The sequence below is a fragment of the Ochlerotatus camptorhynchus genome, unplaced genomic scaffold (assembly GCF_037179485.1).
Source record: "Ochlerotatus camptorhynchus isolate MF236.1 unplaced genomic scaffold, CSIRO-AGI_Acam_v1.1 ptg000361l, whole genome shotgun sequence".
Taxonomy (NCBI): Eukaryota; Metazoa; Arthropoda; class Insecta; order Diptera; family Culicidae; genus Ochlerotatus; species Ochlerotatus camptorhynchus.
In genome coordinates this window covers 10,395,581-10,683,938 of record NW_027040849.1, presented here as the reverse complement: position 1 = coordinate 10,683,938, position 288,358 = coordinate 10,395,581, and the positions used below count along the sequence as shown (strand labels likewise).

At 40.3% G+C, this 288,358-nt stretch overlaps 2 protein-coding genes across 3 annotated transcripts; one reads left to right on the top strand and one right to left on the bottom strand.

Moving 5' to 3' along the window:
- The first annotated feature begins 56,580 nt into the window (after positions 1 to 56,580).
- LOC135709480 (putative sodium-coupled neutral amino acid transporter 11) lies at positions 56,581 to 198,535 on the top strand. Of its 2 annotated transcripts, XM_065231845.1 has the most exons (10): positions 56,581 to 56,604; positions 56,737 to 57,377; positions 142,778 to 142,834; positions 150,926 to 151,111; positions 176,055 to 176,169; positions 181,697 to 181,952; positions 197,426 to 197,496; positions 197,600 to 197,761; positions 197,829 to 198,130; positions 198,190 to 198,535. In XM_065231845.1, the coding sequence occupies exons 2-10, from the start codon at positions 57,315 to 57,317 to the stop codon at positions 198,466 to 198,468; spliced, it is 1,491 nt and encodes a 496-aa protein (XP_065087917.1). In that variant the 5' UTR covers positions 56,581 to 56,604; positions 56,737 to 57,314; the 3' UTR covers positions 198,469 to 198,535. The 2 variants fall into 2 exon arrangements, with proteins under 2 accessions (XP_065087917.1, XP_065087916.1); XM_065231844.1 differs by having other exon boundaries at positions 56,587 to 57,377.
- A 16,704-nt stretch (positions 198,536 to 215,239) lies between these two features.
- Reg-5 (Rhythmically expressed gene 5) lies at positions 215,240 to 228,267 on the bottom strand. Its single transcript, XM_065231728.1, has 3 exons — positions 227,981 to 228,267; positions 218,521 to 218,701; positions 215,240 to 217,399 (listed from the first exon to the last, which is right to left on the bottom strand). Exons 1-3 carry the CDS (start codon positions 228,098 to 228,100, stop codon positions 216,762 to 216,764), a joined length of 939 nt encoding a protein of 312 aa, XP_065087800.1. The 5' UTR covers positions 228,101 to 228,267; the 3' UTR covers positions 215,240 to 216,761.
- Between the last annotated feature and the right edge of the window lie 60,091 nt (positions 228,268 to 288,358).

Here is a 288,358-nt window from a genome sequence, read left to right as displayed (position 1 = left end):
ATCGGAACTTGTGGCATCCGGAGAGCCGAGTCTCATAGCTTCCGTAGCATTATGGGCCGCAGAAATGTACAACATTCCCATGGATTTCCTCCCATACGATGCCCTTCTACTTGAAGCTCATAAAGGTCGCCAAGTTAGACAAGTTCAAATCGAAAAATCGGTTCAGAACAAAATTTAAAACGGTTATTAAAATTGACTATCATAACATTCAATTCACCTGATATTTTTCTTACAGACGCTTACTTTGAACATTCCCATGTGGACATTATGGTCCTAAAGGTTTCGTTTAACGAAAATCTATTAGGGGAAATGACGGCTTCGGCATGACAGACTATTTTCGGCAACCCAAATTGAAACACTATTTTCACTGGATTTTCTTACGAAAACACTTCGCTGAATGCATGCAAACGATTCTTTATGCTTTCAACTTCAATTTGACTATATTTTTACCACTGAGAAAAAGCAATCTAGCAGGGTTTTCTTGAAATGAAACACACGCACTACAAATTGTAGCTGATTTCGAGTTGCCGATAATAGAACAGCAGATTTACATGCAGTTCAAATGGAACGGTTGCCGAAGAAAAACTGGTTGCCGACAATACTCGCTCTCACTAGAGAAGATTGGAGCTTTGTAAAATCGTTTCAAAACAGTTTTTGACAATTCTTTCGACTGAAATTGTTAGAGCAGCTGGCAGCAAAAGATTGTAAACAAACCAATACTGCATATGTGTGCGTTCCTTAGAGAAAAAGGCTATAGAAAGCAGGTCGCTGCTTAGGTTGCCGAGAATACGTAAATTCCCCTATTTCACCCTAAAAAAAACCAATAGTGTTGGAACCATTGAGTTGGAAAGCATGCATTAAGCACTCCTCGCAAAAATTAGAGAAAATGTACTCCCCCTTCCCATTCGTCACTTTGTTCCACTACCTAATGCATTGCTTGTCACATATTTGTATCAACACCCCCCCCCCCCCCCCCCCAGTGCCTGACGTACTTAATGCTTGAACTAGCTTCTAGTGGATAGTGGATAGATTATAAAAAAAAAATGTGGCGATATTGGGGGCATGCTCATTAAATGGGCTAATGAGCTGAACGATAACCTTACAAAAATGCTCCATTTTCCATGTTTCATTTTATCGTTTAAAAAACCTTATAGTTATTTTCAAATTATTGTTATTTATAGATTCGGTGGTTCGGTAAACTATGATTAGTCTGTTAAATGTTTAGTGATCTTGAGAATAAACAGTTTCATTGTGTTCAGCCTTTATTTCATAATATATGCAGTCAACAACAACATACATTCTTCCACAAATATGAAACACTTCCATATGATGAACACGCTAGACTGACTGTACAGTAATTAAATGTTCTTTAATTGTAGGGGATTATAATTGAATGTTTACAGCTCTTTGGTTCCACAATCGTCTTCTAGGATTCTGATGTTAGAGAAAACGGATCAAAAAGACTTGGTGTACTTCATTTTCATATTTTACATCACTGAAAAACATAAATTTTGTTATATCCTTTCGTAGGCTGATTTAAAATACCTACCCCGTACAATGAATTCACACTTCATTTCAAATAAACTAATTTTATACTCTAAAAAATTATCAGATCACGCGACTAAAATTGTCGAACTGATGGAGCAAAAAATAAAAAACACAGCACTAGCAACCGGTCATAAACAAACGTTACTACGCTGAAAATAAAACCTAGAAACAAAATACTTAAAAATATTTAGCGATACTTACGAGATATTTAAAAATATTTAATAAATATTGGAACTAAAGTTTAGAGTGGGATGCCCCTAGTCAAAAACTATCATTGTTACTCCATAACGAAGTAGCCTCAATTTTACTTTTTTCAAACTGTCATATTTACAAACACACTAACGTCAGCTATGAACAGATTTTTTAAATTGCAAGTAAGGTATTTTTCTTTATAAAGGGCGAACACGAAATTATTGCGACACATTCAACAGGGCATAACTTTTTTACCATTGGGTAAAAATCAACCAAATTTTGCACACTTTCTCATTGATGTGTATTGTGTACATGCTGTCAAACTCGAAGTCGTGTTTTTCGATTCAACGAAAATGGAGGTGAACCAACGCGAGTTGAGAGAACAAATTCTTTCCAAACACCTGGAATTTCCTGACCTGTCGCACCGGCAGTTGGGAAAAATGTTGAACATTCACCATTCAACCGTCTCCAGAGTGTTGAAGCGGTTCCAGGAGCGGTTGACGTTGGACCACGGCAAAGGAGCTGGAAGAAAACCGGGACCGGAGAACAAAAAGACGGAGGGAAAGGTGAAGCGGATGATTAAAGCAAATCCCAACGTCTCAAGCTGTGATTTGGCTAAAAAGATCGGCATGTCGCAGAGCTACGCTCAGAATGCAAAGAAGAGAGCTGGACTACATACATACAAGGTACAGATCTTCCCAAACCGCGATGAGCGGCAACAATCGACGGCTAAAACTCGGGCACGGAAGCTCTACGAGAAGATGCTGACAAAATATGGCTGCTGTGTGATGGACGACGAAACGTATATAAAAGCCGATTTTAAGCAAATTCCGGGGTTGGAGTTTTTCACCGGCAAGAGCAAGTTCGATGTGGGCGACAAATTTAAGAAGAAGAAAATGTCGAAGTTCGCCTCCAAATATCTCATTTAGCAGGCCATCTGCTCTTGCGGACTGAGGAGTGAGCCTTTCGTGACAAAGGGCACAGTAAATGGCGAGATCTACAAATCTGAGTGCCTCGAGAAGCGCCTTTTGCCGTTCTTGCAGCAGAACGACGAAGCTCCGCTATTTTGGCCAGATTTGGCATCATGCCACTATTCTAAAAGTGTCCTGGAGTGGTATGAGGCCAATTCTGTCCATTTTGTTCCAAAGGACATGAATCCGCCAAACTGTCCGGAGCTGCGCCCGGTGGAGCAGTACTGGGCAATAATGAAGCGGGAACTTCGGAAGAGCAAGAAGACAGTCAAAGACGAGAAGGTCATGTTAAGAAAATGGAAAAAAAAACTGAGAAACTGGTACCGGATGACACTGTAAAGACTTTGATGGAGGGCATCAAGCGAAAATGCGTTCAATTTTATACTCAAGGCTCCATCGATTAACTTTTCTTTTGATTTTTGAAGTAAATATATGTATAAAACTACCCTAAAATTTTGGTTTGATTCTAAACATTATAAGAAAATTGGCATGACATTTTCGGTGTCGCAATAATTTCGTGTTCGCCCTTTAATAGCCTGATGCAAGCTGAAAACGTTTGTCTATGTTCAAACATCGACATCCTTTTATTTGGACATTCGTTAGTAAGGTAAGAGAAGGATAGTGTTATAACGTATACTGTCGTTAAGTTTAACCCTGATCAAATCCCGTATTCTTATTCCAAGATTATCAAGAACTAATATGTTATTTTCATTTTCGTGACCAGCAACACAAATATGCAAATAAGGAGAGAAACCTGTTCAACTTTGTTGTTCCTATGTACATGTGGTTACGGTTCTGAAACAGATTGAATCACTTGCAAATAATCACCGATCAAAACAGTTCCAGTTCAACCTAAGAATTTGAAACGAATTTTGACAATAAGCTGACACATCACTTCGTCTTTCGAATGTGTGTCATACAATAACGTTAGCAGTTCTTCTGAATTTTTCAACTCGCTATCGCCCAATGCACAGTGGCCCAGAATGAAGATTTAGGTGGAATGATATGTTTTGAGCCTGAAATTGAATCTATTACAAAAAGTTTCTTCTGCAAAGTTGTTCCTTATAGTTAGGCCCTCATTTTTATGACTATGAATTCTAGAGTGGTTCCTATTATCATTAAAATAAAAATCTAACTTTTTTGTTTTAATAAATTATGGTATACATTTTTGGACTTTTTAGCACTAACTTTTTTATTTGAAATTTCTCATGAAAGTCATCTTCTAGAGACTTTTAAAACTCTTTAAGACGAATGTTTTATAGCGAGATATGTTGTCTGTATCTCTTCTAATAAAAAATATATACCCAAATACAGTAAAAAATATAAATAAATTCAAATTGATTTGATACGAGTTTAAAAAATAACATACCTCCATTTTTTTTATTTTATTGAGAATAACATACGCTCTTTCAAATGCCGTAAAAAACTTTTTTTTTTGTTTGCCCCAACCAGAGATATTAACATTTGAAAAGTGCATATTTTTAGTATAAAAACGTCAATAACTCTTGATCGGCGAAAGATATTGACAAGCTTTGTGCTGCAATTTGCAATTTGCGCCTTCTTAAGATCTAAAAGTTATTTCAAAACACCTTTGCTGAGAAATTCGAAATAAGAAAACTAGAGCAAAACCACTGTTTTTTTTTTTGAGCCACCCTAACTCAATTCAATAAAATAGCTCTAAATCGGTCAGTTTAAGAGATACAAAAAAGTTATTTTCTACAAAGTTGCTTGAAATCAGCAAAAATTTTTATTTTAATGATAATATGAACCACCCTGGAATTCATTGTCATAAAAATGAGGGCCTAACTATAAGAAACAACTTTGTAGAAGAAACTTTTAGTCTTAAGTTTCAATTTCAGACTCAAAACATATCATTCCACCTAAATCTGCATTCTGGACCACTGTGCAATGTAAGACTTTGTCAAATCATACCAATTGCTCCTCCACTCTTATTAATATCCTACAGCATTCTGCATTTGATTTCTTCATCCTTAAATAATATATGTCCCTCTCTAGTAAAGATATCGCTAGAAAATTACAATCACCCCATCCCTCTTTAATGCTTACACAATTCAAGACCAACAATTGAAAAAGTCTCAACTCCATTTTGTAAACAAACCTTGTAAGGCCATTTTATCGCGAAACGAAAGCTACACACCAAAATTTTGAATCAAGTTCTAGCAAAATGAATTGCTGAACTGATCCCAGCAAAACCACATTTCACCGACCATCCAGTAATTTGAGATATTTTGCTGGAATCTCATTAAATTGTATTCGATCTCTCAAATTAAACGTCAGTGCAAGAAAATTCAATTTCCCCCGTATGTTTGATTCCCGACTGTAATATTCACAGTAAATTTGCTAAATTCTAGCATAATTTTTTTTCTTAAAAATGATGTTTACTGTTATACACCTACAAGTAAGTGCAACATTTTTAACGTTTAGTCCAAAAAAAAATCATGCTGAAATTATGAAAAAAATATAATTTAACAGACACAACACTCGCAAGTTGTTCATCGAACAAGCATTTAACGGTCAATTTAAAAGTATCGTAGTTGTTAGTACTAGAGTCGGTGTATAATGAGTCACGCCAAGAGTGAAGCCAAGTCTACCTATTGAACTGTCAAACCGGCTACCTATCGTGCAAAGTAAACAAACATTACGATGCTATGAAAGGTCCACGAAAGGTATTGCAATAAAATATAAAATATGATCGAAGAAATGATCATATACACGCAGTGAGCATTAAATTGTCATATGATACGTTTGGTAACGATCAGTAATGAGAATTTCTACTATTTTTTGTTAAGATGATTGGACAAAACCACTGATATAATGATTTACAAAAGCCGCTATTTTTTTGCTGGCTAGAAGTCATTTGAAGTTGATTTAGTGGTCCTCTGTTGCCAAGTGAAAAGAAAGGGAATCTTTCGAAAACCGTGATGCGAGTTCAACTGTTTTACTCTTGGCGTGACTCATTATACACCGACTCTAGTTAGTACCACCACCTGTGGCGCGCATAGTCATTTGCCTTGAGTTTGACGTTTACACACTACCGCCATCTGTTCAGCGTACTACCCACCACAGTGTACTCAACAGATGGCGGTAATGTTTTAGCGGCAATGTTTTACAATGAGAAATATTCAATGTGTAATGTCTGTTTGTCTGTGATTTATCTCTATGCTTGCAGCTCGAAACAAAACCGCAACATGACATGATCAGAAGACGCGTTTATCTGTTTTATAGAAACCTTCCAAACACCATATGCATGATATCAAATAAACTAGCCTAGAATAAATAACGATATTTAGAATAAATTGTGGCACACATTGAATTCCACACGTTTTACATTTTTCATTTCTTCATACTGTAAAATAATTGCTCTTCCTATTTGCTGCAGCATCAGTAATATTTTGCTGGTTTGTCAGTAATCTGCGGTCACTTTATTGACAGAACAGTTTACTGGTAATCCAGCAAAATTATTTTGCTGAAAGGATTGCTGAACTTCCAGCTCGGCAAAATCCAGCAAATTTTAGCTGGTTTACGGCAATAAAAATTGGGTGTGTACATTCACAAACCTAAATCACAATCGGGAAGAAGAGAATTTTCCCTACCTGTTAATTTTGTTCGTTTGCGTTGGCGGACTTCGGTTCGCGACAGAATGGCTTTGCAAGGTTTGTTTACAAAATGGAGTTGAGGCCTTTGCAATTGTTGGTCTTGAATTATTGCACGGTTCATTATAAATATACATCTTCTTCACTTGAGGTTACAACAATCAAAGCAACCATTGGTATCAACAAAGCAATCTGCAAATCGTTACTTTGAATTCCGTAAGGAAACGCAGTGTTTTGAATTCGTTTATTATTCAGTTCCAACCTGAATCGGGTATCAAGATTGGATCTGCTTATTTTCTGACAAACGTCACACGCTATGTCTGAAGGCACTTTTTTGCAACATTCATGTACCTCAGTTTTATCTTCACATGAAGTTAGTATTGATCCTAACAATCAAATCTGCGAAGATTTTAAAATATTTCATCTTGGATTTTTTGAGAAAAAGTGTTTTGAAGTTTACTTAGCTGTTCACAAAGGCGTATACGGACTATTGATGATACAAAACTGTTACGGATCGAAACAAATTCAGCTGAAAATGATTCAAAAGGGGATTAAAGTTGTCAAAACACTAAGTTTCAATGATACAGTAAGATTCCCTCTTCGGTACCGTCAGATATCGTAACAATGTCATGATCTCAGAATGTTTAAATTAATGAAATAATTAAAACAATGGTTTAGTCTCTAAATTTACTATTATTGAGCCATTCCATTGCAAAACGATATAGTGGTTCGCAGAATTTGGTAGGAAATGGTAGTTTTGAACCTTATCGTAGAATTTTTTTTCATTTTGTCATTAGGGTGACTATTTCAACGTTAGGGTAGTCCAGAAAAATTTTATTTTTTATTTTTTTCAAAAAAGACTTTTTAAAAAAAATTATAGCTTTTGAACAACTGGGCCAATTTTAAAGATCAAAATATCAAATGAAAGGTAATTAAAAGTACTTGTAATGATGCAATGTAATGATATTAAAAAATTGGGATTTTATATTTGAAAACATTGATTGTATTCGTTTATTATGGTTTTCATGGTTTGTAGATTAAGGGTGCAATGTGTTTTTATATTTTTCCTTAAAAATTTAGGCTTTTTTACACAACATATCGAAAAATCAGCGATGTGTTGTTTTTCATTAGCTGATGATTAAAATTTCATCCTTTAAAAACTGCACGATTATCAGATAATGGCGTTTTTCAAGCACCTACAATGGCGACCAGTGAATCCAAATTGCGTATGCTGAGTCGCATTTGCGGCAGCCACCATATTGCGTTATTGCGATCATTCTTGGTCGCGTTGTCTTTCCTTATAGCTGATTTGAGGCCAATTTTAGCGTCTGTAATATAACAAAAGTATAGTTAGTTTAAAGTCATGTAAAATATAAAGTTATAAATATAACTGTTACATACTGACCACTCAGCTTAAGATCTTTCTTAAAACTGAGTAAATCTTCGTGAGAAATCTTAGATTTTTTCCTGACTGTTTCAAATTTAAACGCATTGGTCTTGCTGTGACGTTTGAAAAACTAACCTAGACTAGTTTTTTTGCCTGCTAACAAATATCTACACACCCGCACAACTTTGACTGTCGAGTTTGGTCTTCTGGATATTTATGAACCTCAATTTTCATAAACTGCTCCCTTTTTTATACCGTTAAACGACAATGTAACAAGCGCGAGCCGTACTCACGATTTTCTTTAGGTGGCAAACTCTCATTTTTACGCCTTTCCACTCTGCTCATGCCCTCGATCACATTTCATAAAGGAAGCGTAAAAGAGAAAGAGATATTGCAACAAATTCTCAATATTATACCTGTTTTCTAAGACATGGAGTGGGAGTTGTTCCACCAACGACCCAATGAGACAGCTTATAGAAGTAACATTCAAATTCAAATCCCTGTTCATATGTTTTTCCTTGATTTCGTTGAACTTCGATGAAATTCTTTTAATTTTCATGATGTTCTTTGATGTTCTTGTTTTTTTTCCTGAAATTCTCAGATATTTTTCAAAATTCATAGTACTTTCCTAATGTTATTAAATTTTCCTGTGGTTCACAGACCATCCTAAAGGTTGCAAAAAATCCTCGCGTTTAAAGAACTGTTTGCAGCACATCATTGAAATTCATATAGTGTTGCTATAGTTCACAGAACTCTCTTGAAGTTCGTAGAACTTACCAGGATATCATTGAACTCCCCTGAAGCTCACAAAATATCCCTGAAGTTGGCAGATCTGGAGAGCGAAGCACACCTTTAAAGTTTGAAGAATTTTCCTGAAGTCTTTCCTGAAGTTCAATGAACTTCTCTGAAATTTGTTGAATTTCTCTGCTTCTTTGGAGGAACTTATCTATAGTTTGCCGAACTTTCCAAAAATTCACTACAGTTCCCTATAGTTCGCATAATTTCCTAGAAAGTCGCTGAACCTTCCTGAATGTTTTCTTATTCAAAATATGGGAATTGCAATGAAGCTTTAGCAATGCTGTAGTAATTCAAGGTTAGGACTACCTAAACTCACTGGGCAAGAGTAGCTAACCTCATGTGAGTTTCATTCCTGTATTATCGGTTGGACGATTTTCAAACCAATTCGTCATGGTTGCCAGAATTTATTTTCGATCTCGCCATTGAGTCAAACATATCTATTTTTTTTTTAAATCCAAGCAAATTGTCCACCCCTCAGGATGTTTTGGTGGCAAATGCCAGCTTCACCACCTGCTGAGTACGGGGCACAAAACTTTCAGATACCTACAATCTCCTTTATTGAACTCCATGGAGTAAAAATCTGTCAACGATCGTCGCTTCTAAAGTGGCCTGATTTTTTTTTACAGAGTCGCTTTTTCGAAGCACAACAAGCAAACTCTTTATTTTCTTCATGAAGTTTTTTTTTTAATTTTTCCAGATTTTCTACACGATATCTCCAATAAAAACAAAAACACTCGAAACAGGACGAAAATCAATGCCTACTATGATTACGTGGCTGCCTCAGACTGTCCTGCTCGTTTCTTTCTCTTCTACTCTTATGAGGGAAGAGAAATTAATTAAGAAGTTGTTCTAGCAACAATTATTAATTGATTTTGGTCAAAGTCAACATAATCAATACGGATCTTACATGAGAGTCAAAGAGAACTCTTTAATGCCATTTAGATTAATTCAATCATCATTTGAACATTGTTTAACTGCATTTGTTCAATTCACAATAGTTTTGTATCGTCAATAGTCCATATACGCCTTCATAATCGGCTTTGTAAACTTCAAAACCCTTTTTCTCAAAAAACCCAAGATGAAATATTTTAAAACCATCACAGATTTGATTGTTAGGATCAATACTAACATCCTGGCAAAGAAAATCTGAGGTACATGAATGTTGCAAAAAAAGTGCCTTCAGACATAGCGTGCGTCAATTTGTTCGTTTGCTTTTAAAACCCAGCTCAGGTTGAGGTTCGCACTGACAGAAAGTTCGGTTTCGCACTGATTTTGTCGAAGGTCTAGCTGTTGGTTCCATGATGGTCCTTGCAATTTTTCGGAGCAATTAAAAAATCTAAGATTTTTCGCTTCACTTTTTGCACGAAACGTAACCATGTTGACAAGTTATTTGTTTTGACATTATTTAATTCTCGTGAGCTTGCCAATTGTGAGTTGTGTCAGCTTTGAGATTTATTAAGCATCGTACACAATAATGCGTACGTAAGACAGAATTGATATTGCCGATGGAACATAAAAAAGTGATAGTGGGAAGTTAAGAAATGGCATTTTTGAAGATAAATGGATATTTTTCTACATTGTAACGTAACAGCACTCACAGATTTATTTGTTACAAGGAAAATGAAAATCCAACGTTTTCTTCAAAATGTTTCGTATGTTCTGATCTTAACAACTTTTAACAAGAATAGGAAAATGAGGGAGCATTATTTTCACTTCCCACTTATAAATGTTCAACAGAGATGATCAGTGAGTGAATGATTTTGCTACTCTCTCCTTGTCATTTATTCTAACTGTCATGGATGGCTTTGATGAAGACGGTCTAGTGAGGTAAAGGTGTTTCCAAGTGATATGCTAGTTGACCGTCATTTTTGATATGTGACGGTTATATGAAGATGACCGTCAAGGTACAATAACCGTTATGATGATGCACAGCACTGAATTATCGCTTTGCAATTCATTGACTCAGCTTATCTATTATCAAAACTTAATTTTTATGTGCCTTCTCGTCAATTGCATAATCGACATTTGTTCGCGTAGATCGCAACCGCACTAACTATCTTGAAATATGGACCGATAAGTCAGATGGTGTATGTTTACAATCCACTCTGTGAAATGAAAGAATCTGAAGAGAAAAGAAGTTCAAAAATCTTGACAATTTTTGACGTAGAACTACGTCTTTGTCGAGTATACTGGGGTAATGTGATTTATAGATGAAATTAAAATCCAAATACGCCAATCGATAGGATATTACTTAAAAAAATCTTCTGAAATAAATAATTTTCCAATTTTTAATGAAAAAACTTTTGCAGGACCAAGTCAGCGGCTAAAGGTGGATCACGGCGGAACCACCACAATGAGGAATAAGACTTGAAAAATTATGCATGTAAACCCCCTTCCCCCTTAACAAAAACGTCTCCCCTCGCACCTTAACAATAACCCGAAGAAGACATGGACTTTGACGATCACTTTTTTCAGGGAATTAAATCTTAAGCAAACCACAATTATGTAAAAACTAAAGTTTTAATAGGAGACATACACTCGATGAATTACCAACAACTGACTGTAAAACATATTTCCAGATAGAGCTGGAATTAGGGTGAAACAGCTTTTGTAAACAATGACGTCTATCGATGATTTCTGGGAACTCAAGGCACGCCCACGCAGACCAACATAACCATCGGATAGTGGAAGTCTTTACCTACCCGATGATGGTCATTGTTTACAAAAGCTGTTAGGCCCTAATTCCAGCTCTATCTAAATTTGGTACCTTTATATATGCAATTATATTAACAGCCAAAGTCCATCCTTTTTTACATATTCTGCACAAAAGAAACTTCTGCCTCGCCCCATTCATAAAAGCAAGCAGGACCAAGTCAGCGGATAAAGGTGGATCAAGGCGTGATCACCTGTCACGCAATGAGGAATGAGATTTGGACATGTAAAATACCCCTCTTCCCTGTTTATAACGACAACTCAAAAAAAAAAAAAAAAATCATGGATTTGACGATCACTTTTTTTTCAGGAAATAAATTTTAAGCAAACTACAATTATAAGTAAAAACCGAGGGGGCGACTCTATCTACGATGCAGAAAAGATTGTGTTTTGCTGTGGCTAGCTGCACGCACGCTGAGTAGATAGAAGGAAGATTTATGTCGATTTTGAAGATTTCCTGCAAAAAGATGAAGCACAATGCAAGTAGATGCGAGAAATGAAAGATGATTTTTCGAAGATTGATTCGCTAGTGTGAGATTTTTTGAGCATCTAGCATTGAGATTTAGATGTGTCGCCCCCCTCGGTAAAAACAAGAGCCAAAATTTTCAAGACAATTGCTTAAGGGGAAGCTCACCGCTCCGAAAAAAATAATTACGTTTTGATTTTTCTAAAAATATTGGAAAAAGATAACAAAAATCTAAAATTCTAATTTTTTCTAATTTTAATAAAAAAATCACGTTCAAAAACATTTTTTATAAGTCAATATGGCATAAAGTTAGACTCAAAAAACCACAAAACATCGACTTTTCGGTTCTGCTGTCCATTTTTTTTTTCATGATGGGATAGAAAAAAATTTTTTATATGTAATTTTTGACAAAAATCTAGAAAAGAAACTGATTTTCTTGGACTTTCGATATTTTTTCCCAATATTTTTAGAAAAATAAAAAGGTACCGAAAATATTTTTTTTGTATTTTCGGGCCGAAGCTTCCCCTTAAGAGAAGACATACATTCGATGATCTTATGTTGGTAAATTACCAACAACTGACTGTAAAACATATCTGGTACCTCTATATATGCAATTACATTAACATCCAAAGTCCATCCTTTTTTTCCATATTGTGAACAAAAGAATCGTTCTGCCCCGCCTCATTCATAATATAATAGTCAAAAATGCATGACAAACATCAATTTTGCGTGGTTCTACGTCAAACTGCGGTCGTGTCTAGGACACAACCCAAGTAACAATTTTGGTTTTATGATGATGATGATGATGGTCCCACCTCTTACCCCTACAAAGGTTTGAGCTGGACGATTTATCTTTAAGATAATTAAATATGACATTTTAACCAGGTTGGCAAACAAAATCGAACTGGTTTCAGTTACAGATATAAATTCCCCCTAGAGTTTACAGTTGCTTCACAGCGATATAAATGTGGAAAAGCTCAGGCGTCCACCTCTTAGTTCGCCTTTTTGTCCACCTAAAATATTCATAAGTATTACAAGCAATCAAGAGTTAATGAACAATCAACAAAGCATCCTATTACACTAGCAACCCCGCAATCTGATGCTATCATAATTTTCAGAAATGTCAGGAATGCTCACGAACCCCTAACATTTGCCAGAAAACTTACTACTAACTCAAGGTATCTTCCAAATAAGCTTCAAAATTGCATTTTTTTTATCAATTGTTAAATTCAGTCCTCTATATCCGTAATACGCGCGCGTGGCTCAAACCTTTGTAGACTACTATTTTTTTTACTAAAGGGTGATACGGTCAAAATTTGGTCAAGGGAAAACGCGTGTAAATCAGTGAAATCGTTTATTTAAAAAATCAAATTAAATTTCTTTTTCAAGTTCAATTAGTATAAAATTCAGGAAAAATATTCAGTTAGGCTTCCACTTTTCCAAAACCGAATTGCCGGGCCTTACGCTTGACCCCTGCCATCAGATTTTGTACAGCCACCTTGTCCACCTTCTTCGCCGCAGAAAGCCAGTTTGCCTTGAACTGCTGCTCGCCCTTAGCAGTTTTTTTGGTCTTCTTTAGGTTCCGCTTGACAATAGCCCAGTATTTCTCAATTGGGCGGAGCTCTGGCGTGTTGGGAGGGTTCTTGTCCTTGGGAACCACCTGCACGTTGTTGGCGGCGTACCACTCCATGGCCTTTTTACCGTAATGGCAAGATGCCAAATCCGGCCAAAACAGTACGGAACAACCGTGTTTCTTCAGGAAAGGCAGCAGACGTTTATTCAAACACTCTTTCACGTAAATTTCTTGGTTGACAGTCCCGGAAGCTATGAAAATGCTGCTTTTCAAGCCACAGGTACAGATGGCTTGCCAAACCAGATATTTCTTTGCGAACTTTGACAGTTTCATGTGCTTGAAAACATCTGCTACCTTTCCCCTTCCTTTTGCCGTATAAAACTCCTGTCCCGGAAGCTGCTTGTAGTCGGCTTTGACGTAGGTTTCGTCGTCCATTACCACGCAGTCAAACTTCGTCAGCATCGTCGTGTACAGCCTCCGGGATCGCGCTTTGGCCGTCGTATTTTGTTTATCATCGCGATTTGGAGTCACTACCTTCTTGTAAGTCGATAGTCCGGCTCGTTTTTTGGCTCGATGCACGGTTGTAGACGATACACCCAGCTTATTTGCGGCATCTCGGAGAGAGAGGTTAGGGTTTCGCTTGAAACTACCGGCAACTCTCTTTGTCGTCTCAGCGGCTTCCGGTTTTCGATTTCCCCCCGATCCAGACTTCCTGGCTGTCGACAAACGTTCCCCAAACACTTTAATTACATTTGTAACGGTTGATTTGGCAACTTTTAGCGATTTTGCCAACTTTGCGTGCGAGTAGCTCGGATTTTCGCGATGCGCGAGCAAAATTTTGATACGCTGCTCTTCTTGCTTGGACGGCATTTTGACAACTGAAGAGTGAATTCCAAAATCAAAATAGGAGCAACATTCTACGCACACACACCTTCAAAATGAGGGGTGTTCAGGTTTTTTAAATGCAAAATTGAAAGAAATACGTCAAGTTGATATTGACCAAATTTTGACCGTATCACCCTTTACTACTATTAAATCATACATCAAAAATCCATCATCACCATCGTGGCGAACAAAATAGTTTTTGCAGTGCTACAATAATTATTGAAAAGTCGTTATAACAGCTATCCATACAAAGTAATCCGTTAAAAATAACTTCGTCAAGATACATAATTTGTCAATTCATAAAAAAAATCACTGGATAACCGTTCAAAAGACAGTTTTAACGTGTGAAATGCAATGTCTTTTAAATTCTGTAAGTGTTGCTGAACGTTTGATATGTCTAGGCATCGAATTGAAAACATTTATTCCTTTATAATATAATGAATTCTGTGAAGCACAAGTCAAGAAATGTGGTGTTCTTATTTCATCCGCGTTTCTAGTATTATATCTATGATAGTCACTTCCTCTTTCAATTCGATCACACAAATATCGAGGCAGCAAACCGTTAACTACTTTAAAAATGAACACCATAGTCAAATATACAATTCTTTGCTTCACCGACAACCATTGTAAGGCGTCTAGCATCAAAGTTGAGGAAGTGAATCTATTACATCTCAAAATTAAACGCATTATTTTATTCTGCAAGCGCTGTAATCTCGATATTTGTGTTGCATTGGACAGAAATAAAATGGATGGGCAAAAGTCTAGATGAGGAGAGATGATTGATTTGTATAGCTGTATTTTACTGGCAATAGTTAAATCGTTTTTCAATCGACATAGAATTCCATACTTCTTGGCAATTTTCTTGATGACATTGTCAATGTGAGAGTTGAACTTAAGTAAATGAAGTTTCTGTAGACCATGATTTAGACTTGTAGTGCATTCTTTTAAATCACTATAAAACTTGAAATGTTACTTGGGAACCCTTTAATTTTTTTTATTCAATTCTGGATCTTAAATTTCCGTGTTCGGAATATCTAAATTGAATTAATTTCATGAAAAATATATCAGGATATCTTTGCAATTTTCATAAGGATTTCATCACTTCAGAATGCCTTCAGTACTATTTTTACTTTAAGGACTCTCCGGATGATAATCTTATGAATCTGTCCGATGTTCCCTGGACATTTTCTACACGGTAACCGCAAAATACCCAATAATGACTATAAAAGACTCGATATTGCCTACAAAGTAAGAATTTTCAAGGGAGACTGGGGCTACCCATTAAATGAGTAAGAATATTACTCATTTATGAATATTTGTTACTTATTTCTGTAGTTGTAATTACTCATAAATGGGTAAAATTTTATTCATTTAATGGGTAGTCCCAGCTTCCCTCGAAAATGCTTACTTTGTAGTTATTATTGGGTATTTTGCGGTTACCGTGTACATGAAAATTGAAATTCAGTACAGAATTTTGAAATTTTGAATCGCGAAATATTTCTTGAATTTATGTCTATTACATTATTTATCGATCGCTTGGAATATTCTTAGAAATCTTTTGGTTTGGCATTTTAAATTTATAAAAGTGTTATTCCAAAATTTCATGGATTTCAGCTAACAATAACCGCTTTTGCTTACTGAACAGATGATCGTGATGTGATGTGATTAGAAGCCACCACCAGTGCAGGACTTGCCATAACGTACGGTTCCTCTTAATGGCATGCTTACTGAACAGATGATCGTGGGCTCAAACCCAAGCCCCTTCGGGATATTGAATCATTAGGACATCAATTCAGCTTATAGTTTTTCAAAACGAAGCTCAGCTATAATTTTCTAAAGTAGAGTGAACTGGTGAATTTAGAGATAGATATGAACCGAAATTATGGTTTCTCCATAGTAATTCCCATATAAACTTCAAATGGTTTATGCCATGTAAGTTTCTCACTAAAGGAGTTCAAATTTTAGGAGCCCAATTTGGAACCGTTTGAGAACTGTTGAGCGAAAATTTTAAATTTTGGATCAGGCTCATGCTCAGAAAATAAATCAAAAAATTAGGGGGGTGGGGGCAGGGGTTAATGTTTTCGGAAAATTTTGGTTGAAGTTTTCGGATTGTCCCGCACATAACGTATTTAGATCGTTTAGACTGCAACTCAACACAAATTTACAGTTTACAGGATATTTTTTATGGAGTACTGAGATAATTTCCATGTTATTTTACTACATAACGTTATTTCTACGGTGCTTGGTTTATGAGTAACAAATTTTTAAATTACGTGATGTCCGGGAAAATCCAGAAACATCAACTTGAATTTACCGAGAATATTGGGCACACTGATTTTTTGAAAATTGTTTTTGGTCATACAATCATAAGTTCTACCTGTGATAAAATCTTTATTAAATTCTGATACCCTTCAGCCCAAACCTGTCCGATAAAAAAAAATCCACTATAGTGATAATTTAATGTATGTTTCTATGCTCCACCGAGCATAAAACCAGTTCCCATATCCCATTTATATAATTGCACAATTATAAGAGTGTTGTGTCACAGGTAAACGTACTCAATATGATATAATGGGATGACACAAAGTTTGACATTGACCGTCTCCGACGCAGTCGGAAATTTCTCATCGGAAACCCCAAACATACTCCCAGACAAAGTAAACACATTCCGGATTGATGTAATCCGATCCAGCGCCATAGGTCCTACAGCAGTATTTCTTCGAATCCCCCCTTAGATTCCCTGTGCTGCTGACAGAAACTTGTTTGTCGCGCTATCACCGACTTGGTCTTGCACTTACACAATGTGATCGAGCGCCTTCTTGGCGAGGCAGTCACATTAGCTGTGGAAAAGTTCGCCAGTAGTCCAGCGTGGCGCTGAAACTTTTCGCATTTTCCACTTTTAAAAGTCGTATTGCTTCTGTCTACAGCACAGAACGCTCATAAAAATCCCTGAAATGTACGGTGTAATAGGTTGATCTCAAATTACAATCTACCACTGCCAGTTACCAACATACTCATTCGCTTAGAAGTACGACATGCGGAAAGAGAGGCGAAATAAAAAGTGGTATTGAAGCACTTTGGATCGAAGCAGAACCGATCAAGCGACTGACCGTCAGTCGTAAGTTGTTGGCTAGCTGGAGCGATCTTCGGACAGGTATTTGGATGATCGTTCTCAAGTGCGTCTACTACGCTGCCGGACACTCTCTAATGCCTTGGAATGACTGTGGCGGACGGATGAAGAGGTCCAACAACACGGATCAAACGGTACTCATCCGAAGGCAAACAAAGAGTCAGTCTAATTGTGCTGCGGTGACTAAAGCAGGTCGGTGCAGAAAATTAGCTTCCGAGTGACCTCAGGAGGTTAAGGATGCGACGACGACGATGAAGACGTTGATGAGAGCGAATCCAATCGACTCGAATGTAGCAAATTACGTGCCGAATACGTTCAATAGCATCCAACGCTCCAGCTGTGTGCGCTGGACGGTATGAACGTAGGTAATTATGTTTGTATTTGATTGTTTTTACGCTTCCATGCGGCGTGGTGCATGGTGAGAACGTGGTGGAGTGAACAGCACTCCCTTGTTAAAATTAAACTCAATCGATGCCTCAATTACTGCAGTTTTAGACCAGGATAATTCCCACTGTGCGTTGTTGCAGCTACAGGTACCACGATACGCATCTCGAATTACTCGGAATAAACGTATCACCGCTGTCGTACTCACTACATCGTGACGCGAGGTAGTAAATTAGTAACAAACTTCTCACAACAAAACCACACAGTTTTCGAATTAACATGCACGGGAGGTCGGCCCGGGATGGCATGTTTGCTATTACAATTCAATCAGATTTCTCTATCACATCATTACTCATCAGGGAGTATCTCGCGGAGCTCGGCCCGAGAACTCCTAAATGTGCAGTTCCAGGCCAAATAACGAACACATATTATCGAATTTTAGATTCTACCTCTCCTAATTCCATGACACTTCGCATTGAACCAAGTTTGTGTTTGTGTTCTCAAAATAGCGAGTTCAATATTTAACAATAAATCATAGCACGAAAACAACTCATCTAATCGAAATCACGTCTGGCACAAAGTTGTAGGAAACTGGATTTCCTTTTCCGAAAAAACACATATATATCAGGAAAATATATGTTGTTGTATTTGGCAATATTCTTGGGGAAAATGCCTAGCATTATAAGACAAAATACACGATACTATCAATTTACCAGATGCTCCGTGTCCTCCAGTGGATCACCCAGTAGTTGTGTCCAATTCAGTAAATTTAGCATTTTTAATAATTTATACTTGTTCTTTTTGGTTAGTAAAGTTTCTAACAGTTCTTTTTTTAATTTTTTTTTTCGAAAAATTCAGATTTTTTCAGAGTGTATTTTTTTTCTGAAAAAGCAAAGCAATTTCCTACAACATTGTCTCAAACGTCATTTCGATTAGATGAGCCGTTTTCGTGCTATAATTCATTGATATATATCGAAAACGCCATTTTGCAAAAAATTGGCGGGAGCCAAAATGACTGGATTCCGGAACAAACTCCGTTCATTACTCCTAGCGAACAATTATGCGAAGTTTCATGGAATTCTGAGTGGGAAGAATAAAATCGATTCATCAGTTGGCGTGGAACTGCTTAAATGAGTAATTTTACTTTTCAATCTAAGTCCATCCATACGCGACACGGCAACCGATCAGTGCAATTCCTGAGTGTTTGTCAGTCTGAATTCTGGTGAGCGGAAAATTTAAATGATTAAACAGTGGTTATACGCTGCCCCTACTACTGTGCAATTGCCATTAAACTGACACCGGTTACGCTTGCAATCAGTAACCGGAAAAGTTACACTCTAGTATAGGCGACGAACCCGGTTTCTATAGCAGTGACAATCACACACTAACCCAACCACCCCACAGTCCAGTCAGTGTAGATGCTAGCTTAGATCATTGTCTGCAATCAAGGGCCGGTTGAATGCAATATCTCAATATTTCACAGTCACATTTCAGTTCTTCGTCTGGAAAAGTTCGCTCAAGCTTATGTCTTAAATCTATTGACGTGGGTGAGATTTCCCCTGGATCGTCATTTCGCTGATCAGAGCAGAGTAGTTTCTAGTCAAACCGGAGTGAGTGTGCCAAGCGTCTGCTACTGAGCTGAGACACTTGAATGCTACACTCGTGAGGGAAATTACGCAAGCTAAATTACTTGACGCGCATATAGGCACAACTAAATATCGGTAGCGGTAGGTAAATACTAGTACCACCGACCAGAGTGCGATGGCTACGGTGCTGTTGCTGTAAGGTCAGTCATCTACGGGCAGATATATACTTGTTGGGTGAGATTTTTTCTGCATTCGACGTGGACAATATGGTTCCACGTGCAATGGTTCAATTGTAATTTGTTGATGTGCTGACGTTTTACACGTGTAACCAACATAATGACCGATTGCATGAAGTGCTCCACATGATTCAACTACTCTCAAACCAAGCGATCAATGCATATAATGAGTGTTATTATTACTTTGTTGAAAAATTTAAGAACCTAATAATGAACATTTTGAAAGACTAACGTATTTAGGAGCACGCTGTTTACTAAGCCACTGACTATTTTTTTTTTTAATTTTCTTGATTATAGTGAAGAACATTGGGCCGTATGGACTATTATTGGTGCGAAAATTGAAACGTCATTCTCTCTTCATTAATCGCCGCCTATAATGTCATAACTAGAGTTTAACAAAGAGCAGCAATAAAAAGAAGCAATCATTATGATTGTAACGACGGACTCCCCGTCGCAGCGGCGCCGTACCCACGGAACGCTGATCAAACCATCGCACTTCACTGCAAGATCTTGATGACGGCGCACGTCAACGATTGTCATCGATGGAAAGAACAAACACAATCGGTAGAAGAAAACGATCTACAACGTGAAGAAACATTAATTTTAAATTTCATTTTGGACTTAGATATAGTTGTACTTAAACTAGTGAATTTAAACACGATACCTACACACTATATATATTTATCCTACAACAATAGTAACTTTGTTTGCTTCAAATCTAGCTTAAAATTAGTGAACTAATAATATCTTAACCTAAATTCAGCCTGAAAACTAGAACGTACACACTAACTTATTTTTACCGAACTCAGTAAAGTTTTTGACGAGATTAGAACAGCTGAGCGCTCGGGGATCATTTCGGTAATTTCAACAGATGCGGAGCAATCGGTAGTCAAGACACCTTTGCGAGCTGTCAAATATAACCGAAAGGATTGTTTTTGCGTGACAACAACTCAGTAATTTTTTGAAAATCTTTTGGCAAAAATATAGATCACTCTTGAGAGCTCTCATCGAATAGGCTGTATTAGCGTGACGACAATTCAGTACATTTTTGAAAATTGTTGAGCAAAAATATATAAATTGTATGGGTCGATAGCTGAGTAGTCCAGTATTTTTTTTTGACGAAGTTCAGTAATTAACGAATATTTTTTATTCCTTGAAATATCTACTGAAAAGCAGTTTTTTTCGGAAATTTCTCCAATAGCGTAGTGGGTGGTGCAGTCCACCCACCGCTATTTTTCGGCTGTCCTCCACCGAATTTAACTGAATTTATAATTATGATGAATGCCAACTAAAAACTATTCATCTACACATTATTAGCTCAATTGGCAGGAAAACAACCAAGAAATCGCTCTAGGTGGACTTCATCACCCTCCACATTATTTGGGGGATTCCTATATATAGGCATATATGGGAAAGGATAGACGTGAGTTTCTTTTATAGAAAGGTTACATAGGCTGGTTCGTCTCTCTATGGTTTTAAGGAAAATTGTGCTGCAAAAAAGTAGAAGGGTCTGTGCCTAGGGGCACGAACGGAAGCTTGACGTAGGACCGCTAGTGGATGGAAAAAATGTGAACATTTAGTTCTTTTAATTGATCAATCATCAATTATCTTAACTCTTTCCGTTTTATATTTGTAACCGTATCAAATTTGTAGTATTTATTTCAAAGAGAAAGTTGATGAAGAGAATCTAAGGAACTGTCAACTTGAGTATTTTCCATTCATCTAGCCGACTTTAAAAGGTGTATTTTGAATTTTTTGTTATTTGTGAATTTTTAAGTTTTGTGCATTTTGGTATTAAAGTGTATTCAATTCACCCCTCACAGGATTTCCTTCCAAATTATATGAATGATGCGGGGCGGAAAGTATCGTTTGTGCAGAATATGTAAAAAGGAGGAACTTCGAGAGATTGAACTTTTGATTTTATTGGCTTTCTGGGGACTGAATATACACCCAAAGCGAATTATTCCCACTTCTCTCAAATTCTACATGGATTTTTAACACTTCCTACCAGCGTATTCTGGAAAATGGTCGGACGATGATTAATCTCACCAATACATTCGGGCCTACAATTCCACACCTTCTATAGAGACCAGGTTGAGCCTTGATAGCTAGCTGCTGGCGGGAACTGATGACCTTGACAAATGTCCAAATAATACTCTTAACAAATTTATGGTGGTCATGAAAAGGACCGTTTTGTAGTGATGGTTGAGAAATGCTGAGCTGAGCACGACGAGCTACTGATTCCGATCCTAGCCTAGCGGTGGGACTTCTTCCTCCTTCTCTATGGTTGCTCATATGAGCTCTGCAGCTCACTGTTTGCAGGCAGCCTTTCGTTGTTACTGGAGAACAATCGCCACACACACTGCTGCTGCTGATACCGATGACCGGTCACCACCACCGTTCAGTGGGACCGCATCGAATTCGATTTTTAAGTCTGTGTTAGGGAATGCGCTGTTTTCAGACATTCGGTAATAATTGTGATGATTGGACATTTGGTATTTTTCAATAGTGACATATTGAAAATTAACTAAGTGTTCATTTAAGCAGATTGGTAGATAAATTTCCAATCGTTTGGCTTGTTTAGAATTAAAATCTATCTGCTATTGGTCGAAACCTGATCTCTTTTCGTAAAGCTGTGCATTTTGGTTTTTTGAAATAGCGTGGATTCTATAGATCCTGTGGAGATCTATCTAGCCCTGATGTATGTGTTGATAGAGGGAAAAATGTAAACTTTGCGGGAGACGATGTCTTAACACTCGAAAACAATTTTGTGAAATATGAAGTAAAACAAATCCTAGCTAGTTCTGCATAATGATTTTGCTTGATTTTATTTATTTGTAAAGTCGCCAAGAAATACCAGCTGGCGATTTGTTTTTTATGATAACTCCTTACTTGAAAGCAGGCAAAAACTCACAAACAGGCTGCTCTTTCATGGAATACAGTGTGATAATTCAATAATCAATAAATTATCTCTACATTTAGTGGCAAACCATTCATACATTTTGGTAACATACAAAAAATTCTATAATCCACATTAAATTTCATATGTAAGCGCCGATTGAAACAATCTTTTCGACGTCACTACAATTTTAATTGCACCAATATATTCAGGCCTACAATTCCACACCTTCTATAGACAGATTGAGCCTTGATAGCTAGCTGCTTGCGGGAACTGATGACCTTGACCAACGTCCAAATTATACTCTTTCCAAATTTTTGGTGGCCCTGAAAAGGACCGTTGTGTAGTGATGGTTGAGTAATTCTGAGCTGGGTGTTCAACACGGATCAGGCTGTCGAGCTGTTTGTCGTTTGGAGCGAGGGTGACACGCTTGGCATAGATGACCGACCCGCAGCGACTCACGAAGAGCTACTGATTCCGATCCATAGCATAGCGGTGCAGCTTCTTCCTCCTTTGATGGTTGCTTATGTGGGCTACTGGAGAACAATTTTCAACGCCACACGCCGAAAGCACTGCTACTGCTGCTACTGCTGCTACTAATTTCGACGACCGAACATCACCACACAGTGGTGTGATCGTTGGGAGCGTGTGGTTCTGAGTATGGCGATGAGTGTGCAAAATATTACGCAATTCCATCTTCCCTATTCGCACGCGCCCGAGGATCGGAGGCGAATGTCACTTCGACTTGTTTCGTCTACTTACTACTCTCTGACGGCTGTGCTGGGGAAGCAGCATATGCATGTGGGTAATTGGTGGATTTGTTAGTTAATTCGACGCTTTTGGACAATGCTGGACATTTACCACTTTTTCAATAGTTTCTTGTTGAAAATCAACATTCGGAAGCTTTGTTATCGATGGGAGCCATATTTCTGATCGATTGGTGATAAAATTATTGAAATTGGACCAGGGGCAGCTGAGTTATTAACGTTCAAAATCTTCCTTAATTTGTTACATGCTCCATTTTCGGTTTTCACAAAGTGTACCCCATATAGAAATCAAAGACGTAGTCCTACGTCAAAATAATAGAAATGTTATTGATATTCCGCGAAGATAATCATTCAGCTGCAGATTTTTAAGCATACGTTTGATATTTTGTTTTTCCCTGCTCGAGAACTGAAGGCATTACCCAGTTCTACGTCGTCCTGTTATAAAGAGAGAAGAATCACATTAGGATGCTCTTTAAAATAACCATTACTATTGAACAGAGAACCTGTCCTGAAAGAGCTGTACTCTAGAACCTCTCTAGTGTTTAGTGCATCTGTTTCAGTCAGCAAAAGTCAGTTGTGCGGTGCTCGAAAAATAAGCTTTATGGTGTCAATAATGAAAATGTCTCATTAACATACATTTCGTTACGGTTCGTTTACCTACACATTTTGGTTCTGGCACTGGTATATTCACTGCCATCTTTTTAAGAAACGACTTTCGAAGAGGACACATTTTAACATCCGCAAACAGATTCATGTTCCTGAACGAATTTAAGAACTGTTTCGCCTCGTTGTTGTTTATATCAACGCCCTTTGATGCTAGGAAAATAACAGCCTTCTTTTCCAAGTATTCTGCTACTTGCCAAACACCATTTTCGCCAATGTTGATAGTTTCCAAAAACCTTGGTTTGCGGAAGCCCAACGACACCAGCTGACCGACCCAAGTAACAATTCAAGCTGAATTGTAAGAACAAAAGTTGATTATTGGTTGATTTAAGGTGTACGAAGCTGATTAACACCAGGCTGAATATACAGTTGATTAGTAGTGCATGAAGCGAATTGTATCCCCATAATTCAACCTCAGTAAGTTAGCTGATATAAAGACTGAACAAGACTTATTTAAGCTTAATACTACTCCACAAACCAGCAATGCGCGACAAATATTCCGATAGCCTGATAGAATAATATGAATTTATTGCACAATATTGTTAAATGTCGTCAGTTGCATTTCCGACATTTTAGTTATTCTAAATTCACTGCCTACCTTTCTAATCCCAAGCAGCACCAGCAGTGGAGACAATTGTCAAGGAAGAGGAGCTTTTTAAGAATAACTCCACCTAGAAGTGGACTGCGACGACGTCGGAAGTATTAACATTAGTATTCCTGTGTTTTGTCGATTCACCACTTTATATTGCACTTAATTTTCATACCGCATTTCAAAAATAGAATTCAATAATAGCACTAAAATAGCATCGAAATACATTGCGCACTTGTGTCCAGATAGTGTTTACTGCACTTGAAATGAGAGGAATATTTTACTGTCACAATGTATTGACAGTCCCCGTTTGTATGTGCCAAGATAAGTGGTGTCCTAAGCCTTCCAAGTATCCGGGAACCGATCGCTGGCAAAAAAAACAGATTATGCTGTCGTCTACCGTCGCAGTTTTCTACGGAGAAATCATAATTAAAGTAAACTTACTTACAAAGTATTTACTTCGCTCCTACATCGCTTCGATTCGCTTGAAAATTCCGTCCATATTCCCTTTTTTTTAGACAAAGATCAGTGAAAAATTAAGGAAAATTAAAACAGTTCAATGTTCACTGCGTACGACAAAATTAGCAATACAAAATGGCGCGCCTTTGAAGTTTTCGACAGATGTTCTACGTGAAATCAAAAATAACAGTTTGTTCAGTAAATTTAAACAAATGTTCGGTAATGAAGTGATGAACATTCAGTAAAAGTAGCACGATAACCGAGACGACAGTAAGAGTTATTGCTGAAATAATTGGCCACAGGAGAGAATTTTAGTTTACAGAACATATCAGTAATAAAAATAGCAAAACACAGTAAACGATTTTAGAAAATACTGGTCTTCAGCTACTCACGTTACTATTTTCGATATAAACATGGTAAAATAGCCGAATGTGTAGCAATTTAATAGTTTTGCCGAGTAAAGTCCGCTAATAAAAGTACCGAACATCGAGAATGCAATTAATTGTGTACACTGAGGCAACTGGACTAGCGAAATTCATTAAAATGCCTTATGTTTTTCAGCCACAAAAAAACAGTATGATTTCTATTAGTTTATTATGAAATTTGAAATTTTAAACTTTTAAAGTATACATATTTAGCTATATGAATTTCAAAATGACTAATTATAAAATTCAACATTTTTAATGTCGATCTCAATCTCTATACTAATTTGAATCCCCAAATAATTAGATATCTTATCGCCTGTATTTCTACACGACTTCTATTTTTTAATTCATTACATACACCCAAAAGCCTACAATGAATTTTTCTTCATTTATCGTCAACAGTCGCTCGTCAGCTGGCAAAATAAATGGAGTGAAGGAAGTTTGGGACGATGGCTATTCTCGATCATCCCTAAGGTGTCGAAGAGTCCTTGGTTCAAGGGGTTGGATGTGGGTCGAGACTTCATTCGTCTGATGTCGCTCACTTGTTTCGTGTTGGGCTGGGAGACAGCAATCTCTGTGAATGTGGACAAGGTTACCAAGACGCCGATCACATCCTTTGGTCTTGTGCTGAGCATCGAGGAGTCAGATCTGAGCTGTGCGATTCCCTTCGGGCTCGAGGTAGACAACCTAATGTTCCAGTTCGGGATATTTTGGCTAGACGTGATCTGGAGTTTATGAAACTCATATACGTTTACTTTAAGAATACTAACCTTAGATTGTAAGTTTGATTAACCTTGTGTTTAGTTTGTGTATTGTGCGTGTAGTTTTTTTTTAATGTTTGTTTTTAAGATGAATAGAAATAAGTTCATGTTTTAGGATTAATTAAATATTTGTATAATAAATCATATTTCAAACCTCCTTCTCCCTTTCCCCATCCAAAAAATTGTAAATCTCCACTAACCTCGAGACGACCGCGAGTAATCGGTTCAATTCCTTTAACTCTAGATTTAAGACATTAATCATGTATAATGCAAATGATAACTCGGCTCTGTAAAGTTTATTCGATTGAGCCTGTACAAATAAATTAATATTAAAAAAAAAACATACACCCAAATCTGGATTATATCCGTGTATTGCATAAACTGAGGTCGTTAATGAGGAGGCTATGGACACTATTTTATCATCTGAAACTATAAAATTATATTTATGAATAAACAATATTCGATTGAACTTTTTATCTGTTTGAAATACATTTATTTACATTTCACAGTTAACTTAAAAATATAAAAATCAGAAACCTTTATTATTTATGAAATAATATCTATTATTCACTTCATGAATGCTCCATCGTGGTGATCCATCGAATTTGTCTAAATTAATCACGCTAAACGATTCAATCCTTTCTTCTGCATCCAATGCTAATAGGTGCTCTTCAAAATTTCATATCTTCCCGTTTCTACAAATTGCATACATTTGGTTATGGTAGTTTGCAAATTAATCTATCTCTCACAGTCTAATGATTCAATTTTCAGTTTCTGTCAAAAAGTGCCCTGCTACAAATATAATCGAATGTGCAAAATTAATTTTTCGTCATCAGTCTGAAATAATTTTTGAATGATATGGCCTTGATTTCAAAGCTTGCTCATGAAAGTCTCCTTCCTGCTATGTTGGTGCGAGATGATATCACATGTGCATACTCCTTGAAGCTTTGATGCCTCGGCTCATTCCTAAAACACATCATAAGATGCCCTGCTGCCCACTTTCCCTTATAACTTTTGGATACTGGGTGAGAAAATGCTGCTTTGGCTTAAAAGTATCGTTGAAAAGGTCTTGATACAATTGATTAGGAATTGATTGAACATGCCACACCAGCTGCGATGGGTTGAGAGTCTCGGTTGTGTCAAAAGATTAGATCTTTGATATACCTAGACCACAGACAAACAGACATAACTCATTTAATATTGGTCACTGTAAAACATCGTCGCTAAAACATTACCGCCATCTGTTGAGTACACTGTGGTGGGCACTACGCTGAACAGATGTCGGTTGTGTGTAAACGTCAAACGCTAGGCAATTGACTACGCGCATGGCGGTACTACCAACTACGATACTTTTAAATTCCCCGTTAAATGCTTGTTCGATGAACAACTTGCGAGAGTTATGTCTGTTTGTCTGTGCCTAGACCGTCTTCCGTGGCTGTATCCTAAAAAAGAAATTAAGCGAAACCAAGAGCTATGTTTAATTAACATACCTATGGAATATAAATGAAATTAATAACCTGTTTGAAACCAACTTGCTTAGCTTAAAAGAAACTGCCAACGCTCTCAGGACGAGAAACATGAACGGTTCCACTACCTGTTTTTTTGTGACTAGTATCACGTTATCTAGACACTGTTTAGAATGCGAATATGTAGTTTTCTTCAATATCAAGATTTTCAAACAAATACTATCCAGGACCACCATTGCTTAGTATCAACCTCCGGTTGAACTGCTCCGATTGCGATGGACAGTTCGTTCTTGCTAAATGTTAATAATTTGATGGTCGTGATTTTCGCTCTTGAAAGAAAGGTACAATGATTATTTATTGAATAAATTGAAAACAATTATTTTAACTTACGTCGGAATACTTCCAAGTTGACTCCGGGTGGTCCGTTCAGAAAAAATCTGCGATGGGCTTTAGTTCGTCTACTACGATAGGCGCCATTTTTGCCTTTGCATATGTTTGTCTTATGACTTTTTCGCACAAATGACAGCATTGAATTTCATAAGGCGCATCAATGAAAATCCCATGTATGACGTAAGCAAATCTTACGTTGTTGTAAAGATATTCATAGATAATATATGGAAAGCATAGTTGCCTGATGAATTCTAGATTTCGAATGTTTGTGCAGCTTCATAAGGCGGAACTTAAGAATTTCTAGTTGCCTGATTGTACGAATCTGACAACTCACTACTCGAACTATTGTCGGTTTACCTAAATTTTAAGTGAAAATGGGCTAGGATTGGGCGATCATGCACAGATAAAAATTCTGAATGTTAATTGTGATGTAAAAATTCATTCACGTAAACTTGTATTTCATCATGTTGTTTACAAAGATGGACATTTGTATACAATATTTGCTACATTGTATGAAATGTGTCAGAACTTTACATGATAAATAGTGTAAACGTATATGATATGTGACGCTCCATTTATGTGCATCATATTGAACAGAAATTTACACTACTTTTTCGAACTGTGTGGATCAATCTTTGGAAGATCGATCTTTTTCATCCCGATTTCCGATTTTTCAGATCGATTCTTTGTCCACGAAAAGATCAAAAAAATCGATCTCTTCTCTCGATCTTTTCGATCTTCAAAAAAAAGGTGTTAAATTTTGTAATACTATTGACATCGAAAAAACGATTTACTCTCACCCCGCACTGCATGGTAGATTTAATGAACATAACGTCAACATCAGCATCGCTCCCTATAATGACGTCACTATTTGCGTTTCCGATATTTACGAATACAGCAACATTTGAATGTTTTCGCTTCCTCCTTCCTGTTCTAATTGCACCTTACCGTCACGACAATATTTAATTGAATTATAATATTCAGGAAAGAATTTCTTGGGGTACCAGCGTAAACAAGCGTAAAGTCCATTCTATACGCAAGAGTATTGATGGTCCGAAAGTGATAATATCAATAACAAACCAACATTTTTGGCTAGAGCGAAAGTGAGGATAGCAAACTAAGCACTTGAAAATGGGAATTCTCAAGTATGCAAATTATAAACGTCAAAAAGGTAAATTAAAATTAAAACCATATGATCGATATACCAAAGATCGATTCTTTGGTACCGATTTAATCAGTGGATCGATTCTAGAGCCAAATAAAAGATCGATCCGTCAAGATCGATCTTTATCTGAAGATTGCCCAATCATAAAATGGGCATAATGTGTATCTTAGAATAAAATATATACAGTGTTTACCCGATTTTGTCAGTTTTTTTTCCCGATTTTGTCAGCCTGAAGATTTTGCTGAATTTTTTTGATTTTTCGCTCCAAATGACACTTAGCTGGTTTTTCGCAACAATAACAGCGGTAACTCAAATAAACCACCATTATTGCGACACTGCACAGCTGTATCGAGTCCTTCCAGATAACGGTAACTAGGTGGCGGATAGAGCTGGAATGGCTGCAATACAAGTTATGGGCAGATACCCCATTCAAGAAGAAAGTGTCATGATCCCCAAAATTAACGGAATATTCACATGCAGTTGCTACGCACCCGATAGACGATGGAGCAGTTGGTTGGACTTACCGAAGAGCTGATCGGTAGTCATCGAGGAAGACTTCAATGCTTAGACAGTGGAGTGGGGAAACAGATTTACCAACGCAAGAGGGCACATTCTGCTGGAAGCTCTGGCGAAGTTGGAAATAAGGCTGTTCAATACAGGCACTTCAAGCACTTTTCGCAGAGATGGCCGGGTATCCATTATCGACGTCACTTTATGCGGACTGCAGTCCGTCGCTGGTCGAAAACATGAATTGGAGGGTGTGTGAAGGATACAACCATAGTGACCATCAGACAATCCGATATAACATCGGCCAACGGAATCCTGTGGCACTACAGCGGACGAGAACTTGCGACCTACAGTGGAAGACGACTTGACAGAATCGTTAGGGAGAGCATGTGACACGACCATGCCGAGGAAACTGGAGCTAAATTACCTCCAGCTTACTGCTGCAACGAGGCAATTATCACCCTCCGCGCTAGTTGTCTCAGAGCCAGAAGACGTGTTCAGCAAGAACAGAAGCAGAAAGATAGGAACGTAGAGGAATGTTCAGAGCACATAAACGAGAGATAAAGCAGATCAAATCAAACTGTCAACTGAGCTGGGTCAAGACGCTGCTACCAACGACGCACACCGTGTCGTGATGACGAAGATCAGATGTCAAGTCATGCCCGCTGAAATGTGCTTAGAGAACCTGAAAGTCATCGTGGAAGGACTTTTCTCGCCTCCACCTACATCGGACGGAGACGGAGAGGGATATAACGACGAAATCACCAACGAGCAACTCGTAGCAGTGCCTGCTGGATACACTCGGAAAACTCTTAAAGAGGATCATCTTAAACAAGCTGACGAAATACACCTAAGCTACCCAAACGAGTTGAGATCGTTTGATTTGCGGACAATTAGATTCTATTGCCACGGCCGTCATGTGAGAATGAGAAAACAGGTCCTCTCACTATCACGAGACGAAACTATCTATCATTAGCTTTCTTGTCATTTTCCAATGATCAAGCACTCATGAGAATAATTATATTGCGCTTTTAATATCTATATTTCTAACTGATTTAGATTAATTCAAGCATGACGAAAAATTCGATGAGATTTTGAAGAAAATCTCTATCATCGTTTTCTCATCCGATGATAGTGACAGAAGTATCTCTGTAAATATCGCGTGAGATCCTTCATTGAAAATGACATTTGCCAGCGCTGCCTATGGCTTACCCTCCCTACTAACAAAAATCCACCCTTCCCGTGACACTTACGAGGGGTCGTAAGTAAGTTTCGGACTAACATTCCTCCCCTTTCCCCACCAGATGCAAGGACGTGGCCAGGACAGCTCTGGTCTGTTAGAGGGAGACACATCCTTTATCTAAGAGGTAGTAATTAATCACAAATTACTATCTAACAGCAACGGATGAAGGTAGGTCTCCTTCTTAACAACAGTTTGGAGCTCGTACCACCTACGTACATTGTGCAACCTGGTTTATGCTATGTACCTATAATGTGTTGCCTGAAGACGTAATCCTAAGTCAAACCAAAAAACATACATGCATACATTTTTTTTGTACAATCACATTTGAGATCAGACATAATCAACAATAGTACGCCACAATACTCGGTTTGCGGCTGCCGCTCTCCATCCTCGGTCATGCCCAATGCTCGCTAGATCACGCTCTACCTGGTCCGCCCATCGTGATCTCTGCGCTCCACGCCTTCTTGTGCCAACCGGATCAGTAGCGAACACCAACTTTGCAGGGTTGTTGTCCGGCATTCTTGCAACATGTCCTGCCCACCGCATCCTTCCGGCTTTGGCCACCTTTTGGATGCTGGGTTCGGCGTAGAGTGCAGCGAGCTCGTGGTTCATTCTTCGCCGCCACTCAGCGTTCTCCTGCACACCGCCGAAGACCGTCCTTAGCACACGTCGCTCGAAAACTCCGAGTGCTTGCAGGTCCTCCTCGAGCATAGTCCATGTCTCGTGTCCATATATAGACGACCACCGGTCTTATTAGCGTTCTGTACATGGTACATTTGGTGCGGGGGTGAATCTTTTTTGACCGTAGTTTCTTCTGGAGCCCGTAGTAGGCACGACTTCCACTGATGATGCGCCTTCGTATTTCACGACTCACATTGTTGTCAGCCGTCATTAAGGATCCAAGGTAAACGAATTCCTCCACTACTTCGAAAGTATCCCCGTCTATCGTGACATTACTTCCTAGGCGAATCCTGTCATGTTCGGTTCCGCCTACTAGCATGTACTTTGTTTTTGACGCAATCACCACCAGTCCTACCTTTGCTGCTTCGTGTTTCAGGCGGGTGTATAGTTCTGCCACCGTTCCAAATGTTCTTGCGATAATGTCTATGTCGTCCGCAAAGCACTCAAATTGACCGGATTTCGTGAAAATCGTACCTCGGCTGTTGAGCCCGGCTCGTCGCATTACACCTTCTAGAGCAATGTTGAAGAGTAGGCATGAGAGTCCGTCACCTTGTCGCAGTCCCCGGCGAGATACGAATGAACTGGATAGTTCACCCGAAACCCTTACGCAGTTTTGCACACCGTCCATCGTTGCTTTGATCAGTCTAATCAGCTTCCCAGGAAAGCCGTTCTCGTCCATGATTTTCCATAGCTCTGTGCGGTCGATACTGTCGTATGCCGCCTTAAAGTCGATGAACAAATGATGCGTTGGGACCTGATATTCACGGCATTTAGGAGGATTTGCTGTACGGTGAAGATCTGGTCCGTTGTCGATCGGCCGTCAATGAAGCCGGCTTGATAACTTCCCACGAATTCGGTCATTTTAGGTGATAGACGACGGTAGATGATCTGGGATAGCACTTTGTAGGCGGCATTCAAAATGGTGATCGCTCTGAAGTTCTCACATTCCAAATGGTCGCCTTTCTAGTGAATGGGGCAGATTACCCCCTCCTTCTACTCCTCCGGTAGCTGTTCTGTTTCCCAGATCCTGACTATCATCCGGTGCAGGCAGGTGGCCAACTTTTCTGGGCCCATCTTGATGAGTTCGGCTGCGATACCATTCTTACCAGCTGCTTTGATGTTTTTGAGCTGCTGAATGGCATCCTTAACTTCCCTCAGCGTGGAAGTTGGGTCAGTTCCGTCCTCTGCTGCATTTACGTAGTCGTTTCCTCTATTGCGGTGGTCTCCCCTGCCTACGTCCTCCTCGCCATTCAGGTGCGCATCGAAGTGCTGCTTCCACCTTTCAATCACCTTACGTCCGTCCGTCAAGAGGCTCCCGTCCTTATCCGTTGCGAGATGCGTTGAGCTTTTGGTAGAACTTCCGTGTTTCTTGCGAATGGCACAGCAGTTCCATTTCCTCGCAATCCGCTTCTTCCAGGCGGCGTTTTTTCTCCCGAAATTGCGGGTCTGCTGTTTCCGCTTCTGTTTATACCGTTCCACGTTCTGTCGGGTTCCATGCTGCAGCATTACCGCCCGCGCTGCGTTCTTCTCCTCCAAAATCGCTCTTCACTCCTCGTCGAACCATTCATTCCGTCGACTTCTTTCCACGTACCCGATGGTGCTCTCGGCTGCGTCGGTGATGGCTGGTTTTACTGTACTCCAGCAGTCCTCTAGAGGGGGCACAGTTTGACCAACAATCAATACGAAACTAACGAATTTAAATTGGCTCACTACTTGACTAGCCTATTGGTCCCAAGCAAACGATTAACGTATCCCATTCTAGTCGAAATTCTAGTACTACACCATGTTTGTTTTGATTCGCTATGAAAGTTTGACAGATAAAATGAGGGGTTCGTGGATTTTCCTATGTTTCGAGGGGTGCACCGATTAGCTTGGGACCGAAGATAGTACCAGAGCTGAGCCAATAAGTTAAGCTCGTTTCTTCGGGACCTGCTGGTCTTAGAGTTACCTCTATGGTTTGACCATCACCAAGTAGTGGTCAGAGTCGATGTTAGCGCCACGATAGGTCATGACGTCGATAATGTCGGAGAAGTGCCGTCCATCAATCAGAACGTGGTCGATTTGCGATTCCGTCTGCTGTGGTGATCTCCAGGTGTAACGATAGGGGAGGCTGTGTTGGAAGAAGGTGCTACGTATGGCCATGTTCTTGGAGGCGGCGTAATCGATGAGTCGTAGGCCGTTCCCGTTCGTCAGCTGGTGGGCGCTGAACTTTCCAATCGTCGGTCTGAATTTCTCCTCCTGGCCTACCTGAGCGTTTAGGTCTCCTATGATGATCTGAACGTCGTGGCTTGGGCAGCGATCGTACTCGCGGTTGAGCTGCGCGTAAAATGCGTCCTTGTCATCATCAGTGCTTCCGGAGTGAGGGCTGTGCACGTTGATTATGCTAAAGTTGAAGAATCGGCCCTTGATCCTCAACCTGTACATTCTTTCGTCGATCGGTCACCAACCGATCACGTGCTTCTGCATTTCGCCCATCACGATGAAAGCTGTGTCCAGCTCGCGTGTGTTGCCGCAACTCTGGTAGATGGTATGATTACCTCTGAACGTTCGCACCATGGATCCTGTCCAACACACGACCTGCAGCGCTACGATGCCGAATCCGCGGTCCTTCAGTAGATTGGCGAGTATTCGGGTGCTCCCGATGAAATTGAGAGATCGACAGTTCCACGTGCCGAGTTTCGCAATCGCAAGTCCTATTTCGTCGCTGGGGTTGTTGCCGTTGGTCTCGGTTCGTATTCCTCTGTTGCTGGTTTTTCCGTTGCAATGCTTTTTTACGGCTGGCTCGCAGGGCCTGACACCAACAAACACATACAAAAAACACTACAACGGAACTCATTTAAAGTGTCCAGTATAATACTGCCACATGCGGAGACGAACCAGCCCACGGCTGAAAGTCTCCTTAATAAAGATATAAAAAAAAATGCTCCCGGAGAAGTAGCCAGTTTCTCACTGTAGTAAAAATCTATTATGTGATACATTAGAATTAAAAAAACTACAAGGGACAGCCCAATGGGGTTGTACGCAATGATGACGTAGGACTGATATGGTGGTATGATATAATAAATATTTTTGTTAACTGCAGTAGGAGCTTGTGTTTTGCGTAGGAATAGGAATTTTAGCGGGGTTATCTCTGTTTATTCGCTTTGGTATGACTATGATTGCCCTCAGATTAACCAAGGCGCGTACAACCCAGGCGGTTTATGTTGATTCTCTTGTATTTTGACTGGAATATCACTGGAAACGCACTACTTACCTGGAACTACCCCAACACAACAAATGAATGCAAATGATTGTCGGTACTGGATTAGTAGTGGTAGATCTCATACCAGTAACGACCAACTTAGGTTAAATCTAACAACCTTAAACTAAAAAAAAAATCATCATTCGATCACATCCCTACCACCTTTCAAATCCCGACAAGAAAGTTAATCAAAAACACCTTTTTAATTCATTTGGTGGCCCTGAAAAGAGCCGGTTTTTTTTTCTGAGTCGATGATGCTTGGTTACAAGATAACAACTCTGGAGAGCATTTTGTGTGGTCGTTGGGAGCGTGTGGTTCTGAATATGGCGATGAGTGTGCAAAATATTACGCAATTCCATCCTCCCTATTCGCACGCGCCCGAGGATCGGAGGCGAATGCCACTTCGACTTGTTTCGTCTACTTACTACTCTCTGACGACTGTGCTGGGGAAGCAGCATATGCATGTAGGTAATTGGTGGATTTGTTAATTATTTCGACGCTTTTGGACAATGCTTGACATTTACAACTTTTTCAATAGCTTCTTGATGAACATAAACAGTAAGCGTAGCCCTGATCGATTGGTGATAACATTATTGAAATTGGTTCAGGGGCAGCTGAGTTATTAACGTTCAAAATCTTTCATTATTTGGTTACATGTTCCATGTTCATTTCTCACAAAGTGTATCCCCTTATAGAAATCAAAGACGTAGTCCTACGTCATAAAAAAAACAGTTCATTGATGGTTATTTGAAGTGCCCCCTTACCACATCTGGCCATGTTCCGGATACAACCGGGGAAGTGGCCAGTTCTGACAAAGGTCAAAACTCATCATGCTTTGCCTTAAATCACATGAGAATTCATCTATCACCTCATATCATATCGTCCCCTTAATGCTACAACTAGGTAACTCGAAATTTGTCGATTTTGAGTTGAGTATACCAAATTATTCATCTTTTGATGCTCTATAATATATCAAAAGATCGTCTTATTACGATAACAAACAAAGAAGATATTTTTAATTTTCAAAACTAGGTATCTCAGCATAGAACAACGATATTCGGGGGCTACAACTAGGTAACTTAAAATATCAAGTTTATTTTATAAATTGTCATTGCTATAACTAGGTATCTCAAATCACCAGCATTTTCTATAATATGATTTTTATGCTACAAATAGGTAACTGAAGTTATCCAGTTGTTGCACTGAAATTTATTCACGGAGATTTTTTTGTTTTATATGCTACAACTTAATAGGTATCTTCAGCAAAAACAGCAATACCATAGACGCGAGATCCAAAAAGAAGAAAAAATCACACAAACATACGCTAAAGACAATGAACATCGTTGCTGAGTGACGTATAAAAGCAAAGGACGCATAACATCAGCCAGCACCCATTAGCGATTTAACCATTGCGTTGTTCGTACTTCTGGCATTGTTGTGACTCGTGAATTGCAAGTTGTTATTGTAGAGAAATGGACTCGAGTGGATCGGCATCTGAATATACAACCGACGTGTAAGTATTATTGACAGAAAAATGTTGGTAAACAGTGATGATACTAAAATATTCCTTGATGTTTAGTTCGACGTCAGAATCAGAAAATGGTGAAGATACCGAATCTATGTCATCAGATGAATCATTTGGCTCAAGTTTGGTGGATGCAGAATCAGGGAAAGGTAGCTTGCTGCTCATTTTAAGTGTTTTTATTTTTAAAATATCTAAAAGCAATCCTTCTTCTTTCTATAAAGATGATTCTGAAAGAGAAATCGGCTCCATTCCTACGGATTCTGATGATGACTTAGACGTAAGCCATTTGTTTTCCGAACCAGATCTGTCTGAGGAGGATTTTGAAGACTTTCTCGAATCAAGTGACGATGATTTTTCCACGGATCATTCAGAATATGTTCCTGAAAACATCGATTCAGATGAATCCAAAGTTGATTCATTTGATACGTCCGGCTTCAATCAGTCTGCATTACTGGAGAGTGACGTGAGCATTGAAGCTACGACAGAAGTCGTTACACACTCAGAAATGTCTGATATACCTGGCGAGGAGATCGAGACTACCGAGACCTCAGAAGCTGGTGAGCCTAGCATTATGCTAGAGGGAATGGAGACTTTCGCAGAAGAAACAAATCGACCACGAAAACGTACGAGGTGTCTAGGCAAGTGGGAACGGAATGTCCGTAAGATTAAGCGACTTTCTGGACAAGCCTATGTATCTACGCAAAAACGCGTCATTTCTGCTGCAGTGATGAAAGATTCCTGTAAAGGGCGAACACGAAATTATTGCGACACCGAAAATGTCATGCCAATTTTCTTATAATGTTTAGAATCAAACCAAAATTTTAGGGTAGTTTTATACATATATTTACTTCAAAAATCAAAAAAAAAAAAAGGTAATCGATGGAGCCTTGAGTGTAAAATTGAACGCATTTTCGCTTGATGCCCTCCATCAAAGTCTTTACAGTGTCATCCGGTACCAGTTTCTCAGTTTTTTTTTTCCATTTTCTTAACATGTCCTTCTCGTCTTTGACTGTCTTCTTGCTCTTCCGAAGTTCCCGCTTCATTATTGCCCAGTACTGCTCCACCGGGCGCAGCTCCGGACAGTTTGGCGGATTCATGTCCTTTGGAACAAAATGGACAGAATTGGCCTCATACCACTCCAGGACACTTTTAGAATAGTGGCATGATGCCAAATCTGGCCAAAATAGCGGAGCTTCGTCGTGCTGCTGCAAGAACGGCAAAAGGCGCTTCTCGAGGCACTCAGGTTTGTAGATCTCGCCATTTACTGTGCCCTTTGTCACGAAAGGCTCACTCCTCAGTCCGCAAGAGCAGATTGCCTGCCAAATGAGATATTTGGAGGCGAACTTCGACATTTTCTTCTTCTTAAATTTGTCGTCCACATCGAACTTGCTCTTGCCGGTGAAAAACTCCAACCCCGGAATTTGCTTAAAATCGGCTTTTATATACGTTTCGTCGTCCATCACACAGCAGCCATATTTTGTCAGCATCTTCTCATAGAGCTTCCGTGCCCGAGTTTTAGCCGTCGATTGTTGCCGCTCATCGCGGTTTGGGAAGTTCTGTACCTTGTATGTATGTAGTCCAGCTCTCTTCTTTGCATTCTGGACGTAGCTCTGCTACATGCCGATCTTTTTAGCCAAATCACGGCTTGAGACGTTGGGATTTGCTTTAATCATCCGCTTCACCTTTCCCTCCGTCTTTTTGTTCTCCGGTCCTGGTTTTCTTCCAGCTCCTTTGCCGTGGTCCAACGTCAACCGCTCCTGGAACCGCTTCAACACTCTGGAGACGGTTGAATGGTGAATGTTCAACATTTTTTCCAACTGCCGGTGCGACAGGTCAGGAAATTCCAGGTGTTTGGAAAAAATTTGTTCTCTCAACTCGCGTTGGTTCACCTCGATTTTCGTTGAAACGAAAAACACGACTTCGAGTTTGACAGCATGTACACAATACACATCAATGAGAAAGTGTGCAAAATTTGGTTGATTTTTACCCAATGGTAAAAAAGTTATGCCCTGTTGAATGTGTCGCAATAATTTCGTGTTCGCCCTTTAAGAACTGCCAGGAGAAGATGTTGGAAGCCGAACGTTTGGAGATATTCACAAATTACTACGAACTTGCTGACTACATCCGGCAACGCGAGCTCATCAACAGCCACACCATAAGGAAACCGAAGAAATGTGTGACTACTGCTGCTACTGCATCAAGAAGAACATTTTCTGTCGAATATTTTCTTCCACATATCGGCGACAAAATTAAGGTATGTAAGACCATGCTCCTCAACACACTGGGCATACAAAAAGGGGTTGTGGATATCGCCATAACTAAGCGGTCATTGCAGAATGTTATGGAAGATGACAAACGTGGAAAACACGTTAAATACTGTTTTCCTACATCAGTAGTACAAAATGTGAAACGTCACATACAAAGTTTTCCGGTTGTACCATAGAGGTAACTCTAAGACCACTGGGTCCCGAAGAAAATCATTATTATTTTTGGCTCCCTCAGTACCAGAACAACGGTCCCAAGCAGTCCCAAGCTATTTCACTCACCCCTGCATGTTCTGCATGAATCCACACACCCCTGATGTTATCTGTCAAACTTTCATAGCGAATCAAAACAAACATAGTGTAGTAATAGAATTTCAACTAGAATAGGGTACGTTAATCGTTTGCTTGGGACCAATAGGCTACTAAAGTGGTGAGCCAATTTAAAATCGTTAGTTTCGTATTGATTGTTGGTTGTACCGTTGCATTATTGTCGGGAGAAAACTAATCGGAAATATCTTGATCCTTCGCTGAATATCACCCTAATGTATCGTCTATATTGTGAGTATTGCGACTCTGGAGGAGATCAGAAGGTTAACACCTCCACGTACCGCAAAATTTTCAATGAAAATTTCAACCTGGGGTTCCACAACCCCAAAAAAGACCAATGCCGTGTCTGTAATTACTATGACAATGCCGATAATGAGTTGAAGGACTCATTGAAAGATAAACACAACCTGCATTTGGCGCAAAAGGAAAGAGTTAGAAATGAAAAGCGGAACGATAAACTACAAGCTGAATCATCAAACGGTAAGCTAGTATGTGCTTCATTTGATCTGCAGCAAGTTCTGCTTGTACCTTACGACCCGAAGAACAGTGCTCTCTTTTACAAGCGGAAGTTTTCAACGTATAAACTTACGATTTATGACATAAGGAACAAGCAAGGGAATTGTTTTATGTGGAATGAAACCGAAGGTGGCCGAGGCAGTTAGCCAGCTGTATTAACGTCTTCTTAATGTCACTTCCTTCAGAAACTAAGGAAGTAACATTCTACAGTGATAGATGCGGAGGGCAGAATTTGAATAAGTTCGTTGCTGCAATGTTCATGCAGGCAGTGCAGAAGTTGGAACATATTGAGAAAATAGATCACAAATTTCTCGTATCTGGCCACAGTGAAATGGAGTGCGATTCTATGCATTCGGCCATCAGTACCGAACTCAAGCGCGTTGGTCAAGCCTCATGGCCTGAGGACATGAAACAAATAGCTCGTAGCGCACGGAGGGCGAACGATGAACCCTACTTGGTTCATGATTTGAACCAAGAGCAGATCAAGGACTACAAAACCTTCTTCAAGCACAACATGACTTCGCGCATGAAGGACACCAGTGGAGACATCATTTCGTGGCCTAAAATGATTTGGATGCGTTTCTTGAAATCAGAGCCATACAAAATGGCCATCAAAACATCGTATGAAGAGGAGTTTCGCTACATTGATTTCAACAAGCGGAGCAAAAGAGAATTACATAAGCCACTACAGCAGCTTTACCGTTCACCGATACCAATCTCGACAGCAAAATACAATGACCTTAAGTCTCTCTTCAATTTGAAACCACCTGCCCTTAAAGATTGCTACAAATCGTTCTATATGAATCTGCCATACGATCATCAAGTCAACGACGAAGATAACAGCTCTGATGAGAATGAAGAAGATCTTTAAAGTGCGAATAAAACGTTTAAACGTGTTAATACATACATTACAAGTTGCCAAATAAATGAATATTTCGATTTTGCGCTTAACAACTTCTTTCTCATTCATCAGAAAAACCGCTATCTCAGAACAAATGCTCTAGAAAATGTTTAGCTGTGCATGCTACAACTAGGTAACTCGGTATTATTTTTAAATATCTATATTTTTTCCCATACATCTGCAAAGGCCTCAAAATCCAATATCAATCTGAGTAAGAAATTAACCAGTAATAGACCCCCATACGGTAGTAGAAAATACACAACTTAACAGCAGCAGTGACAATGTTGCACATTTCCAGGGGCAGTTGTTCTGATGAGTTTATTATCCGAGGTTTGCTAGGTGCGGACGAGCACAGTTCCAACCTCAGGATAACTGATTCATCAAAGAGCTTTTTCCATACAGTAGAAATACAAACAAAATACACAAAGGCACCGTAATGTTCACCTGGCTAGAATGCGGAATAGTATAATTCATGTATACTGCGTAGGAATAACCTTTTTACGCTTTTTTGACACGTGAGCCATCTTCTTTAAAATAGGAAATGCGTTTTTCTCAAAACTTCGAGTTTTGAGATACCTAGTTGTAGCATTAAGGGGACGATATGAGAGGTTTTGCCGGAATTTACACTGGTAAGAAGGATCAGATCGTACCATAGGTGGATTAATTCGGTTTTTATAAAATAGTATCACTTTTCCATACGCTCAAATAATTTATGTTAAGGTTTTTTGTCATATATCGGTGAAGATCAAATTATTTTCTTCTAATAATTATATTTTATGTAAGAAAATGTCATCCCACCCTCCTCCTATTGCAAGCAATAGTAAAGAATGTGAAGACCCGATCCTTTGCAACAAACACTGACTATCAATTTCAGCTTCCAACAAAATCAGAATCAGAATTAGTAGATCAGTTTTGTGTAATACCTTTCGCACCTGGTCGTCCTGGTCCCGTGTCCTTCCAGATTTGACCTGCCTTACAGTTTTTGTTTCAATATTGATTATTATTTTTTTCATTCTACGCAAGATGAGATGACAAAACAGTTTCCCGAATCCAATCTTTCCGATCTTAGCAAACCTTCAACTGTGTCAGCATGATCACCTTAAGTTTCAGTACATCACTGCCTGGCACCGGAATAACGTAGATTTACGTATTCCAATAATCTACCAAATAGATAATGAATAAATAGCCCCCATTATGGGTTTCTCTGTGTGAAATCGGAATCTCCAACACAGTAAAAAAAATCTCACACCGATGTTGAATATGGTAAGGATGCTGTACCGTTCTTTTTTTGTGTGCATCACAATCACTTTCAATCAAGTTGTTTACAAATCATCAATAAATTCTGAAGCTCACCGTTCATTACGGCGGCCAACTATTTGACGCCACGTGAACAGGAACCGGCATGGCAATCATCTGTGTTTTTGTGGCAACGTAATCCTAACTGACAAACGTCACTAGCACTCGCTCCCCTCGCAATTGAAAGTCATTAGCGAGAACCACTTGTTGTATTTGGCTGTGTGAATAGTGGAAATACGCAAAAATTCATCTGGACGAACGTAAACATCCCAAATCCTAATCGAACCTTAGCCCCATCACTCTGAAGATGACGATCGAAGTCTCGATGAAGGGTATTTTGTACTCATACGTCATTCAAATGACGACAATTGCCTATTCGTTGAACTCTGCTGACCACTTGTATTGGGTCTTCAAACATGGACATTCCGAATCAGCCACGAGTACCTCAGGGGTTTGTTCTACTTTTTTGTTCCAACCACAATGCAGGTGTGTATCAAGTTCAAGAATGAATTCTGCTCGTAGTTATGCTGTTGCCAAGTACCTACCTACCTAGTAGCCAGTAATAGAAGCTTTTGTTTTTTTACTGAAATTCATCGAGGATTGAAGCGTCGGGACTGACGATAAGTTGCGTATGAGGAGGTGTAATTACAACAAAAAAGGGAAGCTCTGTAAAAAAAAACACTGAAGATGGATGACTGACAAGCACACGGGAAAAACAAAAAAGTTAAGGCCTGTCCTCGAATGACCTTCAGGATTTCCTGAATGCTACCTTTCGCACCAAGAAGTAACTAATAAATTAAGATTCAGACCGAAGTAGGCCTGCCTAACAAAAGAGTTTAGGCGTAATTGGAGTAGCACCTGCACTAAACTGATTGTAATTGGAAGACCGTTATTCGATAGGTTGGAAGATCGTAGGAGGCGGTGCTGAACTGCGTGCACGGCCGTTGAATCTAACTCATATTTGAGCTCCGTTCACTCAAATTCGTAAAAACGCAGGTTAAAGACTGAGAACAATTTTCTTCCAGCAATGTTTCACTCAGTCTATTAATAGACTCCTAGTAAAAGTTACGTCGATTTTCCTCATATTTGATTTGGAAAAAATGAGGAAGATTTTACTCATTCGATGAGTGACCTATGTTTTTGCACACCATTTTGAGTCGATCTCATCGGCCGTGTGTAATGAGATTAAGGTCGAGAATTTGCAATTGATGCAGTATTAGCGGGGCAACACACATCCATCGCTAGTAGGCTACTTTACTTTGACTTTGATATTCCGTACAACAACTAACCGCGACAATAATGTCCAGTTGATGTGGCGATGTAATTAGCTTAATTTGTACGCAGCGCGAAGCGAGCGGTAGATTGCATGTTTCGACAGGAAGGTGATTAAACCGTCAGGAAGTAGTGGTAAGGATGGAAACCGTTAGATAGTCCTTGCATCCGAGATTGTCGATAGATGGTGATTTATGTTATGAAATGAACCATATTGAATTTAATATTCAAAATACCTTTGTTGTTGATTTTTAATTACAACGGACCTTGTGCCCACATTTTCGGTGGTGGAGCTTTGTTTACTTTTCCGGTTTACTTCAATCAATTGACCATATACATATTTACCCTCTGCTAAATGGGTAAACCAACATCAAAGGTTAGTCTCTTAAAGAACTATATTTTAACGTGAATATCCAGAATTCAAACATTAAAGTGCTTCTTCGATATTTCGGCCACATTGAGGAAGCAATATTCCTTGCAATTAATCCACTGAGCTCAACAATCCCATTCATAATTAGACAGACGCCAATGCTCTAGTAACCTTGAGACAACTATTGCCGAAACTCATCATGATTCGTTCTCCGTCAGATCAGTACAGAAGCTGTTGACATCGTTAAGCTTACGTATAGTGAACTGGTTCGCCTTATCCAACAGTGAGCGAAAGCTTGCGATGGATAAAAGCTTTTGCTGTATGGCCAACATAACCGGTGTAACGTGTGGATGGCGTGTGGAGCTTTGATATTAGCTACCTATGCGTTGCATCTCAAGCCTTTTGGTGATGTTTGTATGGACTTGAGTTATTTTATAATCTGTTTCGAAAATGAATGTTGCTGTCACACAGTTGCTGAAAATCCACATACTGGTCTTCATAAACTACGTAGCAGCGGATTGAGGGTTTGGATTAATCCAAAAACTTTCCCCATGTTCAGCAACCAGCATCAAGGACATCGAATGTTCGGTAAGCAGAGAATCGTCTTTGCGTAATATGTTCTGTTGATTGTAATGGCTGAAGCCCGTAGCAGAATCAACTCCAGCAGACATTTAGAGAGTACAATTAACAATGTTATTTGGATCATTTGATTCTCCGGACATTTTTACATAGCTATAGTGCCAATCTATAAAACAAGGTATTTAGGTATGGGATGGTCCGTTAATTATGTCACGCATATTTGGCCCATTTTCAACCCCCCCCCCCCTCACCCCTTTGTCACATTTTTTGTATGGACTTTAATTTTTTTTTGTATGGCTCGTCACAGTTTTCAAACCCCCCCCCCCCAATGTGTGACATAATTAATGGACGACCCCTATGAGGGGAGTACATGGTGAAATGGGGTTTTACAGTGATCGCCACATGACGAACTTCACACCATTCTACTTTCCGTGTGTTTAATCTTGCTTTTATAGAAACCGGGTAAAATGGACAATTTATTGTCCTCTGATTAAAATAAACCTAGCTCCATTCAATTTCCCAGCTTTTTTCACAAGGATAATGTTCACGTTGGATCAATCTAAGCGCACCAAGTTCAGTTTCTAGATCATCATTATATTTTTCATCTAACATTAGTGATCAATCGGGCAAAACGGACCACTTTCCGAGGTCAACCCTAAACGGGACCATCACCAATCGTTTCTTTTTTTAAATAGGATAGGCTAGTTTTCAGGACTCCTACCGTGCGCCGTTAAGTGGGATTTAGAGTTGATTTTTCTCCACTGTGAAACGTTTCTTCCTATAAACTAGCACATTACCAAAAACTAAAATTGGTCTATAGCCAACCGAGATTCCATTTTCCTGGAGTCGGTTCTGAAGGAGAGTTCTAAATGCGATAAGATCTTTTAATCGCTCAAAATATGCCGTGTGGCAGCTCTTTCTTGCCCTGAAGAAGGTCCGATTTGAAATTATTATACAATACTATATAGAACCTGAGGAACTCCAGCTCAAAAATTTATTTTTTCAATTTAGCAATCAAACCTTCATGCCAAACACTGTCGAATGCTTTTTCTATGTCTAGAAGAGCACCTGTAGTTGAGCAACCTTCTGATTTGATTGAACGAATTAAATTGCTAACTCTTAAGAGAAGATGAGCATTTGCATGCCTGTGGCGAAATTCAAACTTTTTTTTTTTTTTTTCTTTATTTTTTTGTGATTTTTAGCCGTAGGCTAGTTCATCACATTTGATAATCGAGGGTCAGGCTTAGGGCCTGCCTCGAAAGAAAGCGTTTCAGTCTATCATTACATAACGTACAACTGGCTCTGATTACCCACCAAAAGGGACAGACAACATTTTAAAAAACTTAATGTAAAGTGGGAGTTACATCGGGACTGTGGTGAGGAATGGATGCGCGAACAAGGTAGAGCTCCACCGTAAGAGACAGTGCCCCAGTCCGGCAGAGATACCCCGACGGCAGGAAAATAGGAAGGTGAAAGAACACGGACAGCGCAGCCCACGACGAGAGGGCTAGATTTGGTTGTATAGGTGAGCGTCCTTCAAGAATGCAATCAGCGCAGTCAACGTCGAGGGGTCGTTGCCAAGTAGCTCCCTGATGCTCTCTGGGAGTCGGTGTTGTTCGCGTAGCCTCTGAAACTCTGGGCAGACACACAGCACGTGTTCCACCGAGGCAGGGATGCTGCAGATTGGACAAACCTTGTGGAAGGGTGTCCCACCAATATTGTGGGAAATCCTCGCATGGCCGGTCCGGAGTCTTGAAATAATCCGCTGGTCTTTGTACTTGTGGCTGTCTTGCCAAGGTCGTACGGTTTCTTTGATCTTTCTCAGGAGGGTGGTGCGTGACTGAAACCATTCCTCCTGCCAGGCTTCCATGATGATATTCGCAGTCCAACGCCTGACGTCTAGGAGTGGTACGTTCCTGGTGAAGCGGGGTCCGGATGGACCAGATCCCGCCAGCCTGTCCGCTGCCTCGTTTCCAGGAACACCGCAGTGCCCGGGAATCCACGTAAAAACTGAGTAGGAGGCCGGATACGATGCGTACGTAGGTATTGTATACCGGAGCGAGGATGCGGTTCAGCTTCTCGGTGGCTAAGCAGGTAATTTCGAGGCCGTAGAAAAGTCGACTGTCGATAACAGCCCGGGCGACACGAAGGCGGATCTCGCGGTTACTGGAGCGGTGCGGACGGGAGATTGTCCTGACGATGTTGATGCGGCTACGGCAGTTTTCTTTCACCGTTCTGAAGTGTTTTGTCGAAACTTAGAGTCCGATCCAGAACTACCCCCAGAACGCGGACTGTTTTCTTAAGCGGAATTGGATGGTCCTGGATGGTGATCGGTGGTCCCCGAATCAGATGACCCGAGTGGCAGATATGGCACCGTACACTCTGTGGTGCGGAGAGCTGAAAACCAACAGAAAGCGCCCACCTGCTGACGGCGGAGACAGCTGCTTGGGCTATATTCCTGGTCCGTATAGTCGTTCGTCCCGTTACGACGATGAGTATGTCATCGGCATAGACGATTACGTGCACGTTCTTGGGCAGTCGGCTGAACACCCCGTTCATTGCCACCAGGAATAGCGTTACCGCTATGACGGATCCCTGGGGCACTCCAGTTTCCTCGGGGAACGGATCCGATAGAGTGTTCCCGACAGTCACCTGGAAGGTACGATCAAGGAGGAAATTCCGTACAAAATGTGTGATGTGGCCTTTCAGGCCCCAGCCGATGAGCTGCCTGATGACGCCGGGCGTCCAAGTCCTGTTGAACGCCTTTGAAATATCAAGGGATACTAACTCCGCATGGTGACCGTTGTCCTGGGCTTCCTTGAGTACATTTCCGAGGGCTGCAAAGTAAGTGGAGGAGCCGTGTCCTTGTCGGAATGCATGCTGCCGTTCGTCAAGGAGACTGTTTGACTCCAGGAACTGCCTAAGTCGACGATTTACCATTCTCTCCATCACTTTTGCCGCGCAGCAAGTGAGCGCAATCGGCCTAAAGGAGGAGGCTTCTCCACTCGCCGCGTTGATCTTTGGAATGGGCACTACCAGGCTTTGTTTCCAGAGGTCCGGGTACGAGTCAGTGAGCCATAGGTCGTTGAAGAGAGCGAGTAGCCTCGTTTTTCCGTCGAGGGAGAGGTTTTTTAACACCGGGTATCCAATCTCGTCCGGCCCGGCAGATTTACCAGTACTGCTGCCGAGGGCGAACTGAAGCTCCCGGAAGGTAAGAGCATCGTTGATCTGGAGGGAAGGGACATCGGATGGAATTCGCAGGTCGCGAATGCTGCTTGTGGAAGGTTTGACGCGCTGGACGAAATCGCTGTCGTATCCACTGATAGCGGACAGGCCGGCAAAATAGTTCCCTAAATTGTCAGCGATGTCCTTCGGTTCTGAGATCGTGTTGCCATGAGCTTGGATAGTAGGTGGAGTGGATCGCCGCTTGCCACTGAGAGCGTTGACGCGATTCCACAAGTCGCTCGACGATTGGGATTCATCGATTGAATCCAGGAAGATCCCTACCAGGATCGTCTAAGGCTAGGCGCTTAAGCCGGCGTAGGGCTTTGCGTCGTGCTTTTACCGCACATTTGGTATCCTCGTTCCACCAACGTAGGGCTTTTCGCCCGGGTACGCTACCAGTCCTTGGGATGGATAGTGTTGCAGCGTCGTATAGTACTTCCGTGAAGCTGGAGATATCGTTCGGTTCGCGTTGCTGAAAGAGAGCGTCGGATTTCTCCCTGAAAGCGTCCCAGTCGGCTTCCTCGAAGCGCCACCTGGGTCTGGGTCTTCAAACTGCTCATCTGCAAAAATTGAGTTTGTATTGATATGAAGTATCATTCTATTCAAAACTATCTTTTCAAAAAGTTTACTTATCGATGAAAGCAAACTTATTGGACGGTAGCTAGTGTCGTGACTCGTTGGAGCACACCAGCCGAACCAATCACACACTCACCCACTGCAACACAACCATTCGCTTCAATATCCATTACAAGAATGACTCATTCATACACAAGGCAAAGCACTCAGGCCAAGCCACGGTTGGGTGAACATCTGGGTGTGTCAGAGTGTGTTTATTTAAATCACACTGCACGCTGACTAGATTTCTTTTTTTTTGTTCATTAATTTATTTGATAAGGATCAACCAAATTAGCTTTACAGAGCCGAGGACTATTGGTCACTATACAATATACAACTATAGTCAAAAGGTACAACACAATAAACATATTATCTTCCGCTATCCAAAAATCCTCCTCCATCAGAACTGGAGCCGCTTCCAGTGGTTTCATTGTATGGCAGTTACGCCATCGTGGGGCAAAGTTCTTCCATTGCAGCAATGGACGCAAAACGTGGTCAACACTCACACACTCATCACGAAACGGTTGCTTTCCAAAGTCGACGACGCATGGACCGAAAGAACTGTTGATGAAGAACAATGAGGAGGACCACACAATGGTTGCTGCCGAGAAAACAGACGATCGCGTGGCACGCATCGAGAGTGGCCTGCTTTTGTCGACAGTCGAGTGAAGTGAAGTTTTCAGTTTATTTAATGCACTGAAACATTATTATCATTGCCATCATTACTTACCTGTGTGGCATATATAAGGCTATCCACGAGACAGTTGCGATCAGCTGACTTTTTTGTTTACCAAGAACTTTTGACAGATCACAGTAGAACTGACAGTTTACCCTCATATGAATTTCTGGAATTTCTGCTTTGTTTATGTTTACATTCAGCACCATTAACACCAGATCATTCACACACTCTTGATTTCTAGCTGTCAGTTCCACTGAAGAACGTCTCTTGGATCACCTTATTAGCACTAGTGTAAGCAGGTCTTAACGCGCAACAGTGCAATGCCGGTAAACGGAAGTCTCTATGGCAACGCTTCATAAACACACACGGGCAACTCTCCACTCACTTTTCGGACCGGCTCTTCAGCAGGTAAGTCGCACATTGGCGATCCTGCCAGATTTAACTAAGCCATACGGAATTTCCCGTAAGCTCATTTGGTTTTATATCTTAATGAAGCCACGCTAATATCAATCGGATTAGCATAATTGTAACCCTCACGCACCGCAAAAAAAAAAATTGAAACTGATAGATCTGGTTGATCGGGGTCTCCCTTAGCTCAGCCGGTAAAGGCGCAGCTACAAAGCAAGACCATGCTGGGTTCAATTCTCGGTCCGGTCTAGGAATTTTTCGGGTTGGAAAATTTCTCGACTTTCCTGGGCATAGAAGTATGATTGGACTTGCCACACAATTATACCAATGCAAAAATGGTACAGGCATCGAAAGCTCTCAATTAATAACTGTGGAAGACCTTAGACCTAGAGCACGCAAAAAGCTAATATTGCGATATGCAATAAGCTTGAAATGCGAAGAAGAAGAAGAAGAAGAAGAAGAAGAAGAAGAAGAAGAAGAAGAAGAAGAAGAAGAAGAATATCTGGTTGATTTGTTTGTAAACGACATCATTGCAAAAACGAAAAAAAAAGGAACGCCAAATCTGCCTTATTCACCACGCAGTCAGTTCATTTTAGTTTTAGATCCCTTATTGCTTTCACGAACAGGAATGGATTTTGAGGGAGATAAAAACGGAACACGTTTTTGGTTATTAAAAATCCCAGGAGATGGAAATTGCCTTTTTGGGTTTTCGGGATACCCCCGAGTCACAAACTCTATGCTTCGTACTGTCTACAAATGAGATAAGCAGCTGTCGAAGAAATTCGCAGAAATCTGGAATACTACTTCGTAACACTTTCTGAGTTCGCTATGGAAATCATAAAACCTGGTATTACCATGAAGGAAAAGGTGCATATCTAACATGAAGGCATTTTGGGGAGGTGCAGAATCAATTTCAGTCTTTTCTAATCACTTCAAGGCAATAATTGTTATTCATCAGAGTGACGGTGAGGTCGAATTCGTTCCCACAAATTTCGATACTACTGCTGCTCCACGGTACCATTTATTCTATCGTGGTGTCTTGAATTCAAGAACCCACTATGACAGCGTGGTGTGCTACAGGCCTCATGCGCTAGATTTAGTTCCTCCAACTGGCTATCAGTCTGAAAGAATCCGCACCCTGGAGTCTGATGCTTTGTTAGTTCGGTTTAACGGTCCAAACTCTTCTGTTTGCTCTGTAATGCATCAGTTGTGTGGTAGTTTGCCTTCTGAGGAGACTCTAACTATCGTTAGATATTTAGTAGCCGAGACACCCCGACTCTATAGTTCAATCGTGTGGGTTACCCTATGAATCACTGGAGGAGGTATCCCATTTTGTATTCCTACTACGTATAGGATGCCAGGACGGAGACATGGCCACGCTTGTTGTGCTTTCTGCGCTGTTTGAAATAATAATATATCAAGACCAACAATTGAAATGGCCTCAACTCCATTTTGTAAACAAACCTTGTAAGGCCATTTTCTCGCGAACCGAAGTCCTCAAAGGCAAACCAATATAATGAACACACACTTAGAAAAATTAATGTAAATTTAGGTGCTCTGAGACTGACATATACGAGCGTCAATTTTAACATAAAACTGCCTCATAATAGACGTGAAATTCAGCTCAATCAAACGTACTTTTCGTCGAGTATCGAACTTTTCAGTATCAGATCACTTAATTTTACATGACATGTTTGTTTACGTCTCTTTCTTTACGTCAATGATGGATTCCGTCACGTGTGTAGTTGGGAATTTCTAGGTGTGCAGGTAGGGGAAATTCTCCTCTAACCGATTGTGGTTTAGGTTTGCGAATGAAGGCTTCGGTTTGCGAGAAAATGGCCTTACAAGGTTTGTTTACAAAATGGAGTTAAGGCATTTCAATTGTTGTTCTTGATATGTCCATAGTCCTTCACAGAATACTTTCCGTTACGATCCATCAACCGCGACCTAGTTCTCACTATACATGTACTTGAAGATTTGGACAGTATTATTGGGTGCTTATGCATCTTAGCCTTACATCGATACTCTGAAACCTCTGGTACACGCTGTCAGCGTCTTCCTAATCCACTTTCAGAATCTGTCAATGTTACTTAGGACCTAATTCAATGTTCAGCTTGATTTGACTAATGTCAACCTGACTGCAGATGAAGCTCTCCTTATTGGAAGTTTTGCAGGTAACGAACAATTCAATGAAAGTGGTCAACAGATGAGGATGTTTTTGAGTTTGTACTCCATGGCTGTTCGATCAACACAGCACAACTCAAACAACAGCTTCAAGTAGACGTGGGGTAATGAATTTTCCAGAAGTCAGGTTGATCATTTACTTACTAATCTCAATTTAAAACTATATTTTAGAAAGATGAGCTGTGTTCGGCCAGGTACAGTTTCAACTGAGCATAAGCTATTAATTTGAGATATAATCGAGACTCGTACTAATACAACCACTCCTGATGATCGAGGGATCCTGCATGCCTAGGAAGAACCTAAATGTAGCACTTTTGAAGTATACAGGTGTTCAGAAGAAATTTCATGAAAGATTGGGCCTGCAAGAGGCAGCCATTTCATCACAGGACAGCTTGGAAGATAATTGGCATTTTTTAAAGGAGAAGATACAAGGATCAGTATCTGCTGTATTGGCAAAAACGTAACCTATTCCACCGGATAGAGTTTGCCGATTGGCTTTCGCCACGGTTAAGAAACTCTTGTTCTGGGCAAATCGATCCAAAATTGACTTATAAGCTCGCTGAGGCAAATGAAGAGTATGGAAATGCTTTAAGATACTTTAAAGAGAAAGAGATTGAGAAGTTCTTTCGAGACCTTAACCAGTACCCAGCAGGAGAAAGGATCAATCGCACTTTCAGGTATCTTAAGAGGTTCAATAAGAAGAACAAACCTCGGTCGAATAGGGTTCAAATTCGTTTGGACGAGTGGATACTTAATAGCTCTGGTCCCTCAATGATTCCTGGAAATCTGCCTGAAGATTCTACAAGTATCGTTCCTAACCCTCCTACCTTGAGTGAGGTGCAGCAGATCATCAACAGCATGAATAACGAGAAGTCTCCTGGAATAGATGGTCTCTATTCCGAATGTTTCAAATACTGCGATGAGCGAACGATTCAAGAGCTCCACCGCCTTCTAGTGAGAGTTTGGAACGAAAACAAGTTGCCCGAAGAGTGGAAGAAAGTTCTGGTAGTTCCAATACCAAAGGTTAGGAACGCTAAATCGGTGGATGAGCATAGGCGTATTAGCCTAAGCTGCACAGCATACAAGGTGTATGCGTCTTGGATTCTGCAGAAACTTGGAAATTGAGTCAATAAGACTTCACCAAGCTGCATTTCTTCCGAAAAGGTCAACAACTGATCACTTACATGTGTTGCAGAGGATTCTGCAGGAACGATGGAATGGTGGGAGTCCTCTTCTATTGATGTCCCTTGACATTGAAAAGGCGTTCGATAAAGTGTCTCTTGATGCACTACCTGTCATTTTAATAGGTATGTTTTATTGATGTGAATGACGTATGCTAAATCTAATTTAACCTCTGGTTTCCTCTCCAATTCTTCTCCCTTTCAAGGCAAGGGTGTTTTGGACCTCTTCATATATCGGATTATGGAACAGCAGCAAGTGTTGTGGGGAGGGCAGCTGTCGCGACCTTTCCACCGCAAAAGGGGCATCAAGCAAGGTTGTCCCTTAGCACCATTCATCTTTAACTTGCTGATGGAATCTGTGCTCGAGTCAGTTGAGGATGAAATAAAGAATCTGAAATTGAATCAATCGGAGCGTTTTACCAAATATATTACATTAACAATATGATCCACTCTTTCGCTTAGCTGGTGAACCAAAATTTTAGCGATGAAAGCACCTCTATGGCCGAAAAGGCTACCAACGTATTTGTTTATCGTCACGAGGGGTAACACAAATGATTTTTTTTTAATATTTCAATTGAATGTATTTCAGCATATTATTTTATTTGATGACAACAGTGACATGTCAGACAAATTTTAAAGTAATATACCCAATGTAATGAATGGAAATATTGTGACTCTTACTTTTGTAATAAGTGCTATATTCGCACACCTCGATTGTAATTGAATGATTGTTGCTGACCTTTTTCAACGCTAGATGTTGTGTGAAGCAATATTTTGCGGGTTGCAATATTTGGAAAAGGCATGAATGTATCGTATTGTTAATATGATATATTTGGTTTTACGTTTCCCATGGTTTTAGCGTTTGCGGACGATCTAATAATCATTGCGGAATCGAAAGAGGATGTTGAAAAAATTTATTCGAAACTGCAAGAATACCTATCCTACGTCGGACTCAACCTGAATGAGAAAAAGTGTACAAGACGACAGAACCTCTGCGATACTTGGGGGTATACTTTTTTTTCCTTGATTTGTTTTCCGTCGATCTTGTTTTCCGTGCAGAGCACCAATGCTACCGACGCCAGGGAGGCAGCTTCCACACCTGGACCCTACTAATCGACCCATCAACTCATATGCCTCAGAACATCCCGGCGGTGCCGACTGGGATTGAACCCAGGCCTGCTGGGGTGAGAGGTAATCACGCTTACCACTACACCACCGAAGCCACTTGGGGGCATACTTAACCTCCAGATTAGAAAGGCCAATGACTACGCGCACGAGATGCCGAAAGGCAGTTCGTATCTCTAAAGCCGTAATGCAATTTCTTAAAAAGTATCAACCAGACTGGAGAATTGGGCGAATCATCTATAAAACTGTTATAGCACCTGTTATGCTGTACGGCACACAGGTTGCCGTTCTAACGAAATACAGTCGAAAATCAATACGGGGATACGAACAACAAATCGTGAAAGGGATGTCCGTTCTATGTAGCAGTTAGGATGGATCTGAACTTCCACGGTCTGTAAACCAATTGCTGCAGAAACGGCGGATCACCAAGAAGGTACGCATGTACCAGATGCGATGATGGGGCCATGTACGGAGACGACCCTCATCTCATCCACTACGCTGTGCAGCTTGTCTGAGAGCTTGGGTCCGAAGAGAGTACCAGAGCTGAGCCAAAAAGTTGAGCACGTTTCTTCGGGACCATCTAGTCTTAGAGTTATCTCTATGGTACCACCGCGTTTGGCTTTGTCGGCATAAGTTAGACTTTACTTTTTTGCTTCATGGGTTACGTTGCACAACCAAAGATGGAAAATACCCATCCCGGGATAGCACTTTTTTTTGTAACTTCTTTCCTGCCCTCTATATCACTTCCGGCTCACGAACTCCAATATCCCCCTAACGAAAAACACATCATTAATCATAATCAATTGAACTTTCACTTTTCAAAAACTAATTTGACACTATTTTCCCAAATAAAATTGCATCACACTAATAAGCACAACAGTACACGATGCAGGGTTGCCAGCCGGATCCTTATTGCCGAGCTATCCACGAATAAGCCGTGGGTGATTATCTCATTTGTTTCAATATGTAAAGCTATACTGTCTTGCACAAAGTTATTGTAGTGGGTTAGACAAATAATCCTGTGCTATTTGATTCAGGTTTAATTGGGAACTACGCCGCTAGAGGCGCTTTACTTTCAGATTATTTCAAACAGGCACTATAATAAATATATTGAATTTGGTATAACGTTGGGAATTGGACCAACCGGTGGAAACTAACGATTTTAAATTGGCTCGCTACTTGATTAGTCTATTAGTCCTAAGCAAATTGATTAACGTACCCCATTCTAGTCGAAATCCTAGTACTACGCAATGTTTGTTTTAATTCGCTATGAAAGATAAAATGAGGGCTTCGTGGATTTTCCTATGTTTTGAGGGGTGCATCGATTAGCTTTGGAGCAAAGATACACACTTTGAAATAACTAATTTTACACGTGACGGAATCCATCTTTGACATAAAAGATGAGACGTAAACAAACATGTCATGTAAAATTAAGTGCTCCGATACTGAAAAGTTCGAAAGTACGTTTGATTGAGTGAATTTCGCGTCTATTATGACTCAATTTTATGTCAAAATTGACGCTCGTATATGTCAGTCTCAGAGCACCTAAATTTACATCAATTTTTCTAAGTGTGTAGTACCAGAGCTGAGCCAAAAAGTTGAGCACGTTCCTTCGGGACCTACTAGTCTTAGGCTGTGTTCCATTTGGTGAATTTTCACATAAATTTGACAGATGAAAATTTTTCAAATAAACCTGCTATTTCAGCAGACTTATTTCTGACAGACAAGGAATCAACTTTGACAGACGCTTTCTTGAAAATCGGCCGATCAACAACAGAAGGATTTTCAAACATCTTAATTTATTTTCGAAGTGTCAAATTTAAGTAAAAAATGTCCAAATGGAACATAGCCTTAGAGTTACCTCAATGATTGGACAGCATTTCTAAAACCACTGGCCGCCATCTTGGATTCGAAAATGTCCATGTTGTCCCCGTTTCAGAAATACCCAGCGTAGCGTATTTGACAGTTTTTTTTTAAACCGATGGCCACCATCTTGCATTCCAAAATGGTGGCAGACATTGAGTTTTAACATTCACACGTCGTCCTCGTTCCGAAAATAAGAATTTTGTTAGGTATTTTACATTATATCTAAAACCGATGGTCGCCATATTCGATTCTAAAATGGCGTCCTACATCAATTTTCGACCTCTACTCGTCAAATATTGATATTCTCTGGGTATTTGACAGTGTTTCTAAAACAGATGGCCGCTATCTTGGATTACAAAATGGCGTCATGCCTCGATATTCGGACTCTACACGCCCCCTGGAAATACTCACATTGCACAACACCATATAGAATAGGCTTTCGAGCCATAGCATATTCAGGAAGTTCGCATGTACACTAGCGCCACTTAAAGAGAGAGTTCTGAACAAATATGAACATCATCCGAAAGACCGCGGTCATCTGAACAACTTTGCTGAAGACATTAACCTTCCAATGACCACGATCTCGAGATACAGCTTATACAGGAAGTTCATAAGCACAATAGCACCGCGTAGTGAGAGAGTTCTGAGCTAATATGACCACCATCCAAAAGGCCTTGGTCGCCTGAACAACTTGCGCCAGACAGCAACTTTTTATATGACCAGAACTACGAGATATTCTATGTTGGTCCCAAATTCCATACATTATAGTGCCCGTCATAAGTAATATGAAAGTGAAGCGCTTCTAGCGACCTAGTTCTCAATTAAACCTGAATCAAATGACACAGGCTTGTTGGTCTAACCCAGTACACTAACTTTGTCGAAGACAGTATAGCTTTATATATTGAAACAAATGAGATAATCCCCCACAGCCCCTATTAGTGAAAATCCCATAAGATGTGGGTATCCTTATTCGCGGTTCTTGAACATCCCATCACCATAATGTCAAACACCACGCGTCCACTTTACCCCCCAAACTGAAATACATCAGTGTGGGTGGGCGATTTGACTTGCAAACTTGAATGTCAAGTTCAAAACTTTTCCAAGCGTAACAATTTTCCACAGTTTCCATCCTTAGAACGTTCGCTCGTTTTCTCTCGGCTCCTTGCAATCTCTCACCTGACTCTCACCAAACTCTACACACTCTCTCTCTCTCTTTCTCTCTTTTTGTTCATAGGTGTAGAACCGTAACGAAAATGTTTATGTTGACATCCACACTCGCCACCTTCTCCGCATCGCCGTTGGTTTCAGTGTGGGTTGTTCTATCAAAACAGAGCAATAGACACATGCCATCAGCAGGTGGCGTTGAGTTAAAAGGTTAGAAGTGAGAGATAGCAACCAAATCGTCCTCTCGAGAGTGAGAGTACACCGTGCCCTTAAAATTATGCTGAGAGCATCAGGACAACTCTGTCGGTCCACTGGCTTTCCACCAGCATACTGCAGTGGATCCTTGTCGAAAGTGGACGTGTTATTCGGGTATCTCTTCCGGTCACTTTCCAGCAACACACCAGCTCACACCAAACATTTACATTCTTCACCTCACGGCACCACCCACTACAGAACCCGTTTTCACCCTCATCCATTTTCACCCTCTCCCTCGCATCGCAGACCACAAGTGAACTTCCGGAGATCTGCCATCTGATAGGAAACGGTGAATCCCGCATCATCTTACGCAAAACTAATTTTCCCGCATTGTAACAGCGTCGTGGAGTCCCGTGAGAAGTGAAGTGTACCTTTCCTTTGTGAAACCAGATCCGATTATTGCCCAACGAAGAAATTGTGCGAACGTTCGTGCGTGAAAGCGTGTGTCCCTCGGCGAGTACAAGTGCCGCGAGTAATGAGTGCACAATTTGGCCAGCATCCACGAAGCGGTTCCGGAAAGTGAAGACCAACTTTGTCCCTTCTCCTCGCTTTGAAAAGGAAGTTTCACACCTCCCGGCGGTGGCGGCGTTGGTGTCAGTCAGTAGTATTGGGTTTAATTTAGGTGCAATTTAATCCTCCGAACAAAGCGGATAATTAAGAGTGCGAGGAGCAGAGTTAAAGAACGGAAAATTTGGAAAGCAGCATACTGTCGACCCCCAGCCTGAATTCACGGAACGACTAACCCTTGGGAAATTTATCACCAACTACAAGCGTCGACGACCGACGATACGACAACAGCTGTCAGAAGAAGATCGCGACCAAGGATGGACGGTGCTGGGAATAAGAAGAACACCGTGTCGGAGTTCAGCTACATGTTGCAGAGACAAGTAAGTACCTACGGCGGAAATTCTACGAAGGATGCTTTACGTTTTCCAGTTTATTATTTTTTTTTTGCTGATGGCTTCTGTTTTGACGGAGGCATGGATTTATCGCTTCGTGAAATGTGGATTATACCATGGAAATGTCAGCGTTGCGTGGAATGGGAAGGAAATTTCACGGATGCTAAATGTTAATTAGCTTCACAGGTGCTGGTGCTGCTGGATGTGGGTGGTTTATGATTATTTAAATTGTAATATGATTAAAGACGAACTTTTCTAAGCAAAGTGTTGAATTGCGGATTCAAAATTTATGATTCGTTAAATTATTGTGAAGTACTGGGAAGGTTAAATTTCCATTCGCAATTAGATAAATTAAACAGAACAATCAACTGCTGTGCTTAGAAATTCGTGACATATTAAAAACCATTAATGGTACAGAGCTATTTTATAAGTTTGGGTGCCAATGGATTCATAATACAGTAAACTCTCTAAATCTCGATATTGAATGGACCATCGAGTTAAAGAAATATCGAGTTATAGAACAACAATCCCATAGGAAATCATTATGACATTTGTGGAGAACTAACTGTAGCTGTGTTGAATGACACATCTAGAACTCGCTCGAAGTTGTCCACACTTATTCGGGGTTTTCTGTCAAGAATGACTGTCAAACCTAGCTCGATAGACGTTAGTTTGTTCTTGTTCTTCTCTGAAATCCTCGAGGTCATACATCTAAATCTCGATAGAGTTAGACCTCCTAGAACTTATACGCACTAATAGTGCAAGCTGTTCCAATCACATCGAATTCGGTCGAACTTTGGCTGAAGTTGTTCCGATCTACAGTCAACTCTCCACAACTCGATGTCCACTAGCTCGATACCGAGTTATAGAACCATTTAAACATTAATTTTATGGCTACTGTTATAGCAATTTTGTATGAGATTGTTATTCTATAACTCGATAATTATATAACTCGCTGGTCCCTTAAATATCAAATTGTAAAGTGTTCACTGTATTTTGACCTATCAATAAACAATGCTAATATAAACAAATAAATTTCGTATGAAACTTGGATACGTTGAAAAAATATAAACTACGATCTACACTACTTCGAGGTTTAAGACAGAATTAATTTTTCAGCATTAAAAGCTATTGAACTGTCCTGAAAGTCCGAAGTCTTCCAGGTCCGAGATTCAGGATGGTGCTGCGTCGTCAGTTGGTGGCTCGTTGGTGTTGTTGCTACCAGCTATCGATGGTAAAGCTGTTTAGCCTAGCGACTTTCTGAATTCTTCAATTGTCACCGTCGTATTTAGAGATGGGTGGTTGGGGTTAACCTTGTTAACTTATATGCAGTACCGTACAAAAGTATGTAACATCGTGATTTTCGTTTCTCTCAGAAAAGTTCAATGAGCTGTAATTTTTCAGGATGTTAATCATAATTTCTTAGATTTTGGCTGATTCAAGGTATCGATATTGTTTTGGGCTTGATTTGATTAATCTAAAGGGTTTTCCATTAAACGTTTGCTATCTTTAAAGCATGAGCATGAGCATGATTGACCGCCCACGGTTGCTACTCTGTTATTACCAGATCAGCTGTAATTACACAAAGAACCAATAGACGATACCAGAGTTTTCCCATGATGATTCGCTGCATAAGATGGATTGCATTCTGACGGCGGTCAGCGTAGACGAAGAAACCATCCACAGACTAGGCTGCTGAGATACGAGCTGACCGATACGATTACGGTGCGGTGCGAAAGGTCAATCTTTTTACTGACCAGCAAGAAGAAGGTCGACTTCTTGAAGCAGATCGATAAGGACGGTGAGGAGAGCATTCCGTCGGTGAAGCTGTTGGTTCGGGATAAGAACGACAAAGACAAGACCAATTTTGAAAAGCTGCTGGAGACGATCAAGGGATCAAAGGATGGCAAAACGTTGGGCGTCCAAGGAAAACTTTCCCGGTGAATTCTGTGAATCGTGGCGAGCCTTCGTCAAGGACAAGAGCTTTAACACGGTGGACATCAGCGTCCCAATCGGGTACATCATGTGCTACAAGAAGGACTCCGAGGTTATCACCATGAAGGAAGCCTACCTGGTGACGATAAACGTATTCAACAAGATCACATGATGGAGATTATCGATGCTTTTAAGAAAGTAAAACATGCCAAACTGCCGGAGGGTGTCAAGCATGCTCTGATGGACAAAAGGTACGTCTCCGGTGTGGATACCAACTCGTTGGACATGTGCTACCCGGCGATTATCCAGTCGGGGGGCAATTACAGTTTGAAGTTAAGTGCATTCAGCGACTAGAACTATCTGCACTTCGGATAGATCATCTGTGCTCTTCGTGCGCGATATAAGTCCTACTGCTCCAATGTCGTCCAAACGTTGCTGATCAATCCGACGGAAACGATTCAGAAGCACTACACCTTTCTTCTCAATCTGGAAGAGGAACTGCTGAAGGTGATGATTCCGGGCAAGAAGCTCTCGGAGGGTTTTGATTGTGCCAAGAACGAGGATCCCACGCTAAGACGTTCGGTTTTGCGATCGGGTTGCATTTCCGGAAGAATTCTATCATAGTACCTCAACCAGTGATATTCAGTTTAAAAATTATATGTTAATTAGGTTGAGTGGAAGCAATAAAAATTCCGTGTGATTGTGCCGCGAAAAGTAGCTCGGTATTGTTCAAGTGAGTTTGGTTTGGTAGATGACCATTTGACGGATTGCTTGTGATTTGCTGCTAAAACGAACGGTCCCTGCATAATATTTCCATATCCATATTTCCGTAGCAAACCGCCACCACTGCGTGATCCAATCCATCAAAATTGTTCATGCATTCCGGTTCGTAGTACACTCCATTTGCGTAGTAGCTGAAAGACTTGTGACCGGCATCGATAGCAATCGACAGCCCTCATAAGCCTACATTTCGAATTTAAATGTGAACCGAAAAGTGAATTGCTAGTCTGTGTTCCTCTAGTATATTCAATTAGAGTATGTTTCTGAAATACACAGTCAAACAGTACGTAATGTTGTGAAGCGCTTCAATGACAGCTGTCTAGCAGTGCTCCCACTTTATTTAATGAACAATCTAATGCCTACGAGACTGTGCCGAAGGTGTACCGATGGATGTGCCCAAGCTGTGCCGAATCTACTTTCGGCACACTGTGCTTAGTGACTTACCCCTTGCCTGGGATAAATCTTAACGTAATTTCCCATCAAGACTAAGGCCAACAACATAGTAAAAGCGATTCGAAGTGATTCGATGTGTTGGTAATAAGCGAAGCGCTTGCGTGAAAGCTCCCGCTATGAGCGTTCTATGGGAATCGCCCAAACCTGTCATAGTGAAAGCGATGCTATGAGGTGTGCAGCGTTCAGCAATGCGACAAAGCTATTCGTGTTGTGTTTGACGCCTGCGAACGCAAATGGACTGATTCTATTGAGGAAAAATGGACACCAATATCCTTTTGGAACATCTGATTGCTCAAATAGAATACCCATATCCATTCTTGTGTAAGACCGAAACTTCTCTGGATATTTACGAAGATCTTCGTACAATCTGAAGAACTCTTTATCTTGCCTTCTATTTCGATTGATCGGGTGAACTGCCAACTCTCTTTCGTTGCTCATTACGACATTAATCGTGCTTGAGGAAGCGAAATATTCCTCATCGGATGAATCCATGTTGAATTGAAACAAATTTGAACAAATATTTTGCACTGCGAACGCGACTGTAATGTTTTCAAAAAACGCTTTCACTATGTCATAGGTTGCTCTGCTTGCCGCTTCATTTTGCTTTGCCAATTGCTATCGCATTGAATCGCTTTGAATCGCTTCTACTATGTTGTCGGCCTAAAACATGTGTATGAACCTGGATCGAGCAAAAGTCTTATTCTACCAACAATAATGCTTTTGTATTCCAAATGTTTCCAACAGTTTGCCCGCACGTTCAAAAGCAATATCGTACCTCATTAGAACAATAATATAGTTTTAATGAAACTTCAAACTTAATCTTAATACAATTAAAGCGCAGCACACGGATCACACGCGACTGAACATTATACAAAAAATAAAACTAGCGAACACCTACTGTAACAACGCATCGAAATCTAATCGACCGAGTGGCAAACCTGCATGTTTGATGACGGCGATCACGACATCACACACTTAAAACCTTACAAACAGATCAAACGCACCGGGAAGCAAACGAAAATCATGATACAAACCTCAACTGGAACACACTCACCAAATCAATACATGTATTTATCCCGACCACATACTGTCTAGGAGCGTATTCCAGAAGCTTCTATGCTTCTCTAACTAAATACACAGCTGAACGGCAACCTGGCAGAGCAAACCTTTTTTCATCTCACAAAACGACACGAAAACCATATTTTTTTCGTTTATTAACAAAAGCAATTACGCCCAAATATCAAAGTTCACCGGATATGATAAACTTCTCATCCATATCACCGATCAGCCACAGACCAAGCTCAAACAACGGCATTTTATTCCATTTCCCCTTCAAACCACTCCGTGCACAAGAACAATGATCATCACAAAAACCCAACAATAGATCGCGGTCGAGTCACACCGGCAACAAAGGAAGCGAGAGCACACCAAGCACCCAAGCAACAGGGGGAAAACAGCTGCACAAACCTTTCCAAACCAAATCATCGTGCTCGGGACACAAAACCAACAAAATGCGAGCACCGAAAAACTCCACACCAGCACAAAGACAGGCAGGATTAAAAAAAAAAACAAAAACAAAATAAAAGCACGCAGCGGAGCAAAACACAACCGTTCTCGAATGATACTCAAAGCGCTCTCACCATTAAGCGTTTGCTATCTTTAAAATTAAATGGCCGATGGAAAGGCCTATCAATAACATTATACAGCAAAAAAATAATTTTAATATTACATCCAAGAGGATGCACTTCAATCATGGCAAAAATCTCATGTAATTGTTATGGCCACAAAAATACAACATGCACTGTATTTAAGATAATTTTGTCCTTTTGGCAAGTAATATTACAGCATATTTTCGACACGATTGAAGTGCATCCTTTTTGATGTGATATCAAAATTATTTGTTTTTGCTGTGTATGTATGGAATATGACATCGTTCAAATGGCCACCTCAGCTTCGCTTGGTGGCTTGCATCCGAGAGGTCCAATTTTCCATGACTCTGGCTTGAGTAATGTTGGCTTTGATGGCATCGGTGGTTTGTGGCTTATTGGAATAGACCTGCGACGTAACATAACCCCACAAGAAAAAGTCTATCGGGCTTAAATCATACGATCTTGGTGGCCAGTTGACATCGCCTCCGCGCGAAATAACCATGCCCGGAAATCGCTTATGCAGAATATTGATTGCTTCGTGCGCTGTGTGGCACGTTGCACCGTCCTGTTGGAACCACATATCGTTCACATCTATATCGTTCACTTTAGGCCAGAAGAAGTCGGTAATCATCGACCTGTAGCGCTCTCCGTTGACGGTGATGGCCTCGCCAGCGTCGTTTTCGAAGAAGTACGGCCCGATGACGCCTTCGGCCCAAAACGCACACCAAACAGTGACTTTCTGGGGATGCATTGTCATTTGGTGGACCTCGTCTGGATTGGCCTTGCCCCAAATTCGACAATTCTGCTTGTTCACATACCCGTTCATCCATAAATGGGCCTCCAAAACCCAACCAGCGAACACCAGGTGCTTTCTATGATCGGTGAGCTTGAGCTCCTGGGTAAATTCGATCTTGTATGGATGCAGACCCAAGTCTGGACGTAGAATTCACCATGTTCTGCTACTCTTCTTTATAAAAAGATGTTAAGAGTATATCAATAATTTTGTCACAGACAGACAGACATAACGAATTGAATATTATTCATTGTAAAACATCATCGCTAAAACATTACCGCCATCTGTTGAGTACACTGTGGTGGGTACTACGCTGAACAGATGGCGGTAGTGTGTAAACTTCAAACGCAAGGGAATTGCCTATGCGCGCCACAGGTGGCAGTACTACCAACTGAGATACTTTTAAATTGACCGTTAAATGCTTGTTCGATGAACAACTTGTGAGTGTTATGTCTGTTTGTCTGTGATTTTGTTATCAAACATATGAAAATAAAAGTCTAAAAAAATTAAACTAATGGTTGACTAAAAGTAAATTGGTACGCCCCTCGCGTGCCTCTAGTGTTGAGAATCAAAAATCTTTGACAGTGGTTTGTTTACACTTCTATAGAAAACAACTGGTGCAAGTTTGATCAAAGTAGTCGATCGCGTTCAGAAATAACGTCAAATGGAACTCGAAAGAAGAAAAAATACTGTGCACAAACACCTGGTAAATCCGGATTGGTACGGTTCCAAGCTGGCTTAAGTGCTGAAGATGCTGAAAATAATAGTGTGTCGAGTGCTTAAAACCTACAAGGACACCCTGAGTGTGGAAAGGAATCAGCGGACCTACGAAAAACTGGAATCAGGGATCGTCAGCTGCGCTGCGTTAAAGCCAACCCCGGTCTTTCGATCCGAGATGTGGCCAGAAGGTACAACGCCAACTTTCAGACGGTGCGGAACATCCTTTCCAGGGAAGGATACAAGTCGTACAAAGCCAGTAAACATCCAAACCGACACATTAAGCAGAATTCCGTGGCCAATACGACCGTGTTTTGACGAAACACAAGGGCTGAACTTTGATCGATGACGAAACATACGTCAAACTCGATTTTAAGCAGCTTCCCGGTCAAAAGTTTTACATTGCGACTGGACGTGGGGATGTGCCGGAACCATTCGTCACATCCTCGACGATGACATACCAAGTTTACATCGAAGAATGCCTGAAAAGGCGTGTATTGCCGTTCGTCCGCAAGCATATGGGACAATTTATCTTTTGGCTCGATTTGGGCAGCTGCCACTACTCCAAGGAGATTCTGGAGTGGTATGCTGCCCACAAGATCGATTTTGTCCCCAAGCTAATGAATCCTCCGAATCATTATCTTAAGTAAATGTTGACTAACATACCTTTCCTATCCCTACCAGTTGTAAGGACGTGGCCAGGACAATCTTTAACTGTTGGAGCGGGATATATCTTTATCTGGGAGATAGTAATTATTTCCTACTTACTATCTGTCCAGTTACAGATATCCGTCTTGCTCTTAATAGTTTTAAATTCGTACCACCTACGATATTGTGCAACTTGTTCGATGCTCATGCTAATGCTAAAAGCTAATGAATCCTCCGAATCGCCCGGAATATCGACGAATTGAAAAATACTGAACAATTTCAAAGCAACGACTTCGACGGTGGGGCAGTCAAGGACACCCAGCAAATGCGGGCAAAATGGTAGAAATGCGCTGATTCCATGTCCGTTTCCACTGTGTGGGTGCTGATGGGCTCCATCAAGAGGAAGATTCGAGATTTCGTTCGAACTGAAGAAATGTAACCATCTAATGCTGTAACTTTGAAGTTATAATAAAAGTACTGTAAAGGAACCATTAATGGACTTTTAAAACTTATTGAATCACGAATTACAGGTCTTTTCGTGCGTACCAATTCACTTTTAGCCAGCCTTTATACACACAGCCGGGGTATCAAGTGAACCAGGAAAACCGGGAAAAAGTCGGGAATTTATTTTCACCACGAAAAACCGGGATAAAACCAGGAATTTCATAAGTCCACCAAGAAAATAATCTTGTTTGCATAATTTAAATGGGTTTTAAGTTTTATGTATGTCAAAGTTTCTATTTATAATCAGGTCAAAACAAACCATTTTGTTCAAGCTAAATCTTTCACACAACAAAACATTGATGAACAAAATTTACCCTGAGAATTTAGTAAATTTTGTTTTTATTTTTAATTTAATTTTTTCTCGAATCAATTGCATGCATGATTTGTGCTTAAATGATAGCAGACTTAAGCAGTGCCGACGCGTAACTACTTTGAAGTACCTGTTCAACATGTTCAATAAAAAAGTTATATTTCTAAAAACTTCAGATAAGGCCTTCGAACTTCATGCAAGTTCTACAAAATTCGGGAAAGTCTTACAAGTTTCAGGAAAATCCTGTGAACTACTGTGATGACCTATGACGGTCAGGAAATTTCTCCGAACCTTCAAAGAAGTTCTACAAATTTCAGAGAAGTCTTACGAACTTCAGGGAAGTCATTTAATGTTTGGGGAATTACTACGAATTTTACAGGATTTTTCTACAGATTTATTGTAAATTCTATGACATTTACACATTGTTTAAAACTTAAAACGATAATCCTATGTCACTTATGGATTTTTCCCGAGCTTCAGAGATGTCTTCAATACTGGTATACTTCCGCGATATTTAAGAAATTCCTGTGAATTTCAATAAACTCCGTACTTCAGGGAAGTCCTAAGATCTTAAAAAAAAGTCCTTCGAACTTCGGGGAAGTCACATTAAATTCAGGCAATACAAACTTCAGGAAAGACCTTAACGCTTCAGGGAAGTTCTACGAACTTTGGGGAGTTTCTATGAACTTCAGCAGTCAGTCTTTTTTAATAGTAAGCGTTATTAAACCAGCGTTGTTTATGAAATTTTTTAATCATATGATTTTGAAATCATGTTGTAATCAAAATTTCGCTAAATAAGATCCTTAATCGTTGACATTTTGCGGAAAATTTAATCAAACTGGAAATCCGCAAAATTGTTCGAAGCAAAGGTTTGTTTAAAGAGTCCTCATTCAAGTCACACTTCGCAATTTCAACTTGAGATTAACTAGCCCGTTGGCTAAAAATCTCAATAATAAAGTTAAAAAAAATCTGAGTCTAGTCCGTCGTATCTCAGCTTTTCTTTGTCATACACCCCTAAAATCGCTCATTTTAAGGGTTATCGCAAATGTTTCAGTGTCAATCGTAATTAATCTTGTAAGCAAAGATATTTTTGCAAAAACATGAATGAAAATGCTTTGCTGTTATAGTTTTAGCACATAGAAGGGAAATAGGCGCCATGATACGATGAAGTAGCGCGGCTCCCTACTAGCATCTTTACAGCAAACAATCAGATAAAGATTTCACGGCCATTCACAAGAACCTTAATACCTATTTTGGTTTGTGAAATTCCGCATTGCGCGAAGAATGGTGGTACAAGGATTCACTTTATTTTTGTTTAATTAAAAATTGTTTTTTAAACCAGGAAATTTCTAAATCATTGACCAGGAAAACCAGGAAAAAACCAGGAATTTCAAAATGGAAATTCACTTGCCACCCTGCACAGCTCACATAAATAGAACCCTGAAATTACTATCGTGATCGGTATTTTACTACCAAAATCTCAACAGCTGAAATTTCGGTAAAACATTGATCATTATTTTACAGCTTATTTTACTCATGTCAAAACGCGTTCCAGTTTATTCAAATAAACAAATCTTGCCATTTTGGTTAAGTTTTAGTTTTTTTAAACTTTAAATAAATTGAACTGAATTGCCTAAATTTTATCGAGCAGGGTAGCTGTTGAGATTTTGATAGAAATTAGCTAAATCGACGAAAATTTCTAGGTGTGCGGTTTTTCGTTTGATCGCTTTTGACATAAGACTACGTCTGTGATTTCTATATGGGGGTACACTTTGTGAAAACCAAAAATGGACCATGTAACGAAATTATGAAAGATTCTGAACGTTAATAACTCAGCTGCCCCTGGACCAATTTCACTAATTTTATAATCAAACGATCAGAAATATCTCCACGCATCGATAGCAATACTTTCGACTGTTGATTTAAACAAGAAACTATTGAAAAAGTGGTAAATGTCAAGCATTGTCCAAAAACGTCGACATAACTAACAAATCTACCAATTACGTACATGCATACGCTGCTTCCCCAAGACAGTCATCAGAGATTCGTTTCTAGACGAAACATGTCGATTTAACATTGCTGACTCCTCAACACAGTCATCAGAGATTCGTTAGTAGATGAATACATTCGAAGTGGCATTCGCCTCCGATCTTCGGCCGTCTGTGAATAGGGAGAAAGCAATGGCGTAACATGTTGCACACTCTTCGCCATATTCAGAATCACACGCTCCAACGACCACACAAAATGCTGTCCAGAGTTGTAATCTTGTAACCAAACTTGGAAGCAGGGAAGCAAGCGATGCTTTTCATCAACTTTCAGTTTCGTCAATAACTAGACGGAAAACACATTCATTGATGCGTTTGTTGTTCTGGATGATAGAAGAGCATAACAGAAATAGTGCGAGATAGGTTAGTGAAGCCATGGTCATCGAAAGAGGAAATCGATGAAGAGAATTGACTTTCACCCCTCTACCTCTAAGATCCTTAATTCAGTCGTCATCATAGCAATGAAAACTAGCATCGCACCGCTTTTGGTTCTGGGTTACACTTGCTGGTTGCAATTCTGCTGTTCGAAGGACCACCAAAAAACATGAAATTACACTATTTTCTAGAGGTGCCTTAAAGTCCAATTATTCGATTAACGATTAATCTTAAAGATTTTTCAATTATTCGAGCGCGTAACCGACATCCCTTCTTATTTCTACTCATTTGATTTAGCGCAGTAGAGAAAATAAATAAAAGTACTAATTTATCTGAACAGGCATAGAGAAGAACCATGACGTGAAACACGATCATACATTTTGTCGAAAAAAGTTTTACCGTCTGTCTACTAAAGGCTAAGATTTACCAACTTGTTGAGAGAAGGAGTTTAATGTGAAAAACCAAAAAGAGGAGGAGATTTAGCGGGGTAGACACTGATATTCTGCGGCCTTCCAACCTGTCGCAGACACCAGTACAACCCCTGCCCAGCAGCAGACGGGCCGAGACTCTTGCGAGTGCCCAACCATTGAACCGAAGAATATGGGATTGTCCGGTCCGATTTGCTGATCCAGCTGCCTACACGTCATCATCATCTTCCAAAGACTTTAAGTCTATACTACCATCGGCCCTTTTCAGGGCCACCAAGATTTTCCAAAAGAGTTAAATTTCTGAACCTGTCCCAACTAAAATTCATATCAAAAGGTTCTTATCAGGGCAAGTCCTACTTAAGAGAATTAATAGAGAGAATCCCGCTCAAATTCCTATTCCTACACAAAACAAGAGCTCCTGCTGCGGTTAACAAATAACATTTATTATATAAGACCACGTAGTCCTACGTCACCATTGCGTACAACCCCATAGGGCTGTCCCTTGTAGTTTTTTATTTGCATTTCGCAGAGATTAACCAACCGATGGCTGAAAGTCTCTTTAATAAAGAAAGAAGAAGGAGAGAGGATTTACATTTCGGAATGAGTATAACTACCATTACATAAATGGCCCACATGACCTTGATAATCAATAAACAGTCATCTTCGCAATTTCTCATTTGGGACACATTAGTTGATAGCAATGTGCACTGTTTATGCATCTTACAACCAAAAATTGAACACCCCTGCCCGCAGCACTGTTCTAGAAGAATTTTCGAGCACTCTGCAGATTATCTTACCTAGGCACATCATTTATCATTCCAAACGATTTCATTATTCAGGTTCACCTGAAACAAAAAAATACTGAACAAGATAAAACACAGGACCACTTCAATAATCAACGTCGTTATTTTTCATTGCTTGACAACCACACTTCATCAGTGACGAGCACGACCGGATCAGACGGCAACTGTGAGAGAAAGCTCGCGCATCATTTGCTATAAACGCACCCCCAACCCGAGGGTTATCACCTCTTGGGGGAATTCCTCCCACGCCTGAATGTTTGTGGTACATATCACCAACGACGTCATCATTGTCGCACACGTAAGATGTCAGCAGGCAATTTCTCACTCAAACAAATTTCACCAACTCTCATCAAATCGGAACGACACGGTGAAACTCGCCGCTCAAAGGTCGATGCGAGAATGCGAGTCACTTCCATTCATGCTCGTCAAGCAATTTGTCTAGTTCACCCCCCACCAACAACAGGTTATACCTTAAAGACTATGTCCTATCACGCACCGGACCGGAACCACTTTCCGAGGATAGAAATCACAATCACCATTACCGTCTTCATGTACTTACAGTACCGGACAAAAGTATATCAAAATTCAAAGAGCTTTAACTTTTCCGGATGTACATGGCGTTTTCTAAAATCTTGGCTACTGGTAAGTCAAATATGCACATATCGGTAAAACTTCGAGCTTGATTGACAGAATCTGTATGAAGTATGAGCAATTATCCTACCGATTTGATTGTGGTGGTGTGAATTATACTCCAACAGTTTCAGTGATATTGAAGCGCTCTTCTTAACAAACCATCCTGTAGAATGATGTTAAGTATTGCGAATTGCGTTATTCGATTTGTTGGATCGTATCGTTGGAAGGAGATTCTTAAATTCCCGTGGATTTCGCGTAAGTGTCTCTGCTTAAGGCTCCGCCATTTCGTTTTAGGCCCATCATACAGCGATATTGTGAATTCAGATCGGTAGCTCAAATTGATCTTGCTATTAAGGGTAATTTAATTTGTATTGCTACAAAGGGTACACGTCTTCATTTTGAAATATTCTTCAATCACCATCATTGGTTTATACATACATTCTCATATTATTAATACAAAAATTTAACACTTGTATTTCATGATTTTAGAACGAAAACTTCCTGGGTAAAATATATTCACTGCATTTACTTACTTGTGTTCTTCGAAGCTTAGCACAATAACACACAATCGAATACACAAAATCCAACTAACAGGGTTGATGGCAGCAATGCACGTAGCCTGATATTCGCTTTCCCGCTCAGGGGTGTAAACAAACTTACATACAGCGAAATCTGGCAGTGTGAATGTTTTGTCTGCTACATTCTTATGCACTACATAGTGTGACATCACATTTGCTGTTGTATTGAAATGAAGGAAGAAAAGAGATGGTTAAATTTTCCTCACCATACCAGCTGATATTAATGAAACATGGGCAGTTTTGGCGTGGGGACATGTACTTCCAATGAATTTTACCCATACATTTAGAAAATGATGATCGAAGAATATTTCAAAAAGAAGAAGTAAACAAATTATTTACCCTTTGTAGAACCTTAAGTGGAGCTGCATACAAAACACGATCTTCGAAGGGATGGTGGCTATCTTACATACATGCATACAAAAGGCTTTTTAGACACGACGTTGAAGGAGTGTACGGTAGGAAAATCTTTTGTTTTTCTCTTTTTTTTAACTCTTTATTTGTTTCAAATTCAAAATAAATTACATTTCATTTTTAACCTAGGTGCTACAGTAACTTACCAGCCTTAATTGTTATGATATATATCTAAGTATTTTTACATTGTTCCTGTCTTGGCAATTCAGTATTTTAAACAGGTTTTTTAAACCTGCATGTCAGTATAACAATTGATATCTTAAAACTAAAAACTAAAACTAAATCTTATCTAAGTATAAAGGGAGTTAATCGCTGCAATTGAAGATTGCAATGATTTTTGCCTGAAATTATTAATTATTTTGTTGGACATTTATTCTAAAGTCTCAACATTCGAAATTCTATGTACCTCGGTAGTACTGTACCAGAGAAGCAACTTCAAAATCATCTTCAGAACTTTGTTCTGAATCCTTTGAAGAGCTTTTTTCCTGGTAGTGCAACAACTAGACCATATTGGCACAGCGTAAAGCATGGCCGGTCTAAAAACTTGTTTAAATATTAGAAGTTTATTCGTCAGGCAAAGTTTGGATTTCCTGTTTATAAGAGGATACAAACATTTTATATATTTGTTACATTTGGCTTGAATGCCCTCAATGTGATCTTTAAAAGATAATTTTTGGTCAAGTATTAATCCAAGATATTTCACTTGTTTTGACCAGGAAATTGGAACTCCGTTGATAGTGACTACTACTAGGTTTCAAAAACGAAGCTCTAGGTTTATGTGGAAATATTATAAGTTGAGTTTTGGAAGCGTTGGGAGAAATCTTCCATTTTTGTAAATAAGAAGAGAAAATATCTAAACTTTTCTGCAGTCTGCTGCAAATAACACGAAGACTTCTTCTTTTAGCGGAAATGCCTGTGTCATCAGCGAAAAAAGATTTGTGGCAACCCTGAGGCAAATCAGGGAGGTCCGAAGTGAAAATGTTATAAAATATAGGCCCAAGAATGCTACCCTGAGGAACTCCTGCTCTAACAGGCAGTCGATTGGATTTGGAATTTTGATAATTTACCTGCAGAGTTCTGTCAGTTAAATAATTTTGAACTAATTCCATAATATAAAGTTTAAAATTAAACTTTTTCAATTTAGCAATCAAACCTTCATGCCAAACACTGTCGAATGCTTTTTCTATGTCTAGAAGAGCAACTCCAGTTGAGTGGCCTTCAGATTTGTTTGAACGAATTAAATTGGTAACTCTTAAGAGTTGATGAGTAGTTGAATGCCCATGGCGAAATCCAAACTGCTCATCTGCAAAAATTGAGTTCGTATTGATGTGAAGCATCATTCTATTTAAAATTATCTTTTCAAAAAGTTTACTTATTGAACGGTAGCTAGCAGCTTCAGCTGGATTTTTATCCAGCTTCAAAATTGGAACAACTTTTGCATTTTTCCATTTATCCGGAAAGTATGCCAAATGGAAACATCTGTTAAATAATTTTACCATAATATTACTCTCTGTGAGTTTTTTGATGAGGATATAGAAAATTCCATCATCACCTGGAGCTTTCATATTTTGAAACTTTTTAGTTATAGACCTTACTTCGTCCAAATCAGTCCTCCAGGAATCATCAAAAATATTTTCCCGAGAGAAAATATTCAGAAAATCCCGAGCAACCTGATTCTCAATAGGACTAGTAAGACCCAAACTGAAATTATGGGAACTCTCGAATTGCTTAGCAAGTTTCTGAGATTTTTCCAAATTTGTGATCAAAATTTTACCACCTTCTTTAAGCGCTGGAATAGGCTTTTGAGGTTTTTTCAAAAATTTTGTGAGTTTCCAAAAGGGTTTGGAACTCGGGTCTAATTTGGAAACATTATTTTCAAAAGTTTTGTTCCTCAGGGCAGAGAATCGCTTTTTAATTTGTTTTTTGCAAATCCCGCCAGATAACTTTCATGGCAGGATCACGTGTTCTTTGATATTGTCTCCTACGGACATTTTTAAGACAGATCAAGAGCTGAAGATCGCCGTCTATTATAATTGAATCGAATTTAACCTCGCATTTTGGTACTGAGGCAGCTCTTGCTTCAACTATAGAAGTAGTCAGAGATTCAAGAGCATAATTAATTTCATCTTTGGTTTGCAAAGGAATGTTTGGATCGAAGTTATATTCCATAAATCTTTGATATTGCTCCCAATCAGCTCTGTGGTAATTGAAAATAGAGCTGTTGGGATTACAAATTATTTCTTGGGATATTTCAAAAGTTACTGGAAGGTGATCAGAACCGAAGTCAGCATGAGTAACCAATTGGCTACAAAGTTGACATGAATCAGTTAAGACCAAATCAATAGTTGAGGGATTTCTTGCAGAAGAAAAGCATGTTGGGCTGTTTGGATATTGAATAGTGTAATAACCTGCAGAACAATCATCAAACAGAATATTACCATTGGAATTGCTTTGAGCATTATTCCATGAGCGGTGTTTTGCATTAAAATCACCAATAATGAAGAATTTAGACCTATGACGGGTAAGTTTCTGGAGGTCACCCTTGAGAAAATTCTTTTTCTGGCCTACGCATTGGAATGGCAAATAGGCAGCTATAAACGTAAGTTGTCCAAATTTTGTTTCAACAGAAACTCCCAAAGTTTCAAAAACTTTTGTTTCAAATGAAGAAAGAATTTTATGTTTGATTCGTCTATTAACAATGATGGCAACGCCACCACATGGTCCATCAAGATGATCATTTCTATAAATTAAATAATTTGAGTCCTTCTTAACCTTATGGTCAGGTTTAAGGAACGTTTCAGTTATAACGGCAATATGCACGTTATGAACTCTCAAAAAGTTAAATAGCTCGTCTTCATTATCTTTAAGAGATCGGGCATTGAAATTTAAAATGTTTAAAGCTTTAAAATCCATTGCTGAATTTTAAAGTCATGACAATATTATTAGCAAATTTTATTCCAGTTTGAATAGCATCAAACATGGAGTTAGATTTAAGCATATCAGAAATCATGTCAATTAATGAATTCTGTAAAAATTCCATTTTAGGGGCAGTAATGCTTCCTAAGTCAAAATTGTCAAAATTGTCAAAATTTCCGTTAGAATGTTGGTTAGTATTTTGATTTCTACCCGCTGCAATAGCAGCATAGGTAGCTCCATTAACTCGCTGAACATTGTTAGCAGCGAGTGGAGTAGGTAGAGATGAAACATTTGAAGGAGGGGTGATATTTGTACCTACTGGTACGAATGTAAAATTTGTTCCTCGCTGACCGTTGTTAACAGCAGAGGAATTTGTACATGGTCGGAAACGTGGAGCGTTTCCTACCTGACGGTTAGAACGAGATTGTAGGATCGCTTTGCGAGTCTTACATTCCCAAAAATTGGATTTGTGGTTTTCACCACAATTTGAACATTTAAATTTCTTAGGATCTTCCTTCACAGGACAGTCGTCCTTTGCGTGAGAGGAATCACCACAATTCATGCATTTAGCTGACATGTAGCAATTTTTAGTTCCGTGACCCCATCCCTGGAACTTACGGCACTGGGTGAGGTTTTGGAAATTTCCTCCAGTCTTCCTGAAGTGTTCCCACTTCACTCGGACATGGAGCATAAGGCTAGCTTTTTCAAAGGTCTTAAGGTTGTTTAGTTCACTAGACTTGAAGTGAACTAAATAAAAATAATTAGAAATCCCGTTGCGCGAATCGCCAGGACGGGATTTCATTTTCATTTTGATTACTTGGAGTGGCACAACTCCAAGTAATTTTGCCAGTTCATCTTTGATCTGATCCAGGGATTCACCACTGGGCAGTCCTTTCATGACAACCTTGAACACACGTTCAGTTTTGGTGTCGTAAGTAAAAAAATTGTGCTTCTTCTCAGTAAGATACTTGAGAAGACATTTAAATTCGTCCAAGGTTTCAGCCAATACATGGCATTCACCCCGACGTCCAATTTGTAGTGAAAACTTAACTTTCACGAAATTCAAAAGTTCCATGCGAAGAGCATGAAAATCGGAAGTGGTTATCACAATAGGGGGAATCTTTTCCTTCTTGGCATTAAGCCGGGAAAGTTTACTAGAATTTTTCTTGGCATGATGGATCATTCTCATCGTCCGTGTGCAAATCAAATTGATTACTCAAATTAATTTCATCAGAAGGGGATCAAGAGTTTGCCCCTTTCTTTTGCGTTTAAGCGCCATGGCGGCAGTAAATTTTTATCCAAATCGACTTCCAAGCAGATTACTATAAGAATCTGAAGGATCGAAGAGGAATTTTCCAAATCGATATCCAAGAAGGATTACCTCGGGTAGGGTCCAAACAAGGATCGAAGAGGAATAAGAGTTGAACAAGGTAGAAATTTTTTTTACAGGTTGAGCACTGAAAAGTGCTGTTTAAATTTGTTGTAGCTTTAGGTAGTAGTAACACTTCCTTAAGCAAAAAGCAAATAGATCCGCACGGCAAGAGAGCACGATGCGGACTGTTTTGTTTTTCTCTATTTTTACCATCTCTGGGGTAAAGAACGGGTGACCTTTGTTACTTACGAGAAAGTGGAAGAGGGGGGTAAGGCAGTAATGACGGTCGCTAGTAGCGGCGACCTTGGAGGGTGAAGGGAGCAATGGCCAAGGTTAGGCCAAGGTTAGGCCAAGGTTAGGCCAACGTGCTGCAATGCTACTTAATGATTCAATTAGTTTCTACAGTGATTCTACAATGTCCGGGCTAAATCCAATCTTTTCAAAATTGGTTTAAAATATTTAGAAGAGAGTCCAAATTAGAAACAATTCTGGAAATTCCTAATTGAGGTGACATTTTTCAAAGCAGATTAGGCGAATAAGTCATCAACACTTTTCTAACTGAGTCGAAACTTTTCTGTTATGTGATTCAATCCTTTTTAAAGTTGTCAAAGCTTTCGTGAAGTGATCCAACATATCCCGAACCTAAGCTTTAAAAAATTGGTTTCGCATTTTCTGGAGTGAGGCCACATTAACTGATTTAATCTCTTTCCTAAATGAATTCAAGGTTTCCAGCATTGATTCAACTTTTTCCGAACTAAATCCAAACTTGTCAGGACGGGTTTAACATTTTCCTAAGTAAGCCCCAGGTTTTTGTCAACTGTTTTGGCATTTGTCAAGGACACAATCTAGTTTAGATCATCTAGCCTAAAAGTGTAGAGAGTTTTCCGAAGAGAACCCACACTTTTTTGGCTTCTATTATCAAACGGAGTCGAACCTTTTCTGAAGTGGTGTAATACCTTCTTCAGGTAGTCCAAACTTTTCTGTTGAGTGATTGAATTATATTTCATGTTAGTCTGAGGTTGAGTGATTTAACTAATTTTTAACGTAGTTTCCGCTCCCTTAGCCCCTTTCCCGTTCTTTTGAGATTCACATCGTTTGAAAATTACGCTGAGATTTTACAGAATGAAACTTCGTGTGTTAATACCTGATGGTAGATTTTTTTGAAGGCAGCTTGGATTTCAATTCTATCGTTTGAAATTTATGCTTGATATTTATAGAATGGAACCTGCTGAATCCGTACGTGAAGGACCAACCAGGTTAATATTCATAAAAGTAGGTATTTTCATAGAAATATGATATTTCTGTTTTACCGAACTGAATTTTGGCTCCTATCTTTGAAAAATAGTCTTGTATTTTATAGAATAGAACTTTCTGAATCCATACGTGAGGGTTGAATTTCTCAATTTTTGAGAAAACCGTGGTTAAATTCACAGAAGGACGTATTTTCATAGAAACTATGATTTTCTGTTCTGCCAAGTTGAATTTCGGCTCCGATATTTGAAAAATAGACGTGGATGTTATATAATGAACCTAGTTGAATCCATACGTCAGGGTTGAATTTTTGAATTCTTGTGAAAACCGAGTTTAAATTAACAAAAATACGTACTTTTATGGAAGTTCGGGTTTCCTGTTCAGCCAAGTTAGATTTTGGCTCCGTCCTTTGACTTTTTTTTACTTTAAATGATCTTTATTTCTTGTATTTGTAATGTTTACATGACACAGATACGTCTTTTCAACTTCAGTTCTTTTGAAATTTCAATCATTATTAATAACTGTTCCAAGTCCTATCAGGCCTGCTTTAAAGAATGACCACCTTGGTGGGATTGGTTTATCTCCGTCCGTTGAAAAATAGGCTTAGATTCTATAGGGTGGAACTTGCTGAATCCATACGTGACGGTACATTTTTTGAAGCATGCACACCTTGAAAGTTATTCATGAATTTTATAGAATTGACCTAGCTGAATTCAGGTTTAAATTGACAAAAGTACGTATTTTTGTTAAAATTTGGTTTTTATGTTCAGCCAAAATGGATTTTTGCTCCTTCTTCTGAATATTAGGCTTGGATTTTGTTGAATAGACCTTCTTGAATCCATACGACTAGTTAGATTTTTTGCAGCACGCGCAACTGTTGAGAAAACTGAGTTTAAATTCCCAAAGTAGGTATTTCATATCAATTTGCGTTTTCTATTCTGCCATGTTATATTTGAATAAGGAGGAACTATCGAAAACAGAACTTTTTTTTAAAGAACTTTACGTTTGTAGTATTCCGCTTTATGGTGTACCCGGAATTTATCAAAATCCAAAAATCAGTTGCTTTGATCCTAATGATCTACATTATTACCAATGTCCTTCCTTAAAAGGATAAAAAATCATATGCGGGAAATGTCTTGTTGATAACCCGGGTGTTACACATAATAAAGTCAACATTTGTGGCTTCTGTTATGCATTATTGTCAAAAATCACGGCTTCAAAGACTAAAGCGAAGACTAAGAAGTAATGTAAACGTTTGAAAAATACGGTTTAGATGTGATGTAAAACGAATTTTGAATGTTTTTTTTTTATTATTTTTTATCCCCCCCCCCCCTCGACTGATGCGAGCGTCTAGTGAAAAAAGAATTGTGATTAGTTCCGGCCTTATGCAGAAAAACCATTTTAAAGTTGGATCCCTTCATTGTTGGAAAGTCGGTAGAAGATGCTGCAGGCGGGTCAATTGAAGGAGCATCGACAGAAACTAAAGGACTTCGAAACACGCCCAGAGTTAGGAATTAAGTCCAGGTCAATAAGTTGCCGTTGTCTACTATTTTGGATGGTACTGAGATTGTCAATCAGCTGCATCCCAACTTGAATATGAGCCGTTGCGTCATTTCGTACTTTGAAGCGATCAGCATGGAGAAGAAGGACGTCCTACTTGGTCTCATTAGCCAGGGGGTCATCCGAGTCCAGCGAATTACTCGCAAAGAGCACGGTAAGCCAGTCAACACGTTAGCCCTGCTGCTTACGTTCAACAGGAGCAACTACCCGTCGCATCTTGAAATTGGTGTTCTTCGTATCGCTACCCTAATCCTCTCTTGTGCTATGGTTGTGTTCGATACGGTCATTGAACTCGTTAACAGAACGAAGGATTCTGTCATCCAAAATCTCGCACCCGTCTGCAACCGGATGGTCTGGTTTGCCTCTGGAGCGTACTGCACCAGCCCGATTCCAACGATTATGGCTAAAGCTGATACCTTACCGTTTGACCTCCTGGTTCTTCAGGCTTTAGTTCGTACTGCCATCCGCATGCTGGAGAAGGATCACCGAAATGTTGACCTTCCAGTTGTACAACAAGCATCCGACCGTCATATGATGGTTGATCTACGACTCCCGAACATCGCTGTGCGGACACGTTTCACCAAGCCACGTGTTGTGTGGAACGTGACAAGACAGATGTGAAAGCCGGAAATCCCCCGAATACAGTGCGTTCCATTGTGCAGGAACTTATAGCAAACCGGTTCAATCGTGCTTCGGTTCTCTTCACTGACAGGCTAAAGTGTGACAACGCAGTAGGTGCTGGTATATTCTGTGGCAGTGAGGGGTGAAATTGGGCCAAAACATAAATTTGATTAAAATATCCTAAAATATGCCAATGTAGCTATTAGGAGTACACTTGGTTATGATCTCAATGTACTTCGTATGTATAGCTAAAAATCGCGTATAACCCTCGTCTATCCACATTAAAGTTTGTTCAAACTTTTGCTTGCCTGTGGACAGTTTTAAAAACGTGTTTTTGCTACTATTTATGACACTTAACTTTACACCACTATTTAAATAAAACAACTAGTTAATTTTATCTTCACTTGTTACTCACTGCGTGTGCTCTCTCTCTCTCTCTCTCTAAGACTACAATGCCCCAGGTCCCTGGTCTAAAGCCATGGGGGCCAGACGGGATGGGCTATCCACCAGCTCTTTTTTGCGGCGACTAGCTCGAGCTTGAGAGACGGAGCTCTCAAGGTCGGCTCCGGACAAATAGGGGACACTGATCAGCAAATGCAAACACGGTCACCTAATCTTTCACTAATTAACGTTTATTAATTAAAACCTACTTACAAATTCTGGGGGTGTGTGTGTGTGTGTAAGGGCCGGCCGGCACGTGGATCTCTGCTGCGGGGAATCGGACGGGGCGGCTACGAGTGCGATCGGATGATCGCTGATATTGCTGCACGTCGGCGGCGTCGGCGTCACTTGCGCTGGACGCAGGGGACTGCTGGATGAGTGCGATGAATGGCACGGTTGCCAAGGCAGGAGGTTCTGTCGCCGCGAACTCCTCGCGGTACCAAGTTTCCTACCAAGGTTGAACGTCGGCTCGTAGGCACGTATAGCCGGTTGATCGAGCACCTCCTGGCCCAGTGCGTTCTCGGGCTGATTTCACAGACCGTGGCCTGACTCAGGCTTTACACCCGGCTTTGAGATAAAACTCAATGGGTCCTGAGGGCACGTGGGAAATACGAAAAGGGTCTGATGAAGGTTATGCTACCGGAGTCCGTTTTATATTTTCCTACCTGATTCTACGGTTTCAAAGGATTAGTCAGCTTTGTTTTTCCACCCGTATTCGACTGTCCACTATTTATTAAACTTTGTTCTTCAACTTGGTGAACTTGGTCTTTCAAAGGTTGGCGTGGAAAAGAACTAGTGCTATTCTTCGGACCGGTAGCAGACCATATATTTCCCTTTTCCCAAAATGTCCCTTTCCTTCTTGATCCATTAGTCCCATTCCAAATTTCCCTTCTCCTCCATGATCCGGGTGGTGGGTGTTGTTTTATGTATGCTAAGTGTAGATGTATAACAGTTGGTGTGTTTCTGTATTTAATTCGACCGTTCATACTGGAGTTCATGTAATTCAGTTCCCTAATTCCTATCTATTTAATGTATATGAATGAGCCATTAGTGCTCTACTATTCATTCACTGTTTAGTTTTAGCAACAATATGAATAATAATATCATTAATTCTAAGCAAACATTAGATCAATCATTACTGATTATAAACTATCATGGTTCTCAGCCATGAGCGCACCGAACAGCATTATACTAGTGGATTGCTGTCTCGTTCGGTTGAGTGCTCGCTCTTTATAGCACTGCTATCGCTCTGCTCGAGCTTTTTCCATAAGGCAAAGTACCCAAATGGTAACACACTTTAGTCCAGGAGTTCTAGAAACATATTCTAGTCATCATTTTCTGTACATTCAAAATATTTGCATCAATAAACATGTTTCATCTTTTGCCCAATATCACCCCGTATTACCCTATATCCGAAAAGTTACAGCTCTTTAAACTTTTTTGGAGAGGAAAAAAATAGCGAAATTCCTGCATAAGGTCCTAAGTAACTTTGATCGATTCTCTTCATTGACTTTCTCTTTCGTTAATAACTTGGGTATTGAACCGTTTCTTGTAATGTTTGTCGTATTAGAAGATAGATAAAAGCTTCTTTCTTCGATCTGTGAGCTGAAAATAGCAGGGAATGTCTTTACATGGCCGATAAAATGCAAAGAGAAAGTCGACAGAGAAAATCTGGCCATGTTACTTAGCACCTAATGCAATGTTCAGCTTGAATTATTTACTTTTGTTCGGTACTGTACCTACCTACCTACCCAGTCCAAATGTAATCACGGCTCTAAAGCTGTCAGTTTTCAGTTGGCAGATGAGGTGGAGGCGATTTTCGTCGCATCCAGGCCCACGTCAATGGCGAGAGGTGAATAATTAATGATTGCTAGCCTCCGCCGCCGGGTGACCTGTGCTGCCTACAATCACGTTTCGATGTGTCTATATTTAGGAACAACCCAGCGCATACCTACCACCTAGATATAGATGCAAAATTTGACCACGCTGATGGGCGTGGCGGTGGTGATGGTGGCAGGGGGATTGGACCCAACGGATTCGCCTTAATTTGACAGAGTTTTATCAGTTTTTGGTGTGTCATTTTCAAACGTAAGAGATGGCTGACGGATGCGGGAAAAGGAGACTCTTCTGGAAATGGCTTCCGGCCTCCAGCTGTATTTACAGTTAATTGAGCGAGAAATTTGTTACGGTTTGGGACCGTTGAAAAAAATCGACTCCCCCTCGCTCACTCACGGTTGATGGATTGAATGAGATGAGAAGGTAGGTTTTGTTGAATGGGCGATTGAAGCATTGAAGCTTGATTAATTGATCTTCGTTGATGCGGTTCCTGCATTGGAATAGACTAAGTTTAGTTGGATTGAAGATAACAAATTAACTGTAGTTATCAAACATTAACTATTGAAATTTACTTTAACGGATAGTACACACTTAGTTTAAATTGTCCAATCTCTTAAATGTCGACTCCGGATTCATCATCTCAGCAAAAATTTCATTTGGTTCTTTGACTATATGTTTGAGTATTAGCTCTGCGTGAAGTCAACGATTTACATAGTTGAAGATGCTAATTTCAAATAACAGACTGTAGTGGTAATTTTTATATGATAGATGGAGTAGATGAAAGGATAGAGTTGATAGTTCCGTTAGAGTAAGGCAGTGTGAAAATTGCATATAGATAGTAGAATAGCGAGCTAGGACAACTTTTAAGGAAGGTAAAAATCGGTTTTTTCATCTCTCTTTACCAAACTCCCCCTTTGGAGAGGGATGGTGAGGGATATCCCCCCCGGCCACCACAGACACTAAAGACTTTTAAAACTCTTTAATACGAATGTTTTATAGTTCGATTTGTTGCCTGTATCTCTTCTAATAAAAAAGATATGAATAAATTCAAATTGAATTTATACGAGTTTAAAAAATAACATGCCTCAATTTTTTTATATTATTGAGAATAACATACGCCCTTTCAAATGCCTTAAAAATCTTTTTTTTTTGTTTGCCCCAACCAGAGATATTAACATTTGAAAAGTGCATATTTTTAGTATAAAAACGTCAATAACTCTTGATTGGCGAATGATATTGATAAGCTTTGTGTAGCAAAAATTTGCGCCTTATTAAGATCTAAAAGTTATTTCGAGACACCTTTGCTGAGAAATTCGAAATAAGAAAACTAGAGCAAAACAACTGTTTTTAGGGGCGACCCCGGCGTAGTGGTTGACATCCATACCTCTCACGCCAAAGTCACGAGTTCAAATCTCACCCCGGGACAAGTCACGAATGACCCAAGAGTGTTAAAGTGACTATAATAAAAAAAAACTGTTTTTTAAGAGCCACCCTAGCTCAATTCAAGAAAATAGCTCTAAATCGGCCAAAGTTGCTTTAAATTAGCTCAGCTTGCTCAGTTGCTCTAAATTAGCTTAGCTTGTCCTTAATTTATTCAGACAAAAAAGTTAGATTTCTGATTTTAATTATAATAGGAACCACCCTAGAATTCGTTGTCATGAAAATAAGGGCCTAACTATAAGGAACAACTTTTTAGAAGAGACTTTTAGTCTAAAGTTTCAATTTCAGGCTCAAAACATATCATTTCACCTAAATCTGGACCACTGTGCATTGAACGTGAAGTCATTTTAAGAAACTTTGTCGAAAACAAAAAAAAAATCCATCTCTCAAGTGGACGAAGTTATAGGGTGATTATGGAGTACAAACTACCTCCTTAAAAAGCGTTTTATTCCAAAACTCCTTTGATTTAATTTTCCTATTTTTTCCATGTTGTACAAAGCGGTTAGTGCTCTAAAAATTTACCTGTTTGCTCAAGGAAGTAAATCGTTACGTACGTAACAGTAGTTTATAAACTGCTGCACAACATAACGTTGAGATTAGCTGCTAATACCTGCTAACCTGAAAAATACACCCCCTTAAAGATAGTGTTAAAAAATATAAATACGGTCGTAAGCCCGTAAAACGAAGAAATAGCGGTTTACTTCCTGGAGCAAAATTGTGAATTTTTAGGGCACTTCCAACAACATTGAACATTGAAAATATAAGAAAAATCAAACAAAAAAGTTATGACTAAAAACGATTTTGAATTGGGTAGTACAAGGGGTAAGTCACTCAGTACATTGTGCCGAAATTAGATTCGGCACAGCTTGGGCACATCCATCGGCACACCTTCGACATACCTTCAGCACAATCTCGTAGGCATTGGATTGTTGTCAATAAAATGAGAGCTCTGCTGGACAGCTGCCATTGATGTTGGTCACAACATTACGTGCGTCTGAGTATCCCTTGAGGTTGGATACCCTGCAGTCGGGACTTTTGAGATCGTTTGTTTACAATTAAAAGCTCTTGTTGTGAACATAAATTTAAATACTAAACGAACTATTTGATTGCATATTGCATGGAATACGAATGCCTGTCATGTTGAAAATAAAATAAACATAAAATAACACGCGTGTGTCGTTCCCTCTTGGTTCAACGTGAAAGAAGTGACAAAAATGGTCACAGTAGAAAATATCATACTTACCTTACCAATCAGGCTAAGGCCTTGTTGTCCTCTGCTGTCCGAAGAAGTCGTCTCCACTCTACTCGATCCATGGCCACAGTTCGCCAGCCTCGTAGTCTGCGAAGGGTCCGCAGGTCACGTTCTACTTGGTCGATCCACCTTGCCCGCTGTGCGCCTCTTTTTCTTGTTCCTGTTGGGTCGCTTTCTAGAACCATTTTCACTGGGTCGTCGTGCGGCATTCTTACGACGTGCCCAGCCCACCGTAGTCGCCCAATTTTTGCAATGTGGACGATGGATGGTTCTCCCAGCAGCTGGTGCAATTCGTGGTTCATTCGCCTCCTCCACGTTCCGTCATCCATCTGCACTCCACCGTAGATGGTACGCAACACCTTCCGTTCGAAAACACCAAGGGCGCGTTGGTCCTCCACGAGCATAGTCCAGGTCTCGTGGCCGAAAAGGACCACCGGTCTAATCAGCGTCTTGTAGACAGTCAACTTCGTGCGGCGGCGAATTTTATTCGACCGGAGCGTCCTCCGGAGTCCAAAGTAGGCACGATTCCCTGCCATAATGCGTCTTTTAATTTCTCTGCTGGTATCATTTTCGGCGGTCACCAGTGAGCCCAAATACACGAACTCATCGACCACCTCGATTTCGTCACCGTCAATCTGAACTCGGGGTGGGAGGCTAACATTGTCTTCCCTAGAACCTCTTGCTTTCATATATTTTGTCTTTGATGCGTTGATGGCAAGTCCAATCCGTCTAGCTTCAGCCTTCAGTCTGATGTACGTTTCCGCCATCATCTCAAAGTTCCGTGCCATAATGTCAATGTCATCGGCGAAACCAAGGAGCTGGATGGACTTCCTGAATATCGTGCCACTCGTGTCTATCCCAGCTCTTCTGATCACACCTTCTAACGCGATGTTGAACAGCAGACACGAAAGTCCATCACCCTGCCGTAACCCCCTTCGAGATTCAAAGGGACTCGAGAGTGTCCCCGATACTCGAACAACGCACGTCACTCGATCCATCGTCGCCTTGACCAATCGCGTCAGTTTATCCGGAAATCCGTACTCGTGCATAATCTGCCATAGCTGATCTCGATCGATTGTGTCGTATGCGGATTTGAAATCGATGAACAAATGATGTGTGGGCACGTTGTATTCGCGGCATTTCTGCAGAACCTGCCGAATCGCGAAAATTTGGTCCGTGGTAGCGCGGGCACCCATGAATCCCGCCTGGTATTGCCCCACGAACTCTCTTGCATATGGTGACAGACGGCGGCATAGAATTTGGGAGAGTACCTTGTAGGCGGCGCTCAGCAGTGTGATCGCGCGGTAGTTGCAGCAATCCAACTTGTCGCCCTTTTTGTAGATTGGGCATACGACACCTTCCATCCACTCCTCCGGTAATATCTCCTCCTCCCAAATCTTGGCAATTACCCAGTGCAGCGCTCTAGCCAGTGCTTCACCACCGTATTTCAATAGCTCACTTGGTAGTTGATCTACACCAGTTGCTTTGTTGTTCTTCAGCCGACCGATCTCCTCCTCAACTTCTTGAAGATCAGGGGCCGGTAGCCTGTCGTCTTCTGCGCGTGCTCCAAGGTCTGTTGCCGTGCCACCTTCGTTTTCTGCTGCTTCACCGTTGAGGTGCTCGTCATAGTACTGCTTCCACCTCTCAATCACCTCACACTCGTTCGTGAGAAGGTTACCGTCCAAGTCCTTGCACATATCGGCTTGCGGCACGTAGCCTTTGCGCGAACTATTTAGCTTCTCGTAGAACTTCCGTGTGTCGTTTACGCGGTACAGATTTTCCATCGCCTCGCGATCTCGATCTTCCTGCTGACGCTTCTTCCTTCGGAAAACCGAGTTTTGTCTGTTCCGCGCTTGTCTGTATCGCTCCACATTCAATCTCGTGCGGTGTTGCAGCATTCTCGCCCGTGCTGCATTCTTCTCCTCTACTAACAGTTTGCATTCGCCGTCAAACCAGTCATTTCTTCGGTCCGGGATTGCAGTACCTAGTGCCGCTACAGCAGTACTACCTATGGCTGAACGGATGTCCCTCCAGCCATCTTCAAGAGAAGCTGCGCCAAGCTGCTCTTCCGTGGGTAGTGCAACTTCCAGCTGCTGCGCGTAGTCCTGGGCAACTCCGGTGTCCCGTAGTTGCTCAATGTTGGGTCGTGGCGTTCGACTTCGACGTGTGTTATGCACCGTCGAGAGTTTTGAGCGCATGCATACTGCAACTAGGTAGTGGTCCGAATCTATGTTCGCACTGCGGTACGTGCGGACGTTGATAATGTCGGAGAAGAATTTCCCGTCGATTAGAACGTGATCGATTTGGTTTTCTGTGTGTTGGTCAGGTGATCTCCAGGTGGCTTTGTGGATATCCTTGCGGGGGAAAAAGGTACTTCGAACTACCATACCCCGGGAGGCTGCAAAGTTCACGCATCGTTGGCCGTTGTCGTTCGATACGGCATGCAGGCTGTTTGGCCCGATTGCCGGTCTATACATTGCCTCCCGTCCTACCTGAGCGTTCATGTCGCCGATGACGATTTTGACGTCCCGTTGCGAACAGCCGTCGTACACCTGCTCCAGCTGCGCATAGAACGCTTCTTTCTCGTCGTCGGGTCTCCCTTCGTGTGGGCAGTGCACGTTGATGATGCTGTAGTTGAAGAAACGGCCCTTAATCCTCAACTTGCACATCCTCGCGTTGATCGGCTGCCAACCAATCACGCGTTGGCGCATCTTACCCAGCACTACAAAGCCGGTTCCCAGCTCGTTGGTGGTGCCACAGCTCTGGTAGAAAGTAGCCGCTCGATGCCCGCTTTTCCATACCTTTTGTCCCGTCCAGCAAAGTTCCTGCAGTGCTACGACTTCGAAGTTGCGTGGTTGAAGTTCGTCATAGATTAACCTATCGCAACCCGGGAAGCCGAGCGATTTGCAGTTCCATGTTCCGAGTTTCCAATCGTAGTCCTTATTTCGTCGCGTAGGTCTGTGCCGATTGTTCCGATCCGTATTTCTTTCTTCGGTATTTGAAATTTTGTTTTTTTTCCAGGGCGGCTTGTTGGGCCTGCCCCAACCCCCTGTCTCGCCGGGGGACCATCGTGCACAGCTCTGTTTAGAGTCCCACGCTGGCACTAGGACGGTGATCAGCCGCTCCTAACATGGAGAACAGACGCCGTTTTGAGCCGCACCTCCATGGTGAGCAGACGCTCAGGTTTGGTGAAGCATTTCCTCTATCACCGTACTATGGTTACCGCGCCAGTGTTCGCGTCGCACCTCTTCACTTTGCTATTGCCGGACTGGCAACATTGCCCAGGCTACGCCAACCAGCTGTGTCCATGTTTCAGCTGGTAGTCTTTTGTTATCATATGACTCGAGGAGGCGTGAAGTAGGAACTTGTGAGGACCAGGGCTAGGTATTCCGCTCCTTCCAGGTTGTCAACTCACCATTTTGTAGTAGTAGAAAATATCATATTTTATTTATAGCAAAGATCACGAGCAAGCATCATCACAAGCATAGATTCTGACCTATTGATTCATCTCGGAAAAGACAGAAGTAGTAAAACTATCATTCAGTTCCGGTAAGAAACACGAATGACAATGCCACTTATTTAATGATTTTTGTTCTACTAGTACGGCCTCCAGAACTGAACTAAACTAGGCTAGTGAAGGCGAAGCCAAACCTAGTCATGGAAGAAAAAAAGGCCAAGAGATAGAGGACACCCATTAATACAATTAATATTCTAAATTATGTAAATATTAGAAACATAACACCATGTGTGCGATGCATGCGTTAAATAGTATAGTTTAAATCGAGTAGGCAGATCTCTTCCCCTTCCAGGAACTCGAACTAGAGGCTACACGAGGGGGGCGACTCAATCTAAGATCCAGGAATTTTTTTGCTTTGCTGTTATGAGATGCACTCGCGCTTAATAGATAGAAACACGATTGATTATGATTTTGAAGATTTCCTGCAAAAAGGTGGAGAGTGATGCGAGAAGATGGGTTTAGATGCAAGAGATGAAAAAAGATTTTTGTAGATTGATTCGCTAGTGTGAGATTTTTCGACCATTTAAAATAGAGATTTAGATGTGTCGCACCCCTCAGGGCTACAGTTCATGGAGGAGATCTCCACCTTCAGTTGCTGCTCGATGTAGTAGTCAGCCATACGTCACATATCCTCAGCAATTTGACCTATCGATTCCTCTCGTTAGGTGTGTCAGGGTTGCCGGAAAAACTCTGAACATTTAAAATATTCTTGATTTGGAGATTTATTTGACAATACTCTAGCTCTGACTGTTTAAAAAAATGCGCCTAAAAGTAGAGTTTGTATATTATATTTTGTATTTTTCAATTCAAAAGCACTTGTGACCTCATGCCCTACCCTATTCATTTTAGAAACGGGGCTTAATAATAATAATAATAATAGTTTGTTGATACCAGAACAATCGGGATATCGGGAAGGTCATTCTTATGAAACCGCGTTGAATTTTGTATTAGCGAAGTGGAAAAATAACTTGGAGTGTAAAGATACGTTTGTTGCTGTTTTTTTGGATGTTAAACGCGCTTTTGAAACAATTTCTAGGCCCTTGTTGTTGAGATCAATCAAGCGCTTTGGAATTACGAGTACTGCATATAAATGGTTTTTGTCTGACAGAACTCAACAAACTGTTTTTAATGATTCTGTTTCCAGTCCCGTGGGGAATAACCTTGGAGTGCCCCAGGGAAGTGTATTAGGGCCCCTGTTATTTATTATGTATATTTATGACTTGCGACGTGTTTTACGATTTTGCGACATTAATCTTTTTGCAGATGATACTGTGTTATTCATTGCAGCTTCGATGCCAAGACATATAAAACGTTCAGCAACACTTACAGTATTTAAAAGACACTGTGTTTCACACGTTGAAACTGTCTTTTGAACAGTTATCCATTGATTTTTTTATGAATTGACAAACTATGTATCTTGACGAAGTTATCTCTAACGGATTATTTTATATGGATAGCTGTCATAACGATTTTTTTTTTAATAATTATTGCAGCACTGCAAAAACTATTTCTGTTCGCCACGATTGTGATGATGGATTTTTAATATTTGATTTAATAGTAGATTAATTTAAAAAAAAGTAGTCTACAAAGGTTTGAGCCTCGCGCGCGTATTACGGATATAGAGGACTGAATTTAACATTTGATAAAAAAAAAATGCAATTTTGAAGCTTATTTGGAAGATACCTTGAGTTAGTAGTAAGTTTTCTGGCAAATGTTGAAGGTTCGTGAGCATTCCTGACATTGCTGAAAATTATGATAGCATCAGATTGCGGGGTTGCTAGTGTAATAGGATGTTTTGTTGATTGTTCACTAACTCTTGATTGCTTGTAATACTTATGAATATTTTAGGTGGACAAAAAGGCGAACTAAGAGGTGGACGCCTGAGCTTTTCCACATTTATATCGCTGTGAAGCAACTGTAAACTCAAGAGGGAATTTACATCTGTAGCTGTAACCAGTTCGATTTTGTTTGCAAACCTGGTTAAGTTTTCATATTTAATTATCTTAAAGATAAATCGTCCAGCTCAAACCTTTGTAGGGGTAAGAGGTGGGACCATCCTAATCACTTAGCTATTCATAAATTTTAGAATAACAAATGTTCCCTGGAGTAGCCACTATTTCGCTTGTTGCTTCGCTATCCGTTCTGTTGTTCCTCGTCGGAAGTAGTTTGTACCTAAGAGAAGAGGTGGCAATACGGGAGCAAAAATGAACCACTTTTCTGTCAAACATGAACCAGCTCGTAATTGGCTGATTTGATGTGCGTAATATAGAGATAAAGGGTGATACGGTCAAAATTTGGTCAATATCAACTTGACGTATTTCTTTCAATTTTGCATTTAAAAAACCTGAACACCCCTCATTTTGAAGGTGTGTGTGTGTAGAATGTTGCTCCTATTTTGATTTTGGAATTCACTCTTCAGTTGTCAAAATGCCGTCCAAGCAAGAAGAGCAGCGTATCAACATTTTGCTCGCGCATCGCGAAAATCCGAGCTACTCGCACGCAAAGTTGGCAAAATCGCTAAGAGTTGCCAAATCAACCGTTACAAATGTAATTAAAGTGTTTGGGGAACGTTTGTCGACAGCCAGGAAGTCTGGATCGGGGGGAAATCGAAAACCGGAAGCCGCTGAGACGACAAAGAGAGTTGCCGGTAGTTTCAAGCGAAACCCTAACCTCTCTCTCCGAGATGCCGCAAATAAGCTGGGTGTATCGTCTACAACCGTGCATCGAACCAAAAAACGAGCCGGACTATCGACTTACAAGAAGGTAGTGACTCCAAATCGCGATGATAAACAAAATACGACGGCCAAAGCGCGATCCCGGAGGCTGTACACGACGATGCTGACGAAGTTTGACTGCGTGGTAATGGATGACGAAACCTACGTCAAAGCCGACTACAAGCAGCTTCCGGGACAGGAGTTTTATACGGCAAAAGGAAGGGGAAAGGTAGCAGATGTTTTCAAGCACATGAAACTGTCAAAGTTCGCAAAGAAATATCTGGTTTGGCAAGCCATCTGTACCTGTGGCTTGAAAAGCAGCATTTTCATAGCTTCCGGGACTGTCAACCAAGAAATTTACGTGAAAGAGTGTTTGAATAAACGTCTGCTGCCTTTCCTGAAGAAACACGGTTGTTCCGTACTGTTTTGGCCGGGTTTGGCATCTTGCCATTACGGTAAAAAGGCCATGGAGTGGTACGCCGTCAACAACGTGCAGGTGGTTCCCAAGGACAAGAACCCTCCCAACACGCCAGAGCTCCGCCCAATTGAGAAATACTGGGCTATTGTCAAGCGGAACCTAAAGAAGACCAAAAAAACTGCTAAGGGCGAGCAGCAGTTCAAGGCAAACTGGCTTTCTGCGGCGAAGAAGGTGGACAAGGTGGCTGTACAAAAATTGATGGCAGGGGTCAAGCGTAAGGCCCGGCAATTCGGATTTGGAAAAGCGGAAGCCTAACTGAATATTTTTCCTGAATTTTATACTAATTGAACTTGAAAAAGAAATTTAATTTGATTTTTTAAATAAACGATTTCACCGATTTACACGCGTTTTCCCTTGACCAAATTTTGACCGTATCACCCTTTAGTACAAGGGGTAGGTCACTCAGCACATTGTGCCGAAATTAGATTCGGCACAGCTTGGGCACATCCATCGGCACATCTTCTACATACCTTCAGCACAATCTCGTAGGCATTGGATTGTTGTCAATAAAATGAGAGCTCTGCTGGACAGCTGCCATTGATGTTGGTCACAACATAACGTGCTGTTTGACTGTATATTCAGGAACATCCCAAGGGGTGTTCAACTCTGCACATCTCAATCTGTGCCAAAAGCTGTGCAAAGCGTTGTGCCGAACGTGTCGAAGTGTGGCAATCAAGGTGTCCGTTTGAGTATCCCTTGAGGTTGGATACCCTGCAGTCGGGACTTTTGAGATTGTTTGTTTACAATTAAAAGCTCTTGTTGTGAACATAAATTTAAATACTAAACGAACTATTTGATTGCATATTGCATGGAATACGAGTGCCTGTCATGTTGAAAATAAAATAAACATAAAATAACACGCGTGTGTCATTCCTTCCTCTTGGTTCAACATGAAAGAAGTGACAAAAATGGTCACAGTAGAAAATATCATATTTTATTTATAGGAAAGATTACGAGCAAGCACCAGCACAAGCATAGATTCTGACCTATTGATTCATCCAGGAAAAGGCAGAAGTAGTAAAACTATCATTCAGTTCCGGTAAGAAACACGAATGACAATGCCACTTATTTTATGATTTTTGTTCTATGAGTCTTCTTCTTCTTCGCATTTCAAGCTTATTGCTTATGGCATATTAGCTTATTGCGTGCTCACAACTTAGTGTTCTAGATTCACTTTCACAGTTATTAATTGAGAGCTTTCGATGCCTGCTACCATTTTTGCATTAGTATAATTGTGTGGCAAGTACAATCATACTCTATGCTCAGGGAGTCGAGAAATTTTCCAACCCGAAAAATTCCTAGACCGAACCGGGAATCGAACCCAGTCACCTCCAGCATGGTCTTGCTTTGTAGCTGCGCCTTTGCCGACTGAGCTAAGAGAGGCCCCATTCTATTAGTACGGCCTCCAGAACTGAACTAAACTAGGCTAGTGAAGGCGAAGCCAAACCTACACAGCACATGCACTGTATTAATGATAATTTTGCCCTTTTTGGCAAGTAATATTACACCATATTTTCGACCCGATTGAAGTGCATCCACTTTGATGTAATATTAAAATTAATTTTTTGCTGTGTAGTCATGGAAGAAAAAAAGGCCAAGAGATAAAGGACACCCGTTTATACAATTAATATGCTAAATTATGTTAATATTAGAAACATAACACCATGATCGCACACATGCGTTAAATAGTATAGTATAAATCGAGTAGACCGATCTCTTCCTCTTCCAGGAACTCGAACTAGGGGCTACAGTTCATGGAGGAGATCCCCACCTTCAGTTGCTGCTCAATGTAGTAGTCAGCCATACGTCGCATATCCTCAGCAATTTGACCTATCGATTCCTCTCGTTAGGCTTGTCAGGGACTGCCGGAAAAAACTCTGAACATTTAAAATATTCTTGATGTGGTGATTTATTTGAAAATACTCTAGTTCCAACTGTTTCCAAAAATGCACCTAAAAATAAAGCTTGTATATTATATTTCGTATTTTTCAATTTAAAAGCACTTGTGACCTCATGCCATGCCCCATTCATTTTAGAAACGGAGCTTATCTTGGTACGCCTCTAGTATTTATGTAGATTCTAAGATAAATCACTGTGTCACCAGTAGTGACTAGAGATGGGCAAAACGGATCACTTAGGTGAACGGCTCAGAACCGGTTAATTCATATAGGTGATCCGGATATTTTCAACGGTTCATTGGATCACTTAATCCTTGTAAAATTTGGACTTTTGTGAAGGATCTTTTTTCACAATATTTGTAACATCCACATAACATCTGCATGTTGCAATGCGAATGTTGTTGCGGATGGAAATACCCATGCGAAGTATTATTTACGGATCCGGCATTCCTGATCTGGATGCGTAGATATCCGAACGAAACGCCGATGATCTGATTGCTATACAAAATAAGCTGTAGATCATTCACTATCCATACTAATCCAGATCTTTTTAACGAATCCGGATCTGATAGCCTATCTCTAGTAGTAACGGATATTTTGTTATCACTTGGGAGTAAACATAACTTAGCAACGGGTAAATCGATTAAAAAAAGTTCAGCGTTCAGCAGGGTTGCCGTATTATATAATATTTTTTATGACATACTTGTCAACGTGTTCCTTAACGTGTCGAACAGTGTGCCATGCTGTGTTTCGGCACAGTGTGCAGAGTTGATTACCCCTTGGAACATCCTCTAATTGAATATACCAGAGGGACTCACACCAGCAGTTCACTTATAGATCTAAATACGAAATATAGGTTCTAGATTGGGCTCATGAGAAAAAGCCAGTTAATCAGATACCATTAGTACCATTAATTCAAATAATGCTGGAACTCACATAAAACAAACTACAGAAGTCTATTCGTCATCCTCGAACAGTGTTACCCACCAATTCGAACTCTTTCCGTTGATAGACCATTGCTTTTCACAGCACGAAAGGCTAAGTTTCTGGTTTGCCTTTGAGAGCTTTATAAAACCCTAACACACAGGACTTTTATTATCCTATGAACACAAAACCCCAAAATTTCGCACACCCGCCACCGCTTTATCCTTGTGATATGTTTATTTGTCGTCAATCAGTGTAGACCGTTTAACAATTTTACTCAAACGCTAATGGCTACAATTTTACTTCTAGTACTTGCATAACATTTATATTTTATTATTTATACCTCGTGAAGGAAGTTTTTTAGAGCGTATTTTTATTCATTGTTATGTCAATAGATTCACAGTACGTATTATAGCAAGACATCATTCTATTCTTGGCATAGTCTGTTATTTGGTTGTTAATGCTAAACAAATGTCTATTCCGCAGAGAGTGAGTGGGAGCATACAACTTGATAGTTTCCAAAATCTCTGGGCTGTTAACTCTTTGCGAAATCACATAGTATTCTAGTATTCGACCATGTTTCCCTCGCAGCCAGGAACATCCCACTAAATGGTCAAACGCTGAGTGCAATTGATGTCAACGTTGAGATGATTTCTAACGCTGCAACGCAGCTCAAAACGTCCTTCAACCCTGGACCCGATGGAGTTCCGTCCGTGTTTTTGAAGAAACTTATTGCTTGCTTGTTAACTCCACTTCACCGTCTATTCCGGATGTCTCTCTCCAGTGGTATATTTCCATCCTTCTGGAAATGTGCACACATGTTTCCTGTCCACAAAAAGGGAAGCAAACGAGCCGTGGATAACTATCGTGGAATTACATCGCTGAGTGCTGTTTCGAAACTATTCGAGCTTGTTATTATGGAACCGTTGCTCTCTCACAGCAAGCAGTATCTGAGTGCTGATCAACACGGGTTTACTGGCGGTCGCTCTACAACCACCAATCTGCTATGCCTCACATCCTACATTACCGATAGTATGACTGAACGGGTACAGACGGACGTTATATATACCGATCTATCCGCGGCATTCGATAAGTTGAATCATGACATTGCGATTGCTAAATTTGACAGGCTTGGGGTGAGCGGTAATCTCTTGAGTTGGTTCCGTTCGTATCTTACTGGTCGCCAACTTATGGTTGCTATAGGAGATTGCAAATAAGCTAGCTTCTTTGCCACATCAGGTATACCGCAGGGAAGCCATCTGGAACCGTTGATTTTTCAACTCTACTTCAACGACGTGAACCTGGTTATCGAAGGACCTCGATTAGCATATGCAGACGACCTCAAAATATTTTTACGAATTTGCTCGATCGCTGACTGCCACAATCTTCAACATCAGCTTAATGTCTTTGCCAGTTGGTGTACTTTAAATCGAATGGTAGTGAACCCAGCAAAGTGCTCTGCCATAACGTTCTCACGAAAAAAGCAACCGATTGTATTCAGCTATGACCTGCTTGGAACGACACTCGAACGCGTGAATCAGGTGAAAGACCTGGGTGTGGTGTTGGATTCACAGCTAACATTCAGGCAACACATTTCTTATGTCATCAATAAGTCGTCTAGGACTTTAGGATTCATCTACAGGATAGCTAAGAATTTCACCGATGTCTACTGCTTAAAATCTCTTTACTGCTCCCTCGTACGATCGACGCTTGAGTATTGTTCTGCGGTTTGGAATCCGAATTACAACAATGGTGCCGAGAGAATCGAATCTGTTCAACGTCGCTTTCTTCGTGTTGCGCTTCGTAGACTGCCCTGGAGAGATCCGCTTCGGCTGCCCAGCTACGAGAGTCGCTGCCAACTGATAAACCTTGAACCTCTCCGGATTAGAAGGGACACCAACAGAGCTTTGATTATCGCCGACACTCTACAGGGACGAATAGATTGTGAGGCTATCCTAAGGCAAATTGACCTAAACGTGCAACCCCGACCACTCCGTAACAACCTCATGCTGAGACTGCCACTGCGTCGCACGAACTACGGGGCATATGGTGCGATTTGCGGACTACAGCGTGTGTTCAATAGAGTCGCATCTGTATTCGACTTTCACCTCACACGTGATGCGCTTCGTCGGAGATTCTCATCTGTTTTCGCCGGCCGCAGTGACTGACAGAGAAAATTAGTGTATTTCCATTTATGTTTTTTTTTACATTCTGACCATGTTGCTTTGTTTTTCTTTCTGTGATTATTTGACATGTAATTTTACTATTATTATTTTTATGATTAGTATTATTAACATCATTTGGGCTACAGCCAGCCTGTTGATGTATGGCAACAATAAACAATAAAAGCAATAATTGCGAACTCTCTTCGCTTTTTGAGCGCATCTAAATTAATTAGCATGCAACGCAATTCATAAGATGGAAGTGGAAAACTCGTCCAACCCAACTTTTTTAGAGCAAAGAACAAGAACTTCTTTTGAACTGATTCAATGCGATATGGAGCTCAAACTATGTTACAATATTCGAGAAGAGGCCTCACATATGCCACGTAAAGTGTTTTGATTGTGTAGGGATCATTGAAGTGCAAACTAAAGTTTTAAATGAACCCGAACATGTTGCTTGATTTGTAGATAATGTTATTGTAGTGATCAGCAAAGTTTAACTTGGAGTCAAGAATAACACCTAAGTCTCTGACTTGATAGGATCTTAGGATTGTTTTCTGGCCAAAAGTAATTGTGTCGTGTATTGCAGCGTACTTTCTTGTGAACGATATAGAATTGCATTTATTAACATTTAGTTCTAACAAATTTTTCTTACACCATGTGTAAAAAACGTCAATTTCATGTTGAAACAATTGAAGATCAGGTGCTTTAGATATCTCCATGAAAAGTTTCATGTCATCAGCTTATATATAAACAACAAGAAATTTCAAAATATGTTCTATATCATTTTTTTTAATGTAGTTTATTTATTTTTAACTAATAGATATCACATTCCTTTTGTAAAAAATATTATTCTTCTAAATTCAGAAAGAATTCTAGTTCACCTACATCTATTCTATTATTAATATTTGCATTAATATAGTTGATGTATTTTATAAACATTGACAAATAAAATAAACAGTAATGGAGCAAGATGTGAAACTTGTGGAACATCAGATGTTACATTAACTATGATGGACAGATTTCCTCAAGGGGTAACTCACTCTGCCACCTTGTCACTGTGCTGATTGTGTTTCTTGTGTGTTTTTGGGTGTCGGATGGTGTTTCAGGGTGTTTCTGTGTCGAACGAGCTATCAGAACGTCAAGCGGTTACCATACAATGTTTACTGGCAACCATGACCTCCACAACGCTGAAAATGACAGATCCCCTTGCCATCGTAATTGTTCATTGGGCGTTGACGGTGTCTTTGTAGCTCTTTACTCCTATGGTAAAATCCATTAGCAAACTTCAGACTGTGCGTCATACATTACGGACTTTGTACTATCCTTTCACTGCATCGAAAATTCCCATAAGATGCTGACTGTAGCCGATCACTAGATCGTTTGAGTCGAGAGCAACCAGAGGATGTATGATTTTCTGATATTAAGCAATGTTCCATTTAGATGTAAGCGGAAGGTGCAAGGAGAACCATCAGGAACGTGGTGACACATGAGCTCCGTGGCTTCTTCTCTGGTGAATGCACCATCCACATTTTTGACCGTAGTAAACTCCGTGTCGTTTTCCACAGGACATATGTACACAATAGACCTGAAATCGAAGCTTACCTCATCCATTTCGAAAAAAAAATCAAGGCGGATGGATGCACGACGGACGGACGGCTTTTGTTCTATTCAAGATTCTGCTGGTGTAAAAAAATTCAGTCTGCTGGTTTTATAATAATATTGTAAATTATTAAAAACAAATGTTCATGTACAGAACACAGAGCACAGAGTAAGGAACAATCCATTGTGATTTACGCATATCAGTTACTTAAACGATTTACCAATAAGAGTAAAGAATAACACATTCGCCGTAGACGCTTAATTACTGTTTATAAACATAAAAATCGAATGTAAACAGTCATGGAAGTGGTGCCAGAATTAATAGAAAATTTTGGTGGAAGTGTGTCTGGAGTGTGTCGAACTGTGTTTTTGGAGTGTTAAAAACAAGGTGGCAGAGTGAGTTACCCCTTGGATTTCCTTCAAATCTTACCTTTTGCGTTGTTTTTGGTTTGATTTCAAACCAAAACATTCAAGGCGTCAGAAATACCGGGTTGCCGAGATGGGTATTTTTACAAACAATCGCAGCTTGCTCTATGACCGGCACAATCGGCACACCTGCGGCACACTGAGATTGGTGTGCGGAGTGACCGTCCACTTGGGGTACTACCGTTTGTACTCCATTTTTACCCTATAACTTCGTTCATTTGGAAGATAGAAAATTGATGTCTTCGACAATGTTTCTTAAAATGACTTCATCTACAATGTTTTCACAGATGTTCATCAATTTTAACAAGACATGAAAATGTTATTTTTTATCTGAGTGTATACCCTTCTGAAGCAAAAATTTCCACCACTCAAATAAAGTAAGACCGTCGATCTGTTTTCCGTACTGAGTACCCCTGGGAGGCAGCTCCCCAGCTCCCACACCTGGACCCTACCTATCGACCCATCATCTCATGGACCGGGGAGCAATGGCTTTACTTCCCTTCAGGAGGATCAGAGGTGTTGTGCCTCAGAAAATCCCTACAATGCCGACTGGGATTAAACTCAGGCCGTTTGGAGTGAGCATTAGGGTAGCTTAGAAAATGTAAGAAGTAACCCAGAAGAAGCGTGAAATTCAAGGAAGTGGAAGTCGAGAAGTGTAGAGATCATTAGGGCAGTTTCATACCCTCCAAGGTAAATTAAGGAACACCATCAGGAGTGTAACGGCAGGCAGAATGAAAAATTAAACGTTTCAAACACCGGGTTATGAGTAGCACATAATCAAATCTTATCGATTTAGTGCAGCTTTAAACTGCAAGCGTAATTCAGTGAATAGATTTACAAATTATAAGTTAGTTTACTTACACTTACGGTGTTATTTATTTACGATCACCGCCTTCGACTAAGTCGCACAGACTGAACTACTTAATACTATTTTCTAGACTTAATTCCTAATCCTATGTGAAAATACACTTTTGGACATGTTAAAATCGAATTTGTCGTCAACTTCATTAAAAGCCCGGAGACACGAATCAAGTGGATTGTGATGCCCATAGTTCGTCCTGTGGTAGGGAATTGCCAGTAGAGGTGAACTTCGGAAGCGACGTGGAGGAATGTTGATCGGTATCTGCTCAAGAAGTGCAGGACAATCAATACCTCCTCTGATGACATCAAACACGAACATACGCTGCATTTTAATTCGCCTCGATGACAGACTTTCTATGTTGATCAATCGGCATCGGTCGGGGTAAGAAGGAAGATTTACTGGGTCATTCCAGGGAAGCTGGCGTAGAGCGGATCGTATGAATTTCCTCTGCACACGCTCAATTTCTAAGATCTGCATCGCGTAGAATGGTGTCCATACAGGAGCAGCATACTCCAGGATACTTCGCACTAACGAACAATATAACGTTTTGATGGCGTACACATCAGTAAAATCTGAAGCATGTCGACGAATAAATCCGAGTGCAAAAAATGCTTTGGCGCTTATAATAGCTACATGTTCGTTAAGCTTCAATTTTGAGTCAATAGTAACGCCCAGATCACAAATCGATAGAACTCGCTCCAGTATGACGGATTCCATTTTAAATTGATGGAAAATGGGCCTGGTGCGTCTCGTAAACGTTCACGCGCATTCCATTATCGCTACACCAAACGTGCATAACGTTTATGTCCTCTTGCAACGCAATGCAGTCTTCTGAAGAAGTGATGACACGATAAATCTTCAAGTCGTCGGCAAAAGAAAGGTTAAAAGAAAAGAGCAGCATACACATGTCATTTACGAAGATATTGAAGAACGCTTCCTTGGGCTACACCGGAAGTGATGTTGAACGGCTGGGATTGTGCCGCATTCACTACAACACAACCGGTTCTGTCCGACAGGTACGAGAACAACCACTGCGTTATCCATTCCGGAAACCCCATGTGTACCATTTTGTCTATGACCAAGATATGTGGTACAGTGTCGAAGGCCTTGGCGAAATCTATATAAATCGAATCAACTTGTTGTCCATGTTCAACTTCGCGAGACGTAACACATCAGATTTGTAGTCGTGGAGCGTTGTTTCGTGAAACCATGTTGGCTGCCGGAGATTAATGAAGATACGGCGTTATACAGAACGTTATGCAGCAGTTTTTCGAAAATTTTGCTCAAGCAACACAAGATAGAAACACCTCGATGGTTCGTGACTCGATTACAGTTGCCGGATTTGTAGATTGGAGTGACAGAAGCTGATTTCCAAGCCACTGGGAACATCCTGTCATGCAACGAACGGTTGAATAGAGATGTTATGGGAGATGCAAGTGCGGTGGAGCAATTCTTCAGCAGCATTCCAGGTCCTTTATCAACGTCGAGTTCTTCAATGGCTTTCACCACTTCGACAACGGAAAACTGAACGTCGGGTAGATTTATGTCTAGTGAAGCAATATGGGCAAAGCGGTTGAAGCGAGGAACAGGCGATGATTTGCTAAATACGCTCTCGAAGAACTTGACGAATAGACTTGCTGCTTCCGAATTAGAGCTAGCGATGGTTTCGTCGTATTTAACGTTAGTTGGAATGCGAGTAGCCGATTTTTGGCTTCTGACAAAATTCCAGAAACATGAAGGATTTTGCTTGATATCTGATTGAATCTTAGCCATGTAACTTTCATACGTGGAAAAGAGAAGTGCCTTGTACGTTGTTTCCACTTCCTGAAGGTTATTCCGCTCACTATCGGACTACATCAGAAAGAAACGGCTGCGTGCTTTCCTGAGGACGTTTCGTAGATGACGTAGTTCAGAGGTCCATCATGGCTTGTTGTAGACTGAAGAAGCTCGTTGTCTCTTTTGAGGTACTTGGTCACTAAGAACTTCGTAAAGTTTATCATAGAAAGCTGATACAGACTCGTCCAATGATTCCCGTCGCAGTAGAGCATCCCATTCGATGTTTGAGAGCACGTCATCTAAACGACCAAAATCACACGACTGAAAATTAAAGTTGAATCTCACATCCCCATCGTCCGTTGTGATTGTGCCATTACAGCTTTCGTCAAGAAGCAAGATAAATGGTGCGTGATGGTCGTCAATTGGTAAAAGTGGAGTTGAGGGTACAATGAGGTCAAAGTACTCCGGTAGATTGCCAAACACAAGATCGAGGAGCCTGCCATTAGTATTCACAACATCGTTGACCTGACGCAAACCAGAGGCAAACATGTTTTCTGTGAGGCAACGTTCTATTTCTGAGGAAACGTTTGACGCGATAAAGCCGTTCACGTCATCGTCTGATTGCCACCGTAAACTTGGAAGATTGTAGTCTCCTAGTGTCAGAATCACATCAGCTGTTGACGAGTTTTCCGAAATTAGCTGCACTGCGTTCACATGAGCGTAATACAGGTCGAGGGACGAATTGGGAGGAAGATAAATGGCAATGATGTAGAGCGAGCGGCGTGTTCTGATATGCTTGAAATCTATGTTCGTTACTTGTATATGAACTGCAACAAATTTAAGGGTATTACAAATGTGTGTAAATAGGTTTTAAGTACACAACTTACTGTTTATGTATGTGCTTTTAATTAGGCAAAACCTCACTCCTAGTAACAAATTGAATAGTTTAGGTATTCATAAATTTTAGAATAACAAATGTTCGCTGGAGTAGCCACTTTTTCGCTTGTTGCTTCGCTATCCGTTCTGTTGTTCCTCGTCGGAAGTAGTTTGTACCCTCATTTCCTTACTGTCACCTGTCATACTTTCAGCTGACCGTTGACAGCCGTCATCGGAGTTCAGCTGGGGCGACAACGCGGAACACCAGCCCGAAGCAGTGCACCCAGCGGAACAAGGCTGGTTCCCAAAAAAAATTAGGAGGAAGTTCCAAGGAATGAAAGAAAATACTGTTTATTTCGGGGAATTTTTACGAATAGACTGTGGTATTTCACGGAAGCTTCTAGAGCTTCAATGTGGACCCATCAGAGAAGTTTCAAGAACATATTTGAAGCTAAGTCTAGAGATCTTCAGTGAAGATCAGCGATCTTAAGGGCGCAGCCAGCAATTTCAGGAAAGTTTAGACTTTCGGAGAAATTTAAAGATCAGTTAGGGTTAGTTTCCATAAATACAAGACAGCAACATGTGCATCAAAAAAATATTGAGAAACTTTATGAAGTTCCGAGAAATTCAGGTAGGTTCAGTGAACTGCTGAAAGTCTAAAAATGTTTAGTCATATTTTGGATTTTTTTTTTAGGAAGTCGTGAGATTTTCAGGGGAGCTGAATGATTTTTATGAATTCAAAGAATAGTGCAACTTCTACAGAAGTTCAAACAAATTCAGGGAATTTCCGAAAACATAAGCAAAGTTATGAGATCTTCAGGGAAGTTCAGGGAATTTAAGAGAAGTTTTCAAGATTTTCGACTGTTAATTGTTTTCAGAGATGTTTTGAATACTTCTAGGAAGATCAGAGAACATCAGAGCAGTTCCATTAATAAGTTGCAGGAACTTTTGCGTCTATGAATTCAGGGACATTCCGAGAATTTCAAAAATGTTCCAAAAAATCCTAAAAAAAAATGTGAGATCTTCATAAATGTTCCATAAATATAAAAAAAAATATTTGGAGCGTAAGAGAAGTTCCAAGAATCTTTTGAAAATTTAGGGAACTTTTTTTTTTTCTTCATTTGTTTTCCGTCGATTTTGTTTTCCGTGCTGAGCACAAATGCTACCGACGCCAGGGAAGCAGCTCCTACACCGAGAATTACGTTATTAAGTTTAACCTAATGGCGTTCTGAAACATTGGAGCCATTTTTCCTCACCCCAGGAATGTTTCACCACTTGTTGAGTACGGTGCTGCCTACACGTTAGTTTGACATCAGTTATAACTTTCCCACAAAATGGTAACGAAAAATTCACATGTGTTGTACAAAGCATAACAGTGCGAGTGCTCGATGGTTAACGTGTCCGATGTTAAAGATTTGCATCAGCCTTAACATCTGAACTACTAAAAATTTTGGCTTCATTTCTAAACGGACTATACATTAGCAGTTTCCAAATGGCGGTGAATGTGTTTTCTTTCGAATGGTGATGGCTTTGAGGATGCTAAATTTTGTGTATGAGTTAGTCATAGCACAGCAAGTCGCAAGATGACTGATGATTTTTAGTTGGAAAATTGTCATTTGCATATCATATCGCTGTCCTATAGCATTGAATGAATGATGATTCGCGTTAAAGTTTACCTGTTCATATTTCAACCTGTCACCAATGTCAATTAGAGCCAATAGAAATTACCGTTCCTGTCTAATTTACATTCAAATATAACTCAATTTTTCATTATCAAATAATCGTCATAGTTGCCATCTTTGGCATGGGTTTCGCAATTTAATTTACCGAGACGCAACCAGCATCCAAAGATTCAACGGAGAGTCACCGCCCTCCCACTCTCATCGCCAGGGTTCATTGAGAGGCCACTTGTTCCACTCGGGGCACGACAAAATGGCCTCAGCAACATTAACACCGGAGGCGCACAACATTTACGTCTTGTTAACGTCGTTTTATATTTAGTCAGAAAATGTAGTGCAAGTCCTCTCTGATCGTTCGGCTGGAACAGCGAGAGGAAAATAAGATTGCTATTTATATTATTTATTTAGCACCGTGGGCGTCTTTCGCTGGAGTTTCCCAGGAATCGGAAGTAGTAGGTACAAGCCAAAGAGATGTTTTGCATTCGCGTCACATCGGCTGGGGAAGTTGCAAATGAAGGTGCACGGCTTTAGGTTTGTTGAAATTGTGAATCCTTTCCTAATTTGGTGGGTAGTTTTCGTATTTAGAAACAATAGAACTTACAGAAATATTCAAGTTCAAAATTTACAGCCATCATACAGCATAAACGAAACCAAATGGACACGCCATGATAGAGGGCGACCGCACCCGTTAAGAAATTTATAAGCATGCCAACGGGCTGGGCATCCCGGGCTGCGCCGCCGGTGGGTGGGTGACGTAATATAATCGGATTTGATATACTGCTCCCGTGGATACTCATCGCATGATTTATAATCGCTTTTTTCATCGCAGATGGGATGCTTCGGAATCCTGCTGGAAGCACCTGTTCTCCGTAAGCGTTCGTACAGGAAGTATAGCTGGGCGCTTGCGAGATTGGTGTTTCCCATTTCGATTTGAGTTCCATTTGGTATAGAGTTGGCGAGGGAAATTTAACGCAAGCATATACACCTACCTATACTTCCGGGATTTGGATTCTAACCCCGGAATGGGAAAACAATTTTTATTTTGTTCTGTATGCTTCCGAATCGAGTTTGAAATGGTTGCCGTTGACGACTCTAGCCGTTCGTATGTTTCGAGAAAGCACTTGGCATTTTCTCTTCAACGCGGCAATTTTTTGTTTTTAGTTTCGTTTTGAGGTTATGTTTCGAATAATGCGGCCATTTGTATGCAAGTTGGATAGAAATAATCTGTAATTGAAAGTGGCTCTTTGTGGGAACGTGACGGGCTGGATAATACAGAAAGAAGCACATACAACTCGTGGAGACGTGTTAATTGTTGTCATTTTTTGGTTTGAACAGTTGGCTAAGGGGAATGTGTTTTTGTATGACTATTTGGTGAACAATACAATCGATTTCCCACGCAACTGGGCTACTGAATAAAAAATCATTCTTAGAAGCTACATTTATATGCTATTAAACTTATCCTTTCTACAGCCAGCCCACAAACCCACGCATCATCATCCCAACCAGTCACCTCACGTCTTGCCCTGCCGAGCGTGTAAAAAAAAAGGAAAAGCATTTACTCTGCTTCTTGTCAGCTTTGATCTTTGAAGCAGGATTTCGAGCGAAAATTTATGACTCCACGCGTGGTACAAAAAGTGGTCAAATCACATTTCTCGATTACTTTTTCGAAGGGACGTATCAGCTTTTGTAAACAGTGCATTTGATCGTCGATTTGGCGTAACTGGTAGCTCGTCCACGCATACGAACACCACTATCAGGTAGGGTAAAATTTTCCCTATCTGATGGTAGTGCTAGTATGCGTGTATGAGCTACCAGTTACGCCAAATGCATTGTTTGCTAAAACTGATACGTCCCTTCGAAAAAGTAATCGAGATTTTCCTTTGCGAACGGATGCTTTTTCGCTAGTCCGCCGCTCCATATGGTGCTGCTCACCGAACATGTGCTAGTAGGTGGTGGGAAAGCAGCGTGAAAATGGCTTAAAGCTGCCACCCATCCGTTGTGATCAACGTCTCAATCAAACGCGCCATCTGGGTACTGACATGGTGGGGGTGAACTGGAAGATAAAGTCATCCTCATCATTGTCGGTGGTGATGATATGACGAATTCAATGGTGTTTAAGTTGGCGTGACTTTGATGAAGGTAGAAGTCACATAACAACGAAAAGAATTTCGTTCGATGCCTCATACCACAGTTTATGGGGCGAAGTATTTTAACATGCACGCAACTTTCATTTTACTTTATGGGATCATGAAGAATGCAAGTCGATTTTTTTTTTGTGATGAAGAAATATTGGAAAATTTGGGATGAGTGAAGAATGCTGACGCTGGGTATACTGGGAATGAGATGTTCATCGAATTTGAGAAGAATTCTGCTGGTTCACTTAATGTGGAATTTCTTAGAATTCATCTTTTCAAATTATTCAAGGAATTTTATGAAATTTGTTTTGTAATAGACCTGCTGAGTAACTGAGGGCTTAGCGATGCTTGGTCGAATTTAAGGTGGTTGATAACGAGAAACCATTAGGCATATGAATGCGTATGTTAAATAAGTTTGTTCTGTTTTTACAATCGTACACCCAACAGGGAAACGTAAGATTGTATTTCAGATTTGTATAAAAAGTCTTAAGAATTTGCAATGTTAACCGCATACAAAAGATTCTGTAATGTGACTGTCGGAAGGTTTTATAAATAATTTGGTTATAGGCGTGATTTCAACGGTCATCGTGGCCGGAAGTGCGTCAAATTACCGAAGTAATTCAACGACCTTTCAAACGACAATTTTCATCATCTTTCTCTCAAGAACATTCAATGCTACATCTCTTTCCTTGTCATGCAATTTCAGTCTACTATCTTGCTCCAATCTATTTTCGGTTATTCTTTTATAAGAGAGACTAACGGTTCGGATTTGAACCTCGGACTTTAACGACAGATAGCGCATTCGAGTCACATGAAATGAATTAGCTGAACGTATTGGGAACTCATTGATATTTGTATGACAAGTGTAGTTCTACATGAGTGGACATTTCTTGGCGGGGAACAAATATATGAATTAAATTGTAAAATCGCAACTTCGTGCAATTTGATTACATAAGTAAATTGTATAAAAGTCATATTTATACAAATAAATAACAAACTAAATAAATGGAACGCGTACTTGTTACACACATGAGTTCGTTACCTTAAAAAATCTTTTTTTTGGATCTTAGCTTCTTGCAAGCTTTAGATTCCTTCAACAATTTGTAAAACCAATTTATCGCTTTTTCACCCTGGCTAATTATTAATTCTGGTTTTCTTTCTAATGTTATTGAGCATGAATCCCGTCATCTTTATCAATTATTTGAATGAGATAACTTAAAACTTGCTTCTAAAAAAGTTTTGGGAAAAAACATAATGTTGTGACGGGTTTCCAGGGAAATTAAAATGATCCAGGATTAGAAAATCAGAGGATTGTAATATTTAAAACTAACTTAATTTTAATACGACTTGAAAAAAATTGAAACTTGAAGACAACCCAACAAACAATTTCCTATTGAAAAAACGACTTCTTGACGATTTTATTCAACTGCATGCTTAATAATACTTGTTCTATTTTTAATAATTTTATTCGATTTACAAGAGTTTTAACAGAGCTTATTCGATTAAATTTTTGATTATTCAGCGTTTATTAGACACCATTATTTCCTTAAACAGCGATGGTATAAAGGTGTATATAGACGCTTGATTCTCATGTGAAATAATGTTTAATTAGACACTATTATACGTTTATTAAACGATTATTCAACTACGGGATAGTTAATCCGAAAATAGCCCCCAAAAAACCATGCAAATATGTTTTGTTCAACGATCTCTTATTTTACGTTCAATTTTCGATATTTAAAGGTAATTTGAGTGGTATAGCATAAGTGTTCAAATGGTGAGTCGACAAACTGGAAGGAGTGTTGTCCCAACAGCTCTGGTCCTCACAAGTTCCTACCTCACGCTTCCACGGGTCAGCCGATGACAAAGAACGCCAGCAAAAGATGCTGGTAGCGTAGCCTGGGCAATGTCACCACGATAAAAACATGGATCCGGATCGTGGTGATAGCAAAGTGAGGAGGTGCGACCCTCGAGCGTCTGTTCACCATGGAGGTGCGGCTCAAACAGCGTCTGTCTCGGAGCGAGCGGCTGAATAAGAAATGCTGTATCACGTCAGCTACACCTAAGGTGGCAGCCCCACCAACATGATGTAGGTATCGCGACCCCGGTAAGGTAGCATACTGAAACCCCCAACATTACTCAGAAAAACGAAGAAAGAGAAAACAACGAACGGAATTTTCGGCAACCGACCCGGCAACGAAATAAGGACAATGAATGGAAACTCGGTACTTGGAATGTCAGAACCTTAAATGAACCTGGACGAGCGGGCCTTTTGGCTCGTGAACTGCAAAAAGTGAATGTGAGCGTAGCTGCTATTCAGGAAGTACGGTGGCCTAGATCCGGAGAACGTGAATTCCGGGCGGTGGATCCCATCGCCAACACTTCCTTCAAGTATCATATCTATCACAGCGGTGGCGATAGGGCAGAACATGGAGTAGGGTTCATAGTGATCGGGAAGCAGATGAAGCGTGTTATGCGGTGGAGACCGGTAAGCGACCGCATCTGTGTATTAAGGATTCGGGGCAAATTCTTCAACTACAGCCTGATCAACATCTATGCGCCAACCAACGATAAATCCGATGACGTGAAGGACGCGTTTTATGACAGTCTCGATAAAACTTATGATGAGTGCCCAAAACACGACGTGAAGATTGTAATCGGAGATGCAAATGCGCAGGTCGGGAGGGAAGATTTCTTTCGTCCAATCATTGGTACAGAGAGCCTACATACAGTAACCAATGATAACGGCCTGAAACTGATAAACTTCGCCGCTGCTAGAGGTATGGCCATCAGTAGCACCTACTTTGCACGCAAGAATATCCGAAAGCACACCTGGAGACACCCAAATGGCGAAACTTGCACCCAGATCGATCACATGTTGGTGGATGGCCGGCACTTCTCAGATGTCATTGATGTAAGGACTTTTAGGGGGCCTAACATTGACTCAGATCATTATTTTGTTGTCTGCAAAATTCGGGCGCGTCTATCGACCGTTACGAATTCAACGAACCGGAGATCGATGCGTTTCAATATCCATCGCTTGTCAGTAGAAGGTGTTGCTGCAGAGTACCGCCAGAAGCTTGATGAGCGGATTAGCGAAATCAACGTGAACGAGGACCTCAACAATCTGTGGAACACAATCCACGGAGCGGTGAACACAACAGCACAAGAAGTGATAGGTACAGCTCAAAGACGACCACGTAATGGCTGGTTTGATGAGGAGTGCCAGAGGTTGACGGATGAGAAGAACGTTGCCAGAAGCCGGATGTTAGTGTCTGGTACCCGGCTGAACAGAGAGCGGTACAAGGTAGCAAGGGCAGCTGAGAAACGAACCCACCGCAGAAAGAAAAGGCAGTACGAAGAACGCGTGATTGCTGAGGCGCAAGAAAGTATGGAACAGAACGATATGCGAAGGTTCTACGCGACTGTCAATGGTGTGCGGAGTAAAACAGCGCCATCTCCCGCCATGTGCAATGACCTTGAGGGGAATTTGCTGACAGATAAAACAATGGTGGCTGCCAGGTGGAAAGAACATTTTGAGACATTGTTGAATGGAGAGAGTGAGGGAGTATCGAGAAACAGAGTAAACATCGCAGACGACGATCAAGCTGTGGAGCCTCCAACGCTAGACGAGGTTAAAAAGGCAATACGTGAGCTGAAAAACAATAAGGCTGCTGGGAAGGACGAGCTCCCGGCCGAACTTTTCAAACACGGAAGTGAGCAGCTGCATCAAGCAATCCACCGTATTCTAACGAAGATATGGGAGGACGAAGAACTGCCTGCTAGCTGGTTGGATGGCCTCATTTGCCCATTATTCAAAAAAGGGCACAGACTCGAGTGCGCCAATTATCGAGGAATAACTCTTCTGAATTCGGCGTACAAAATACTGTCACGCGTTCTGTTTAACAGATTGAGACCGCTTGAGGAGTCCTTCGTCGGTGAATACCAGGCTGGTTTTCGTGAGGGCCGGTCAACGACGGATCAAATGTTTACCCTGCGTCAAATCCTTGATAAATTCCGGGAGTACAACTTGCAGACTCACCATCTGTTTATTGATTTCAAAGCAGCATACGATTCAGTGAAGAGAAATGAGCTTTGGCAGATTATGCTAGAACATGGTTTTCCGGCGAAACTAATTAGACTGATTCGCGCAACGCTAGATGGATCGAAATCAAGTGTAAGGGTTGCAGATGAGATTTCGACCTCGTTCGTGACCTTAGATGGATTGAAGCAGGGTGATGCACTTTCAAACTTACTGTTCAACATTGCTCTTGAAGGAGCGATTAGGAGAGCTGGTGTGCAGAGGAACGGTACCATCATCACACGATCGTACATGCTCCTTGCCTTTGCGGACGACATCGATATCATCGGAATTGACCGTAGAGCAGTGGAAGAGGCGTTTGTGCCTTTTAAGAGGGAGACGGCGAGGATTGGGCTCACGATAAGTTCTACCAAAACGAAGTACATGGTAGCCGGTAGACAGCGTGGGAGCAATAGTGGTGTTGGTAGTGTAGTGTTGTTAGATGGTGAACAATTTGAGGTAGTGGAAGAATTTGTGTATCTTGGAACACTAGTGACATGCGATAATGATGTTACCCGCGAGATGAAGAGACGTATTGCAGCTGCAAACAGGGCCTTTTACGGATTACGTAGCCAGCTGAAGTCCCGTAGCCTGCAAACGAAAACGAAATTCGCTCTGTATAAGACGCTGATACTTCCGGTAGCCCTCTACGGCCACGAATCGTGGACGTTAAAAGAGTCTGACCGGAGGGCATTTGGTGTCTTCGAGCGTAAGGTGCTGCGAACAATACTTGGCGGTAAACAGGAGAATGGCATCTGGCGGCGTCGCATGAATCACGAGTTGTACCAAGTGTATAACGGTACGGATATAGTGAAGCTTATAAAACACGGCAGACTACGGTGGGCTGGGCATGTAGTGCGGATGCCGGAAGAACGACAAGCAAATATTATATTCAGCAGAGAACCCGGTAGAGGTCGTCGACTCCGGGGTAGACCTCGGACACGTTGGCTATTTGCAGTTGAGGAGGACATCAGGTCGCTAAACGTTCATGGCGACTGGAAGCGATTGGCTCAGGACCGAGTCCAATGGAGAAGAGTACTTCGTTCGGCGTTGAATCAACCTGGCGATTCGTAGCCCATCAAGTATCAAGTAAGTAAGCATAAGTGTTCTACTACTACTTTTATTTCAAAATTTGGTCAAACCAATTCTGAGAAAATCAGTCACGATTCTTCAGAGTAAATTCTGAAAAATATTGTCAGTTTGGGTGAACTTTTAGCACACAAAATTTGAAAATTATATTGAACAATTTTCCTATAAGAAAAATTTCATTCAATACCTTTCCAATGATCCAAGGAGAACGAAAATTTGGCGTAACATGACAGAGATATGAACATAACAAATTTGTCATGTTTTTTTTTTGGGGTATCCTTAAACTTATGATCGGGAGTGTACATACACACATGTCGTTATATGGGACTCGACCAATGACTTTCCAATCACCATCCGCTATCCTTGCCATCTGAGCTACCCTAGAATATATCATATGGGCAGCTAAATAAGCAATAAAAGCTTGAATCTGAATACCTATCAGCACTCCCTGCCGTAACTCTAGGTAATTCAAGGAGATGTAAGAATGATTAGAGTTCATTCATAGTTGTTTTACATGAGACCAATTTTTCCTCTCCATCTCTCTAATTTCGATGGAAAGTATGCTGGGCTATTTTTTTAGATAGATCGATGAATTAATTACTTCATCGATTAATTGTTTTTCGTGAGTGATACGATCTATGATTACTATTTAAATTAATTAGGCGTAGAAAATATATAAAAAATGGGTTGAGGTTGGGATTGAACTCGCGACCTTCTCGCGGAAACGGTAACCACTATGCTACTATTTTCGTTTTGATGTTATCCTTCACATAAATACGCCGTTGTAAATCATTTACAAAGCACGCAATTAAAACATGGACGCATATTGGTATAAGAGCTATTATGCTGACTGTATTCACCTTTATTCAGCAATATTGATAAGCGATGCAATGGAATCTAATAATTGAGCTAGAAAACAAAAAAATAAAGCATGTTATTAAATCACACTTATTCAGTATGTTATTAGATCAAACTTCTGGTGTTGAATCAGGAAGACAGTCATCGTTTGCATAGCTTTTAATAAGTATATTAATCAAATCAGATCAAACAGCGGAATAAAGGCACATCTATCGATCTCAATGAGGTTTTTTCAGCACATAATAAGACGTCTATATGAATGTTTTCTAGCTGCATTATTAGATATCATTGCATTGCTTTACAATATTGCTGTATAAAGGTGAATACAGTCTGCAAAATAGCTCTTATATCATGTTTTGATTGCATGCTTTTGTAACCAGTTGGTTACAATCCGTGGATTTTCGTTTGTATGAGTTGTTTTTGTTTGGAAAATTCACGTTTTGTTAAACCTAAAACAGTAGACACACACAAGAGCGAGTGGGTTTGTGTCACTGTAAACAACAATGTAACGTTACTGAAGGGAGGAAAATCTTGATTTTAAAATAACAATGGATGCGCAAATTGGATGATGAATAGCTAGCCATCTTAGATTTGAAAGATTAGGCAGAAGTAACCAGTTGAGTGTTAAGTGTAGTGTATATATAATACAACCCCCCCCCCCCCTCCCTTGCGGGGTTTGGGCTGGAAAGCCTACCTCCGTTAAGGACCTCTTGTGCTTTTGTTCATTTTGTACACCTCGTACCGTAAATAAAACGGTCTTACACGGCTCGGCTCGGAAGTCAAGATGGCTTCCGAGCCTTATAGTAAATGATCCTCGATCGTCCGTCAGGGACGATTCCCTCAGACCGGTGGCCTTAATTGCCAAGGAGAGTCCCGTCTCGGCTCGACCAAGGTGGCCATGCCACGGTCAGCCGATGCCGTCAACGACGGAAGACGCCTGCCAGCCAAACGAGCCAGCAACGCCTGCTGAGCCGTATGTGGCTGATGAACGCCACCAGATCCGCCATTCTCCCAAAGCTGCAACACTGTCTGCAGCCCGCGCCGCAAGTTTCCGGTCACACGGTAGTGCAGGAGCAGCCGTGTGGGCCAACGCCAGCGTCGCGACGCCGTAGGAGATCCCGCTGCAGCAGTGAGTACAGTGCAAATTTTAAACCCTAGCATGCCACATATATGTGAAAACCCACACCCACACGCCACAGAATAGGGAAATAAATGTTAGAAAATGTGAATACATATTCCTGTGTGTTTCATACTTTGTCAGCGTAGCCCCTCCGAATACCCAGTAACTTGCCGGCCCTGCGACACAGTTCAGGGGTCTCATGCTCATGAGTTAGTAACCCGGGAGTGTCTGGTCATGCCATAGTCACACTTTGTAAATACTTTATAAATGACGCATAAGATTCATTATTCCACAACACTGGTTCAGGCTAGCAACAAGACGAAATCAGTAGAGTAGTGCTCCCCCACCCCCACCCCCGAATTCGAAACCTGGCTACGTCCTTGCTTCACGGATAAAAATTCTGAATTTTAATTGTGATGTAAACATTCATTCACGTAAACTTAACTTTCATTTCACGCAACCGAGCAACTTGTAAACAATGTTGTTTACAAAGATGGGCTTTTGTATACAATATTTGCTACATTGCATGAAATGTGTCAGAACTTTGAAATATCAGAACATGATATATAATGTAAACTTATATGATATGTGACGCTCCATTTATGTGCATCATATTGAACAGAAATGTACACTACTTTTTCGAACTGTGTATCAACCCATTAACTCATAGACTGGGGACCAACGGATTTACTTTCCGAAGGAAGGTGTGATAAGTGATTTTATGTTTTAGAAAATCTCCAACTCCAGTCGGCACATTGAACCCAGGCCCTTTGGAGTCATAGATAGTCACGCTTACCACAACACCACCGGCACCGCTCCCACAATTAATTGAAATTGTTTACCGTGTATATTTTCCCTGAAACGTAATCATGTCTCCTACATCTTTGTCCCAGACGTCATTCCGACATTTTCTAGTTATGAATTGTTGTAAAATATCGAATACACTAGTTTGAAGATTTTTGCAACATTCGAAATTGTCGAATCTCAGCTCAACTGTGAATGATTGACCATAAAAAACAATTATGCAAATTTCCATGCAAATCGGAGACAGTCTAGTCTGAAATTCATTTTTTTTTGTGTGATATTTGGCCTGGAAATGCTCTATGGTTGGTTTTGTTTTGTGGTTGTCCTATTGGGAAAGCTGATACGGTCAATTATATCGGAAATGTATATCGGGCCATTCTGTAATTATCGGTAGGAGGAATACTCAATTGGTGGAAGAATGTCAAAATAGGTACGGGAATATAGGTAATTATCAATTGTGGGTTCCGTATCGGCAATCGATATTTAGAACATTTCCCTCGTATTTGGAACTTTAACATCGATCTTTGATCCATGCCAGGTTTTCAATTCCATTGTGATTTGGCTAAAGTTGTTAACAAGAACTCAACAGATATGTACACACTAACTTTAGATTACTGGAGTCCGTAAAATATTACTGGGTTTTTGAATTGCGGATCGCCCAGTATCATCACAGAAATAATTTGCATTACCGAACTGTCCGTAAAGTCAATCTGTCAAAAATATCTGTTCATTCAGTTATTGGTTCGAGTTGCGTATACTGGAAAACCCAGTATTTTGTTTTGTTTATTTTTCTGCAATTTAACTGACAAGACAGTTATTTGGTTCATTATTGTACCGTGTTACCCAGTTATATTAAAAGTAGTGAATGTGCAGTCATAAAGCACGAATCCTGGTGCAATTCACCGTTTATAATATGCCAATTAATATGACGACTTAATCCTTTGACGTACCCCGGAACAGCGCATCGACAGTGAAAGCAAACAATGCAAACATCCATTTTATTAACCAAAATTTGTTGGAGATCAAGGAACTGCAAAAAGAGTAAATAATAATTGTTGGTACTAACGAAATAGTTCTTCAATTTCGCTGTCGAGCTTTCTCAGTTGCGTCATGATATAATTCAAATTTTTAAAAAACTGCGCGATTAAACACTTGATCCCGGATTTTACTGAAGCTAAAGTGACGGCGGGAATAAAATTGACAGGTTAGAGTTTTACAATTCGTGGTCGGTAAAACTAGAGTCGGTATATAATGAGTCACGCCAAGAGAAAAACAGTTGAACTCGCAACACGGTTTTCGAAAGATTCCCCTTCTTTTCACTTAGCAACAGAGGACTTCTACATCAACTTCAAATGACTTCTAGCGAGAGAAAAAAAATGCGGTTGTGATAATTCATTATATCAATGATTTTGTCAAATTATCTACCCAAAAAATAGTAGAAATTCTCATTATTGATCATTACTAAACGTATCCCATGACAATTTAGTGATCACTGCGTGTTTATGATCATTTCTTCGATTATATTTTATATTTTATTGCAATACCTTTCGTGGATCTTTCATAGCATCGTAATGTTTGTGTACTTTGCACGATAGGTAGCCGGTTTGACAGTTCAATAGGTAGACTTGGCTTCACTCTTGGCGTGACTCATTATACACCGACTCTAGGTAAAACAAGGTGGCTATTTTGCTGACCAGTCGGTAAAAACGGTAAAAACATAAAGACTACTTTGTGCACAGTAATTAGTTTTACTGTCTTTTCGTGAAATCACGAAAATTTGGAAATTAACGCAGTTCAGCTTCGAACCTGTTCGGATACGGTTGTGTATAAGTTTTTTTTTTTTTTTTTTTTTTTTTTAACTCTTTATTTGTTCCAAATTCAAAATAAATTACATTTCATTTTTAACCTAGGTGCTCCAGTTACTACAGTAACTTACCAGCCTTAATTGTTATGATATATATCTAAGTGTTTTTACATTGTTCCTGTCTTGGCAATTCAGTATTTTAAACAGGTTTTTTAAACCTGCATGTCAGTATAACAATTGATAGCTTAAAACTAAATAACTAAAACTAAATCTTATCTAAGTATAAAGGGAATTAATCGTTGCAATTGAGGATTGCAACGATTTTTGCCGGAAATTATTAATTATTTTGTTGGACATTTGTGCTAAAGTCTCAACATTCGAAATTCTATGTACTTCGGTAGTACTGTACCAGGGAGGCAACTTCAAAATCATCTTCAGAATTTTGTTCTGAATCCTTTGAAGTGCTTTTTTCCTGGCAGTGCAACAACAAGACCATATTGGCACAGCGTAAAGCATGGCCGGTCTAAAAACTTGTTTAAATATTAGAAGTTTATTCGTCAGGCAAAGTTTGGATTTCCTGTTAATAAGAGGATACAAACATTTTATATATTTGTTACATTTGGCTTGAATGCCCTCAATGTGATCTTTAAAAGTTAATTTATGGTCAAGTATTAATCCAAGATATTTCACTTGGTTTGACCAGGAAATTGGAACTCCGTTCATAGTGACTATGTGACTACTACTAGGTTTCAAAAAGGAAGCCCTGGGCTTATGTGGAAATATTATAAGTTGAGTTTTGGAAGCGTTGGGAGAAATCTTCCATTTTTGTAAATAAGAAGAGAAAATATCTAAACTTTTCTGAAGTCTGCTGCAAATAACACGAAGACTTCTTCCTTTAGCGGAAATGCCTGTGTCATCAGCGAACAAAGATTTGTGGCAACCCTGAGGCAAATCAGGGAGGTCCGAAGTGAAAATGTTATACAATATAGGCCCAAGAATGCTACCCTGAGGAACTCCTGCTCTAACAGGTAGTCTATTAGATTTGGAATTTTGATAATTTACCTGCAGAGTTCTGTCAGTTAAATAATTTTGAACTAATTTCATAATATAAAGTGGAAAATTAAACTTTTTCAATTTAGCAATCAAACCTTCATGCCAAACACTGTCGAATGCTTTTTCTATGTCTAGAAGAGCAACTCCAGTTGAGTGGCCTTCCGATTTGTTTGAACGAATTAAATTGGTAACTCTTAAGAGTTGATGAGTAGTTGAATGCCCATGGCGAAATCCAAACTGCTCATCTGCAAAAATTGAGTTCGTATTGATGTGAAGCATCATTCTATTCAAAATTATTTTTTCAAAAAGTTTACTTATTGAAGAAAGCAAACTTATTGGACGGTAGCTAGAAGCTTCAGCTGGATTTTTATCCGGCTTCAAAATTGGAACAACTTTTGCATTTTTCCATTTATCAGGAAAGTATGCCAAATGGAAACATCTGTTAAATAATTTTACCAGGAAAGACAAGGTACTCTCTGGGAGTTTTTTGATGAGGATATAGAAAATTCCATCATCACCTGGAGCTTTCATATTTTGAAACTTTTTAGTTATAGACCTTACTTCGTCCAAATCAGTCCCCCAGGAATCATCAAAAATATTTTCCCGAGAGAAAATATTCCGAAAATCCCGAGCAACCTGATTCTCAATAGGACTAGTAAGACCCAAACTGAAATTATGGGAACTCTCGAATTGCTTAGCAAGTTTCTGAGCTTTTTCCAAATTTGTGATCAAAATTTTACCACCTTCTTTAAGCGCTGGAATTGGCTTTTGAGGTTTTTTCAAAATTTTTGTGAGTTTCCAAAAGGGTTTGGAACTCGGGTCTAATTTAGAAACATTATTTTCAAAAGTTTTGTTCCTCAGGGCAGAGAATCGCTTTTTAATTTGTTTTTGCAAATCCCGCCAGATAACTTTCATGGCAGGATCGCGTGTTCTTTGATATTGTCTCCTACGGACATTTTTAAGACGGATCAAGAGCTGAAGATCGTCGTCTATTATAATTGAATCGAATTTAACCTCGCATTTTGGTACTGAGGCAGCTCTTGCTTCAACTATAGAAGTAGTCAGAGATTCAAGAGCATAACTAATTTCATCTTTGGTTTGCAAAGGAATGTTTGGATCGAAGTTATATTCCATAAATGTTCGATATTGCTCCCAATCAGTTCTATGGTAATTGAAAGTAGAGCTGTTGGGATTAGAAATTATTTCTTGGGATATTTCAAAAGTTACTGGAAGGTGATCAGAACCGAAGTCAGCATGGGTAACCAATTGGCTACAAAGATGACATGAATCAGTTAAGACCAAATCAATAGTTGAGGGATTTCTTGCAGAAGAAAAGCATGTTGGGCTGTTTGGATATTGAATAGTGTAATAACCTGCAGAACAATCATCAAACAGAATATTACCATTGGAATTGCTTTGAGCATTATTCCATGAGCGGTGTTTTGCATTAAAATCACCAATAATGAAGAATTTAGACCTATGACGGGTAAGTTTCTGGAGGTCACCCTTGAGAAAATTCTTTTGCTGGCCTACGCATTGGAATGGCAAATAGGCAGCTATAAACGTAAGTTGTCCAAATTTTGTTTCAACAGAAACTCCCAAAGTTTCAAAAACTTTGGTTTCAAATGAAGAAAGAATTTTATGCTTGATTCGTCTATGAATAATGATGGCAACGCCACCACAGGGTCCATCAAGACGATCATTTCTATAAATCAAGTAGTTTGCGTCCTTCTTAACCTTATGGTCAGGTTTAAGGAACGTTTCAGTTATAACGGCAATATGCACGTTATGAACTCTCAAAAAATTAAATAGCTCGTCTTCATTATCTTTAAGAGATCGAGCATTCCAATTTAAAATGTTTAATGCTTTAAAATCCATTACTGAATTTTAAAGTCATGACAATATTATTTGCAAATTTTACTCCAGTTTGAATAGCATCAAACATGGTGTTAGATTTAAGCATATCAGAAATCATGTCAATTAATGAATTCTGTAAAAATTCCATTTTAGGGGCAGTAATGCTTCCTAAGTCAAAATTGTCAAAATTTCCGTTAGAATTACTTTGGTTAATATTTTGATTTCTACCCGCTGCAATAGCAGCATAGGTAGCTCCATTAACTTGCTGAACATTGTTAGCAGCGAGGGGAGTAGGTACAGATGAAACATTTGAAGCAGGGGTGATATTTGTACCTACGGGTACGAATGTAGAATTTGTTCCTCGCTGACCGTTGTTAACAGCAGAGGAATTTGTACCTGGTCGGAAACGTGGAGCGTTTCCTACCTGTCGGTTAGAACGAGATTGTAGGATCGCTTTGCGAGTCTTACATTCCCAAAAATTGGATTTGTGGTTTTCACCACAATTTGAACATTTAAATTTCTTAGGATCTTCCTTCACAGGACAGTCGTCCTTTGCGTGAGAGGAATCACCACAATTCATGCATTTAGCTGGCATGTAGCAATTTTTAGTTCCGTGACCCCATCCCTGGCACTTACGGCACTGAGTGAGGTTTTGGAAATTTCCTCCAGTCTTCCTGAAGTGTTCCCACTTCACTCGGACATGGAGCATAAGGCTAGCTTTTTCTAAGGCCTTAAGGTTGTTTAGTTCACTAGACTTGAAGTGAACTAAATAAAAATCATTAGAAATCCCGTTGCGCGAATCGCCAGGACGGGATTTCATTTTCATTTTGATTACTTGGAGTGGCACAACTCCAAGTAATTTTGCCAGTTCATCTTTGATCTGATCCAGGGATTCACCACTGGGCAGTCCTTTCATGACAACCTTGAACACACGTTCAGTTTTGGTGTCGTAAGTAAAAAATTTGTGCTTCTTCTCAGTAAGATACTTGAGAAGACATTTAAATCCGTCCAAGGTTTCAGCCAATACACGGCATTCACCCCGACGTCCAATTTGTAGTGAAAACTTAACTTTCACGAAATTCAAAAGTTCCATGCGAAGAGCATGGAAATCGGTAGTGGTTATCACAATAGGGGGAATCTTTTCCTTCTTGGCATTAAGCCGGGAAAGTTTACTAGAATTTTTCTTGGATGATGGATCATTCTCATCATCCGTGAGCAAATCAAATTGATTACTCAAATTAATTTCTTCAGAAGGGGGGTCAAGAGTTTGCCCCTTTCTTTTGCGTTTAGGCGCCATGGCGGCAGTAAATTTTTTATCCAAATCGACTTCCAAGCAGATTACTATAAGAATCTGAAGGATCGAAGAGGAATTTTCCAAATCGATATCCAAGAAGGATTACCTCGGGTAGGGTCCAAACAAGGATCGAAGAGGAATAAGAGGAGTTGAACAAGGTAGAAAATTTTTACAGGTTGAGCACTGAAAAGTGCTGTTTAAATTTGTTGTAGCTTTAGGTAGTAGTAACACTTCCTTAAGCAAAAAGCAAATAGATCCGCACGGCAAGAGAGCACGATGCGGACTGTTGTGTATAAGTTTATTTCTGTTTTGTGCGTGCGTTCGCTGATTTTGCCAGATTAGCGCTGGCACTCTGCCTCCCGGACGATTATACGTGTGTGATTGGTGGTTTTCTCGCTTTCCGAGAAGTTTTGGAATCGAAAAAGAAAACGTGATGCATCATGTTTGCAGGCATCAGAAGAAATGTCGCTATCTGCGTTGTTTGTTTTTTTTCTTCGCTTGTGCTCCCGGTACAGAAATTTGTGGCGTCGCGTGTGATAGGGTATACGTCCCTAACCTCGGTCTAATATGCAGCCATCGATTACGTTTTTAATCATAACTCATCAATGAATTTACCTGCAAACGATATTCTACTGCTAAATGGTATGCTTAGATATGCTTATCATGTCGTTTGCTATCAGAAACCACGAAAAGTTGAAAAACTTACTTTTTTTAAGACAATAACTCACGAGGGAAATGTATGTAATATGGGTCTATTGTCCCCAAATTGGGTCTATTTATGGATGCAACTTCGTCCTATCTTGTTTGATCCTCAAAAAAACGCTCTTGGTAACGTTTTCTGATGTATTTTTTTTTATCACTATCACTGTTAACTTAATGCTCTTCATTCCTCAAAACATTTCTTAGAGAAAATTTTACGAAAACTACATTAAATCACTCAATTTAAAAATTAAAAATTAAAAATTTCGCTTATCGTCTTTTGACCGCAGAATATCTAAATCAGAACATTGTGATGTTCATTATACAGGTTTGGCAGAAAAAATCTCCCTTCCTGTTCGTTCCTTATCATCCAAATGCAAAACAACATTGTTGACGTTACTCTTATTGCTATATGCTGTCAAATGAATTTCATGGGCCATAGTTAGGAACATAGAAAAGAAATGTGTCCCTAAAGTTGGGTCCATGTTTTACTTGTGAAAACGTTGTTAAACAATTAAAATAAACATAAAATATTCAAACAGCAACTGTAAGTTTTACGTCTAGTGTGTATTATCAGGTAATTCCAATCAATAAATGCCATAATCAGGCCATTTGATGATCGTCAGTCAACCTTCCCATCTTAACCTTATAAGTCATGGCGGCTAAAAACTCCGAACATTGTGATATTCTCAACCAGTTTTATTACTTACGAGAGCTGAAAATGTATTGAAATGTTGTGATATAAATTGATTTGTGTGTGGTACACATTTATCAACCATCAGTGATCAATATTTTCCTTATTTTTTGTGTAATATTCCTTAATTAATTATTTATTTGCGTGATAGGCCGAATGAAAGGACTAGACCCACATTACATACCGTAACCCTAGTTTTTGATTTCAGTTTGTTTACGCGTTGTATGATTTTGTGAACCGTCGCTTCGTGTTCACGTCATGGAGCAATCGACTACATTCGACCAGAGGATTGATTCCCGTAGGGCGGGACTATGATTGGAGCTACTACACCAATCGTGACATAGCTGCTTGCAAGGGATTCAGTTGGACTGATTTGGTGAGATTGTTCCTTTTTTCTACTTTTGTCTATTTAAACTTAATTTCTATGAATGCGTATCGTTTGGAATCATTTGATTCGGATGAGACTCAACTTTTATTTGTTTACATTGTGTTTCAATCGGTATTCTTAAGAACTTCACAAAATAAGGTTTCAATATTTAAATTGAGCAGCTCGACTAGCCTGGTGGCTGCCGCTTTTGCTTACTGAGTAGAAGACCGTGGGGGATCCACATTGTAAAGATTCCCTATTTTCAGCTTTTTTACAGGCTGGAGTTGTTGTTTGAACCATGAACCATGAACAATGATTCACAAGCATTCTTCCAGGTCAATTCAAGAATAGTTTGATGATGATAAATCTTCCTAATATTCACATTACAGTTATGACCCGATCCTGTCAATCTCTCCGCACTTCAGACTGTTATTTTTCAATAATTCCACATAATTTTAATTTCATACCTTCCTCCTTCAAGATGAATGTTTCAGATACACATACTTTGCTGTATAATTATTCTCTTTTTGCAGCCTTCATTCAGACTAGATCTATTTATTTAAATTATTTGAGTTTTCTTCCAGCTCTTTGATGACGGAACATGTAATGATTCACTCTTACAGCTTTCACCCTAGTTTTGTCTGTTGATTTGATTTGTTTGAATTGGTTTTCAGCTCTTTGGTGTTGGCAGTCGCGGGCGATCAATTTTGCTCATGCTCATCCTCTAAGTTTATTTTCAGCATTTCGATGATGGAACGTCTTCAGATTTATATTATAATGGGGCTTATTACGGGTGTCACATCACGGTGAAAAGTTGTCACTTGTCGTCACGGTGAAGTGATTCCCATTTGATTTGTACGGTAATCACGGTTCTTATTCTGAGTATCACTTGCTTATCACCGTGTAGTGACACCCGAAATAAGGCCCAAAGATACACCATTTGGTTTTGGCTTCGGGAAAATCCAAGTATAATGCATGATAACACTGATTCATTTAAAACCATGGTCGCATCACTTATCAAGGTGAATCCTGATTCAACGAACCCAACTTACTAACAAAATCTCCTTTTCTGTGTCTTTTGTTGGGGTGCAGAGGTAAACACGGCCCACAAACAACAAAGGTCACTCTAATATTCCTTCCCTACTCCCACCTGATTACAAGGACGTGGCCGGCGCCGTTATTGATCTACAACATATAGAGTCACTGAAACTTGTACAATGAGAATGGACGGTCACTCCCAGCCCCATTCAGTTGATTCATTGTACAATTTCACTGATTCTGATCAATCACGGAGTAGCAACCATTGATATGTGCAGTCAATCTAAGCTAAGCTATCTATTGGTTATCCTATTTGTATAGTGTTTATAGTACTATATATCTTTCATTATTGACTTTACATCATTTAATATTATTGTAAATTACATTTTATTATACTTAATTCTTAATGTTAGCTATTATGAGCGGCTCCAGGGAAGCATAGTGTCAGCTTGAAAAGAAATCTGAATCGTTCATTATCTGTTTTGTAAAAATCTTGTGTTTATTGTATCTTGTTACATGGCATTATAACGCATTTTCAATATTACATTACATTTAAATAAGTATTAACCCGGTTACACACATTTCAGGTCATCCAGGTCTTAAATAAGATGGGATCCGTTCGTTTTATCAACAGTTGTGATATTGCATCATATGCTGAAAATATATGAATTATCGCGTATTTCTGTTGTTCATTACATACCAGGTGAGGGCTTAATCATGTTTTGCCATCTAGTGTTTTGGTTTTGAGATGCTCGATAACCTTAGAGGGATCGGTTTTGCTTAATGAGCAGAACATCATGGGTTTAATCCCAAGCTCTCCCACAACATAACACAACACAAACATATCAAGTATCATTCTAGCTAAAAATATTTATTTGCATAATATAACCTGGAAATTTCAGGGTTACATCTTCCTTATTGGGAGCTGAGGAGACATAGAGCTGCATCATATTGTATGTAAAATAATTATTATTTTCATTGCGGAATACCAGTTTTTTTTATCCATATAAATGTATTTTCATTATAACGTATTTTAATGTTCTGATATATTTCATTTCTCCATTACATATGTTTACTATATATATAAATAAATACTGGGTTGGGAGGGAGCATCAGGGTATCATTTGTCATGGAACTGGACGATTGGAGTGGTATGACAACCGGAGTCTAGGAGGGAATAAACACTATCATTTTCTTTATCCTACCGATTCGATTGTGATGGTGTGAATTCTACTCCAACAGTTTCATGGAGATTGACGCGCCCTTCTTAACAAACCATCCTGTAGGAAGCTTAATAAGTATTGCGAATTGCGTTATTCGATTTGTTGGATCGTATCGTTGGAAGGAGATTCTTAAATTCCCGTGGATTTCGCGTAAGTGTCTCTGCTTACGGGTCCACCCACCGTTTTTGGCCCTTCATACAGCGATATTGTGAATTCAGCTCGGTAGCTCAAATTGATCTTGCTATTAAGTGGAGCTGCATACAAGACAAGATCTTCGAAGGGATGGTGGCTACCTTGCATACATACATACATCACGAAAATTTGGAAATTAACGACTTTCTCAGTAAATAAATATTCTGTGTACAGTATTTTGCATCAAACGATACCGAAATTCAGTTTGTGTTTTACAGAACGTCGGTTATTCACCTGATTTAAACTGAATTTACAGTAAATATTTCGTTTAACGGTGTAAGCCCAGTACAAAAAAATACCGAACAACTAAATGCTGGATTAGTGTGTATGCCTATTTTGGTGCCCAGTGCTGCTCTCTCTGGGAATGAGCGTGATAAACTCCGATTGAAGTTATAACTTACATATTTACCAATTCTAATGCATAATAATTTACTTTGTACCAATACATATTCCTCCACTGTTGATGTGACGAACAATCGCAATTTTCAAGTTCAAAACAATTTACTCGACATCTGCTCGAAGTTTTCCAAAGAACTCTCTCAATCCTGTTCACTCGTCAATCACGCTCAAACAGAAAACAAAAACCGGAAAACAAGGCAAGGATCCATTCTTCACGTTCTGTCACCGACTAATCCTCCGACTCACATCCATCTTGTGAGATTTGCGCAACAACATTCTCTTCTACCGGGTGAGACCATTCCACTTGACCTGAACGAAATAGAAAAGCAGAAAAAGAGTTCACTGATGCCCTACTTTTTTCCCCTGCATCCTTTAGCGTCTTGGAATTCATCCATTGAATGAAGATATTCGGAATTCCGACACGTGCTCCCCCAGGGCCACCTAACCAACCGCGCATTCAAATTTCGAACCCACGAACGAGCGCACACGCGGAAGCACTGCCATTTGCACGGATGATTTCCACTCGAAATGGGAAATTCCCACATAGTTTAGGGATTTGCGTCATTCGCCGACCAACTTACCTCCTCTCTTGGTACCCAAGAGCTTCTTGGCGACGAGACACATTAGCACAAATTCGCTTTTCTATTTTTATTTCTACTACCTATTTAGGATGGAGAAAGCGATCCCATTCCTGACGAGATGGGCTTTACTCGTACCTAAATTGGAATGTAGTCGAAGACGACAGGACAACGTGAGAAAAGTACCCACCGAGTACTACACACAATATAGTTGATAGTGCAGCGGGAGGGGGAGTCGGATGGTCGGAGCTGAAAATAATGTGGGCGAAAAAGTTGCTCTCGGTAAGGATGCTCGCTCGCAGCCAATGGACTATGAGATCGTCGTCGTCGTCGGTTTGTTTGGAGCATCTGGGTGCCATAAAATTAAACGATAGCTACTTCTACTTTAATGGGAAATAAATCTAATCGCTCGAAGTGCACATGCATGGTGCATGTTTAATAGGCTACGGTAACGTTTTCATCTGCTCCAAAGTCTCCCAACTGGATGTTGTTGTTCATGAATTTTGAATAATAAAAGGGTATAATTACGGGTCATGGCACATTTACTGCCACCGCTCGTTGAAAGTTTGTTTCATAACCAAATTCGTCAAGGGGCGTGGAATACGCATTTTAAGATCCTTTCGTTGCGTTGCTTCTGTAATGGGTTGTCCAGTACTACGAAAATCTCGTTCTTTCTTCGCTTTGACTATTTTGTCCCTACTTAAGTTTTACTCCTGTAGTTCTGAAGATTATGATCACGCACAATTTTTGCATTCGCATATTACAGCGGTTCTCAAACATACGATACTTGTCACGCAGTTTGTGAAATTTTATAATCTCGTGTCCCATCGCTTTTTCAGACGGATACAGAGAGTAGAGTAACCATTATTCCCAGATGGAGTTTTTGCCGGTTTGATTCTATTCCTGACTGCCTGATCTTTGGTGACTAACCCGATTTTGCCAGCCCTTCCACGCATCAGACTTTTATCTTCCAATAATATCACATAACTGTAACACCAAATCTATCTCATTCAAAAGCATGAGAATGAGAATGAGCATGATTGACCGCCCTCGATTGCAACTCTGTAATTGTCAGATCAGCTGTAATTACACAGAGAACCAAAAGACGATGCTTGGGACTAGAATTCATCCTCAATGTGTAAAAACTGGGTAATGGGTAGGAAAGTGTTGACGTGCCACTAGTTTTGATGGAACCTGAGAAGTCTTCTGAGCTTCCACAATAAATCACTAGGATGTTGGGTAAGAGAGCTGGGTTTGCAGCAGGGTTTCTGTCGGTATACGATAATCTGAATTGTTATCCTAACGATCATATTACGCGAAGAAGCTTGAGATTGAACCCACGGTCTTCTGCTCAGTAAGCAAAAGCGTTTTTAATCCTTTTTAATCACCGAGTTCTTGTTATTACCATGTAGTCATATTAACAAATAAAGCAATTGACGAATCTTGAATGTGGATGAGCCTGAGATTATACTCATGATGTTCTACTCAGTAAACAAAGACGGTTGCTCTTAGGCCACCAAGCTCCTCACACCAGTAACCATTCAAACCCGGCACCGAATACGATGACAAGTTTCGCAAAATCACGATAAACAAGCGATTTGACCATAAATATGAAAAGACATGGGACCGCGTTTTTCTACTCAATAAGTAAGCCACTGCACCCGACGAATCCGAAAACTAAAAGTTCCGAAAAATTACTTAGGCCTTCATTAAGTTCCAGTTTCACACGACGTTCAATGTTTTGATTTGCTCTTTACGCATTGTTCAGGCTATCATAACAAGCTAAGACCAACGTGCCGATTTTTTAAGCCATGGTTAAACAAGCTATTCAAATGAAATTACGTTCTCGAAAGCAGTCAAGGGTGGATCAAGGGTGCGCCCTATTTTTTTTCTAAACATTCCAAAGCGTTCCACCCAATATATATCAGTTACGATTTTCTACAATAGTACCCTGGGATGAGGGCCCAACAAAGTCACTTTCAATCGAAAATCGTCAAGCGACGACGAAGCTGTCAACCATCACTTTCAATTGAAAGTCACTCTGTCTTCTCTTCAAGCAGATCCCTTTGAACATCAACATAACCACTTTCGATCTGTTTCCATGCTGTTTGTTTTGGCATGACTTTCGCATTGAAGTGGAACCGGCTCGATCCAAATTCGTGCAGTTTTTCTGCCTTTTTTGATTGTTCACTCGGTTCATTTTAATCAGGATGACGTCTAGAGGCCGGAAATCGATGTCCGACGCCATTTTCTAATTCAAGATAGCGGCTTCCGATTTCAGAAAAGTGGAAAATACTGACGTCGACTCATCAATATGGCTTTTTTTTTTTAATCGAGGTAACGTCTAGAGATCGAAAATCGATATGCGATGCCATTTAAAATCCAAGATGGTGGCTTCCGATTTAAGGAAAAGTGAGAAATACTGTCATATACTCATCGATATTGAAATTTTTGAAATCGGGATGATGTCCAGAGGCTGAAAATCATTATCCGAAGCCATTTTTAAATCCAAGATGGCAGCCTACGATTTCATAAAAAGTGTAAATAGTGTCAAATACCCAAATGGGTATTTTTGTAATCGGGATGACTAGAGGCCTAAATATATGACCTACGCAACGGTGAAAGCCAATATGGCGGCTTTCGGTTCACGAAAAGTTGGAAAAACTATAATATACCCATCAATATAGGTATGTTTGGAATAAAAAAGAGGGAAATACTTTCAAATCGATCGTCCGGTGCCATTTTGAAATCCAATATGGTGGCTTCCGATTTTATAAAAAATGAGAAATACTGTCAAATACCCATCAATATGGGTATTATTGGAATTGGGGTGACGTCTAGAAATCGGAAATCGATATCCGACGCCATTTTGAAATTCAAGATGGTGGCTTCCGGTTTAAGAAAAGTTGGAACTACTGTCGAATACTCATCACTATAGGTATTTTTAGAATTGGGATGACGTCTAAAGAATGAAAATCAATATTCGACACCATTTTTAAATCCAAGATGGCAGCTTCCGATTTCAGAAAAAGTTTAAAATACCCATTAATATGGGTATTTTTGAAATTGGGATGACATCTACACACTTAGATTTTTTTTTGCCGAGATGGGCAGCTTAAGAAAAGTGGGAAATTCTATTCAATACCAATCAATACGTTTTTTTTTATTTTAGAATCGGGGTAACGTCTTGAAACCGAAAATCGATATCCGATGCCATTTGAAAATCTAAAACGGTGGGTTTCGATTTCAGAAAACGTGTCAAACACCCTAAAATATTGGGATTTTCGGAACGAGGATGACACGTAGATGCTGAAAATCGATGTCTAACGCCATCTTAAAATCCAAGATGGGAACTTTTGGTTTCAGAAAAAGGTGGAAAATACTGTCAAAAACGCATGAATATGGGTATTTTCGAAATCCCAGTAACATTTAGAGGCCATAAACCGATGTCCGACACCATTTCAAAATATAATATGGCTGTTCAGAAATAGTGTGAAACTGTCAAATACCGATCAATGCGGGTATTTTTGGAATTTGGGTGACATCGAGAGGCCGAAAATCGATGTCTGATGCCATCTTGAAATTCAATGTGAAGCACATCCATTTCATGTGTGAATCTTTTGCTATGAACCATTCCTGAACACTATTGATTCGGATTGTGACACACTTGGATTCGATGTACCCCACTTGGTTATATCAATAGCTTTGCACATCACATTGTTCTACAATATTCTACTTAATTGTTTTCTTCTTTACCGACTCTAAAAATGAATCGACAAATATATAAACAAAGCTGCCAGAGGGCAACTAATTTGGAATTTGATCCTAAACTGTTGGGGTGGGCTGCTGCCGTTGTCTCGTTCGATCTCACTGAGCCAAGGTTGTTCTCATCAGGCTTGCAATTGCTCATTACAGCTAAAATGTTATTATTTGGAATTATGGAACTATGAGATAATATAACGATATTTTTTATTTGTAAGATGCAGGAATAGGAGACAGAGTGTCTGTATGACACATAAAACCTGTCAATTTCGCTTCCGGAGTGTCACAATAAGCGATTAGCTATAACGATGAGCGCTCACTCATCGCGATTGCTCATTACAGCTAAAATTAATAATTGTGATCCTCTTAAAGCATAAATGACTGGTTTTATGTGTCATAAACAAACTTTACATTCTCTTCTTGCATGTGTACAGTATGACCCATAAAAAAATGCGACATTGATTACAGCTTATTTTTGGGTTTATTTTAAAACTGTTTTTACCACTATTTTATATGCGTGTATTCGTTAGAATCTCTACTGTCAAGTGATGTAAACAAAACAGTGATTTTCTTTTTAAAAGTTTGCAAAAATGTACGCAAAAGAAATTGTTACCAGTTTGCTTCTCGCCCAAAAGTCAGTGAAAGAGATAACAAAGATCGTAGGATGCCACCGGTCCACTGTTCATCGAATTAAACGTTCTCTCCTTGCTGGACCACATCCACGGAAGCCAGGAAGTGGACGTCCGCGATCGGCACGCACTCCAGGGGTCATCAGATCGGTCAAAAGAAAAATAACGGTGAATCCGGTAAGATCGATCCGGAAATTGGCAAAACAAGCCAATATCTCCAACACCTCGATGCAACGGTTGGTCAAAGATGACTTGAAGGCTTCGTCTAGGGCTAGAGTGAAGCGCCACCTGATAACGAACCGGATTAAGGGACTGCGGCTTGAGAGATCTAAGCGGCTTCTCTCCATCTTGAAGAAGAAAAAACCAATAATCGTGTTCTCTGACGAAAAACTTTTCAACATCGATCCGGTGTCCAACACGCGCACTGACCGGTTTATTTCGCCGAAGAAGATCGAGGAGGTTCCTGAGAACATAAAATTTTAGTTTACCACCAAGCATCCTGCAGGAGTTATGGTTTTCGGAGCAGTCGCGTCCAACGGTTTGAAAATGCCTCCGGTATTCATCAAAGAGGGTCTAAAAGTGAATACGAAGGTCTACATCGGCATTTTGAAGGACCATCTGATGCCATGGATTAAGGTCAACTTTGGAGAAGACCAATTAGTCGTTTTCCAGCAGGATGGAGCGCCCTGCCATACTTCTAACAGGACCCAAGCTTGGCTCACCGAGAACCTGAATTTTTGGTCGAAGGAGCTTTGGCCCCCCAGCAGCCCGGACTTGAATCCATTGTATTATTCAATATGGGCCTATGTTCAGGCTAAGGCCTGTGAAACCCCCCATCCCAGTGTGGATTCGCTCAAGTCATCCATTCGCAAGGCATGGAACTCGATGCCAGCGTCATATATTACGACCGTGTGTTCCAGATTTCGACCCCGCCTGGAGCAGGTGATCGAGAACCAGGGAGGACACATTGAATAAATGTATTCAAAACATGTCAAATAAACATGGGAAAGCAAAAATATATTTGTTTCAATCAGCAGTTTAGAAGGAATCACATTTAATTGGAAAAAATGTCCCATGTCGCATTTTTTTATGGGTCATACTGTATATGCATTATTATTATATAATCTCATAGTTTTATAATTTAGAAAAGTAGCATTTTGCTTAAATTAGCAATTGCAAGTCTGGTTCTCATATATGACGCCGATGAACTCACAACCCAAAGATTGTCAAAATTTAAAAATTTGAGGCAGTAGAAAATAACGTGCATAACACATTGAACCAAGGTGGAATAGAAATATGATTGTGCATTTGAAAAATCAAGTGTTTAAACGATTCGACATGTGGACTTTTTTGAATGTACAAATGGTGTGCACTATCGATTTTCAGCATCTACGTGTCGTTCCCGTTCTGAAAATACCCATATCTTAGGGTATTTGACAATTTTTTTGAGCCCGTTGGCCTCCATCTTGAATTACAAAATAGCATCGGACATAGATTTTCTTCACCTTCGCGTTGTCCCCATTCCGAAAATACCCATATTGTGAAGTATTTGAGACTTTTCCTGACCCCGATGGCCACCATCGTGGACTCCAAAATGGGCTCGTTAATTTTATTTTCGTTTGATATAAAATAACATTATATTTCTATATAACATCCGGATGCCATCCCTATTGTCAACCAAAATTGTGCGGATACTATCCGGATACTATATTTTGATGCCTGACAACGCGACGCGTGACAAGTCGAATGAGCCCCGAATTGAAGTGAAAATGGAAAAAAACGAAGGAAGCAGTTGTCGAGTCATTCATTCAAGTCTTTGCTTCAAATGAAATTAGCTGATGAACTTGACGAACGAAACAAAGGATAGCCAAGTCATGTTTGTCAGAAGGAATGTTCATCGTTACTCGATAACAAGAAACACAATGACTTTTTCGAAAATGATATTGCTCGAAATGAAGCGATTCTGCGGAGAGTTCATTTTATTTTTTTGTTTCGAAAATGCAGAACCCTGTCTCGTAATACCTTTTCTCCTTCAAAACTCAACTATGTCCTTGCACTCGGGTGTATCGCTTGTCTTATGTTCTAACTAAAACCACAAAATAGCTCACGCGCGATCGAGGTTATGCCGGCAGGAAACAAACGGATTGTTTTAACTGGCACAAGCTCTCCAACTACAATCACCATGGCAGCACCAACACAACCTGAAACAAATTTAGGATGAGGATGCAAAGAGAAAGTCGACGAAGAGAATCTGTCAATGTGCATCACTATGACCATATTGATTCTGCTACCGGGTGGACAGAAAATGGTCCTCTGGATATCCAGAATCGCCGACAAAGTGGTCCAACCGGTTCCCAGTCTTTTCTTTTCGAAAGTAGATAGTCATACCATTCAAATAGTGGCTCAATCTTAACATTTGATAACCAAATTTGCTAAGAGCCAGTCATGTCAACATAAATGAACACGCATTTCACTCGGGACTTTTCCGGGTTTTCCCGTTCCGGTTGGCCAACCACAGATTCATTCGAATTTCTACCTGTTCCAAATGAAAGTAGATAGCCATACCTTTTGAATGGAGGCGCATTTTTGAGAACCAGCCATGCCAACCATGAATCGACACGCTGCAGCCTTGGTACTTTGAGGAAGTTTTGATGGCTTGGGGTTCTATTTGTAATTGTCATTCGCTCACGCGTTGTTTTCACCAAACATCAACTTCAAACTACTCAATATCAAGTTCTACACCACGTATTCAACACTCATCCAGGGTGTCCCTGCGATAGTGACCAGCACATGACAAACGGAAGCTGTTTAATATTTCACGAGAAAGGCACTTATCACCGGTAGGTGGTTTAATCAGGAATTTTCCAAATTACTCCTCCGTGCATCGACCATCTGTTGCTAACCGACCAGATGCCATCGATGATTGCGGCATCCTCAAGTATTTATTCTACCACCCTCCGTTAGCTACTTCCAAGCAACACACATATTGTTACATCCTGCTTGTGGACGGGAGAATCGCTACATCATTTCCGCTGCAAGGAAACTATCAATTGCTCTCCGTTCCATCAAATTCATTGATTTATAGGATTTCTCCTCATCATCGTTGTTGGGTCATTGATATTCCAGAGATTTATCCACCCACTCAATACGTACATTGAATAACGCGAAAGTGGATTCCAAAGCAGCAGGCGACCAGATGCACATAAAGATGACTCATAAAATGGACGTATCAAACGTTCGTTCAAGTTCTGCTGGAATGCTGCCGGGTAAGAGAGAGAGAGAGAGAGAGATAGTGAGTATGGATAGAACGTGATTGAGAAATCTACTCCAGCAGGATCGTTGGAGGAAATTGCGTCTGGAGGATTTTATATTCCAGATGTAGAACTGTTAAAAAATAAAAATTACAAAGCAACACCAGCTGCTGATAGTAGCATTTCATCGCATGGTGACTATTCATAGAATGTTGAAAAAGCTATTATTAAAACGTTTCCACCCATTACCCGGGATAGTAAAACTAGTCGATCCAATTACCAAGATTAGAAACATGTAATTAAATATATCAGCGTAGTCCATCGCACCGGTTTTACCCTTTCTACCCTTTCATTCATGTGCCGTGACCTACACCAATAGCATTAGCGGAGGATGCCATAAAGCACCAGATCCTGGTTGGAGGCGAACGAGGCGAGGTATGATTCGTGACATATACCTGGCATTTGGATGTTGGAACGTGCTCACTCGCACCATAGATATAATTGGCATTTTTTGTAATTTAGACAGTCATTAAAATATGCAGAATGAAGAATAATGCAGTTACGATGCAAATGAGGGGAAAATATCCGCAATGGTACACAGTCGGTACAAATGGAAATGGTTGCACCAAACAGTCCGTTCAGGTTTCTGTTGCACACCGCTTTATTCAAATGTCAGCCCAAGTTTTGAAATTTCTCTGAGTTCGATTCGCTCGGATGGAAAATAGACATCGAGACACTGCTTTCACGTAGTAGGTTGAAAAAATGATTTTTCCTAAAAAAGAATACAGTTCAATAAGAGATAAGCTTAGCTTGACTGCACGTATCAGGGGTTTCTACAGGGGCATCATCAGGGGTGCATCAGAATCTTGCAACGGTTCAACGGTAATCTGGCATCACTGTTTAGCCTTGCTATTCGAAATTTTTACTAGCCGTAGTCTTATTCGCTATTTTTCCGTGTCTTGTCTAGTCAAAGAAAAAAAAAATTCTTGACCAAGTTGTTCTTTTTAATTGTGCTCGTAAAGTAGATATTCGGAGTGCAATTTCACTATTCCGGTCGTGCTGTGCTGCGCTATAGAGTTATAGTTTTTTGTTCATTCTTCATCTACGTGCTGTTGTCGAAACAATACTCCTTCATCTCGAGCTAAACATCGCCGTTCTGCCGTTAACATTTCTTTGTCTTTTTTCTGCAAGAAGTCTAGTTAAATTGTGCCAAGTGCTCATTGGAAACTACTGGCATTGATTCCGTGACATGCCGAGGATACTGCGGCAGTCTATTTCACATGGCGTGTACCGGAGTGTCACTTTCCATTTTTGGTTACTTCACATCACATCGAAAAAAAAAAACCTCTTTTGTATGTGTGATAAATGCGTGGGTCAGAACATAATTTCTGTGCCTGTGAAAAACCGGCGAGTAAAATCTGGCTCTACTTGTCCCGTACTCGACCTCATGTGAGTAACAAAGCAATCTCTGCAATGGTAAACGCGAACCTGGAAATTGAAAATGAACCTGATGTTGTGACGTCGGTCTAGACAAAGCTTTGAAGAAGAGTGCTTTGGATCCCTTATCATGACCTGAAGGAGTTCTGTTCCGCGAGGTTCGAAGATCATCCGAACCAAAAATTTTGGAGACCCTCTGGTGTGAATTTAACACCCGCTGGTGACTTTAGCAGCGATTTAGCCGATAAACGGACCCCAGGACGCTTAAAAATTAGACCTGTGCGCCGCCGCCGCCGATCATTTTCATACGCCACCGCCGCTGATGAAATTGAACCGGTGCGCCGTCACAGTAAAACCTTTCATGAAGCCGAATAAATTCATGTCAAGCCTATGAAAAATCCGTTGCACCTTTTCGGTAAAATGCATCTTGAACGCGTTGACATTATAAATTGTGTGTGGTACAGCGATTGTCATTAAGTGTTTTGACATTTGTTCGCACTTTCTCGATCTAGCACACAGGAATGAATCATTCGGATCGGATTTACACCCAAGCAGTGTTGGGAAAATATCAAAAAATCAAATCTCACCAACGCCCAAGATCACGCTTGATTTTCGTAGACAACAATCAACAGGCAAGCAACTGCGGTTGATTTTGCAAGCTGTGATATCGCAGCTCGGAATATCAAGCTAACAAAATTCACCAACTGCAAATCTCACCAAACTGTGGTGAGATTGAGTTTAATGATTTTTGCTTTGCACCCGAATGCAACAAAAACTTCCATAACGGCTTGCAGCTGTCCCTTCGCGTCTGCCATCGATGAAGATTAAAAAGAGATAGCAAAATATGCTTCTCTTTCGAAGAAAACGATGTGCAATGGAATCATTTTTGTGTCGAGTCAACTCTCAGCTTGATGTTTGAACGTTGTGAATAGTCTCGCAATATCAAAGGAGCTTGTAAAATCAATATCAAGCATGAGTCCATGAGAGCGGAAAAATATCAATTGATTTCGGATTTTGCCAACACTGCACCCAAGTAACAATCTAAATGCTTGGAAGATTTATTCTAATTTTATCATTGTTTTATCATAGCATCCCTTGTATTACTTTTTTGTGTAGTGTTTTATGACTACTAAATTAAAACTCAAAGTTCATAGTTTTAACGGTAGCTGTAAGGTAGTTCTGTATCACTACTTATAACTGAAGAATAATACCAGAACAAAACATGCAATTATATTTTATGGCATACTTTTCATGGCCGATATAAAACTTGAAGCACTCTTATACCTTCATTAAATCCTCATTACAACTATCGTCTATATCAGAGGCTTTAGATTCACAGATAAGAAAAATACTAAAACAATAATAAAAAATACTCTGAAAATTGCTACCAATATAAAAAACGTCGAAAATGAGTGCGAGGAAATTTAATAAATCGAGTGCCTTCAGTGCTTTTGAACACGATGAAGATGAGAGGATCGCCAATATAAAACTCCTGGAGCATCAACAGATATGGGCTCCCTCATTTAACATAAGGCACAGTGCGGTGAAGGAGCTCTTAAAAATATTGTACAAGCGGCTTTCCGATACACTTATGAAAGATCCACGAACCCTTCTTAAAACTACACAGTCAGTTTCACTAAATCCGGTTGGAGATGGCCAGTATTGGTATCACGGATTTAAACCTTGTATGTATTGTAAAAGCTTTTAGTGGAGCCAATGAGCATTTCATACTTGATTATAAGAGAAAATAGGAGGATCGCTTTGAATGTATGTTATCTTATACTGATCCCATTGCAAACAATTTTAGCCCGGAAGTTGAAAGGTGATAGCTCTGTTGAGATTTAGTAACCCATTTCAGAATGCCTGGTCACTCACGTCCATTCCGAGGTTTCACTTACAACAATCCCCACATACACGTAGTACCGATATAAAATGTATATTGGTACTGCATGTACACTTCCATCATCAAAGCAATTCCTGCTTTGTAGATGGCACGTACCTACTTAGTAGGATGAATTTCATATTTTTATATCTAGTTGTAATCAGGCAGGTAATTAGGCTGAATCTTTGTCATCTCGATTCTCGATCTCTTCTAAAACATCAAATGATAGATCCCTCGAAAAGAACTAATCTTATCTTTGTTTGCTTCTTACGTCATGTTACATCGGGAATTTCGGGAAACTTGCAAAACTTGTTGCTTGTAGTTTGTTGTCATGCTGTCTTCTGCCACCTGCTCCTGTCGGTTTGTATACTTCTGTCCTTGATAATCTTGTCTTGCATTCCGAATATCTACTACTGGATTAACAAACTGAACGCCTCAACACAGTCGAAACATGATATATCACTAAATGATAACTTTATGAACACTTGAAATAGAATTTCAGCACCCAAATTAATTAATTTAAAGCAAAAATTGTTAAATCCGAAAAACTTTGAGCATTGGGCGCAATTGCTCTTGTAAACAAACAAGTCAATCGCTGATTGCTCGCGAATAAAACCTCAATCTCGCAAACAAACTATACCAAATGATAGAGGAGTCATTCATCTACCTGTTTGTGTTATTAGTTTTAGAGATTGAGCTTTAATTCGCGAGAAATCGGTGATTGACATGTTTGTTTACAAAAGCAATTACGCCCTAATCTCGAAGTTGTCCGGAAATATGCGGTCGAAAAAACACGCAACAAAAGAAAAACACGTCAACTTTCAAGCGCAGCCTACTGCGATCTTACAAATTAAAAATGTATCTATGTTTTAATATTCATATGGCGCACTGAATTCATGCTCCTATTTGGTATAATAATCACCATAAATATTGCACGACATGCTCTGAAGCACAGATTGGCTCCAAATTGTAATAAAGTCGTCTTATTTTCAATAAACAACAATATCATCTATTATTACAAACTGACATTGATCATGATTTCACATCAAACATCGAAAGAATAAAACCACAATAAAATATTTCTCCATATTAACTATCAAACGGCGCCGGTGGTGTAGTGGTAATCGTGATTACCTCTCACCCCAGCAGGCCTGGGTTCAATCCCAGTCGGCGCCGCCGGGATGTTCTGAGGCATAACATCTCTGATCACGCCTTCCTTCGGATGGGAAGTAAAGCCGTTGGTCCCCGGTTCATGAGTTGATGGGTCGATAGGTAGAGTCCAGGTGTGGGAGCTGCCTTCCTGACACGTCGGTAGCATTGGTGCTCAGCACGGAAAACAAGATCAACGGAAAAAACAAATCAAAGGAAAAAAAATATTAACTATCATCCAAATAAACCCAACTTAAAACCTTTAAGGTTGTCAACATGTTTTGCGTATCATGTTTTATGGCAGTCATCAAAAGGTTGTTAAAACTTTCAGACCACGAGGAGATTTTATGGTTTCATTTTTAACAACCACGTGTAGAGTGTCATAAAACTGACATTAAACCTATGCTCCTAAGGTAGTTCGCATATCAAGTTTAATGATTGCATTAAAATTGGGCCAATTGGCCATGACATAGCTGTTTAGCGCTTTACAGGAAGTTGTTAAAGCAATGTGGTTGTCAGTCAAGGGTTTATCATTTAGTTATATCTACTGCTTTAAATCTTCAATAAATCAAAAATTGTTGCTTGGGTAGTACACTTCTACCTGTGTACAATTTTCTTAATTTTTCCCCATATGCGAGAAGTTTTCCCCGGGAAAGTGTCGGAAAATTTACTCAAACTATGAGTGACCTACGTTTTGGCGATTTTGAATAATCTGATCTCAAATGTGGGAAACATTTTTTGTCCATGTGCGTTTGGTGAGGAAAGTATTTTTTTTCTAAATCATTACAAAAAAAATTCACGCCGACCCACGCCACCACGCCGCCGCCGCCGAAAGCAAACGGCGTGACGCCACCACGTTGCCACCGCCTACAGAAAATAACATATCACGCCGCCGCCGAAAATATTTTGATCGGCGCACAGGTCTATTAAAAATAAGCATTTTGGAAGTACCGTCGCGCCGAATAATAGTGAATACAGTTGAAGTCGTCTCGGCCCAGTATCTGATGCGCGAGAAGATGTCTTTCAGCTTGCTTGTGTACACACTTAGAAAAATTCATGTAAATTTAGGTGCTTTGAGAGTTACATATACGAGCATCAATTTTGACATAAATTTAAGTCATAACGGAAGCAAAGAAACGTACTTTTCGTCGAGAAACGAACTTTTAAGTCTCGGGCACTTAATATTACATGACATGTATGTTTACGTCTCATCTTTTATGTCAAAGATGGATTCTGTCACGTGTAAAATTAGTTATTGTCACCACAAGCAAGCAAAAGGTCTCCATCAGGCATTGCGTCGCGTGGTTCACGAAGAGTAGATAAATAGGCATCGATAACACGACTACGAACACAATCCGGAGCGCAAAGCACGAGTACGTTTCCGCGAATACAGACAGACACACTGACTTGTTTCAGGTTACAACCATTAATAGTCTTAATCTCAACAGACTTGTAAACGCTGGACACGGCAATAAAGACTCATCCAAACTGTGCTTTGTGACTATTGCGAGCACTGCGATCGCACGAAATACATTAAAGTCAGTCCCAAAAAGTTGCAACGAGTGGATGCTGTCGTCAAGACCAGTTTCTATAAATATAATGACATCGTAATTGCAATCACAAACCGCTACAACAAGGTCGTCAATTTTGGTTCTTAGACCGCGTACGTTCGGGAAGTACAACCAAATGTCGTTATCGCTAGTAACTCCACCACTGTTGTCACGAGATGCTGGAGTATCGCGTCCTGACGTAAGGAGGGGACGTTGAAGGCGTTTCCCAAGTTGGCTGAAGCTGCTCTCGACAGAACAAGTTGTCGATCTGAGGAACGGATCATCATCAGGCAGGAAAGATTGATCTTGCCTACACACGTAGAAATACCTAAAATTACACGTGACGTAATCCATCTTTGACATAAAGGATGAAACGTAAACAAACATGTCATGTAAAATTAAGTGCTCCGAGACTGAAAAGTTCGGTACTCGACGAAAAGTACGTTTGATTTAGCAGAATTTCGCATCTATTATGACTCCATTTTATGTCAAAATTGACGCTCGTATATTTCTAGAGTGACATTTGAAATGGGCCTATGTCCAAAACGTAAACAAACCAGAAAATGAATTTTAAATTTTTCCGCCACTATTCAATACAAATTTTAGAAATTTTAACTATTTTAGGCATTTATATAATTCACAATAACAATAGTAACTGTATCTCAGTATACAACATCCAAAATATGCGAAAAGCTTTCAAAAATATATGAAAATCGATAACAATTTCATTTCATCAATTAATAAACCTTTTTGTGAATCTTTTTGTTAAGCCGTTGTGTTTGTCATCAGAAATGGTACACCCTTTGCTAAGCCTTTTCGCAACGTCAAATAAATTCAAAACAAATCATCAGCCCTGCCTCAAGCAGTAGGGCCTAGCTTTGGTTTGAAAATTTTCAATCATCGGCCCTTCTACGTCACGAGGCTTAACAATGATATCAAATAAATGAATGGTTGGCCGTTTTAGCGTGCGGCGTGAATCGAAAAATTTCGTTTATCGGCCGTTTCGAAAATCGAGTTATTTTAAATGATTTTTCTCGATTATGCGGAACTTTCCTACACGATTATTAACTATCAAGCGGTTCTAAAGAATGGTATCAAAACCCGATTTGTTTACGTTTTGGACATAGGCCCATTTCAAATGTTACCCTAGATGTCAGTCTCAGAGCATCTAAATTTACATGAATTTTTCTAAGTGTGTAGAAACCGATGTTTTTTTTCGAAAATATTAGGAACTGTGATATAAGATAGACATAAACATGGACCTGGATGGCCATAGGACCATCCTCTGGAAGATTCGGAACATTCGTAAAAGTGATCAATTCATGAAACTGATCCTTGAGCTCAGCAGTTTTTAAAAAAAAACACTAGGAACTATGATGATAGAATGAATTTGAGGTCGTGACATAAACATGGCCCGGACGGCTATGGACATTAGACTGATGCAAAATTTGACTTTTTCGCTCCACAGTGCTTAAATGGTTTCAAATCGGGTCCTGATTAACCTCCCAAAGTTACAACTCATTTGGTTAGAAACAGACTTCGCACAAGCCATTTGAAGTTTACATGTAAATTAATATGGGAAATCTCAACTTTTTGTTCATTGCCTTCTAGTCTTTTTCCATATTAAGCTGCGAAACAGTTCGATACCCAGTCTTATAGAAAATTTTCTCAGCTACAACTTTGCTTTTGTTTCTATGTAAAACGAGACTGGAAAAAGTTATTAATTATTTAAGAGATTGGTAAACTTATGACATGATTAAGCAGCTGCTCTGTAGGCAACACTGTATTTTGCAGTGAGACATAGTAGCCGTGATTTTTGTGTCCTATTCAACCAGGGGCCTGGCTGACGGCCATGTTTTTGATGCTTTCATGTGCTCTTGTCTTTCTGCTTACAACACGATTTTGCGTCCCTTTCCTTCATGTATACTTCAGGCGGGCCGTATTTAAATAAGGCCCGTGATCTTGCCTACTGTCAACCGTATAGGATTGATATGGGATTGCCAGTCCCCTGTATTCAACGCCCCAGAAACACCAATGTTGCCTGCTGAGCAGTTGATTGAGCATGATCATAAGACATCAGCGCATTGAACCATTGATAACTTTCGATCCTTGCATTTAATCAAAAAGTGGTAATGAGCAAAGTTGTAGCTGGGAAAATTTTCTACAAGAACATATGAAAGCTTTTTTTTTACAAGAACATTGAAAGCAGACCGATATGGTGAATTATTAGATAGACATGAACAAAAATCTTGGTTTTACCATAGTAATTCCCAAACAAACTTTAAATGGTTTGTGTCATCTCAGTTTCTCCGCAAATGGGTTCATATTTTGAGAGGTTAGTCAGGATCCGATTTGGAATCGTTTAAGTATTGTGGAGCGAAAATTTCAAATTTTGCATCACTCTAATGGAAAGCAGCCAATCAACGATCTTGTTTGTACGAAATTCCTCGACATTTTTGTAAACAAAGTGTTCAGCATCAGCTGAAGATTTCAATATGGCTGAAGCTTAGCCAAAAATCTTGAATTGTACCAGCTATCTTTACTAGAATTTCGACTAGAATGGGATACGTTTACGTTCATCGATGTACTTGGGACCGATAGGCTAGTCCAGTGTCAGTCAATTGAAAATCGTTATTGTCCACCGGTTGTTTTAACTTCGTGTGTGTGTCCGTGCACATTTAGCAATACAGTTGTATTCGTGCAACCTGGTTGTGTGGAGATCTAAAGCAAACCCCACACGCATCAATATATTGACGCGAAGGGGAATTATTGACAATAATATTGATGATGTGAATTCAGAAATATTGTCAATCTCGATATATTGACGTCAATATAGAATGTATTGACAATACGATTATTGTCAATAAAAGTAATCGTGTAGGGTCCACTTAACTCTCACGTATATGTTGGTAGAGGGAAAAATGTAAACATTTCAGAAGACGATTAAAAAAAACACGGAGCTCTAGTATCAGTTTCATGGAATTAGCACTCTTATTGATGTTCCGGATCTCCCGAAGAACGGTCCCATAACCATCCGGATCCATGTTTGTGTCACGACCCCAAATTCATTCTTATATCACAGTTCCAAGTGTTTAAATAAAAAAAACGCTGAGCTCTAGGATCAGTTTCATGGATTGACCATTTTACGGATATTCCGGGTCTTTTGTAGGACTATGTCACTATCCTAAATTCTATCTTATATCACAGCTCCAAGTGTTTTCGAAAAACCCCAAGGAGCTCTAAGATCAGTTTCATGGATGAACCACTTTTACGGATGCACCGAATCTTCCGGGTGCCGGTCCCATATCCATCCGGCTCCATGTTTATGTCATGCCCACAAACTATTTCTTCACGTTCACGTTCCACATGTTTTCGAAAAAAACTTTGAAGCTCTAGGATCAGTTTCATCGATTGACCACTTTTACGGATGTTTCGGATCTTCCGGAGGATGGTCCTCAGACCATCCGGGTCCATGTTTATGTCATAATCCCAAATTCTTTCATATAACACAGTTCCAAGTGTTTTAAAAAAACCCGGAGCTCTAGGATCGGTTTGATGAATTGACCACGTTTAAGAATGCTCCGGATCTACCGGAGGACGGTTCCATGGCCATCTTGGTTCATGTTTATGTCACGACCCCAATTCAATTCTATCATCACAGTTCCACGTGTTTTCGAAAAACTGTGGAGCTCTAGGATCAGTTTCATAGATGGACCACTTCTACGAATGTTTCGGGTTTTTCGGAAGAAGGCTCCATGGCCATCCGGGACCATATTTATGTCATGACACCAAATTCTTTCTTATATCACAGCTCCAAATGTTTTCCAAAAACACTGAGCTCTAGGATCTGTTTCATGGGTTGACCATTTAACGGATGTTCCGCATCTTCCGGAGGACCGTTCCGTTGTCTCCTGGACCCTAATGTAGGAACCATGACTGTATTCAGGCTAATTATGAACATTTGTACCCATTAATCTAAATTATAGATCTGAAGCCACTAACAAAACCCTTAAACACATCTTTAAAAAAAACAAGTGGTTGTATCCAACATGCTAACTTGAAAGTACCCATTAATGGGTAAACAATACCCATTTGGAAGAAAAGTGGCTTAACTCATTAAATGAGTAAACCCAATATTACTCATTAATGAGTATTTGACGCATACTTTAAAAAATGGGTACTTTTTAACCTTCATGTTCTTACTAGGGATGAATAAAAAATACCCATTTTATCAACAAAATTGCTTTATGTCGACTATTATTAAAGAAAAACAAATAAGAATCTTTTATATTGTTTTATGATTAACACTCATATATAATCAAACATGTGTTAAAGGTTGTAACCTGTCACCCTTTAAGCGAGAAAGGGCTGTTCTGGCCTCGGTTCCGGCTGTTAGAATTTCAACCCTAGTCACCGTCTTCCATTACCAAACCATCCTGATATTCGATGGAATTCCACTGGTTCCACGGCTACCTTGTAAAATTTGTTGAAACTCAGTACTGGACATTCACTCGCCAGTTTCCACTAATAGAAGCTAACGTCAATCTCCTGTACTTTTATTACGCTAACCTGAAACGGAATTGAAAATAGAACACATCCCACTTCTAGCTCTTACCTCGTGAAAATCACCTCGGTTTGCTGTTTTTCGTCGTGCTGCTGCAATAAAGAGATGTCTGTCCGGAGCACTATTTGCATGAACATTTTTTCACCTGAATTAACACCGGCCAGATGGAATCTGCTACCACAGTCAAACTTCCGTCCTTCGCGTATCGTCTTGATCCGTTATTTTTTTCGACATGTCACCGAAATGCAAAATAATAATAATGTGTTTACCCATTTTTATTGCAAGAAGACATTTTTAAAGTGAATAAAAAGTAACCATTTTTCAAATTTTGAAAATACCTATTTTTTGACAACTAAGTATGGATTCCAAAAACAGAGTATAAGATACTCATTAAATTGGTACTTGCAAGTTAGCGTGAAGACACGACCGTAGATTTGACGTAAGATTACGTGCTCGGTATGAATATTCGGTCACTGTGTTAAGGAAACCACTTTTTGCAGGCAACCGGTGATAGTTTTAATCACTATTACAACCGTTGAACATTTGTATAATTTTCGATAGTAACCTATTGAAAACTGTTAAAGTGTTCATTTAAGCAGATTCGTAGAAATATTTCCAATCGATTGGCTTGTTTAGAATTAAAATGCATCCGCTATTGACAGAGTTTTAAGTGGCCAAAACCTGACCACTTTTCGTAACGCGGTCGATATAGGTTTTTTTGAAATATTTCACCCCCAATATGTTTCAGAAAGACGTAAATTCTACGTCAAAACGTGTATCGACACTTTTCACTTTAAAAAAAAATAGGCGACCCTATTTTCAATCTTTCCACGTTCAAATAATCTACAGACCCTAGGAACTCTAAAGGTACCACAATTTTTGAAATTGATCAAGAAATGGCTATGCAATGCCATTTCAAACTTGCCGTTACACGCTTTTCAGAGACATCGTTTTCGGAGTGTTGAAGGAAAATGTCATCTTGGGTAGCAACCAACATATGCGCAAAGTTTCATTTAAATCGAAGAGAGTCATGTTCAGTCGATTTGCCATTTGACGTGGAAAGGCTCTGTAGAAGGATTTTTTTTTGTTTTGTGACATCAATTTCACATAATTCAATACTTAATCGCCTGTTATGTACAAATCAAAGACGATAATCATCTAGCTTGACCTAATTTCCTGTTCTATTGTCTTTTATTTTCTCCGTCTCTTTCCAGGGTAGCGATGACTCGACTGAAGCAGCCGCCTTCGACGATATCAACTCACTGATGAAGGTAAACATAGACAATCTTGCCCATTATCTTCATCTCTCTCCATGGGTACACCGTAGCACAATCATATACGTAGCAAGGGTTCGTTTAGCTGTCATAGCGGCCAGTCAAACAACGCTCCCCGCACCCACGGCCCAGCTCGATGGAAAGGAAAAGGGTTAATTTTATTTGATTTCAATCAACCCCGATTACTGACCGGCGGTGTTGGAACAGTTGAATCCTTTTGCTGTTTTCACTTCTGACAGGGTAAACATTCAGGGAGGCCTTGATGTCCCGTCGTCATCGTTTAGATTTGAACTTGAAATGTTCTCTATGCTAACCTCATAAATACAAATCACGCTCCTCTTGATTCCGATGGATTCCGAATTGAAAATTCAAATTACTCTTGATTGCAGCACCAAAAGTAGAGCACTGAATGCACTTTTCGCCGCGAACGAATCTTGCCTATACTTTTCCGCCATCAGCGGAGTGCACACGGCGGAAACGTCGTGTATCACACAAAGGCATTGCTGCACGGGACATTTTTCAATTTATCTTCGTTCACGCTGGTTCGTTCTAGGATTTTTCCCGACCCGACGCAACTCTGTGATAACATAACAGTGACATCGTAACGATGCAACCGACCACCATCATGCTTCAACAGCCCCATTCTAAAGTTGGAACGATTTGATGTCGATGGTTGGCCGTTGGGATGGGTTGAAACCGTTCGCAGAACTGGTAGTAATTTAAGCTGGGTGTAATTGATTTTTTTTTTTTGCAGCAATTATCTGCAGTTATTGAATAGAACGAGTTCAATTAGATCGCCTGGTCTGAGGCGCTGCTGACGTGATGGTGAGTTATGTATTCATAGTTACGAGCTTCTCGAACCTGTCCTGAATCAGAATGCCATCCGTGCGAGCTTGGCAGAGGAAAGTAATTCCACGAAAATGCAATCAACTGACAGGAATAGCTCACCCACACATGGGATTGACATTGGACCCATCTGTTATCCCAACAACGTCGTGTTTTATTTCGGCGCTCTATTGCAGCAAACACATGTGAGTGGATCACTATGCAAAAACTGGGCCACATCGAAATTGAACTATTATTCGATGTGTCCTCGATAAGGGATCATTCTTCGAAAGCTGCACGTGCTCGATTTGAATTTTTTTGAAAAAGGGAAATTCATGACTCAAATGCATGATCCCCATAACAAGAAATTGCAAACTATCTATGACTGTCACCGTCAGAGGAGAGCTTGAATCAGTTCAGGCAAGGAACACACAGAACCGCAATGTCAACGCATTTTCACAATTTCACGTTCGTTAAAGATTTTTCTCCAATCGATTTGTTGTTTTTTTAAGCGGCTTTTACTAAAAATGGGTTTTTCGATTTCGGTAAATTTTGAGTCTAATGCATCCATTTCAGAGAGGTTAGCATTTTCTATAAGCTTTCAAATGAACACGAGTTAATTTCGTTTTCAGAGTGATGGCAATCTAGTTTCCTACAAATTTATTTCAGACATAATTTTGAATAGATGTGCCGTTTTTGTGCTATGATTTATTGAAAAATATTGAACAAGTCATTTTTAAAATTAGGCGAAAGTTAAAATGGTCAAATTCCGGCACAAACTTGGTTCATTGCCCCAGTGAATTATTATGGGAGTCCTGTGAATTTTCACCCCAAGAGATTTATGGTTTCCTTAAACTGCCTTCTGGTCACCCCCAGTGCTTTCGTGGTAAATTTAGAGCAGGTTACTCGCTCATTTTAAATGTGCGCCCCCACCCACCTGAAATTCATGGGCTCACTTTAAGAAGATCCCATAATTGTGTGAAATTTGAGAATGTACGCACTATTCAAATTCCGTCTAATTAAAACTTCTAAATTTTCGGGTATTGGCTTTCAACGGGGGAACGCCATACATCATCGCCATACAGAAAATCCCTCAAGCATTGCCGTAGCCTGTACCTACCTGCGTGCAGCCAAATTCCTAACCTCGAAAAACAAATCAACGAAGCTCTCAACAGGCTGCCCGAACCGTGGATCTTCGTCTGTGACCTGAATGGACACCATCCCAGCTGGGGTTATCCTCGAATGGATGCCAGGGGCTCCACATTTCAGCGGACGTCACACCACTGCCATCGACATTATAGCAGCTAGTCGGACCTTTTGCGGCAAAATCGTGTGGAATGTCAACGGCATCGACCAACTTCAGCTCCACGCCACCGCCGTCCTTGTAGTTACCTGCAGACCCCGCTGGAGATACGAGGAAGCCGACAGGGCAACATACGACGCCAGTATTCGTTCCTTTTTAGAGCAACGCAACCCGGATAGCATTCTAGGCTTTACGGAAGTGGTTCAAGACGCAAAGCCCTACGCTGGTGGAACGACGACACCAAAAAGGCTGCTAAGGCACTTCGGAAGCTCAAGCGCTTTCGCCTTGATGACCCCGATCGCAAAGCTGCCCTCGGCAACTACCGCAAGCTCCACAACCAGTGCCGCCAAAAAAGTGAGAATTGCAAAGCAATCCAGCTGGATGAACATGCTTGACAGTATCAACGACTCGCAGTTCTCATCTGACCTTTGAGTCGAGCTAACGCCCTCAGTGGTAAACGCCGCGCACAGTCCCTTTCCACCTCCATCACCAATTATTTCAAAGTACCACCGGACCCTAGCAACACGGGTATCAACTAGGCCTACTCCTGGAAGGAACTCCGTTGTGTGCTAAGCCGAAGTACTGGCAAATCTGCCGCACCGGACGAGGTTGCCAACCCCCCCTAAAGTTAAGAGAGAGAGAGAGAAGGATTAGTAATTTCCATTTAATTCCACTACCTTATCTGCTTATCCTTTACAGATAGGCGTCTACAATTTGCAGACATTTTCAGTGTATTGTATTAATACTCGACTAGTACTAATAGTCGATAGTCGAGTATTAGTACAAGACGCTGAAGAAGTTTGCACATTGTAGACGAAATACGTCAAGGATAAGCAAATAAAGTAGTGGAATTAAATGGAAATTACTAATCCTACTCTCTCTACACAGGTATTCCACCAAGACGCCCACATTCATCAGGAAGGTCAAATTGTTAGAGCTATACAACCAGTTTTGGCTGAATGGGCCCAAGTAGCAATTAGGGTTTTATGAGGGTTCTGAAGACCATGATTTAGACTTGTAGCATGCTTTAAAACCGTGATAAAACTTGCAATGTTGTTTGGGGGGTGTACCCTGACAGGTGGAAGGGGAGCCTTGTTGTGCCCATCCCGAAAGCAAATGTAGCATCCCGCGAGGTATCCAGATACCTTCCAATCGTACACTGAAAATTAAATTTAGTTTATATAACGAAATCGTTCGTTTGTTTCATGAATACATTCGTTGTTATCTGCAACGAAATAGATTCGTACTTTTTACGAAGCTGGTTTCGTTTAAATTCATAAAATCGTTTGATTCGTAAAATTCGTGTATTTTACAAAGCGTTATCTCATTCGTTACGAATGTTTCATAAAACATATACGAATTATTCGTGTGTAATAGCTCATGTATTTCAAATAGTACGAAACATTCGTATACCCATAACAAAACATATACATTGTACGAAATAGAACGCGAAGGCACACGAAACATTTGTGGGTAAATAAAATTGTCTTTTTAGGAAATCAATAAAACTTTATTGAATATCTTCATCGTTTTCATTGAGTGCATTTCCAACTAGGAAGATAATTCAAATGAAATATGGTTTTAGCTTTACCAGCATTGCCGAATACCTTGCTTCTTGGCCGATGGCACGTTCCAGGAATTTGATAATGTTTCCCATCCTACGAGAATGATGTAGCCGGTAGCCTTCAGAATACCCGAACCTTCTTCAAGTGCGCCATCATTTCATGTCAAAATCCATCGCACTTTCGCAGGGGTAATTGAACTCCATATAGTAGTTGAAAATCACACAAACGTTTTGTTTTGTCTGGAAAACGATCTTCAGGCAACGTCGGGGAAACAGAAGAGAAAATTAGTTCCAACAGGAATCGCAAAAAGTTGGATAAATTACTCACCCCATCTACGATTTCGTAGATCCTAGAGGACTGCATCCGTTCGTCATGTTGTTCACGCTCAGAAAAACAAAAACAAAAATAATTTCCAGTTTGAATCCTCCAAGATGTGCCCTCCGCTGTTGGAGATGACGGCGAGCTTTTCATTACACTGCAGGTGCTGTGTATGTAGATGATGCTCGATACCGGGGATCGTGTCCAAGAAATTCAACAGTCACATGATGGTCTCTCACAAATCTATAAACATTCGCTTTTCTTAACGATATTAAAAATCTCACTCACAAATAATAACAAGTTCTACTGATTATCATTCTTATTTTGTACCACAAACGAATTCAGTTCGTACATCAAAGAATAGTTTCGTAATATTCACGAATGGCGCGCGTGCAATAGCTTGTATGCCCGAATATTTTTCGTAGGTGTACAAATTGTTGCACGAATTATTTTCGTATGCATTGCATACGTCTGTACGAAATACCGTTCTTGTATTGTACGAATCATGCGTAATGTTGGTATTGAGCCTAGTGACATGGAATACGAATGTTTCGCACTATTAACGAAAAATTTGTTTCATCAACGAAATCAGTTTTTACGAAGTGAGTGTGAATAAATTAACGAAAATATATTTTCAGTGTACACATCTACTGCATGGCCAAGGTGATGGAAAGGATGGTCAATCGCAGGCTAAAAAAGTTCCTCGAGAACGCTTGCCTTTTTGACAAACCACAACATGCGTTCCGGCAGGGGTATGGCACTTCCACATACTTTGCGACGCTTGGAGACGTCCCCTAGGAAGCCAAGAGCAACGGCAGCCACATTGAGATGGTCTCTCTCGATATCTCGAAGGCTTTTAACAGGACGTGGACGCCCCTTGTACTCAAGCAACTCGTCGGTTGGGTATTGAAAGGTTCGATAGTCCACTTCGTTAAAACCTTTCTTACCGATCATTCTTTCCACGTCACAATTGGTGACACGCGGTCCCGGTCTTTCTGCGAGGAAACGGGTTTTCCCCAGGGATCGGTCATTGATCGCTATGAACAGAGTCTTCAGTCGACTTCCACGCAACATATTTATTTTCGTCTACGCCGATGACGTCCTCGTTGTTTCCGTCGGCCGAGCTCCGACCCGCACCCGGATGAGGGCACAGACTGCCGTCAGATGGGCCCGTACGACTAGATTACAACTATCCACCACGAAGAGCGTCAGGTGACATGTCTGCTCTTCTCTTCATCGAGTAACCGGACCACCGATATATATATAAACAACACTGCCATCCCGCTACGGAAAACATTAAAAGTCCTGGGCGTCCTCATTGACCGCAAGCTTTGTTTTGAGCTCCACTTTCAAGCCATCAAGTTCAGCTGCCGTTGTAAGCTAAACCTGGTACGGACTATCTCTAAGCAGCACCGATCCAACAACCGCAGCATTCGGTTGAACGTGGCACGGCCAATCGTCGACAATCGCCTGCTCTACGGCCTTGAACTCACCTATTCAGCCACCAAAAAGCTGATTAAAATCCTTGCTCCAACTTTCAACAGCCGGCCTTCTCCCGTTGACCCCTGCCAATGCAACCTGCATCGAAGCGGGAATACTTCCTTTCCGGTTCCGCACACACGCAGCTATTGTCAACAAGGCCGCTACTTTCTCCGCAAATACCCTGGACGCTGAAGATTTCTCCTCGAGTAGGGGAAAAGAATCCTCCACGTGGCACGGCAGCCAACGTGGATCTCACCCCCCCCCCCCCAGTGAACAAGAGTCACTTTCTCGGAGATAGAAAATCGACAACCGGATAAAGGACAAATTTAAAACAGGAGATAGCTCCGATGCTTTGAGGAGGCCGGTTACAGAGCTACCCCAACTACACGTTAATTGTTTGTTCTTACCGGTCTACGTTTCCATGACCAATTCTACTTTCCAACCATTACCATCATTTCGACCATATCAGTTCACTCGGCTGTCAACAGAAGCAGGCCACTCTCGATGTGTGTCACGCGATCGTCTGTTTACTCGGCAGCAACCATTGTGTGGTCCTCCTCATTGTTCTTCATCAGCAGTTCTTTCGGTCGATGCGTCGTCGAATTTGGAAAGCAACCGTTTCGTGATGCGTGTGTGAGTGCTGACCACGTTTTGCGTCCATTGCAGCAATGGAAGCACTCTGCCCCCATTGGTGATACTGCCATACAATGAAACCACTGAAATCGGCTCCCGTTCTTATGGAGGAGGCTTATTGGATAGCGGAAGATAAAGTGTTTATTTTGTTGTACCTTTTGACTATAATTTTAAGATGTATTGTATAGTGAACAAGAATTCTCGGCTCCGTGAAGTTAATTCGATTGAGCCTTATCAAATAAATTAATAAACAACAAATTTTGACCATATGGAACAACAATCCGGAATATTCAGAGCCGTTTCTAAAGTTTCTAAGAGAGATTGTTTGACCATGTGGAACCATGATCCGGAATATCCGGAACCAGTTCTACGGAGGCCATATGGCTCTATGGAAGTCGTTGTGCATGGCATTGATCATATTTCGTCTAGTAGATGTGATTTGTTATGTCGCTTGATATGGTTATAGAACGGGTAGAACTTGTTACTATTTTTCAGTGAATGTAATTTACATTTACTGATAAACATAGGTAAGTTCTGTTCGCCCCGGTTCATCATGCATAAGAGGTACAGATTTGAGTTATCGACAAAAGCTGTAGCTAATATCAAAACCTACAAAAGCTGCATACATCATTTCATGGAATTCTGTTAATGAAAAAAGTTAGAGGCAAATGAATGTAAATGAATGCACGAAACGAATGTAAATGATTTGCCATGCCTGGCTATGATAAATAAAATTATCACCGATTTCCTGCGAAAACCGATTTCCCTAACACAGATTTCAAAGTTGAATTCAATCCGTTCTCACCAAACGGTGTTTATTCAATCACCACGTGATGAGTGGGGGTGTTCTTTAGTACACAACAAAAGGCTGCCTGCAAGCAGCGAGCTGCAGCTCAGATGAGCATCCATAGAAGGAGGAAGAAGCCGCACCGCTATTGATCGAAATCAGTAGCTCTTCGTGAGTCGCTGTGGGCCATCTATGTCAAGCTCATCATACTAAAGAGTATAAACAGAGAGAGCCCCGCTCAAATTCCTATTCCTACACATAACACAAGCTCCTGTTGCAGTTAACAAATAAGATTTATTATATAAGACCACGTAGTCCTACGTCACCATTGCGTACAACCCCACCCTTGTCACTTGTAGTTTTTTTTTTTTTTTTTTTTTCATTTGACACACATTTAAGTTATTGGATTTATAAATCCACGACTGTTTTTCCCTTACCATTATCTTGGAAATCGAAAACATTATTCTTGGGCTCTCATCGCATTCCGGGAACGGGTACCAGAGGAAAGCAAATTTGTCATCCCCAGTGGCACAAACTGTAACCTTCCCCTTGCTCTACTTCTTTCCCGCTCGGAATCCCAGCTGCCAAAACCAATGATTGGATTGTATACCATCGAGCATCACCGTCATCCTCTCTATCACTATCGGCAGAAGGAAAACCAAACAAGAATCACACAATTTGATGGCCCATTGTTGTTTTACCGTTGTTCAACAAGCGCTCAAGTGCACACACGGGAGTTTGAAAATCAATAAATGTCCCAGTGGTAGCACCAAAAACAGCACATAAATTGTCTGTTGGAGTTTATGTTATCACCGCTCCCGCGGGCTGATTGAGTGAACTGCAACAAGTGGAAAATCCGTTCTCCGGATTTGACCATTTTGAAAGCGAAAATCGCCCTACTAATTCGAGAGGCACGTTTTAGCATTCCGATCTAGTTTCAACCAAACTATTGAAGCTCAATAATGAACTTGAACACACTCACTTCAACAATAAAAAAAACTTCCCTTGTTCTTTTTTTATTCAGCTCTTCGTCACACCTCATCAGAACACATAATCTAAGTTCATTAAAAATTAATCATCCACTGCTCAACAACGCCATCGGAAATCGTAGTAATCTACACTCACTCAGGTACCTACCTACTTACACAGCTCGTGTTCTCTTGTATTGTTTGCAGAACAACGAAAATGCCAAAGAGGAAACCCTTTCGTCACTTCCACAAGCGTCCTTCAACTACATCAACTCGATCGTCGGCAGCGGAGTGATAGGAATTCCATACGCTCTGCACCGGGCCGGATTCGGTCTCGGGCTGTTCCTGCTGGTGATAGTGGCTGTGATAACGGACTACTCGCTGATACTGATGGTAAGTCGCAAAATGATACCCTCTTGAATGAAGCACTCGAGCCATTGCTTTGATCGCTTTAAAGTTATGGAAACGGTCGAAGGGGAACGAGGCAGGTATGGTATAAATACTCATCCTACACATAAATAACTATGTAACTTTACGTTTTTCTCGAGGGCAGATAAGTGAGGCTACTTTACACAGAAAAAATCTGAATTTTAATCATCTCGTAAAATCTCCACTCGTTTAATTATATGCTATATTTGGCATAATCAACGAAATTGTGTGCTAGATTTGATGTAACTCTGCTGGTTTATGCCAAATTGCGCTTAAATTTACATTAAACATCGTGTAAACTTATGCTAAATCTAACGTTAACAACTTGTGCGCTATATATCACTAAATCTTACATGATTTTTTTTTTCAAACGGTGTAGAAGATAATTTAAATTTTGGTAGAAAAGGCATGCTTTTTCCATACAAGATAATTTAAATTCAAAGATTATCACGAAAAATCAGACAAACGGAATCATTTATGGCAACGGTAGGAAAATATATTGATTATTACTCTTAAAATATCAAATAACAATAAATTTGAAGACGGGACTGACGTAGGAGTAAGCAATAGACTGATGCAAAATTTGAAATTTTCGCTCCACAGTACTCGAACGGTAAGAAACTGACATGGCACAAACCATTTGAAGTTTATATGGAAATTAATATTAGAAAACAAAACTTTTTGTTCATTGTCTTCTAGCCTTTTTACATATTGTACTGTTAACAAATTCTATTGCTATTCTTATGGGAATTTTTATCAGCTACAACTTTGCACAAAATCGTTTTTCAGCCATACGTCAAATAAAATAGTTATTAATTGTTTAAGATATTGACAATCTTATACCAAGATTGAGCAGCTGTATTGTAGGCAACACTGTATTCTGCAGTGTGACATAGTAGCCATAGTGTCCTCTATTCTACGCGCCATAAACACCAATGTTGCCTGCTGTACAGTTGATTGAGCATAATGATAAGACATCAGTGACTTGAATCATCAACAATTTTTGTTCCTTACATTTGATCGAAAAGTGGTCCTCAACAAAGTTGTAGCTGAGAAAATTTTCAACAAGCTTAGTTATTATTTTTCAAAGTAGAGTGAACTGATAAATATTGAGATAAATATGAACCGAAATTGTGGTTTTTTCATAGTAATTCCCATATAAACTTCAAATGGTTTGTGCCAAGTCAGTTTCTCACTAAATGAGTTCAAATTTTGGGAGGCTAATCATGGCCCAATTTGGAACCGTTTGAGCAATGTGGAGCGAAAATTTTAAATTTTGCATCAGTCTAGTAACCATCTACTCCTCTCACGAGTTGTTCTTTTGCGGACAAAATGTAAATGAACTAAAAAGTGATATTGTTAATAAAATGATACAAACAAAACGACTACAATCAATTCAGGTACAGATAATGCAGTTATTGTGCATTAATTTTGTTAAAAATACATTTTATTATATTTATCGATTTAACCATCTGAATAAGGTGGCGTTGTGATGAAGGAAGAGAGTTGCTTCTTGCCGGACCAAAATTGCGAGTTTCATATTTTTAACAAATCATGCCATTTTCAGTTGAAATGACGTTTTAAACAAAGATATAGGAAAAAATAAATTTAAGAAAAATTACTTTCCAAAGTAACATTTAACGTTTTATGAAGTAAAACAAGGCTTCTACAACATTCATAAAACACTGGCGAAGATAGCCTTGCTATGATAGTTTTCCGCAGTCCCAGTTTGGCACTAATGCTATTCGGATCATCATCGCAACGTTATTTCTGGAGAAGGCTGCCATTGACAATATGCTGTGTATTCCCATCAATTTTAAGCGTCTAATTTTACGGCTTCCAGTGATTTATAAACCACATTCACCTCGCTCCTCTCAGTCGGCTGCTTTGTTGACCGATTTTGCTAGAATTATTACTCGATTATCCTTTGGCATTTCCTTGCGATTCTCCGTTTGAAAGCCCCACTCGATTATGGTTTTCTCTGTCTCTAGGTGGATCCATCTTTTTAGTTTTATTTGTAAACAGTGGGAGGTTTTGGGATACACTTCATTGACACCCAAACGCATCAACCGTCTCGAATGAACTTAATTCTCCTCTACCAGGGGAACAGTTTAAAGAGGCGTTAATATATTTAAGCATTTAAGCAAACGCATCAATATATGCTTTTTGATCCCGTTTGAAACCGAACGGTTTTATAATTGCTTTTATAATGATAAACTCCTTTATGGAGTATATTGTCGTGACATTAATCAGACAAATACTGAATGATTAACTGAACAGTTTTATAAAGGAATAAAGTGCTGCATTAAATTCATTTTTAAAACCAAACACTTTCTGATTTTCTCGTCAGGCTTTAAAAGGTTTTTAAAACATCATAAAGCTGAACTTCTAATCAAGAATGTTTTACACTTTTCAATTCTGTATTTAAACTCAAAAAAAATGCTTATTGCTGTTATAAAACCACAATATATCAGAGTGAACGCCAAAAGGCTGCTAAATTATTACATGAGTTGGGTCTGACAATTCAGCTTACATTGTGATTATCGAACATTTAATTTATTATATATGTTCGTTTCATAGGTGTCGACAGGGCATCTGAGGGGTCAGTTTTGAAAAGGCCCTCCTCCCCATTTTCAGGGTTAATTTCCCCTACCCGATTATGTTGTTGGTTTGCGTGGGCGTACATCGGTTCGCGCGTATAGGCCCTAGCAAGTTTTGTTTGCTAAAAATGGTAGACTCTTTTCAAAGGTTACGCGAGTATTCAGGGTTTATGGACATGAGGAAATTTTCAACATCCTGAAAACCGTAAAAAATCATGACTCACAAATAGAACTAGACATATAGTCTTTTTTTTACGCGGGGTTACATGGTACGTATCACCATGTAAAAAGAAACCGTGTAAAAAACGTGTAAACAAAATAGGTATAGAGGTAACTCTAAGACTAGAAGGTCCCGAAATAACGTGCTCAACTTTTTGGCTCAGCTCTGGTACTCTCTTCGGTCCCAAGCTAATCGATGCACCCCTCGAAACATAGGGAAATCCACAAACCCCTCATTTTATCTGTCAAACTTTCATAGCGAATCAAAACAAACATAGTGTAGTACTAGAACTTTGACTAAAATGGGGTACGCTAATCTATTTCCTTGGGACAAATAGGCTAGTCAAGTAATGAGCCAATTTAAAATCGTTAGTTGCTCCCGGTTGGTGATAGTGTGAACACTAAGTTATATAAATTTTCTGATGTTTCACGAAAATCGGCTTGATATTCAACGCTTTGACCCACATGAACGGGGCTAGGCGCTGATTGAAATAACTGCACATAACTAGAATGAGGGACATGTTTTCCCATGTGGAAAATGATTATTGGGACTAATTATATTACACATAAAAGTTGAGCTATTTCCGTTGACATTTAGAAGTGACGCAAGGGGTTTAAATCCAAAATGGCTAACGATGAGCTTTTTCAAATAAAACATATGCTTCTATAAGTAAGCACGTGTCCATTTTACGATATCGCCACTCGTTCTTGAGATTTCCGCACATGGACTTACGCTTAAATATTGATATTTCGAAATCAGTATCCTTGCGGTGATAGATGGAGCGTGAGTAAATATGATAATGAGAGTGAAAAAAAAGAAGGGTAGACAAAGAGAGAGAAAACGAGAAAAGGGAGGTGGAAAGGTAAACTCTCTCTAAATATACATTCAACCGAACAACGAGTTAGAAAAGGATTTCCAGTTAAGGCCCACGCACATTAGATCCGGATCGGACGCGTTGCGGCAAAGTGACAGCTAAATCTATTGTCTAACTGTCAAATTTACGTCAAGGCAACGCAAACGGATCTAATGTGGGTGGCCCTTTACGGTAGTAAATCTGCATGGGAAATGTGGTCGAACTAGCCTAGATAACCTCCGACGGAGAAGTTAAATGATTTCAAAGTTAAGTATTAGGAATAGGTAGGGTAGAGAACTACTTCGGCCTAATCGCCCATTTTGGGCCTATCGAGCAGAAAACTTCAAATAAATCCTTGATTTCAGAGTTAACGAGTCAATTGTGCGTTTAGTACGATACTTTAGTTTATAAGCTAAGGAACGAAGTCAATGAGAACGCGTGATATGAAGGTTTGCACCCATTATTCCCAAAAACAAAAGAAGCGCTCCGACCGAATCACTTTTTTTCTTCATCCGATAGGCCGAAGTGAATTCATTGGCGTTTCAATGGCGTTTGAATGCATTAGGCCGAGTTTAGAATCCGTAGGCCGAGTTTGGCGTCAAGAAGCAGTGTTAGATTTTTGACAATATCTTAACTATTGGTTTCTCTTTATAAATTCTTTTGGTACATACGGAAAGGTAAATAAATTTGAAAGCCATCAGTAATAATAACATTCCGTTTGGTGCTAAACTGCGCTAGATTAATAAAGACCAAGTGCGGGTTGTGCTTAATAAAGGGTGATACGGTCAAAATTTGGTCAATATCAACTTGACGTATTTCTTTCAATTTTGCATTTAAAAAACCTGAACACCCCTCATTTTGAAGGTGTGTGTGTTGTTGTCAGTTGTTCAGTTGTCAAAATGCCGTCCAAGCAAGAAGAGCAGCGTATCAAAATTTTGCTAGCGCATCGCGAAAATCCGAGCTACTCGCACGCAAAGTTGGCAAAATCGCTAAAAGTTGCCAAATCAACCGTTACAAATGTAATTAAAGTGTTTGGGGAACGTTTGTCGACAGCCAGGAAGTCTGGATCGGGGGGAAATCGAAAACCGGAAGCCGCTGAGACGACAAAGAGAGTTGCCGGTAGTTTCAAGCGAAACCCTAACCTCTCTCTCCGAGATGCCGCAAATAAGCTGGGTGTATCGTCTACAACCGTGCATCGAGCCAAAAAACGAGCCGGACTATCGACTTACAAGAAGGTAGTGACTCCAAATCGCGATGATAAACAAAATACGACGGCCAAAGCGCGATCCCGGAGGCTGTACACGACGATGCTGACGAAGTTTGACTGCGTGGTAATGGACGACGAAACCTATGTCAAAGCCGACTACAAGCAGCTTCCGGGACAGGAGTTTTATACGGCAAAAGGAAGGGGAAAGGTAGCAGATGTTTTCAAGCACATGAAACTGTCAAAGTTCGCAAAGAAATATCTGGTTTGGCAAGCCATCTGTACCTGTGGCTTGAAAAGCAGCATTTTCATAGCTTCTGGGACTGTCAACCAAGAAATTTACGTGAAAGAGTGTTTGAATAAACGTCTGCTGCCTTTCCTGAAGAAACACGGTTGTTCCGTACTGTTTTGGCCGGATTTGGCATCTTGCCATTACGGTAAAAAGGCCATGGAGTGGTACGCCGCCAACAACGTGCAGGTGGTTCCCAAGGACAAGAACCCTCCCAACACGCCAGAGCTCCGCCCAATTGAGAAATACTGGGCTATTGTCAAGCGGAACCTAAAGAAGACCAAAAAAACTGCTAAGGGCGAGCAGCAGTTCAAGGCAAACTGGCTTTCTGCGGCGAAGAAGGTGGACAAGGTGGCTGTACAAAATCTGATGGCAGGGGTCAAGCGTAAGGCCCGGCAATTCGGATTTGGAAAAGCGGAAGCCTAACTGAATATTTTTCCTGAATTTTATACTAATTGAACTTGAAAAAGAAATTTAATTTGATTTTTTCAATGAACGATTTCACCGATTTACACGCGTTTTCCCTTGACCAAATTTTGACCGTATCACCTTTTAGGCCGGAAATGGAATAATTAACCCTACTTATCCACAATTGTTCTTTTCTTCGTGTTGGGAAGATGTTGAAGATTTCCATTTACAACCAGGTTTTGGAAATTATCCTTGATTCGGTTTATGCTACCATTGCCATTCTTCGGCTTCGTGGTTGTGCGGTTAGCGGTGTCATTTCCCCTTTTAACTGGAGCCACATTATGGAACCAAGTCAAAACGCCTGTTTTCATACAAGCGTTCATACGAAAAACGCTTCTTTTCGACTTCCTCAATGAGTCCGCTGATCTAAAACTTGGATAGTGGAGACCTTTTTTATTCCATATCGTGATGGCTTTCAGTGATATTGGCTAGACCAATTAGTACTTCACGTAGACCCCACGTGTGTGTCGTGTACTTTTGTCGATCTGAAAAATCTGGACACCTCCAGATGTGCCCGTTCAGACGCCGAGACTCAGTGGCTACAATGGTAACATAAGTCGAAACAAGAATAATTGACAATACAATGTTGTACAATGCTGAATTCTGATGAATGTGGGCGGCTTAGTGGAATACCTGTATAAAGAGACAGAGAGAAAAGGATTAATAATTTCCATTTAATTCCACTACTATATTTGTCTACAATGTGCAGACTTCTTCAGTGTCTTGTACTAATAGTCGAGTATTAGTACAATACACTGAAGAAGTTTGCACATTGTAGACGAATATGGTAGTGGAACTGAATGGAAATCACTAATCCTTCCCTCTCTCTTTATAAGCTGAATTTTCTGAATTGTTGTGCACCTAGAATGTTTTCAGAACTTCAACGTAGTGCATGTCTACGAATTTTTCATAAGTTATTCTTGAATGTCTATTAACTCTATGAATTGGGATCCTCATAATAGTTTGGAAAACCTCGTTGTAGTTATTGCAATTTTGTTTAATTTGCATAACTTCATTACATATCAAGTTTAATGAACTTAAAATTCTGATGGATGTTCCGTGAAAATTCAGGAAAGTTTGTAGAATTTCAACAAATTCTGCATGAAATCAATGAAATTTTAATTTGCTGGAGTGCAACGAAGTTCGTATGAATTCTACCAACTTTGTCAAGAGCATACATAGCACTTCGAGAAACTTCGCAAAACTTCATAGTGCTGAGATCTTTTTGTAAGTTCAAGAACTTTCTTAGAAATTCTTCCAAATTTATATAAGTTTAGGGAACTTCGTAATAGCTCATTTCAGACTTTCAGCATACTGTTTTAATACTTTAGGGTTCGACTTAAGAACTATTGGGATCATTGTTTCAAAATTCATAGGAAAGGTTCAGCGTCATTTTTTAACTTTGCAGAAGGACAAACATCTATCTACGATCTTGGACGAATTGAGATAACATGTAAACATAATAATAAGGCAACTTCTCCAAGTTGTCCAATGGACTTTCATAGAAGTTGAGAAAATTTTCAAGTAGTAAAGATGAAGAAACTTTGTGAATTTTCGAGGGACAGCGGAGAAATTTTCTCGCCCTTCCGTATTTATGGTGGCAAATGCCACCTTTTCTGTTTGTTAAATGAGGTGCTGCATATCATTTTTTTTCTTTTACTTGTAAAATTTGTTTATTCTTCAGAAAGTTTAAAAAGTAAATACAAAATAATTATTCAAACTTCGATATCTAATTCGAATTCTAATGAGGCTACGTCAATAACATTACTATACAACATAACAAAGGTGACATATTTTATGAACAATTTGAGTATGCTATGTTTTTTGGTTCTTTCTATGTTCCCCAGTTGAGGCCTCAATAATTCTTCTATCGAGAGTGTACGCCATCCATTGAGTTTAATCGTTATCTTCCGCTGCAGCAGTCTCCAAGCTGGCTCCACGCGTACGCATTCACTGAACTTGTGCTGCAGTGTTTCACAGGCAGCGTTACTGTGTAGGCAGTTATCACCATCGATTCTGTTCATTCAGTACATCAGTTTTCGGTGCTCAATTTTTCCGTTGACTAACAAGAATAAGGCACTTCGTTCTCTTGAATTCAGCTGTCGCATGGTTATATTTGTCCAGATTTGCCGCCAGTTTGCTGCTGGATACTCACGAGTAACTTTAGGTGTTTCCGTTTGTTCGATGAAATGGCTATGAATACTATCGGCGGTAAGGTTTTGTTGGACTTGCGGAGGGAGTGTTGGGAGATTTAAAAGGATTTGTTTGAGGCAAGGACAATCTGCTTGAAGGGTGGGTTTTTTCTGAGTAAGAAAGGACCTATATAAAGGAAGGGAAGCGATATCATTCACATGTCGATTAAGTAGCAGCGCCTTGCACTTCAAAGCTGGCAAGTGCAGTTTCAAGCCACCTGTTGCATTGGAACTCGTGCTGCGGTGCCTCGCCACAGAAAGGTTCCCATCGTCGAAGTCAGTTTTGTCGTATGAGCGGCAGTTAGTGTGAGAATGGATGCGAGATACCATATCTTTGACGTGATGAATGTGCTGAGCAGGATCACTTTTTGGTGCAAGGTGAGTGTACGGAGAGAGTGGAGATAAATCTGCCGAGAGAATTTACCGACAAGCTCATCCCAATTTAACTTGTTCATCAGCCGTATCGAGTTAGCGAAAGTCACCCCCAAAATACGAACGGTGTTTTCGTTCAGGAGCCACGGCTTTCTGAGTGGCAAGATGTCAGTGTAGCCCATTGATATCGACGCAGATTTCTCTAGGCTCAGCCTTGCACCAGAGGCACGTTCGAAATGTTGAAATGTCTCGCGTATCAGTTCCATTCTTACCAGGCATGTGCTGATCACCGACACTTCATCGGCATATGCAACAACGAGATCAGGTCCACATATCTCCTCGAGCCGCTTAATCAATGGATGTAGATAGAGGACGAATAGATGCATGGAGAGAGGGTCCCCCTGGCCAACCGATCGCTCGATGGGGAATGGTTCAGAGAGATGCCCGTTTATCAACAGGCGAGAGGACGACAAATCTCCGATTTTGCTTAGTAGACGAACGAGATTCGGATTGAACCCGAGTGAGCACATGTTACGAAAAAGAAACGACCGGTCCACTACGTCGAAAGCGTGACGGAGATCGAATGATGCGAGTAGACCACGTTGTTTACATTTGGCTAGTCGTGCGATTCGATCTTTCAAAGCAAGGGTAGCTTGAAAGATATTCCGGCCGAAGTTAGAGCATTTTTGACTCTCGCTGACCACTCGGTGGGTACTCATCACGCTCTCCAGACGCTGTTTAAGAATGTGAGAGAGGATTTTATAATCAAAGTTGAGTAATGAAATCGGTCTGTTAGAGTGCGCTGAACGATCGTTTCCCTTCTTCTTCACAAGTACGATCACACCATCAACAAAATCAGCTGGGAAGTTACCTGAAAGTGCCTTGTTTATGACGAGTGTGATTTCTCTCCAGATGATATCGAAAGTTTTGAGATAGAACTCTCGTGGCAAAGAGTCTCCTCCGGGAGACATGTTCGAGCTGCTAGTCTTGATGGCTGTGTATATATCGGCCGGAGTTATCTCATTAATACAGGACTCACTTACCGGGTCGTTTTCAGGGATCATTCAATCGCATTCGAATGTGTCTGCTGCTGCTCTTTCCGTCTCACCCGCAGCGTATAGCGAAGCATGTGTCGTTCGATCGCACCAGGATCATCGATGAGTTGGTTATCGTTGTCTCGCAGTTGTGTAATGCAGGCATAACATTTGATAACGGCACAAAAGCATTTGTAAACAAACATTCTAAGGTCCTTTAAACGCGAACCAAAGTACGCCCACGCATACCAATACCACTTTCGGAAAGGTGATAGTTGCTCCTATTCGATGAAGTTGTTGGTTTGCGTGGGCGTACTTTGGTCCGGGTGTATAGGGCCTTAGAAAGTTTGTTTACAAATGCTTTTGTGCCGTTATCAAATGTTATGCCTGAATGGTTGTTTTTTTCCTACGCCTATCGCCCAGCTGGAACATTGAGATCGGTTCTCCAGAGACGAAGGACTCGTTTACGCGCATGAATGCTTGCGTGAAGCTGCGCTGAAGAGTCAACATTTTTGCTTTTAAGCGATTTATTGTTGACAGCATCGCAGGGTTTTGGTAGTAGCCATCGTACGCTCGCCGTAATTCTCCATATAGGCGTTGGTGTTCCTGATGAAAACCGTCGAAAGCAGCCTTTGATTTCCAACGGACACGACAGCCACCACTGCATCCATGAGGGGTAATTTTGACGCTGGCGGGTCCAGTATTGCCAGCGTACCTGGAACTCGTGAATGTTGTCTGTTGTCAACAGGTGGGGACGTAGCGACCAAAAACCATGACCAAGTTCGCGGCTTGATTGAAGAAGACAAATTCGCGTTGTTACGGCTTTATGGTCAGAAAAACAGCAAACATGCGCATCAGCTGTTCTCAACTGACTTCGTAGACCCTGGCTAACGTACATAGGTCTAGGCGAGAAGATGAGTTGTGTGTAATGTACGTGTAGCCCGGTATATTTGGGCAGAGTTGTTCCCAAACATCGAGGAGCTGCAGCTGCTGTACGGTTGCGAGGAGAGCGGGGCTGTGATTGTATCCCGTTGCATCACGTTGCCGTTCAACACAGTTGAAATCGCCAGCTATCAATGTGTGCTCTGTGCGATGTCGGAGATAGTAAGCGACAGTATTGATGAAGAAACGCTCCCTCTCCGCTCGAAGGGTCGTACCAGATGGAGCGTAAACGTTACATAGTGTAGTGTTCTGCACCCGTAGTGCAATCAGCCGTCCGTCTAAGCTCTTCTCGACGTTTGAGAATCTCAGGTGCTCTTTCAGCGCTATTGTCGTCCCCCTTCGTGAGTGATCTACTCTGCACACGACGTTGTAGCCAGGCAAGCTAAGTTCCTTGTTCTCTACCATGCCATGCCATGTGCCATGAGAGTAGCACTTTGTTCGGCAAGGTTTGTTTTCGCCAGCTTCGGCTCGACAGGGTTGTGTGTGGACAGCTTCGGAGCAGTTAGTGCAGGTTGAGTTACACTTGGTCTTTGGGTCAGTGGATTATTAATAAAAAACCCGAATTTATCCACCTATGGTGTGATCAGACCCTTCTTACTTATTCAAGTTTATTTATTTTATTGTCATTATCAGTGACCAAGCCCCCACCCCCGTGTCATCCAGTGACGCTATGCCACTGCCTGGGGGTACCCGGAATATATCCGGGTGTAGTCTATTTGGTGAGGCTACCAATCACCTTATCATCGTATTTTAATGTGATTTAATGGGTTTTAATTCAATTCATATTCAAGCAACTTCCCCGGGGTACCCGGAACATGTCCAAGTGTGTCCAATGTGGTCTGGAACACTTAACACGACTTGCATTGATCTTATTTTTGAATTCTGTAGTAATTTGATGTGTCGCATGATGGTTTTGATACGTTTTCCGTTAAATCCAGCGTGAAGGCCCATATTTACCGGATCTTATTCCGGCCATATCTCCGGAACCGGTTCACCGATTCCAAAACCGTTCAATAGCGTTCAATGGGACCCCAAGACCTATCATTTGGCGGAATTCTGATAATGAAAAAGGTCAGTGGCAAAGGAATGTAAATGAATGCACGAAATGAATGTAAATGATTTTCCACGTCTGCTTGTAATCGAATCAATATCGAGTACCCTTTTGTATAGGTAGCATTTCTGGTGGTCGTTGTTAGTACCACGCTAAATCGATCATCAATCTGTAGCTCTGGATGTCAGTCATCATAAGTGAGGAAACTCCAAATTGTAATTGGACAAAGGATGAGGGATCGATTTAGCGTGGTACTAACATCATCCAACAGAGGCGCTACCTATACAAAAGGGTACTCGATATTGCTGCTTCGTTTACAAATAGATTGGAACCGATCTTTTCAAAGCGAAAAGAAAGTCAATCGAAAAATTAAAAATCAGAAAAATCGTTCCACTCTTGTAGCCACGTTATAAGGTCGAGCAAATGGTTTGAAGTTTATATTTAGATTTTGGCGAATTACTATAGAGAATTATTTCTAGCTGTACAAACATTGAAAAAAAATAATATGTTGTTGCCATGACAATGACCCACAAACCTGTTGTTTTTCAGCATTGGGACAACTAGACCCACAGCTAGACTATATAACTATACATAACTATAGAAGTGAAATTATATAACTATATAAGTGCAATTTTAAAATGCTTGCATAGTAATTCCAATGCAAATTTCAATCCATTTGCGCGACCTCTAAACCATTCCATTTTTTCCACAGACTCATATGCTGGGGTTATGAATCAAACTGGAGAGTAGCCAATAAGACATCTAACGCATTTTTCAAAATGAAGCACCCTAGCCGCCACGCTGGCGCTTTATTTATACAACAGCAAACGAGCAACCGTAGTCTGAACAAGTGTTCCACCTATCTTTACCGAATCCTTAACTCGGAGAGTACATCATATAACTGAGCATATATAAACGGAAGCAGGTTTGAAGAGTCCATGTTGTAGGTACAGAGAGGTACCGTTGTTTGTGGATGGAGCTTTGGCCGGAATTTTTCAGAATTCCTTGATACCTGTTTTTTAGAAATTAAAATACAATGTATGGACAGCATTCTCCCTACCAAAGAACAGGAAAAAGGAACACCGGCTAAAACTCCATCCGCAAACATACGGTACCTCTCTGTACTCATACTCTTTTGAACCTGACGGAAGCCAACAGTTCAGGATGCAATGCACAGTTTCAGTATTTGTTCTTTAATTATTCAAAAGTGGTGCTACTTGTAGATGCGCGAAAAACTGGTGTAGCCTTAGCAATAATAAAAAAAAAAAACAAACAAAAATCCTCGTGCCACAGCACAAATCTCGGCAGACTTTCCGGAAGCAGCAGCAGCAGCCTTTGCAAGTGAGTGTGGGATGCATGGAAAATTGAAGGCACATTGCTTGCTACGTGAGAAAATTTCCGGCACATTCACTCACCGGTTGGGTCGACTTTCCAATGCCATTTCGCCTCGGAGCTTCCACAGGTACAGTCAAGGCACAGTGAAAAAAGGCATTCACTCAATTAATTCAATTGCGTCTATTTCATTTGCGGTACTACTCCACTTCTCCTTTGATAAAGCTTTGAATGAATTAGAGCTCAACCTTTCATGTTGCGGAATTAGGGTGCTGTTGCTGTTTCTTCTTTTTCACAGTGTGTTGACGCTTCCGGTGCAAAGATTTGCTCTTTTGTCTACGTTAACCGAAAAAACTCGAGACCTGCTTGCAGCACCAACCGACGGCGGTGCTCCTCTGAAGCTCCAAAAACGCGCATAATAAATCCTTCCAAGTAGCTTTTCCTATCCCTTCTCTATTTTGCTTTCGCACGCTTGCCCAACAACTGGCATTATCCTTTTCGGACTGTTTTCTCAATTCTCTGTTCGCCCGAAGAATTAGGGACTTCGAAGAATTGTCTTGAGCCAAGACGACCCCTAAAACCGCAAGCCGATAAAAGTTTCAAGTTTGTTCGACAAGTTCCTCGAAAAAGCCTTCAACCCTGAGCTGGGGTCCAGTTTAGAAAACTGCCCTAGGGCAATATGTGTTGCTCCGCCGTTGACTTCCGTTCGGAAGAGTATACGAAATGTTTAGAAGCCGCTTCCATCTATGATTCCCGAGAGCTGTTCTCAGCTTCCTCTCTTCTCCTGATGGCAATTCGGGTAAAGTAAAGTACAAGCACAATAGAAGACCATTGTTTTGTGGTAGTGACAGGCCAGCAGCAACACAGTGTAGGTATACTACATTCACAATCCTCAGTTAAGGGGGATAATCACTGCAAACGACGAAAACGGCAAGGACGACGACGAGGACGAGAATGATTTGGCCTCATGTTCTTACTGAGCGAGCTGAGAAAGAAGGAATGGGTGATGAGAGAAGAAACTTTGAAGCAGAGCAGAGCCGGGCAGGGGGAGGCTTTTATTGACTTTGGTACAATGCCCACCGGAGTGGAAACAAAAGCTGTGAGCTGGGAATACTGGATGTGAGCAACGTTTGTGTGCATGTGTGTATGTGTGCACCTACTGTGTTGAATTGGTGCGAAAGGTGGTGGCTGTGGGATATGTTGGCGAATCGTATGTGAATAGTAATTCTGGTAATTTGCATACATCAAAATTATGCCAGACTGCAAATATGAAAGTCAAATATTGCAGAACAAATTTTGGTGAATGGGAGTACGGAGTATTTGATAGGGAAGATTATTATAATAATATAGTAAATTATTCAGCCAGGGAAGGGTGCACCGAATATACATAATAAGCAATGATTCTATATACATTATCACTACTCATTACCTTAAAATCTTAATTCCAGCATTCTTAAGGATAAGATAAAAAAGGGACCTCCCGATAGCTTACCCGCAAAACAAATTTCGTTTACATCCAATGTAACGTTCATGATTTAGTTCATCCTCTGCATATATGTCATACAACAAATGTAATGGCAGTTCTAGCAATGGACTACAGTGTAAAAGCATTTTTTCCAGAATGTATATTTTTGTATATGATTTTCTAGATGAAACAATCCGCATCCTGCTCTCTTGCCGTCCGTCATAAAACGGTTCGAAGAACGTCTGACTGTTGATCGGAAACGAAGATCCGAAAAAACTGTCAGGTCAACGAGAACGATCACAAACGCGTGGATGGGGCCTGTAAACGGAAACCGAACGCCTCAGTTCGAAATGTGGCTAAACAGTTGCATGTGAGCAAGACGTTCGTGTAGAATTCCAAAACTCGAGCTGAACTACGTACGTTTAAGGTTCAGAAGTCTCCAAACCGTGACGAGAAACAGAATACGGTCGCAAAAAGTCGTGTCCGGAAGATGTACGACCAGATGTTAACGAAACCACACTGCTGCGTAATGGATGACGAGACATGTGAAGGCGGTCTTCAACCAGATTCCAGGAAACCTGTATGTGACTGCCAAGGATAAGTGTGAAGTTCTCGAGAACCTCCGGACACAGAAGATGGTCGAAGTTCGTCAAGAAGTTCTTAATTTGGCAAGCGATTTTTACTTGCGGAAAGCGGAGTACACCTTTCGTTACCGCAAGCCCCATGAATGGACAGGTGTATTTGAAAGAGTGTCTCCAAAAGCGGCTTCTCCCTTTCCTGAAGGCTCACGATGGTCTGTCGATCTTCTGGCCGGATTTGGCATTATGCAGGGCTGGTAGCAATCACTGCTGTTAAAAATAGTGATTTTAGTGACCATTTTGACGAAATAAGTGACCAAATTGTGACTTATAGTTGTAAAAACTAGTGACTAAAAAGTGACCTAAAAGTAAATTTTAATGAAAACTCTTAGGAATTTCTGAGGAGCTTCAGAGGAAAATTCCAAGGGCATTCTAAGCATAATTTCATAAAGTTTGTGGGAGAAAACGAATCCGGAGCATAAGTCCTTGGATTCTTTTTTTAATACTAAAGGAGGATTACAATTAAATCTGAGAATAACTCCAGGACATCTTCACAGGAATTCGGAAAATCAATTCAGGAAAGTTGGCCAAACAAATTATGAGAAGAAATAGAAATAATTTGTAAGGAGAAATGCCAATTAATTCTTAGGAGACTTTCAATGTGAGTAGAATTCCAAGGGAAGGAGTGAGATTGAAAAGGAAATCTGAAATGAATTCAATGAATATTCGGAGAATCTTTCGAAAGGGTTTCTTATTGTGGAGATTTCCAAGGAACACTAAAAGAAAATTGAATTCGGAGGATAGCTTCACCAAAATTTTGAGGAATATTTCAATGGAAATCTCCGTAGAATATGGAATGGACTATTTTGAGGTTTTCAGAACTACTTAAAAGTTCTCAATTTTTTCCTAAAGCTAATGAAACTGCCTTGAAGTTCTTTTGTAGTTTGAGAAACTAGCCTGAGACTCACAATACTTCTCATCCAATTCTTAAACTTCCCTGAACTTTTTAGGACTTCCTAAATTTTCCTAATTCTTTTCAATGATTATGGATCTGCTCTTAACGTTTGACAATTCGCTGAAGTTCTCTAAACTTCTTTAAAATTTATGTGACTTCTCTAATGTTAACGGAACTGCTCTGAGGTTCTTTGTTCTTTTCTGAAATTCTCAAAACTTCTCTAAAGTTTTAACAGTTCTCATGAATCTTGTTGTATTGCGCTGAATTTAATTGAACCGCCCTAAAAATGTTTAAGCTTCAGTGAGCTTCTGAACGCAAGCGAAGACCTCAATTAACTTTTTAACGTTTCTGAAGTTATCTGAAAATTTGGGGACTGCTTAAACTTTCCACTAATTTTCTGAAACTAGAGGAACTGGTCTCCCCAATGTTCTTAAAAAAAATCCTGAAGTTCGCGGATCTCTCCTTAAGCTCCATAGATTTCTATAAAGTTTTCGAAATGTTTGTGAAGACCACAGTCTTTCTAAATTTCTGGAACTTTTGTGCTACCGCAATTTTCATCGAATTAAAACGAAATAATTAATTTAGTTCTACGATTTTCATTGAAGTTCTCAAGATTTTTTTGAAGTTCACTTCCCTTAAATTATCGACACTTATTTAAAACTTCTTCAATAGTCTAGACTTTCCTGGTGGTATTTAAACTGCCTAAACGATTATTGAATTTCCTTAAAGTTCTCTAGGCTGCCCTGAATTTTCAGTATTTTTTAAGAACCCGCAACTTTACTGAAATTCTATTATTTGCCTTGAAGTTTTGACAATTTTCCTTAAGTATTCAAACCATTATAAACGGTCCCTAATTTTCCCTGAACTTATCAGTGGTTACCTGAAGTTTTTTGATATATATTCATAATTCCCTGAGTTTCTCGCAACTTCTTTAAGGTTTTTACAATTTCCTTGAAATTGTTTGAACTGCCCAATGATTCCATAATCTGTCTTGATGTTCTCGAAGCTTCCCTAAAACTTTCAATTCTATTCAAGATCTCGGTTCTGCTGCTCGGAAATGAATGGAATTCCCGTAAAAACCTTTAAATTTCCCTGAAATTCTCTGAACTTCTTTGAAGTTTCTGAAATATTTCTGAAGTTTTCATAAATTCTCTGAAGGACTCTGTACTTCCCTGAAATTCTCGAAACATCTTAAGAGTTCTCGATTTTTTTTTCAGCGTATCATGGAACTGTCCTGAATGTTTCTAAATGAACGATTATAGATATTCAAACTGCTCCAAAAGTCTGGACTAAAGCTACGAAAACTGGTCTTAAGGTCTGAAATTCCCCAAAAAAAAAATCTCTAGATCTAGCTTTTCTGAGGTACTTAGAACTTCTTAAAAAATTGCACCATACCCCTAATGTTTTCTATATTTATCAAGCTTGCTTGACACCTGTGAAGTTCTCTGAAATTCAAGGAACTTCCAGTAAGTTCCCCATATTTTCAGCGTATTAACTTCCCTTATGTTCCCGCAGTTTGTTTATGGAGCTTCACTGAAATGCTCATCATTTCTTTTCATTACTCATTAATTCGCCAAATTTCCTACGAACTTGAAATAAATCAGTTATTTTTTTTCCTTGATTCTGGCACTTTGAATTTTTTTCAATATCTTGATTTTGTACATGCAATACGAAACTTCAAGATATTGAATAATTTAAGATCTTGGAATTACTCAAATTGGGTAAGTTTTTAACAACTTTATTAAGTGAGAAATTAAGTAACTGATAAACTTCAACAATCAATGGATTTGATTGAAAAGCTGTTTCTTTAAAACTGATTGACATGTCTTAAAAACGTTTGGGTAAATTGCTGTTGTTTTTGATCTACAAAAAAAAAGAATATTTTTAACGCATTTCAAAATTTAGCTTTATTATAAACCTGGAATTTATCCGTTAAAATACTGGGAAAACCTGGAAAAGTCAGAAAATTTTATGTAGAAAAATGAATAGACACCCTTTAGATAGAGAAAGACGATTAAACGCCTAAAGCAAAGAATGATCAATCTTGAAATAAATTCACGCTAAAAAAGTTGAAAATAGTGACTGATTACAAGAAATAGTGACTTTACTGACTTGGCCTTAAAAAAAGAGACTCTCGATGACTGGCTAGAAAAAAAGAGACTAAGTCACTAAAAAATGACTCGCTACCAGCCCTGCATTATGCCACTACACGAAGGACGTGCTAGAGTGGTATAAGGCGAATGATGTCGATTTCGTGCCGAAAGATCTGAACCCTCCAAACACTCCGGAACTGCGCCCAATAGAAAATACTGGGCCATTATGAAGGAGCACCTTTTTTTTCCTTAATTTAAGGGATTTTTAGCCATAGGCTAGTTCATCTCTTGAAGGAGCACCTTCTAAAACAAACTAAAGTAGTGAAGGATGTAGAAAGTATTACTGTCGATTCTGAGGTCGTGTAAAACCTTATGGCTGAACTTAAGGTCAAAGTTCGCGCATTTGGATATATAGGTGAAATACATTTAATGCATGATGCCAAACTAATATTATTTGTTTCTTTTTACTCCCCGGAAATTTTGTGATAATCGGATAAAAACTCGAATTTTGAGAATGAATTTTGTGTGTGCGGATTTTAAACGGTACACCCTTTAAACGAACAAGCCATTTTCTCTTTGCAAAATCACTTCTCTCATACTGGAGAGAAGTGATTTTGCAATGAGCAAATGGCTTGTTCGTTTAAAGGGTGTACCGTTTAAAATCCGCACACACAAAATTCATTCTCAAAATTCGAGTTTTTATCCGATTATCACAAAATTTCTGGAGAGAAGTGATTTTGCAATGAGCAAATGGCTTGTTATTCTATCCCACGGTTGGAACTCTGTGCTGCCGTACTGGGAAGTCAGTTGGCTGTCACCATCCGTGGCACAACCAAGTTCTACTCTACGGTAACTTTCTGGTCAGATTCGTCGATTTTTTTTTTACACAGAATAAGTTCTCAACCGTCGTCCTGGAAGATATTCGTGTCCAACCGAGTAGCGGATATCCATAAACTCACCTGAGGGTTCCAGTGGCGGCACGCTACAACTTTAGAAAATCCCGCCGATCGTATATCTCGTGGAATACAACCGTATGACATCAAGCACGATGTACTATAGTGGCCTGGATTGCCGAGTGTTCCTCGTAATAATGATGGACCGATCACTCCAATCTAATACGACAATGCTTTGAAATCATTCATCCGTGTTACTCAAGCAACAGCCTTCGAGAACGGTTAGCTCTGCGGGGGCTGTCTTCAAATCACCCTTAAAAGATCTTGATGTATGGGTCAATGACAGCGGTCTTCTACGATTGAATGGACGGCTAGCGCAATCACCTGACTCCTTCGACAGTCGCTTCCCGATTATATTACCGGTAGACACCCACCTTTCAAGATTGATCGCCAACTCTGTTCACCACTTTTATGTCCGTGTTTCACCAAACGGCAATCACTGGGCGGACCGAGAGTAGACCGATTTCACTAGGCGGACTTCTTCAGATGCTAATGGAGTTTAAAATGACTTGATATTCGTTTAGACTTCCAGAGTCAACTGAACTGGTTCTGTATATTTCTGACATATTTATCCTGGCATCAGTGTTGCCAAATTAGCACAGACATTTAACATCGCACCGTCATTTGACGTATCGATGAAATGCGCACGTATGCCACAACCACCAAACTGTGCATGCAAGACCCACACATCTTCTGGCAACACTCCGTCAGCGCTTCTAGGAAAATACGCGGTAGAGATCTAGCTCGAAGGACAGTCCACCACTGCGTGACTTGTGTACGTTTTTGCAAGCAAGTGCAGTCCATAGCTCCACTACCATCAAGCCGTGTCACTACAGCGAAGGTATTCGAAGATACGGGACTGGATAACTGTGGGCCGTTTTTTGTTCAACCATTGGCAGGCAGAGGTGCGTCGGTAAAGGTCTGAGCCGCAGAATACGCCTGTTTCGCCATAACAGTCATAGTCCTCGACATCATCGCCAGGTTGTCGACGGAGTCGTGCGTCAATTCGTTAGGGTGATGCGACAACCTTTGGTCGATGTTAAATGTTGTTAGATATCAGAATCTTCTGAAACGCTACTCAGAATGTTAAGGAAACAATAGCCTAAATTCACTCTCACTGTGAAAACTCCTTTTTAAAACCCTTTCGGAAATCTCTTCAAATTCTTTCAAATTCCTTATGAATTCTCGTAGAAATTTCCTTAAAACTATGTTCAGTTTGAAATTCGGATACGTTGTAGCCGCACGGTATTCCATTCAAAGAAGTGCCGTTGCGGTTCTACTGAAACCTCAATGAGCCCAGAAAACTACAAATGTGGGGTGAGCTCGATCGTTCACAGTAAGGGAGTAGCTTAAGCGCCACCTCGTTAGAGGACTACTCGCTAGGATATCAATTGCCCGGGATGAGACTCGCCAAAGAAAAGGCCATAAGAAGGCCCTGACGAACGGTTTGCAGAACGATCCAACTCCCCTCAACTTTCCTAGCGTCCGACTTACTAGATGTCCGAATCAGTAAGCAGACATTACTCACTCTACCCTAACTCTCCGCACGAAAGGAAGCTTTTACCCAATTAAAGCTTCTCATCACTAGTTTCCTCCACGATCCTCGAGATGGCGATTCCGTCACAGAAGGGGTAACGACCATTCATTAAAATGAATGGAACAAGACTAATTCAACGAACGAGCGCAAAAGGAGATTCCTCAGGTGAACTTCAACATCAATAACGCTAACACAGGTAGGGTTTCTCCGAACACTTTGAAACATCGAGTTCTAACTCATGGTAACACAATTTATTTATTAAGACGATACTATTCTAGGCCTAGACTTCCCTACATACAGCGTGCGTTCTCTCTAACCAGAGCGTTCTTCCCTCCCGACGTCACATGTGCACATGGAAAACATTTAGTGGGTTGTACTCACGGTCTCGTTCTTACATGCGGTGGCCGGTGCGATTAAAATCCTTCGCAACCGGCGAGAAAGAGCGACGGTTGTCACTATTGTCGCGCGCGATGACTCAGCTTACATGGGGTTTGTCGGTGCGATGTCCATGCTTTGCAACCGGCGAGAACAACCCAGACAACCAGAATGCACGTATATTCAAACTTGTTTCTGTGATATACAAAGATATATACAAACAAACAAATCGTATAGAATGCAAAAAAAGGGCCTATGCCTGCAAAAGTGGAGGCCATATACGTGGCAAATTTTAATTTCTTTTTAAACGAGTTGATTTGACATTATATACGATTTAATCTGTAATAACAAATTCAATTTGAAAAGCCTCACGATGTAATCCGATTTAATTTGTGATATAGTACGATGGAAAAATGATTCATCGCATATAAGTCGATTTTACTTAAACTCGCATTCTATACGATTTTACTTAAACATAATGCGATGTATGTTATACTTATATGCGATATTGACTTAAACAGTAGTTATTTACGATACTGTCTGTACATTGTTTTACGACTTCTGGTTGTCTGGGAAACGACGGGTGTCGCTTTTGTTGCGTGAGCTGGCTCAGCTAGCTATTGTTGGGTGGTGTTCTTTGTTGGTTTGGCTTGGCGGTTCAACCTCGTGTTCGACAGGCCGATGGTGAATCCACCTACCAGAGCGCGTTCGGTCAACTGACTCTCGAACGGTCACGATTCCGGTCACGTGGTCGGATTCGGATGCTTTACCGACGGATGATTCGCTCCGGACCGGCGCGATGTTGATGGAGCAGCCCTCCTTGGCCACACGATGACAATGGCCAGCAACGCTTGCCTGGTCTCCGGAAGTGTCCACGAAACGTAGCTTTCCTAAACCCGAGAAATAAACCGTCGAACGGCTGTTCGATGAAAAGGTTTAGAGAGAAACGCTACCTTCCCACGCACGACTTTCATACCTTTCTGTTCGCTTTCTCGCTGCACCGATTTCACTACGGTAAACGGATTTTGATTTTCTTTTGGGAAAGGCTAACACAAGCTAAGCTGTAACGATCAGAAAAGTTAAAGAACACTGAGGAAACTACAAAGGGTCAGTCTAATCACTTTTTGGTTATACGCGACTACGATCACTTCTGACACGTTTCACCAGTCCAGGCAAAGTGAACGAGAAACTGTTTTGGTCCTCAGATAGGAGCCTGGGAAAACTCGCGTCCTCGAACGAAGAATTCGGGTTGGGTTTCCATGTCATCTTTCTGACTGCGACCTCTCGCTCCCACCAGTACTCATCAAGGCGACCATCACATTCCCCGCCCCATTCCTCAAGGCCGTCCTATAAACTTGACCTTCGGCTTTAGTCCCGATCCCGAGCAAAACGGGAGAGTACTTTAACGAGTGCACTTCTACTCCCCTACAGCGGAACAAGTATTTGAAATGCCCATGCTATGAGCTGGCCTAAGCATTGGCGCAGTTTTATGGTATGATGCGCGCGCAAGGCGGCAAACTAAAAGTTTCGAAATAACATCGAGAGTATTTTGTATATTTAATGACACAGGTGTAATTTCATGTGATGTTCGATAGTAATTATTCAATTCAATTATATGTTCTAATAAGGTAGTTATTTGTACATATTTACAAAAAGGGTGACTGTTACAACGTTTTTTTTTCAGTTATATTCAGCATTAGATTCTCATGGAATTATTATCGATATCCACTGGGAATTCTCCTTGGAATTATATTTTATTAATTGAATGATTGATTAACATTCCAGCGATTTTCTATGCCCTAACTGATCATTAGGAGTAGTATCAGAATTGTTTTCATATCAAAATTAAGTTTGTAGTTTTAACCCTAATTTACTTTGACTTCTCCTCCAGAATTCCTTTAGAATGCAAACTGAAATCCTTCAGAGTTTCTTAAAAATCATTAATCATTGTTCATTATCTTAAAAAAAGTTTCTTCTGAGCTTTCATGGGATCCACCCATAGTTTTGCTGAAATGCTTCTCAAAATTACCTGCAACTTATTTTCACATTCCTTTGGGATTGTCCTCTGAACTCCTTTAGGATTATTCCCAGAGACTCTCTAGTACAAAGGGAGAGAGAATTGCAGAGGACTAAAATTCTCCCCAAAACTCATTTGGCATTCTGATAAAAATTCTTTAGACATTTTTTCAAAAGTTAAGTGTTAAGTGTACTTAAATTTAATTTTAGTCCAAGAGGCATGTTTTTTTTTCCACTGATGTCTTACATTTTTTTATTATTTGAGAATTTTTAAAGTCTGAAATTTCGTCAAAATTTAGTAATGTGATAAACTGGTTTAGCCTCAACATCTTGAAAATTGTCTCTTGTGATTTTCTAAAAAAAAATCTTTGCCTGAAATCTTAAAAGTCCTATACGGAATGGGATTGCAGATGAGTTCTATTTTCACTAATTGTGATAATTTCTGAGTTCATTCTTAACATTCGGTCCATTTACCCACTCACCCTGTAATTCGAAATTTTGCAACAGTGAAAACATTTAAATTTGATTGAATCCCATTTTTTTTTTTGATCATTCCTATATTTTTTGAGTGCGAAATCTTTATTTTCTATGGATCAATTTCATTAGTTTATGGTTCATTGATAAAAGTTCTATGGATCATTTGCAACATTCTTCTTCTTCTTCGCATTTCAAGCTTATTGCATATTGCATATTAGCTTATTGCGAGCTCTCAACTTAGTGTTCTAGATGCACTTCCAAAGTTATCAAAGTTGAGAGCTTTCGATGCCTGTACCATTTTTACATTGGTATTATTGTGTGGCAAGTCCAATCATACTTCTATGCCCAGGGAAGTCGAGAAATTTTCCAACCCGAAAAATTCCTAGACCGGACCGGGAATCGAACCCAGCCACCTCCAGCATGGTCTTGCTTTGTAGCTGCGCCTTTACCGACTGAGCTAAGGGAGGCCCCATCATTTGCAATATGTTTATGGGTAATTCCGAGGAGGGTGACTCTATCTACGATGCAGGAAGGTTTGTGTTTTGCTGTGGCTAGCTGCGTGCACGCTGAGTAGATAGAATTAAGGTTGATGGCGATTCTGAAGATTTCTTGCAAAAATATTATGTACGATGCAAGTAGATGCGAGAAATAAAGAAGATTTTTCGAAGATTGATGCGCTAGTGTGAGATTTTTCGAGCATCTAGAATTGCGATTTAGATGTGATGCTCCCCTTGGGTGATTCGTATATTTTCAATGCTGATCTTTTACAAATGAAGCGGTAAATTTTTACAATTGCGTCGTTAAAATTTACATAAAATATGGATCATAAAAACATTTTTTATGGATCATTCACACTTTTTTAGGGCTTTTCACCGGAGTTTTATGGATCATTTAAATGTTTTTTAAGGAGCGTTTATCATTTTTTATAGATCATTTATTGATTTATATATGAAAAATCATGAATGCTTACGCGTTATGAATGAATGCTATAAGAAGGATCTCTGCTTTATAAATAAACATTTAATTCACTGTCCGGTTTATGCCGAAACTCATCCAAGTGAATCAACAGCACCGATAAGTGGAGGATGCTATCGTCGAACAGAAACTTTTGATAAACTGCTCTAGAGGGTATTGTTCCGAAAAAAAAAAATCGGCCTTTGAAATCATATTGTTGGCATGTAACTCATTTACGCTTTCAGCAAAAACAGAAGCACCTATCCTAATTCCCTAATATAAAATGTCCAATTCGGACATACCTTTTCACAAAATTGAACTTCCTACATCATCCAACAATTTCAAAAGCAACAACAGATTGGATTTACAAATTGCTTTTTTCCCACGTGGCAGAATAAATTGCTACATGGTCCAAAGTAGAACAAAAACAATACACCTACAAGGATTAAAGACCAAACAACTAAACATGCCACCCATATAAAATGTTACCCATTAGGTCCTGCCGAACGATAGAGAGGGAGAGAGGACGGTCGCACAACGGAAGGGTATGTGTCGACAGAACGGTTCTTGCATATTTAATACCCACTCACCTGTTGGGTACCGTCGTTGTACGTGCCACCACATCACACCTGCGTGAATGAACGTCGCCTTCTCTCGTTCTCCAATGATTCCCTCGTCAAATCCGTTCAGACATTTAATCAACGCAAATTAAATTCTCATTGCGGATGGCTCGGACCGTTTGAGAGTTTATTTGCCATTTGTGCTCGACTTTTCATTAAATGAATTGATGTGAATGTTCCGAGGACAGGGAAGAAGCGTTTCGATGTTATTGAAGTTTGACACGAGTAGCGGGAAATTTCAAAACTGACCTATTTTCGTGCACCAAGCTTTCCCGTCCTCGATGGGGTCATACATTTTCTCCATATTTTCTGTTTTCTACTCTCCAGGTGCGATGTGGCCACCTCAGTGGAAGATTCAGCTACCCTGGCGTCATGGAGGCTGCCTACGGCAAGGCTGGCTACTACCTGCTATCGTTGTTGCAGTTCATGTATCCATTCCTAGGTAGGTAAAATTACCCACAAACACATGCACATCCAGTTTCAAACTTTTCCACCTCGAGACAGCTAAGCGCGGGATGCAAGGCGGTGAAAGTTTTCTACCAGCAATGACGCGCTTCTTCACCGCTCATAAACACATACACTCGGAAAAATATGCACCTCATTTTTCAATCATACGTCACGCCGCCATCCACTCCAATTCCATCACATGGAAATCATCACAAAATTATGCTTTCGTTCAGTCACCCACGCCACACCCACCGTTACCGTAAAGACATTTGCTTCGCTGGCAGTGCGATATATCTTGTCTCTTTATCAGAAGACAGCCGCCGCCACCAGCGCTCTGCCGGAGGCCGCAGGAAAATTGTGCTTTTTTGTTGCAGATCCAAATATTTTATTCATTAACTCGCAGTTCTGATCATTCTTCGCCTTTGGGTTCGTGTGTGTGTGTGTGTGTTGTTTCAAAGTTTAAGGTTATTTCAGATCATGCTCTCACTCGTTGTGAGGAGGGAAATGTTTTCGCTCTTAAAGCACGGAGGTGGAAAAAAAGTTCAACGTTGTTGATCTGCATGGGAAAATGCAAAGTATAACCGATTTTCATCAGTAAGGTAGCCTTTAGTTGGGATTCTAAAAGTTTACTAAGTTTGTTTGTTATGAACGTTAAGGACCTTTAAAGCTCTGTCAATCATCAACAAAATGCTGTTTTATGGGTAAGTTTTTAATTAAAGCTGATTAATCCACCCACCGGTGACAACTCATATAATATTAAATATATCATTACTGTGAAACATAGGTTTTATCACGGTTCGTTTTTTTTATACTTCATTTATATCACTCTCGGTTTTATTACGAAAAATGTTTCGCTTATATCACGGTTTTCAGAATTAAAAAATGTCTGCAAAAAAAACTATTCTGTTTCTAGTCACATGAAGAATAACCTTTGTACGCCTCAGGTCATCCTTGTGTATTAGAGCTTATTTTATTTATCATGTATATCAATGATATCGGACGCATTTCATGATTTAACGATATCTTTTTTTTCCAATAGTCAACCCAGCCATCAATTGTGTTCACATTACTGAATTGTTACTCTGTCATGTGAATCTTTATTCGGTAAAAATAAATCGTATAAGGTGCAAAGAATTCAACTATACGTACAAATCTGGAGGCCATGTTTTACGCTGTGCCAATATGGTCTAGTTGTTGCAGTACCGGGAAAAAAGCACTTCAAAGGATTCAGAACAAAGTTCTGAAGATGATTTTGAAGTTGCCTCCCTGGTACAGTACTTCCTAGGTACATAGAATTTCAAATTTTGAGACTTTAGAACAAATGTCCAACAAAATAATTAATAATTTCTGGCAAAAATCGTTGCAATTCTCAATTGCAATCCTTTTATACTTAGATAAGATTAAGTTTTAGTTTTTGGTTTTTAGTTTTAAGAATTCAATTGTTATTCTGACAAATGCAGGTTCAAGAAAACCTGTTTAAAATACTGAATTGCCAAGGCAGGAACAATGTAAAACACTTAGATATACATCATAACAAATAAGGCTGGTAAGTTACTGTAGTAACTGGAGCACCTAGGTTAAAATGAAAAGTAATTTATTTTGAATTTAGAACAAGCAAAGAGTTAAAAAAAATAATAATTCGTTGTTTTGGGGCAAGACGTAACACATGTGTCATAGAGTTAAAAATCGTTTTGGAAATACGTCAAAGGAAACGTTTTTGGTGATTTGAAATGATATTTTCTTCTACTTTTTCGTGTTCATCGAGTAGTTTGTGAACTTTTCTCTCTATATGAGTTAAAATATGGTTTGTTTATATTTTGGCTCTTCCGCCCCTTTCATATACTAGTCTAGAATTGTAATGATTCAGCCACCATTCGAAAGGTATGGCTATCTCTTTCATTAAGAATAATGAAAACCCGATTGTACCAGCAGGAACGGAAAAACCAAATTTTAAGATTTTGCCCTTATGACTTTGAGGTATGATTATCTACTTTCGAACGAAACAGACAGTGAACCAATTGCACTTGTGATTGGATCGAAAAAAAACCGTGAGAGGTGGCTCTGTGGAAATTCGGATTCTCCGGGATAATGGTCAATCCCTGACCAATAGACGTAGACATCCGTGACTTTTTCAAAATTGGATACAATAATCTACATAGAGGAATATGCCATCACCATATCGATTCTGCTACCGGGTGGCCAGAAAGCAGTCCTCTGAATATCCGGAATCACCGGAAAATTATCAATTAGCAGCGCCGGTGGTTAGCTACTAAAAGTTCACATTTTCCATAGTTATTCCTATATAAGCTACAAAGGGCCAGTACAGTATCCACTAGACTGATGCAAAATGTGAAAATTTCGCTCCACAGTGCTCAAACGGTTCCAAATTGGCTCCTGATTACCCTCCCAAAATTTGAACACCTTTAGTAAGAACCTGACTTGGCACAAACCATTTGAAGTTTATATGGAAATTACTATGGAGAAACCATAATTTCGGTTCATATCTATCTCAAAATTCACCAGTTCACTCTACTTTAGAAAATGATAGCTGAACTTTGTTGAAGACCACTTTTCGATCAAATGTAAGGAACAATTATAATTATTAATTATTCAAGTCACTGATGTCTTATGATTATGCTCAATCAACTGTTCAGCAGGCAACATTGGTGCTTATGGCGCGTAGAATAGAGCACAACAATCATGGCTACTATGTCACACTGCAGAATACAGTGTTGCCCACAATACAGTTGCTTAATCTTGCCATAAGATTATCAATCTCTTAAACAATTAATAACTAATTAATTTGACGTTTGGCTGAAAATAGATTTTCTGCCAAGTTGTACCATAAGAATAGCAATAGAACTTTTTAACAGTACAATATGTTAAAAGGCTAGAAGACAATGAACAAAAAATTTGGTTTTCCCATAGTAATTTCCATATAAACTTCAAATGATTTGTGAGTGATGAGTTTAAACTTTCGGATGCTAATCAGAACCCGATTTGAAACCGTTTGAACACTGTGGAGCGAAAATTTCAAATATTGCATCAGTCTAGTAACCACCCTTAGATTATTTCACAGGAGTCAGTATGTTTTACTGGGTTTTGGAATTGCTAAAAAGTAGGAAAAAAATCAAAGAAGTGTTATCCTTAAGGCATCAATAAAATTGTCAAATTTTATTTTATATCATTAAATGCTGCACAAGTTCGGAATAAATTTTCTAATTTTTGAATTTCCCACTGAATTTTAATCTTTTACCGGAACAGTTCTCAATTCAAAAACACATCTAAACTTTACTTACTGGATTAGTGTGTGAGATCGCAACCACATGAGCGCTAATTTTGGGAAAATTTCCAGGACCTTATTTAGAATCGAATGAGCTTGGTGGAGTGTAACTGTTCGTTTTTCCCGGCAAGTTCAGTAGCAAGAGACCCCTCGAACTGGGTCTCAGGATCGGCTTACTACTTGGTAATCTCGAGGAACTTCGCGGACAAAATGTGCAGCGTACGGTCACCTGACTAGAAATACTGTGTAGTGTGAATTTATTGATTTAAGAATTAACTTTGACTGTGAGGGTTTTTATTTTTCTAATTGTGGGTGTGGATAAAATTAACTTCGTTCTTCGGTACGTACCACTGCTTATTCTGGCGTCCTGCGAGCGCTCGCTGCTGCTGCTACTGCTGCTGACGACGAGCTGGCAAGCTGATTCCCAAACAGTGGGTAATTACTATTACCGCACGATGGTTTGGCGGGGTTTGTCGATGGTATGTGGTTGTGTAAGCCTTTCAGGCGTCCTCCCTTGTTGACGGAGATTGACACGGCCCAGGACGATACCAGAGTGACCGTGTCAAGAGGGGGAAGGCTCCTTTACGTTTAGGGGTTTCGCCCCCGAGCTTGAAAAGCCTCCTTACGGGCGGCTGACCCAGAGGTTGGATTGGTCCTTTGCGGTTAGACGTAGCAAACCGAGGTCTACTACGCCGAATCGTGTGCACCTGGTAGAGCTTCTCACCAGACAAAATGGCGACTTTCAGTCGAATTTACACAATACAAAAAGGTCCTGTGAAGGTAATGGGAGGTATTAGAGAAGCCGTACTAATCTTCTAGTCATTAGTAGTGAACTAGATTTAGTTAGTTTTTAAGCGTAGGATAGGTCATTAGCGTACCTGACGAATCCGCCGTTTTCTCCCTTTTTCGCTGGATACCACTCACTTAACAATGTAAAGGACACTTTAAAATATGGCTCTTGTGCACTCGAACGCCTGTAACTTTCTGAGCAATGGCGCTCCTCCTTATTCTCATCAACCCCGTTGTAGCTTCTTTGTTGCTGTCTGTAAGGTTGGGGGGGGGGGGTTTGTTATCACCACCTTTGTAAATTTTGACCCACTTCGCCTGCTGGTCTACTCTTCTATCATTTAGTTGTTGTACCCACTGGCTTGCATGCGATTCACCCCACTTATTTTGTATAAAATTCAAATTCTACTAACCTATAACATTTTTAATAGACACAAGGTACATTTTTACTAACATTTACTAGCCAATAGACAATAGGTACATTTTTACTAACAGTTACTAGCCCTACTACTAACCCTAAATTTAATCCAACACCACTTAACTCTAGAGACGTGACTGTACACAAAATAAAAGCACATATAAAAATACTAACAATTTGTAACAGTCGATTACAGGAGCAAAATTGATATTTTGAACCACCTTAATGGTAATATTACCTAGCTGCCAAGTGATTTTTTACCACCCCTAAATCATGTCCGATTGAGCTAAAATTTTGCACCATGTCTTTTTTCAAGGCAATAAACATTTTGCATATGAATTTTGAAATTAAAGATGAACGTTTTCGTTGGTACCCTCATACATACATTTGATTCTGCTTTTGATTACTTGTGTGATGTAGGAGTAAAACGTTTAACACACTGCTGATCAAATATTCTCCGTTTTATAGTAGGCATTATACGTTCCTGTAGCTTATCCTTCAGTGATGCTCCTACGGCTCCAAGCACTATTATTTCACAACTACATAGCTAAACTTTATTACAGCTGACTCTCAACTTTTTTCGTATACCATCTCCTACAAAGCCATCAAAGAAATATGAAAGCATCATCTCATAACTAGATTAAAGTGTTACGATCCAGCATAATTAAATTCAATTCCAACTTTCATCATGTCGTTCACCATTGGTTTGTTATCGCGCATCTCCTGACTATCTTCATCCTTTACACAATTAAATACATACTCATACAGGATGGTTTATCTGTCATATTCCTGGAAAATGCCCATCCCGTTCAGCATGTTTAACACACACTTCACATTCAGATGCTTTTCATTGATCCCACCATCAACAGAAGCTGAGAGCCCCCCCGTGGAGTGTCTCCAACATCGCCAGCCATGTCAAACCACACAAAAGCCAATTCTCCCGGACACACACACATACACACATTCACGCGCTCATGCACCCTCTCCCGTACGATAATGCCTAACACTTTTCTGTCTCTCCCCATCCGCATCCAGCGATGATATCCTACAACGTGGTCGTCGGCGACACACTCTCCAAGGTGCTGGTGCGACTGGTGCCCTCCTGGGGCAACTCGATGGGGGCGGTGCGGTTCGGCGTGGTGCTGGTCGTGACCGTGTTCGTGATAATACCGCTCTGTCTGTACAAGAACGTCTCCCGGCTGGCAAAGGCGAGCTTCCTCAGCCTGGCGTGCGTCGTGATTATCCTGTTCGCCGTGGTCTACAAACTGCTGGCGGGCGATTACGCTGTCGTGTGAGTATCGTGGGTGCACTTTCTAAGGTGCTGTGCCTTTGTTCTTTTGTTAAGTGAATCTGCGTTTGAAGGGACATTTTGTGTGAAACCTAATGGTGGTAAGGTTCTTTGAAATGTTAAAAATAAGACAGGGTAGAGATTTTGAATTGTCACAAATTGCTCATATTTTGATACAAATACAACACCGCTTCTTGATTCCAAACTCGGCCTCCGGGTTTCAATTTCGTACAAACGCATTGAAACGCCATTGGGATCACTTCGGCACGCCGTGGATGAGGGCAAAAATGGAATGGGAAAATGTATTCGCTTGGAGTGCTTCTTTTGTTTTTGAGAATAAAGTGTGTAAATATTCAGACTTTGAGCATTTTAAGACTTTATTTTGTGATGTCGAAGAAGTTATCTAGTATTATACCATCCAGCATGTACTAATTTTTTTACATACCATCCAGCTCACATTTTAAGCAATTTTCTATTAGGCTAAAGTCGCCCAAAAAAAAATACGGCAATATTTTTTAAATAAATAAAATGATCATGGGTAGGATTAGATATAGAGCATTCCACATATTTAATTTGTTTTTAGGAATTTAATTTGTTTTTCTTCATCGGACTTAACGTGTCTAAATGAAGCCTGATGGGGAAAAGGCGTTAAAACCCCATATCTTTTCGAAATACATGACTCACAATAATACAATACAATTACAACGAACATTAATCAAGTCTATAGCATAAAAAAAGTTATCCTCTTATGGCATAGAGTTGTCGGTGAATCAGGTAGAAGTCCTCTTCATGCAGTTGAACCGGAAACAAAAAAATAAACAGGTAGGGGAAATGTCGACTTCGGCAATACCTTTACCTATTATCGTCAGGGGGTAAACAAAGTCCTTGCCAAATGCACAGCAAACTGGTCTCAGTATAAAGAGGCTCTAAGTGAGTATAACAGAGAAATAAGAAGATCCAAGCGAAAAGACTGGAGGCACATGTGTGAAAACATAGAAAGCACTCCTGAAACTGCAAGGCTTCATAAAGTTCTCTCAAAGGACCATTCTAATGGCCTGGGAACTCTTAAAAAAGCTGATGGCTCTTTTACTATAAATGCAACAGAAACTTTGGAAATGATGATGCATTCTCATTTTCCAGGGTCTAGTCCTACTACTGACTGCATACAAGATACATCTCTAAGATGTGAAGAACAAAATGGTACTACTAGAATGAATAACTCTTGTGAACTAGTAGTGTTCAACGAGGAGGCTGTCAATCTAGCAAACATTCTATTTACAGACTCTAGAATTTAATGGGCAATAGACTCTTTCAGCCCATTCAAATCCCCAGGTGTAGATGGAATTTTTCCAGCACATATCCAAAAGTGCAAAACTTTAATAATTCCTATTTTAATCAAGCTCTTCAAATCGAGCTTTCTTCTAGGGTGCATACCAAAAATATGGAGGCAAGTCCGGGTGGTGTTCATACCTAAGGCAAACAAAAAAGACAAAACTTCACCGAAATCATTTAGACCAATAAGTCTTTCATCAATATTTTTGAAGTTAATAGAAAAACTTATAGATGAATATGTCAAATCAGATGTTCTTCATGGTAACCCACTATGTAGAGCCCAATTCACCTATCAGTCAGGCAAATCCACCATAACAGCTCTTCATATGCTAGTTACTAATATAGGAAATACCTTCACAGCAAAGGAAATCCTATTAGCAGCGTTTCTGGATATTGAAGGTGCATTTGACAATGCGTCTTTTTCGTCAATGATAAACGCCATGAGAAATCGTGGCTTTAATGAAAACATAATTAAATGGATTGTGGAGATGCTATCCAAAAGAGAAATATCAGCTAATCTTGAAGATGCACTAGTAAAAGTAACAGCTGTAAAAGGCTGTCCTCAAGGAGGAGTTCTTTCTCCACTTCTGTGGTCTCTGGTAGTTGATGATCTTCTTTTAAAGTTAAAGCATCAAGGATTTGAAGTAATCGGATTTGCTGACGACATTGTTATTATAGTTCGCGGAAAATTTGATAAAATTGTATTTGATAGAATGCAAAAAGCATTAAAATTCACACTATCATGGTGCACACAAGAAGGACTGAACATAAATCCTACGAAAACATCAATTCTACCCTTTACTAAAAGACGTAGAGTCTCTACCACTGATCTTAAACTAGGAGATGTTAAATTATCACTGTCGCCAGAAGTTAAGTATTTGGGAGTAATCCTAGATAGTAAACTCTGCTGGAACAGACATATGAAACAACAAATAGAAAAAACAGCATATGCTTTTTGGGTCTGTAAAAGATCATTTGGTAAAAAATGGGGTCTAAAGCCGAAGATGATACATTGGATCTACTCGGCTATTGTTAAACCCAGAATCACTTATGCATCACTAATCTGGTGGCCGAAAACCAGACAACAAACGGCACAAGTTAAATTGAACAAGTGACAAAGACTTGCTACTCTTTCCATTACTGGAGCAATGCGTAGTACTCCTTCGAAGGCATTAGATGCTCTACTCAATATTCTTCCTTTAAATCAATTTATTCAAATGGATGCAATGAAAAGTGCTCTGAGGCTCAAACGGTCCATGAATTTCTTTGATGGAGATCTTATTAGACATCTGAGCATTTTGAAAGAGTTTCAAATGAGTCCACTAATTTTAATGAATGAAGACTGGATGTTAAAGCGTAACAACTTCAATCACCAATTCAAAGTTCCTGAAGTGACTCGTTATGATTGGAATACAGGAGGGCCATCTTTTCGTCCTGGGTCAATAGTATTCTATACGGATGGATCGAAACAAGATAAAATGGTTGGGGCTGGAATAAGTGGTCCTGGGATCAGCCTATCGGTGCCGATGGGAAAATGGCCAACAGTATTTCATGCTGAAATATATGCCATCCTAGAATGTGCCACGATTTGCTTAAAAAGAAATTATAAAAATGCAAACATATGTATTTGTTCAGATAGCCAAGCAGCGTTGAATGCTCTAAAGTCCAAAACTTGCACTTCAAAACTGGTTTGGGAATGCACTAAGCTATTGCAGCATTTTTCCTACTGTAATAAGGTTAACCTATACTGGGTTCCTGGTCATTGCGGAATCGAAGGGAATGAAAAAGCTGATCAATTGGCTAAAGTGGGATCATCAATGCAATTTATTGGACCTGAACCATTTTTAGGATTATCTTTTTGTGCTCTTAAAATGGAGTTCAATAACTGGGAAAGAATAAAGGTACAGTGCAACTGGAATAATACCTTAAATGCCCGGCAATCAAAACGTTTCTTAGAGCCCAACGCTTTGCACACACAAAAACTGCTGACCTTATCGAAACACGATTTGAGTACATATACTGGTTTGATTACAGGACACTGTCCTAGTAAATATCACCTTAAACTTATCGGAAAAGTTGATGAAGACAGATGCCGTTTTTGTAAACTAGAGAGTGAGAGCTCTAAACATCTGCTGTGTGACTGCGTTGCACTATTTCACAAACGACGTATATATCTAGATAAGGGGCTTATGGAACCCTGGGAAATCTGGGCTGCTTCTCCCAATCAAGTTGTACATTTCGTAAGGCATGCATTAATAGCATCTTGCCATTGCGTTACAGCAAAATCAAAAGAGGATACACCACAATAGATCAAAGTTATGGTCGCGGTGGTATAAAAAAAGAAAAAGAAAAAGTCCTTGAGAGCTCAATTTTGGCATGTGGATACATTGTGTTTCAGAGCATCTATTGGCCAAATTTTAGTACTCTAGGACTTTATTTACCCCCTGACTATAATAGGTTAAGGTATTGCCGAAGCCAACATTTCCCCTAGCACAATCCTTCACGTGTACATCAAATGGGCAGCTACTTACCTTCTCAGGAGTCTGCGTTGAATACGGTGACGAAAGGTTTCCGCTGCACAGTTGAAGTCGAAAAACTCGTAAAACTCGTTGAAACGCCCAGACATGAACCGTATTGGGCCATGCAAGCTGTAGTTCGCAGCACGAGGTCCAAGATGCAGGAAACTCCTCGACCGAAGAACTCGTTCGGGTGCGTAGATTTCGAATTCAGCCAAGATTCCTGGTGAGTCGATATCACCAATAAGTACTTTTGCTGCGAAAACGGCCTGACAAACCGTCCGCCTATGTTCTAGTGTTTCAAGACCCAGGAGTTGACGATGGTTCACAGGGTCATTCCAAGGAAGGTGACGAAAGGCATACCAAACAAATTTCCTTTAAACAGATTCAATCCTCGCTATCCAAACTGCTTGATACGGGTACCATACTACCGAGCTGAATTCCAAGATCGATCGCACTAGAGAGCAGTTTATTGTTTATTGTTTATTGTTTATCAGTCAACAGGTAAAATGTTTACCCCAATAATTTATTTCCATTTCGTCAAGCCAGTGTAGACCACATACAATAATTATTACAATGTTTACTTACATACTATGCATTAATTGTATTCTGTTTTAGCTTAGTTTTTATTTGCTGCTTGGACATAGTGATGTCAATAGTTCCGCAATGCAAATTATATAGGCGCATCATTCGATTGATTGTGCTATTTTTTGCATAGTTTGTTCTGTATGATTTTTCTGAAAATAAATTCCGTGTTCTAAGATATCGACAAGGTGTGTAAAAGTTTAATTGTGCAAGAATTTCTGCCGAATCTATGCGCATTAAAATAATGTCGTTGATGAAGAAAAGCATTGCAAATTGGCGACGCTCCTTAAGTGTTTGTATATTGATGAGCATGCAGCGCGCTTCATAAGATGGTAAGGGAAATGCAGGAGTGTACCCCATTAGGCATAAATACGTTAGGCATACGGACGTTAGGCATACGGACGTTAGGCATACGGACGTTAGGCATACGGACGTTAGGCATAATGGACGTTAGGCATAAAGTCATTAGGCATAATGGACGTTAGGCATAATATACGTTAAGCATAATGGACGTTAGGCATAAAATACCTTGCAGCTGTGCAACTCTATAAACCTGTTTCGAGCATGGTAAGCAATGCTTAAATTAGGCTAAGCGTTGAATAAAAAATGATACAAGTTAAAGGAACATAGTTTATTTAATAAACACAGTTTGGAATCCATTATTTCAAGCACAACAATTGAAAAGGCCTAAACTCCTGTTCATTATGTTGGTTTGTCTTTGCGGACTTCGGTTCGCGAGAAAATGGCCTTACAAGGTTTGTTTACAAAATTGAGTTAAGGCCATTTCAATTGTTGGCCTTGATTTATCATATCATAAGTGACGTAGCTACATATTAACTTAGATCCAAGATTAGTAGCGATAGCGGTTAAGTAATCTGGCAATGAAAACTCAGCAAAGTTTTGAACTATAGCTTGAAATCAATCGCATCTAGAAATAAAAAAATATCACACATTTGTTGTAATATATTCTTACACACATATTGCAATTGTCAAAGAAGAAAAGGTTTTCCTCAAAGAACAGCTCATGAAATCAAGAATGGTGAATTCTGTGATTTTTCATTCAATAACAAAAAAACATACCTGCTGCTTCCAGGATTTCCTGCCATACTTTTCGATACAACGATTCTGTTTTTGTTGTCATCAGAATGAAAACTAGCGGAACCGTCTGCTGATGTGAGGGAGCGATACTTCCATGAACAGTGACGAGTTGCCGAAACAAACAAGGATCTGTGGTAAACGTACCATCTGTAACGCAATACTTTGCCTGTCCAAGACGTCGCAAGTTTTCATGAGTTCCAAAAATTAAGGTTCTTTCATTATTGTCACCGAAGTCAGCAATCAATAGACGGTCCCCTTTATCATCCTTCTGGAATACATCGGGTAGATTATGCCCAACGTCCATTATGCCTATCGTACATTATGCCTAACGTCCGTATGCCTAACGTCCGTATGCCTAACATCCGTATGCCTAACGTCCGTATGCCTAACGTCGTGTACCCGAAATGCAGTCCAATTCAATTTACGTAAAGCATATAAAAGGAATTGTTTTTGGACAGATTCTATGCGTTCTTCGTGTATGGAAATGTATGGATTCCATACTAGGTGGCAGTATTCCAGAATTGGCCTTACATATGTGGTATATAATAGCTTAATAGTGTATGGATCTTCGAAATTATGACTGAACCTTTTGATGAAGCCTAGCATTCTGTTTGCTTTACTAATGATAGTATTATAATGTTCTATAAAAATTAATTTGGAGTCTAGGATTACACCTAGATCTCTTACAATTTTGCTTTTTTCTACTATTTGGTTGCCTAATGACACTTGTTCTACAACTAAATACAAAACTAACGAATAACATAAATTAACATAAAACTCGTTTAAAACTGCGCTTATTTGTTTCTCGTGACACGTTGAAATCGTACACATAATAACACCGGTTGAATACACGGGACATGCTTCGCAAAGGTTCGTGTAAGCCATAATTAGTTCTTGTCGGAGGGATGGTGATAAACGAGTGCGACCGAAGATTGCGACGACGTGTGTTGATGTCCAAGAGACTAAGAAGCGTAGGACTGTCAATGTTGCCTTGCAGAAGATCCCCAACAAAGCACGCTTTTGCCACGTTGCATCTTGCTGCTAGTAATTCCAGATTTATAAGTAGACAACGGCTTTCATAACTGGGCAGGTTGAATGGATCTCTCCACCTAAGATGACGTAGAGCGAACCGGACGAATTTTCGCTGAACAGCTTCGATGCGTTGAATTTCATTCTGGTAGGGTAAACGCTCCTATAGTTGCGGTACGTTAGAAGCGTTAGGTTCCTATAGTTGTGTATTGAGTCTCCATACACAACTATAGGAACCTAACGCTTCTAACGTACCGCAACTATAGGAGCGTTTCCCCTAATAAGGAGACCAGACGATAGGCTCCAAGATAGGGCGCACAATTGAGCAGTATAAAGCTTTTAGGCAGTAAACGTCCTTGAACTTTTTTTGCAAAGCGAAATAAAAATCCTAGTTGCGATGAGGCTTTAGACACAACGACGTGATCCTTGAAGGTTAATTTTGTATCAACCAGAATCCCCAGGTCCTTGACTGTCGAATCACGTTGTAGATTCACGCATCCCAAAGCATAGCTAAAATGGAAGAGTGATTGCTTGCGGCCAAATGAAATAACCGAACATTTGGACACGTTCAGCGACATTCGATTAATATGGCACCATTCAGCGAAGGCTTCCAGTTCCCAAGTAACAATTTCCAGTTGAAGAAACGCTTTCGTTTTGATTTTGTTCAGCTGCATGTTGAATAATAATTGCACAATGTGTTCACCACAACTTTTATAAAACCCTTGTTTACACTGGTTTGGAGAATCTATACAACTGCAACACAAAGGTGTTGTTTAACGTATTCAGTAAAACGTTTACCCAAAATCAATTTCTTGTTGAAGAAACGCTTCCATTGTGATTTTATTCAACTGCATGCTGAATAATAACTGTACAATTTGTTTATTACAACTTCTGTAAAACTCTTGTTTACACTGGTTTGGAGAATCTGTTCAACTACAGCATTATATGTAGAAGTAGAAGCAACTTTTATACAACGTTTATAGATACATATTTACACTCAAGCTTTACTATTTTGGTGAAAGCTCTTATACAACGTTTGTAGACACTTCTTGACAGCTGCTTTGAAATTTAGTAGAGAATAAACCTGAGAGGCGTTTGTTGCACTCTTTTATGACTCCTAAATAATCATTGTACAACAAGCGGTGAAAATCGTTTATAGCACTTTTCAATGACTCATTAACAACCGGATAGAAGCAACTTTTATACAACGTTTATAGATACATATTTAAAGTCAAGCTTTATTGTTTTGGTGAAAGCTCTTATACAACGTTTGTAGACACTTCTTGACAGCTGCTTTGAAATTTAGTAGATAGTAAACCTGAGAGGCGTTTGTTGCACTCTTTTATGACTCCTAAATAATCATTGTACAGCAAGCGGTGAAAAGCGTTTATAGCACTTTTCAATGACTCCTTAACAACCGGATAGAAGCAACTTTTATACAACGTTTATAGATACATATTTAAACTCAAGCTTTATTGTTTTGGTGAAAGCTCTAATACAACGTTTGTGGACACCTCCTAACAGCTGCTTCGAAATGTATTAGAGATTGAACCTAAGAGGCGTTTGTTACACTCTTTTATGACTCCTAAATAATCATTGTACAGCAAGCGGTGAAAAGCGTTTATAGCACTTTTTAATGACTCCTTAATAACCGTTGTGTAAGTACTCACAATATTCACAGATTAAAATTAGTTTAACAATTGTCGTGGTACGCCAAAAAAATTGCTTGTATAGTATTTATAAATTTAATTTATTTGTGCACATTGAAAAAATATGTAATTATGCCATAATTCACATTCTGTGATCATGGAGGAAGTAGTAACAAGCATCTGTTTAATCTTTGATTGATATTCTTTCAATTAATCTCTCTAATCATTAATTGAGAGAATTTATCTAGAAATGTTATCGTTGATTATATGATGTATGTCTTAAATTAATGTTTGCATTTATTAATAACACCTATATATAATTTCCCTCTACTCCACCGAGGGTTTCTCGAAGCAAGATTCGAACTCATGATCCCGGATTGCCAGCCGCTTCTGTTTCCATCTGCTCTATTCTTGAATACATATTTTGATCATATGAGAAGAAGTATATGAAGCTCATCTTGAGTGACTTCTCTTGCAGTCGAATAATCATTGCCTTATGGTCATATAAACGTGCCTATCACTTGTGCTATTTTTAGCAACAAAATTGTGGTTGGTCGAACGTAAACAATCATTTAAGAGTGCTCCAAGCAGTTTTTGAAGCTTTTAACCAAATGGCAATACAACTACATTCTTGTACAACTCTGGAAGCTATTATTCAACGTTTGATCAACTCAGGTGTTTTATAAGAGCTCCCAATGGTTTGTTTTGATGCGTTTATTCCGCATCCTATATGGCTCCTGTCAAACAGTTTAACAGAACGTAAACAATCATTTAAAAGTGCTCCAAGCAGTTGTTGAAGCTTTTAACCAAATGGCAATACAAGTACATTCTTGTACAACTCTGAAAGCTATTATTCAACGTTTGATCAATTCAGGTGTTTTATAAGAGCTCCCAATGGTTTGTTTTGATGCGTTTATTCCACACCCTATATGGCTCCTGTCAAACAGTTTAACCGAACGTAAACAATCATTTAAGAGTGCTCCAAGCAGCTTTTGAAGCTTCTAACCAAAAAGGCAATACAACTACATTCTTGTTCAACTCTGGAAGCTATTATTCAACGTTTGATCAACTCAGGTGTTTTATAAGAGCTCCCAATGGTTTGTTTTGATGCGTTTATTCCACGTTCTATATAGCTCTTGTCAATCGGTTTGACTAAGGTGCTATAAAATCTCTCGTAGGTCTTATAAAGCATATAGGTAAACCGAACGTAAACAATCATTTAAGAGTGCTCCAAGCAGCTTTTGAAGCGCTTAACCAAAAAGGCAATACAACTACATTGTTGTACAACTCTGGAAGCTTTTATTCAACGTTTGATCAACTCAGGTGTTTTATAAGAGCTCCCACTGGTTTGTTTTGATGCGTTTATTCCAGGTTCTGTATAGCTCTTGTGAATTAGTTTAACTAAGGTGGTATAAAAGTTATCGTAGGTCTTATAAAGCATATAGTTAAACCGAACGTAAACAATCATTTAAGAGTGCTCCAACAGCTTTTAAAACTTTTAATTAAATGGCAATACAACTACATTCTTGTTCAACTCTGGAAGCTATTATTCAACGTTTGATCAACTCAGGTGTTTTATAAGAGCTCTCAATTGTTTGTTGGGTTGTTGTTGCAGAAAAAACGCGTCTTGTTGTTACTTAATCATGTAGTAAAGCTTCAGGTCATCGGCATACGAGAGTTTTAGGCATTTCAAGATGATATTGACATCGTTCATATACAGCAAGAATAGAAACGGCCCCAAGTGACTTCCTTGGGAAACACCGGACCAAACCGGAAAGGAGGGCGAAACGTGGTCTCCAATTTTGACGGACATACTTCGACCGGTTAGGTAGGATCGAAGCCAGGAAAGCAAGTTACTGTTCATTTCCAGCTTGTCGAATTTAGCAACTGTGATTTAATGATTCATTTTATCAAACGCCGCGGATAAGTCTGTGTAAATAGCGTCTACTTGTTGACCATTTTCTATTTGGCGGATCACGAACGAAGTGAAACAAGTCAAATTAGTTGTCGTCGAACGGTTAGGCATAAATCCGTGCTGATCAACCGAAATGTAGTGTGTGTAGTTCTGAACCAACTTATGCAGAACAATCACCTCAAACAGCTTAGAAGTGGCGCTCAACACAGCTATACCCCGATAGTTCGAAACAATCCGCTTGCAGCCTTTCTTGAAAACTGGGAAAACATACGACTGCTTCCAGCAGTTTGGGAATACACCAGTAGCCAAAGATAGGTTGAATACTCTTGCTAGTGGTGTTGCAAGTGTATTCACCAAGGACAAGCGATGGAATTCCATCCGGACCACATCCCGTGGAGGATTTTAAATCCTTTCCGGCTGATATAACCATATCGTTCGTGATCACGAACTGTAGCCCAGAGGCCGAAAGTCGAGGAACATTTCTGGTGGCGACGGCTACATCCTGCGGGTCGATGTGTTCATTAGTGAAAACATTGCTGAATTGAGAACGGAACAGGTCGGCGATGTCAGTGGTGGAATCAGCTTCGAACAATCCGTTGGTCATCGTAGAGGGCAGTCCGGATTCCATTCGTTGGTCATTGACGTAACGCCAAAAACTTCTGGGATTTGTCTTGAAGCGCCTTTGCAGATGGTCCTGATATGCGTTGTACAAACGATTATTAAGTTGGTTGAATTCAGTGCTCGCCGCCATATATCTCGTTCTCGTGGAGTCCGTGCGATACTTGCTATGTCGTCTGAGAGCTACCCGCTTCACAGTCTTAAGAAGCTTGAGGTCAGCATTTGACCAGGCTGGCTTGAAGCACCTCGTCCCAATTGACATGTGCGAGGAACTCGTTCATGCTGTTGAAGTCAGCCTTTCTGAAATCATAGGCGATGCTTTCAGAGGTATTTTGGAAGCGTTGCTGTGGACTTATATTGAATTCCATTAGTACAGGAGGATGATGCCTGCAGATTTTAACGAGCGGTGATGGGGCTTGCATAACTGTGCTGTGCTCACAAAGCTCCTCACTGACGAAGCATAGATCAAGCGTACGATTGTTTTCATTTGCAATTCCACTCATTTGTCTGAGTCCAGCGGTGCTATACGCATCAAGCAGCTTCCGTGATGCAAGGATAATCAAGGATCGTGATTCGTAATCGTAATCGTAATCGGACCATGTGGACTACGCTGCCAAGAGATCGAGCTCAAGTTGAAATCGCCTAGGATGATAACGTTGTCTCTTGGTCCTAACTGCGAAACCACCCAGTTAAGCGAATCGATATGCTTTTCGATCAAAGATTCATCGTTTACTCGATCAGGGGGAATATACACAACGCATAGGTAGAGTGTTGCATCGATAGTGGCAATTGCGATCCATATTTGCTCAACCGCCGAGCCATCAGGAGGGTCGAGCGTACGGGATTTAAAACTCGAGCGAACAGCCAGCAAAACACCACCTCCAATGCTTTTGTTGCTATTCGAAGGCGACCGGTCTTGTCGATAAACGGAATATGATTCGCCAAACAACTGATTCGTTGAGGTATGTCCATTGAGCCAGGTTTCGGAAAGTGCGTAAACATCATAGGAACCGTCGCTGAAGGCCAATTGGTACTCGGCGAGAGAGCTGTTGATCCCACCAAAATTTTGGTAGTACATCAGGACATTCGAAGAAGCAGGTGCAGCATTACTAATAGGATACTTGCCATGATAGGCAGCTTGGAAGACCCCATCGCCAGCACTAGACTCAGGGCCGGGACGACTTGGATGGCAGGAACGAGAGAACTGCGACAGGTTTTCGATGATGGCTGGAGGCGCGACTGAGCTAGGCGAGTCAGGGGCTTCCGTACTGCTTTGTGTCAGGCGTCCCAGGTTCGATGGCGATGATCTTGGTTGCGTTGGAGAATGGTGTGAAGACGAAGCGTAGAAAAGGGGTGGAGGACTAAGTGTCGGTGTATTGTTGCCAATACAGTGGGGGAAATTCGTTTAAACGCAATGTCATTTTTGCGTTTATTTTCAACACAAAAGATCGAGACAAAAAATCAAATATAGTTTGTCATAGCCCATCAGAAGTCTCGTATTTGAGAACACAATTTGAACGGAAGTTCATTGTGGTCTCTGAAAAAAATCCAATAAAGGTGATTTTAGAGGGGAAATTCGTTTAAACGCACACTAACGTAAAGCCGCATTGAGCGTACCTATGCTCCTGTTATCTTGCGCATCTGTCATATTTACACTGTATAGCCCTCGTTCGCCATTAACACGAGTTTAAATTTGCGTTGCGCGGTAGTTGTTGCTTGTTTTCGGCAAAATGGGTAAAGGAAAGTATTTAAGCCAGTCGGAGCAAATACTGGTTCGAGAACTCAAAAGTCGCGGTGAGAGCAATCGCAAAATTGCACGTGTGATCCACAGATCGGAAGCAGCAATCAGGAACCTGCTGAAAAAAGGCAAGACGTATGGCGTAAAAAAGAAAACAAAGGGAAATTCGAAGATCACCAACCGTGTCCGAAACCAAATCATACAAATGGGAGACTCTGGAAACTTCTCTGCTGCGCAAATCAAGCAAGAAATGGGGCTTTCCATTTCTAAGACGTGTACGGCAGATTCTACATGGAAGTGGCCACTTAAAGTACACCAAAAAAGCAAAAAACCCAATCTTCAACCGGCCCACATTAGCGCCAGATTGAATTTCGCTAAAAAATACATGTCTTGGACTACGGAATGGGACAATGTTATTTTTTCTGACGAGAAGAAATTCAATTTGGACGGCCCAGACTGCACCGCATATTATTGGCACGATTTGAGGAAATCTCCGCAGGTTAAGTTGAGCAGGAACTTTGGAGGTGGTACTCTAATGTGTTGGGCCGCTTTTTCGATCCATGGAAAGACCCCTATTGCCACCATTTCAACCAGGATGAATTCGGGAAAGTACTTGGAGCTTCTGGAAGATGTTTTGATCCCGTTTACTGAAGACGTTATGCCGGAAAATTTCGTATTTCAACAGGATAATGCAGCAATTCATGTCAGCAAGCAATCTTTGAAATGGTTTTCTGAACGAGACATCAGTCTTTTGGATTGGCCAGCTCGTAGTCCGGATCTAAATCCTATCGAGAACTTGTGGGGCATCCTGGCACGACAGGTTTACAAAGGCGGAAGGCAGTTTAAAACAGTTCGTGAACTTGAGTCAGCCGTAAGAGAAGCCTGGAGCTTGATACCTGATACAACTCTGCAGAAGCTGGTGAAATCAATGCCGAACAGAATTTTCGAAACTATTCAGAAAAACGGAAAGCAAACGAAGTATTAACTATTGTTTATTGTTGATTTTTGAACTGTGAACTCGATTTGATTAATAAAACTAAAAGTGCGTTTAAACGAATTTCCCCCCCAAAATCACCTTTTTTGGGATTTTTTCAAAAGTCATTATGAACTTCCAATCAAATTGTGTTCTCAAATACGAGACTTCTGATGGGCTATGACAAACTATATTTGATTTTTTGTCTCGATCTTTTGTGTTGAAAATAAACGCAAAAATGACATTGCGTTTAAACGAATTTCCCCCACTGTAGTGTGCTCGACGAGACACACGCTGGAATGTCGAACAGGTAGTGAAAGCATATGATATTGAACGTACTTGCCTGGAAGAGCAGGCTGGAGGACCTCAACTGCAGACTCGACAACAGGACCGCGACGACTAAGATGATCGCTGGCAGCAAGCGACGGGACTGTGTCGGGCTGAGAAGAGGCCTCCAAAGTGCTATCTAACATGCGTCGCGGGGTCCTTAGTCCATCATGGCTTGCTCCGTTAGTCAATCGTCGTGTTTCGTTGTCAGTTGATTTTTCCGGAAATTTGCAGTGGTCGATCATTGATCCAGTAGAACCGCAGTATAGAGCTTTTAGACAGGCAGGATCGCGAAACTCGTCAGCGATTTTGAAAATGAACCCGAGTTGCCTGTTAGCTTTCGCAACGATCAACGAGCAATGAAGCTTGAATGTTAAGGCGCAGTCCAGCGTGATTCCTAGGTCACGAAACCAGTTGAATGCCACTGGTTTCAGCTTGCGATGAAATGAGATAATATTACATTTTTGTACATTCAACGTGAGATAGTTTCTTGAGCACCACTCTTCGAAAGTATCGATTAGGTGCTGAAGCCGCAAGCAATCGGCGAAGCTACGAACAATCACATAGATCTTCATATCATCCGCGTAGAACGATCGGCAACCAGTTGGGAGGATCAGTCCGGTCTCATTCACAAAAATCGAGAATAGCAATGGTCCCAAGTTGCTACCTTGGGGAACACCGGAGCTGTTTGTAAAATAGTCCGATTGCTCTGATCCGATTCTAACACAAAGTTCCCGATTGGTCAGATAGGACTTGAACCAACGAGTTAAACCCGAGGATACACCGAGTTTTTCAAGTTTAGCTAGCAATATGGAGTGGTCAACCCGGTCGAATGCAGCCTTAAGATCTGTATATACAATGTCCACCTGCGCTCCAGCTTCCATACTCCGAAGACATAAAGAAATGAACGGAGCTAGATTTGTTGAAACTGATCTCTTGGGATAAAAACCGTGTTGGTCAGGAGAAATGTAATTTCTGCAGCTAGAGAATAATGCGTCGTTGATGATGATTTCGAAAACTTTAGAGCAGGCACTGAGTGATTTTCGACGTATCTCTTGTCTCCTTTCTTGTAGATCGGGAACATGAATGACGATTTCCAACGCATAGGGAACTCCCCCTGCTGTAATGAAATATTGAACAGCTTCGAAAGCGGTGTTGTAAGCCCTGAACAGCATCGCCTCAGGATGCTTGAGGGGATCCCGTCAGGGCCAGCAGCATTAGAAAATTTCAGCTTCTTGATGGCGGATTCGACGAGGTCTACATATGAGTGGATGTTACGAACGGAAGATTGTTTCACAAAGAACGTGCTAAGACTGTAGTGGCAATGAAAACTTAACTCCTTGCACAAACAATTGGTGAAACTCTTTATCCGTTAAGATCTTCATGAATTAAAAAAAAATTAGTTTTCAGATCATATTAGTTCTGCTTTGATATAATTTAACTACTAAAATATTTAAGCTAAAGGGAACATTCCCGCTTCATTAAAAGCAAGCTCATGATTATTGTATCACTTTAAAACTAAAGTAAAAACCTTTACCACCAGACAAGTTGTTAATGATTCCAGTAAAAACTGACACCCTAGCCGTTCCGCCCGAAACGCAGACAATTGTACCCAAACCGACCGAAACACTTGTTACTGCGGGTGGCAAACAACTTAACTCATAAACTTTTCTGTTCTATCCTCTCCCGACCGCAGCCCAGACACACCGGAGTCGTGGCGATTCGCCCACACCGATCTGATCCCAGCCGTTGGCATTATGGCGTTTGGTAAGAATTTACATCACCACCTTCACCGCACTTTATTAGAGTAACAGAATAAGCAAACTTTTACAACCTCGCTATAATTTTCCATTCATTGCCTCCCCCGCAGCTTTCATGTGTCATCACAATACGTTCCTGGTGTACCAATCGATGCGAAATGCCACCCTGGAGCGGTGGGAAAAAGTTACCCATCTGTCGGTGTTCTGTGCCTGGCTGGTGGCGGTCTGCTTCGGAATCGCTGGCTATTGCACATTTCGGGCGCTTTCACAAGGTAAATTCCGTTCGGTTCCATCAAAACAAAACCATTCGTCCTCACAGTCTTGTGCTCTGTCTTGCAGGCGACCTGTTGGAAAACTACTGCTGGGACGACGATCTGATGAACTTTGCCCGGGTTCTGTTTTCCATCACAATTCTGCTGACCTTCCCCATCGAGTGTTTCGTGTCGCGTGAAATCGTCCGGACGCAAATCAAACGGTTCTACTCCCAGGAGGTGTTGGAATATGACACCGACAAAGATCCAGCGCACGCAACGGGTGGCGAGGAGGACGACAAAGCCGTAGCCACCACGTTGGTCATCGTGCTGGCAGCATTCATCATCTCCCCGTACACGGAATGCCTGGGTCCGGTGTTGGAACTGAACGTTAGTATTTTGATAATTAATTGCTCACCGTGTGCTACTAACTTTCTCCATCGGTGCAGGGTCTGCTGGCAGCGATACCACTGGCTTACGTGCTACCCGGACTGGCGTACATCCAGCTGAGTCCGCACTCGCTGTGGAGCCAGGAGAAGCTACCGGCCGCTGGGTTGGTGCTGTTCGGGACATTTGTAACCATTTCCGGAGCGGCTCTTCTGATACCGAACCTAATTGGCGACTGTCGGACGGGTATCATTATGGGCTACTGTCGCGATGATGAACTGGCAATCAATGGGACGGTGAACCTGGGGAGCACACCCGCATGTGCCACCGATGGCGTTTAAGAAGGCCGGTGGTTGGGAACAATATTAAAGGGGCTACAGGGGTTATGGAGGGGAAAAGTGAGATGCATGTGGCGCTGAATTTATTTGCTAATGAACTGGTGTTAGTCTGGATTTCCTGGTTGACTACTCAGATTTCAATGAAACTTTGTGGGTTTAAAGATTTCGTCTTCCAACCGGATTCTCTTAATATTTTTCAACATAAAATAAAATTGCTCATGCCGTTTCCATTGATCATATCAATCCTGTTTCAATCGTTCGAAATGTTAATGATAGATAAAATAAATAAACTCTTTGTGGGACAGTTATGCGTAGAATTTCAACAACTTGTGTTTATACAGGGTGTTCGGTTCCTAAGAGAAAATATTTTAAGGAGTGATAGAAGACCATATTTGATGAAAAAAAGTTGATCCACGCATTTGATCAAATCTAAAAGATTACTAAGTTTCTGAACTTTTTCTGTTTTGGTCTATGTTCACCATAAATTTGCTTCAACGTTTAAAAATTCCTAGAAGCATAGCTATCATTTTTAAAGCAGAGCAATATGGTGAATTGTTGTATAGATATGAACGAAAAATTTGGTTGTCCTATAGTAATGCCCATATAAACTTCAAATGGTTTGTGAAAAGTCAGTTTCTTACTAAATGAGTTCAAATATTCGAAGGCTTATCAGGACCCTATTTGGAACCGTTTGAGCATAGTGGAGCGATAATTTCAAATTTTGTATCAGTTTAAAGTACATGGCTGAGAATAATTACCCACCCGCGAATGCTACTTGCTTATTGTCAGATCAGCTGTAACTACACGGATAACCAACTAGCAATTCTCAATGTGTAAAAACTGGTGATCTAGAATTAGGCAATACCAGCGCCGACCGCGTCCGAATGCAGGTCAAGAAAGGATTGGGTATAAATGAGTGGACCTCATACTCGCTTTGTTGGAAGCTTGCACTTCCTCGAGAAATCACTAGGATGTTGCATAAAAGGGTTGGGTATACAGCAAGGTTCATTTTGGCAATCGTTACGCTTAATTACAGTGATAAGCTTAAAAACCCGTCTAACGAATCTTGAATGCCGAAGGGCATGAGCTTAAACTCACGATGTTCTGCTCGGTTGGTAAGCATAAACGGTCGCTCTAAAGCCACCGAGCCCCTCATATCACATCACACCACTATGATCGAGCTGTTGTAGCCATTCAAACTAAACATTGTGATTATGAAACTCTTTAATATGGTGGGGCCTGGGTTTAATCCCAAGATATTCTGCTCAGTAAGTAAAACCGAGCCCCACAGAACACCACTTATGAAGGAGTTAATGTTATAACCGTTCAACAAACCCAACACACCAGAACAAGCACCGGCGAACGACGATATTTCAAACTCGGAGAGCTGCGCTAAAGCACTTATGGCTTTACTGAATTCTACTTTTACACAATGTTCATTATCTCGGTTAGGTTTTTATAATTTATTAACCCTTCATATATTTCGATTTGATTTTTTTTATGGACTAATGGACTCAAACACAACGAATCAAAAGGAAACCATTTTTACTTTTCATTAAATATAGAAATTAATTTTTCGGAACTTGCTTTCCGGAATTCCGCACTATGTTTCAAAATGAGCAAAAGCTTAAATCACCGAACAAAAATCACGCGCGATCGAGGCCATCTCGCCGGGAAATCATGAACAATGATGGAAAATTTACAACAATGTTCTTCAAAGCGGATTATTAATAAGAGCAAAAAACCTTTTTGTTTTCCATTTAATTCACTTAGCATTCCCGTGAACCTCTCTGAAGTTCCATGAACATCTCTGAATACCAGTAATGTTTCCGAAGATCCGCGAATTCTTGGAATGTCCGTTAGTATTCCGGAAGTTCCGTGAAATTTTCAGACATTCTGTTGACTTATCTGTAGCTCCGTGAACTGCTCAACTGCTAAACTTCTTGAAATGCCGTAAACTTCTAGGAAGTGCCGTGAACTTCTTGGAATTTCCTTCAAAATTCCGGAAATTCTGTGAAATTTTTAGACGTTCTGTTGACTTATCTCTAGTTCCGGGAACTACTCAAAAGTTCCAGAAACTTCTTGGAAACTCCGGAAACTTCTTGGAAGTTCCGTAAACTTCTTGAAAATTTTATAAACTTCATAGAAATTCCATGAATTTCTTAGAATTTCCGTAAATATTCCGGAAGTTCCGTGAAATTTTCAGACATTCTGTTGACTTATCTGTAGCTCTGTAAACTGCTCAACTTTCCATAAACTTCTTGAAATGCCGGTAACTTCTGGGAAGTTCCGTGAACTTCTTGGAATTTCCTTTAGAATTCCGGAAATTCCGTGAAATTTTTTAGATGTTCTGTTGACTTATCTGTAGCTCCGTGAACTACTCAAAAGCTCTTTAAACTTCTTGGAAACTCTGGAAACTTCTTGGAAGTTCCGTAAACTTCTTGAAAATTTCATTAACTTCTTAGAAATTCCATGAACTTCTTAGAATTTCCGTAAATATTCCGGAAGTTCCGTGAAATTTTCGCTCCGTGAACTGCTAAAAAATTCCATAAACTTCTTGAAGTTCCATAAACTTTTAGGAACTTCCATAAACTTCTAGGAAGTTCCATGAACTTCTTGGAATTTCCTTGAGAATTCCGCAAATTCCGTGAAATTTTCAGATGTTATGTTGACTTATCTGTAGCTCCGTGAACTACTCAAAAGTTACATAAACTTCTTGAAAATTCCGTAAACTTCTTAGAATTTCCGTAAATATTCCGGAAGTTCCGTGAAATTTTCATATTTTCTGTTGACCTATCTGTAGCTCCGTGAAGTGCTAAAAATTCCATAAACTTCTTGAAATTCCATAAACTTTTAGGAAATTCCGTTAACTTCTAGGAAGTTCCATGAACTTCTTGGAATTTCCTTGAGAATTCCGGAAATTCCGTGAAATTTTCAGATGTTCTGTTGACTTATCTGTAGCTCCGTGAACTACTCAAAAGTTCCATAAACTTCATGAAAATTTCGTAAACTTCTTGGAAATTTCATAAACTTCTTGGAAGCTGCATTAACTTCTTGGAATTTCTTTAAGTATTCCGGAGGTTCCGTGATGTTCTGTTCAGATGTTCTGTTGACTTTTCTGTAGCTCCATGAAATATTCAAAAGCTCCACAAACTTCTTGAAAATTCCGTAAACTTCTTGAAAATTCCGTAAACATCTTGAATGTTCCGTGAATTTCCGTACGAATTCCAGAGGTTCTGTGAAATTTTCAGATGTTGTGTTGACTTATCTGTAGCTCAATGAAATATTAAAAAGTTCCATAAACTTCTAGGAAATTCCGTAAACTTCTTGAAAATTTCCTGAACTTCTTGGTAGCTCCATGAACTTCCTGGAATTTCTATAAGGATTCTGGTAGTTCCGTGACATTTTCAGATGTTCTGTTGACTTATCTGCAGCTCTATGAACTACTCAACAATTCCATAAACTTCTTGGAAATTCCGTAAACTTCTAGGAAAATCTGTAAGCTTCTTGGAAATTCCTTAACCATTCCGTAAACTCCGTGAAATTTTCAGATATTCTGTTGACTTATCTGTAGCTCCATGAACTACTTAAAAGTTGCATAAACTTCTTGGAAATTCCATGAACTTCTTGGAATTTCTGTAAGTATTCCGAAAATTCCGTGAAAATTTCAGATGTTCAGTTGACTTATCTGTAGCTCCAAGAACTACTCAAAAGTTCCATAAACTTCTTGGAAATTCCGTGAACTTCTTGGAATTTCCGTAAGTATTCCGGAAGTTCCGTGAAATTTTCAGATGTTCTGTTGACTTATCTGTAGCTCCGTGAACTACTCAAAAGATCCATAAGCTTCTTGGAAATTTCGTAAATTTCTTGTAAATTCCGTAAGCTTCTTGAAAATTCCGTAAACTTCTTAGAACCTCCTTGAAATTCTTGGAACTTCCGTAAGTATATCGGAAATTCCCTGAAATTTTCAGATAGTCTGTTGACTTATCTGTAGCTCCATGAAAAATTCAAAAATTCCATAAAATTCTTGAAAATTCTGTAAACTTCTTAGAAATTCCGTAAATTTCTAGGAAGTTCCGTGAACTTTTTGGAATTTCCGTAAGTATTCCGGAAATTCCGTGAAATTTTCAGATGTTCTGTTGACTTATCTGTAGCTCCATGAAATATTCAAAAGTTTCATAAACTTCTTGAAAATTCCGTAAACTTCTTGGAAATTCCGTAAATTTCTTGAATATTCCGTGAACTATTCGTAAGAATTCCGGAAGTTCCGTAAAATTTTCAGATGTTCTGTTGACTTTTCTGTAGCTCCGTGAAATACACGAAAATTTCATAAACTTCTTAGAAATTCCATGAACTTCTTGGAATTTCGGTAAGTATTCCAGAAGTTCCGTGAATTTTTCAGATTTTCTGTTGTAGCTCCGTGAACTACTCGGAAGATCCATTAACTTCATGTAAGTTCCGTGAACTTTTTGGAAATTCCGTAAACTTCTTTGAAATTCCATAAACTTCATGGAAGTTCCGTAAACTTCTTGGAGTTCCACAAGTATTCCGAAAGTTCCATGAAAATTTCAAAGGTTCTGTTGACTTATCTATAGCTCCGTGAACTATTCAAAAGTTCCATAAACTTCTTGGAAATTCCGTAAGCTTGTTGGAAGTTCCGTAAGTATTCCGGAAGCTCCGATAGATAAGAGAAGGGAGAGCGCCTTGCAAACATTCACCCTTCTCTACCCTGCTCTGGCATCACCTATGAGATTTTCTGGACAACTCAAGAGTACTAAGGAAAATTTATTAAGATTTCCAAATTTCAGGAAGAATTACCTTGGTTCTTAAAGGTATCGTAATCTTAATCTTTTCATGTGGAGAACCTGTAGCATGAAACCTAAAGCTTAGGAACTTCCGTGAAGAAATTTCGAGGGAACTTCACAGAAGTTCCGAGGGAGCTTAAGGTAAATTCTGAATGAACTTGAGGTAAGCTATGATAGAACTAATTCCTGAAGTTCCAAGAGCTTTTGGAGAGCTGTGAGAGAACCTCACAGATCTTTACAAGAATTACGAGAGAACTCCTGGTTTGGATTGAACATTCTAAAAGTTCTTAGAGAAGTTCAGGGAAGTTGATAGAGAACTTTGGGAATTCCCAAGAGTGTTTAGAGAAAGTTCTACCCTGACGCTCCCTCGGAATCCCTCAAAGTATCCCTCGAAAGTATTGTAAAGTTTCATGGAGTTGTAGAATAGAAAATACCTCTAATTCTATTGTAATTTACCATTTAATCCTCTAGGAACTACCGTGAAGCTCTTTTACAACTCCCTGAATTTTCCTCTTTACCCCTTTTATTATATTAACATCTTAGACCAGTGTTGGCAAAATCATCAATCAAATTATATTTTTCCGCTCTCATACGCTCTCAATATCACGCGTAATATTGGAACAAAATATCATGCTTGATATTGATTTTACAAGCTCCTTTGATATTGCGAGACTATTCACAACGTGCAAAAATCAAGCGGAGGGTTGACTAGTCACAAAAATCGTTCTGTTGCACATCGTTTTCTTAGAAAGAGAAAGTATAGCTTGCTATCTCTTTTTACTGTTCACCGATGGCAGACACGAAGTGACTGCTGCCAGCCGTTATGGAAGTTTCGGTTGCATTCGGTTGTAAAGCAAAAATCATTAAACTCAATCTCACCACAGTTTGTTGAGATTTACAGCTGGTAAGTTTTGTTAGCTTGATATTCCGAGCTGCGATATCATAGCTTGCAAAATCAACCGCAGCTGTATGCTTGTTGATTTTTGTCTACGAAAATCAAGCTCGATCTTTGGCATTGGCGAGATTTTCCCAACACTGTCTTAGACTACTGAGCAAAAAGAAAAATATGTAAGGGCTTCCGGTGTTGCCCATTAACCATTCAGGTTAAGCTTAAGGCATCCAGCCCGAAGCAATTTTAATTCATGGAATAGATCATGGTTGGAAATAAAACCAATGACGCAGAAGAATCATTTTTGCTACGAGTTAGCCTAAATCAGATCAAGATTCTAATGAAACTACAAGGGGTGGCAAAAAACGCGTTTCGGCATGTTCCATTCTCGTCAAACTGAATTATCCTAAACTAACTAGAAAAATTTAAGAATGATATTAATTGAATCTTACACCACCGTATTGCGCTCACTTTTTCCACCCACAACACGGTGTACCTTTCCTAAAATATCAAAGGCAACAAAATGTACTTTTAACTTACCAAAGACAACCAAACCAAAGAGTAAACCCAGACAAAACTTCAAGTTTTGAGTTTTGACAATCTGTAGTAGAGAATAGTATATTTTGTCAACATTACATATTAATCCTACAGGAATAATATTGGAAGAAACAGATAATCTCAAAAAGCATTATAAAAGATCGGACATTACTTAATTACGTAATTTGCATATATTTTGTGTTTTGGGACCAACCCCAATAGAAGAGAGACATAGGTAAAAGCTGATTGAACTGTTTGAATGAAAAAAAAAACTGCTTTTTTAGCTTCATTTCGATTTATTTGTGAGGGGCTGTTCATAAGCTATGGCAATTATCGACGGCCCGTACAAAAAAAAACTTTCTTAGTAGTTAATGAACAGCCCCTTATTAAAAATATATATTAAAGCACCTGCTTGCATAGGCAAACATTTAAACTACATCTCTCCTATGCACCCAATTTGATTCTAATTCTTATGAAAACGTGTAAAACAAATTGCATTTCGTGACTACATGTACACTTGTTTAGGGAAAATATAAACAATGGTAACACAGACTATATTTACATTTTGTAAACATTTATTTTTATACACACAAACACACTGAACAGAGAAGCTTCTATCAAAAACAAAGATTGTCTTTCAAATTGAAATATTGATATGATATGAAAATAGGAATCAAAATATAAAGCAGTCGTCCAACGGCCAAAATCTGTAGCAAAGCAGTAGGGAAATTCTATTTTTGAAACCTTCAACTGAAATCACAAGGGAACAGACACGTAAACAACCATATCGATTTACACTGAAGAGATCAGCCAAAGCAGAACAGCTGGTAGTACTTTTTTCCGTCAAATGTTTGTAAATTTACTGCTGTGTAGATCAGAATTCTTGAACGAAACTTATGCGAAGCAGCAAACAACCAAATCAAAACATTAGAATTTTTAATACTAGAAAATCTTATCACCTAATCTAATCTGAAGAAAAAAAAAGATCATCGTGGATAAATATAAAACGTAAACCAACCAACCAACCAACCGCCACAAACACAAGCACCACAATTTACTACTGTGAAACCCGTTCTGCACGCAGCCTAGATTTAGACAGAATAGTAACCATTTTCTTGGTGGTAGCTCAGCAAACCGTTAAGCCGAGAGTGAAGCCTAACTGAAGGCGTCCTCTGTGAACCGGTATCAAAATAAGGTATAAAATCATAGCAACAAGTGAATTCGTCGAAAAAAGCATATATCAATGAGTTCACCGGAAAAAGTAAGCCTAATTTTCGAAATGTGTACAACTATATTTAAGAAATACGAAAAAACATGGTTGAAGTTTTTTGTTGCAAGCAAATCAAAGTTATATAGAACAATGCATTAATTTGTAGAAGTAAACCATATTTTAGGGAAAGCTCGGTGGAAGATTGTTAAACGATGATGGGAGAAGGCGTATTGAGAGAGAGAGAGAGTTTATTTTACAGTGAATTGTTACATGACACACAAGAAGAAACATAATACAACATAATAAAAACAGCAATGGAAATATTCAAACAATCATACTGGACGTAACGTTATCAAACGAAATAGTAAATGAAATACTTGAACAAATCTCTAGATTGTAAGTGGAAAGACTCAATCGAATATTATTACTTAGAACATGTAGAGGCCGTATTTAAATTTATAGATATAATGTACGGATTTCATGGGTAATGAATAAATACAAAATGTGACTAAATAGAATATCCTTTATTGTATTTGATTGATTGGAAACCTTGGTCTTTGACCAATTAACTTTTGCAAAAAACACAACGTTTGAAGATGACAAGAGTATTGAACCGAGGGTAATCATGATACGATTTTTTTTTTGCTGAATTGAATAAGCCAATTTAATTTCAAATATGTTGGCTTCCCAGTTCCGATTTAAGGCTATTCCTTATCTTAGTCTACTTGAGAACTTTAGTACCCACGTTAACAAACTTACGCTGACTTGCAAGCCCCGAAAAAAACAAAGAATTTTCTTATGGTGGGTTGGAATAAGTCTGTACAATATTTTAGTTGCGACAACAAATAAAAGTAGGTGCGGATACACTTATCACACATGGGAAAGGGTTAGAAATATTCGTTTCATGGTATGCTTACCCGAGTAAAGGATTATACTAGTTTGATAACAAGTTCTGTTACCCGGTTATCAAGATTTGATAACCGAACATGTTATCATTGTGGTTGAATAAACAGCCAACATAGCAAATATCATAACTAAAGAATACTCATCGGATATCACAAAAATAGCTGATTTAGTTATCATTAAAAACATCTTGATAACAAATCCTGTGATCCATGCGAATTTTTTCAACAAATTTCAAATTGTTTTATCGATTTGGTATAACAGCATTACGCTGTATGCTGATGAAATGTGTTTTTATTTCATGTGTTTTTATTTCATGTGTTTTTATTTCATACCATGCGGATAATATTGGAAGTTTGGAACTAGCCTTGCATCATTTCATTTTCTTTCATGATAACAACTGATAACAAAATTAGTCGAGGTTGATAACTAAATTATTTATGCGATAACAACTGAAACCAAAATGATATCTCGAATAACAAAACTTGTTTTCAGGATGATATCAGGTTGTTATTTTACTTTGTTCGGGTATCGAATCTGTAACGGACTCAGAAATTTGGATATTACCAAATGAGCAGACAGTTGGTACTGAGGAAGAGGAAAAGCATCCAATTCTGCTTCATTTTCGAAGTCCTTCATCAGTGCAATAGTAATCGAGTAGTTTGTGTGACTGTGATCCCTTTCAGATAGTCTTTAGTGCTGAACTGGTGGCAGCACAAGACTAAACGACTAGTTGAAAATCGAAGAACTACCCTTAAAATGGCAAGTCTTCTAGTAAAGGCTCTATGACAGAGTAAGTAGAGGCACAGAACTGAACCTAAAAAAGAATACACCCTGATTTTTGATTTTATGTCATGAAAGACCGGTTGCTTTCCAGCTTGGGTATCAATTTTTTCTTAGATTTTATCCGCTGGTTGATAAGAATTGAAGGTTTATAAATGTAATTTGTTTGTATATAATTGATTGACTTGGTCTGTATGAATTAGGAGTTATTTTAGTAAATCGTTTCTTATTAGACTACCATTTATCAAGCTGTTCGTTTTTCAAATACAATGAATCAAATAAGCTTTTATATAATTTGTAGTCAAAACATTATGTTTTTACATAAATCTAAAATATAAGTGGTGCCGGTGGTGTAGGGATAAACGTGACTGCCTCGCACTCCAAAGGGTCTGGGTTTGATCACAGGTGGTGTCACCCGGTCTATGAGTTGATGGGTTAATAGGTAGGGTGCAGGTGTGGGAGCTGCCTTCCTACTGTGTTACCTGACTTACATATAACGAATATAAATACGTTGTATACGAGTTCCCCGATACAACGTATGACTCGTCTAATTTTGCCCAGCAGCATAATATAGCAACAGTATTCGGGGTACTCGTATTCAACATATATTCGTTATAAGTCAGGTAACACAGCAGCGTTGGTAGCATTGGTACTCAGTACGGAAAACAAAATTGACGGAAAACAAAATAAACGGAAAACAAATCAAGGAAAAAGTAAGATGTTGAATCCAAGACACGATCGCAGATTTGACATTAAATTACGTGCTCGGTATCAATATTCGGTGACTGTGTTAGGGCCTCATAGCCTAGTCAGTAAAGGCACGGTATTACCAAGCCGGAGGCGGCGGGTTCGATTCCCGGTCAGGTCGAGGGAATCTTTCGGGTTGGAAATTTTCTCGACTTCCCTGGGCATAGAGTATCATTGTGCTTGCCACACAATATACAATTTCATGCATTGGTATTGGCATCGAAAGCTCTCAATTAATAACTGTGGAAGTGCATTTAGAACACTAAGTTGAGAGCACGCAATAAGCTAATATGCGCTAAGCAATAAGCTTGAAAATGTGAATAAGAAGAAGAAGAAGAAGTGTTAGGGAAACCTCTCTTCTGCAGGCAATCGGTGATAATTTCGATCACCATTGCAAAAGTTTGACACTTGTGTAATTTTCAATAGTGACCTATTGAAAATATTTAGATAAAGTGTTCATTTTAGCAGATACGTAGAAATTTTTTCGATCGATTGGCTTGTTTAGAATTAAAATCCATCCACTATTTACAGAGTTATAAGTTTGGTCGAAGCCTGACCACTTTTCGTGGCGCGGTCGATTTTCGTTTTTTTTTTTTAATTGCACCCCCAATATGTTGCCGAAAGACATAAAACTACGTCAAAAAGAGTTGTTCTCACTTGATGAGGTCAAGTTTGCGTTTTTCCATATAACAGTGACCCACTCTAATGTTCAGCTTTATATCGAAATTCTGATAAAATACAAATCAAAGCTTGCACAGCAAAAAATTAATGTTGATATCACATCAAAGTGGATGCATTAGTGGTAAGCGTGATTACCTCTCACCCTCAGCAGGCCTGGGTTCAATCCCAGTCGGCGCCGCCGGGATGTTCTAAGGCATAACATCTCTGATCACGCCTTCCTTCGGAAGGGAAGTAAAGCCGTTGGTCCCCGGTGCATAAGTTGATGGGTCAATAGGTAGGGTCCAGGTGTGGGAGCTGCCTCCCTGGCGTCGGTAGCACGGAAAACAAGATCGACGGAAAACAAATCAACGAAAAAAAAGTAGATTCACTTCAATCGTGTCAAAAAGCTACATAAGATTTTCAACAAGATTGAAGTGCATCCTCTTGGATGTAATATTAAAATTTATTTATTGCTGTGTAGCCCGGACTCTTTGCGCTGCTTATTTACGTAATTCCAGAAAGACTTCGGGTGCGACTTGAGTTTTCTCTGAATCCCTCGTTGATAAAGCGACCCTGCGCTTTGGTCAGAGTGCGTGGCGAGGCACATTTCCAGTATGAAAGAGTAATTGCATTTAGATGCCTGAGAAAAATCATCGAAATCGCTTTTAACGGTAAATTTAAATGTTTATTAGTTGGTAGTACCACAAACAAAGTGACAGACGACTAACTGGCGAAGAAATCCATTAAAATAATGTGGTTCACTGTAATAGAATTTTCTTGGAAGCTTGTGCCATCATCCACCAGATGGATAAGTTTTTTTGTTTTGATTTGAATTTTGTGTACAATGATTCTTTGACAGTGTGCAAAGAGTGTATCATTTTGTCATTTTTTATGCATTTCAGTTTTGAGTAGAGTGAAAGAGATAGAACAAAAACATTGTAATACATTTGGTGAAAATGCTAGTACAATCCAGTAGTAGTGTTGCCATGTTGTACAATCTAGTAGTAGTGGTGTTGCCATGTGGTACACTGAAAAATTGAAATAGCAGGTTAGTCACCAAAGTTTTCGAGCCGCTCCGTCTGTCACTTCGTTTGTGGTAGTACCATAGAGGTAACTCTAAGACTAGAAGGTACCGAAGAAACGAGCTCAACTTTTTGGCTCAGCTCTGGTAGTCTCTTCGGTCCCAAGCTAATCGATTTACCCCTTGAAACATAGGAAAATCCAATAACCCCTCATTTTATCTGTCAAACTTTCATATCGAATCAAAACAAACATTGTGTAGTACTAGAATCTCGACTAGAATGGGGTACGTTAATCGTTTGCTTGGGCCCAATAGGCTAGTCAAGTAGTGAGCCAATTTAAAATCGTTAGTTTCGTATTGATTGTTGGTAGTACCGCCACTTGTGGCGCGCATAATCGATTCCCGCGCCGGAGATGAACCAGCGTCTGGCTGAAAATCTCCTTAATAAAGACAACCAACCAATCAACCAACCTAATCGATTCCCTCGTGTTTGACGTTTACACACTACAGTCATCTGTTGAGTGTATACAACAGATAGCGGTAGTGTTTACAATGAGAAATGTTCAATGTGTTGTGTGTGTTTGTTTGTTTGCAGTAACTGTCGTGACTGGACCGAAGTTTCCAGCCTGAGTCGTGGTTCCACGAATCTGCTGCTCCCTCTGTTGGTCCACTACCCCTTTTGCTGGTGGTCCTTTGCTTGTCATCCGCTCTCTCCACAGTCCGTCATAAGAATGCCGTCAACGAGCTTAGGTACCTCATATTTATACCTCTAGCTGTATCAAAATTTCCAAACCAATCAGATTCCGTTTACATACGGTCTATCACGCTTCACACTCACTAGATTTTACTCATTTCTATTCCACACTAACTCTATCTACTACATTCTTCTCTTTTCCTACTCTCCTTAAGCCTGGTACGCAGCTGAAAAGAAAACGGAAAAGTAATTTTTGAGGATTTTTCCCAAAAGAAAATTTGACAGCTATAGTCTGCTAAATTTTGAGATTATAGGGAGATGTCGTCAAATTGTAAAATCAACACTTATTAGTGTTTATGTTGTTTAAATGCATCCAAAACATCATTTTTACAACAAACGTTAAAATTACCTAACGGAATAATTGGTAAGACCATTATTCCGCAAGCAAAATGAAATTGCATTCAGAATGCGCCACCTTCATGTCGATCACGATACTAATGTAATCGATCTTTCCTTTACCGATTTCTTTTGAACTGCGTACTGGGTCAAGAAATGCTGAGGAAAAGTAATTTCTTTTGCATTCCGTGTCCTATGCGGTAGCACATAAAAACGTCATTACTTTTCAGCTGCGTACCAGGCTTTAATTGAGGATCGGGGGCAATTTATCAACACTCTCGGGGCATTTTATCAACCCTATTGGGGGAATTTCTTCTACCCTCTTGGAGGAATGTCTCCTACATTCTCGGAGGAATTTTATTCTACCTTCTCGGAGGAATTTCTTCTACCTCCTGAGAGGAATTTCTTCTACCTTCTCGGAAGAATTTCTTCACCTTTTCGGAGGAATTTCATCTACCCTCTCGGGGGAATTTCTTCTACTCTCTCGGGGGAATTTCTTCTACCTTTTCAGAGCAATTTCTTCTACCCTCTCAGGGGAATTCCAATTGCCCTCTCAGGGAGCACTAGTAGCATCCTCGCAAGAAAGAGGATGGTTCTCACTTAACGAGTTGTACCATTATCGTGACTGGATCGAGGTTTCCAGCCTCGGTCGCGGTTCCACACTTATTTGCACCAAAGTTTCAAGAAACACAAGGATTTATGGAACTCTTGTTCAACAAACACAACACATGTTATATTTGTTTCTCAAGTGTTTCATACAATATCATATAACTCCTCCCATTTGATCCATTATTTCACAGGTTATCCTAGCAGTTCATTGAAACTGTTCTGTTTCATTATTGAGACCTAGAGCAAATCAAGCAACAAACTTGAAACAGTTTCGTATCAAGGTGTATTTCTTGTACCATTTAAGGGTTGTCAAGTCACAAATGACCCATAAGCGTTGAAGTAACTACAATTAAAAATAAATAGTGAAATTTCTGAGCAACTTAAATAAAAAAAATAATAATTAACGATGTTTTCTGTGTTGCTAGGGGGCCTGACTTTCGGCGTTGAGCAGAACAGTGAAAGTTTCACGGAAGTACTCTACGAAGCTGCAACAGTATCTATCTCAAGGAACGAGGATACCAAATGTGCGGTGAAAGCGCGACGCAAAGCTGTACGCCGGCTAAGCGGCTCGCCTTAGACGACCCTGGGAGGGAGGAAGCGCTGAAGTTTTACCGAGAACGCCATCTCTCGTGCAGACAGGTGATCCGTAACGCAAAGCGATCTAGCTGGATGGATTTCTTGGATTCAATCGACGAATCCCAATCGTCGAGTGAATTGGGGAATCGCGTCAACGCTCTGAGTGGCAAGCGGCAGTCTACTCCACCTACTATCCAAGCTCATGGCACCTCGATCTCAGAACCGCAGGACGTCACCGACGAATTAGGAAAATATTTTGCCGGCCTGTCTGCTGTCAGTGGCTACGACAGCGATTTCGTCCAGCACGTCAAACCTTCCACAAGCAGCATTCGCGACTTGCGAATTCCACCCGATGTTCCTGCTCTTCAGATCAACGAAGCTCTTACATTCCGGGAGCTCCAATTTGCCCTCGGCAGCAGTAGTGGTAAATCTGCCGGCCCAGACGGTATTAAAAAACCTCTCCCTCGACGAAAAAACAAGGCTACTTGCCCTCTTCAACGATCTATGGCTCACTGACTCGTATCCAGACCTCTGGAAACAAAGCTTGGTTGTGCCCATTCCGAAGAATAACACGGCGAGTGAAGAAGCCTCCTCCTTTAGGCCGATTGCGCTCACTTGCTGCGCAGCAAAAGTGATGGAGATACTGGTAAATCGTCGTCTTAAGCAGTTCCTGGAGTCAAACGGCCTCCTTGACGAACGGCAGCATGCGTTCCGGCAAGGACAAGGCTCTTCCACTTACTTTGCAGCCCTCGGGAATGTACTTAAGGAAGCAGAGGACAACGGGCACCATGCGGAGTTAGTCTCCCTTGAAATTTCAAAGGCGTTCAACAGGACATGGACACCTGGTGTCATCAGGCAGCTCATCGGCTGGGGCCTGGAAGGTCACATCACACATTTTGTACGGAATTTCCTCCTTGATCGTACCTTCCAGGTGACCGTCGGGAACACTCGCTCGGATCCGTTCCTCGAAGAAACTGGAGTGCCCCAGGGGTCCGTGATAGCGGTAACGCTATTCCTGGTGGCAATGAACGGGGTATTCAGCCGATTGCCCAAGAACGTACACGTAATCGTGTATATCGACGACATACTCATCGTCGTAACGGGACGAACGACTAAGCGGGCCAGTAACATAGCTCAAGCAGCAGTCTGCGCCGTCAGCAGGTGGGCGCTTTCGGTTGGTTTCCAGCTCTCCGCTCCGAAGAGTGTACGGTGCCATATCTGTCACTCGGGCCATCTGATTCGAGGACCACCGATCACCATCCAAGATCACCCGATTCCGCTCAAGAAAACAGTACGTGTTCTGGTGGTAGTACTGGATCGCACCCTAAGCTTCAACCAGCAATCTCCCGCCCACATCGCTCCAGCAACCATGAGATCCGCCTTCGTGTCGCTCGGGCTGTTATCAACAGTCGACTTTTCTACGGCCTCGAAATAACCTGCTTAGCCACTGACAAGCTCAACCACACCCTCGCTCCGGTATACAATACCTACGTACGCATCGTATCCGGCCTTCTCCCTTCCACGCCTGCAGACGCCGCATGTGTTGAAATCGGAATCCTCCCTTTCCGTTATCGATCTGCTGCAGCCATTGCTACGAAAGCCGCTGCCCTCGCTGCTAAGACATCCGGGAATGAAAGGGTCTTTCTCCTCAACGAGGGGAACAGAGCCCTCCGCACTGCAACCAACCGTGACCTCCCCCGGTGGCCAGGGTCCACTGGCATGGAGAGAAGAATTGGCGATCAAACGTCGCGTCGTCAAAATAGATAAGCGGATTAAGAGTGGATTCCAAGCCGGAGATAACTCTGTAGCTTTGAGACGTTCTGTTGCAGAGCTTCTCGGGTCGGTTTATCCGGGGCACGTTCATCGTTTTACGGACGGATCGCGATCGCTGGCTGGAGTTGGACTCGAAGTGGCAGGACCGAACACTGCAACGAGTCAAAGTCTACCGGAGGAGTGTTCCGTCTTTTCCGCTGAAGCTGCAGCTATTCCAGACGCAGCCAACACTCCGGCAGATCAACCGATCCTCGTATTAACTGACTCACACAGCGTCATCCAACCGTCTTTACGTGGATCCCCGGACACTGCGGTGTTCCCGGAAACGAGGCTGCGGACAGACTGGCGGGATCTGGTGCATCCCTTCTCCGCTACACCAGGAACGTACCCCTTCTCGACGTCAGGCGTTGGATTGTGAATACCATTATGGAAGCCTGGCAGCGGGAATGGTTCCAGTCGCGGACCACTTTCCTGAGGAAGATCAAGGGAACCGTACGCTCCTGGCCGGACAGCCAAAAGTACAAGGACCAGCAGATCATCTCAAGACTCCGGACTGGCCATGCAAGGATTTCCTGTAATTTCGGTGGGACACCTTCCCGCAAGGTCTGTTCAATCTGCAGCATCCCCGCCTCGGTGGAACACGTGCTGTGTGTCTGCCCGGAGTTCCAGAAGCAACGCAAACAACATGGACTCCCGGAGAACGTCAGTAACCTGCTTGGTTACGACCCCTCGACGTTGGCTACGCTGATCGCCTTTCTGAAAGAAGCCCACTTGTATGACCAAATCTAGCCCCCGTCGGTGGCTGCATTAATCGTGTGTTCCTCACGTTTCTATTTTTTTTTTTGCCGTCGGGGTTTCTCCGCCGGACCGGGCACTGTTTCCTACGGTGAAGCTCTACCTTGTTCGCGCACCCAGTCCTCACCACAGCCCCGATCTAATCCTCACCTTATTTACATTAAGTTTTTAAAATGTTGTCTGTCTCATTCATTGGGTAATCAGAGCCGGTTATACGTCACGTTCATGTCAAATTGAAACCTATTTTTTAGGCAGGATCTAGCCTCAACATGGAGAGAAGTGCAGTAAGTTAGTAGAGCCAAACCTAGGGTCATGAAAAAGAAGGTGAGAAAAGCAGAATGTGATATGAGACAGTACTCGGAAAAATACTCAGTGATAATTTTTCAAATATATTATTTATTTTACATCATTTTGATATTTCAACAGATTGTTCTTCACAAAAAAAATACCTGGAAAATATATCAACTTACACGTCTAAGAAAGTATATCCATTAAATCACATTTGCTTGGTTCTTACTTCGTTTCAGCTGATTTCAGCCGTAGCTTGCTTTGTTCATGTATCCTTACAAACTAGGAGCTTTTTTTTTCTCGGATAAAAACCAAAATTCCTACCAATTGACACTCCATTGCTCGTCGGTTCGTTCCGTCGTTATTCGATTGCTTTTTACAAAACGGAATGCCTACCCTTCGTCAGATTTGTTCTGACTCATCAAAAGGGCGCAAGCATGTACAAATTATCCTTGCACAAAACGTGCGAGAAACCAATCTTGCCGTCATAACCTAACCGCCTTACAGTCTAATCGCGTCTAACTCTAAACTAAATTCTTTAACTCTCCAAACAATTTGGAATACCTCTGGATTTCGTACCAAATTTCTTCGCGTTTTGTTTTGATTTCCGTTGTCTCTAAAACTGTGTACGTTTGTTTGCATATATGCTTGCGTTTGTGTGTGTATGTGTGCATGAGTGGATTCTGCACGACTAACATCACGCTTCACTTCCGTTGACCGCTAAAATTTGATACAAAATTTCTCCTAACTTTGTTCTTCGATTTTTCGTTTAACATTAGTAGTGTCTTGATACTTCCGTCTCTTCCTCTAAGATTACGTTCATAAATACACGGGGGGGGGGGTAAGATTTTGGGAAAAAGCTGAAGAACAAATAATTTAATGTAAAATAGTTACATGGGATAAACAACCTTATTTTCATTGTATTCTAGTGTTTTCTTATTCATCACATTTCGAAGGGCGCTTCGAGGTTTGTTTGTTTTTTGAGAATTTTGTTTTTGATTTGGGGAAGTATCGGAATCACTAACACACGGCACTGTATGTGTCCCCGAATCGGCCCGGGACTCATACAGTCCGTGGGTGTTCTGAGTCGGCTTCCCTACTAGCTAATGGCCAAAACGAGTCCAGTTTGGTTTGTGTTTAATGGCGCACAGAAAACAAAACTAATATAATGAAAATGGGTGACGATGATTTATAAATATATTAGGATTTAATGAATATGTTTGTTTTACGTTCTGGATTTTGGGTAGACAGCGGTACCCCGAAGGCGAACGCTTCCGGCAAGCTTGGGCTGCGAGAGATCCTACCTGGTGTCCCTCCAGTCGGGCCAGGGCGAGCTTTGGCACAGCCCTCAAACTTCCGGTCCGTTCCGTTTCCCACCTGGGTATCCGGTCTTCGCTCTTAACTCTTAACAGCTAAAATATTGCGCCTGGCATGTCGCGCATGACTTCGACAGCTACAAGTGTCTTCCTATTTGCGTCGCCGGAGTGACCATGAGTCCTGTGTAGTTCCTCGGTTATTAGTAAGTAGCAGTTTAACAGTAAGGTAGATGTAGTTAGTACACTAAATTAAAATCACAATCAAGGGGTTTTTTTTGCAGATGCTGCTGAATTCTAGTTCTGCAGCCTGTACTCGGTCCGGTAGGACTTTACGAAGCTGGTGGCCGACGGCGGTGGAGAGGCAGTTTCCGTCGTCGCCGAAGCAGCCGTATGGTGATCGTGGACATCTTCGTGCTGTTTAAGGCTGTCGTAGATTTGCTGGAAGGTTGGCATCTTGTCCTTGCCGATGGTCATCTCTTTGATGTCGTCATCCTTCGGTAGAACCTTATGCTGGGACTCATCGACGGCAGTTCCGTCCGGTCGCAGACGAACCACCATCGGACCGGTCAGGTAGTTGGTGTTCTGCTCGTATGGCGCCAGATTGTCGAAGTGAGTCGAGGCTGCTCCCTGGAACCGTTGGTACAGGTCGTAGTTGGCAGCAGAGCCGGTCAGAGGCAGATAGTTCTGGGGATTGGTGTATTGGAGATCCTGAGCCGTGGCAGCGTTGCTGTAGTCGAAGTCCATTCCGTACTTGTCAATGCCGGAGTCCTGCTTGCGGTTGCTGCTGCCACCGGATTGCTGCTGTGGACTGGGATCATCAAACAGCGGGTTGTGTTCGTACTGGCCGCTGGCGATCTGGACCGGAGCCTTGGTCGTTTGTGGGATCTTCTTTTTGCCGTTCTTGGTATGGCCGTCCATCATGGCGTCCCAAACTGGAAAACAGAACAGATAGAGAGAAAGAATACGAACGTTAGTCCTTGCTTGCTTTGCATTGGTTGTAATTAATCACGCGATCATTCTGTGTGTGTAAGTGGAAAAGTTCGAGGTTACTTCCTGAACTTTTCACTCGAAGAGAGACTTCCTGGTTCGAGAGCATCTTCGATCGACGATCATGGTGATGACCTCTGGGCATGCATGCGAGCAAACACGATTGAGTGAAATTGAGGCGGATAGGATTACGGCGAGCGGACGAGTAGGTCACCTAGCAGGGACCTAGCCGCGAAGATTCGATTGAGATGCTCGGCAAAACAATCGATCTTTCCTCTCGCGGCCGCCTATACAAAAGATCGCACCGCAAAAGGCGGATGAAGGTGCTCGCTCACGCTTATTATCATAAATTAAAGTGCGCCGATGCGAGGGATGATGCTCGGACGAGTACACATTATTGCAGGCAAGATCGAGAACGACGGCGGCGCTCCCTGGGTCGGCAGGGTTGCCAGATTGGTTGTGGAACACTCGTAGCATTGAAAACATTTGCTGCCATTTGAAAGGTTTGGGAAGAATAGGTGAACCCGGCAACCCTATCGGATGCCTCCAAGCCTGTTTCACAGCCGGAGAAAGAGTACAAAAGCAACGGGGGTTAAGCACGCTTCGTTCGGTAAAGGTCGTTTGGTTTTAAAAATAGCCTTAACCGCCGCCAATGCACGCTGATGCCCCCACGAATAGAATATTAAATTATAGCCTCTCCTGCACGGCAACTTAATTCTATACACGTACGTGTGTGTTTGTACGTCTACAATGAAAGCACAAACATTTGTCATGACCCGATCGTGAAGCAATTCAATGAGGATTTCAATGGAACCGAAGCTCTAATGAATGTTCGAATGGGTCACTTCCCCAATCAATCAAAGAATCCCAACACACATCTTCAAAACAACCTGTAGAACTTCCTCAATTGAGGACGTCGTATTGACATTGGCTCCAGCAACAACAACCACAGTAAAACGACGATTCATGCAAAACACTCTCATCCGGAAGCGGCCATCAATACGGCGCGGAATTAAGACGTCAATTAACAAATTTAAAAAAAAAAATCACATCTCAATATACTCACTTATATCGTGAGCACCGCGCTGGTACGGGTCCATCGAATCCAGGTGCGACTCGTTCATGTCCTGCAGCTTGTTGATGCCGTACATCAGGAGGTTTCGTTTGCACATGTTAGTCGGCATGTCCTGCGAACCTTTGCAGTAGTTGGACACCTGTTTGGCAAACATCGAGTACAGGTGTGACATCTGCAAATACAAACAAAAAAGAATGTGAATCAGTGAGGATGTTACGTGCGATGAAAGCGAAAGCGCTTCGTTTATGTAAACATATGTCCGGTGCAAGACGGGGGAAAGTGCAACCTTGACGTACGAGAAGCGCGTGACTTGAGCCAAACGCAAGCGACGAACCCCTCCCCGGTTTCAGTAACTGTGTGTTGAATCATAACTCGCTAGCCGACTTGTTGCTTAATTAGCAAAAGCCAAGGTTACTCAAGGTCTGGCACGAAAGCGAATAAAATATGCCCGCCGTTAAAACGCTTATTCCATTTAGGCTCGCGGCGGTCATTGCATGATAAGGTAAATTTTTAAGCACCATCAACCGGAGGTGGAGGGGTGATGTCTTCATTTCTTGACCACGCGAAAAAAAAAAGAAGACAAGCTCAACTCTCAAGCGGAATTTTTGTTTATCTCCGTTTGCCATCGCGCTCTGTTGACGCTCGTCTGACTGAGCTGTCAGAGGTCAACAGACAAGATTTTGGTGGCGGGTGGACGGCGGGTGATGATGGACACATTCCGGCATCAATTGTTCTTTTTTTTTGCATAAGAAATGTAAATGATGAGGCAAGCTGAGCTGAGTTTCATCATAATTTAATTTAGGAAAAAATGAGGAGTTTTTTGAAGTCGATTGATGCGTTTTGGAAGTGGAAAAAGATTGATGGAGAGTGCAATGATCGATTGCGAATGGTGGTTAAGTGCATGACGGTGTTAAAAACGCAAGCAGGGGTGTAATTGTTTGAGAAATTTCCGATTTGATTTAAAGGAATTCACCAGCAAAATAAGTGCGCTTGATGATCCGTGATTTACACGAAAGTAGATCTCATGGAACAAGGTTCGTCTCACGATCGGCAGATCGATCTAGGAACGAATATTACAACCTCATAAGTTACTCATGCGTTTAGTGTCCTACGATTTTAGAAATTTCTCTATACGAATGAGTAAAAGTTACTCACAACTGAGTAAAAGTGACCCACTGTCTGAGTTGGTTTCGCTTTCATTGGATATTACAAAAGTATAGTGTATTTCCTTTGCTAGAGGTCACTGTTCACCTTCTTTGTATGGCTTGTTCTAATAGGTGTTGAGCTTATGGTCTGCCAAAAAAGTTTCTCGAAGACTGCATATGAATCGAATCTGCCCATGGAAGAGGATACCTGTGTGACTAATGGTCACTGGCGTGCTCAAAAAGAGTTGCAAATAAATCTCAAACTTACCCGGCAATTATCCAGTTCATTTGAGAGCTGTTCTTTGGCCTTTGGGAGGGATTAAATGGATTTACACTGCTTTGATTAGTCTAAGAGTCACCTAAAGTAGATTTGCCACCCATTGCCTCCGACCGCACTCCACACGCGAGATCTAATGGTGACCATAAAATGGTCTGAAACTCAAATCAAGCAAAGGTTGCATAGTCCCGGAATGCGAAGTTGGACCCAACTCTCCGTATGTGAGGAGATAAAGCAGATGAAAGCAGCTACTCAAAAACAGGTCTTGTAAGTACATACCAAAAATCGTTCCTAATAGGCTTCAAAAGCCGAAAATCGCATGTTAATTGTTTCAGAAGACTTCTTAAAGTCACAACAATCGTCTCGAATAAGTTTCAGACACCAAGAACGTTCTTAATAAGTTGTAAAAACCTGGAATCTCAATTGTTGATGGTCGAAAAATCTCACACTAGCGAATCCACGGACAACCTTGCTTCATCCCTTGCATCTTAATCCATCTACTCCCATAGCTATCCACCTTTTTTGCCGAAAATCTTTAAAATCATCATCAATCTTCTTTCTATCTCACAACAGCAAATCAATTTTTCTCCTGCATCTTAGATAGGGTTGCCCCTCGGTAGAAACCGCAACAACAAGTTTCAGAAAACGACTATCGTTCCTGCAGAAATCCAGAATCGTTTCTTATAAGTTTAAATAGGAAACCGAAAAACCATTTCTAAATTCCTAATAAGTTTAAGAAGACGAAAACCGACTGCGAAAAAATTTGATTTGAAATTGAACAGATATTGTGGCAAGAAAAAGATAGCTCTATTGTCTGTGGTCATGATCGAACTACTGATAACCATAAAATCAACGCTTTGGTCTCATTTATCTCAAATGAATTCCAATTATTTTGTAGAAACAATTCTATGAACAAGATTGTTTATGGTTGCACAAGAAATCTGGTTTGATTTGAGGGTGCTTTTTCCCTTTGAATGAAATATCAATGGATTCGGGATACTTTGAAAAAATTATCGATTATGCCACCAGAGGTCACTCTCTGCAAACTACGACTGATTTGGTTGCACAGGTTTGTAAATCATGTCTTTTTGATCAACTTCGCCCAAGACTGCGAAAAAAATCGATATGAATTTGATCCGATATTGCGATTACATGGTTTCATGGTTGCAAATCTTGACAGGACCATCGATTTTTTCTCTCATGGTTCGTCTTGTCTCCGTATGAAATGATTGTTGCTTGAATTTAAGCCATGCTTTCAGAGGACTTAATCATCACAAATCCAGCTTCATGCTAGATGATTTCCATTAGCTAAATTTTGTTTCAAAACAAAACTGAGCTTATTAAAATAATAGTTTTGGAAATTCGATGTAAGTCTAATCACGGAAGCTTCAAATCACCCAACACTCAACCTCGAGCTCGTCATTTCAGTTGAAATATTCTCCCTCTCTGCAACAAAACAACAATAACACATTTTTCAAAAAATCTTCTTCTAATCACGATCTCAACTGACTATGCGAGAAACTTCTAAACAATAAAGTGCCCCTTCCTTCTTCAAAAGAGTACGTGACTTTGCATCAACAGACAAGCATGCAGGCACACATCACCATTCAATGTTTATATTATATTATAAATAAATATTTTATTTATCAAAACCCCCACAAGCGGCGCCACTTGAGAACAAAGAGAATTCCCCTCAGCCAGTCACAACGACCCTTCTCTAATGTTGGTACCGGTGCATCATCATGACCCCTGCCACCACGATCAGCCAAGAAAATCCCACTCCACGGGATGAAGTCACCACGTTGTCACCCTTTTCTCACGGTCACGGTCACTTCCAAACCGTCCAAAAAAAATGTCCCAAGTCACCGTCGTTGATTAATCTCCGCAGCAGCCACAGCCACACGGCCGATTAAACCAACTCAAATTTGAGTATCATTCACTCAAATTCGCTCAAAACGTATGATACTCTCATAGACTGAGTAAAATTTTCTTCGATTGTTTAGGAAAAGATTTTCGGGAATGAGGAAATTCCAGACTCCTAGACTGAGTAAAATTTCCGTCGATTTTCATCATATTCGAGGAAAAGTCAGTCAATGAATGATCAACGTTTTTGCGATTTTGAGTGAAAAAACACTCGCTTTTGTGTCGATCTTATCTGCCGTGCCGCACCCGAACACCTTCGCAGTCCTATATTACAACTTCGAGACGGTGACGGTGATGTAATTTGTGAACAAAAAAATCCCACATCGATACACACAGAGCTAATTATTATAGCAGATTCAATTGATTCAATGGGCGGGCAGCTGAAGCTGGAGCGTCACGATCGTCTATTGATCGATCTCTTGCTCTCCCTTCGATCCCCCCCGCTAGATGAGGAAGTACACGATCTCGTCGCATCGTAGGCAGGTAGAACCGGTAGAGATTCCAATCAACTTTGTACCTACAGTAAATGCTTGGATCCCAAGCCCATCCCAAGCGCTGCTGATCGATCTAGAAGAGGTCAAACACGAATAGGGGTTGCCCCCGCTGCCCGTCGCCGCCGATCGCTGCCTCGCTGCGCCATTAGCATACCTTCCTAGAGACGCTAAGCTCATGTTTTATGCATCGTCGTCGCGAGGCAAGGCAGCTGTAAGAGACAGAGACAGAGAGAGAGAGAGAAAGATTCACCGATTGCGATAACCTTGGATGACCTTGGACGGGAGAGAAGGCAGCCGCGCGACGAGACCGTTCTGAAGATCCGCCTCGAAGAAGGCCCCCGAGGCAATTCTCGTCCCACTCTGTCGTCTGTGTCATGACAGGTTTGCGCGAATTTCTTTTTTTTTTCTTTCGCTTTTTTGTGTTCTTCCCCGCAATTCAGTCTCGTTTCTCTTCGAAACCAGAATCCGTTCCGGGACGACAGAGTGGCGCTGAATAAAATTAGCCATTTTATTGGATCGGACGGCAAGTGGAGTGGTTTGACGGGAAGCGGAGGAATGACCCTGAATTTGAAATTTTGGCAAGGTGGAATTTGCGTCCAATTGTAGACCAAAATTTGATTGTAGATTGCGAAGAAAGGCTTCTAGGGAGTGCGTTCCTATTTGAAACGTCAATGGGCAGATAAATTTTGCAGGAATGTGTCTACAAATGAGCAAATAAGCCTAACAATTCGAGCCAAAGCGTGGAAATAATGTCAACCAAATCAAATTTGCAACTTTTTTTAACGTAACAAATCACTGGATTATAGATTTGTCTTGAAGAACTAGTTTGCCGAAGACTGCCAAATAATACGATTTGAATTGAATGAGGTAAAGCAAGCTAATCGGGATACCTCTGTGATGTATGATTCTCTCTCTGTATGATTCTCTTATAAATCTAAATTTGAAATCATTATTTCATTGCCACCAATTTGGAGAAACCATTTGGAAGTTTTCAAGTTCAAGCGAAATCGATACGACTCTGAAGAGACATTTCGAATTCCAATTGAGAAAATGGGATTCGAAAGATGGTATTTCCATTATTTTTTTTACCACCAGAGGTCACTATAAGCAACTTTTGCATGCATTGTTGCCATATGTTTTCAGATCATGTCCCGATGGACAACTTTGCTGAAGACTGCTCCGGAATTCGAATTGAATTTGAAGGGACAATGCGAATAGATTGTTATACCTCTGTGGCTTATGATGATGATTATTTTTACTTAAGATCAATGCCAAGCGATTTTGCTTCGCCCCCGAAAGTGATCACTTTTTGGCACTTTAAATCAATGCAATTATCAGCAATTTGTAGAGGATGTTCTAACGAGAAAGTATCCTAAAGATTGTTTGTGAATCCGATGCGATTCGGTTAAGGTATACAGTGGCGTTAGATCAATTGAGAAAATTTGAATCAGAAGATGGTATTGCCATCTTTTTCCACCTGAGGTCACCGTTCGCACTTTGTCTAAGTTAAATCACCACAAGTTTTTAGATCAGGTTCTGCTAAACCAATTCGCAGAAGACTGCTACGCAATCCGAATTGGATTTGAAGAAATAATGCGAATAGTTTGTGATACCGCTGCGACTTATGATGATCATAATTCAAAGAGCCTAGCAATTCAACTACTCTCCAACAAGAAACCACTGTTGATGAATAAGTTTTCAAACACCTCCAAGTGAATCCGATAAGAATCATGTAAGATATCCCGGAGCCAAGTGTTTCACCAATTTAAGAAATTTTATTCGAATGATGGTATTGCCATCTTTGACCACCAGAGGTCACTGTTAGTCCTTCTCGTACGTTTCATCACCATAGGTTTTCAGATCATGTCCTGTTGCACAAGTTTGCTGAAGACTGCCACGGAATTCGATCCGGATTTGAAGAGATAATACGAATAGTTTGTGATACCTCTGATGATGAGCATACTTTTAACGAAAATTGGTGACAAGCAATTCCACTGCTCTCCAACAAATGACCACTTTTCAGCATCTGTCACCCCAGTTGAGGTTATCAATATTGGTAGAAAACATTCTGCTGAACAAGTTTTCAAAAAGGCGCCAAGTGATTGCGATACGAATCAGGGGAGATATCGCGTAGCCAAGCGTCTGATCAATTGAGGAAATTTGAATAGGAAGTTGGTATTGCCATGTTTTACCGCTAGAGGTCACTATTAGAAGTTTTCGTTTGTTTCATCGCCATAGGTTTTCATATCTTGTCCTGCAGAACAACTTTGCCCAGGACTGCTTGAAAATTCGATTCGAATTCGACGTAATTTCATTCATTCGATCATAATTTTTAACTAAGATTAGTGTCAACTGATTTCACTGGTTCTCAGCTAAGAGATCACTTTTTTTTGATCATTTTGGTGATGTTGATTTGTAGGAAATATTCTGCTGACAAAGTTTGAAAAAGATTCCAAGTGAATCCGATACGAATCAGGGGAAACATCGCGTTGCCAAACGTCTGATAAATTAAGGAAATTTGAATAGAAAGTTGGTATTGCCATGTTTTACCACTAGAGGTCACTGTTAGTACTTCTCTTTAGTTTAATCATCATAGGTTTTCAGTTCTTGTCTGACACAACATCCTTGTCAAAGACTGTAAGAGAATTCGATTCGAATTTGAAGAAATATGGCAAGCAGTTAGAGATACCTCTGTAGTTTATGATGATCATAATTGCTACGAAGATTAATGCCAACTGATTCCAATGGTTTTCAGTAAACAGGTCAATTTTTAGGATCATTTACTCAAATTCTGATAAAACATATAGGAAACATTCTGCAAAACAAGTTTCCAAAAGATTCTTAGTGAATAAGGAGAGATATATCGTAGCCAAGCATCTGATCAATTAAGAAAATTAGAATCAGGATATGGTAATGCCATCTTTTACCACCAGAGGTCACTGTTAGCAATTTGCGTACGTTTAATTGCCATAGGTTTTCAGATTATGTTCTACTGAAGAACTTTGCCGAAGACTGCTAGAGAATTCTATTCCAATTTGAAGTTTGTGGCTTATGATGAGCATATTTTTTACGAAGATTAGTGCCAACCGATTCCACTGCTCATGCTCCCCAGCAAGATATGACTTATAAGCATCTGTCTCTCAAAATCTGGTGATACCGATTTGTACAAAACAACAACAATGCTGAACAATTTTTCAAAAGACTCTAAGTGAATCCGATACGAATGAGGAGAGATATCGCGTTGCCAAACATCCGATCAATTGAGGAAAGCGGAATCAGAAATGGTATTGCCATCTATCGCCACCAGAGGACACTGTTTGCACTGCTCTTTCGTTCAATCACGATAGGTTTTCAGATATTGTCCTGCAGAACAACTTTGCTAAAGACTGCAAGAGAATTCGATTAGAATTTTAAGAGATATGGCAAACTGTTTGAGATACCTCTGTGGCTTATGATGATCATATTTTTGACGAAGATTAGTGCCAAACGATTTGTTTTCATCAGACTGCAAGTGGATCCGAAACGGATCAGCAGAGATAACTCGTAGCCAAGTATCAGATCAGTAGAGATAATCGATGGTATTTCCATCTTTTACTACCAGAGGTTTTCAAATTATGTTCTGGTTAACAACTTTGTCCAGTACTGAAAAGGAATTTGATGAGCCAGAAGAAGATACCTTGAAGAGTTCATTTCTTCTTAAAATTAGTGCACATTTCTATGTTGAGCTCAATGTTAAAATAATCAAATCAACCGCAGATAAATCGAGTAGTAAACTTAAACTTAACCTCAATTTCAAACACTTTTGTCTTAAAGTACCAGGCTGATTAACTACTTGTCGTTTTATGTGGCCTTGAGATAGGTCATGAAAAACTGCATAAGGGGTCATCGAAATTTTAGTGAGTTTTAAGGATCCAAATCCATCCTAAGTTTGAAGCTACACAGACAAAAATTCTGAATATTACTGGCGATATGATCCATACCTGTAAACGTTTGTTTTTCTCATCACGCAAACTACCAACTTGCAAGAAATATTGTCTCATAGACGACTTTCCGTAAACTCTCAGTCACATAACACAGAATGGCAAGCGTTCAAAACGAAAACTACTCCACAGAACTTTTAAAATAAGCGCAAAAGTCCTATGAGCCTACTTGGAAGCCGTTGGAGGCGAACCAGCCCAAGGCTGAAAGCCTCCTTAATAAAGCTAAATAATAATAATAATAATACTTGGAAGTACTCAAGAAGTTACTTAACTGGGCTTGCTGTTATAGGAAAATTCACGTAACTTGAGGGCATGGCACAACCTATTGAAAGTGCTCTGAACCCTCTTGTATTTGAGGCTTACTCCATCCCTTCAAATTTCTTGGGCACTCACATTTGAATGAAATGATTTGAACGAATAAAATTAGTCGCATGGCCTATCGTTTTAAGGTCAACGTGACTAAATTTCAAAAATAGACATCACTTCAGAATGGAAAAACTCTCGCCGTTTTGAGCGAAATATTAAAAGGAAATCATCGATTAGAGCTTTTTGCAATCAGAAGTGATGTCTCAGAGAAAACCATTTTTGAAATTTCGATTTACTCACTAGGTCACTTTCACCTTACGAGTAGTACCATCCAATACAATTGGATTATTGTCATTGTAATTTTCTCAGCCGTTAAAGAATTTGAAAGCTCCTGCAAGGAACACAAATATTTAACTAACAATGACATTGCTCGAACTTACATCATTAGAATACATTGAGAAAGGTCACAAGGTTTAGCAAATAATCTGAACCCGAATTATATGGTCTATCTGTCACACAGTACGGGACAGGGGAGTTCAACACGTGGACCATGTATCACAATACAAAAGAAGATTTGCACTCTCATGGTTTTCCAAACAAACATTCAACCCTAAAAGGAACGGGGAAAGCACTCGACCTCTATCCACGAAATATCCGTTAAAATTGTTTTGATCGAGTGTTCCGATGTGATAGTCCAAGTCCGTAGAGCTAAGAGAGCCTAAAGAGCTCCACTTGTCCTAATTTGATGCTCCACTTAAGCTGTAGAGCAACCTTACACTAGTTTAAGACGCTGTTTTTAATCCTTGAAAGTACTTTCAGGCACATTTCCTAGAACTGATAAGACTAATCAACTAGTGCGCGAAGTAGCGGTCATTCCTAGGTCTTGAAAAAGTATTCCCCACAACATGTAACACAGCAGAACTTCATAAAAAAACAACTCTATTCAAATCCCCCTCACCCACTCGACCTTCAGAAACTTTACTGCCGTTTGATAAAGTTGTAAAAACTCCCCCCTCAAGCAATAAATTATTGATCTCTCCACCATCCACAACAAAGTATCGCCTTCCCCAAGCTGCTGCCTGATAGACTGTCAGCTCCACAACCCGACGAGATAACCCGTTGCACTTTTCAACGCTCGCTCGCTCGCTCTCGGGTGCAAGATTTACATGAACAGATAACCCTCCGTTTTCGAAGAAGCCGCCTCTCGCTCAATGCATCATGCAATTATCATCCGAGCAAACGCACAGCTGTTACGTCCGCGGAGCACAATTTCCCGGAATCCCGCATTCGAACATCCACAACCCACGTCACTGGACGGAAACCTACCTTTTCACCCCGACTCAGGAATTCCCACATGGGGATTGCGGAACCGGAACACTGCGACGCCAGCATCAGGGTCATCGCCATCAGGGCCAATATAAGCGGCATTCTTCTTCCACGAGCCATTTTCACCTAGCTCTCGTTGGTTCACCAATCACTTCCTTTCTCGTACTTCCTCCGAAACGCTCCAATTAAGAACGTTCACTCTCTTTTCCACCGTAACAATTTTCCGGGCCCACTTTGCAATGTTGTTTATGTTTTTTTTTTGCTTTCTTCGCACTCACTTGTTTTCCTCACCCAGCGGACTTTCAACTCAAATTACCCACTCACTTGCAACACTTCCCGCTCGGCGTTAATTACTTCTCCCCCGTCCTTGTCGCTTTCAAGATCACACACTTTCTGAATAAAAAAAAAACCTTCCGATCTTGCACTTTGCTATTTTCTTGCGTTAGAAATCTTTCAATTCACTGGCTTTTGGCTCTCGTCGCTTTTCAATACTCTGTGTTTTCCAACTTTCAGAACCGTGTCAAGTCTGCTCGAGGTATCGTGTACGAATAAACAGTGCCGCCCGATTGGGTTTCACCTTATATACGGCGGTCGACTTCGGCTACCATGACGTCATGGGCGCCGCCGCCGACGACCGACTGGACGCGATCGGCGACGCCACGATCGTTGGTTGTTTACCTCAGCTCCGCTCGCGAAACCGCGAAATTCTTTCGCGATCGCGATCGCATTTTTGCAGGGCTTCGCTGATGCGCTGATGTTGGTTCTTTCTTTTGGCGCTTCTGGACACCGCGACGAAATTTGTTTACGTTTTCGCGAGCCATGTCACCAACGATCGCGACGGTCGGGCGTTTGGTGGCGGGCGGCGGTGGCGGCGGCAGGTCGATCGTGCGTAATTGTATCGTTCAGAAGGGGCAGAGCATGGCGTCGCGAGCATAAGCGCCTAATTTATGAAGCGATCACGGATGTCGTGTGCAGGAGGGGTGGTGGCGACGGCGGTCCTGTGCCGGTTGCACACTGCTCCGTTGATTGGGGAGAGAGAATTTTGTTTTTATCGGTTTGATTTGGTGTGGCGCCGTGGGGTGGAAATTTTTCCAGATCATTTAGTGGTGTTTTTGTCTCAAAAGGTGGGTATTTCCCGGAATTTCGTTGTGCGATATTTGTTGTGTTGGATAACGACTTGGATGAGCAACACATTAGAAATGGTGTTTTTATCAAATTCGATACTTTTGAGTCACCAAAGGCTAGCGTAAGCCAAAAGAATGTGATGTCAGCGTATAAGAAAAACCTAATGATGTTATGATGGATATAAGTTGTTGGTATTGTCGCTTGACGCAGTGAAATTTATTGAAACTCTTTAATTTCAAAGTTACATGGCCAACAGACACATCATCGATCGTCTTATGATAAACCATGGATTTTTATGATGCGGTTGTTGGAGAATTCCCACATCGTGATTCTTGCGCTTATGTGCTCCAAGCTAAGACTCGAACAGCCGTGAATAGTATTGAGGTAGGGTTTTTGATATAATTTCCGTGCTACTAAGCAAAACCCGCGCTCCACACTTCAAAATATATTTACCTTTCCATACATACCATCGAATTTGATAAAAAGTCAAAGATCATCCTACGAGTTTCAATTCCATCCTAACGCATTGAATCGCCATTGGATTTTCTTCGACATACGGAGGAAGGCATGAAAAGGGGATTCGTTATGCAGCCATTCCATAGCAAAACGATATAGTGGTTCACAGAATTTCGTAAAAATGTGTAGTTTATAAAAAAACAAAATATTAGACCCATATTTTTTTTGTCATGAGAGTGACTATTTTCATGTTAGGGTGGTCCAAAAAATCGATTTTTTTTTCAAAACTTACATCATTAGAATACATTGAGAAAGGTCACATGGTTTAGCAAATAAACTGAACCCGAATTATATGGTCTATCTAACACACAGTACGAGACAGGGGAGTTCAACACGGGGACCATGTATCACCTTGAAAATAAACAATACAAAAGAAGATTTACACTCTATGGTTTTCCAAGCAAACCTTCAACCCTAAAAGGAACGGGGAAAGCACTCGCCCTCTATCCACGAAAGATCTGTTAAAATTGTTTTGATCGAGTGTTCCGATGTGATGGTCCAATTCCGTAGAACTAAGACAGCCTAAAAAGCTCCACTTGTGTTAATTTGATGCTCCACTTTAACTGTAGGACAACCTTACACTAATTTAAGACGCTTTTTTAATCCTTGAAAGTACTTTCAGGCACATTTCCTAGAACTGATAAGACTAATCAACTAGTGCGCGAAGTAGCGGTCATTCCTAGGTCTTGAAAAAGTATTCCCCACTACATGTTACACAGCAGAACTTCATAAAAAAAGCAACTCTATTCAAATCCCCCTCAGAAACCTTACTGCCGTTTGATAAAGCTGTAAAAACTCCCCCTTCAACCGAAAGCAAAATGTGTAGTTTTGTTCCTTATCGCAAAATATTAGACCCATATTTTTTTTTGTCATGAGAGTGACTATTTTCATGTTATGGTGGTCCAAAAAATCGATTTTTTTTTTCAAAAAATGACTTTCTTCACAAACTCATAACCAGTGTTGCCTAAATCATCAATCAAATGACATTTTTCCGCTCTCATACGCTCCCAATATCATTCGTGATATTGGAACAAAATATCATGTTTGATATTGATTTCACAAGCTCCTTTGATATTGCAAAACAATGCACAACGTGCAAAAATCAAGCTGAAAGTTGACTCGATACAAAAACGACTCCGTTGCACATCGCCTGCTATCCAAGGGGTATTCAACTCTGCACACTGTGCCGAAACACATCGTGGCACACTGATCGGCACGTCATGACACACGATGACAAATATGACACAAAATATAATATAAAACGGCATCACTGTTTTGCGTTAAAATTTTACCAATCGTTGCTAAGGTTTACTACTTTGTTTTTAAGCAAGGGAGAAAGGGACATTTTGTTGACAGTGTCATTGCTATTTTGTTGTCGATTTTCCAGCGAAATGGTCATCAATAATAATAAGATATTGTATAATTGACGAGACACTCCATGTCCTTATGCCTTTTTGCGGAATGAACCTCTACAGAAAGTTTACCCGGCTTTTGAGAGATGTTCATTACACTGATGCAAAATTTGACTTTTTCGCTCCACAGTGCTTAAATGGTTTCAAATCGGGTCCTAATTAGCTTCCCAAAGTTACAACTCATTTGGTTAGAAACAGACTGCGCACAAGCCATTTGAAGTTTATGTACATGTTAATTACTATGGAAAATCTCAACTTTTTGTTCATTGCCTTCTAGTATTTTTCCTGGTTGAGCTGCGAAACAGTTCGATAGTTTTTCTTATAGGAAATGTTCTCAGCTACAACTTTGCTGAAGATCGTTTCTATGTAAAATGAGACAGGAAAAAGTTATTAATTATTTAAGAGATTGATAAACTTATGACATGATCAAGCAACTGCTCTGTAGGCAACACTGTATTTTGCAGTGTGACATAGTAGCCATGACTTTTGTGTCCTATTCAACGCCCCAGAAACACCAATGTTGCCTGCTGATCAGTTGATTGAGCATGATCATAAGACATCAGCGCATTGAACCATTGATTACTTTCGATCCTTGCATTTAATCAAAAAGTGGTCTTCAGCAAAGTTGTAGCGGGGAAAATTTCCCTTAAGTACAGTTGAAAGCTTTTGCAGCAGACCGATATGGTGAATTATTAGATAGACATGAACAAAAATCTTGGTTTTACCATAGTAATTCCCATACAAACTTCAAATGGTTTGTGCCATCTCAGTTTCTCACCAAATGGGTTCAAATTTTGAGAGGTTAGTCAGGATCCAATTAAGAATCGTTTAAGTATTGTGGAGCGAAAATTTCAAATTTTGCATCACTTTAATGTGCATAGTTTCGAAAGAATGTTTCATTTTGAGGAATGTACGATATTAACAACAGCCCGGTGCCAAACGATCCTGCCGAACGATGGCTGTGCTCATTTGATACTGGGTGTTCGTTTCACTGACGACAACAGCTATAATAATAAAGATGCTGCTAACAGAATTGTAAAATTAGGCTATGGAGACAATCTGATTCACGGTATTATTGAACGCAATTGCAACCGCCAGCAGATTCAGGGAGACTAATATGCGATTCCGGCATGACTAAGAAAGGATATGAAATATGAAGGAACAACAAGCAGCTACAAGAAGGTGGTCGTCATCAAACGACTGTACCAGTAAGATCTTGGACGTCGGTCTGTGTTTGGATGCTGTTGGAAATTATTCGATTGAAGATGTGGATAAACTTATAAAAAGTAAAAAGTTGAGAGCCTATCATCGTGGCTCTCAACTTTTTACTAAAGAAAGGGAGGTATCCGATTTTTTTTTCGTAAATGACTAACCTCAGCGGTTTCATGAGTCTCCTGTTCAAAAGTTTTAGACCATGGACGAAGTAGTTTTGCTCAACCATAAAAAGGTGAGGCCTGTTCAGACGAATTCAGTACCCAACCACGAATACTGACACTGGGAAGCTACTGCAGTCTACTATCGCCGGTATTCTAGATCGAGTCCTTCCTTCCTGTTTTTTTAGACTGTATCATTTCCCGAGTAGCAGGATGACAATGCATAGAATCTTCCACTCAGCGGTGATGCATTTTCCAGTTGCCGGTTGGGTACTTGGTTTCGGCAAACGTCTGCCAGAACGACGAACGGTTCATAACTTTCTTCTACTGCTGCAGCTTCTGTCATCAGTCAAACTTCTCTTTCTCACGGAGGGGCTGCATTTCGAGTGTCACTTCCTTGAAGTGGCAACAAGTTATTTTATCAAGAAATTTATCTTGAAATTTATTCTGTTTTTCATATGCGAGAACTTGAAACTGTAAACAAATAAATCTCAAAAGCCATATCTGCAGGGATGCCAAACTCAAGGGATACTGAGACTGATACCTTGATTACCATGCTTCGGTACGTTCGGCACAGCGCTTGACCCAGCTTTCGGCCTTTTTGTCCACCTAAAATATTCATAAGTATAACAAGCAATCAAGAGTTAATGAACAATCAACAACGCATCCTATTACACTAGCAACCCCGCAATCTGATGCTATCATAATTTTCAGCAATGTCAGGAATGCTCACGAACCCCTTACATTTGCCAGAAAACTTACTACTAACTCAAGGTATCTTTCAAATAAGCTTCAAAATTGCATTTTTTTTTTATCAAATGTTAAATTCAGTCCTCTATATCCGTAATACGCGTGTGAGGCTCAAACCTTTGTAGACTATTTTTTTTTAATTAATCTACTATTAAATCAAATATTAAAAATCCATCATCACCCTCGTAGCGAACAGAAAAAGTTGTTGCAGTGCTACAATAATGATTAAAAAGTCGTTATGACAGCTATCCATATAAAATAATCCGTTAGAGATAACTTCGTCAAGATACATAGTTTGACAATTCATAAAAAAAAGTAACTGGAGAACTGTTCAAAAGACAGTTTTAACGAGTGAAATGCAGTGTCTTTTAAATTCTGTAAGTGTTGCTGAACGTTTGATATGTCTAGGCATCGAATTGAAAACATTTATTCCTTTATAATATAATGAATTTTGTGAAGCACAAGTTAAGAAATGTGGTGTTCTTATTTAAACCGCGATTCTAGTATTATATCTATGAAAGTCACTTCCTCTTTCAATTCGATCACACAAATATCGAGACAGCAAACCGTTAACTACTTTAAAAATGAACACCATAGTCAAATATACAATTCTTTGCTTCACCGACAACCATTGTAAGGCGTCTAACATCAAAGTTGAGGAAGTGAATCTATTACATCTCAAATTCAAATGCATTATTTTATTCTGCAAGCGCTGTAATCTCGATATTTGTGTTGCATTGGCCAGAAATAAAATGGAAGGGCCAAAGTCAAGATGAGGAGAGATGATTGATTTGCATAGCTGTATTTTACTGTCAATAGTTAAATCGTTTTTCAGTCGACATGGAATTCCATACTTCTTGGCAATTTTCTTGATGACATTGTCAATGTGAGAGTTGAACTTAAGTGTGTCATCAATAATCACGCCAAGATATTTAATCTCCTGAACACGATCAATAGTCTCATCATCAATTACAACAGAGACGTTCTCATTTAATCGATTCCGCGAAATTACCATAAATTTAGTTTTACTTGTATTCAATTTTAACTGCTTACACTTCAACCATCTACTTAGATACTGCAAATCTTCATTCAAGTGTGAGACGGCAACTTCTAAATCCTTAGCTGCAATGAATAACACAGTATCATCTGCAAAAAGGTTAATGTCGCAAAACCGTAAAACACGTCGCAAGTCATTAATATACATAATAAATAAAAGGGGCCCTAATACACTTCCCTGGGGCACTCCAAGATTGTTCCCCACGGGACTGGAAACAGAATCATTAAAAACAGTCCGTTGAGTTCTGTCAGACAAATAGCTTTCAAACCATTTATATGCAGTACTCGTAATTCCAAAGCGCTTGATTGATCTTAACAATAAGGGCCTAGAAATTGTTTCAAAAGCGCGTTTCAGCTCCAAAAAAAAACAGCAACAATCGTATCTTTACACTCCAAGTTATTTTTCCACTTTGCTAATACCAAATTCAACGCGGTTTCATAAGAATGACCTTCCCGATGTCCCGATTGTTCTGGTATCAACAAACTATTACTATTTAAATACTCCAATAGATGGCCTTTATAAACAAGTTCTAAAATTTTCTCTAATGTGTGCAACATGTTGATGGGACGAAACTCTTCGGCTTTAATCGATCCAGCAACTTTTTGAATAGGGACCACTAAGGATTCCTTCCAAATTTGTGGCACATGTCCAGTTTGTCATGATTCATTAATAAGGTCCAGCAAGATGTGGCCAATGACATGAAAGCAATCTTGAATAACTCTAGCATTAACATTATCTACTCCAGCCGATTTTCCTAATGAAAAACAAATAACTCTAAGTTCATCTAATGTAATTGGGTGAAAAACTTCAAATCTACAACTTCTATTAACTGGCTGTTTTATTTCGTCAGGTTCATCGACCAATTCAATTGATTGATCAATCAATGAAACACTGTCTAAAGTTAATTTTTTGATATTTTCCCAACACTGCTGATGCACTGTAAGGGAAACGCTCCAGTATTGGCCATGTTCCTATTTTGGCCACCTTTTGACGATATTTCACGTTGTTCACAATTTTGACATGTTCAGATCCATTCAGTTTGTTGGTACAAATCATATTCATCGGTGTACATAAACATTTCTACCTCAAAATCCACGAACATTATGATTTGATCGGTTTTCTGAGGTGTGGCCAAAATAGGAACGTATGGCCAATACTGGTGCACTTCCTTTAGTTTTTTTTCCTTTGATTTGTTTTTTTCCGTCGATCTTGTTTTCCGTGCTGAGCACCAATGCTACCGACGTGCCAGGAAGGCAGCTCCCACACCTGGACCCTACCTATCGACCCATCAACTCATGAACCGGGGACCAACGGCTTTACTTCCCATCCGAAGGAAGGCGTGATCAGAGATGTTATGCCTCAGAACATCCCGGCGGCGCCGACTGGGATTGAACCCAGGCCTGCTGGGGTGAGAGGTAATCACGCTTACCACTACACCACCGGCGCCGTTATACTTCCTTTAGTTGAAAATACTTTCGTGATGAGTGTGTGAGTCATGACCTCTGCCCACCCCCCCCCCCCCCCGTGAGAAACCACAGGAAGCGGCTCCCGTTGTTATGGAGAAAGCTAATTGGATACCCGAGTAGTATAATAACAACCCGATATCATCTAGATCACAAGTCTTGTTATCCCAGATATCATTTTGTTTTCAGTTGTTATCGCATAACTTATTTAGTTATCAGCTTTGATCAATTTTGTTATCAGTTGTTATCATGAAAAATTCACTATATATTTATTAACGATGCAAGGTTAGTTCAAAACTTTAAATATTATTTGCATTGAAACAATAAAAAATAGTGCTTAAATCCCTAATCATATTTCAGTTATCAGTGTAAGGCTTTGATATCAAAATGATAACATGATTTGAAATTTATGGAATAAATTTGTATGCCTTACAGATTTCGTTATCAAGATATTATCAATGATAACAAAATTAGTTATTTTTGTGATATCCAACGAGCAATTTTTTGTTATCATTTTTGTTATGTTGGCAGTTAATTCAACCATAATGATAACAAATTAAGTTATCAAAAAAGGATAACCGGGTAACAGAACTTGTTATCAATTTGATATTTTACTTTGCTCGAATAGCGGAAGCTAAAGTGTTTATTGTGTTGTACTTTTTGACTATGTTTTTAAGATGTTTTGTTTGGTGAACAAGAATCCTCGCCTCTGTAAAGTTAATTCGATTGAGCCTTACCAAATAAATTAACAAACAAAAAAGGCTTTTTCCTGTGATTAAATGGCGTCAAAATGTCTTGATTGGTATCATTTTGTTTTCAGTTGTTATCGCATAACTTATTTAGTTATCAGCTTTGATCAATTTTGTTATCAGTTGTTATCATGAAAAATCCACTATATATTTATTAAGGATCCAAGGTTAGTTCAAAACTTTAAATATTATTCGCATTGAAACAATAAAAAATAGTGCTTTAAACTAGGGGAAGGACAGCTCCAAGTATCAGTATCAATACCTATGGTGGAAATATTAAATATTTTAATATGTGTGTTATTTGCGAATCTTATACTTAGTCTGACAGTTGTTTTTTGTTTGTTTTTGACAATTTTGGTTTTAAGTGTACATTTGACATTCGTTTAATCAAAAATGTATTTCACACGAGAGGCAAGTCATTCCTTTGTGATCTTGCTGGCCACCACCACCAAAATCCGCTCCTTGTTCTGTATTTTTTTGGTAGCTATTCTCAGTGCACATAATCGGCCATTCCCAGGGATTAATTTCCACGAATTCTTCATCGTCTGTGAACCAATGTACTGTTCTCCGATGGAACTGGAATCGATTGACAACGCCGCTCCTGTTAACGGAATCCCAGAGTGATGGTTCCGTGGTCGTATTACGCTCGATTCGCCATGAGCATGCAACTTAGAGAGATTTGTTGCTGGGGGAACGTCCAGTACCGTTTTTATCATGAAAAGCCGAAGTCGAAATCGATCAGAGCTATCGAAAACGAAAATCTGGGCAAAAATTATGACAAACAGAAAGCAGCAGTAAACATAAACAACAACGGTGCAACGTCATTAAGTGTATGCGTTAAAGTTACACTGTTATTTTTTTATTTTGAAGCTTTCCGCTTGACAGTTAATATCATTAATATTTATACTAAAAAATATAATAACTACTAATTTAAGCAATTTTTTCATCAAATATTACTTAAGATCAAGTTGTACTTCCCCTAGGCCTTAAATCCCTAATCATATTTCAGTTATTTCAGTGTAAGGCTTTATAACGGCGCCGGTGGTGTAGTGGTAAGCGTGATTACCTCTCACCCCAGCAGGCCTGGGTTCAATCCCAGTCGGCGCCGGATGGGAAGTAAAGCCGTTGGTCCCCGGTTCATGAGTTGATGGGTCGATAGATAGGGTCCAGGTGTGGGAGCTGCCTTCCTGGCACGTCGGTAGCATTGGTGCTCAGCACGGAAAACAAGATCGACGGAAAAAACAAACCAAAGGAAAAAAAAAGTGTAAGGCTTTGATATCAAAATGATAACATGATTTGAAATTTATGGAATAAATTTGTATGCCTTACAGAATTTGTTATCAAGATATTATCAATGATAACAAAATTAGTTATTTTTGCGATATCCAACGAGTAATTTTTTGCTATCATTTTTGTTATGTTGGCTGTTAATTCAACCATAATGATAACATATTCAGTTATCAAAAAGTGATAACCGGGTAATAGAACTTGTTATCAATTGGATATTTAACTTTTCTCGGGATTTAAACTAAATTTACATACAAACTCAAACATTCGCCATCTACCGTAGGCGTGATAATGTTTGCACCATTGAGCAATGTCAAAATAAAAAAAAAAATCTCAAAAATTTCATTTTCGACTTTTTTATTTATTCAAAAGGGGGATGTTTCTCAGAGTCTTAAACTATGTTAACCATCGATCGAGTTTCCACTTGCTGCAATTACGGCCTCCATACGCTTCCGGAATGCACGGCAGGTTCTAATAATGTAGTCTGGATCCATTTCTCTACAGGTACGGATCCCTAATAAAGACAAATTAATTAATTAATTACAGGTACGGGTCAATGTTTGCTGTACTCGGGTGGCGTTTAGAACAGGCCGTGGCCTTCATGACGCGCCATATTGAGTAATCCAGCGGATTAAGGTCGGGGCTGGCTGTCGGCCACATATCCTTCACCCAGAACGGAAGATTTTCTGCAACCACTTCTGAGTGTGGTTCGAGGTGTGGCACGGAGCCCCATCTTGTTGAAATACAACATTTGGCTTCGGACCGTACTGTTCTTTGATCCACGGAAGAACATACTTACTTAAAATCCCGATTTAGACCTCCGTGTTGACCTTGTCGCCTTCTGGAATGAACACCGGGTCAATTTTTTTGCCATCGGAAGCCACCAATCCAAACACCATAACGCTAGCAGGATGATTGGTCAGATACACGTTCTTGTGCTCGTCGGCCACGTCTTTTACCGGAAGAGAACTAATATACCGGTCGTTTCTGGAATTTGTTACAGGATCGACGGTAAACATGCTCTCGTCGGTGAACATGATTACCGGATTTTTTCGCTTAAGGAAGTTCAAGATTTTCTTGCATCGTTCGGCTCGTAGCTCCCGGATGCGGTTGGTAATCATGTGAGTTTTTTTCCGTGCCCTCGACTTCGCCCCGCAATCTTCCTTTACGATCTTCCCTGCCGTAAGTCACTGATCCCGTGTTCCTTTGCCATTTTCCTTATTGAACGCACTGGATCCACCCGAATCTTCCTTTTGATAGCAGCAATAACTCTCGGAACCCGAGCTGACCTCGGACGACCTGTGGCCACCTTCGCGGATAGTTGTCCTTTCTTTTCTCGGTCTAAGACCCTTTTGACGGTCCACCGGGACACACCCACGGCGATTGAAATATCTTTTTGCGACATTTGCGCGTGGGACAAATCACGAATACGCTGCCACTTCGTCATGGTGCAACTGTCAAACTAAGTAAATCATTTTCTTTTATACACAGCCTACTACGGTATGAGCTATAAGTTACGTGCATGCAAAGAAAACCAAGGCATTGTATGCACAGGTGAAACGGGAACCTTATTTGTGCGATGGTGCAAACATTATCACGCATACGGTACTATAGGCTCTGGAATGCCAAAAAAGTATGATATACCAAATTTCCTATTCATATAGATTCAAACCGAAAACAAACAAACTAAATCAATATAGAATCTCAACCAAATTGGCATCCAGCTGCGTCTTGGACCATACACCAGGAGATTGTAAATCCTATCAAGCCATCCACGGTAATCTGGTCGATCTCATTTGTTCGTAATGCGTAGATTATATTTAAAATATGCGCGCAATCTCAATACTCTGATTTCAAACTGACAGCGTGATCTTAACAGTAGACACAAAAGAAAATCAAAGAAACAACCAGCAGTTGTTCCCATCAAATAAGGGAAGCAAAATTGATGGACACCCATCACTTAGGTACTGAACCCCCCTGAGCCGGTTGACTGCCAATTAACATTCTCGCGAGGTGATAAAATATTGATTGTCTATATAAATCTTGCAGACGCCATCAATTAAGCGTCTGGCTGGCGGCGGTGGTTCGTCCAATGAAAGTTGGGAAGATTCAGAAAACTGGGATTTTTTTTTTCGGTTATGCATCCGACCTTCACGCAATTAAGGATGAGAAAATGTAAATCATTTCTTCGCTGCTCGGTGGTAATAAATTCCAGTTGCTGATTTAAATAAAAGTTGCTTTCATTGGCACCTGACCGGCAGTTGGACTTCGGACGGCGCTGCTTGGATAATGTTGTTGTTTATTTGGTAAAGTAGCACTCTGGTTGGCTAAACGGAATACATAGAAGCAAACTTAAGCTGGTTTTAGGTAAATATTTGCTTCTAAGTTGGTATTTGAATGGATAGCAAATCAGACTGGAAACCTCATTTTAGTTTATAGTGAAGTCAAACAACACTTTATTTTTTTCCTGCGAAAAAATAAAACAGTCCTGAACTTGATCTTCGTTAGGTATGCTTAGTTTGTTTGTAGACCGTGGATCGTTCGTCATGTAGGCTTAGATTCTACACACTTAGAAAAAATTCATGTAAATTTAGGTGCTCTGAGACTGACATATACGAGCGTCAATTTTGACATAAAATTTAGTCATAATAGACGCGAAATTCAGCTCAATCAAACGTCAATTTCGTCGAGTAACGAACTTTTCAGTCTCGGAGCACTTAATTTTACATTGCATGTTTACATAGTTGAAGATGCTAATTTCAAATAACAGACTGTAGTGGTAATTTTTATACGATAGATGGAGTAGATGAAAGCATAGAGTTGATAGTTCCGTTAGAGCACGGCAGTGTGAAGATTGTATATAGATATTAGAATAGCGAACTAGGACAACTTTTAAGAAAGGTACAAATCGGTTTTTTCATCTCTCTTTACCAAACTCCCCCTTTGGAGAGGGATGGTGAGGGGTGTCCCCCCCCCCCCCCCCGCCACCACTGTTGTCCAAAGTTGTCCTAGTTCGCTATTCTAATATCTATATACAATCTTCACACTGCCGTACTCTAACGGAACTATCAACTCTATGCTTTCATCTACTCCATCTATCGTATAAAAATTACCACTACAGTCTGTTATTTGAAATTAGCATCTTCAACTATGTAAATCGTTGACTTCACGTAGAAGTAATACTAAAAACATATAGTCAAATTGCATGTTTGTTTACGTCACATCCTTTATGTCAAAGATGGATTCCGTCACGTGTAAAATTAGGTATTTCTAAGTGTGTAGGAAAACAAATACCAGGGCATGTCCGACGAGCTTTGACAGTTGGTACAAGAAACGGGTCCTATGAAATTTCAGAGCAAGTTCAATGAACTTCGAGCATATATAGGGGAGGACTTAGGAGCATATCAAAGGGCGGTTTTGAGTCATACCTAAAAACGGTGAGGGGCACCACTCTGAAATGTTCACCAGTAAAATATAAGAAATTATCAATCATGAAAAAATAAATATTTTAACATTTTAAGTGTTGCGTCTTTTCTCGCGTCGAGGACTCAACGTCCTTTCTATGATTTTTGGTTCATTAGTTATGTAGGGTTACGGTATGTAATGTGGGTCTAGTCCTTTCATTCGGCCTATCACGCAAATAAATAATTAATTAAGGAATATTACACAAAAAATAAGGAAAATATTGATCACTGATGGTTGATAAATGTGTACCACACACAAATCAATTTATATCACAACATTTCAATACATTTTCAGCTCTCGTAAGTAATAAAACTGGTTGAGAATATCACTCTGTTCGGAGTTTTTAGCCGCCATGACTTCTAAGGTTAAGATGGGAAGGTTGCACTGACGATCATCAAATGGCCTGATTATGGCATTTATTGAATGGAATTACCTGATAATACACACTAGACGTAAAACTCACAGTTACTGTTTGAATATTTTATGTTTATTTTAATTAATTAACAACGTTTTCACAAGTAAATCATGGACCCAACTTTAGGGACACATTTCTTTTCTATGTTCCTAACTTTGGCCCATGAAATTCATTTGACAGCATATAGCAATAAGAGTAACGTCAACAATGTGGTTTGCATTTGGATGATAAGGAACGAACAGGAAGGGAGATTTTTTCTGCCAAATCTGTATAATGAACATCACAATGTTTTGATTTAGATATTCTGCGGTCGAAAGACGATAAGCGAAATTTTTAATTTTTAATTTTTAACTTGAGTGATTTAATGTAGTTTTCGTAAAATTTTCTCTAAGAAATGTTTTGAGGAATGAAGAGTATTAAGTTAACAGTGATAGTGATAAAAAAAAAATACATAAGAAAACGTTACCAAGAGCGTTTTTTTTGAGAATCAAACAGGATAGGACGAAGTTGCATCCATAAATAGACCCAATTTGGGGACAATAGACCGATATTACATACATTTCCCTGGTGAGTTTTTGTCTTAAAAAAAGTAAGTTTTTCAACTTTTTGCGGTTCCTGATAGCAAACGACATGATAAGCATATCTAAGCATACCATTTAGCAGTAGAATATCGTTTGCAGGTAAATTAATTGATGAGTTATGATTAAAAACGTAATCTATGGCTGCATATTAGACCGAGGTTAGGGACGTATACCCTATTTTAAAGTAATCCGTGAAAATCCGAAAACTTCAACTAAAATCGGCGGGGAAAATTATCCACTTAAAGCCCGAGGAAAACAACCTGCACAACAATGCATTTCAAGCTTATTGTTTATCGCATTTTAGCTTATTGCGTGCTTAGTGTTAGAGATCAGAGTTAAAGTACATGTGCATCCATCCCGCGTGACAGTGACACGCTTTTTATCAGATCGTAGGTGCCTGGTACATTTCGAGACGAACGTGCCTCATTCGTGTCACATGTGCTGTGTTTCAGGAGCTAAGCTCGGCGCGCTCCAGGGAGATCGGTAGCGTTAGCGCATGGACCCAAAGGTCAGGACCAATAGCGTGGAAGGAATTTATCGAAAAATCATGGTTCTCGGTAATAGAATGGAAGTGCACGCAGTAGTAGGTTTTTTAGATTTGTGGGTAGTTATATTTTTGAGTGCATGGGGGAATGCTGTCAACAATGCTGTCGGTTTGTTTACCAACAATAGCTGACGTTTTGTTTTAACCTAACTTTTTTCCTAACCTGAACTTCAGAGCTAGGATTAATGTCATTGTTGATGTTGATCAAAATGGAATCAGTTTTATCACTTAATTGTTGGGGGTCCAACTAGAAATCATGCAAGGCGGACCCAGGTACGATCCTTGTGTAGCGAGGACCGAATGGACCAGATCCCACCAGTCAGATGATTGTCGGGAAGATTGTTCAAAGGAGGATTGTCCGCATGAGGATTGTTTGAAGGAGAATTGTCTGCTACCGACGAGTCAAGGAGTACGTGGAGGAAGAAGATTATCCGGAACTCTGAAGCTCTTTATATGTTCCAGGGGGAACGATACATTCGGATGCATCCTGTATCCCCATCAAATTTATCCATAAAATTCTGCTTATATATCCAGAACATCGGTCAGAACTTTTTTTCTCCAGACATCCTTATTCGATTTTTTGTCTATTTTTCAGTATATCCTGAATATCCCTGTTGATCCTTCTGTCTATTTCGAAAATTCTTTCAATTCCGCTCGCATGCCGTCACAGTGTTGCCATATCTTTTTTGAAGCAACATGCATCAGGATGAGTGTCATTCGATTTTTTTACAGTTGCCACTCTTGTATTTATCGCAAGGATCCGACTCTAATTGAAAGGTCCCGCTATTTATACCCTTCGGAGTGTTGAAACATCCTCCAAAGGCACGCCCCTTTGTCAGTCAAAATTGGATTCCTTAGCAACAAAATTAAGGCATGATTCCGATAATGACCATGCATCAGAACCCTAGTCTTAACCACTTCAAACTAGGGAACAACGAATAGAAGATCAGGAATCACATAGATGAAGACAACTAACTCATTTTTTTCCTTGTGTCAAGATCATCCTCGGTAGCCAAAGCCGAGTCTCGTCACTATCAACAAGGCATAAAAAGTAACAAGGACTAAGATGTGTTCTTTGGATTACTGAAAAATCCTGTTCCCCTAGTTTGAAGTAGTCAGGACTAGGAATCGGTGGTAGATCTTACATCCCGTAACGTACCACGAAAAGGTGATCTACCCACGTTACGGGGCCGCTCGTTTCTTATTCTCGCGTGTCTCTTTCTCTCTCGTCACATGTTGTTTTCGTTGCGACGGGAGACGGTTTGTTGAGAGTCTCGGGAGTACATTTTTGCACACACGAGGAAAATGTAACTGTGTTCGAGATGCACTTTTACAATTGACGGATTTCACGCCAACTCGTCTTCGGAGTTGGCAGCACCCTCTCAGAACCTTATGAAACTTTGTGGGTGTGGAGACTTAGCAATTTTAAGCAACTTTGAGTACTTATTTTTTTCAAAATTTATCTCGCCTAACATTTGATAAGGGTCAAAGTTTTTTGTCGATTTTTTTTTCAAATCGATATAGCTTAAAAATGACAAGCCCTACAAAATAGTGATGTATGGCGAACTTTTAGCAAATAATCTGAAATTTTATAAAAAAATTTAAATAAATTAAAAAATTGGTTTCTACACTCTAAAAAAATATATTAAAAATTAAAAGTCATTTTCCCAAAAATGGTACCCCTCAGATTTGCTTGATATTTTTTCTCATGAAAGGCAATATAATTACCTAACTTTTCTTCATACATTGCAAAGTGGGCGCTTTTAAGGAAAAAAAGTTGTTCGAACAACAACTTTTTCATGTTATTTTTTTTTTAGCGTGTTTCACTCAAAGTCGAATAGTAATACGCGCACAACCTTATTAAAATCCGTTGAAACTTAATGAGCATAAAGATTTTGACCTTTTGATAATCTGGGCGTGCTTAAAACAAAAATCTAGCCTAACATTTGAAAGGGCCTAATACAGAGGATTTTCCTGCATTTCGAATGGTGTTTTAATAAATGAAAACTCTAGTGTTTTTGTTTAGTGCATAATTTATTTTCCTATAATTCTCCATACATAATTTGAGTTTTTCATTGATTATTAGTCTATCGGAAACAGAGTGAAATTTTTCGGAGTTTCCTTTGAATGTGAAAATCGCTTAGTAGAAATTATGTTTTGAGAAATAGGTACAAAACAATGAAATTTTTGTGTACCAGGTATAGTTTTTACATGACTGAACAGCTCCTTGAGTTCATCGGACATCTTTGTGTATTGATCATTTGATATGAAGCAGAAGTTCAATTTTGTTATGCTTGTATCTGTTTGTTTAACTGCCCAGTCATACAGTTCTTGTGGAGTTGTGATTGTGTTTCCATAATCTCGAGCAAGACTTGCTCTCTTTGCCATTCGTTTGAGAGTTCCTCCAATTGCGTCACATGGGCCTTTCCCATGAGACGTTGCGAAGAAGTGCCATTCTGCTTCCAATCCATACTTGGACTTGAAGTTGCACAAACTGGCAAAATTCTTTTTATTTTTGTAATGAGCCGCTGCTCCATCTGACATGAAAGTAATTTTTGTGAAACTAATAGATTGTTTAATGAAATCTAACAATTTTGATATAAATAATTGAACTGCTATTGTATCATGGGTCAATACTTCTGAAATAATAATAAAGCTTAAATTTTCCAACTTGTCTTCTTTTATGTAGTAAATTTCGAAAGGATGTATCGTAGCTTGATTATTGTTCCAATGATACCCCTGTGCTGAGTTTTGAATAATAAATGAATAATTTTCAGAAAAGTCGCAAATCACTAAAATTTCACCGTTTTGAAGAGAATTTTTTTTATTACTTAGGTAAGATGATTGCTCTTTATGAATAAAATCATGGGTTATGAGCTTTTCAACTTTTTCCGTCAAATATTGAACAAACTCATCTGCAGGTTTAATAATAGTTTCCAAATTACAACGGTCGGTAGTCAACCACTGTTGAAATAAAACTTCTTCCATATCATCTGCTTCTAATACTGATGTAAGTTCCCTCACGATACTATCTGTGGAAATGCATTCTTCACATGTACGATAAAAACAATCTATGGTTCTAATAGGACTACTGCAAAGTATTTTGTCTGCAATTTCTTTATATGAATCAAATTTTACACTATTAATAATCAATTTAACATTTTCATGTATAGTACAGACACATACATTATGTGTACTTGTACTATCCAACAGTATGCAATGCTTTGGTCGGAGCTGAGTGAACGAAGTAAATCCGATTTTAACACTTTTGTATTTCTCTTCAAAAATCATAAAAGCCTCTTTAAGAGACATCATCAATAAACGTTTCTGAACATGCTCTTTATATCCATTTCGATATTCAGAAACATAATCATTACTTCCTGGCATAGGCCTACTAATATCATCACTGTCAAAGAAATTTAAAACAATTTGTTTTTCAGTATCATTACTACAAAGAATACCTTGTTCTCTGACTAGCCTTTTCATCTGTTTCACTGTATGATGGGGTGCATTAAACTCATTATCTATTTGATTCACTGACCATGATTTAGGGAGCACTGATAACACTTTTAATTTGTCATTTGTACTCGTAGAAGGCAAATTAAATTTCTCCTTTAACTGCATGATCATTTCGTCAAAATCATTTGATTTGTTGACATCGTCTGAATCCATCCCAAATATATTTTTACGCACTGCCTTTGTGATCTCTGCAGATTTTTGAACACGATAATTCATACTTCTCATACTTCTCGATGAAATTGGTGATAACTGTAAGGTTGAAGCTATACAATTGAATTGTTCCACATTATATGGACCTTGGATCTGATCCGCTGATGGGATTGATTCTAGCGATGGATCTGTATCTGTAAAATTAAAGAAAAGAAAAAAAAATATTACCACACATTATAACGCTGTTAAGGTGATAGTACCATGAACGGGGGTGGTTTTGATAATAGGGGTAACTTTGGTAATGCAGCTAAGCCAAAAATTTATGACTTAAGGCACATCGTACGCAATATTTTGGATAGGAAACCGATGTTCCCTTCCAAAATAATGAATACGAAGAGCATTAAGTCATAACTTTTTGGATTAGCTGCATTATCAAAGTTACCTCCATTATCAAAGACATCCCCGTTTACGGTACATCGAAGCCGCATCTGAATTTTCCCCATGTTTGTGGAGCACGAGCTGCATAAACCGCATATCGTACAGTCGTGAAAATTTGATAGATTGTTCACCGAGGTTGGCCTACCAATCGATCAAATTTGTACGATAAGCGGTTCATCCAGCTCGTGCTCTAAAAAAATGTTGAAAATGAAGTTGTATCTTCGATGTACAATCCTTAAACCACACAGTTGAAACAGTTAAAGTTATTATTATTTACCTAGTGTATCATCAAATTCCTGATGTTCTGATTGGATGACTTGTTGATGGTTGCGGCTCTTCAAACTTCCGAGCATGGCTTGATTCTTTTCCATCCGATCGCCTCTTTTTCGGGAGAGGTGTCCTATTGTGCACTAAAATTCCACGACACGATTCACAAATACGCATTGTTACATCCAATTGATGATCAAAGCCCCATGAATGTATTTTCTCTATGAGACTTGATGATAAATTACGTAAATTATTGCGGCTGCAATTGGGATTGTTTATGTTGGCACTACATTGCACCCTTTTAATAATCAATTCAGCAGATTTTTCCATTGTTGTATATATAAACACTTTTTCGTTTCAACAACTATGCAGCACTACACTTTCAACAACTATGCACTACAGCAACTATGAGCATTGTTGTGATATCACCAAACTTAAATATTAGATTATGTCGGTAGAAACAGACTGCGGTGCTTTAAGTTTATATCTTATATCTCTCATGTGACTACCTGCGTTGTTATATAACTGCTATATAGCAGGTAACTTAACGATTATTTTAGGCTTGCCTTAAATAATCGTTATGTTACCTGCGCTATTATATGTATTCACTGGAGAGATGAGGTATAAACATATATGCATATTGCTTACTAATGGACACACCTAATACATAAAAATAAATGAATGATTATTTTTCTGAACTCTTATTGGACGATTTGCAGGTAACTTCTCTGTACCCTTTTCAAATGTTAGGCTAGATTTCGCCCAGATTATCGAAAAGTATACCCATAAAGTTTAATCGAATTTTAATAAGGTTGTGCGCGTAAAGGGTGTCCACGATGAAATTGCCACACACAAAATTGATTCGCAAAATTCGAGTTTTCATCCAATTGCCATCAAATTTTCAGGGATTGAGAAATAACTATTAAACTTCATTTTACCATTTTACTCGTATTTTATTTACAGTCCATACGCAAATGCCCGCACCTTGGCCTTAACCCCGGCCATAAGATTATGCACAACCTGTGAATCAACCGTTTTTTGCATGTAAACCCATACTTTCTTCAGTTCCTCGACTGTCTTCACTACCTTAGGTCGTTTAAGAAGGTGCTGCTTCATAATCGCCCAGTACCCAGACAACCAGAATGTACGTATATTTAAATTTGTTTCTGTGATATACAAACATATATACAAACAAACAAATCGTATAGAATGCAAAAAAAGGGCCTATACCTACAAAAGTGGAGGCCATATACGTGCAAATTTTAATTTCTTTTTAAACGAGTTGATTTGACATTATATACGATTCAATCTGTAATAACAAATTCAATTTGAAAAACCTTACGATGTAATCCGATTTAATTTGTGATACAGTACGATGAAAAAAAGATTCGTCGTATATAAGTCGGAAATTTGCATTCTATACGATTTAACTTAAACATAATGCGATGTATGTCATACTTATATGCGATGTTGACTTAAACTGTAGATATTTACGATACTTTCTGTACATTGTTATACGACTTCTGGTTGTCTGGGTACTTCTCGATGGGGCGGAGCTCCGGAGTGTTGGGAGGGCTGAACATTTTCGGCACGAAATTGACCTTATTGTCCGCATACCACTTCAGCACGTCCTTGGAGTAGTGGCATGAGGCCAAATCCGGCCAGAAGATTGTTGGGACGTTGTGGGCCTTCAGGAGAGGAAGCAGCCACTTCTGGAGGCACTCTTTTATGTACACCTGTCCGTTCATCGTGTCCTGGGTCACGAAAGGTGCACTCCGCTTCCCGCACGTGCAGATGGCTTGCCAAACCAGGAATTTCTTCGCAAATTTGGACATCTTCTGAGTGCGGACATGCTCCGGAACGCTGAACTTATCCTTGGCCGTGAAAAACAGGTTGCCGGGGATCTGTTTGAAGTCGGCCTTCACATATGTTTCGTCGTCCATGATGCAGCATTCAACTTTCGTCAGCATGTTGAGGTACAACTTCCTGGCACGCGTTTTGGCGGACTTGTTCTGCTTCTCGTCGCGATCAGGGGCCTTTTGTACCTTGAATGTTCGAAGCCCAGCCTTAGTTTTGGCCTTCTGGACAAAACTTCGGCTTAGGTGCAGCTTCTTAGCCTCATCCCTAACGGAGGCGTTCAGATTTCGGTTGAAGGCCCTAACTACGCGGTTGTGATTTTTGGTGTTGTACGGAATACTTTTTCCTTCACTTCTGGGCTTCCGATCGGTGGTCAACCGTTCCTCGAACCGCTTAATCACTCGTAACACCGTGGAATTCGCGATTCCCAACGTTTTAGCGATGGAACGATGCGAGAGATCCTTGTTCTCGTGATGAATGCGCAAGATTTTATCACGCACGAGCTGTTCTTTCGACTCCATTTCCGCGAGTTTTGATCACAGGACTTTAAAACTTGCAGGATGTAAATAATGCACTATGAACTAAATCCACCCAAATTTTCATTAAATTCTACCCAACGGTTAAAAAGTTAGAGCAATTTCATAGTGTGGCAATTTCATCGTGGACACCCTTTATTACTATTCGACTTTGAGTGAAACACGCTAAAAAAAATTAACATGAAAAAGTTGTTGTTCGAACAACTTTTTTTCCTTAAAAGCGCCCACTTTGCGATGTATGAAGAAAAGTTAGGTAATTATATTGCCTTTCATGAGAAAAAATATCAAGCAAATCTGAGGGGTACCATTTTTGGGAAAATGACTTTTAATTTTTAAATATATTTTTTTAGAATGTAGAAACCGATTTTTTATTTTATTTAAATTTTTTTATAAAATTTCAGATTATTTGCTAAAAGTTCGCCATACATCACTTTTTTGTAGGGCTTGTCATTTTTAAGCTATATCGATTTGAAAAAAAAATCGACAAAAAACTTTGACCCTTATCAAATGTTAGGCGAGATAAATTTTGAAAAAAATAAGTGCGCAAAGTTGCTTAAAATTGCTAAGTCTCCACACCCACAAAGTTCCATAAGGTTCTGAGAGGGTGCTGCCAACCACTGGATGAGTTGGCGTGAAATCCGTCAATTATTAATTGAGAGCTTTCGATGCCTGTACCATTTTTGTTTCAAATACAGGGAAGTCAAGAAATTTTCCAACTCGAAAAAATCATATACCGAACCGGGAATTGAATCCAGCCGCCTCCAGCATAATATCGGACACTTCTTCTCTAGTTGATACCATACAGGTTGGGCGATTGCATGTTCTTAAAAGTACAAGATTTGTACTACTCAAGTATTCATTCCAACTGAAGCCCCTCGGATTAATATCTGAGCTACCCCAGATGACGTGGCGGGCATTTGCATCGCTGCTTACAATCAGTGGGAGACCTTTTGTATCACAGTATGCAATTACCTTTCTATGTGGTAGATACACTGAAAAGTAAACGTATAACCTATTAAGGATTCCAAAGGTAACATCAATTGTAACATCTGTGGTTGTTATTTCAAAGATTTGCGTAGCGACGAATGCATTATTGACTAGCACACATGCTCGAGGCGTTATACGTGAGGTTGTCATTCCACTTTTGCTAAAAGTACCAAAAGTTGGGATCACGAGGTTTCCTAAATCAAAGTTTCCTTTGCGAAAGTTCTTTTATGCTGGAAATTGATTTGTGTTATCCTCATAACTAATCAAGATATCACAAATCCACCACCTGCAGCATAAATTGAGTAGCAATGTACAAACCAAAATGGTAATGATTTGTAAAATACCGAGGGCGAACCCTAGAAGTATCCCGTCCATAATCCCGTCCTAATTTAGCCTCGTACTTGAGAAGAAGAGCGACCGAGTGCCTCGGAGAAGCAAACGTCTGCTGCGCCATTGCTTCGGTTAGCGCAGTAAGGGCTTGATGCTGTGGAGAGCGGCCTGGTACTCCACAGGCTCCGTTAGTGATTAGGTTTATGTTAGACCCCCCTAACCATTCATTTATGGTACGGTAGGCTAAATGCCACATGACACCGTGAAATAGGGGTCACCTCTGTGATGGACTTCTACCATCGGAACAGGTGGTCCGTACTGCTATTCTTAGTAGGTCTTAAAGACCGCTACCGACACTAATTGAAGGGACATCATAGAAGTTTCACCAAAATTGTGGCATCTCGGTAATTTTGGTAGAAGTTCTGAGAATGTAATAGAAACTCAACTCAGGTTTGTTAAAGTTCAGCGTACTTCTTAAAACCCTTAATTTGATTGGTAACTTACTGATAGTTTTGATTGATTTAGTAACTTACTGATAGTTTTGGGAACTTTGTTTTGTCTGAGGTTTTGCCCACGAATGTGAAGGAAAATTTCTAGAAATGGTTCCAGGTATTTCATGAAATTTGAAGAAAGTAAAGTAGTTTAAGAGATAACTATGAAAATGATGGTTCTTGGAAAATGTTGACGGAACTATTAGAAATTAAGAATAATTTCAAGAAAGAATGATAAGAGGACTTTGTATATTTCAAAGAACATTAGAGCGATTTTTTGCCCCTCTGGCTTTTGTTGTGTGGCATTGGCAAATGCTACCTTCGCCACCTATAGAGTACAGTGCTGCTCATTGTGCAGCAGCGATAAAGCGCATAACATCGAGTTAATACACTATTTTAAACAACTTCATTTGCTTAATATTTTAAGGAACGGGCTCATCGCTATTTTTGGCAGATTTATATTTAAAGGGCGCTGGTCAATATTGACTGTGACTGCATAGTTCAAATTTAAAGAACACAGCTCTGATTCAAAGACAAATTTTCATGATTCTAAAACTTTGAAGTATGTGCGTGAGATTTTTGAGAATAATTCATAACATTTTATAACAAGAATTTGCTAAATGCTAAAACTAGCAAAGTAAATAGACCGGTAATATTCAAATTTCCTAAAATCTTTGGTGGACTCAATATTCTTAAATTGATCACCAGCCACTTTAAGTAGGATTTAGTCATCTTCTTTAAGAGGTGATGCAGAGAGGGGGCCCAACAAACATTGACAGTTAAATAAGAGCTTATACAGGTAAAAATTTGCTTCTTCTGCTAAAAACTTGCTTATTCTACCGTTAATCAGCTCAAATTGTTTGTTGGGGGGTTTATCATTTTGTAAAAAGCAATGCAGGCATAGGAAAAATGTCTCGAAACGGGGGCTTAATTTTTTATCAATTAAGGGTGACATAATAAATGGATCACCTCTAAATTTAATTCCAAAAGATCACGAAATCATCTGCACCTACAAGCAAGTTTAAATTTAAATATTTTACAATCGGAATGTATGCAATAGCAAAATAAATTTTCAGCATTTTGATAGTTATCTTAGTTAGTTCATCTACCATGAAAATTTGATAAACTCCAAGGTCGTAAAATTTATTCGAAATTACAAAATTAGAGAATTTATTGAAGGCTGAAACCTTGACAGAATTTTGATGTATTAAATTTTATAAAAAAATATGCATGGATTGCAGGATCATGGAAATTGAGAAATATAGACATTTTTTGAAGATTATGAACTGAGAAAGAAACCTAAGAAAAGTTAAAAACAAACCCTGGATGGATTTATTTTTAATATTCGATTATATTATATTTTAGCCATAATTTATTTGTTTTTCGTCGATCTTGTTTTCCGTGCTGAGCACCAATGCTACCGACGCCAGTAAGGCAGCTCCCACACCTGAACCCTACCTATCGACCCATCAACTCATGAACCGGGGACCAACAGCTTTACTTTACTTAATATTTAAAGTACGCTCCCTAAAATAGAGAAAACTGTACATTAAGCATTTGAAAATGCTCCTTAGTATGCACCGCTTTGCACCATTTTGAAGTGCAATTGTAGCTTATATCATCGGAAAAGCTGCTGTAGAAAGGTTAATAAGTACCATGACATCAGCTGAAATGTTAAGTTAATCATTGTGTGCATTTGTGCATTTTTACTGAACATTTCAGCTGATTTCATGATACTTATTAACCTTTCTACAGCAGCTTTTCCGATGATATATGGTACAATTACACTTTAAAATGGTGCAAAGCGGTGCATACTAAGGAGCATTTTCAAATGCTTAATGTACAGTTTTCTCTATTTCAGGGAGCGTACTTTAAATATGTACTGAGCATTTTAAGATTTTTAACGTATTTTGATCAATAATTTAAGGAGCAACCCGATCTATTTTAAGGAGATTTTTTTTTACCTATTAAGACACATCGTGATTGTTTAATGATTCATTTACATTGTTACCATTTTTTTCGCTTCTCCCTAGCTCGAAACCTGGCTACGCCTTTGGGGCGCGGTAGCCCAAAAACGTGAAAGTTTTAAAGATTCTGTTCTCGTCTTTCGTAAGAACCAAATCGAAACAACGAACGTCACGAAAAACTAGAATCTAATGAATGCATAATCACTTTTTCGTAGCTTTTTTGTCTTCAGGTTTAAAAGATCATCGGTTGTAGATGCATATTCTTGAGTAAAGGGCACCACCGTCGAGTATGAGTTTAAATAAATCCCAGGTCCTATCATATTAAAGAGACTTATAGTAGCATCGCTTGATTATCGTGTGTTTTGTGAAACTTAACAGCGTCATGAACGTCACCGTCGTAGCCGATTTTGGATGGTAATAATAACAACACGATCATAGCTTGTATGATGTAATATGAGAGGCTTGGGGGCCTTAAAACGACCATTTTTGCTTATGGAGTAGAACATCATGAGTTTAATCTGAAGCCCCTCTACATTCAAGAGTCGTTAATTGCTTTATTTGTCAATGTGAATACATTGGAATAACAACAAATCAATCATTGGTATGTTGTAATAAAAGGAGCTCGTTTGCCTAGTTGTTTTTCTGCTTACTGAGCAGAAGGGTTTATCTTAAGCTCCTTCGCGATATAGGATCGTTAAGATATCAATTCAGCTTATCGTTTACCAAAACGAATCTTGCTGCAAACCCAACCCTTTTATCCAACATCCCAGTGATTCCTCGTGGAAGTGCAGAGGATTTCTCGGCTTCCATCAAAGCGAATGTCACGTCAACACATTCCTACCCTTTCCTTTCATGACCTGCGTTCGAGCGCGGCCGGCGCTGGTTTTGACTAGTTTGAGATCACCAGTTTTACACATTGAGGATGAATGTTAGTCCCAAGCATCGTCTATTGATTATCTGTGTAATTACAGCTGATCTGGAAATAACAGAGTAGCATCCGTGGGCGGTCAATCATGTTCATGCTCATGCTCAGAATTGGCTAAATGCTAAAATTATCATGGTGCTCTAAATATTATAAAAATCAATAGACCGGTAATATTCAAATTCCCTCAAATCTTTGGCGGACTACATATTTATGCCTGGTTTTATCACCAGTCACTTGAAGTGGTATTTACTCGTCGTCTTAAAACTTAATTCCAACAGATCACTAAATCTTCATCATCTAAAAGCGCCCATATATGCCAACACCTCAACGCCCAAACAAAGTCAGCATTGCACAACGCATCATCATGACGCATCGCTTCTAGTCAGCCACACTGATGACGTAGGTTCGTGCAATATTCCCTCAGCAAAATCCGGCTCTATCTTCATAGCAGAAGCAGCAGCACCATCGATCAGTAGGAGGAGGTCTAGGCAAACCGACGGACTTCCCCATAAGGTATTGAACGAAGTTCTTATGCAGAACGGGGGCTGTAAGAAGCTCCCCAAACAACTCTTCGAGAATCTTCCTCAACAATTGGGAATGGCACACGCTACGGGGCAGGCGCGTTGAAAGCTTGTTGCTTGCTTACTTTTTATTACCGCAATTGAAACACTTGCGATGAGCGAGGCGCACATGTTGGACTGGCCAGACCGGACCTGGAGATTACTCATCGTTTTTTTTTTTTTTTTTTTTAGCGAGGTGATGTGCTTATCGACGTACAAGCGGGCTTTCCTGGGTATTCCCCCAAAGAGAAGTGCGGGGAAAAATTTCGAAAAATCCGGGTTGTACGTTCCAGTGCGGAGCCAGATAGTTGAACCGCTGTTACCAAGTGGGGCATAGAAAATAGTGGATGATCTTTTTTGCCTTTAGATTTGACCGGTGGTTATCATAAGTTGTGCTTTTTGTCCGACTAACGACCGTCCGGATTAAAGAGCTGGTTGTTGGAGTCCCGCTCGATGGTGCTGGAGGTAATTATTGAAATTTGTTTCTCTTTCGGACCTGGGCAGGTACTTGAGCTGGGTTGGCAGCTATTTGTTGGAATGACTTGCGGAAGCTTTGAATTAATTTGACGTGGATGTGCTGCTCATGTTGTGATTATATTGCGCTCTCCTTCGTTTGGTCCGTATTAGAATACTCTTGATCACGGGTGCGAGATGATGTCATTGTTGAATAATTTTGTTTTTGCTTATCAGGTTAACAAGTCAAGTTCGTGCTGAATTTGGGTATAAAATTGGCACTTTCTGGTTTATTGCGTCATTAACGAACCAGTTAATTGGTTGATAGTTTCAGGATTTTTTTTTGTGATGGGAATCAAACCATACACCCAACCGGGAAATGTAGAATTATATTACAGATTTGCATGAAAAGTATGCAGCATTTGTGTATCGTAACATGATTCTGTAATTTAATCACCGGAAGGATTTTAAAATTATTTTAAAATTTGATATGTAAGCTTATTTTTTGAACAGAGCATGTTTCCCCGCATGCATTGTGTCCTTAACCGTTATGTGATCGACAAAAAAAACACCTTAAACAGCTCGACAAGGGTACCCGGGTACCCACAAATTGAAATACTTGCTACTGTGGCCTATTGTGACCGATTCTGAATCTTTTGGCACCAATGGATTCAGAAACTTATCTTCTTTCTGGAAATTGCCAACAATGTCCATCCGGAATAGTCTGGTTCCCGGAAATCCGGATTTCCTGTCTAATGTTCCAGAACTAAGCATTTTCTTGGCACTTTCGCTAGAATTTTGAAGGAATCGATATCAAAGTATCAGAAATTCCTTCAAAAACAATTTCAGCTTTCATGAGCACCAGTTAAAGGTTTCTCCCCGGAACGGCCATTCCGGCGCAGGTTCCCGTAGGGCCTCTAGTGGCCATAGAAGTGTTTTTGAAGAAACCCCTGCAATATGGGTATCCAAATACATGAATTTACAGCAGGAGACTATTTACCATAATTTTGTGGTCATCCGATGGATTGTCCTCGGAACGGCCATTCCGGCGTAGGTTCCCGTAGAGCCTCTTGTGACAATAGAAGTGTTTGGGAAAAACACCCTGCAATATGGGTATCAAAATTCATGAATTTACAGCAGGAGACTGTTTATCATAATTTTGTGGTCATCCAATGGGATGTCCCCAGAACGGTCATTCCGGAGCAGGTTCCTGTAAGGCCTCTAGTGCCCATAGAAGTGTTTAGGAAGAAACCCCTGCAATATGGGTATCAAAATTCATGAATTTACAGCAGGAGACTGTTTATCATAATTTTGTGGTCATCCGATGGATTGTCCCCGGGACGGCCATTCTGGAGCAGGTTCCCGTAGGGCCTCTAGTGGCCATAGAAGTGTTTGGGAAGAAACCCCTGCAATATGGGTATCAAAATTCATGAATTTACAGCAGGAGACTGTTTATCATAATTTTGTGGTCATCCGATGGATTGTCCCCGGGACGGCCGTTCTGGCGCAGGTTCCCGTAGGACCTCTAGTGGCCATAGAAGTGTTTGGGAAGAAACCCCTGCAATATGGGTATCAAAATTCATGAATTTACAGCAGGAGACTGTTTACCATAATGTTGTGATCATCCGATGGATTGTCCCCAGAACGGCCATTCCGGAGCAGGTTCCCGTAGGGCCTCTAGTGGCCATAGAAGTTGTTTGGAAGGATGTTCCTACAATATGGGTATCAAAATTCATGAATTTTCAGCAGTAGACTATTCATCATATTTTCGTGGCTATCTGACAGATTGTCCCCGGAATGGGCTTGGATAGAATGCTCTTTATTTTTTGAAATTTAAAAAAAGAAACTTTTCTCATTATTTGCTTCCACTGGATTTGGTGTATTTCCTGGGGTTCAATCTATCTAGGGGTATAAACGTTGTGGATTAATGTTGTATGGAGTTTTTGCAGTCTCTGCTGTGCTAGAAATAAACTGACATTTCTCTGGACTTTTAATCCTCATCAGCGAATCCAAACACATAAAGCAACCAACGATACAGACAAAACGGTTGCTACGACTACCATGACAAACTCGCTCTGTAACAAAGCTCGATCCGAGTGGTAGAAGGATAATGATATATTGCTTGCCTGCTTTGTTGCAATATACACGGATGAGGACATAGCTTGATATGAATCGGGAAAAGACATAACAAAAAAATACCATTAACACACGTGTATCATCTTCGGTTTTACTTCGTGAAGCAGCTTGTCAACAATTTGCTCGTTTCCTTCTACCGCCCCGAATGAGTTGTGTCGCACGGGCTGCTTGTCATGAAAAAGTACAAAGAAGATTATATCATTATTGCTTTCAACTTCTGACATAGCGTTATTATTCGGTTCGTTGATCGCTTGTCATTTTTTCATTTGGAGATATTTTTGATTCCTTGATCCTCATAAAAAATTGTTAAAAAATTACAAGCACATAAAAAGCAAACGAAAAAAAAAAATTAGCAGTTATCGCAAATTTCTTGGCAGGGCTGATTGTGCATAGGTCTTGAGCATGACTTCACATCTTCCTGGTCTTCCTACACTTGATGTCTTCACTTTTGCAGATATGACAGATGCCAACTTGAGGCTCCCGTCCGGACGGATCTCGTTCAACTGGAGTAGAACAACCTGCTCACTTCGATAAAAATCATATAAATTTAAGTGCTCTGAGACTGACATATATGAGCGTCAATTTTGACATAGAATTCAGTCGACTTTTCGTCGAGTAACGAACTTTTCAGCCTGGAAGCACTCAATTTTACATGAAATATTTGTTTACGTCTTAAAGGATTATGTCAAAGCTGCACACCAAAAAATTCTGAATTTTACTGGCGATGTAAACATCCATGCATGCAAATATTCATACATGTAAACTTCCTTTTCACGTAAACTAGCAACTTGCAAGAAATGTTGCAAACAAAAGTGGACAGTTGTATACAATATATGGGATATTGCATTACATGTCTCATAAATTTACACTATCTATAATCTAAAATTGTATGATATATGACGCTTCATTTATGTGCATCATAGTAACGGAAATTTACACTACTTTTTTTAGCTGTGTGGATTCCGTCACGCGGGCTAAAGGTGAAAAATAGAACAAATTTGAAGAGTAACACAAGAAAAGGGCCTACAAACCTTCACATGCCATTGAGATTTATGACGCTTATTGCACTAGTGTGCGTACGCGTATACGTATACACCAATTTTAGAGCGCTTTGTGAGAAAGTATTATTGAAAATCCGTGGAAAATAATAGTAAACTGCTGTCAGACTCATTTTAGCAGGAGGAATCCATACATGTTGAGGTTAGTTATAGGAAAACATTGAGCAACTTCACACGGTGATTGTGTCTGTTAGTGTGCGTACTTTAAACGTCACTAATATCTATAGGAAGCTTCCCCTGATATTCAGATGACGAAATAATGCCATGGAGCAAAGTTTCCTTCTGTAAATTCATTAATTATCATACCCATATTATAGGGGCTTCTTCCCAAACACTTTGATCGCGCACGAGAGAGATCCCTACGATGTGTTTATTTGTTTATATTTCAATTGTTGATTCCGATCGAGACGGATAGTAATGAAAAGCACCGATTGCTTCGCTACTAATTTATTGTTGTTTTGTTTTGTATATTTTAATGGTACCGTGGGTAGGGTAGTTGTGCATATAGATGACATTGCATAAACACACTTATATGGTCACTAGAGGCCCAACGAGAACCTACTCAGGAATGGCCGTTCTGAGGCCAATTCATCGGATGATCACAAAATTATGATAAATAGTCTTCTAATATAAATTCATGAATTTTGATACCCATATTGCAGGGGTCTCTTCCCAAACACTTCTATGGCCACTAGAGGTCCTACAAGAACCTACTCCGGAATGGCCGTCCCTGGGACAATCCATCGGATGACCACAAAATTATGATAAACAGTCTCCTGCTGTGAATTCTTGAATGTTGATACCCATATTGCAGGGGTTTCTTCCTAAACACTTCTATGGCCACTAGAGGCTCTACGGGAATCTACTCCAGAATGGCCGTCCCGGGGACAATCCATCGGATGACCACAAAATTATGATAAACAGTCTCCTGCTGTAAATTCATGAATTTTGATACCCATATTGCAGGGGTTTCTTCCCAAACACTTCTATGGCCACTAGATGCCCTACGGAAACCTACTCCGGAATGGCCGTCCTGGGGAAAATCCATCGGATGATCACAAAATTATGATAAACAGTCTCCTGCTGTGAATTCTTGAATGTTGGTACCCATATTGCAGGGGTTTCTTCCTAAACACTTCTATGGCCACTAGAGGCTCTACGGGAATCTACTCCAGAATGGCCGTCCCGGGGACAATCCATCGGATGACCACAAAATTATGATAAACAGTCTCCTGCTGTACATTCATGAATTTTGATACCCATATTGCAAGGGTTTCTTCCCAAACACTTCTATGGCCACTAGAGGTCCTACAAGAACCTACTCCGGAATGGCCGTCCCGGGGACAATCCATCGGATGACCACAAAATTATGATAAACAGTCTCCTGCTGTAAATTCTTGAATGTTGATACCCATATTGCAGGGGTTTCTTCCCAAACACTTCTATGGCCACTAGAGGCCCTAAGGGAACCTGCTCCAGAATGGCCGTCCCGGGGACAATCCATCGGATGATCACAAAATTATGATAAACAGTCTCCTGCTGTAAATTCATGAATTTTGATACCCATATTGCAGGGGTTTCTTCCCAAACACTTCTATGGCCACTAGAGGCCCTACGGGAACCTGCTCCAGAATGGCCGTCCCGGGGAAAATCCATCGGATGACCACAAAATTATGATAAACAGTCTCCTGCTGTAAATTCATGAATTTTGATACCCATATTGCAGGGGTTTCTTCCCAAACACTTCTATGGCCACTAGAGGCCCTACGGGAACCTGCTCCAGAATGGCCGTCCCGGGGACAATCCATCGGATGATCACAAAATTATGATAAACAGTCTCCTGCTGTAAATTCTTGAATTTTGATACCCATATTGCAGGGGTTTCTTCCCAAACACTTCTATGGCCACTAGAGGCCCTACGGGAACCTACTCCAGAATGGCCGTCCCGGGGACAATCCATCAGAAGATCACAAAATTATGATAAACAGTCTCCTGCTGTAAATTCATGAATTTTGATACCCATATTGCAGGGGTTTCTTCCCAAACACTTCTATGGCCACTAGAGGCCCTACGGAAACCTACTCCGGAATGGCCGTCCTGGGGAAAATCCATCGGATGATCACAAAATTATGATAAACAGTCTCCTGCTGTAAATTCATGAATTTTGATATCCATATTGCAGTGGTTTCTTCCCAAACACTTCTATGGCCACTAGAGGCCCTACAAGAACCTACTCCGGAATGGCCGTCCCGGGGACAATCCATCGGATGATCACAAAATTATGATAAACAGTCTCCTGCTGTAAATTCTTGAATTTTGATACCCATATTGCAGGGGTTTCTTCCCAAACACTTCTATGGCCACTAGAGGCCCTACGGAAACCTACTCCGGAATGGCCGTCCTGGGGAAAATCCATCGGATGATCACAAAATTATGATAAACAGTCTCCTGCTGTAAATTCATGAATTTTGATATCCATATTGCAGTGGTTTCTTCCCAAACACTTCTATGGCCACTAGATGCCCTACAAGAACCTACTCCGGAATGGCCGTCCCGGGGACAATCCATCGGATGATCACAAAATTATGATAAACAGTCTCCTGCTGTAAATTCATGAATTTTGATACCCATATTGCAGGGGTTTCTTCCCAAACACTTCTATGGCCACTAGAGGCCCTACGGAAACCTACTCCGGAATGGCCGTCCTGGGGAAAATCCATCGGATGATCACAAAAATATGATAAACAGTCTCCTGCTTTAAATTCATGAATTTTGATACCCATATTGCAGGGGTTTCTTCCCAAACACTTCTATGGCCACTAGAGGCCCTACGGAAACCTGCTCCAGAATGGCCGTCCCGGGGACAATCCATCGGATGACCACAAAATTATGATAAACAGTCTCCTGCTGTAAATTCATGAATTTTGATACCCATATTGCAGGGGTTTCTTCCCAAACACTTCTATGGCCACTAGAGGCCCTACGGGAACCTGCTCCAGAATGGCCGTCCCGGGGACAATCCATCGGATGACCACAAAATTATGATAAACAGTCTCATGCTGTAAATTCATGAATTTTGATACCCATATTGCAGGGGTTTCTTCCCAAACACTTCTATGGCCACTAGTGGCCCTACGGGAACCTGCGCCAGAACGGCCGTTCCGGGGAGAAACCTTAAACTGGTCCTCAAGTAAGCTGAAATTGTTTTTGAAGGAAATGATGATACTTTGATATCGATTCCTTCAAAATTCTAGCGAAAGTGCCAAGAAAATGCTTAGTTCTGGAACATTATACAGAAAATCCGGATTTCCGGGAACCAGACTATTCTGGATGGACATTGTTGGCAATGTCCAGAAAGAAGATAAGTTTCTGAATCCATTGGTGCCAAAAGATTCAGAATCGGTTAAAATTGGCCGCAGTAGCAAGCAGTTCAATTTTGTGGGTACCCGGGTACCCTTGTCGAGCTGTTTAAGGGTAAAAAATTTCACGACCCCCCCTTTCGAATCCCCTTGCTGCAATTTGAAATCTTTCTTCACGAAAAGTTGTCACTCCATGAGTTATAAGATGTCACTGAATTCTGGTTTCCTGTCGTGAAAATAACTTCGTAATTTATTAACTTGAAATCTGAAAAGGTACCCGGGTACCCTGTCGATCACATAAGGGTTAAAATCATTTCGTATAGGATTTATACAAAAAATATGCATTCTGAAATAACTTGCTTGAAGTTCGTTGCAAAAACTGTATGAAACATATACAGTAAAAATGTAATACATCAAACCACACATAAAGGGTGTTACGATCAAAATTTGGTCAAACAAGAGTGCGTGAAATCAAATTATTTTTCTTTTCTAAGTTCATTAAGCATGAAATCAAGAAAAATGTTCAGCTAAACATCCGGTTGATCGAAGCTGGATTGCCAGGCCTTTCGTTTCCCTCATGCCATCAGATTCTGTATAGCCACCTCGAACACATTGTTCGCCGCAGAACGCCAGTTTGCTTCAAACTGCTTTTCGCTTCCAACAGTTTTTTGGGTCTGCTTCAGGTTCCACTTGAGGATGGTCCAAAAATTTTTTCGATTGGGCGGAGCTCTGGCGTGTTGGGAGCTTTCTTGTTCTTGGGCACCACCTGCACGTTGTTGGCGGCATAGAACTCCATGATGTTTTTTTTTCCGGCAGGGTGCCAAATTCAACCAAAACAGCACGGAACAATCGTGTTGCTTCAGGAAAGGCAGCAGACGTTTTTTGCAGACACTCGTTTACGTAAATTTCCTGGTTGAGGGTTCCGGTTGCAATGAAAATTTCGCTATCACTTAGATATCCTGCCAAATCATATCTTTCATAGCTAACTTCGACAATGCTTGCTCCTTGAAGAGCAAAAACATCGAGTTTGTTGACTTTCTCAACGAACGGCAAATCGACATAGCCGTCATCACCGAGACTCACTTGAAGCCCGAGCTGAACGTCTTCCTTCCCGACATTCGGCTCGTAAGGCTTGACCGCACCAGCTCCGGGGGAGGGGAAGTTGTCATCGCTGCGAGACGGAACATCAGCTGCCGGCTACTACCAAGCTTCCAGCTGAAAACTATCGAAGCCATCGAAGTTGAGGTGAGCACATCGCTTGGTCCAATCACTATCACGCGGTCTACTGCCCCAAGCAAACCAACATTAGGGACGGCTCGGCTGCAGACCTCCGAAGAGACATCGTCAAGCTAACACGACGGCGGCAAAATTTCGTCATCGCTGGCAACCTGAACGCCAAGCATCAAACCTGAGGCAATAGTCGGCGAAACCAGAACGGCACAATAGAATCAACGATCTACAGGAAGCCCACTACAACATCCTGTTTCCGGACACTCCCACCCGGTTGAGTCGATCCGGAGCTCATGCCACCATCGACATATTCATCAGCAACATTGGCGATAACATCCTATCGCCTATCAGGAACTGAGCTCGGACCACTATCCGGTGGTGGCCGAAGTAGGTTCCTCGGCCAATAGGTTTCAAATTTCCCGGCGAAATTACCATCGTGACAACTGGCAGCAGTATCAGCGCTGTGTGGACACAGCAATCGATTACGACGACCTACCGTAGTCGTTCGAAGAAGTCGATCAGTGTCTGCAAACCATCGAAGAGGCGATATCCCGTGCCAGGGAGCAACACGTACCAGCATCCAGACAGGTGAGTCCTACTCTGAACCTTGACAGCCCAACCAAAGATCTTATCAGGCTCCGTAACACCATTCGTAGGAAGTTCCAGCGTTCTGGGCTGCCCCACTTGAAGACCAATGTTAATAGGCTAACCAAAATTATCCAGGCCAGGATGGTGGAATTCAGAAATAACGATTTTGCCAACAAGATTTGCTTTCTCCCAGATTGTGCAAAACCATTTTAAAAGGTGACCAAAATTTTGAAAATAAGTCGAGACCGATCCCTCCGCTTTCCTCTATTGACCAGAACTTAGACCCATCCCTACTCATAACCTCAGTTGAAAAGGCCAATGCTCTTGGCCAAACCATGGTTAGCCCCATGGGCCTGCCGTAATGGAGGCAATGTCTAGAGTCGCTGACACCCCCGTAGTAGTGCATAATGATAGTAGAATACCGGCTGATGAGGTGATAGCAGCTATTAGAAGCACTAAAACCATGAAGGCTGCGGGTATGGATGGTGTAGTCAACCTCGAGTTGAAAAACTTGAGTATTGACTTCATCAACCATCTTACCCTTATCTTTAACAAATGTTTGGAGCTTGGCTACTTCCCTGCATGCTGAAAGTTAGCCAAAGTGATTCCAATACACAAGCCTGGCAAAGATCCTACCAGTGCCAAAAGCTATCGCACCATCAGCCTCTTGTCTTCCATCTCGAAGCTATTCGAAAAGTTGATACTCAGCCGTCTGCTGGTGTTTTCAAATGATAATAACATCTTTATCAAAGAGTAATTCGGGTTTAGGAAAGGCCACTCTACCATCCACCAACTCGCACGGGTTACTAACATCATCAAGCGGAATAAGTCCGTTTCCAATACATCTGCCATGGCATTGTTGGACGTCGAGAAGGCGTTGGACAATGTCTGGCATTCTAGGTCTACTTGAACAATGTCCCCTCTGATACGTTCAACGTTGATGCAGGGGTCCCTCAGGGTAGCCTGCTTAGGCCTATCAAATTTAACATTTTCACGTCAGACCTTCCTCCCCTGCCGGGTGGTGGTATTCTGTCAATGTTCGCAGATGACACCTCCATCTGTGCTCTGGCGAGTAAACTACAATCAGGCCTGGATGTTCTGTCCGACTATTTCAAGAGCTGGAAGATTTGTATCAATGCAGCTAAAACACCAACCATTCTGTTTCCACACTAGAATTCACCTCGGCTTGTTCCGCCTGCTAATGTCAAGATCCATCTTGATAGCACTCCCATTGAATGGTCGAGTGAAGTAGTCTACCTTGGTCTCACCCTCGATAGCAAATTGCTATTCCGATCCCATGTGGACAAGACATCCACCAAGTTGTGATTTTTGGTGTTGTACGGAATACTTTTTCCTTCACTTCTGGGCTTCCGATCGGTGGTCAACCGTTCCTCGAACCGCTTAATCACTCGCGACACCGTGGAATTCGCGATTCCCAACGTTTTAGCGATGGAACGATGCGAGAGATCCTTGTTCTCGTGATGAATGCGCAAGATTTTATCACGCACGAGCTGTTCTTTCGACTCCATTTCCGCGAGTTTTGATCACAGGACTTTAAAACTTGCAGGATGTAAATAATGCACTATGAACTAAATCCACCCAAATTTTCATTAAATTCTACCCAACGGTTAAAAAGTTAGAGCAATTTCATAGTGTGGCAATTTCATCGTGGACACCCTTTAACATCTTGATCAGGTCGCTCTACCCTCTGATAAACAGGAAGTCCACTCTGTCCCTCAAAAACAAGCTTGCTGTCCACAAGCACATCATTCTGCCGGCTATTGAGTATGGTATGCCAATCTGGGAGAGTTGTGCTAAATGCCACCACCTAAAGCTTCAGAGGATCCAAAACAAGATCCTCAGAATGATCCTTAACAGTCCACCGCGAACTCGTAATTCTGAGATTCACCACCTGGCCGGTCTTCAAATACTCGGGGAGCGAAAGACTTCCACGCTGGAAAGGTTCAGAGTCGCCTGTCTGCGATCAAACCACCAGATCATTCGTGATTTGGCAACCTAGTTTAAGTAGTTAGGTAGGTTCCAGTGCTCAAGTAGGTAGGTTATCAAATTAAAAAAACTAGAAGGGAAGCTTGACGTAGGACCGCTAGTGGACGGAATAAATGTGAAGAGCATTTAGTTCTTTTAATTGATCAATTATCTATTATCTCAACTCTTTCCGTTTTTGAATTGTAGGTGTACCAAATTTGTAGTAATCTTTTTCAAAGAGAAAGTTGATTAAGAGAATCAATCAAAATCACTTGCACCCTTGCTTCCAAGCTTGGTTACAAGATAACAACTCTGGAGAGCATTTTGTGTGGTCGTTGGGGGCTTGTGGTTCTGAATATGGACAAACAAGCACAGATAAATGCTATTCCAACTCTTTACTGATGTAAGCTTGATGGCCCTGAAAAGGGCCGTTTTATTGAAGAGGACATCCATGGCCACTTACGCTTAGCGTGTTTAGTGTAGGTGACAGCATCACGGACCTCATTTTCCAGGAACACCTTCAGCACACCTCGTAGATCAGACCGGAGATACGTTTGACACCACCACGGCGAGCCAGACGACCGATGGCGGTTATCTCGAAGAACTTTGCGATGACGCTTGGCACTTCCTTTACCAGACCTTTTTCTCCTTTGCCACGACCAGTCAATTGTTGCTTGTTAGGTGTGAAGGAGTGGACTAGCCACCACCTTCCTACTGCTGCTATTGCTGTTCAACACGCCGTCCTAAGCGAAAATGAGCTAATGCCATACAGCAGCGCTCTTTTATATCTTTCCTGGTTAAAGCAGAATTATGTGCAACCAAGTGGTATAAAAGCTACAAAGACTCCTCCCATTATGAGTAGTTTGCCATCAAGTAGCGACACTGGCTCTTTTCCTTTTGCGTACACGGCGAATGAGAACGACCCAAATTTGAGTTTAGTTCACTCATAATCGCTAAAAGTGCAGGAACTCAGCGATGAGTAAATTTGTCTCATGGCTTCCTGTGGAACACCTAAAAAATCTGCCAGAAAATGAGGAAATAGACGAAAACTTTATTCAGTCTCGGAGTAGTACCAATAGACTGAGTGAATCCAATCTTTACTTTTCTCAAATTCGGGAATTTTTCCCTGGGAAAACATGAGGCAAATTTACTCATCGCTGAGTTCCTGCACTTTATTTCTTATTTCTGAGATAACTAAACTCAAATTAGGGTCGTTCTCATTCGCCGTGATATCACCTTGAAAGATATCGGCGCCCCAGCAGGCCTTTGTCCAATCTCAGTCGGCGCCACCGGCATGTTCTAAGGCATAACATCTCTGATCACGCCTTCCTTTGGGAAGTAAAGCCGTTGGTCCCCGGTTGAGTTGATGGGTCGATTTGTAGGGTTCAGTTGTGGGAGCTGCCTCCCTGGCGTCGGTAGCATTGGAGCTCAGTACGGAAAACAAATCTCACGTCACTTTTCCATAGGTCCTATCTACATTAATCGACATTCTCTTTCGTAAATAACTCGGCTTCACAAATGTTCCTGCCGTCTTCGTCGAATTAGATGCTATATTGTTGCTTCTTCCATCGAAAATATCCGGCCGTGGCGATTCAAAGTTGATCAAGGTTGATCAAAATAATTTGTACCCCTGCTTCCAGTTTGATTACATGAGTATTTTATGTGATCGTTGGTTGGTTGGACAAACAGTCAGATGAATTATATTCCTTCTCTTTACTGTAACAAGCTTGGTGGCCCTGAAAAGAGCTGTTTTGTTGCCAAAGTTGGTGATGATTTAACCTCCGAAACCAAACAGAGTGCGTCTCTGTCACTTCAAAACGTCATCCATGGCCGCTTACGCTTGGCGTGTTTAGTGTAGGTGACAGCATCACGGATCTCATTTTCCAGGAACACCTTCAGCACAACTCGTAAATCAGACCGGAGATACGTCAGACACCGCCACGGCGAGCCAGACGACGGATGGTAGTTATCTCGAAGAATTTGCGTTTGGTTCTGAATATGGCCATGAGTGTGCAAAATACTACGCAATTCCATCCTCCCTATTCGCACGCACCCGAGGATCGGAGGCGAATGCCACTTCAACTTGTTTCGTCTACTTACTACTCTCTGACGACTGTGCTGGGGAAGCAGCATATGCATGTAGGTAATTGGTGGATTTGTTAGTTAATTCGACGCTTTTGGACAATGCTGGACATTTACCAGTTTTTCATCAGTTTCTTGTTGAAAATCAACATTCGGAAGCATTGTTATCGATGCGTAGGCATATTTCTGATCGATTGGTGATAAAATTATTGAAATTGTACCAGGGGCAGCTGAGTTATTAACGTTCAAAATATTTCTTAATTTGTTACATGTTCTATTTTCGGTTTTCACAAAGTGTACCCCCATATAGAAATCAAAGACGTAGTCCTACGTCAAAAACAGTTTATGCTTGAAACTGTCTACCACCTTTCCCCTTCTGGTTGCCGAATAAAACTCCTGCCCAGGATCTGCTTGAAGTGCGAGTAGCTCGGATTTTCAAGATGCGCGTACAAAATTTTTAAACTGAAGAGCAAATCAAAATAGAGGCATCTTTCTACACGCACACACCTACGAAACTAGGGGTGTTCAGGTTTTTTAAATGCTTGATTAAAAGAGATGCATTTAGTTTAAGTCGACAAGATATTGATCGTAACACACTTTATTGGATGTAAGTAAAATTTGATGTTCGTGTAAAGATACCATCTAAGCTTCAAATGGCTATAGAGAATGTTGTGCAAAGCTCCCATCAATTGTTTAATATAGAGATTTAAAGATCTTAACAGTCTCACATCTCAAAACCGTAGCAGTAAGACGATTCTGATATTTCCACAAATACCTAATCTAAAACAAACATTGTAAAGGATTGGGTTCGAGACATGAGCGGATTTTTGGCGTAGCATCACTCGATTAAATTCTTAACAGCGCCGCTGTTTTATAGCTTTTCAGGTCTGAGCTGGACGATGTGGTTTGGGGAAATCGTTTATTTCACAAAAAACATTGATAAAATTATCATTTGTACATATTTAGAATGTTTTTTTTATTTAAACTTGGGAAAGCTTTCATTTAAGCAGATTTGTAGAGTAATTTACTACCGATCGGTGTATTTGGATTTTAATTTCATTTATAAATGACAAAGTTACAAGCGTTCAAAACCTAACACTATTTCGCGACACTTTTTTTTTCTCCCCAATATAGTCCACAAATACGTAGTTATTCGTCAAAAAATGTGTATACGTCATTGTGAACATGCAAACATGCATTTTGGCTAGTATGGGGGAGTTTTCAAAATGCTGCAGTAAAATACATCCATTTAATTCTCTTGAATGACGCATGCTGGATGAATCAATACCGTTTGTTCAACATCAATAGAAAATAAATTTCATCTGAAATAATATTTTATTTTCGACACCATGACGATATCCTCCACCGTCTTTGCATGATGAAACGGTCTTGTACGAATAGCAAACTCGTCAGTCAGTGATAAATGATCTGCATAGAAATGTTTTCGGACAGCAGCAAGAATACCAAGAATACAATCCACATGAGTCATTTGGCCGGAGGTATTTAGCCACCGCAGACGCCGATATTCAAAACAATCAAAAACAAAATCCTATTTAAAATCGTTCCAGATAAAAATCGGCAAACATCCGCCACCAAAACGAACAAATTGGATTGACGTTTTTTTTCACGACAAACAAACAAAGGCACATGGGGCACGAGAGCACGCGCTCGCCGCCCGTAGGCTGCCCGTTTTTGCGCCATAAAACTGACCACCGCCTAAATACCCGAAGAAGACGCTTCCAGATGGTTCCATCCCTGTAGTACGTAACGTCGTTTTTTTATACCATATTAATTAATTTCCCCGCTGAGAGAGGTAGGATCGATTATAATCTTCATCATGGGTGTTTGCCCTGCTTTACCGGTAGGGGGGCCGTCTTCGAAATCTGTTGACGCGTAGAAAAGCTGGTCTGGGACCTAAACACAATCGATCGGTTGTCACAAACAAAAACAAATTAAACCGGTAGGTGAGCGGAGAGGTGGGCCCCAATCCGCCAACGAAATGCAGTTTTTCCACTTTGTGGTCCACTTTGCTTGGCTGTTTGTTTGTTTGTTTGTTTGTTTGCCTTTTTCGACTGCGCCGTGGTCCGAATTGGCGTTGACTCTCTCGCAGTTCGGCTGAACTTTATTGTTTTGCAGATTATATGAATATTCAATTTTCCGTGGGCTCCAGAAAGTCGTCGCCACTTCGTCGCAGTATAACGACTAATAACGCATCCTAAATATCACATACCCGCGCCGGTGGATGATGGCGATGTGGATTGGATTTTTCTGGTTATTGCTGGATGGATGATCTTTGGAGTCACCACAGAGCGCCAGGTGAAGGAAAAAAACCTGGTCCAACCTGGGTAAAGTTCAATTTGGTTTCTAGATTGGTTCGGTTCGGTGGATAGTTCTAGAGAAACATTTCAAAAGGACCTATCTGCATTGATCGATTCTCTTCATCGACTTTCTCTTTCGTTAATAACGCAGCTGCAAAACCTTTGCCTGTTGTATTTGATGTTTTGGACGTTAGATAAAAAAAACTATGCGATAAAATTAGTGCGAAATCTGTTTGCATAGCAGTGGTTATCAAAAGAGAAAGTCGATGAAGAAAATCGATCAACGCAGATAGGACCATTTGAAATGTTCATCGAGCAGTTGATCAAAGTGGGGCTGTGACTATCGGGTATACTAAGTAAATGAGAGTTTTATTTTAATTTGAAACAATTATTATCTGAGCTACGTTCTTTCACCTTAAACCAAATTTTTCGAATTAGTATATCTACTGGTTGCTAGAACTGCTAAAAGCCGAACCAGCACAAATTTGCTCAAATATCACTGATCATCATGATATCACAAATATTGACCATTTTCCACGTTGTCCCATCAACAAAATTCCGCCGTCGAAAACGTAAACAACCACGCTTCGGATGCCCACTGCTCCAATCACTGCCGAATACCTTTAAAGGTTGTTTGGACAAAACAAAAATATCTGAGAGCGAAATAAAAACAAACATAAATAAGTTTAGTATCACATTTCTCTTGGACCGCGCCGCTCCCATCGCTCCAATCCGATTGGCAATCGATAGATCATCATCTCGAAAGGGTGGTGCAGAGGGGCGCGGGCAGCAAAACGATCCCGAGGTTGGCGGGAGCGCCCGCATTCCGACGTAGGTTGTCTCCTCATGGGGCTGTTCACAAACTACGTAGAGAGGGGTTGGACCAAATCCAAAAATGTGTGTGGACGATTGTCTCCGCGGGGGTGGGGGGGGATTTAAAACCTCTCAAAATCGGTCTACGTAGTTTATGAAGAGTCCCTATGGAGGTTAAGCGCCTTGTTCATCGCCACCGGCCGCGTCCTTGCCGTGATGCTGTCCCGCAAATGATAGCGCTGTTGATAACGATGATGATGATGATGATGATCGTCTTGGCGTCAGTCGTCTCATTTGCATAAATTTTATAACAGACTGACGACGACGACGACAACGAGGACGACAGACGGGACTTTTGGGGCGACAAATAAACATCAGAGTAATACAGCGGGCATCAGCATCGCCGGGGAGCTCTGCTCTATCTAGCTAACCGACAACAACTTGGCGTGGCGACTGAGCGACGCCAATGACCGCCACTACCCGGCCAGGCCAGAAAAATATGAAGAAAAGCAAACACAAGCGATCAGTTATTTTTTTCTGTTTTTAGGAGTCTCCTCTCGGGATTCTGCGCGCTAATCGATCGGTGGTTGACTGTATTTTTTGTTGACAACGATCGCTTTTAGAAACTGTACCTTTGCGCTCAGATTGAGGGAGCGGTTTTTCGAAAGTTGAAAGTGCTGATTTCACTTAGTTTGTGAACTATATTTGAATTTGAGACGAATAAAATGTGCCCTCGATGGGAGTGAACGATGATGTTGCACTCACAAGCAGCAAACTGGAAACATTCCACTTCAAGGGGAATGGGACATGGGAATTAGTGTCTGTTTTGATTGAATTACTGAAAACGGACATTCGTTTATTTTCGGAGTGAATCTGGTTTGGATGGATTTTCCATGGCCAAATTTAATTATTCCAAGTCTTGCAGACTCATTTGAAGTCGGCCAGTTGTCCGCTTAAGGCAGTGCATTGGATTTAGAGTGACACAAATCAGTCATGACTCAACTGCTTGCATGCAGTGTCATCTGCTTTTGTCATAACCGGTCCTAATTTACGCCATCATGCAAATTGCATTAAGCTTACATTGTTGTAGTACAGCCAAAGGCAATACCGGAAATTTGTAAACCTGTGACCATCGGTGATGCAGATTGAATATGCTAGTGTCTGACCCGGGATATTCCGGGAAATTTGCCCATTCCCGGGAATCATATCCAGCCGAAAAATTTCACTAAAAAATAGATCTCACCACCATGGGGCGAATCCGGACGTAATTAAAAATTATTTCTCATGATTTATTATGGTGATGATATTTTTCTTTTTCAGATTTGCTGATAGATGAAACGTTTATAATAATCTGACTGGAATTGAAATTTGTACATTGGATAATTCTTTGGAAAACTTAAAAAAAAAATAATCAAGTCATGACACATTGATGTTCCTAGAAATTCTACTCAAGTGGGTACAGAATTTAAAAAAGTTGTGGTCGATATCACCGATTTGAGTCAAAGTAGGGGCCAAAACGCTTATTTTGGCATTCTGAACAAACGCCTTTTTTGATTTTGCTCTAAAGTGCCTAGAGCCTTTTGGGCTACAACCCTGGATTTTGAAGATTTTAAAAAAATTCTACTTTCAGAAGAGATTACAACACAACCAAATAAGCTATTCGTGATCTTAGAACGTCAATTTGAAGTTTTTTTTAATGTAGATTCATATAGATGTACCCACATTTTTTTGTTATAGTACATGCATCCAGCGGCGCTGGTGGTGTACTGGTAAGCGTAATTACCTCTCACCTCAGCAGGCTTGAGTTCAATCCCAGACGGCACCGCCGGGATGTTCTGAGGCATAACATCTCTGATCACGCCTTTCTTCTGAAGGGAAGTAAAGCCGTTGGTCCCCGGTTCATGAGTTGATGGATCGATAGGTAGGGTCCAGGTGTGGGAGCTGCCTCCCTGGCGTCGGTAGCATTGGTGTTCAGCACGGAAAACAAGATCGACGGAAAACAAATCAAAGGAAAAAAAACTCATGAATCTAAAGTTCTCAACCTTAGGCCAACGACCTACTGTCTCTGAAACCTTTACAATTGTTACAGAAACCAACAGAGAAAGACATCGAACTAATTTAACGGCAATGACTTTTAGCGCAAAACAACGGACACGAATTGGATCATGTATTGACGTTAGCCCAGCAGGGTAAACTGGCACAACTCGCCAACGAGGCACGACGCATGAAGCTAGAAATCCTGGGACTGAGTGAAGTTCGTTGGCCAAACTTTGGAGAACACAAACTGCCGTCGGGACAGGTACTACTATACTCTGGTATTCGAGATGAAAACGCTCCCCGCCATCGTGGAGTTGGTCTCCTACTCAGCGTCCAGGCAAGTGCTGCGCTCATCAAGTGGGAGCCTGTTAATGAGAGGATAATCGTTGCCAGATTTAGAACACGGGTTGGTAACCTTACCATAATCCAATGTTATGCGCCAACCGATGCTGCCGAGCTACAGGACAAGGAGAATTTTTACAGTCAACTGAATGCCGTCGTGGATAAGGTTCCAAAGGGTGACATCAAGATCTTCACTGGCGACTTCAATGCGAAGATCGGCTCCGACAACACGGACTGTGAGCGTGTCATGGGACGCCATGGTCTCGGCGAAATGAGCGAGAACGGTGAGCTGTTTGCAGAATTTTGTGGCAATAACGCCATGGTGATCGGGGGCTCGCTCTTCCCCCATCGGCCAGTGCACAAAGTCACGTGGGTTTCCCGTGATGGACATACCGAAAATCAGATCGACCACATCTGCATCAGCCGAAAATGGAGACGGAGCCTTCTTGATGTCCGGAATAAACGCAGCGTCGACATCGCGTCTGACCATCGCCTTCTAATCGGCGAATTCCGCCTACGCATGACGCGGATCCAGCGACGGGAGGAGAGACTTGGGCTGCGGTTCAACACACGCGGTAAAAGGTATTTTGTTGAAGAACTTGAGACTCGAGCTGCGGACGTTCCAGAAGGTGGCAGCGTAGAAGAACAATGGACGGCCTTAAAGAATGCCTTTATAGAAACAAGCGAGAACAACTTGGGTGAGCTGCGCACCCAGAGGAAAGAGTGGATCACAGATGAAACCTGGCGGAAGATTGAGGAACGTAGAGAAGCAAAAGCCGCGGTAGAGCGGGCGAGAACCACAGGAGCCAAGAACGAAGCCCGTCAACGGTACTCGGCTCTAGAGAAGGAAGTCAAGCGCCCTTGCAGACGGGACAAGCGAGCGTGGGTGAACTCCCTGGCCGACGAAGGGGAGAAATCCGCAAACATTGGCGATATCCGCCTCCTCTATGATATCTCACGACGCCTGAGTGGAGCAAGGATGAACCCGAGGATGCCAGTGAAGGACACGACTGGAAAATTGCTTACCGACCCCACTGACCAGCTGAAACGCTGGTTTGAGCACTTCTAACAACTTCTTCAAGTTTCGACGGCCAACCAGCCATCAACATCTCGGCATGATCCGCCTAGGGTGCGGCGCATCACTCGCGTCAATTCCGAGGCCCCATCACTGCAGGAGATTGAAGCAGCTATCCGAAGCATGAAATCCACAAAGGCTCCAGGGGTCGATCGCATATCAGCAGAGATGCTCAAAGCTGACCCCATGCTATCCGCACAAATGTTGCATCAACTATTCTGTAATATCTGGGACACCGCGACTTTTCCGGCCGACTGGATGCAGGACATCTTAGTGAAGGTCCCAAAAAAGGGGGATCTGACTGTGTGCGACAATTGGCGAGGCATCATGTTACTGTGTATTGTTCTCAAAGTTCTGTGCAAAGTTATCCTGAATCGGATACAGGAGAAGATCGACGCGACTCTCCGACGGCAGCAGGCAGGATTCCGTCCCGGAAGATCTTGTGTGGACCATATTGTCACGCTCCGCATCATCCTGGAGCAGGACAATGAATTCCAAGAGTCCCTTTATTTGGTATTCATTGACTACGAAAAAGCTTTCGACCGTCTCAATCACGAGAATCCGTGGGGCGCCGTGAGACGCAAGGGAGTCCCGGATAAAATCGTCAACCTCATCGAAGCGCAGTATGAGGCTTTCACGTGCAGAGTTCTGCATAACGGAGCCTTGTCCGACCCTATCCGGGTAGTCGCTTGTGTGAAACAAGGATGTATACTATCACCGCTACTGTTTCTCATCGTAATCGACGAGATCATGGTAGGTGCAATTGGCCGTGTACCGAACCATGGGCTGCTTTGGCAGCCTATCACCATGGAGCATCTCAACGACTTTGATTTGGCTGATGATGTTGCTCTACTAGCACATCGGCGCTCTGATATGCAGAGTAAGCTCAATGACCTAGTTGGAATTGACCTAGTTGGAATCGTTGGATATCAACACGGGTAACCCTTCCAACTTTACGGTAGCGGGGCAAGCAGTGGAGAAGGTCAAAAGTTTCCAATATCTTGGCAGCCAAATAGCGTCGGACGGCGGGACCAAGAGCGGCATAGGTGCACGAATCAAGACGGCTAGGGCTGCCTTTGCGAGTTTACGAAACGTATGGAGATCCAACCAGATAAGTCAACGCACCAAAATCCGAATTTTCAACTCGAACGTGAAATCTGTGTTGTTATACGCCAGCGAGATGTAGTGTGTATCAGCGGAGAGCACTCAAAAGCTGCAGGTCTTCATCAACCGATGCCTGCGGTATATAATTCGTGCCTGGTGGCCTCTCAACTGGATCTCGAATGCCGAGCTCCATCGTCGATGTTATCAGAAGCCAATAGAAACAGAAATTCGAGAGCGAAAGTGGAAGTGGGTCGGCCACACACTTCGACGGGGCGGAAACGAAATCTGCAAGCAAGCGCTGGATTGGAATCCGGCAGGACATCGCAGCAGAGGCAGACCCAGGGGCTCATGGCGGCGAAGCCTCAATAAGGAAATTAAGCAAGTCGATAGGAATCAAGGCAAAAGCGAGCAGCCCCCCAGGATGGAAGTCTTTCACGTTGGCCCTTTGCACCGCTGGTGGTGCACAGGACCCTTAACTAAAGTAAGTAAAAGAAGGAGCGGCGTTTGTTTCATACTGTAAGAAACAAAATAAGGCATTTATAATTGGCTGTGATGCAAATGCTCATCACACGATATGGGCTAGCACGGACATCAATACCAGAGGTGTGTACCTTTTAGATTATATTTCTAACAATGATATAAATATATGTAACAGAGGAGATGCTCCAACCTTTATAAACTTTATAAATGCAATTAGACAAGAAGTTCTTGATTTGACTTTGCGTAGTCCAATAATCTCAGACAAAATGAAAAATTGGCATGTGTCAGACGAAATATCTTTGTCTGATCACAAGCAAATATTATTTGAATAAGAAGCTGGTCAACAGCTCACTCAAACTTTTAGAGATCCTAGGAAAACAGACTGGGAGCTATATAATTCAGAGCTAGTGGCAGGAAGAGACACGATAGCAATTAGCTTAAACACTTGTGAAGAACTTGAGAATAGTTCTAAATAACTTTCAAATTTGATCCAACATGCCTTTTTATGAGAGTTGCATCAAAAAGGAACGCTCTACAAACAGGGATGTACCTTGGTGGAACAACAGGCTACAGAAACTTCGTATAAAAAAGCTCGGAAGCTTTTCAATAGGGCTAAACGAACACAACAGTGGGAACAATATAAGGAATCCCTCACCGCTTATAATCAGGAAATACGGAGATCAAAGAGGATACACTGGAGGCATACATGAGAACATTGAAAATACTACAGCAACTGCTAGGTTGCAGAAAATACTCGCAAAAAATCATTCCAATGGTCTGGGCACTTTGATTAAAGAGAATGGCCTTCTTGATGACTTCTACAAATGAAATGTTAGAGTTGATGATGAGAACGCATTTTCCATGTTCTATTATTAATTCAAACGAAGACCAAAACGCAACGACAACAGCAATTGGTATCGATGAAACCAGGACGGATATTCATGAAATATTGAATGAAATGACTGAGTTAGACAGAACAAGAGCTGATGCTTGCACTTTGGCCAACAAAATCTTTACTGAAAGAAAAGTTGAATGGGCGATTGACTCCTTTGATCCTTTCAAGTCACCAGGTAGGGATGGAATTTTTCCTGTACTACTACAGAAGGGAAAACCGGTTTTAATGCCTATTCTAACAAAGATATTTCGAGCAAGCTTAATATAAAGCTATATACCGGCAGTGTGGCGACAAGTGTGGGTTATTTTTATCCCCGGGTTAACTTTACCAAAATCCGTCAGGCCAATAAGCTTATCGTCTATTTTGCTAAAAATAATGGAAAAAACAATAGATGAACACATACATATGTCATCATATCTATATCTAGATACAAATCCTCTGAGCAAATATCAGTTTGCATACCAGAAAGGTAAGTCATCAGAAACAGCACTCCATACGGTTGTTAAAAAACTAGAAAGATCTTTTGAAGCAAAAGAAATTTCACTTGCTGCTTGCCTCGACATTGAAGGTGCATTCGATAATTCATCTCACGATTCAATGACTACAGCTATGATGAAACGTGGTTTCGATCAAAACATTGTAAATTGGATCAATGAAATGTTATCAAAAAGAGAAATATCAGCAAACCTTGGAAGCTCACTCATCAGTGTAATAGCAACCAAAGGATGCCCGCAAGGAGGCGTGTTATCACCTCTATTGTGGTCTTTAATTATTGATGATCTTCTCAAAAATTTAATAGCCCAAGACTTCGAAATAATTGGCTTCGCAGATGATATAGTCATAATTGTACGTGGCAAATATGATTGTATTATCGCTAACAGAATGCAAATTGCTTAAAATTTTGTCTCACCGTGGTGTGATAGGGAAGGATTAAACATAAATCCTTCTAAAACTACTATTGTGCCATTTACGCGAAGGAAGAAATTTTCATTATACAACATAAGATTTAAAGGCACACTTTTGGAACTTTCTAATGCTGTCAAATATCTTGGAGAAATCCTCGATAGTAAACTTAATTGGAATATGCATCTAGAGCAGGCAATAAACAAAGCTACACACTTAGAAATAACTAATTTTACACGTGACTGAATCGATCTTTGACATAAAGGATCAGACGTAAACAAATATTTCATGTAAAGTTAAGTGCTCCGAGACTTAAACGTTCGTTACTCGACGAAATGTACGTTTGATTGAATTGAATTTCGCGTCTGTTATGACTCCATTTTATGTCAAAATTGACGCTCGTATATGTCAGTCTCAGTACACCTAAATTTACATGTTTTTTTCTAAGTGTGTACTAATGCTCTAAGGATATGCAAAAGAATATCGGTAAACAGTGGGACTGAAACCAAAATGATCCATTGGATTTACTCGGCAATTGTGACACCCAGGATTACTTATGGTGCATTGGTCTGGTGGCCAAAAACAAAAGAGAGTGTTGCTCAGAGAGAAAGTTAGAAAAACTCCAAAGGTTAGCAACTCTCTCAATAACAGGTGCAATGAGAAGTACGCCATCGAAGGCATCAATGTGTACAATTAGAAGCCGAAAAGTGTGCTCTAAGGATTACAAGGTCTGTGAAACTCTTTGAAGAAGACCTTAGAGGACATCTCAGGATTCTAAAAACTGTTAGTATCAACTATCTAGTAAGAAACAACGAAGACTGGATGGAGAAAAAAAATACAATTTCAATCGACTTTTTCAAGTAACGGGTGGCAACTAAAATTTTGGAACTTTTTCGAGACCTCTATGCTCAACAACAAACGAGCTCAGAGAGAAATAAGAGTGTGTATGTATTAGCTCTCTCTCTCCTCTTTCTGCTAGTATTTTCTGTTTTGTTTATGCTTGCTCAGTTTTGCTCAAAATGTCGTCGAAACAAGAAGTATTTCGCGAGCGCGTTGTACAGTTCTACGAACTGCACAGAAATCTCGGCAAAAAGAATACGGTACAACATTTTAAAAGCAAAAATGTTGCGGCTTCGACTGTTTACCATATCCTAAGATCCCCAACAACTGCTCGCAAGCAAGGTAGTGGAAGACCAGCCAAAATTATGGACGCAAAAGGACTTCTAAGGCATTTCTAAGCCATGGTTCAAGCCCTCTGGTTTGGCAATCAATCAATATGTGTACCAGAACGAATGTTTGAAGAAAATTTTGATCCCGTTTCTACAAAAACATCATGCTGATGGACAATACGTGTTTTGGCCGGATAAAGCGTCATCACATTACGCAAAAAAAAACACAATCGTTCCTGAATACCCATTCGATCCCATTTGTACCCAAAAACCACAACCCGACAAATCTGCCTCAGTGTCGCCCAATCGAAGATTTCTTCGGGGTTTTGAGCTCCTTGGTGTACGAAAATAACTGGAGAGCCACGAATTGCAAACAGTTGATTGGTAGAATCAAGAGATGCATTCGCAAAGTTGACATGAAGGCCGTACAACGCTCCTGTTCCGACATCAAACGGAAGCTTCGCCGAACATCCGATTACGGACCGTTTTCAAATGTTCACTAAATTTTTTTCAACAATGGACAATGTATCTTTAATTTCAATAAATCAGATCTTCTTCAAGTATGTTTGTCTTTTTTTGACAGCTTGAGAAAGAAATTCCAAAATTTTAGTTGCCACCCGTTAGTTGACCCTGGGTGTAATTCATGGTAATTTGGTGGTCCGGTTCTTTGGCCAAGATCGATTGTTTTTTATACAGATGGTTCAAGATTGAACAATCAAGTGGAAGCAGGAGTAACTGGCCCAGGGATAGAAATATCGGTTCTTATGGGCAGATGGCCAACTGTGTTTCAACCTGAAATCCAAGCAATTTTAGAGTGTTCCATTATATGTTTACGTAGAAACTATAAAAGTTCAAATATATGCATCATGGCCGACAGTCAAGCTGCTCTAAATGCTTTAAAGTCGGCGACATGTACACCAAAACTTGGGAGTGTGTTCAATCACTTCAAAAATTGTCTTGTCATAATGAAGTCAACTTATATTGGGTTCCTGGTCATTGCGGGATTGAGGGAAATGAAAGAGCTGATGCACTAGCAAGACTCGGATCTTCTCATAAGTTCATCGGGCCAGAGCCCTTTTGTGGCTTATCGGCTGCATCTCTTGGAATGGAGCTAAAAGCGTGGGAATCTTCAAAAATGGAGGAAAACTGGAAGAACACTTCTATTGCTAGCCAGTCGAAGCGATTCATTAATCCAATCATTTCTGTGACCCACAAAATCCTGGAACTTTCTAAGAAAGATCTTAGTACATATGCAGGTCTTATAACAGGTCATTGTCCGAGCCGTTATCACTTGAAGCTGATTGGAAAACTTCAAGATGATGTATGTCACTTCTGTGGCACAGAAAAGGAAGACTCGGAACATTTGCTATGCCACTGTCCGCCAATGTTCAATAAAAGGCGTAAGTTCTTCGACAAGGGGCTGATAGAACCCTTTGACATTTGGAGAACAACTCCCAGTACGGCAGTGCACTTTATTCGAAGTATAATGCCGTGCTGGGATAATGCTATTAGTCAAACGATGGCGATCACTCCCAATAATAGTAATACGGCATCTTGATATAGCTGAAGAGAAAAAAATGGGGAATATATCACAATAGATCAGAAAAATGGTCGCAGTGATGAAAATACCCGACAAGGAAAAAAAATAAATGCGCTTGTTATGATTTCATATAATGAGAATCCTGCCCAGAACATGTGAAAAATAAAATAAAATAAAATAAAAATATTATTGTGCCATCTGCGTGCAGGAATTCAAGAAAAAATTAAAAATATTAAGCAGAATTAATTCTTCCAGAAAAGCTCAAAACTACCACTCACTCATCTGGTCATATCTCAAAAACTATTTGTCCAAATCATTTGCCCTTGGAAACGCATCAAGTAGAACAGCTTTCCAACAAGTGGTGAAAATTTGAGAAAGAAATAAAAAATTCCCGCCCATGGTGAAAAGAGGCCATTTTTTGACAATTTGGGTACCTGCCGGTAATCAGGCTGTTTACTGAAGCTACTATAACAAAAAAAATTGTGGTAACATCTATATGAATCGTCAGATCCGAGTTGTACGATTCCCTTCGGGCTCGAGGTAGACAACCTAATGTTCCAGTTCGGGATATTTTGGCTAGACGCGATCTGGAGTTTATGCAACTCATTTATGTTTTCTTGAAAAATATTAACCATAGATTGTAAGTTTGATTAACCTTGTGTTTAGTTTGTATTTTGTATGTCTGTGTGTGTGTGTTTTTTTTTTGTTTCTGTAATAATTGTATAATTACAGAGTTGATACAACGTCGATAGGATTAAGTATATGTTTTAGAAATAGTGAAATTTTTGAATAATAAATCATATTCCAAATCTCCATTTCCCTCTCCCGATCCAAACAATTGTCACTAACCTCGAGAAGACCGCGAGTAATCGGTTCAAATCCTTTAATTTTAGATTTAAGACATTTATAATGTATACAGAAAATGATAACTTGGCTCTGTAAAGTTTATTCGATTGAGCCTGTACAAATAAAGTAATTAACAAAAAAAAATCTATATGAATCAACATTTTAAAAAAAAACTTCAAATTGACGTTCTAAGATCACGAATAGCTTATTTGGTTGTGGAGTAATCTCTTCTGAATGTTGCAATTTTGAAAAATTTCTAAAATCCAGGGTTGTAGCCAAGAGGGATCTAGGCACTTCAGAGCAAAATCAAAAAAGGCGTTTGTTCAGAATGCCAAAATAAACGTTTTGGCCCCAAGTTTGACTCAAATTCCACTTGAGCTGGAATGACCCATATGCAAGAAGTTCATATAAGCGCTAGCGCTGCATAGTGATACACCTAATCATCCGAACATTTTTTTTCTAAGACAATAATTTGCTGGATTGCCAGGATCTCGAGATATATCACAAACTGTTTGCCTGTAGATTTGAAGAAATACTTCAAATCTCCTCGTAGATTGTACGAGCTAGGTAAAGAAATGTGCGTTTGAATAGTACTGTCGTATTAATGGTCCTTCCTTCTTTTTCAACTTTTATTCAATTTTCATACTGCCGTACTCTACCGAAACTATCCACCTACCCTCTTTAGACTATTATTTAGCAAATAAATTATCACACAAATAAATTATCATGTTAGATAGCATTTTCAACCAACTCTGGATAAACACTAGCACCGAAGTGAGAGAATTCTGAACTTATCAGTCTACCAAGCCATGGTTCACCTGAACAACCTTGCCGAAGACTACAATTCCCTATATGATCATTCACCTACTATAAGTTAATATGCACACTTGCGCCACATAGGGAGATCGTTCAGAACTAAATTGTCTAGTATCCGGAAGGCCTTTTCTTCCTGGACAACTTTCCCAAAGACATCAGCTTCTTAAGCGGTCATGATATTAAGAAATAGCGTATGTATGCAGGAAGATTATACGGATGCTTTCGCTGCGTAGTGAGAAAATTTTCCCAAAATCCGGAAGATCTTGGTCACCTGAAAAACATTGCTCTAAATGGAATGGCTTCTATTCGGCCAAGTTCAGGAGAGAAATCCCATGCTGAAAAAATCACAAACATAAACCACTCTGGCTCTCAACGTTTCCTGGATTACAGCAACATTTTTTTTTTCAAGTTAAATGTGATCTAAATTGATTTTTATTTTCTTTGATTTGCTTTTCCGTCGATCTTGTTTTCCGAACTGAGCACCAATGCTACCGACGCCAGAGAGGCAGCTCCCACACCTGGACGCTACATATCGACCCATCAACTCATAGTCCGGGGACCAACGGCTTTACTTCCCTGCCCAAGGAAGGCGTGATCAGAGATGTTATGCCTCAGAAAATCCCGGTGGCGCCAACTGGGATTGAACTCAGGCCTTTTGGGGTGAGAGGCAATCACGCTTACCACTACACCACCGGCGCCGCTAGAATTTTCTATCTTAAACCACTTACAAATCCCATAATCACACCTTAAAAAAAACGTGAAACGAGTATTTTCACTTTCAGTAGACGACCCTATTTTCAATATTTGTACAATCAAAATAATCTACAGACTATGGAAACAATTTTTGAAATTCATCAAAAAATAACTATGCTATCTATTCGGAATATTAATAAAAAATAGTTTTTTTAATCGCGACTTTTTCACAATCCCCCTTCCTAATAGCAATCCTGGCTGCGCCGCTGATTCTAACATTTCATAGTCTTAAATGCGACGTATTGGATCTCAACCAAGAACAGATATACATATCATAACAAATCGTCAAAATGTTGAAGCATCATCAATTATTGAATCCACTAAAACAAACATAGTTGATCGTTCTCATGTATCAAATTTAACAACGCATCTATGATTTATGGAAACCAGTGTGCTTAGTTTCTATTGGTCTCCATTAATCATTGATCGACAACCCTACTTAAATCAACTAAACAAGGCCATCCCCCTTTTAAACATTCAAAGCTATATTTCATCATTGATCCTACTTATGGAAAAAACAAAGATTCAAAAACAACCACATAAATCCAACTCCTTTAGGGTGGGCTTCCCATTCGACCCATATGGTATCATCTCACAAAAGACGGCATTGAATGGAATCCACAGGGACAGGTGTCGTGATAGCAAAAATTATGATGTCGCTTTGTCTTCGAGCCAGGCAGGTAAGCGGAAACAATTACGTTCCGCGTAGGTTCTCGTGCAGGTGCGTGGTGATGTGGTGGACTCATCCTTCCCCACCGATTGGAAATGGGTTCTTCGACGAGGTCGCCCAGTTGATTATTCTACGAGATCTTGTACGAGGCGCCTCTTGCCTCTTGACGGTCTTCTTTTTCTTCTAGGCTTTATACGCATCGTAGCGAGCGCGTTTTGCCGGCTATCAACTTTGTGCTAGAAGCACTTTCACAGTTATCAATTGAGAGTTTTCTATGCCAACCGATCAAGAAAATTTTCAACCCGAAAGATCGAATCGAACCCACTGCCTCCGGCTCCGTAATACCGTGCCTTTACCGGCTGGGCTATATGAGGCCTCATGCTCGTAAGTCTGTGGAAGACTTTTCCACATCAACAACCGTTGTTATTGCGCGTTGGAATTTGAATAGGTTGGTGTCCTCCCGTGATGGTCCAGATTCAGAATCAGTCGGTAATGAATATGCATTAGCTAACTAGTTAAATATGAATTTATAGGAAATCCGATTGGCCCCGAAGGCGAACACAAGAAATTCGAAATGAGTTTACTAGATTTATAGGATGGTTAAAATAGCCTTGTAATCCACGTCAAACTATTGATTCACTATCTACAAACTGAAGCTATTAGACTATTGACCTATATTGCCCAATGAAATCGTTTAAACATGTGTAGCATATTAAAATGCATTCCTATGATAACACTATAGCTACCTCAACGCACCCAGTGAAGAAACAGCAATGCCCCAGCAAGACACGAACCCTACATTATAATATATAAAAAAAACTAATTGTGCGTGAAAGCAGCCGCACCAGCCAGCAGTGAATATCAATTCCAAGCGTACACTCACCTTCGCCGTCCCAATTTCAGCGGGGTGCCGAGAGCCATTTGCAATCACTGGCTAATTAAAAGTCTAATCGCGTTCAACAACTCACCCATCATTATCAACGCTCCTAAATGCGCTAATGGCTCTCGGATCAGTTGAAGCCATAGAAATACACTCCCCCTCATCGTGATTCCACCGTGGCCGGCTTGGTTGCCCCCGCGCATGTGTAGCATGAAATGCACACTGTTCTGTTTTTTTTCCTTCTCGGGCATTTACCACCTTCTGAACCTTCTCGGTTCATCTTCTCTTGCCGCTGAAAGAATGCATTGAATTCGACCCGGCTCGATTGAAACTGCCGGCGCGCCGCTCCGTCAGCAACCACAACAACAACAAAGTGAGCAAACTTGCAAAATGTTTTACAAATGTTAAACAAGAAACCCTTTGGCTTGTCTCTGTAAAAAAAAAACACTGCGATTCATTCACTTAGTGGAATTGGAAAGGTTTTCCGACACTTAAAAGTATTGGAAAAAGATATCAAAAATCCAAGAAAATTGAGCTTTTTTTTTTTAATAAATCGAAGATTGAACATCGACATTTTGAGATATTTGAATTTTTAACACTTTTTGGAGAATAACTAAAAATTACACAAGTACCGTGTATATTTTCCCAAAAATGCATTACTTTTCAATAACTTTGTCTCACACGTCTTTTCAATCAGAAGTGACGTTTGTGTGCTGAAATATATTAAAAAATGTCAATATGACGTGTCGATTTATAGTTAGTAATCATCGAGTAACATTCAAAGTGTTTTTTATGTTACTTCATACGCGAAGTTTGCGATTTTCACAGTTTGTTGGAAATGCTATCTAACATGAAGCTTTAGTGTGATAATTTATTAGCTAGTGATTGGTCTTTTAGAAGAGGGAAGGTTGATAGTTCCGTTAGAGTACGGCAGTATGAAAATTGAATAGAAGTTGAAAATGAGCGAAGGTCCATTAATGCGACAATACAAAGTCAAACGCACACCTTTTGCCTAACCCGTACGATTTACGCGGGGATTTGAAGTATGTCTTCAAATTTACTGGCAAAAAGTATGCGCCCGCCTTTGCTCATTACTGTCTGCGGCTGTGGAATAGTTCTAGCGACGCTTTATCACTGCCTTAAGCCCCACGTTGCCGAAAGCATTTCCAGTCGATGGTGTGTTATAATGCAATTCTTCTTTACCCAGACATACTTCAAATCTCCGCGTACATCGTACGGGTTAGGCAAAAGGTGTGCGTTTGACTTTGTACTGGCCCTTCGCTCATTTTCAACTTCTATTCAATTTTCATACTGCCGTACTCTAACGGAACTATCTACCTACCCTCTTCTAAAAGACCATTATATAGCTAATAAATTATCACACTAAAGCTTCATGTTAGATAGCAATTCCAAGCAACTCTGAATCATCGAGTTGTTAAGAGTTGACTGTACATCAATGTCGTCCCGGCCCTGATCTTAGATGTGGATTGAGGGTCTTCCAACTTGCTACGTCAGGCAAGTACTAATATGATTCTGAACCTTGGCCGCCTGATGCCGAGTTGAATTTCAGCACTCTGAATGTCACCGACGGAGGAAATGTTTCTACTCTTGTTAATTGGAACCTGGAACGCGCTGTAGAAAGCATTGTGGAAGCCCCCAATCCCTCTGGCCCAGTCCTGCCATCTGCCGCCTCCGATCTTCATAGTCATTCCGGGCCTGTGGTTGGATGTGGAGATGGGGTCTTCCAACCTACCCACTATGGCGAGTATCCACTTGAGTTCCATGAGTTCCATGGCTTCCAGGGAAAACGCCTTACCTCGTGCGACAACCAACCGTAGTAAATACGTACTGAACAAAATAAATCATATTTACACCCATATAATTTTTCTTTGGAGCTCGATATATCAGGTAGATTCAAACATACAATAATGGTTTGTTCTGCAATACTTCTGTATGTTTTTCGCTAAAACTGTGCAGGTATAGAATATTCAATATATTGTATGACTTTCTTAATCATCATTTATAAGTTGTAAAAGGAGAATTTCGAGTTGGACAAAATAAATCATACTCCCGAATTCTATTGAAAATTCTTATTTAATTCAACTTTCAACTTACATTTTAACACTCTGATTATTTGGTATGACCACCCTTTGCTTTCAACACTGCTTCCAACCGTCTTGGCATACTTTCGATGAGGTTTTGTAGATATCCTGAATCGATATTCTCCCACGCTGCTTCAAGTGTTTCAAAATAAACGTTTTTGTTGGAAACCGATGCTTTATCCGCTTTGTTGTCCAAGTAAGACCACAAATTCTCAATTGGGTTGAGATCGGGAGATTGGGGAGGCCATTCCAGCGTTTTGATCCGATTTGATCCGATTTGATCCGATTTGATTTGAAAAATGCCGTTGTTTTCTTCGCTGTGTGCTTTGGGTCATTATCTTGTTGGAAAATGTAATTGAATTCCAGGCTAGTTTTCAGTAGCGAAACTTCCAGATTTTCACTTAACAAGTCAATGTACACATCTGCAGTCATTATTCCCTTTATATGAGCCAAGCTTCCAACACCAGACCACGCAAATGCTCCCCATACCATGATATTTCCGCCTCCGTGTTTAACCGTCTTTTGAATGTATGGTTCCTTAAGAGCGTCACCGGAACCTCGCCAAACCCTTGATCGCCTTTTCTGTCCAAATAACTCAAATTTGCTCTCATCCGTCCACAGAACTCGTTTTCAGAAGTTCACAGTCATTCCGGCGTACTTTTCAGCAAATTCCAGTCGCTTCCGTTGGTTCCGCTTGTTGATAAAGGACGCTTCGATGCCAAACAGCTTTTCAAACCGCTCTCATTAAGTCGCCGGCAAACAGTACGTCGACTTACATTAAGATCCATCGATTCCACAATATGCCTCGACGAATACTTCGGATTCTGCTTAGCCATTCGAACAATTCTGATGTCATCACGATTACTTGTTGCACGATGACGTCCTTGTCCGGATAAATTCCTCACAATTCCTCGTGTTTCGTACTTTTTCCATATGTGCAGAACAGCTCCAAGAGTAATTTTCGGCAATTTTCCCAAAATAAATTCCTTTTTCACGATCGCGAATCACCAATTTTCTAACATCGAGCGAAATCTGCTTTCCCGACATTTTTCACTTTTCAAATGACGCAAACAAAACACAATGGTGCGATGCGCACGCTTCCCGGAACAAGAACTGTCAAATATTACGCCGTGGTGCCAAATCTTCAGATTTTGTTTTTATTCGATGGCTAAAAAATAAAATCTTAGGAGTATATGATTTATTTTGTCCAAGTACAAAAGTGAGCATATATTTATTTAAATTTGTTGCAAAAATAGCAGAATATTATAACAATTTTCATTCAGCTAATTGAATGAACAATGAGAAATACTTGAACTTTTCTGAATATACTGCTGAAATTGCATACAAAATAGCAGTATGGGTTGAGTGTATGATTTATTTTGTCCAGTACTGTATGACGTAATTTTCTACTACCAAAACGTAGACGGAATGAATTAATCATTTTGTCAAGCTTCTGCTTCCATGTTCCATCAGATGTCACTGCTGTTGGTTGCGGTGACATCTGTAGGAAATAACGCATAATCTGTTTTACGTTAATTGTTCACAGAGGACAGTGCAATGCAAAACATGTCTGGTAGGGACCTCTATATATGCATTTAGATTAACATTCACATTCCCTCCTGTTTTATACATTCTGCACACAAAATAGCTCACCCCTCACAGGATTTGCCACCGATTTCTATGAAGTATCTTTTGTGCAGAATATGTAAAACTTGGGATGTTAATCAAAATGCATATATGTATAGAGGTACCAGACATGTTTTGCAGTGTCAGGTACTCTATTTTGTAATCTGTGAAAGGGAAATCACAAATCGAGTGTCATCAAAATACATGGCACGTTGAGAGATTGGGCTCATGAGAGAGAATTTTCTCTCTCGAATTTGAATTCTTTGGCTCTCAAGGGAACTGGTAGTAAAGCAGGTAAAACTGTATGGGGAAAAATCATTTTTATTTAATTGTAGCTTGTTTAACAATAATTT

Coding starts and splice junctions, on each gene's coding strand:
- LOC135709480 (XM_065231845.1), top strand. CDS start 57,315: ATGGACGGTGCTGGGAATAAGAAGAACACCGTGTCGGAGTTCAGCTAC. Junction 151,112..176,054: donor ACTACTCGCTGATACTGATG/GTAAGTCGCAAA, acceptor TCTACTCTCCAG/GTGCGATGTGGCCACCTCAG. Junction 197,497..197,599: donor CGTTGGCATTATGGCGTTTG/GTAAGAATTTAC, acceptor CCTCCCCCGCAG/CTTTCATGTGTCATCACAAT.
- Reg-5 (XM_065231728.1), bottom strand. CDS start 228,100: ATGGCTCGTGGAAGAAGAATGCCGCTTATATTGGCCCTGATGGCGATG. Junction 218,702..227,980: donor TCCTGAGTCGGGGTGAAAAG/GTAGGTTTCCGT, acceptor TTGTATTTGCAG/ATGTCACACCTGTACTCGAT. Junction 217,400..218,520: donor GCGCGGTGCTCACGATATAA/GTGAGTATATTG, acceptor TCTGTTTTCCAG/TTTGGGACGCCATGATGGAC.